Source organism: Falco cherrug, chromosome 1 (assembly GCF_023634085.1).
Source record: "Falco cherrug isolate bFalChe1 chromosome 1, bFalChe1.pri, whole genome shotgun sequence".
In the NCBI taxonomy this organism is placed as follows: Eukaryota; Metazoa; Chordata; class Aves; order Falconiformes; family Falconidae; genus Falco; species Falco cherrug.
Window position 1 is genome coordinate 45,102,695 of NC_073697.1, and position 288,358 is coordinate 45,391,052.

General features: G+C 43.9%; 1 protein-coding gene across 3 annotated transcripts; it reads left to right on the forward strand.

The window, feature by feature from the left end:
• The first annotated feature begins 41,902 nt into the window (after window positions 1-41,902).
• On the forward strand, window positions 41,903-220,999 carry FGFRL1 (fibroblast growth factor receptor like 1). 3 transcript variants are annotated; one of them, XM_055702361.1, is made up of 8 exons: window positions 41,903-42,394; window positions 43,267-43,412; window positions 43,548-43,657; window positions 130,345-130,617; window positions 206,340-206,420; window positions 211,754-212,038; window positions 215,940-216,293; window positions 219,171-220,999. In XM_055702361.1, the coding sequence occupies exons 2-8, from the start codon at window positions 43,402-43,404 to the stop codon at window positions 219,578-219,580; spliced, it is 1,524 nt and encodes a 507-aa protein (XP_055558336.1). In that variant the 5' UTR covers window positions 41,903-42,394; window positions 43,267-43,401; the 3' UTR covers window positions 219,581-220,999. The 3 variants fall into 3 exon arrangements, with proteins under 3 accessions (XP_055558336.1, XP_027671349.1, XP_027671348.1); XM_027815548.2 differs by lacking the exon at window positions 43,267-43,412 and having other exon boundaries at window positions 41,904-42,394; XM_027815547.2 differs by lacking the exons at window positions 41,903-42,394; window positions 43,267-43,412 and adding an exon at window positions 42,765-42,844.
• The last annotated feature ends 67,359 nt before the right edge of the window (window positions 221,000-288,358 follow it).

Genomic DNA, 288,358 nt, shown 5'->3' on the forward strand with positions numbered 1-288,358 from the left:
CATGTTTTTTGCATCTCTTTGAAGCAGCCGGAGCAAATTTGCCTTTCTCCACCAGGTGGTACTGTTAAGCTGCTGTTGGGGGAAGATCTGCTTGCTCCATCCCAAACCCATCCACTTACCCCCTTTGGCCGGGGCTTTCAAAAGCTTTCTACCCTAGGTGAGCTGAAGCTACGTTGGAGCCCCCGTTAATTGTAAGGGCACCAGCTGAATGGCTGCATTCACGCTGGGATTCCCTTCCCACCGCACATCAAACATGATCCTTTCCCCCCCTACCCCTAATGAAAGGAACGAGCAGCGATCTTCCAGTGAGACCATACTCGCAGCATGTGTTTGGGATCACTGCCTTTATGAAGGTATTTTCTATAGGAGCAGTGTAACTCCCTCATAGCGGTGGAAAATGCATGGGCTTTACTGTGTCCGAGGACCCAGCAGGAAGCTTGTAGCATCCTCATGCCATGTGCAGCTTTCCTTTGGTGACGTGGGTCACGCATTTGGGCTCTGCCTACAGCGACAGGAGGGGACACTGAGGGACATTAGGGCTCCTGGGGCTCTTCTGTGCAGGACTGATGCCTGTCTATATATTCTTAGACATTTTTTTCCTTCTACTTAGGTGTGTTGTCCAGAAAGACTCTTGGAGGTGTTTTCTATGAATTTACTCCCTCTGATGCCTGCAATGGCACACTGCCCGTGACTGGGCTGCCATATGTCCTGAACTCCCAGGCACAGCCATGGGGCATATCCCAGACTTGCACAGCTCTGTGCAAAAAACCGGAGGCATTTGAGAAGCATCTCTCTTGTGCAGCAATTCTGTCAGGTTGCAGAGACATCAGATTTAGCATTGGTATTGCTCATCTAGGAGGGAAGAGGACACAGGTACATGGAGATGCAACTGCCTCGCTGCTGTTGAGCTATTAAAATGCTATAGAAGTAATGCAATCATTGATGTCCCTGGAGACTCTAATAACCCCTTCAAACCTGAGGACATTAACATTGTCTGGTAGATACTGTAGCTTTCACTTCCACAAGAAAACTGCCAGCAGTGTACTCCATCCATTGGGATTATTTATAGACTTGCCCATGTAAGCATGATTAATATTTTTTTTGTGGTTAGTTAACCATGAATTTCTGTACATCTGAGCAAATACAGCCCTTATTTACTGCTGACTTTCCACGCCTGCCCTTTGAGCACTTCTCTAGTCCATGGCTTTTCCTCTTAAGAGAAGCTATTTGCATGTGCTGTGACAGGCTGGCTGGCAGGGCTTTTGCTCTGAGGCTGCTGCTGTTTATAGAGCTGAAGGTCATGGGCCACAGAGATGATGAAAAGACGCTGAAACTGGAAGATCAGGTGTTTTCCAGGGCAATACTAGCCAGTTGGCAGAATCTGGCCAGTTGGAGTATCAGCAGCAGCTGCTTTTGGAGAGTTGCAGTGCTGGGAAGACTTCGTTTTTCAAGCCACCCGCCATCACACAATGTTTATGTCGCTGTGACGTACACAGACACCCCACCGCAATCCGCACAGTTGCACAGGCAGCATAAGGGGCTTTGAACAGCAAGCCCTGCTACAAAGCAGTTCTGCTGAGCATGGAAAAACTCCCAATTTGGCCAAGTGGTGGCATAATGTGCTAGGTTACCCGAAGGATCCAGATACCCTAACATAAATCTATATGGTGCAGGGCTGAGAAGCTGAAGTGATGTTTCTTTCCTTCATGTTATTAGTCAAGCAAATTAAAAAAGCTGCCTACAAACCCCAGTGGAGCTGGTCATAAAGCATCAAGGATGATCTTGCATCCTCAAAATGATGAATGAAGTGGAGAGAGTTAGTCCCTTTTGTCTCCCCTCCTTCCCCAAATAAGCGTTGAAAGATTTAGGTTGGTGAATTAACAGAGAGGGGAATGAAATCTCTTCTAATCTCATGAGTGTCTCCAAATTGGTCATTTTTTCCTGCTGTCTTGGGAAATGGTGCTAATTTGCAAACAAGACATCTATTGCTCCTTGGGCTTGAATACTATGTTTTTGCCACCGGCACTTGCGCTTTGTGATCATGTGACCTTGTGTGGAGATGTTGGGCTGCGGAGGACAGAGAGCAGGGGCTGCATGGGAAGATGTGAGAGGAAAACGGCTGTTGTGAAGGAGCAGCAGCAATTACTGGGAATGCTTTTCCTCATGCCAATGTGTAGGTGGAGAAAATGTCTTCTCCTCAGTTTTTAGGGGTTTGTCAGATCTTGGTGCATACAGAGTTAATTTGATTTTTATTTTTTTAATGGAGCGTCATGCTGGACTCTTTGAGCCTCTTAGGCTCTGCACAGGACATCCACTCTTGAAGTGGAGCAGAGATACCTGCAGTAAGGTGATGGCTGAAGGCTGGGACTTCTCATGGGGCAGAAGACTCACAGCAGGAGCCGGCCCAACATAATTTATAACTGTCCAATCCTGCTTCCTCTCAGTTTAATTTCTTCCTGGCTTAATTTGCTGGTGCCCTGTCCATAACCTCTCTTTTCCCCAGTGTCATTACTCTGTGCTCGATGCTCTGGCTGCATCTCCTCGGCTGGGTTTGTGGACCTGTGGAACGAGTTTCACAAGTTTCCAGCTGCGTAATGTTGATGTGCCAAAGGGATTTGGTTCCCACGTATCGATATTGGTGTTGCAAGTGGTGGGGTCATGGGGTGTTCTTTTCTTTGGGACTCTTTTGTACCAGCTCTTTTGCTCTCCTCTTAAATTTCTGTCCATTGTGAACATTGTTTCAGTAATACCTACCTGCAGCACTTCTTGGTGTAATAATACTTGTGTGTCTCTGATTAAAGTCCTTCTCAGGGCTTAAAAAACAGCACAAAAAAATTCCTTACAGCTGAAATGTTCCTTTTCGAGCAGATGGTTTATCATGCCTCCCTTTTACTGTGCATTTCCCCACAGATATGGCAGGTGATTCATATCGGCCCTTTTATCCTTTTTTTCTACTTCTTTTCTTAAAAATTGAAGAAAGATCCAGTATTTCTTCAGTGCAATTGCACAACAGAGGAAGGCGTTACCAGCATCTCATTTGGCTTTCAGTGCTCAGAACATTGTGCAAAGACTTGATGGGCTCTGTGCGATGCACATCTTTGCTTAAACATCTGATTACTGGGGTTTGGTAACAAAAGCACCCACATATCTCTATTGAACAGCACGTAAATAAGAGCCACTGATATTCCCTAAACAAATACTTTCTTTAAAGCCTTTTCCTGCCTGTCTGTTCTGGGGCTGAACAAAGATGCCCAGCAGTGGGAGAAATGGAGCTTGGTATTTCAGCCTCCTGCTCTGAAGAAACCGAACTGTACGGAATCATATTTGCCCTGAAATACTTCTCTCTGCCTTCATGAATCTTTCTTTGAGCTGCAGTGCTTGAGAATAGACAACTGCATGAAACCAATTTTCTGCTCTCAAAACTCTGCATTTCTGCTGTGAAGATGCAGAAGAGAGGATGCTAATGGTGACTGGGAGCACTTTTGCAAATCTGTTTCTGTCTACAGTTTTCCTCTTTGCAGCATATCAGAAGGAAATAATTTTTACCTTGTTTGACCGGGCAAATGCAATCGCTATTGCATCATTGCCAGTAGGTTGAGGTGAAGAGGTTGTTTGGGGCTGTGCTGGTCTTGAGCTGGCAATGTATGGAGAGGATGAAGGGATAAAGGAGGCTTGCGTAGGAAATTTTCATAAAGATCTCTAATGCTTGGCAGGCTTGTGGGTACGCTGGCCAGCACAGGAGTGGTAACTAGCTGCACAGAAGTAATGAGGTTACCTTGGGATAAATAGCCTATAGCAAATGTAGGCACTTGGAGCAAGATTCTGCTAATGCTCCTAAGCTCTGTAATTCCTTATAATTTTTAAGAACTGGTTATTCTCTGCTTGCAAACAGGCTGCAGAATTGGCCACTACCTTCACTGTAAAAAAGTAAGCATTTGTATAGTAATAAAAGACTTTAAATGGAGAGAGGAAGCCCACCATCATTCATGAGAAACTGGCCAGACCCTGCTTTCAGAAATTGTTTGTCCGTCCTTCAAAAATCATGAGCTTGATTTTTCTTTTTTTCTCCTAGATGTCATGTTTAAGCCAATAATTTCAACAATTTGAGCTTTACAGATCACTTGCATCAGCCTGTATCTGTGTATCAATACGAGAGTTACCAACCAACCAGATCTATAGTCTTACATGTTATATATCTATATATACCATCCATCAGGACTATTTCCTGCAGCTGGATGCTTGAAAGCTTGCTTTATTTTATCAAGTAGTGAGTTTGCATTGAAAGTATCAGACTGCTGGAAACCTAGCAAGGGCACCAAGCTTAATCTTTGAACAGAGCCTGTGCCTTCACACTGCTGGGACCCATCACCATTCTGCAATGCTACAGGCTATAATGCTGTAGCATATACCACCTTCTGTCCCTCAGCCTTCCTAGCAGCTGCACAATATAACAGTAATTGTTGCCTTTCCTATATTTTTTCCTTCTTTGCTGCCTGTCTCCCTCACAGACTCCTGCCTGCTCTCCTGTGCTGGGGGATGCATGCCCAACAGTGAAGGTGCTACCAAGGACTAAGGCATCACATGTTGGTGACCTTGTTTTGTTTGGGTGGCCTTTGGGGATCTAAGGCCTGTCTCTGTGGAGTGGGGAAAATGCCATTTCCCTGCTGTGGAGGGTGTTGGAAGAGCTGGTTGTGAAAGGGTTGTGAGCTAAAGGACCATGCAGCAGCATCCAGGGCAGCAGGAACTCCCCCCCTGGTGTCATGAACCCCCTGCTCAGCATTTTGCTTTTGAGAAATGCTTCAAGGTTCATCGAGTGTTTCCTGCAAAGTGATTTAGAAGATCAGATTTGCAGTTTTGAAAACAAAATGAGTGCTTTTGTGTGAGGCTTTTCGTGCCTCATTTTAAGGATTGATATCTCGCTCGTGTCTAAGGAAAGCCAGAGAAAAACATAGCTTCAACCCAGATCAAACCCAAATGTTTTCAGTTTGATGGACAAACTGATGGATTAATTATTCTCAGTCCTACCTGTGCGCTGAAGAGAGATTTATTCTCTCCCCCCCGCCCCCCCCCCCCCCCTTAACATAAACCATGTAACTGAAGGATGTGTGTGTTTTCCAAGAGTCAAGCTGCTTGATCGCACATATTCTACGTGTGAGCTGTGGTCATTTGGATGAGACCCATGTTTTTTCTCATGGTCACAGCTGGTATGTGTTCTTGCATGTAGCAATTTCAAAATTCATTTCCTACAAAAACTTGTGCAACACACTATTCTCAGTATATTACACAGAGCCAGTTTGCAATAATCATTTTTAAAAATAGGCTAACTAGGGAATTAAGCATTATATGCAGTTAATCACTGGAGTCACTGGAGGTGACTAACTGGCCTGATGATCCCCCTCATTTGGGCCAGAGCCTCGGCTGTCTGAATAGAGTCATTGCAGAATACGGTGATATCTTAAGCAATAGGTGGGGAGGAGTAAGGTACTGATTGGGGAAAGTAATTCAAGTTTTCAAAAGCTTCATGGCAATGGATAAGCTGAATGTGATGCTGTTTTTCCCAGAATCTCCAAATATTAAAACTAGAGGGCAAAATCAGCAGATGACCAGTTTAAAACAGGTATGAGAAAGAGCTTCCTTGGGCAGAGGCAGAAAAATGGTGGGACCGTGCTGCCGCAGGAGGTTGTGAAGACAGCATCAGCAGGTCCAAGGAGGAGCTGGACAAATTCATCCACAGCAGAAAGGCTCAGTCCTTGCTGATGTGCAAGGTGACGAGCACTGGCTGGAGATGTGGAATATATTTCCTCTAACTATTTGTTCAGCAAAAGTTTGAGTATTTGTGGAGCGGGAATGCCAAACAAAGGAGAGTTTGCCCAAGCTGAATTAATTTGCAGCCTTCAAGGAAAATGCGTATGGAAAACCTGTTAGAGCTGATCCACACCCAAGCTGACACTCCACAAAGAGGATCTTCATCCCGCCCACAGCCCCCGTGCAGCCCACTGTGCCACAGCCATGCCTGTCAGGATTTGGCTGTATCGGATGCAGCCTCTGAGCTTGCCGTGGTGGAGCATCGTGTGTGCCAGCATCCTGCCTGGGCTCTGCTGTCCCTGCTTGGGGTGGAAAAAGGGGCTTGTGGAGCGTGGCATGGGGGAGCTGTATAATGTAACCAGCTGCTGCTGGGCTTTTGTTCCTGTTTTTGCTAACCTGTGCTCAAGGGTACATGCTGTGGAAAGACTAGCCTTCCCCTTGCCTGTCAAACTCCAACACCAGGCCCATGGGAGAAACAACAAAGCCCATTTTTCATCTGGCTGGGGTTATTTTGGTGCGTCACGGCACTCCATTGCAGTCCCCCGAGTGTCGCATAGGCATGTGCGAGTGAGCTATGGGGTGAAGACAGGGTGAATAGACCTGGGTCTGTTCTTGAATAGCTGCAGAAAATTCCTTTGGAGGTGTTATGTGTACACAGAGGCTATTGCAGGCTTCCTGAGGGCTGTTACACCTTCTCTCCTTGATGAATCCATGGGGTTTCGCACACTGGATTATTACAGGGTGCCCTTTTAGCCCCTTCTAACACGACACCATTTGCATTTGTTCTCCCTCTGGAGAACAGGAGGGAAAGAACAGTGAGATATTCAGGGACTTAAAACCCCTGCACTTAACAAAAATGAAATGGGATCTCCCGCCAACTGTGTGATTCGCACTCTCCTTGCTTTGTGCACAACTTGGTGGCTCTCCCACCGCTCTCTTGTAGGTGATTAATTCCACCTCCTGCTAAATGAATTTACAATTAAAATGGGCTTATTTGTAGCAGCCACTGAATTTTCCCTCTCCCCCTCTTTTTTTTTTTTTTTAAATATATAATTGAAAACACTCCCAAACTCAAGCCGCCTGTAAGTATTAATTTTCATTTCCACAGAATGCTCTGTCTCCGGGGCAAGGAAGGAAATTCCAGAGAGTTAGCCAAGACAATCAGGGCTAATGTGCTCTTTGAAAAGTGTGATGCAAGCAGGACCCTCGCTTTTTCATCCAAAGGTCAGGCCTGCTGCTGGGACAGTGGCCTGGGTACAGGAGGGAGAGGGCATGTGTCTGGCCCAGTGTGTGCTTTGCCCACGATGGAGTTTGGGAGACCATAGTCTATGTGCAGCAGCCATGGGAACGGTGATGTGATTTTTCAAAAAGGCTGTGGATCACTCAGGGGGAACATGTGCTCCTTCACAGGGGAACAAAGGCTGTTTTCAGTGGTGCGGGGGATGCCTGACTGCATGGCAAGAGTGATGTACAGTCACGAGTGTGAGAAACACTTACGGGGCTGGTGCTTTTTGGTTGTCCTCCCTCGACATCCAAAAGAATAAGCATAGATTGTTTGGATGAAACCTCATTCAGCCCAACTTGAGCCACTTTGGCATGAGAAACAGAAGTAAAGACAGTGATAAAAGAGACAACACAGCCTGACTGCCCTGCTAGTCTAAGCAATGGTCTGGATCACCTAGTGAACACTCATTTACCAGTGAGCAAGGGCATCTCAGCAGCCTGGATACTGGCAGGGTTGACTCTATGGATTTTCATTCCATGATACACATGGGTTCATCTCGCTTTGGTGCTCAGATGTCTAAAAACCTCATCCATGTGTGTTACAGACCCTTACCCCTGCAAACCTGCTCTTGAAGTGTCCTATGTACGTTCAGTGCTTTCCATCTCTACATCCCCATCATGCCAATAAGCTGTGATCTCCTCTCCACCTGGAGACCACACTGTCAAAACTGTGTTTTGGAGAGTGCTAGAGCTTCTTTAAAATAAAATTTCAATAAATATTTTTATTGAAAAAAGCCTTCTCTTCTTTCCCACAGCTACTTTAGGTTTGGAAGCCTGAATACCAATCTGGTTTTGTCCATTGGTATTAAACCCTCGAAGTGAGACTAACTTGCTGTTCTTCCACCTCTTCAGTTAATCAAATTTGGTTTGTGTGTTTTTTAGGCCTTGCCCTGTTTCCCAGCTGGCTCTCCTCTCCCCTTTGGAAATGGGCAGGAACATGGAGTTCTGCTTGTGCCATAAGTTTCATGGTCATTCACCCAAATTCTCCTCCTCTTGGTCCCAATAGCTGAATGCAGAGGAGAGTCAGGGCTTGTAAGAACATTTTCAACTTCCCTGCAAGTATTCAAACCAGCAGCATAAGGGCTGGGCTAGAGCAACGAGGCTCATCTTTCCTCCCCACCCTCCACCTCCCATTAGCAATGAGGATAAGAAGTGGTTTTGATCATTTTTCTAAATATTCTTCTCTGATGAAAATGCTGCAATAATATTTAGACTGAGACTCAAATCAGAACTGTGCGTACCCCATATCCCTCCATGGCATGGGGCAGCAGCGTTTTGGAAAGCGTACCCTGCATCGGCAGCCATGCGCAGGGCAGCTTTGGGAAGATGCCCACCGGTGCTAGTGCCTACCTGTATGTCCTCCACTGCTCCTGTGTCCTCTGGACAAAGAGTGGCTGTAGTGAACGGGGACATTTTCAGAGACATACTGCTCAGAGAGCCTTCCAAAATATTTTTTTCCTCATTTAAATCTCTCTTTTGGACAGGACCGTGGGTGCAGGAACACGATGCCTTGGCTAAGCTGTTGCTCACAGGCACATTGCTCTGTTGCTCCCTTGATCTTAAATGCCATCTTCTGCACAAAGATTAAATCAGGCCCTGTATGGTCAGACTGTGGCACTTGGTCTAACCTCTTCTTATGTGTGAAATAGGAACAACATGTACGAGGCTGATCAGAAATAAAAGGAACATCTTTTATTCAAAAGGAAGAGTTGGAGAGGTGAGGTAAAGCAGCAGAACATTGTTATTTGGCTGGGTCATGGGCACAATCTCTCCTGTACTCTTTCTGGAGGTGACGTTGCTATTGCTACAACTGCTAAAGCTGGATTCATGCAGTTGCTGTGAGGCTGGTCTGGTGGCTTGATAATTATCTAATTTAGAAACATTTCATGTCACTTGGAGAACTGGGGATGAATGGAGCAGCGTGGCAGTTTGGGCATGTGTTTATTGTGATGGTCTTGAAAAAAAGGGAAATTCCTAAGTGATCCAGACACTCATCTCTTGATCACAAGTACTGTCTTATGCACAAAGATAAAATTAGACTGTGTTTCTATAGGAAAATACAAATGGAAGCAGCCAAACCTCCAATAACTCTGAAAAAAATCTTGTTCCTCAATGCTTACTTTTCCTTGAAATACTGCAGCTTGTTGGAACTTGTTGGTGTCATGTGGTTCGTGTGAGATCTTAAGAATACACTCACCTTTGACAAAAAAAAAAAAGTATATAAATTAAGAGTCTGTGCAATGATGACAATAAGTAGTTGTAATTATTTTTAGTACGCCAAAACACGTAAACAGTAGCATGAAAATGTGTGTGTTTTTTTTCCCTGTCTCCGCTGATCCCCTTGAGGCAGATTTTTTTATTTGTTAATGAAATATGGAGGTCCTACTGGTGGCAAAGGAAAGAACAGACCCGCACACAGCTGTTGAGAAACAGGGGCTGGGGCATCTCTGGAGTCCAGCCTCCTGCCTAGAGCTCAAACATCAGCATCACATTTGTCAGGATAAAATGGACTGCACAACAGGTCTGCTACTGTCATCAAGTACAAAGTAGCTGAACAGTGCTGATACTGAATATTTCCTAAATTCAGTTGTTGTCAATTTGAAGTGGTTTAAATTTGCTAGGAAGACCGTTATTGTGGATGTGTGTGAATATTACGTGACTGCAGTTTTGGGCAGTTTGTGGTTCTCTAATTCTGCTTTCCTGCACCTTTAGCCTACGCACATTGAGACAGTTGTGCTCTTCCTCTGACAACACTGAGATCTGACCCTCTGTACCCTGCCTACCTTGTGATGCCCCTTGGGAAAAAAGTGCTGTGCCATCGAGAAAATGACTTTATGACTTAGGAAAAAAAATGTATCAGTCAAGTTCCTATGCAGTACAGAAAAACTCAGTTTCATGGCGTCAGAGTGGTGGCTCCAGGCAAGTTAATTATAGCAGGGTTATTATTTTTTCTACCTTTGCAGCAGGAGATTTGATTAGGAGTCTGGGGTATTGCTTTGACAATGGTGAATAGTAGAACTTTATTCGTTTTAGGTCTTTATACAGAGCCAATCAATCTAACAAAATGCATATTTATATAGCATGCCAAAAAGTGATTATGTCTAATACTGAACTTTTTGTGTCTAAAAAAAAAAATAATCCAGGTTAGAAAAAGAGCAGTTTGACTTTATAAAGTTGTCATTTATATAGAGCCAGGCCAGGAAACTGTGCTATGGGTAGGGTCAAACTAAATAGGACAAAAAATAAAGGAGAAATGCAGTTAGTGCCCTTGTTCTTGTCCCTTTTGTACTAAGGAATCCAGCCCAGTTTGAGGATGCGTCTTCTTTAAACCCTTTGTCCTCACGACTGCAGCCAGATCTTTGTGGACCCGTGTTAACAAATCTGACACAGACCTTTTAAAAGGCTCATTTGTGTTTGGTCAGCCTATAGGTTTATTCTGTTCAGATTCCAACCGTGCAAATCTTGCCATGGAAAAAGGCCTCCCTGTGAGCAGTGACATTCACCACCGTGAGAGTCCTCCTGTTCAGAAATCCCCTTGAAATGACTGGCAAAACCAGCCCCCTTTCCCCCAAAACACTAAAAACTGAGGCAGATGTATCATTCTTCGATATGATACATCTATCTATCTATAGATATGTGATATCTATCATATCAACCCCAAACCTTTCACCTCAGGCAGGACTGTAATGCTTAGAGGGGGCATTTAACAAACTGCTCTAAAAGCTTCATGACAGCTGAATTTTGCAAAAAATATCATCCCTGTCCACGTGCCAGGGGTATAGATCAAGAGCAGCATGTGCTGGAACCATCTCACAGACCTAGTGTGCTGGTCAAGGAGAAACGTATTTATGTGTAGCACTCAAAATAAGAAAAATGCTTTGCAAATAGTGAGTATTTCTACTATCACACCACGTCTTTGCTAGCCGAAAGCTGTAAACTAGGCAGTTTGCAAGCAGCAGCTGTCTTTTATCCTCCAAACAGATATGGTTGAGGCAAGAAAAAAGAAAATTTGTGAGTTGTCTTGAACAGCTCACAAGGACTAGGGCTTGAGGAGAGGCTGGGGGAGCTGGTCCCAGGGTTGGACTTGTGAGGCTGGATCCAGCAAGCCTCAGCAGGGGTGCGCAGCGATCAGCGAGGGACAGCTGTATGTCTCCATGCTCCTCTGTCCCCCACGGCTGCAGCTGTTGAAGAAGGAAACGATCTGGGGTTGACAGAGGGGTCGGATAGATTAAATAAACCTCCCCTGCCCAGCATCATGGCTGGGAGGCTCCCACCCCCCTGCTCCTTGCTTGCTCAGTAAAAAATATTTGTGGTCATTTGTTATCCCCCTTGTTGCGTGCTTGCCTGTTGTTCATTATAGTTAGGACCATCTATGGTTCCAGCTCCCTTCACCAAAGGCATTGCTTGATCACCTGTGTGATCCAGCTGATGGTGAGAAACTGGCCAGGATCTGCCCATCCATGTGAGAATGGGGCAATTTTGCTTTTTTAACCTCTTTGCACCACCCTCTACTTTTCTGGGAGATCTGCTTTTCTGGGAGAAACTCAGAAACTTTCAGTGTGGCTTCAACAGCCTCCTGTACCCAGGGGGTATGGCTGGAGTAATCACTAGGCTTATGTTATTATTTTTAACTGATGTGAATGAAGTGCCTGGGAAAGGTGAAAGATGGCTCTTTTTAAAAGGGAATAAGGGTAACACAGGAGGAAGGGAGACCCATCACTACCAGCTTTCCTGTCCTGCCCTACACTGACCAGAGAAGAAATGCAAAGATGTGAACTGGACTAAAATTAAGCCATATTTGTCAGTTCACTTCCCAGTCACAAGACTAATAATAAGATTTATCACAAGCTTTTTGAGCTGGTTTTTTTTTTTTTTTAACAAGGGGAAAATGGGCCTTGACTAAAAGTAAATGTACAGTTAAAGACATGGATATTCCTACCTTTCCCTAAAAAACAAATTGCTGAAAAGAAACTATATGGGCTTTGAGGCTTGGGGACTTTCTTTGTGGAAAGGCTCTCTTTTTCAGTTGACACAGTTGGTGAAGCTAATTTTCAGTTGGTAAAATTAATTTTCTTCTTAGCTTACGGTTCTGGTGATGAGTCATCCAAGTGCTGGGCTGAACTGTCATGCTCTGTCCATGATAACCAAGCTATGGGCTTGACCAGAGGTCCTCAACCTACGGCCTGTGGGCTGGATACGGCCCCCCAGGGTCCTCAATCCGGCCCCCGGTATTTACAGACCCCCCGCCCCCCCCTGCCGGAGGTTGGGGGGGGAAACCAAGCAGCCGCAGATGACTGCCTGCCACTGCATCTGCGTGCCGGCCCCTGGTTACAAAGTTTGAGGATCCCTGGGCTAGACCTTCACATTGCTGTGGGTCTGGGCTCTCCTTGAGTCTGGGTCAAAATAGTGAAAGCCTCATCACCCCTTTAGCGACTCACCAGCCTTTCCTTCAGGGGAGCCTTCCTCAGGAAGGGCTTCCTACAGGGCTTTACATACCAGTGGATTTTCCCTTTCCCTGCCCAGTCTGCTGACTTTTCTCTCCCATGGGCAGCTGCATCTTCCCTGCTCTTGTTACACAATTTCTCCCTCTGTGCTGAGCCAAACCATCCTCTCTGCCATTGGAGTTGGTGGGTTTGGCATGGGTTGCATGGAGAGCGTGATCTGTGTGACTCTGCCCGTAGCTTTCCCCTTCTCCACTTTAGGCTGAGACCTCTTCAGTGACCTCATTTAGTACCTCATCATGTCACCTTTGCTGTTTCCCCTGGATCCCAGCCATGCTGCAGCCAATGAGGTATGTATTGGCACAAGTCTTTTCTCGCAGGGGATTGCTGTCATCATGCCTGCTAAAATCCCAGTTGGGCTGGCAAGGAATGGAGTATAGTGCATGTGCCAAAACTGTGTTTTTCCAGAAACCACACTGTGGAAATTAGTCAAGAAATTGTCTTCTCCAGCCTGCCACTGCTTCTGCCTTTCATCTCAGTGAAGCCTTCCTTCTCTTCTTTCTGTCTCATCCTCCAACTTGGTCCAGCTTCCTGCTGCTTCAGATCTTTTTATTGCACAGATGAAGCGTCCACTTTGGCTTTCCAGGTCTGAAGCCAGGGTAGCTCCAGGGAGAGCAAAGCAGATCAGCTGGAAATTACTCTGGTGTAGCCAAGCCCAGGATTTGGCCATGTGTCATTGTGCATTGATTTGGCTTCATTTGCCTCTTGGCCACATTCTGAGCACATTTGTCCCAGTGTATGTTAAAAATAATTCCCCTAAAATGTCACTAGTGTAGGACCCCGTAAAACTGATGTCATGGTAATATTGCCCTCATATTTTTGATCCAGCTTTCAATGTAACCTGGGTTCCTTTGCTGTTTTTCCCTGTGACATTGTAGTAGTTTTGGATTTGGTCTCCCTTTGATACAGCATATGGCTAGGAGATTTTCTGTGGGATCTAAAACTATACATTGTCTTCACCTTGTTTTCTCTTGGCAACTCCTTTTAAGATTTGTCTGGCTCCAAGCAGTTTGCTGATGGTTTTCTGTAGGAGCAGAATGTGAGTTTTTAGCAAGTTAATTCCAAGGCCATGAATCCATAGGAACCCTGGAGTCAGACACAGACTTCCCTTTTGAGGTCTGTGGGAAATAAAAATAGCCTTTTTCCACCTCTTGGTGTACTTCTGGGTTCTCAGGGTATCAATGTGCCAGCATCAGCCCAAGGAAAGGTCTTCTTGTGGCAACCTGGGAAATTATGAAATCAATAGATTTGCAGCCTTGAGAAGGGGCTGAAAGGCTGGGTTAAGGCTTTATGGTCCTCAAAACTTTCCAGGATTTCTCTCATCTCCCTTCTGGGGCATTCTCATGGCAATTTTACAATTTTAATCATATCATCAGGTTCTCAGTGGAAGACAGGTGGTCTCTAGTTTGGATTCAGTAGATAAATCCCTCCAGTAAGAAAAACCCAGAGGTCTGCACAACCATGAGATTTCATCTGAACCAGTCCCAAAGTCATAGATGACATTTCTGATTGCCGTTATTTTCCTTTTCATGATGTAACGAAGCAACCACAGAGTATAAAAAAAAATAAAAAATCACACCAAAATCTTCCTTCTCTCTAAAACAAGGATCAGATGATTGCATGGGCTGTATTGAATCTCTGGATCAACAATTCCTCCTTTTTTGTTGTCCTTTCTCAGCCCTTCAGACCGGCAGGGGTGAGGAGATGACTCGCAGGATGAAGGTTCCTCCAGTAAGGTTTGTTAGAGCCTTCCTGGCCTCAGGTTTATTTGCAAAATGAGCACAACCAGGTCCCTGAGCACACAGCCCTGCCTGCCTACAGTTTGGGGTGGGTTTGGTTTAGTTTTTTTCTTTATTGAGCCCCTGGGGACACCTGGGTAAACAGTTCAGTGTTTGGTTGTGGCTGACAAATAGATTACTGCATTGCTGGTATGGGAGGGAGCAATTCCAATTAAGGTAATAAAATATACCTGTTACCTGTCATTTGTAAGGAAACCTCCCAGGGAAACATATTGATTTCCAACTGTTTACGCCATGTTTTAAATGGATTTTTAGGATAAACTCAAGCAACGAGGGGGGCATAAAATTAACAGCTGCAGTGTATTTTCTTCTAAATTGTCATGTAAAATGCATGAAGGACCCTGCGAGTGGGGTGAGCAAGAACGACTTTCTCCTCCTCCTGCTCCTGGCTGTGGCTGCTGCATGCTCCACAGCTCTTCTTGCTCCTTGTAGCCATATAGAAATAGAGATTCCAGATGTGGAAATGAAATGCAGTAGTTGTTGCATTGCTGGTCCCCACACTGATGCAGGAACGGAACCCAAGGTCTTACACTGCACAAGCAAATGTTGCAGCTGCAGGACCCTTGCTCAAGTGGTGGATGCCTTCTCCCAACATTTATTCCTTGGAAGGAGACTTGAGACTCTCACCTTGGGATGAAATAGCCACAGTGCTAATTTAGCACCTAAAATTGAGAAAGGGCTGGGATTACAGCTGCATCCCTGCACATGATGTTACCTTGAGTCCAGAAACCAGCAGATTCCTACTGGCAGCAAAAAGCCTGTTTCTCTGCTCTGACTTTGGGAAGGACACCCCACTTACAGCCCCTGAGTGATCTGGGTGAGGCAAGTGCCTGTGTTACAGCTGGAACATCTGATAGTGATGGTCTGAATTTCACCTGATGCCCACCTAAAGCAAAATGCCAATCGCATCATTCCTGAGGTCACTGAAAGCAAATCTCCAGAGGTCTCAATGCCCAGAAGTTTTTCTTCAGCCTGACAATGTCTTCACTGGGAGGAGTGGGAGGTGAGACTGGGTCTGTGTAAAGCGTGCGTGTGGTGAATCCAAGCTCATTTCATGGCTTGGACCCCGTGCTTGAAGTTTAGTAGGGGTTGTAACTCTGAAACTGCTGCTCCACAAGCATGGTCTTTACCAGTCTGGGCTTGTGGCACAGAAACGAGTGATGTTGATTCCTTTAGCAGAGGGCAGCAGGGGAAGAGCATGTAGGTACATGTATACACACACATGCATTCACACTCATGCTCTTTACAATGAGAAACTGAATGAAATGAAAATGCCATCCCAGCTGAAATGATTGCTATCAGCACACCCTCTGTGCTCAGCAGGTCTCACTGTAGCCATGCTAGTGCCTGCCGACACGTTAAATCAGCTGTGGTCCTCCTAAACCCCACTCTCCATTGCTTACAAGTCTGCTCACAATATTTGGGCTCTTACAGTTTCTCCTCCTTGGCTTATTGCTCCATGCTCCGAGACACTCGTGGCTGGCTCAGTGTCAGGATTTGCGTTGTGGCTGAAGGATGGCAGCAAAGGTGAAGGTCAGCAGCCCTGAGGAGTAAAACGGGAGGCTGGTGGGGGGGACAGGACGGGACGTAAACTTCTAAATTAAGGGACATTTGGAAACAATTTCCTTAGCGCTTTGCTATGTGGCAGATGGAAGGGGGTTCCCCGTTGCTGTACGCCGCTCGCCAAACACCTGCTGAGCTCTTCAGAGGTCCTGAAGAGTGGGACCGGCTTTCTCACAACGTCAGCCTGAAGGAACTGCTGGGCTTGGGGCGCTGACAATGAAGGTAGTGTCACCGACGCTGGTAAACTTGCCAGATTCAGCAGAAAAGCTTATTAGAGCCTTATCTTAAACAAAGCTGCAGTTTAGCGATCTGAAATCATTAATCAAGCTAATTGCAGCTCATATTTATTGGCCTGTAGCTGCTGTGTAGCCACGAACAGCTGAACACACTGAACTTATCAGTTGAGTAATTGTCTCTGATAAATGAATTGCCTTCAAAAGAAAACAAGTGATGCCAGCAATCCATCATCAAAATGTCTGAGGGAAACCACTGGATGTGTTCAGTTCATACAGGCACAATCCTACTCGGCATTAAATAAAGGGAAAGGGCAAGGGCAAATTCTTACAAGGCCCTAAATCTTGCACTTCTACCCTGAGGTCATGTGGCTTTTGGTGCATAAGATTAATTCCTTCCCAGAAAGGGCAAATATATATCTCTCTATATCTATTCTTTTATATATCTACGTATCTCTGACAGTGCCCTTGTCACCTGCTTTCTTTTCTTAATGCTTTTCTCACTGTATCTTCAATCTCACAGACCCAAGGGGCTGCAGGGCTTTGGCCACAGCAAGCAAACTCACAGGATGAGGGCTCTGCATTTAGAGAGGTAATGGCGTAGCTTTCCCAGCTCTCTCCCCTTCTTCACAGTGATTTCTCTAATTCAGCCTCAGAATCATCCCAGAAAGCAATGGGAATTTTGCAACTGTAAATTCTGGCTGTCACTGTGAGCCTAAGTAAGTTTCTTGAGTAATAAAACATGATACTGCAGGCAAATGTTAGGGAAAGGTAGAAACAGGACTTGGAAAAATGGAAGTAAAAGGTGATGCTGTTGCCTCCTAAAGCAGGGGAGTCCAAACCTAAGCAAAACTCCATCCCTGCCCCATAAAACTGCAACAGGGCTCGTAGCAACACTGCCAGTAGGAAAGAACGAGGGGGTGGGGTGTTTTTTCTCTGCAAGTGGCCACATGAACCACGTGTGTGAGAAAAGAAATAACTGGAAAAAGAAGGCACACATACCTGCTTGCAAAGAAAAGCCTGTTTGTGCTGCTAGCACACTGGAGGAAATTGTTGAAGAACAGTTCATCCATGTAAAAATACGACCCGTGTGAGGCTGCCAAGGCTAGTTAGAGCTGAGTGGATTGGTCGTCTAAATGCAGGTCAGACAAATTATTGGTGCCTAGGGGCAGCTTTCAGTTACACACACCATTTTTCCCCCCATAATTTATAAAACTTACGGACAGCAGGATACAGGCAAATGGCTCATTGGGGTCCCAGTTACTCCTTCCTCTTTCAAATTCCTTGGCCTCCTTGTGGAAATGCCCTTGCTATCGCTGTGTTTATCTTTAGACTTGGAGCAGTTCCACTTGCACACCCTGGGCTGGGCTGGAGGAAGAGGAGTCCTTTTCTGCAAGAGAAATCTCCTTTACATTCCCTTTTTTGTGTCTTTGGTAACAAATGGTAACTTGTTCTAGTGGTCTTCATGCCTTTAGTTAGCAGGAAGGTGTCATAGATTTGTCAGGATGTTTTGAAGTGATGTTTCAATGATCTGCTCTGACTTCCTAGATAACATGGCACTTATTTCTGCAACAAGCCTGCAACTCCTGCTAGCACAATAGCTTCTTTAAATACAACTGTGATGTGAGAACTTCAGAAGGCAGCAAGACCCCCAAAACGTCCACACAGTCCATTTCAAACAAATGTATGAAGATTAGAAACCAGTATTTTTCTTGCTGTCCTAATTATAAGGCAGCTTGAGTAAAAGGAAAAAAAACCACCACATGTGCTGCCACCCTTCTGCTTGCTTAATTTCTGTTTTATAGAGAAAAATGTTTTACAGCCATGGGTTAAGAGTCAGGACTCCTGGGTTCTTTTCCCAACTTAGCTACTGACTCATATTACGTTTGGCAAGTCATTTAACATCTTTGCTTGGCTTTCTCTTCCATAAAGGAGATGTAATAATACTTCAGTGGCTTAATTAACTAAACCTTGTAAAGTACTTTGAGGTCTTTGGATGAAATTGTTCTAAATGGTGTTAGAATATTGTAATGGTAGAAACAGCACGATAGTGAAGCGTGCCATTTACCAGGTGGTATGGCAAGGAGGGCCTGCCACGCAAGCAAAGGTACTGGGGGTGCTTGGGATGAAGGAGCCTCATACATCCACCTGTCTTGCCAAGGAATTCTTGCCTTGATCTGTGGTGAATGTCATGTTTTTGGAGTTGGGGGGGGCGGGGAGATGCTTTTTGAATAGAGGGCAGCTTAGAAGGGTAAGGCTGAGCTGCAAGACCAACTGATGTTCAACAGCAAGAAAAAAATCATCCAGTAGTGCAAGAGTAGGGAAAATCTGTGTACTTTGGCTGTTCCTTTTTCAAGGAAGTCTTTGGGATAAACTACTGTCCTCTTCCATTTTTGCAGCTCTCCTGAAGTTGGTGGAGCATCTTACATGTAACTAACAGCTCTCCATTCCCACAGAGAGCCCCAGCAGTTTCAGTGCATCCTCCAAACAAAGGTGCTGGAAGGAAACACGGATGCTGGGGCTCCTGTGCAGTTCAGGGCTAGCCCATAAACCATCCCTGCCGTGTTTCATTAGTCAGCAGGACGGCAAAGTTAACAAATGGGCTGTATCGCCTTGGCTCTTCAGACAGGTCTGTGGGTGATGGATTGCAGATGTAGGAGCTCTCCCCAAGACATGCGAAGCTTCACCCTGTGTATGGCACGAGAGCTCCAAAGTTAACATGATTTCAAGGAAGCAACCCATGCTGTGCTGCTCCCTGGTATCCATATTGCCTTGGACATTAAAGGAAAAAAGAGGTGGTGGGGTCTCTTAGCATCGATTATGTGCTTATGAGAGGTCCCACCATCCCCAGACAGGATCAGGGCCCTACCAGATGGGCATAGGGGACAGCCAAGTGTGTGCCTCCTATGGCTTAATTTTTAATTTTGACAAGCAATTTGGCTTGCAGCAAGGACGGAGTGAAACAACCAGGAGCGAAGAGTGGGGAGAGGGTAGGAACTGCGAGGCATGTGGTTTCACAGGCTTGCTGGGTGTACAGCCACAGGGTGTTGACATGTTTAAAGGGATTCAAGATAAATAAATCTTGCCCAGGCCTTGTCTCAGCAATGCCTGTTAGTGTAACTTAGCACTGGAGCAGAAAGTAACCCGCTCTTTATAGGGAGAGTGTGACTTCAAACAGGTTAATCCATCAGTCACTTCTCCCCCCTTGCCCTCACCCTGCTGTCTGGGATAATTTCTAATCAGTGCCTGGGTCCAGACATCGTCTCAGCAGCTGGCCCTGACGCAATGGCACAGCAGCCCCTCCATCCCCTGCCGAATGCAAACCCCATCTATGCTTTAGTTACGCCAGGAGCCAGCCCCAACCTCCGTGCGCCAGCCCTGCGCCAGGCTGGGGCTGTGCTCAGCCACCGCTTGGCCCCGGGACCAGCGGGCAACCTGCCCCTCTGGCTTTTCCTGATGTCTGCCGGCAACGAGGGAACTGCAGCCCGACCCAGCGCCCCGGTGCTGGTGAGCTCTCTCCATTTTAGCAGCTGGACATGCATAGTGCTGGCAGCAAGCAGAGGGGTGGGGGGTGATGTATTTTGCTACTCCACGCTCCTTTCGGCAGTGTCAAGTGTCCTGTAAGCACGGCCACATATTCTGTATTAGTTTCAAGGCAAAACTGCCTCTTTGGGTACTATTTCTCCAGATCTTACCCATTTTACCCTAAAATTCACATGGTCCTTCCTGGCTTTGAAGGTGCTGTTGCCTCCTGTGAGATGCCCAGCCTGGGCTGGGGGAGGCTATGTATAGCAGGATGGAACTTTTATGGACAAAGATATGCAAGAAAGCAGAGAGGCAGAGACATAACAAGGAGCTGCTGATTTTATAACAGTTTTCCATCACCCACTGCTTAACTCTGTCCCTTGGACAGAGGATGGGAAAGGAGGTACAGCTTTTTTCCATGTGGTTTGTTAAGCATCAAGATGTGCGAAAGACAGGTCACTTGGTCTCCATAAATGGATGGTTTGTTATGGCTAAAGTCATGGATGTAAAGCAAATATTTGGGGAAGCAAAGGGGATGCATTATCCCTCTTTGCAGCTTGTTTTCAACGGTTCATTGAATGCATCTCCCAAAAATATCATTAGTGCAGATCTGGATCTCTCCAACACAGGTACTGCATGGATCAGAGTGTATGTCCATGAGGAGGGAATACAATGCAGGTCTAACAAATTTTCCTTCTCTGTCTGAGGAAGGGCAGTTTTGGCCCTTTTCTTGAATGTCCCCACTGAGCCTTCCCTGTGATTTAGAAAGATATTCTGCAGAAACCTCCAACCCCCCTTTCAGGTTGCCACCAAACAGCCCTCATCTATTTTCTAATGATTTGTTTCGACTTTGAACCATCCATACCCTCTGAGTCTTCCACTCTGTGGTGGTTCAGATGTGTATCACTTGCCTTTTCATGGCAATGCTGTCTCTGCCTCAGGACAGGGCTGCATTTCTCCACTGTTCACGTACGCATGCTCTGCTCTGTTGTCCTGATGTGCTGCAAGGCCCTTTTCCTGCATCATGCATAGAACTGGCCCGTCCTCCCTTGGAAGTAAATCTCTGTGCTTTTGAATCATTAGTCACCTCCCAGTCCTGCCCTCCCCTTGCTCTGAATGCCACGACATGAGTCATTCCTCAGTTTTCTTGGCAGACAGACCCCTGAGGAGCAACAATTCAGGCTGCATTACTGCCGAGTGTGTCATATGATTGAAACAGTGTTGAGAGACTCTCTGCAAGTCAGAAAAGAAGAAATAACCTTTCCCAGCAGATGCTCTGCTTCATTTGTGCCTTCTCTTCATGGATGGTTTGGTGGTGGGGTTGGACTTCTTCCAGCACCCATACTGGTTGGACGTGGGCTTCAGTGGGGGATAACACTGTTTGATCTGGCTCCAGAAGGTGCCTGGGCAGGGTGGAATTGCCTGAAGTGTCATTTCTCCTCTACCCTGCTGGGAAACAGTGTCCTAGGAGAAGACCTTCTCCTCTCTCTGCAAAAAACTTGGCAAAGCCATGGGCTTTTCTTGGTCTAAGCTCAGGATGGACTTGGCTCCTGTGGGATTGCATTGGACTGTCAGCCCCTTGGGCACATCTGTACCCTATGTTTGCCATATGGAGATGTCAATTTGTCCACTGCCAGTGCCATGTGCATAATCACATCCCCCAAACAGTCCTGTGTTTCCTTCAGGTGTGTCATGATGCGCTAACAGCATTGTTCGCTTGGAGCTACTAACACCGCTGTAAACCTGGAGTGGAGGAGGATGGTGGGCCAGCTGGGGGCTCACATCTGGCACAGTGCTCCCTCAGCGTTTTGCAACAGTGGCACCCTAAAAGCCCTTCCTAGCCTATGTGAACCACTAGCTGGACATTTCAGTTTACAGCATATTTATTAAGCAAAACCCTGGGATGGACCAGTTCGTTACTAACCTGAAGAACTAAAGTCAGGCTGGCTGAAGAGTGGTGGCTCATGGTGGCAACTGCATGGCTTCTCACATGCAGAAGTCACAGAGGTCCTGGAGGTTACATGACATGACATCTTTCTTCCCTTTTTTTCCTGATCAGTTAACTAAAGGACAAAGATAGAGCCCATACACAGAGGCTGGTGTACGTGCATCTAAATATATATGTATGTTATAGTTTGTGCATAAAAGAAAGTAATCTGCACAACAGACAAGGAAAGCAAATCTCAAGCAAAAATTCTTAGAAAGGCAGGAGGGAGGAGGGGATGCCCCAAGCCAGGGCTGATCTGTGTGCTGTCAGTAGGCAGAGCAGCTGAGGTAGATGCATTTGTGTCTGATGCTGGAGGGGTTTGCACTGTGCAGGGAAGACACAGCTTAGCCCTCTGGCCGACCTCTGTTGGGTTGGATCAGGGGACTGAGGAGGAATGAGTTCAAGGCATGGTGTGGGACATCTCCCCTGCCATACACCAGGGACCTTATTGAGCCTAAACTGTTGTTTTCTGTGTTATGCCTGTTTATAGCACCTGAGGGTTTGGTGTGGTGTCCAAGAGGGATTTATAACCCTTCGCAAAGAACATACTCAGGAGTTATTTTTTTATTTCAATCCAACTCAAGGAATGGGATTAAAAGAGGAAGATTAATTTGGTGGGGAAAAGTACCCAAGAAGTCTCTCACAGGGCCAGGGCTCAAAATGAAGCCAGTTACTCAGTGCCATGCACCAGGAATCATCCTTCTTGCCTCAGTGGAATTGGTAAAATCAGTCCAATACATAGTTTTTAACCAAATGCCTCTAACCTTACGTGCTGGGGGGAGTCCTGTTGCTTTTAAAGGGAAGTTCACAGACAATGAGAACCACTTGGTGTTTGATGTCAGGCCAAGGTATCTCCCCGCAGGATTGTTGCCTGTGTTTGTAAATTAAAGGAGCAAAACATGGAAGGGTTAGTGCTCTGCTCTCCATTTGACCTCTCCTGGGCATAGTGTCAGTGCTAATTGTAATTAACTTTTGTTGCATGAGCAGAGTTTACTTTTTGTTGGGTCCTGCAGTAATATTATTTTAAGAAATATCTTAGCTTTCTTGCACTTTCTTTTGTTGTTCACACAGATCAGATACAGGTTGGCTTTAAGAAGCTGAATTTTTTTTAGATAAGGAGGTTTATTTTGGCTTAATCTCTGTCCCCACTTATCACTTTGTTTGAGCGCAGACTGTTGTTTCTGAAGTGAGAAGCACGTTTCAATAACGATATGACCATTGTGTCTTCAGTCGCCTTTTCTTTTTGCACTTGGGTGTTTTTGTTTCTCCACCAAGGGAAACTAACTATTTCTCACATAAATCAACAGATGAAATGTACCCAGGGGAGCTGAAAAAAAACTGGGGCTGTGTCGTCTAGCCCTTTATCGGCCTAAATTCTCTCTGCTGTTGATGGGAATTGGACAAATGAGAGGATCAGGCACCTAGTGAGAAAAAAACCCCACCAGTGAAAATTAAGTCAATAACTCTCCAGGTCAGGGGCTCATGAAGGCTGGCAGCAAACAAATATGGTACCTGTCTTTAAGAAGACCATGAAATCAGGTCTTGGCATCTTCTGTGTTATTAGCTTGTTGTCATTTTTGGGGAAGTGTCCAGACTTCACAGTGTGTTGAAGGAGTTTGTGTAACAACATTTGGCAGAAAAGCATCCAATAGCCAGCAGACAACATGGGCATATTAAAAATAGCTCATGCCAAGCAAATGTATAATTGCCTTCCTGATTTAGTAGATGCAGTGAATCTAGCACAGCCATAACGTATTTGGGTTTCAGCAGGGTATTTGATATAGTGCTGTGCTAGAAACTGGAAAAAATACTAAGTGGTTAAAAATACGCTTGCTCAAACTATATATGATCCAGGAGCAGGGAGCTGTTGCCATTGGTGAGCTCCCCAGGGCACAGCAGGGTGCCAAGGAGGTCAGCAGTGGAGGTGACTCTTATTTCATGCCTTCAAGACCAGGCCAGTTCTGGTCATCTGGGGACTTGCTCCTTCTCTTGGTCCCAGAGGGTCTTGGGGTGATTCGTGGGCTGTGGGCAACGTCTGCAGCACTTGGAGCAAGAGCTGCTGGACTCTCTGGACACAGGAATGCCAAGGGCAGGCAGCACTTCCAGGGATGGGGAATGGGGTCTGTTGGCAAGGACGCCCCTGCGGTGAAACGCTGGAGTATTGCAGATGATAAGCAGCAAACGGGCAAAGGGAGGAATGGGTCAAAAATTCCTGCCATGATCTGAGCAGGGAATGGAGACAGGGGATGATGTGGGATTGTCCTCTAGAAAGGCAGAGCGAGGCCATGGGATCCTGCAAAATACACTGGGGGTGGGGGTGTGTGCGTTCATCAAGGCTGATGACCTGGCAGAAAGCCTTAATTTAACTGTCAGCTTGCAATGCCAAAAGTGGAGGAGGACAGAGCCAAACTGGAGCGCAGAGGAGGAAGACTGCGGCAGCAATGAATGAACAGCAACCCAGAAGCAGATCTGGGGAAAAAATGAGTTCAAAGAAAATTTGAAAGTTGCAGTAAATAATGAGATAAATACAAGTTCAGATTGCTGCTCTTGGAAGCCCACAACCCCACAACCCTGAAAGACCCCATACTGAATATTTTAATTGGTCTTGGCCCATACAGTCTAAGAAATGTAGGCAAAGGAAAATGCTGCAAAGTTTAAAGGCTGATATATAAGGAGGACTGATACTTGGTATGCTTGCAGGCAGGAAAAGCACTTCATATTTTATTACTAATGTGTTCAAGCAATGATGCAACTGTAGGGAGGGATTTACTCATTCTTGGGAAATGACTAGATAACAACAGCGGTCAGATGTTAGCAAAGCCTTGCCTTAAGATGGTTATATGCTTCAGTTCTCATTTCAACCCACTGAGCATCCCACTTTAGATCCAAAATCTTTCTTCTGCTGTTGGTGATCCTAATGTAAGTGTAAGCGTAAATTTAGCTTCAGAAAGCGTATTCCTGCTCTCCGTGTAATGCACAGAGACCTCACACACCACTGGACTGCAGCGTGGTGCAACCCAAGCTCCTGATTGCTCCTGTGCCAGATCATTGAGGGTACAGACCTACCAAATTACTTCAAAATCTGGACATGTTCCCCTATCTCCTCCTGATGACAAACTTGTGCAAGGAGACACCCAGCATGTTAGGAAGCCTAGGCAGATTATAAGCAGGTAGACTAGGCTGAAGTCATCCAAATCTTGTAAAACTCTGCCTCTACCTCTCCCACTTCAGTTAAGCTAAGAACGAAATGGTACCTCAGGCTGGCTGATACCTGTGCATAACATCATCAGCCTGCTTTCATAACAATCCTGATTTACTTGAAGTTTCAGAGCACTATAAAAAGACGTTTAGAGACTAAACACATTTGCAGAGCTCATTACAGCCAAATAATTAAATATTACTAGGATGGCAAACGTTTGCAGCCACCAGGTTGCATACTCTGCGGTGTCTGAAATGCAGCGGCTATTTCCCCTTCTTGGAACAGGAGATGATTTCATCCTTTCATACTGTTTCCTGTAGCAACATCATTACATGCCAGCTTTTTGGTGGGGACTGCTGTGCACCTAATTCATCCAGCTCACACCAGCGCTGCTGATGACAATTCCTAGCACAGATCTTCCCCGAAGCTCTGTTTGCTTAACCAGTATTTAGTGAAGTTGTTGTTCCTAATTTGTCTGTCTAATCTGTGCCTAATTAGGTCCTTTTGAACTCATCATCCTGCACACCTACTTCTGTGAAACGATCCGGGTAGGTGAAGAAAAGTTGCTGTTGAAATCAAGTGAGCTACGTTGGTGCAAGTGAGCTCAGAGCTGGGTGTGATGTGGCAGTGCTGGAAATTGCTCTACTTTCAGGGGCCATGTTTTAAAACGTGGATTATAAACTGTGCTGCTGAAAAACAAGAGGATTTGTCAGCTAATTTTTTTGCATCAAGCCCAGGCTTGCACATTCAGACCAGTTATTTCTCCACTAACAGCTCTTTCCAAGACCACATATCCCTTTGCAGTTGTGAATCTTCATTTTTCTGCAGCAAAGGGTGGGTTGGGAACATCCAGTTCCCCATATTCATGATCCAGATGAGTAATTGGCAGCTGCTCTGAACATGTGTCCTCATGCATTTATGGATATTTATGATCTTCCTTAGTAGAGGGATGAACACGTTTTGTCCCTGAGGACCCTGTTGAGTCTACTTTCTTATTCACTTTCCTGTGGCTTTGCTCATCACCTACAGGTGGCTGGTAGCCACACAGCTGGCCAGGTGGATGTAGGGGTATCTCAATGTCATGCTGAAGAGGTGTGCTGAAGCGTCATTTCTCCCGGAGGCCAGAACAGCAGGCTTGGCAGACCAGGGCAGTTTGTTTGGCAGCTACTACGTCCCTGTGATCCTCACAAACTCTGCCTTGTACTTGCGGCTCATTTCTGCAGGTAACGCTGTCACACCACAACGGCCGAGCTGCCTGGGCATCTCCAGATCTCACATCTTGAAGACATAAGAAAAAAGCTTTTCTTCTGTGCTGGAGTTAAGCAGGACTCCCGGAGAAGGAGTCCACAGCCTTTAACCAGAAGATGGCACAATGTAACCGTTGTATGAACCTGGCTATTCTAGCAGCCCAACACAGAGCTCTCCCTAAATGAAAGAGCGGAGAGTTGCTAAAAGGAGAGCTGAAGTGCCAGGCAGTTTCCAAGGGGCCTACGGTAGCCCTCAGGTGATGGGTTCCCATTGCAGATCATGCATCTCTTTTCCTGGGATCTTCTTGTGCTTCTGCAAATGCATCCAAGCCAGTGCGTGTACTTGCCCCTTCACTTTCCCCCATGTGTTCATGTGCATGCGTGGGTGAGGATATTGCATATACATTTACACGCCTGCATGAGCTCCATAGGGTTCCACCCACTTCCAGCAGGCCTGAATTTGGCAGGCAAGCTGGACGGCCGGCAGCCCACCTGCTTAATTATCCCCTTGGCCCACGGCAAATCTCAAACCCTCCAACAGATGCACGTGAGACCCCAAGAACTAATGTATTAGGGACCCTGAGCTGTCAGCGCTGGCTCATGGTCACGGTCCCCCGCCTGTGTGGTGCACACCTGGACTTGCTGGCAGCGCAGGGTCCCAGGTGCTCCCCGGGCTGCATTCCTCTGCTCTCCTTCCTCCAAGCTTTGGGGACTTTCTGCCCGCGTTCGCATGACTCCTGTGGACTCTTAGCCTAGCTGTGGCCTCTACTCCTCATTATGAAACTGCCTGTATTATGTTTGTGCCGAAAGGGCTGGCAAGGAGCTACAGGAGTCAGGGAAGGGCTCGAGAAGAGCAACCTTGCTGAAAGGCGGAGAAGGAGACCCAGGCGTCTCCACTGCTGTAGATCACTCACTTGCTCTAGAGGGGTCCCATGGCTGGTGTTACCGTGCCCTTGGAAGGCTGAAAGTCCAAAACTCCTTTTACAAACGGGAAACTGAGGTTCAAAATGAAATACGGGACTGGGCATGGAGAAAATGAATGCAGCTAAGAGCTGGAGTCCTCCCTCAGTTCCTCAAGCAGCCCCCACTGGGGCCATAAGCAAGTGTGTAGCTTTACTGTAGCAAACACAGCTACCCCCGTTGTGCCTCTGACCAAATTCTTGGGCACATTGTATTGCTTAAGCAGTCGGGACATGTAAAGCCCTCTGAGAGTCTTGTATGAACAGGCCCGTAGGAGTGCTAAGTGTTGTGGTGCTGAGGATGGATTATTTTAAAGGCAGGGCCCAATTAATGTTGTTGGTGATGATGGTATGACAGGCAGTAGCTTAACAACAGATCCTAGAGACATAGCTGCACCGGGGTGAAAAAGTGAGCAAAGGCCAGATACTCCTATAGCTTTCTTCATCTTTTAACTCGGTACCAACACCAATGTTGCACAACCGGGTATCACCGTAGGAGACAAGTCCCAGAGATTCCGTGTCTGTCTCCAAGGGCAGAATTGATTCCTAAGGTTTCTTCAGCTGCCACTGATATTTTTCATTTCCTGTTTGCACCTTACCCAGACGCAAACCCTTTGGATATTTAGGAAGACACAATTCCAAGAAAACCGTGGTGGAAAAGCAAGCTTGAAAAAAAGAGAAAGAATACTTCCTCGTGTTATTTCTTTTCTCAGTAAAATTTGCTCTTTAGTGTGCTTGATAATATTTGCATTAAATTATCCTCCTCTGAACAGAAATTGTTGAGACTAATTTAGGTTTCAGGGCATAAATCCAACCTTAGAAGACTATAATAACGTGGCAGCTCTTTGCCATTGAATTACATGTTAAGTATCTTACAGTGGAACTCTAATTACATGCTCACTCCAAGCATTGACAAGTAAACAGGATTATAACAGTCTCTGGAACCAATGTTTGCATGAATTCTTCAAGAGAAAAGAGAGACTTGAGGACACATATGGGGTTTATTTTCTGGCTGAAAGCATATCGTTGTTATTTATTATTCACACACTGCTCTTATACATGGCAAAACAGAGGCTGTGCAGCACTTACCGGCTAAGAGGGAGACACAGACAAGAAAAGAAGAAATGAAAGGTAAATGTTGGTATTTTTAGTGTTTCCTTTACCCATGAAGGGAAGAGGGGATAATCAGATAGTGATAAAAATTGAGGTAGCTCTGGAATGCACTGGGAGCACAATGGAGATGTGCCTGCACAGGGTCTGAACTGAACCATGTGGGCCTTCCAGTGATGGTTGGTACCCACCTTAGCAGGTCTGGAAGACTCTATGCAGAGCTTTTTACTTGATTTTCCTTTTGCTCCCTGGCACTTCTGCATCTCAGAGGACTTATACACACGTGGGATCTTGTCAATAACTTCTGACCTGGCCCTGGAAATCATATAGTTCAGTTCATGTGGCACCAGATGTAGGGAGCAAAGTGGTGGTGTGCTGTGTCTGATGGAGCTCAGGTTGATGTCTCTTCACCACCAGGAGGGTTTCACAGCAGAGGGTTTAAACCACTCATCTGTTACTCACCCATAACTGAGACTTGGCGGCATTGATTTCTCACTTTCTCTTTTGTCTTGATGCTGGAATGAGGAAGAGGAATGATTAGCAAGGGGTAGTTCCTGTAGCCCAGACAAACATGCAGCCTCCTAGGCAACTTTCAGGACAAACTGGGATGAGGAGATAAATTCTTGGCATAGCTGAGAAGTGTCTGCAAAGCTTCCCTAAACATGATGTTAACTCAAGTGAGTCGATGAGAACATGTCAGGGCAATGGGAGAAGAGGAAGATGTTGGGAGTGCCATGTGCTCAGGTAGGTATTTGGATCAGGGACTAGAAACCAAAGCAGCACATGTTCCACAGAGTCTTATGAAAGCTTCTGTCTCCAACAGGCTGAACAACAGCTCCAGGCCCACATGCTCCTGAGCTTTGGAAAAATTTGGGCTCAGAGATGAATTCTGTGGCTGCGGTTCATCTCTGAGCAGTTTTTTGTCAACTTTAGCCCACGTGCGCACGTTTGCTCTTTGTGCAAACTGCCCCGATGCTGGTGTCAGCCCTACACCTACTCCTACTGCATCATTAAGAGACGCTTTCACACCATGTGTCCCGCACTCCGTGGTGGCATCCAGGGCTTCACGCAGGCATTCTCACTTCCAGCTCACAAGAGTGGTGGCATGACTTGCTATAAATCAGGAGCCTGCATGCGACTGACATTTGAACAGGCAGCAAGAGGAAAAGGGTTAGTAGCTGCCTTATGTATGCTCTGTGCCGAAGCTAGGGTACATCCTCGGTGGCAAACCCTCCCTCAGTGAAAGCCCTTCAGCTACGTTGCTCTGAGACCGTGAGGTCTCTCCTGCAGTATGCGTGTTTCAGGCAGACTTGTTCTCATGCCTTGCATCGCTCTTTTTTTTGAGATGGGAAGTGTCCGCAATGAAGCACTAGGGTTTATTGTGAAGGACTAGGAGTCTAGGCTCCAAAGCAGCAGCTGGCTGGGGGAGCTCTGCCAAGTGACTGAATTTGCCAATGCATCTCGGTTCTCCATCAGATGGAGGCAGGTACTCACAGATCAGTGGGGCAGGAGGCTTTGCTGCAATTTAATTTATGAATGCTAGTAAAATGTTTAGAGGTGCATGAGTGAACAGATTAGTTCATCAGTGACAGAACTGATGACCGAGGTATTGGCTATACTGGTGTCCTGACACATCCAAAGATAACCCTAGCTCTGTGCAGAAAACACATATAAAGCTGGAAACATCATAACATTACACATGTAGTAATTGAGCTTGCAGTTCCAAGCATCTCAATTTTATTGTGTCTTTACCAGTTTTCCCAGACTAAGGAGTTGTTGGTTCGGTTGCCTTTTGCACATCTGAGATTGTTTAAAAAACAACATGACTGGGAAAACAGAGCTAAACTTCTAAACCGTGTGGTTTATTCCTAGAAACATTTGAGCCATGCCAGCATTCACGTTTGTCTTTAACACAATTTGGCATCTAGTTTTGTCAGGGCTATAATAGCGTGTTGTCCAACTTACCCAAGTACATGGTTCACTGTTCTGATGCATGGGACTCCAGTGACCCCAGTTACAAACCCAGTTTGAGATTCTCCTGTGCCCTGAGAACCTACAGAACCACACCTGCAAACTGCTCTCCAGTGCAGCCACGATGTGCCTTTCTGCATAGTGCGATGGGGCCATTGCTTCCAATTAAATCCACAGTATTAATGTGAAGTGTGGTGCCAAAGTGTGGGCCTAAAGGGGCCTCAAAGGGATGGGAGGAACACAGCACCTCCTTCAAGAACCTGCACTCTCCTTCTCACAGGATTGTGCCCACGCTAAATTCGACTTACGTTCTTATTCTGCTTTCTGAAGGAAACACAGAGACAGAAGAAGCAAAGCAACCTGCCAAGAATTGAATATGGGAAGGTGTTGGTTTCTTTGAGTGCCAACATCAGACTGATGAAAAGAGGCAAGGTCAATTTACACATTCTCATCTCCGAGTGGGGAAGATCAAATGAAAAACTCCAAAGCCGTTAGTAGATGGCAAAAGTCTTAACATTTCCAGGCCCATTGGAGGACGTGTCTGCCAGAGTTCATTAACATAATAAACTGCAACTCTGCCTTCAAAGGGAGTTATCAGAAATGGTACTAGGCTAACCTCCACTCCACTTTGAGTTTTGTGTGACCCACAGAGATTTATCCAGATCCCATAAACATGTTTTAACTATTTAGCCCCAGCACACCTCTGAGCACTGTGCAAAAAGTTGCTCCTAATAACTAAGATATTATTGCACATGCCATGTTTGCCTTCTTGGGTTGTATCCTCAGAAAAGCATAGACCAACATTTAACGAAAGTAATTATACAAGGATATTGATGCTGTCAGTAATGTTTTTGTACTCAGAAAAGAGTGTCTTCTTTTCTTCTTATAGACACCAGCTCAAATGCCCTCCTATCCCAGTCTCTTGACAAGCCATTTTCCACACCCAAAACTTTGTGTTTGTGCTGAAGGATGCTGCTCTTTCCCAGCCTCCCAGGCTTCAAGCACCTTCCAGAGGGCTTCTCATGAGGCACAGCTTGTTGTGTTGCTTGGGGATGTTGTCAACATGAGTGTGCCCAGCAAACTGGCTGGAAATACACACTCTGGGAGTAAATCTTGCCCAGATGTAAGTGAAGAGTGACTCTAGGACTTGTTGTCTGTGAGGGGGCTGTAAGGCTGGGCAGGATCTCTTAGCTGGTGAAAGCAGAATGCTGATGGACCATTGCCTTCCACTAATGCCCATCTGCACTGCGCACCAGGATTCGCAGAGCTGCGTGCCCTGCCACAGCACATTAACCAGCATGGCTCTCCCCACCTGGAGTCATGGTCAATGATTTGGAAATGCTGGCCTCGAGCTTTAATTCTTTTTTTTGCTTTTGAATCTCTTCTGAAGTGAAGACCTGGGGAGCCTTTCATGTAGGTGACTTTGGTCTGTAACCCAAGTCCCTCACCTTGGTGCTGGATCACACAAGAGATTCACACCTACTCTGCTTTGTTGGAAATTATGGCTAAATTGCTGCACGTTGGATTATTCACATTGATCATCCTCATAATTTTGCCTGACTTTAAAATGTATTTTTTTTCCACAATGCCTGGCCTGGATTTCCTTGTCTAAGGCTCAAGATGTGACTTTCCTTGAAGAATTCTTTTGCACCATATAACTTTGCAATAGGTATAATAGCTCCCCTCCCTTTATTCACTTCAAGTGCTATGCTCAATTACGGGGGGTTCTGTCTGTAATCTGGGTATCTCAGTAGTCAGGACCCCAAAATGTTCAAAAGTTCTTATCCTTTTCATATTAGGAAATGATTTATGAAGAAGACATTTGGGGTCTGGTTAGGAAAGTGACTATATAAAATTGCATATATTTAGTCTTTCTGCACTTGTATGTCTGTTTTCAACTGAAATGATGATCCCTATTCCCTTGTTAGCAGAGGTAATACATCCATAAAGCTGAGCCAACATATAACAATATATTATATATTGTCAAAACTCTTCATTAAGGCTCTGACAGTAGAATCACTATAGAAATGAGGAAAAGAACTTCATTTTTGGCTCCCACATTCACTGTCCCATTTTCCCATGGGAAGGACTCTCACACCTTGCTAGCACAGAGAATTTCCTCTGCAGTTGATGGGAAACAAATGTCTCCAAGTCATTCACAATAGACTTTTTCTGATGCCACTGCATGAAAATAAGGATGGCAGCTCTGAAAAGCAACACCACATATGATTTGCCCCACTTGGAGATTTACTGCTCGTATATCCAGATGAGAGTTGATGTTAAAGTCTTTTCCCCTACTTCTCTGCAGGCCAGCCAATGGATGGAGGGATGGAGGTAGACCAGGATCTACCTTGGATTATACAGCTGTGAACACAACCAGAATCAGACCCTGGCTTGCAAAGAGCTTTTTTTTCTCGCTTTGACCCTGGAGAGGTGACTGCCCTGTTTCTCTTGCAGGACTCCTGGGAGTGCAAAGCACAGGTGAGAAGGGTGGGGATGCAGTGAGCTTTATAGCATCTGCTTCTCAGCTTTTCGCTGGGGGTAAAACAGCCTGTGGAGGAAGACAGATCAATTGACTTTACAGCTGGGCTGATTTATGCCACCAACTAACCATTCCCAAAGTGGGAATCTGCCTGCTGAGGCTGCCTGGGAGCGTCAAATCTTCCCAGCCCTCTCCTGCCCCGGGACATTGTGCTGCTGGCCTGCACAGGAGCTGCTGGCTACTCCTGTAGGATCCCCTGTGCTAGGAAAATCCCATTACTGCCTTCAGACATGCTCTTGACTTTGCTGGAGCAGCATAAAAGGGAAAGGGGAGGTAAAACTGAGGACTTGACCCGGCAGTCCAGGCTGAACTGCAGGGCTGGCAGTGAGGAAAAAAATAATATTTCTGCTGCTAAACAGATTTGGTCTGGAATCAGTGAGGAATCACCCGAAGCTAACCTGGCTTTCTCTACACTCCTCTTAGGAAACCTGCGCAGATCATTCAGAAATTTTGTTTCTTCCCCAGAGCAAGCCTGGCTGTTACAGAGATCTTCCCTCACTTTTTTCTTTTATACTTTCCTTTTTTTGATACTGTTTCCAGCGTGGATTTGTGGACACCCCGAGAGCATCCTCTGCTCCCCTCTGGGTTTTGTTGGGTTCTCTTTCTTGCAGAGACAAACATTTGTGCTCAGGTTTTAGCCAGGGCATTATTTTCTCTTTGATTTAGCACAGCCAGGAGTTATTCCATTATACCCAGACTTGTCTATTTACTCTTTAAAGCATGTTCCTTTTATTTACTCCTCCAGAGCTGCCTGTTTAATCCAATCTCTTTTCCACTGAATTACACTAGCACAATAACACAGGCCAAACAGGTTCAGCCTGGGTCATGAGTGGCAGAGGAAGGGGCTATATTCTTGTCAGATAATAACTCTAGTATTAAAAAAAATAATTAGTATTTGCTAGGACTAGTGAGTTTTATAGCTAAGAAGGGAGCTGCTATTCCCAGTCAGTATTTGCAGTGGTTTGTAGCACCTTTCCCCGCAAAAACTAAGCAAATGACCTGAAAACGAGGGTGGAGCCCAGCTCCTTTTTGCAGGGAGCCTGAGGTTTGACAAAAGCCCTGGTGAATGGGTCGTGCCTTTTAGAGGAGGCAGGCCCCAAATTCACACCCAAGCTCCACACCAAAACCATGACATTAATCTGTTTGAACTCACACTTGTGTATAACAGGAATCCAAGCACCTCGGTGAGCAGACCCTGGGGCTCAGAGCCAGCGCCGCACTGGGGGCTGCACCTTGTTGCGCCGGCCGGCGTCTTTCGTCCCTCTGGTCTTGGGTTACCAGCCATGTGACAGCCGAGGACACCCTCTTACATATTTATGGCACACTTCTGCTCTTTCACTATTGCATTACATCTGCCTTGCTTTGCAAGAGTTTTAGGTTCTTCATTATTCTTTTTGAGCAGCAGATTTTTCTGTTCTTCATTATTAACGTTATATCTTAATTGCTCTCTTAATTGCTCACTTAATTAAAGTGCAGACACCTGCACTTTACAGAAACCTGAGAAGGTAAGCTCTCCGGCCTGTGGACGTTAAGTTCTTATTTATTCCTATGATATATGATTTATTGTCCAGACATTTTTCTAGTGAGACACATTGTCACCTTCTAGCTGCCCTGTTCACCAGGACACCAGCCAGACCTCTTTCTCTACTCCTGTTATTCTTGAAACCCAGAGCTCTGAGTTTCATAAAGGCTGGGTTAAGCAAGCAACCGATTTATCTTTACCTAAAGATAAAAGTGTTTGGCAGCAAATGTTGGCACGTCCTTGCATATTTCCAGGGTTCCTTAGTGTGCTCTCTGCTCCCCCCTTCACGTGGGGATGGCCGTGGCTGTCCATCCGCAGGGGCTGCACCCTAGCCTGAGCAGACCTGGCATGGTTAATATTTAACCCTGGCTGTGCTAGGGGACGGTGGGACGGAGGCTCTGCCACATAGTCTCTGGTGCGTCACATCCTGGTGGATTTTGTAGCCCTCTTCCCTGGGCTGTGGGCAAGCAGGCAGCGCTTCTCAGGTCCATCAAGGTTTGTCCTCCTGGTGTGAGTGTCCTCCCCTCCCAGCCTTGCCCTGCTCCTGCAGCCGCCCTGCCAGTGCTGTTGGCTGAAGCCATGAGCACAGCACCAGGACAGGGTGAGCCTGATGAATGTTTGAGCAGCTGAAGGTCTAGAGGTCCCCCCTGAGCTCTGAGGGGAAACATCTCTGGAGGTGCCTCCCTTGTTGCAGCCCCCATGTCCTGTGCCCATGGAAAACCACCTCTGGTGCCAGACAGTATTCTCGGGCAGCTCATCTTCTGGTGCGAGCCATGCCAAGGCTGAGCCCTCGTGGGGTTGTGGTTGCGTGGGCTGAGAGCCACACACAAGGCAGCACCCTGCCTGCAGTGTTTGCTTCAGGAAAAATACATCTCCAAGAGGGATGTCCTAGAGGGAAAGCACTGAGGAGGTGGATGCATCCTTCCTACAAACCCTACTGCTGTACCAGAGCAGCCCGACCTGGCTGGATCCGCACTTGGGGGAATCAAGGACTGTTTCTCAGCAAACCCTGGGCAAAATGAAGCTCCTGACGGTGCAGGCAGGATGGAGCAAAAGGCTCCTTGGCACCCAGAGCTCCTTTGCAAAGGCACAGCATGGTGCTGAGCTCTCTCTGGCACACTCAGGAGGCAAATCCTCACCCACTGATGGCTGATCCCATCCCGCTGCTCACTGGGGAGAGGGCAGCAAAGTCCTCCCTCCCCATTTCTCAGCAAGCATCCCATTCCAGCTTCTCCTGTTATTTTTATTTGCATACAGATAGAGAAAAAGAAAAGAGATTTCCTATGAGGATTGTTTCCGTATGGTTTTATGCATGAGAATAAACAAGGCATAGCTGTCGACTATATAGTTAACATATTTTTGGTGGTGCTCCCATCCAGAAAATGCAGCTGCATTATATTCCTGATAAAGTGGAACTAATGTTCAGCTTCAGCAAGAATGTTAATAAATGAAAGACATTTCAAACAACACTGATTGAGGCAAAGTGTCATTCCCCCACCCCCACCCACCCCTCACCTCCCCACCCCCCAAAAGCTTTATTTTTTTGCAGAGTTGCAAAAACTCTGATGCTTGACCTGGAAAACAGCAGATTTCTGCTCCTAGTTACACTTCTATGAATCTGAAAGGGCTTCATGGGTTTCAGTAGGTTTGTTTGGACCGGCCTCCTGGTCCTTGAAAGCAGGGGCTGTGCTGTTGCTTGCACCCTGCTTGATTAGCGATTCTTCCTTTAGATAATTTGGTTTCTCTTCATTAGGGAGACCCAGCCAGAAAGGGGGAGGTTGTGTTAGTACCACCTAAACTTAGTCAGTGCCCCTGACACGATGCATGTGGCTATTGCCTAATATCTTATTGCTGACAATTAAAACACAAACATGTAGTCATATTTTTGGATGAAACTGTACAAACATTTCAAAACAGTTTATGCATGCAGATTTGTATGTTATCAGAGAGCACCACACATGCACATGGAATTTATGGAAAATGCTGAGAGATTTAAAAGGAAATAGTTTGGGAAGTTGTCTTATTTTTTTGAACATAAATCCCCGAACAGTTTCCCTTAACATTCCTCATGTCTACGCAGCAATTAATACTTGACATTTCTGTTTTTCACTCTGTCTGTTGATCTTGGGCTTTTTTTCTTCTTCTTCTTTTTTTTTTTTTTTTTTTATTATCTTTCACATTTCTTCTTTACATGGTGGCTACATCAGTTTGCTAAACCCAGCACCGACGTGTACAGTCAAACTTCCTTGCACAGAAGGATGATGTGAGGGAGAAAGTGAGAGGAGATTTAAGCCTTCAAAACCCTGGTCACCTCCTCAAATGAGATATTTAGATTTGGGGATGCATACTCAGAGTCTTCAGCTCAGACTACCTGGATTGAATAGTTGCTGCACAGATGAGTCTGTTGGCTTGATCAAGTTTTTTTCTCACTTACAATGATTCCAATGGCTCCAGTGGGATTATTCTTGTACTAGCCAGATGTAAAAGGAAAGCAAAATCAAATCCTTCATACATCAGTGTCAGACTGACTCCAAGAAACCAGTGTTGAGTGATATAAAGGATAAGGGGCCTGAGGAAGGATGTGTTTATGGAGAACATTTGGAAACTTTAACTACTTGTAGTTTGAGCAAATGCTGAGTAAGGGAACTGCCTGCAAACATTTAAGAATGGAAAAAAGAACAGAGTAAAAGCAAATTGCTTGAGGTGATGCAAAGGGATTTGAGAAAGAAGAATGAGATACAATTTGAAAAAGCAGAAGTATAGCTTTTTTATGCAAATGGAAACCTGGTCTGCCATAAGCTTTTAATACCATATTCCTCACCTGAATAGCTAAGCACCTTCCAGGAGTGTGGAAATGGTGTGCTGAGTGTCAGATGTGGTTTATTCCTTCTATAGCAGTCATGGTGGTGTAGTCATTGGGTAGAAGGGAAGCAAATTTTGTTGGGACCTGCATTATCTTCCTCAGATCTACTCATAGAAGTCAGACAAAAATCAGATGAGGTCTGGGACTTGTGCCTCCAAAACCTTTTCTGTGTTGTCCCATCTGTATGGCTTGATCTAAACCCCTTCCTTGTCCATACCTTTCCTCCAAGGAAGGAGAATTTTGCATGGATTTTAGTGTTTTATTATACTAGGACCTTTTTATATGCACTTTTGGAGCAGGGAAGGCTGTTTGAATTTGTCACTCAGGGAATATTGGTCAGTAGCTCCTGTGGCTGCCCATGGCTGCCCTGGCTCTCCTGCACAAGCGAGCTTCGCCTTCGAGAGTTCAGCTTATCCCGGAGAGAGGAGTTGTTTTCTGCTATAAACCATCTTGGAGACCACAACTAAGTTGCTGAGCAGTGTGTCCTAGCCAACGAGACCTTGAACTTAATTCAGCAGCCCCTGGGAAGGCAGCGTGAGGGACTCGCACCACTGCTGAGATGTGTCCTCCTGGGCTGGGCTGGCTGGCATTCCCTAAGTGCTGCCCGTACCCCGCTCAAGGCTGTCACGTTTCCCTAGTGCCAGGGAGCGCTGACACAGCGTGCCTAACCTGGCCAAGAAAGATAGGGTCTCCCGGCCAACTGGGGATGGTGGAAAGCATTTCCTGCAGATGCTGTCATGTGCAAATTTAGCATCAATGAGAAATCCAAGCACATTCTCCAGGCACAGTGCGACTGGGCAGTGTGTGTGACTGGTCCTCAGGGAAAAGGCTGGGAACCCTCTCCTGGTGGTACTTCAGACCAAGACAGAGACCACGGTGTACCAGAAGGATCATTTGTGCCTGGCAAAAGCCTCTAAAGCCCCAGTGCAGGGCCCTGGGGCAGTGGGACCTCCCAGCATCTTGCACAAGACCCCAGGTTTGGTTGACAGGGCATTTAACCGCATTACCATCTTTTCTTCTCTGCCAGATAATGACATTCATGTTTCTTGTATAAAAGTTAACTTTATGCATATGATGAACCATTTGTTTCTTTGCAACACTGCTTAGAACAAAGCGTAGTCTAAGAGAATGAGTTTATACTCGGGGAGAAGAAATGTCGGTTTTTATTAAGAAAAAAATACAGATTTCAGGACTGTATCATCCTGGTTCATCTTTCTATCTGCCCATACCTCCTCTCTGAATATTACCCAGGTTATAGCTAGGTCTCAGTTACCACAGATAGAGGAGATGGTGACTTCATTCTCATAAAACACCACTTTCTCTGAAAAACAGAGTTTCAGCCTTGGCTTTAGACCTAAAGGGATCAGCACAGTGACTCTGGTGGCGTGCAAATGGAAAGGTGTATGTTATGTTCCTTGTCTGCCCAGTTGTGACATTTTCTGTGCTGTATTGTCACATGCCAAGTGCTTTATCAGAACTGATTCATGCAGGGAAATCTGCCTCATTGATCAAGTTACTTTTCCCCACGTCCAGAGCAATCCCTTCTAGAAGCCAGACATCCTAGATGGATGCTCAGGCTGACCCCACGCAGCTGCTCCCCCCCATAACCCGAGAAGGGCTGCACAAACCAGGTGGCGGGTGAAGGGAATGCACCTAATTCCAGCCGTGCCCTTCCATCACCTTCACGTGCTCCATCAGCTGTGCCCGACCACCAGGTCCCACACACCCTCCACCCCAGTGGCATGTCCCTGTGGACCCGTGCCATGGGGCCTCGTGCTCCTGCAAGGCACCGTTGCCAACCCTAGTCCTATGGTTGGCCTCAGCCCCCCGGGGTGCTGGGTGTGCTGGGGAAATTCAACCCCATGGCTACCACCTGCAGTTTTTAAAAAAATCATTGAAGCAGGTTAGGACTTACAGCCTGGAGGTATTGTGCCACCCAGATCATCTGTAGGGGAAAAGAAAAGGCAAAGCAATCAAGGCAAAAGGGAGAAAATGGGGAAAAATGGAGTTCTGTGATGATGGTGGTGAGCAGCTCCTGCGAGAAAAAGAGGTAAGAAAGCTGGAAAAGGTCCAAGTCATGGTTTCAGAGACGTGAAGAAAGTCATCCTGGGGACTGATGTTCACTAGACCATCACAGCTACGCAAAATCTGAAAAGCCACAGTCTGGAAACGGGGCTTTGGGGACAACTGGGATACAAATGGACTGTTAGGCAGCTTCTCAGGCCACACGGAGACACGTACTCCGTTGCTTAGCATTCAGTTTTGTTTGTCAGCTCCAGAAAGCTGTTTTCCCACAGCCTTGTCTCAGGACTGTGGGGTGCAGGAGCAAACTGGGGCTGTTGACTTTCAGACTACTCAATCATCCTGCAAATTACAGCCAGCCCAGAAAAAACACAGCTCTGCATGTTTCCTTATTTAGGTAGAAGTGTTGGGAGAACAGCATGAGATTTTGTTTCTGATAAACTATGAGCTGTTTCAGGAATATTAATTATTTTTGTTGTATCAATGTTTTACATTTATTCCTCCGGTGCGGTATTGGGAATGAGATGAAGTCTACAGCATGGTTTCAGACCATCTTTAAGGCACTCCCAAGCCCCTGCAAAAAAATAATAATTATGGTGACATTTTGGAGTCAGTAGGGGTTATTTTCTGGTTATTTTAGCCTGGAGTATGGAAGCTGTGAGCTCCGGTTCCCTGCCTCATGTAATCTCTTTGCAATATCACTTGGAGTCAGATTCTTAAAAAGCTTCTCAATGTCTAAAGACAGAGGCTTAAGGGGGATCTGAAGGTGTTCAGGCAGCTGGATGCTTTTGAAGATCTTGTGTACCAGCTCCATAATCTTCCATATCCCAGAACTTCCCACTGATGAAAGGCTGCAGGAGAGATTTTGCTGCTCGGTAGGTGTATTGGGAGGAGAAATGCCCACCAGTCTGGGAGATGTTGGAGCCTACAGAGGCACACATGGGATTTTTCAGTAAGGAAGTGAAGACGGAAGGAGTGGAACCATCAAGAGGACTTTTATCTGCTATCAAACCTGAGCTGGATGTTTGATGCTGGGCCTGGGTTGGAAGAAGGTTTCTTCCAGACTGGTGCGAATTCGGGCCAGAAAGTGTTTACCAGAGTCTCTAGACAGTCTGTGATGAGAAAGCCATGGTGTATCTGGGAATTAGATCTTGGTCTCAGTGCATGACTCAGAAATACAAGACAAGGAGTAAGAAGTCTTCAGTCAGGTCCCTCTAACCTGGTGGGAAACCCACCTGTGACAAGCCGGTGTCCCACATCTGAGCCAGAAGTGAGGCTGCTTCGGACTTCAGTCTGCACAGGAAAAGAAAGGCTTGTAAATAATTTTGCGGCTGGATCACCTGGATGGTGATGTCCTTGGGACAAAGACCTTGACTCCGTTGTGGTGGAATGGCTGGGAAACATTGCAAAGAGGTGTTTTACACATCCTCCCGTGAGATGTAGCGTGTGGTTGAGCTCTTATTCTGTTGCAAGTTGATTTTACCAGAATCCATGGCATGAATATCGCAGGTCCTGAAGGTTTGCCTCAGTCAACACTGTCTTTGAAGTCACTGAGGCTGAAGTTATTGACTGATAGGAGGAGTAGTCCATCTGGGATTTCTCAGATGAATTAACTTTAATGATAGAAACGATGATATAAGTATGTAAAATATAAAATGAGTATTGTCAGCCACTTTGTTTCTGGTTCAGGGGTTTATATGTTTAGTCTTGAATGTTTTCCACGTTGATTCTGTGTACCAAGATTTAATGCTGTCAGGAACAACTGAGTAAAAATATTTAGTAATGCTAATAATAATAGAGGGTGTGATTTCATAATCCTGACAAAATAGACAAGATGGATGTTCACACTACTTCTTGGCTTGGGTTTAGGGGTTCTCCTGGCGCCTGTCACACGGCATTAGTATGGAGACAGCTCGTTTTCAAGGAGGCCTTCATGCTGGAGCCTATCAAATAAGGGAGCTAATAAACAATAACATCAATGGCAACAAAGTTTCTCTCCAGATAGACAAGTACAGCGATTGAGGCAGCTTTTTCTGGTCATTTGCTCTGTCTGTTTGGTGAATTCTGCCAGGTTGATTTTTACCCTGGGCGGACAGTAATTTGCTGTAAGAGCTGATGCATCAGCCGAATCCTGTCTGGAAGTAAGTTATAAATACTAGTAACAGTTAATCTAACGAACAGCCTTCTCCACCGTTTATTTTCCAGGTTGGTTGAGTTTAGCTCAGTCCAGTCTCTTTCTGGCACGATTTGCACCCAAGCCCAGAGATCCAGCCGGCCCCAGCCTGCCCCCACAGTGGGTTTGGGGGGCCGGGGCTCGCCTGGCCCTGGCATTAGGGGTGCTTTGGCAGGGACCCGTTGTGGGGGTCAGGGGGTGGGGTGGGCTGCGGGGCTGGAGGTCTCCGCCGCCGCTGGGTCCCCGGGGCGGGCTGCGGTGGGGGCACCGCGGGGCGCGGGACCGGCACGGCTGCCCCGGGCGGGGGGTCGCACCGCCGCGGGGGGGGGGCAGGGGCCGCGGGGCACCGTGCGCCGCCGGTGCCGGGGCTGGCGGGCGGGTGCCGCTCCGCGCCGCCGCTGCCGCAAAGGGTTAAGGGGAGCGGCGGCGCGGCGCGGAGCGGGCCGGCGGGGAGGGCGGGGGCTCCCGGGGATTGGTGCGAAGTTTGGAGCGGGGCGGCACCGCACCGCCCTCCGCGGCGGCTCGGCCCCCACAGCCACAAAGCCCTGCAGGGAAAGTTGCTTTATCGCTTGTTTCTCTCGCCCCGGCTCTCCCCCCCCCCTCCCCTCCCCTTCCCCAGCCCCTTTCCCCTCCTCCCCTCGCTCCTTAAACGGGATTCCGGCTGGGCGAGCCGCAGGACGGCATCACCGGGCATCCCGCGGCGGCGGAGCCCCGGCGGGTCTGTCAGGTCCCCGCTGTCCCTGCCCGCGCACACACGCTCAGCCCGACCCGGAAAGCGGCGGCGGGGGGGTGGTGTAAAAAAATTTACGAGGTTTCCCTCTTTTCTCCTTAGCTGCTCGCCCGTGGCTCCCTAGTGGGAAACTCACCTCTGGGGCGAAGGTTTGGTAGAAAGCCGGTGGGGAAGGGGAGAGCCGCTGGGAGGGGAGGGCACCCCCAGGCAGCGGGCAGCCCCCACCCGCCCCCGGGGGGGATGAGCTAGAAGCCGGCGGCGGAGCGCCCAGCCGGGCGCCGTGGCCGCGGAGGGCATGAGGCGGCGAGCGGCGGGGATGGGCGCCAGCGCACGGTGCTAGAGCCCCGGCAGCAGGCAAGGTAAGTGCCCCCCACGCCACCCCCTCCCCCCAGCCGGGGACACACACACCCCGCTGCCTGGCTGAGCGCTGCGACACCTACCGCACAGCTGGGAGCCGCCGGGTTTGCCCCGAAAGAGGGGTGGGGGTAGCACCGGGTGGCATCGCGGCGTGTGTGTGTGTGTGTGTGTGCGTGTGTGTGTGCGCGCGTGTCCCGCCCCCAGCCTCCCTTCCCCGACCCCAGTTCCCGACTGCCAGTATCCCGTTCCCGGCCGCCGCGGGGCTGAGCCGCCCTGCGCCCCCGGGTCCTGCCCCGGGGGAGCCCCCTGCGCCCGCCCGGCCCCGCCGGCCGCCCCCTGCTGCGCACCGGGAGGCGAACGGCGGAGCGGCCGTGTGTGCTTTGCTGGATGCTCTGCGCGGGTTGTTGTGTGTCCTGGGGGCACGGAGTGTTTAAACCGGGGAGTTTACAAGGGTGAGGAATTCAGACAGTGTTTAAAGAGTGAGAGTTTTAGGAGGAGAACAGGGCGTAATTAATGTAAACCTGAGCTTACCCCGCGTTTGCGTATCGCAGCGAAGGCATCCGCAAGAATCCGGGCAATGAAGTGCGGTTTTGCTTTGGGACGCACCTCTGGAGCGCAAGGAAACAAGTGGGGTTTGGGAAGGGGGGGAAGAGGAAAGGAAAAATCCGTGCTGTTGGGAGAGGCTGCGGAGCGGAGGAAGGCGTGCAGCCGGAGCAGGGCTGGGCTGAGGGGCACTGGAGCAGCGACACAAAATTTTCTGGGCTGCTGATGGGAGAGGTAATGTTCCTCCTCCCCCTTCTCCAAGTCCCTCCACAAATTGTTAACCTGAAATCTGGTTTTATGGCCACTTGCTAGCGTTTTGTTTGCCTTCCAGACTGGTCCTGTACAGGATACCGAAGAATTATGCATTAACTGTAAACTTAGAGGAGCTTACTGGCCTCAGTGGGTTCTTGATTTATATCAGGCTAAAGCAGAGGAGGGCAAAGTTTTCCTTGCTGAGCACCAAGGAATGAATTACAAGTACGTTGCTCTTTCATTTGCTGTTTCTGCTCTTAAGGCTTTGCAATAGGTTTTAAAACTCTGCAAAGTTGTGTGTTGTTTGGGGCTTTTGTTCCCCCCTGTAATTATTTTGCTCTCCTTTTTCCTGCCCCCCAGGTCTGAGAGGACGGTAGCCCGTACGATACAGAGAGATCTGGTTTTCAAAATGGAATTGCAGCTTGTGCTCCTTTTCGCAGGGATAATCGCATTTTCAGACTCGGCGAGAGGTAAGGAGCCCACGCTTGCTGCAAACTCTGTGACTCGCACCTTTCCCTCTGCTCTGCGGGGCTCGTGCCCCGCAAACACCCGTGGTGCCCTCAGAGGGACCCTGTAAGGGAGGTGCTGTCAGTGCAGCCTTGTCCCCTGCACGTTGCTTCTCTGTGCAGGGGCGCAGGCTCGTGCCCACGTGTGGTCCCCTCGTTACCTGCGTGTGCCGGGGCCGTCGGTTTGGATGGAGCACGGCTGCTTCGGGTTTGCTGAGGTCTCTGAGGTGCAGGTGAACTTCCAGGGGCTTTTCTCGTGCATGTGTAAAAATACACAGACAATTTTAAAGAAAAGCGACTGCATTCCTCTGTGGATCAGGAATACCTCTCCCTTCTTGTAATCCCTCCAGCCTCTGCCCCGTGTATTCCCACTAGCAAACTAAACAAACACATCCATTAACTTCCTCAGTGACAGACAAATGACAGTTTCCAACAGCGAGAGCGTGCTTTAGCACTGGGGCTCCAGCAGTTGATCAGATTCCAATAAACAGGTTCCAATAAACCAGAGGCAAATTGAAATACATTGACCTGGGAGTGACGGAGGGAGTGGGCAGGAAAAAAGAATTTTTTTTGGGGGAGATTTTTTTTAAACAAAAGCTCTGGGATCAGAGTGGAAGGAGCAGTGGCTTTTCCTCTGCTCTTGCCTGCGTTGTACCTTGGTGGGTGCTGTCCTTGGAAAGCCTGAATGAGAAACCATGCTTTCAGCTCCCCCAGCTCTGGTCACAAAGGAGGGGCTGCATTGTTCCAGGAGAATGGGGGTATGGCTTTAGGATGCAGATTGCTCCAGCTGCAATTCCTAACAGTATCAGAGTTGCATGAATTGTTGAAAGACCTTTAAATCACCCAGTGCCGTGGAGCTGCAAATTAAAAGATTTAAACTTGCCCTTCGCTTGGGCCATAACTTGCGGGTGAGAGTGGGAAGGGAGAGAGGGAGTGTTACTCTAAAAACCCGAGGTTTGGTTCACACGTTGCTTTTTTTTCCTTTTTGGCATTGGCTCCCAAGCAAATATTTTATGGAGGCAAAAGCACTATAAAATGATTCGGCTGGAAGCTGGATGAAAAAGAAAACAGTATATAGGCTCTAAGTCCTACAAGTCTGAATTCCAGGCAAGGCTTACAATGGAGACTCAGTTTAACTTGTAGGCAATGGGCAGCAGTGTATGAATTAAGATGACCTCATGGACGTATATTATTGCAATGGACTTGGGAAGTTGGTGGAGTTCCGGAAAAGATCTGAAGTGGGCAGGAGAAGACAAAAAGATTCTTGTCTCTGTTGTGAGCCGAGCATCGGTTGCCTTACTGGCTGACCCTGTTTAAATTTGGTTTGCACTTGTCTTGCTTGTACTCTTTTATTGCCCCTGGTAAATGAAGTGCTGTGGGCTGCTGTTGTGTGAAGAAGCAACAGAAAATTAGCAGTGGTAATTTCAGGACATCATCGTTTTTCCTATGCAGAGGTCTTTTTAATATAAACTTTGATAGGATCATATTGGTAATTGGGTTATTTGAACTCTTTTCAGAGCTGGAAAAAGCCATCCTGCAAGTGGATGGAGGGATGGTCCTGGTTATTTAAAATGACGTGGAAGCAGAGTTTAAAAACCAGGGCCAAACCCATGAAAACTGTCACTCATTCACATGCTGATACCAAGAGAGATGAAGTGCATAAGAAAAAGGCGTCATTGCTGTAAAAATATACACAAAATCCTAACATTTATATCCTGCTTTCTTCTATTTTTTATAGTAGAGGATGCAGGTGGAAGATCAAACTTGTGACTAGAGGCAAAACACTCCCCAGCATGTTGCAACCTTATTTTGTACTGTTGAATATCCCCAATTATTAGATATTTACATTGGGATAACTTCAGATTTTCAGAAAAATGTGGCCAGCTGTTAACGTGCCTACAGATTTTTTCCGCATGTATCATCCTGTGGGTTCGGCCGCTGGAGATGTATAAATGTTACCTGTTTCAGTCGCTCGGGTTTTATAGACAGTCCATTGGCCAAATCTCAGCCTGAGGTTGTGAGGCTTTTCTCCAGAGGAAGAAGGGCTCTTTGTTTTGGCCAAACGGGGTTTAATATCTGTATCCTGATTGCAAATTAGACGTGTGTGGCCCAAAGCGTGCCAACACCTCCTAATCTGAAGCGTCAGAAGTTAAATAGGTGCTCACTGGCTTGCGGTCAAGTGAGGAAGGTGGCTGAGGAGGCTCTCGGTGAAAGTGCTGGTCCTTCACTTCTACTCCTATTAGGCAAAAGTAGTTTATGCTGGAATTAGGGTGTTAATTTGGAGCTGGCTGATTGTGTGCCCGTGTTCGGGGAAGGGCTGTGCCATAGTGCATTTGCACAAGGGGGCAGAATTAAGTTGCCCACGCACTCCGGCTTTGCTATTTCCTGACAGTCGAGTGCTCAGCTGCAGTCTTGCATTAAATGTTACGTTGTATTATTTTTACATCTTTATTTAGGTGATGCCTATTAAGGCAAAGGGCCCCAGGGGGATGACTGATTGGGCTAATGTGGCAACTTCTTCTCTCTCCTCCCAGTTCCCCAGGAAACAGGGACATTTTTCCAGGTTTAGAGCTGTGCCTACTGGCTCTGTCCTTTCCTATGACCCCATGTGTCACATTGCCGGCGTACAGAACACTGCAGAAAAGGAGGTATCTTAGCAAACCGAGATAAACTCTTAGGAAACAGGCAATACATTCAAAGTATCCACGCAAAGCAGAGAGCAGATCTGATTTTAAGAGATCCAGGTGCGGAACTCGCTGTGTCTGGAGGGATGAAGAATGAGATCGTTCTAGCTAAGTTTGAACCAGTGCTTTTGGAGCTGAAATTTAAAGACTTTGGCTAAGGGCTTGTCAACACCAGCAAACGTACTGGAATAACTCCTCCAAAAAAACTTAATCTGGAATAATTCCCTGAACAACCAATCTTATTCTAGGCTAAGGATCTGCCGGAGGGAGCCTGTACCAAAAAGTCTTCCTCCGGAGACATTTTGGTAAATATCCAAGCTCCTTCTTTCCCTTTTGGGTGAAGACAAGAGCTTCTGTGTGCCCAAAATCCACTCCTTGAGAACAAAACCTGCGTGCTGGGGTTTTCTAAGAGAGACTGTGCCTTTCAGCTGACAGCCAAGGTGTAGGGTGGCTGCTTCATCCCGGTTGCTGGCTGCACCGGATAGTGTCAGCCCTGCACCTGGGATAATAGGCAGGTCCAGTGGCTCGTCCCTCATGTCACTCCATTCCTGTTCTCTCCAAGCAGCCCTATACTGGGCATAAAAGTCCTCAGCTCCTGCCCTGGCCCTCCTCTGCAGGGACGAATGCCATCTTGGGTCACTAACCTTTAGTGACTATGTCCTGCAGCAATGTAGCTCCTACTGCTCCACACCTCCGGTTGGATACAGGTAATACAATCTGGTATTTTCCTGCCTGTGTTATCTCAGTGACATACAACGCAATATTTGTTCTGAATCTGTCAAGTTGCCATTGTATTCGCATTGGTGACCGTATATGGTAACATTGGGATGTGCTGGCTTGGTCCCGTGGCTTCAACGAGATTCTGTATGGTATGTTTAGATGTTTTTTGGTAAGAGTAGTAACAACCCTCCTGTTAGCGAGTAAACTGATATTCTGCTGGAAATGAATTAGTTTGGATGTTGACTTCATTTTTGGTGCATTGCTTAAGGAGGGGAAGAATAGGACCTTAATTGCTTTCTACTCTGGCACTTCTCTGTGTGACGCTTGGCTTGCAAATGTGGTTGGTCCCTGCTTTACAGGGAATTTGCTGATGGGGCTGCCTCAGAATTCAACAGTTTCATGCAGAAATAATACTATTTGCCATTTTTGTTTCTCTGAGTAGTAGAAAAAAGGGAATAGGATGCTAGAAGGCTTTTTTTTTAATTTCTTGGGAGAGGAGTTCTTCATTTTGGTAAACATATTTACCGTTCTGTAACTTTGGGGTTTGTAAGAGTGAATGGTAGTAAATGTAGAAAAGATAAATAATGATAATAGAGAGATGATTGTTGGCTTCTGTTCTTTTCCTTTATTCTTGTTGAATGGTTGTTGCCAGATATAACAATTAGGTAATTTCTCACTTGTGAAAGAGAAGCATGTTCAGATCTAACAGCTTGATTCAGGTTTTATGTAAGTCACATCGTCTGGTTAAGTTTGGGGCATTTTTTGTATCGTGTTCTGGGGGAGCTTGCTCATGAATAATCTGTCAGCATGACTTGTACCTAGAGTCAACATGACGATCTAAGAAAATCCTGGTTATTTTTTTAAACCCTAGTTCCTCCCTTCTTCTGAGGCTGTCGGCTACTTTAAATTGTGGCTGAGTTTAAACATAAAATACAGCGTGCGTCATACTGGAAATTTAGGGTTGATTTTATTTTATTTTTTCATTAGGAATATTCCAAAACTCAGCAAATTGCTTAAATACATTTAGATTTTCCTTAAAGTTTTTATAACTTTGTTTTCCAAGCCCATATGTTTCTTTGACCTTCATTAAAAGACGCAAGCAGCAATTTAAAACACGTCTTTTCTGTGATGAATTTGTATACAGCAAAGGCTAGACTCCAAAGTCTGACTCTTAGCCACGGAAGAAAATTTCATGTGCCATGAGATGGTTCTTGAGAAATTAAAGGAAAATGTGTTTTTTTCAGGAAAAAATTGCCAATCAAAAACATAAAAGCAAAAGTGATGCTTGCTAGCAAGTAGGAACCTGCTTCTCAAGGTTTGGGACCATTGGTACTAATTTATTAACTGAAGATGAAGTTTGTTTTCTGGCGTGAATTGGCTGATGGAGCTGATGTTTTCCAATGGCATGTCTGACAATTCCTTTTTGAGCGGCTGTCTTGGAGCAAGTGGCGCTGGTACGTCTGGGTGCAGAATATGTGTTATGGAGTAGCGTGAATGCAGTAGAGCTGGCTGTGCATTTTTGCAGTAATTGTTGGAAAAGATAAAGATTTCCACTGAAAGGGGAAAATAATAATGTAGAGGTCCTCTTGTGCCTAGTTCGAATTTAAAAAAACAAACAAACAGTGCAACCTTTCATCATAGCTTTATTTGTTCACTGGGAGTAGAACCAGTACAGCTTTATGATTTTCCTGAGACGTGAAGCTCCTGCTTGTGTCTGCAGTGACTTGTAAAATCCTGCTGCTCAAAGGGTCCGTGCAAATGTATCCCAGCATTACAGCAGTTGGTGAAAATGTTCCTTTCTCCCCTTTCTTTCATTAACCTGCTCATTTTGTCTTGTTTCAAGGAGTTTGTCTTTCGTGTCACCTCTTCCTGTGTTTTCTGGTGGGCTGCTCAAGCTGAAATGCATTTGATCTTGTTTTGAACATTTAATTTGGATTTCTATTCCTTTTCTTGTTCTCTGTTAAGCAGCCTTGACTCAGAGCTTTCTCTAATAATAAGACACCTATACGTATTTAATTGTGTTGACCTGTCCTATCTTTTGTGCCAAGGTGGAACATTTTTCATCATATAAATGACTTTTATTTTTAAGATTTGAGCCAGTGTGAATGTAGAAACTGTGCTGTCAGATACAAGCTTGTTGAGTCTGGTGCTCATTCGTAGCAGCTGTGGTACTAAGGTAAAAAAAAAATATTTCCAAAAGTAAGCTTGAATAATCTGATCTTGCTGCCCTGATGTTGTATAAGATATGCAGATGCAGCCCATGCCAGTTTTAACAGGTTAGGACCTGATTCAGAGCCTGTGAGTGTTGGTGCTGTGACTCCTACTCACTCCCGTGGGCTTTGGATCCATCCCTGAAGGATGACTTGAGCAGATTATCTGTGCTATCAGCCTCTGTGTAGATCCCTTGTGTACGACAGCAGAAGAGAGGTAGGCTAAGCATGGTATATTTGGATCCTGCCATTTGCCTGCTTGACCAGACAGCTCGGACTTAATTTTTTTATTCTAGAAACACATTGGTTCTGCCTGCTGTGAGTTCTGGCTGGTGGCTGGAGCGTGCGCTGCTGGGGTTGAAAGCAACTTGGAATTCATTGCTTTAACTTCAGGTCGCCGCAGAGGGGCCGATCCCCAAAGCAAGGGTGCCATTCTGTGGTGGTGTTGCTAGTTGTGGAGGGGCTTAAGACTGGCCCGAGTGTTATTTAACAGGTTAATGTATGCTGTTTACTGCTGAATCCATTCACATCTCTGATTTTTTTTTTTTTCCTTTTCTTTCCGAGTCAAATAAACACGGGCTGCGTGGAACTTGGTTGGTTGCCCTGATCACACAGTGTCCCCATTGTATCGCAGCAGAAACACAGCATCCAGCCATGCCGCGAATAACCTAACGTTTTTATTTCATCTCAACCACTCCAATTTTCAGGAAGAAATTCAGCCAATAACTCCAGGCTACTTCTTCCATTAAGTGTTCAAACTTAATTTTGAGCTTCACTGAGGGAAGAAAAATGTAAATTGGGAACAGAGGCTTCTCAGAGCAGGTTAATGTTTCTCAGGACTGCTGCACCTCTATTTGAAGTCTCTCTGAGTGGCTTCTAGCTTGGTGGGACCCAAAATAATTTCTCCTTATATCTGATAAATTTATTAAATGACAGATTTACACAATCTTGGGTATCCTGTCAAGCGGCTGAGAAGTGAGTAATGCAAGAGGCGTCATACCCAAGATGCCACTTGGGTCGTGTTGACTTTGGTGGGTATTTTAGGAACCGTCAGTATTTGTGCATGTAAGATAAAAACGCAGGGTCAGCAGACAAATGCAGAAATATGGACTTAATTTGTGCAGTAGGCCTTTTCTTCAATTCACATTCTCCTTGCTGCATTTGCTTCCATGTGCCTGCTAAACTGATGACTGTAAGGGTTTGGTACTGGTGTTGTGCAGACTCCTCATGGCAACAGTGGGCTTGTTCCGCCCAGCACAAGATATTCGGGCAAGGGAAAAAGCTGGAGCAGGATGTGGAGGGAAATGTAAGCGTTAGCCAACCTTCAAGGGAAAATTTGGGCCACGTTAGTGTGCTGCTGCTCTTGAGGCCTGATGCAGCCAAGGCTTGTGAGAGCATCTCCAGTGGGCACTGTGTGTGGTCTGAAGATGATGTTGGGGATGCGGCTTTTCCAAATCTCTGCTGTATTCCACCCCCTCACCCCCCCCAGTCCTCTCAGGTGCCCCCATGTATAGGTGTGTGCTTAATTGGCTTTTGACCAATGTGTGACTCTGAGTAGAAGCATTCTCTAGTAAAAGGGGCGTTTTCATTCTGGTAGCTAGTATTTAACTATTGCCTTGTGTGGATTTAAATCTTTCTTTTCCTAACAGAAGTGAGGCCAAATGAACCCCAAAGAAGGGAGAAGGGACAGTTATTCAGCCCCACCAGCCTCCCAAAACTGAACAAGCCAAACTAGTTAGGTTGCTGCAGATCCAGGAGCACTGTGAGCTGGTTTCTTTTCCTCCTTTTTTTTTTTCTTTTTTTTTTTTTTCTCAACTAATGGATTTGTGTGAGTTGGAGTAATTGAGGAAGCTATTTTTTTTTTTAGTTGTTGTTCTTACCTAAACAGATCTGTTAACACTAGTTAAGCAATGACAAGTGTCAGACAAGTTGCAGGTGTATGAACTGCATGTCAAGGCTGCAAGGGTTAATGAATAACAGGATAACCATGTGGACATTGTGGAATATCTCCTCAGAGGTAGTGCAGGCTCTCTGTGGAAGGAAGAACGCTTGTTTAGCATGAAGCAGTCTATGTAAAACTGGTGGCTAAAACTCCTTCAGAGTGTGGATACCCTTCTGAGACAGGATGCTATGAGCCATCTCACTCACCTGCTAGGTGGATTAAGTCTTCTGCGGATTAACATGTTTTGGTGAAAATCACCACAGTGTCTCTTTAGCCAGACAAGGAATATTAGGAAGTATTTAATGTATTTTGGGGCAGTTTATAGGGGGAAACTGGGAGAAGAGTTGCCAGCTCCACTAGCATATGGAGATTAGGCTCTGTGTTCTGATAAGTCATTTCATATTTTAATGGTCAGGGTCAGATACTGCTCTTCATTATAAAGGTGATAGTCCCTTTAGATTCAGTGAGTTGTGGCTGAGTAGCTTGAGTAGCATTTAAGTTTATAATCCTGCCGGAGAGCAGAAACTGGAGCCTCATAAAACCAGGTTCTGTTTCAGTTCTGTATGGCATCAAGCCATGGGAGGGTTCATCGTGATCTGCAATAGTTAATGTAAAACTGAGTTACCAGATCATAGCTGATGAGTATCTTTCCTCCTCCTGGTATTCGCAACCAATCAGAAATGCAGTATTGCTAGGGTTAATTTCGTTAAGGGCTAATGGGAGTGGAGCTTTCAACTTAATCATGGCCAGGACAGGTGTTTACTTTTCCTTGACAAGTTTGATTGACAAGGAGTTGTAAACCTATTAGGGAGATACTTGTATATGCAGGGGAACTGCCTTTGGACAGTTGGTTTCTAATTGCCAGATTTGTTATCTGAAAATGTTTGCCACTGCTCTTGGCGCACATCTGTTGTTTCTGGGGTACAAAGAGACACAAGAAAGTGGTGGAGGCTAGTCAGAACATTTTGCTCAGGGGCTAGATAAACCACCAGGTAGGAATGGGTCAGTGTTTTATGTAGAGCTGAGCAAGGTCCCGCTTGTATCACTAAGGCAGAATGCTTTTCTGGATTCCCTGCTTGCTCAAGCAGCAGTAGGCCAGGGGATTTGGAGGATTTCAGGCAGTATTTTTTGATAGTGGTGTATACAGGGTTATTCCTGTCATTGGAAACACCCGACTAGTCCTTCTTTGCAATTGGTAAGCTAGCCAGAGGGTGTTTAAATTGAAGTTTAGTTCAGGGCTTTTTTCCCACTTGAGTAGTACTGTCAGGAGGAAGATTGTAGATTCAAGGGGATGGGAATCTGTCCTTTTTCCTCATGTTTTACCACTAATCCCAAGGAAGAAGACAGCATGGTGCTAATCAAAAGTAGTCACAGCAACAGACCTGCATACTTAATTACTACTATTTATTGAGAGTTCCAGGGTGGGACTGGGGGGGAATTATAAAGAAGAGACCCCAAAAGTGCTGCTCAGCATAGGCAGCATTCCTTTTCTAGACAGAACTGGGAGAAAAAAACTTGTCTTTCTGAAGACCACAGACTAGCTAGCTGGAGATTGAGGCTTATTTTTCTCTTATCCTAGAAAATCCAATAAATCCAGTAAATTCTTTCAGTGTGGTCTTCCAAGAGTTTTTCAACTTCGTCTGACTCACAGATTATTTGAGTGCCATTATAGACTAGGGGTCAAGCAAGTTAATTCACAGAACAGTATGCTGCCCTGTTTTCAAACTGTGCTAATCAGGGTTTTGAGTCAAAGCATGGTAGTTTGCTTAGGGAAATTATTTTCCTGTTAGAAAATTACAAATAGGCTCTGACTATTCGTATTGGCTTCACTCACTGGAGTGCTCACATCATATGCGGAGCAAAGCCCCTGGGGATGTACTGGCTGTGGATCAGGGCACCGGTGGGGGCTCATTTCCCAGCTCCAAAGACTAAACTTGTGAAAAGAGGTTGAAAACTTGTGAAAGAAAATAAAGAACTTGTTACGGTCACATTTATACCTCCAGCAGGACCGAGGGAGGGCTGCGTGGAGCCCATCCGAGCTGTAACATGAATGTCCTTTCCCAAAGGAGACGTTTGGTGGAGTTATTTGGTTACCTCTCCCCCTCACCTTTTTGTAATTGACTCTTGTTTACTTTTTCCTCCTCCTTTCCTGAAGCTTATTACCACTGTTTAGGCAGAGGAAATGAATTAACATAATTTACTGGTTTTTAGAACGAGACACATTCCCTGCATGTAGGTATACACACGCTCGCAGTTGCCCTCCCAGTGCTGTGCAGAGAAGCGTGTTTACAGAGTCTGGGTCCATTTAGGGAGAACAATACCCTGATTATGGAGGGCAGCCTTTTATTCCCAGAAACCAGAAGGAACCATTCGCTTCAAGCAGCTACTGCCCCTTGAAGGTACAGGCGGCGTGAGCTGCGGGAACAGGGGAGTAAATCTGTTGTGGACACAAACCAGCAGCATTGTTCCCTGAGGAAGTTGATTTAGGGGTGGGGGTGAGAAATAGTCTTGGGACAAACCAAATGCCAAGTGTAAGATCTGTCGGCGTGCAGAGAGGTGTTGTGACTTCCAGTTTAATTTCCAAATAATAGCCTTGAGACTTCACAGGGAGTTATTTGGTGCTTCCTGAGCTGACAAGGTGCTGGGGAAGCTTGGGTGGGAAGAAGATGGTAACTGAGCCTCCAAGTGTTTTTGGATGGGCTGAGTTGGGTTGAAAGGTGCTGTTATGTATGAAATGCCAGTCACTTCTAATTGCAGTCATGCACCTGTGCCTGGTAGATAATGCTAGAGCCGTGTCATATGGAGCATTTGCTTCACATGATGTTGGGAAAGGTCAAGCACTTGATTTCTGTCCTGCTAAGTTGGGTCGTTAGCAGCGCAGATAGGAGCCCCCTTCCTCTGCCTGACTGCAGCCATGTGGATCCTGGCAGTAAGTGCTTCTCAGGTGTGATCTCATGGCAGCTGAAGATTACTGAACTTGACCCCATCACCAGCCTGTCCTTGTCCTGCTCTGCTCCCAGCCTCGTAACTCCCTTGTGCCAGTGTGAGAATTCTTCTGACCTTGCTGGTGGGCGTTTTCGGGAGGTAACCTGGGCAGGAACCCAACCTGGAATAAAAACCATGGTGGGTTAAAACGTTAGAGGAGCATGACCTGGGGTCCTGGGATATCACAGCGTGACCACAGGCAGCAAGTCCTTTCCATTCCCACTTATGGCAGGAAGGCTCATTACTTTGGAGTACTGGGTGTTTATGTGAACATTTATAAAATGACCCTTTAGGAATGTAAAATGTAGTATTGCCAGGGGGCAGCAAATGTGAAGACTGGACAAATTAGGTTTGGATCCTGGGTCCTCCCTTGGTGGATGCTGTTGGAAAAGGTGTGTATTACCCTGGTAGAAACTTCTCATCCAGAAGTGGTTTGGGCTGTTCTGAACAGGCAGCAATTATTCCTCGTTGTCTTTTGCTCTTGGTTCAGCTCTGTCAGATGGTAGCACATTGCTGACCCTTCTGCAGCGGGAAATTCCAGCTTTCACAGTCTTTATCACGATGATTTTCTGTTTGTCTCAGTGTTCCCTTGAAATTTGGAGCGCTTTATAGGGCAAAGGGAATCTTCCTTTGCTTTTGGCTTCTGAAGGAGAAAGATCATTTTGGGGAGCTGGGAAATGGCAAGTTAATGCGGCCAGCATTTGCTGGCCCTCCTATGGCATTGCCTACTGCAAGGAAGGAGACACTCCATCCAGCCCACAGCAAAGATGGGCTGCAGCCAGTGCTGTCTGTGAGCAGGTTCCCTGTGGTCCAGGCACAACGTGTGTTGACCCTGGCATCAAGGCAAATGTGGTTTGTCACCCAGGCTGGAGAGGGAGCCAGGTTCCCTCTGCGTCCCTCCCTGGACTTCTGAATACTGACACCTCTTCAGGGGGTTACAGAAATAAGGCAGAGAAAACAACTGGTGCAAAATACTCCCTGTGGGTGAAAATATTTTTCCAGGGGAACAGAGCCAGTAGGATAAACAGGTAAAGCTGCAGGGCTGCATTAACCACACTTTTTGGGGCTTTCTGGAGGGGAGGTGTTTATGTTGGCCTGTGAGACTTGGTGGGTGAATTCTGTCTGGGGATGATTGACACATGTCTAATGTGATGAACCATGACCCTGCACTCTGGAGAAACTGTGGCTTTTGCCTGTTGATCCAGTTTTTTGTAGAGGCGATGATCCTGGTGCACATCCCAGTACCCACGTGAAGGCTGCTGGGGTTACTCTGCATTGGAAGACTAAATTCTGGTACGCTCAGGAAAATTCAAACTTGGTGCTAAATAACCATAACTATCCCATGGCAGCAGGGATGTGGTTTTTTGTTTTGCCTTTTTAAAAATATCTTTTAAAACCTGCCAGGTGTTCTCAGGCTTGCATGATGTGAGAGGGGGAAGCACTGGTTCCTGTGCCAGCCCAGGGACTGCAGTGAGTGCCATAGGAACCACTCCAGGGTCCATCCCTGTGTCTGTTGCCTTGATGGCTTTCTGCTGAGAGCATGAGGGTGTGCAGTGAGCTGTGGAAAAATGTGAATCTTGGCAGCAGTCCCTGATTCAAAATATCTGGGAAACACTGAGCTGGGAGGTTGAAAATACATCTTGGGGGATTCTTTCTCCAGAAGGAAAAACAGCATCAAACTTCCACTGAGACAAGGGTTTGAAAGAAAAAAATGTGCAATGCAGAATTAAAAAGGGAACTGCTTAGTCATTGGACGCTAATTGAAATAACAGCAGAGAGGAATAAGCTTGAATGAATTTTAATAGCCTCTTGATTTGGATCTTTTTGTTTGCATACTTACAGGTGCTTTCCCTTTTACCTCTGCAAAAGTAATGCAGATACTATAATAAATATAAAAAAACTCAAACCCCCAACCAGCAAACCCAATAACTTATCTGAGGGAGGTGAAAAATGAAGCAAAGTAATTGAACAAGCTTTCTGCTCTAAGTATTCCAGCCTTAAAGCCAGAGTAGGGCCTTCCATCCTGTGGCGTGTGTTGGAGGGTATTTTGCTACAGGACAGATGTTAAGGCAGAGCTTGAGGAGGACTACAACTTCTAAAATATTTAATACTGCTTTTGGAGAGCAGGTCAGCAAATGAGCAATGGTTTTGGTTGATACAAGGAACACAGCAGAAGGCAAAGTTGTTATTATAGCTGGTATTAATTTTTTTTTTTGGGAGGGGGCTAGTGCCTGGAAGTCCTAATTGTACCAAAGGTCTGTTGTTGTGTTAAGAGCTGTCAAACCTAGAATGAATGACAGACGGCTACAGTCTTAAATGCAAGTCACTAACAACATATACTCCTTGTTTAGAGACTTTTACTCTGACAAAGGCTCCCTCCAAAAACTAGACCCATCGGTCTAGCCAAGTTTTATTTTACCCATATAAACCTGAGACAGGTGAGATCTCATATTTGCCTGCAGTGCCCCATGCAAAGCAGACATTGCCCCGATAAGGATTTCTTGCTGCTGCTACAATACAGACCCACACGACTGATAATCTCATGCCCAAACCCTGGACAAGTGCCCAAGGTGAAACAGGTGCTAACGTATCGTTCATGCCCCAGCTGCAGGGCTGGCGCTTGCACGCCCGGCGTGGTGTGTATGTGTGAATCACAAGCCCAGCCATCCCCTCCCTGTTGAGTACAAACTTCATCGCTACCTTTAGGGAGAGCCAGGCATTATGCCGTACTTACTTTTTTATGGAAACAACCATCAGAAGTCCTTGAATGGGAGAAAAGAAGAAAAGCCCCAGAGATTATTCAAGCATTATTATTAGCAGCAAGATGTTTGCAAGCGTGCTAACAACGAGGTCTGACTGCTCCTGAGCATTGCTCCACATCCCGCTCCACAACTCGCCCACCATGGGTTTCTGTTCCCTCCTGGAAAAGTGCAAAGAAAAGCCAACCTAAAATCTGGTGGAGGAGAAGGGAGTTGAGAAAGGCAAATTTTCACACAGACACAGAAAAAGAGGTTCTTCCAAAAAAATTTGTTTTGCTTGGAAAGGCTTGTGGTGGTTGTTGAAAGGGCATTTCAGTGGAAAAGGGCCAAGCAGCCCAAGGCAGAACCAACACCCTCAATTGAGAAAGATTTTTCAAACAGCAGTACTGTTAAAAAGTAATTAAAGTCAAATAAAACAAGGAAAATAGTGGATGACACATCTATTTGAATTCATCCTGGTTTGAATCTACTGAAACCCATGTAGCACGACACTGGAGACACACAAGGGGAAATACAAACCCGAGAATTTCAATTCACTTCTGTGACTACAGAAGTTTCTGATCTCAGACACCATTTCTACCAAGTGCTGAAGCACATACTTAACTTTTAAGCACCTGAAGATTGTTTGGATTTAAAGAAACACTTGCTGAGGACCCCAAGTTACAATTATTTGAAATACAGAGGACCTAAGCATAGGCTGAAGTGCTAGCAATTATTTCACAAGGCTTCTGACACTGAATTTTTCCCTTTAAAATTATTTTGCTGGGATCACGGAAATTGGGGAAATAACTCGGCTTTCAGTTGAAGAGAAACTAACCCACAAGATTTCAGCCCTGATGATTTTGAAGGACAGAAAATAGGAGTTGTGTTGATCAGCCTTTCTGGGTGGCTTAGCACCAGTAGGGAAATAAAGAATGGAAGCAGGTTGTGCATGACTCCGCTAAACCAGCCCTGTTCTTTTGAAGGCTGCTGTATGATTTTTGGGTGCCGGTGGGGGCAGTGGCCTGTTGTGCAAGGGCCTGAGGCTGGTCATGCAGACACCCTCCACACTTGCGGTTCCCTTTGTTTGGTTCCTCTGCCTCCCTAGCAATGTTATCTTGAGCGAAACTTGAAAATTAAAAAAAAAAGAAAAAAAGAAAAGTGGGGGAGAAAAAAAAGAAGAAAAGAACATTTTTGAGGCCCAGCTGTGTCACTTCAATTTTTGCTAGCTGTTGAGGAAGATTTGTGAGGACTCTCTGGGGGAGAAAGGGTCGGGTCAGAGGTAGAAAGCTGCTCACCCTTTACCGGAGGCATTTATAATGCTAGGGCAGCTCCCCCGGGAGCATCCATCTGTCTGTCCTTCCCTCTGGGGTTGACAAAAGGCAGACAGCCTTCCTCCAGCTGTTCTCTCTGTCACTTTACAGATGAGACGCTGAAAAGCCCTTGGCCTTGAGACAGCTCTTCTCTCTCTAGCTGTTCTACCCATCCATTAACGTCAAGCAAAGGTGTTTTATAACTATTTTATAACTTTTTCAAGAGCGAGACCTTCACGCCCTTGCAAAGGGAAAGTCCAACTCCTGTGTGAGGTGGCTGCCAAAATCCATGCATGGCAAGTTACGTGCAACAGCAAACAGGACTTTTGCTTTTTATTTTTATTTTTGGAGAGTTTACCCAAAAAGGGCATCTTTGTTTTAAGTGAGAGTGGGGAAAAAACCCATCTTTATCCTTCCCCATCAGGATGGAGATACCTAACACCAGTGCTGGACATGATCTTCTGTCTTATTCCATTTCTGATGCACTTTGAGACCTGGTACCAAGAGCTGGTGGCTCTTTTGCTTGCTTTTATCAGTCCCTAATGAAAGTGAGCAGCATTTCGAGTAATTGTTCACCCTTGTAGCTCTTGGCCTGTGCAATGTGTGTGAAGCACGAGGAATGAATTATGAAAAAAATAATTAAAAATCATATGTGGCAGTGCATTTCCTGACAGAGAACAGCGAGACGATGGCAGAGACTCTCAGGCCTTCTCTTACCCGCTCACCCGCTCCTCTTGTACCAACTTCCAGTAATTTGGCTGCATGTTTTCTTAGGGACCAGCTTCCACCCAAAGGCTACTGAATTTTTCTTAAATGTCGGTTTCTGTCAGAGCTGATAAGGCAGCAGCCAGCCTGAAAAGATAAAGCAGGCTATCAAGGCTTCTTGGCTTTGCCTTTATTTGGATTTTTTAGCAAGTATTTGACACACACTGAGAGCTGTCTGGAGACTTTGGGTTTAGTGGGTGGTGTTCCACCCGCCCCCCACCCCCAGCTTCTCTTTGTCTTTGGCTCCAAAATCCTTTTAGGGTGATATGGGAGAGGAAAAGAAGAGTGCTAATGGAGCTGGGAATTAGTGGGGTTTACTGAAGGGAGCGTGGAAGGTGGGCAGCTGGGGCTGGATGCTGAGGGTGGTTCTGAGCCCTGTTCTTTTGATGGCTCCAGTTGGAAAATATTCCCACTAACCAGGGTTTAAGGGGGGCGAGGCGCAACACAGAGTCATCCTAAACACCCGATCACTGGCAAAAATGTGTCATGGTGTAGGAAAGGTTGTGATTAATTGTCTTTCCAACTCCCTCCTTGACTCTGTCTCTCCTTTTCTTGAAGTATTACCCCTGTTTGGGCTGCTGGCTTTTGTTAACCTGTGAAGGAGTGTTCACATTTATGTTAACCAGAAAGGAAACTTTTTCAGCCAAAAATTGATTTGCCTTCTGATGCTAATGACTTTGTTATAGGGAGCCTGGTGAGCAAGGCAGATGTGGATAGAAAACATAGCCTGTGCCCTTACACAAAGATGTCTTCTGTCACCCTTGGAGTAGGAGATTACTATCCTTTTTCAGCTCGAGCAAGCCCTTGGTGATGTAAGGTGTCCCCCCACGCTTGCATCTTTGCAGTGACCCTGTGTGTCCCAGCTTGCCCTCTGTCTGATGCAACTCTGTTGATGGTTGCATTGTGGGCCAGATTAGGACAGAGATCTGTCTGGAAATCCAACAACAACAAAAAAAAAAAAAAAAAAAAAAAAAGTCAGTCATGGCACAGTGCTATAGCAATGGGTTTTATATACCTGGCTGTTGTTTGTGGCACCCCTCAGGTGGTTTGCACAAAGCATGCTGTTATTCACTGATATTTAATATTCATTGTTTTCTTAGTGATGTTTCACCATGGCTGGAATTACAACACCAAACACCAAGTCCCATTTTCGAGTTTCAATGCAATTTGTGGGCATGCTTTAATTAAGCTTCACAGCACTGCTTGGAGGAACATATTTTACGCCTACAGTGTTGTGCAGGCAGCCTCATACAGAGGGTCAGAAGCAGTATGGGAACACAGTGGTTTTGTTACGCGCTTCTGCCTAGCAAATCTTTCTTGCTCTTTAATGTAACCTGTCGCATATGAAATTAATTTCCAACATCCATTTGCTCACAAAGTAGCGTTCTTCACACCAGAAATCCATAACAGTAGAAGAAACCATGGCCAGATGTCTATATTTATAGAAAACTGGCATGTTCTGTCTGGCGATGACAGAATATTTCACTCTATTTATGAAGTGCTCATGTTTTTAGAAGTATAGAAATCCAGTCAGTATCAGTAGAACTATTCATCAGACGTCTTGCTTTTTTAATTTTAAACAGCAGAACATGTTTCTTTAGTTGATGCAGTACCACCCCCCCACCCACCCCCCAGCTTTTCCTACCCTTCTGTTGTTGCTGTATACTTTTTTCCAGCTTCACAAACATTTTCATTTTAGAGGGACATCTCTGGCTTTAAAAAAAAACATTACTAGAATCTCATGCAACTTTGGCTACGTACTTCTACAGCAGGCATTTTTACTTGAGAGAGAACTGTCTAAAAAGCTGAAAGAATAATTTCCAGTCTAGGAGTAGATTGTGCAGCATTTTTCAGTTTTTAGAGTATATATTTATTTTTTTTTTTGCTTAGATGCCCCTCGTCTGGGTTGTTACCATGCAAAGGGTCTCACATTTGGATCTGGTCATATTGAGATTTAAAATAAGATCAAGCCAGAGGTGTTGGAAGGTGCAGAAGCCCTGGCATGGCTGGTGGCTAAAGTGTGAAACCCATCAGAAATCACGTTCCCAAAGACAGTTCAGTTCTGTCCCAAACTTTCTGTGTTAACAGCTAAATTGAACCACCTGATACATCAGTTTCGAGGTGTTTGCTTATATACCTGATGCAGACATTGGAGAGTTTTCAGAACTACAATTTGCAGACATCTCCACAGTTCTTGGTCAGAAGGTGCTTTTGGGAGACAGGGATGCATACCTGGCAGTATGTAAATGGAAGGGATTTAGATTGGTGCCGTTACGTATTATGGTAACAAATGAGGAGCTGTACAGAAACATAACCGAGAGGGGCTCCTTGTGCATTTTGCTATTGGAACGCAATTGCTAATCTGCAATCTACAGGTCAGGTTATTGGGTTTGCTCAGGCTGTTGCTCACATAATTGCTAAGCACAGTAGCTTGAAGGCATAGGGGTTTGGCCTCCCAATCTTTGCTGTGTATTTATTTTTTTACAGAAAATGCCTTTGATACATGTATGTTATATTTCTGTGCATTACAAATGATAGATTCCTCCCCCATATCCTGTGACAGCCTTCCCTGGAGACAGACAGTCTGTGTTGTTTTAGTGGGATGAAGAAAGATTAACGTGAAAGGTTTTGCTAGTGTTTGCAGACTTCCAGCAAAAGGGAAAGATTTGGATTGAGGATTCAGTGAGAATGACAAAATGTTTGTGAAAACTACTGCCTGTGCATGGGGCTCTCCTCTGAAGTGGGCAGCAGCCTGTAAGGAGCATCAGGACAGCCTTGGTGAACCCTGAGGGTGCAGGCTTGACATGTACTTAGCTCCCTCCGTATGCTCCTGCTAAGGTAGAACCGATCCCCCTGCATCTGCAGGTCTGCAAATTATTTTCTGAACCAGCTGTGCTGGTATGTTGACTCTCCGGGTGGGCAAGGAGTCTCCGTACTGCTGGGGAGTGTGAGAAGGTGGGCACATGTCAGGAAGTTGCTCTAGGGGACCCCTTCACCCCCTCCATGGGGCTCACCCTACCAGGCATGGGAATACTGTCCTGTGGCAGGAAGCTGAGGCACCAGGAAAGAAGTTCAGCTCATAGATTAAGTCATCTCTGTGTTGGTGTCTGAGTTGCCCTCAAAGCTGGAGATGTAAGCAAGCAGGGCATTGAGCTAGTATTGCCCAGCTCTCTACAGACTGTAGTGGGAGTTAGGCACGTAAATTTAGGTGAAACCAAGAGCTGAGTCCTGGCCATATTCGAGTTCCTGGCATAGTTAACAGTGATGCTATATATGGTTACTGCTCATCTATCTGCATGCAGTGCCAGTAATTGAAGCCTCTGGGTAAATCACAGGCAAGTCCCCACTGAGTTTTTTTTTACCTGAGGTTGAGCCTGGATGGGCTCTAGCTCACTCCTTAGCTACCTAATATCCTCAGCCAAGATGGACCACCTTACCCAGAGCCCTCAACTCCTCCCTGCCTGGTGCTGGTGCTTGAGGACACATCACAGTTCACACTGTCTGGACAAACATCTGAGGACAGACTCACGGTACGTTTTGGCCACTATCAGCAAAGTAGCTTCATCTGGGAGCTTTACATGCAGGCTAATTGCGCCTAAGTCTGTAACAGTATATGTATTTGAGGTAAGGGGAGGGTTTGCTCCTGCCTGGTGATCAGTTTATATCCCAGAGCTGGAAGGATGAACAGCCCTTGGGGCTTTCTCATCACCATGCAGGGAATCAGCATCCCTAGCAGGAGGGGCTCAAAGGTCTGACCTGCAACCTTGCATGGTGTTTTCTTTGTAGGGCACAGACAGGATGTACAGTAAATCAGTCCAAGCAGTTGTTTGCTGTAAACAACATCATTTCACAGTGACCCTGAAAACATGACTTTTTTTTCCCTTTTTTTTTTTTTTTTAATCTTTTCTGTTTTTAAAGCATCCTAGCAGCGGGATTGTAGCTGCATCCAGGAGGATGAATTGTGGGTGGTGGATCAGGAGCTAGAAGCACAAATTTCCTGAGTCAGTGCTGCAAATCCTGGCCTTGCTGACAAGGCTGGTGACGCACGCAGAGGACTTGGTGGCCTTCACCATGGCTAGATATAGGGTTGATACAGCAGCTTCTGCTTCACATGAACCAGAAAAGGTGGACACGATGGTCCTAAGACCCACTGTCATGAAAGGGAGCATCAAATCATGGCAGCAGCTGGAAAAAGCCATCAACACAAAGTGCTCTGAGCAAAGCCCCAGTGGTCCCTCTGACAGTGTAAAGAAGTTTGTCTGGCCCCAGCTGTGCAGCAGAGGAGGATTTATTTGGTCCAATCTATTTACCAGCATGGGACTGAGATGCACTATGCCCTTAAAAGCACCTTTTCCTCCTGTAAAAGGAGGTGAGGGACCCCTCAGGTGTGTGTCTGAAGTTAGAGGTGAAGGAGTCCTCATGTTTGAGTGTGTCCTGATGTAAATCAGGAATGGCTTCTTTGAAGTGGAAAAGGAAAGCCTAATTTAAAGCCAATAAACGTGAATTCACCCTCAGGCTCCAGTGAGTGTTAGAAGGATTAATATGTGAGCCCGCCCATTTCCTTACACAGGCAAAACTTTTCCTTATGGCATGAAATTCAGCTCACTGCAGAAGGCTCAGGTACCACCAAACCCTTTTCTTAAGAGCTTGCATGGGAGGCCAAAGGTCTGTAGACATTATGCTGCTTGTCTGTCTGCACATGGAGAGGTGTCATGGTAAATGAATCTATTACCCAGGATTGTTGATTTAACACCTTTCTTCTACCTCTGGAAAAAGTTTCCTTCCAGGTCTTAAATCTGTGTTATCTTCAGCTCCCTCAGTGTAATTGGGGATTTGGGGATTAGAGGATGGGAGCCAATGTCACTGCTGTTTTTCTGCATTTTTGGAATGCGAGGGAAGAGGCTGGGGGTGGAAGAGTTCTTGTATGTGCAGCTTGTTGGTGTGTCTTTGATAGAGTTTTATTGCTTTGTTAAAAGATGTTGAGCTGTTTGATTTATTAGCACTGCTACAGAGACTGTATTAATGATTATTTCACATTCCATGAGATCTTAGTGGGTCCTGCCCATGCTAAGGTCAAAACGAAGGGGCATTTGACATAGTACTGCTTTACTTACAATAACAACTGATAACGAGCCTAGAAAATAAGAAGTCTCTTTGACTGCAGGGTGCGTTATCTTGCAGCAGATATCAAGACAGCCTTCCAGAGAGAACTGTTGACCCTTTGCTGCTTGTTGTCAGATCTCTAAGAAGTGCCATGGCAAATCTGCATGCACGTATGCACTTGAAAGTGCTTTTACTTGCTTAGGAACAGCCATGCCAACACTAGCAATTACTCCTGGCAAATGCAGCACTGTCTGCTAACCATGCAGGATCATGGGGACTGGTTGGGAATGACCAGGCCCAACTGGCATGAAAAAGAGCTTGTAAACATTTGCTTTTCTTTTTCAGGGGTATCCTCTAGTAAAAGGTCAACATGTCCCACCTGGTGCCTTCCAGAGTGATGGATCAAATCCCCAGGCTGGGGCTAGTTAGTCTCAGATTCATGCCTGAAGTAGTTTGTGGTTCTTTGACTATTTCTGCTGCATATTCAGAGTTCTCTAAAAAACCATGGGTGTTTATTGACTGCAACTTTCACATTGTTGCAATGCTGCAGCTGAAGCTTTAAGAAAAATCAGCGATGAATACAACTCTCTTATAATTAAAAAAACCCAACTATTGGGCAGAGAACTCCATTTTGGCTGATTGCCATCCAGCATGGTAGACCAGTTCCCTAGGTCTGCACTTAACCTTGGAGATTTGGTTAGGCTAGCTTGGAGAGACAGGCTGTCCGTGGGTCAGCCTTGCCCTTGCAGCATCTGTACTGGTGGAGATAAGACAGCAATCGCACCCTTTCGCTAGCTGTCCCCTGCTTCCAAAGCAGATTTTACGATGTTTTGTTAATTTTTTGCAGGCTACTACTGGCCAAGCGGAGACATTCCTTGTCTGTTATTCATGGGGAGAAATGCTTGATTAGGGCTCCTCTTCCTGGAAACATTAGTGAAGCTGATGCCCCGGATCCTTTTCCACAGATAAGATTAGGAGCACTGAAATCGGCACACTTCTGGCAGTGGTTTTGACTGGCTTAGGGTGGTAATTGCAGAGAGGCTGTTTTGGATGATGATGAGAAATTTTTCAAAAGTTTTCCCGTATCATTTGTCAAGCGCAATTCACTGGTGGGTGCTGGGGGTAGAGAATTCACCTAATTGAGATGGATTTTCTTTTTTCACGTTGTTTCTTTCGCTGGCACTGACTGTGAGGGTTGCTGCTGTGAAGGGAATGAGTCATTTGTTTGAAGCAGTGAAGAAAGGTTCTGCATGTTCCCGTTGATATTAAACACAAAGCCGTGATGTTGGTGGTTTCCTTTTCTCTCACTTTCAGTGTATTTGGTTTTCGTATCAGGGAGGTCAGGAATTCATGTTTGCTGCCTTCGAGGAGGAAGGGTTTGTGTAGTCTTTAGCTCTTTTTGGCTGTCCACCCCAAACTGCTGTCATCATAGCACTGTAGAGCCTGTCAGCTGGGGATATTTTCAGTTGCCATTTTCGTGGGGAACCTGCCTGAGCAACCTTATGGATCTATTTTACTTCATTTATTTTTATTAAAGTCCCTGACCAGTGCAACCCTGGAAGGCAGCCAGGCTTTATTTCATGGCATTACAGTATGAAGGATGTGAAGATCAGCGCATACCATTAGAGTGGCTGGTCTGTCCTGGCTGGCACAGAGCTGGGAGCTTCATCTACTTAGTCTCTTGCATTTGATTAAACCCATCCTAGTATCTCTCTATACGATTATTTCCCTCCAGGCAAGTAAAGGATAGGAGGTGAGTCTCTGCTATCCAGTAGTCTCTTGTCAACAATCAGCAAACCTAATTTCCCAGTTTTTTCTTAACACATCCCACTGACTTTACCCCATTGAGTTGTGACTCTTTAGGGTCTCTCAGCAAAGTGTATCACTGAAGTGATTCCCCTGGTGTAGGACTGGTCCATGAGAAAGCCGCTTTTCCTGCCCTCCCCGTGATGTGTCAGATGGCGTCTCCCTCTGTTTCACTCTCCACAGGTGTATTTTCTGCAAGCAGAATAGTCGCTTGGGGACATACATGTGCATATTTAAAAATAAGATATAAATCCCAGGCAGAGTTTTGTAAGCGCTTCTGTTGACTGCAGGTCCTGCTGAAAGCTACAACAGCAGATTTCGCTCTCCAAGTAAAATCTGACCCCCAAGGGGCATATCTCCACCTGACATCAACAGCACCTCATGGTTCTCCCATCATTTTTACTTTTGTGGGATCTGTAATTAAACAAGCAAACCCATCCCATCCTTACCCCCAGAGACCATACGTGGAACCGACTCTCTACAGTTGATGCAAACCCAGCTTTTTAAAGCAGAAAAATCGCCTAAAAATAGATTGAAAGTGATGTAAAAGCCATGCTCTTCAAAGAAAAACACCAACACATTTTGTTCTCATGGTTCTGGAAGGGATTTTATCTTGTGCAAAATGTGTTTCCCCCTCAGCCCCCTCCCCTCACCGGGAGCTGTAAGTCTGCTTTTGTTAGGCTGGTGTGGTAGAGCTAAATCCTGGTAACGTAATTTATTCAAAGTGTTCCGCACACATGTAAATGGGCAAAACTTATTGACGGCGGAGTTAAAGTATCTCTTTCTTCTGCGTAACAAGGCACTTCTGCTGAATCTTTCAGCCGCTGGCTTTGTTCCTTGGATGGGTGAAAAGAGCTTATGGTGGAGAAACAGGCAGGCAGAAAAAATGCCTCTGGTGTGTGTTGTGTGCCTGCACAGACACAAATTTGCACTTGTACAGAGCGGCAGCACCTTTCCCCGCGTGTACATCCCCATTGCATCAGAAGGCAAATGCATGGCACACAGATGTGGGCATCTTGATACAGGAAGAGCTGCTGTGGCTGCATGCGTGGGCACACTGCCTGTGTACGTGGCCCTTTGAAAAGCTGCAAGTGGCCGTGTGTCTACCTTTGACTGTATAAAATGACAGTCCCTGAAAGGATCTTGGTATTTGTGTAATAAATTCCAAGCACACTGCATATTTCGCTGAACTTTCTGCTGCTTAAGCACTACTCTTTCCTCCTCCATACAAAGCCTTGAATTAGCTAATTAAAATCTAGTGGAGAGAGGGAACAGTCTGCAATGTAGTGAACTCACCAGATTTCTGAGGTCAGTGCTGGTACAGAGTTCCCTCACTCTGTCCCATGAAAAGATTTTTAAGTATTCATTGGAAATCTCCCATGGATTTAACTTCTTCCTTTGTTTTGCTTTGCAGTAAAAGCTTGATTGAAAGTGGCTGTGGCAGCAGTAATGCCTGGCTGAGTTTGGAGAAAACAAGCTCTAGACCCATTTAGACGTTTCATTTGAAAGCAGCTGCCATTATCTCCTATTAGGGGCTGTGGTTAGTAAGTAGCAGCGTGAATGCATGTGTGTGTTCATCCATTGTGACTTCTTTATAAATTTTACTTCTTTAATCTGTAGTTTTTAGGAAGAGGTAGGATTATTTTTCTATATAGGTAATTAACGTCTGATAAACCTGAATCCAGTTTTCTAGGGATAAACTTTGTTGCAGGATCCTAGCAGTATCAAGCCAATTGATTTCAGAGTTAAAATACGGTTTATGCTACTCTATCCATCCATCCATCCATCTTTTAGAATTTCCTCAGCATCCTGTGAAAGAAATCTGAAGAAAAATTAGGATTTTTCCCCCTCTTACAATTTTTTGGGAAGACAAAGTTTTTAAAACTAGAATTGCATGCTGGAATTTAAGGTATCAATTAGTGTAGCCTGGTCATAGCTACCTCATGTTTTATTAAATGTCTTGTTTTCTGAGCCTCAGTTAACACAGATGACACTGTGAGGAGAGGAGCGGTTCTGCCTGGGCCCTGACAGCGCAGCCCCACTGACTTCAGTAGTACTGGATGAAGATTTTGAGCTTGGCTCAGTAAAAGTGGAGTAAGTCCATATATGAAATGGAGTACTTACTTATTTAAGGACACGGCTGGAAATGTTTTATCTTAACCCCAGAGCAGGTAGGGCACATGGAGGCAGTACTAGCTTTTGCAGCGTATCGTGAGCAGGGAATTGCATGCTGGAATTTAAGGTATCAATTAGTGTAGCCTGGTCATAGCTACCTCATGTTTTATTAAATGTCTTGTTTTCTGAGCCTCAGTTAACACAGATGACACTGTGAGGAGAGGAGCGGTTCTGCCTGGGCCCTGACAGCGCAGCCCCACTGACTTCAGTAGTACTGGATGAAGATTTTGAGCTTGGCTCAGTAAAAGTGGAGTAAGTCCATACATGAAATGGAGTACTTACTTATTTAAGGACACGGCTGGAAATGTTTTATCTTAACCCCAGAGCAGGTAGGGCACATGGAGGCAGTACTAGCTTTTGCAGCGTATCGTGAGCAGGGAATTGCATGAGGGAAATTCTGCCTTAGCAGCTCTTGCCTGAAGCATGCTGTCTGCATTGAGACAAAGAACTATTTGTCAGCAGAGGCTGTTTCATATAAAAATCATTTTTTTGGGTGAGTTTCACTTTGGAGACCCTTCTCTCCCCATGTCCTTTCCTGCTTGTAGGCTGCCTGCTGCCTCCTCACAATTCTCTGGCTGCGCTGGGACAGTTGGACTCATAACACGACTGAAAACAAATGCAACAAAACATTTTCTGCTGGATTAATGACCTGAATCTTCCTTCTTACCACATCAGTACCTAGGGAGTGGCCACACTCTGAGGAGTTTGTTTGATTTTTGCTTTAGCATTGCTTTGGACTTGGATCTCTCCAAGTTCATAGCTGAAGCCAAATGCCTTCCACGTGCTGGTAGGGTTTCTTGGTTTCATCTTTTCAATTTGAGTGTAATTTTGGAAGAGCTCAGGTCTAGGTCTTTGAGTTCTTTGTGGAAATGAAAGGTCTGATCCTGCGGTGCCTTGTGCTTTTTGTTTTTATTGGGCTAATGGTGGGAAAATGCCGCTTGCTCTTCAGATTGATAGGAGGAAACAGCTCATAAAAATACGCTTTTTTGTGAAGGTTTTCCCTGGCTGCTGGAGAAATGTCGGGAAGGCTCTGTGCTGGGACAGGAGCTATGCTAGAAGCAAACCGAAGTGTGGTGGAAAAGCAATCAGTCTGCACTCCACTTGCAGAGTCTGTCTGAGGTGGTGGGAAGGAGTAAGACGAATCTTATGAGCCTTAAGGCAATTTCAGTCCATCCTCATAGGTTCTGCTCATGGGTTGTCCTTGCCTCTAGCAAAGAAGGTGGAGTCGGGACCGTGTTAGGCCTCCAGTTGAAGGCTACCTTTGAATTGGGTGAGGATTTCAGTGTGCTGGATGAAGCAGACAGCACTGAGAAGGGACAACAGGCAGGAGGGACCTCCAGACTCTCTGGGCTGGATGTTAGTCCTATCTCATGATGGACAAAAAGATGCCTGACTTTTTCTTTTGGACTCTTTCAGGAGTGAGACTCCTGGGCTGACCAAGCAACGTGCTTTGAGGATTGATTTTAAATTAGGCAAAACCAAATTACTTAGTGAGGCCTCATTCTTGGGGTGGGGGGTGGGGTGTTGATGCTGTCAGGCTTGGACAGGGCCTCCCTGTGGCTTCACTGACTTCTGTCAGCTTTATGAGTGCAGCCGTGAAATTAAGCGTTTACCCATGTAATGACTTTTAATTTTATTTAATCTTCCAAAAACGCTATTTACACAAAAGCATTAGGAGTGCTGGGGTTTCTAATGCAGCAGTTCTTCGGCTCGTTTTCTTCCCAGCTGCTGTCCTTTTCAGCCCCTTGTCCCCTGGTGGGGTGGCCATGTGTCCTACAGCTGTGTGGCGGTCACACCTGCGGGTCTGCAATGACCACCTCAGCCCGCTCTGCTCCTCACAGAGCGGGGCCAGCCATAGCCCGTGACCCTCCGGCTTCTGGCTTCCTTCAGCCATTGTAGCCAGCGTTGGCCCAGCTGCTATCACAGCCATCGGGAGCTTTATCTCTGAACCTGGTGTCTGATGAGGCTGTCATGGGGCAGGAGCACTTGCTGGAAAATTATTTATACTAATTAGGTGGCTTGAAGGTTTCTTGTGGAACAGTAGGAGGGAAGACAGAGAGGTCAGTTGGCTTTATTCTCCAAAAAGCCATCATCACCTGATAAAGATTCAACTGCCTTAGGTTTTGAAGAGGGCGTTTCATGCTGCTTCAGCCAAAGCGGGGAGTGAAGACTTCAATCTTGTGACCTTTGTTCTCTAAAGAGCGTGTCAAGTTTTGGCTGTACTGCTGGCCTTGACTTTTAATTGTTGGAGAGGATGTGAGATCAGCCCCAAGCCTTTGTGCTACAGCTTACCCGGTGAGAGAGGGGAAGTGCTGTGCTTCTCTGCACACTGCTGCCACAATTCAATTTGAAAAAAAACATAACCAGCCCCCCACCCCCAAATAATGAGCTACCTCTTAACAGCAAAAATTAAAACAACATAAGTAAAAGATGAATATTAGGGATGGGAAACCTGACGATAGCAATAGCTGTGTTTTCATGCAGATGGTTACACTATGATGCAGCAGAGGTTTGCTTTTAGTTTAGCTTGTCTTTAGTGTAAATTTCATCCTATATTATGGGCCAAAACCCTGTTCGCTTCTTCAGTGATGGCATGTGCTTGTAAAGTATCATTATTTGGCCTGGCAGGGCTGCCTGATCCCCCCACATGTCTCAGAACTAGTTCTCACCCCGTTGTGATCCAGCTGAAGCTGATGCACCAGGCGCTGCAGAGGGAGGACACAGCACAATGGGGTTGTGAATGTCTAACATGACTATCCCTGCCAGAATTTGGGGAAAAGGACCTTATTCTGTAGGTAGATAATACTGAGCTCTGAGAGAGGCATTTCTCTACCTTGCTGCCTGCTCGTCATGTGTTGCTGTGGTGGGGGAAAGACACCCATGGTGGTTTGCAATCTCCTTTAGAAGCACGTCTATAAATGAAGTGCCCTGTGGACCATGTAAGGCTATCCACTATTGCTCCATGCCTCTTGAGTGTCCCATCCTTTGATTACCTGGCATCGTCCCCATTTCCCCTTGTGCTACTGTTTGGAAGGAGGTCCTTGGAAGGTAACTGCCCATGCTCCACTGTCTTTTCTAGACAGCGCAAGTGATTTATGGCCCTTTTATGCCTCTTTGGCCCTTTTACTTGACATAGAAGCGCTAGAGTAAGGCTCAAAATATCTGTGCTTCTCTGCAGAAAAGAGCCAGGTCTAGGACGTGCTTTCTCCTTTTTTCCCCAACATGGCAACCCTTTCACTTGTGGTGGTGGGCAGTAATTTTTTTGGCTGAACTTGCCAAGTTTAGTCCCCAAAGTGCTGACTAGTTACTATCTTGGTTTAAGGGTGGCTGAGATATGTCCTGCAGGGAATGGCACGCAGGAACTGTTGGTTTTTTTTTTCTTAACAAACTTCTCCTTACAACCTTGCTGCTCATGTGGGTTATGTGATTTCCAAGCTGGCCTGAAGCCTGGAAGTGAACTCATAGGCCTCAAGGAGCAATAAGTGCTGCAGTGTTTTAACCAGCCCAGCCAAGCTCTGTGTGTGTGTGTGAAAGCACTGTCCAGTAGACTGACTATCTGGAATGATATCTGGCGTAGCTCCATTCGATAGTGATATCAGCTGCAATTCTCTGGTCCCATCAGAAAACTGAAGTCAAATAAAGATATTTCCTCCTGAAAATAGCTGGTTTTAAACTGCACAAATGTCACCTGTAGGTATGTGTGAGTAGAAGAACAAGTCTCTGTCAAACTTACTTTGGTGTGACAAGCAAAGGAACTGTTGGGAAAGCTGAGGTCCAAGCTGGTACCTTTGCATCAGTGAGGTGTGTCCCAGGTAATCAGTCGGCCCCTGAAATGAGCTCCGCACAGTCCTCTTCGAGGTGCTGCCATCTTTGCAAGGGTTATGGCAAAGGGATTTGAAGACTGTGAATATGCTTGTGATGGATTTGGAGGCTCTCTAAGCAAAGCCTCTAACCTGTGGGTTGGAAACAGAGTCTGTTCTTTTATACTTGCATTGTGCTCTCCTGTAATTGGCTCTGGAGATGCTGGGCTGGTTCCTTTGAGAAACCAAGGCACTTGTAAAGGTGTTTAATGGTTCTAGTATGAGCTGAAAGGAGCTGTGAGTGCTTCACAAGCCCATTAGGAGTGAAAACCCTGTCTTATGGTACCAAAGCAGTTTTCTTTCTGGCTAGAGACCAAGAACAAGGCAGGAGAGAAAGGCAAGTTTATGCATTTGCATTTTCCAAAGGTCTTTTAGAGCTTTGGATCATAGGATTGATGAAGGCTTTGATTTGGGGCCATCCTTATTTTACAGTGTCTGCACTCATTGCTCTATTGCTTCCTGAAGAGCCTGTCAAACAGAGCCTTCGCAGAGAGTACACTGGGCTATGGGCTGGGAGACCTGGTGTGGAAACCATCTGACCTCTTTCAAGTGCCTGCGTTATCATGAGATGAGTAGAGTCTCTCTGTACTCATGGTGGAGGGAGCGGAAGGGAACTAGCTTGAATGTAGACAGCTGCATTGTGAAAATCTAGGCTATTATTTGGTTTCCCAGACACAGATAACTGGTACATGGGGGCTTTTACCCGAGGCTCTGTTACCCTGCAAGAATATAGGCATCCCATAGGTTCAGCATCCTATCTGGCAGCTCCAAATGGATGACCGGGGCATCTTGTGCTGCCTCAAGCATCCTGTGTCTGAAGTGACTCAAGGCCCTACAGCCAGGAGAGCTGTCTCCGATCCCTGCATCTACTCATGACTAAGACACTGATTTATCCTGCTATGGTGGCAATTCCCTTCCTAATTATTGTGGGCCTTAGAATACTTCCTTCTTTTATGACCATTTGAAAAACCAAGGAAATGGGATTAGATTAAACCCCCCCATTTCATATTTTTAACTGTTTTTTTTAGTCCTAAAGCAAGGTCTTTCTCCAGAAAAGCTTTGTAAGCTTGCTAGATTACATTCAGCAGCACCAAAGCCTGGCAGACAAGAGGGCGTTATTGGGAAAAATTGGTTAAAACTGATCTAGTGAGTTTTGGACTGATGTAAAGTAGCAGCACTCAGCTGTGGCTTTGGTGTCCTGCATCCATAGCTATGATCCTGATTTTCATGGGCATGCATTGTGGTAGGGCAGGCCACCACCCCCACCCGGGCATCTCTTGCAGAGCTCTCAGAAGCAGAGGCCACTTCTGAAAACCTTTGAGCGCAACCTCTCTGAGCCTCTGATTTCTACCCACCTCCTCAAGGTGATACAGTGAAAAGGCTGGAACTTTGTTGTTAATTAGACCTCCATGATTTTCCATTTACCAGGACTGGCCTGCTGTGACAAGAGCGGTTGTAACTTTTCTCTCCCAGCTTCTTGACAGAGGGTACACACCGTTTCCCAAAGAGACTTCTGCCAGTGCCAGAAAAGGAGACAGTGTTGCTTTGCTCGGAGTTGTCCTTGTGCTTTTTCCTCCTTCTTGTTACTGAGATAAGGAGTCTGTGAAAGACTGTGCAAAGCACCATGTCGGTTTAATCAGCATATGAGGGAGAAACTAGATATGCCCTGTTAGTGCAGTCACAGTCCAAGCATGAAATTAAGTAGAGGTGGGGGTGGATGCGATGGAGAGAAATGCTGTCCATCTCTCAGGCATGTAGCTGAGAGTCCACAGAAAGGGGGAATTGAGTGAGTGCCCTTGTAGAAAGCCTCTTGGAGCCTGGCAGACTGGGGCTGCTGTGTCTTGCAGTTATTGCACATCATAATCCAAAGTGGGTCATGCTGCAGTTTTGTGTGATGGTATTAAATGGCACTTTGGGAGAGAGTGTGTGCTGATTACAGCTGGTGAGGAATGCCATCACTTTAAGAGGGGTGAAAAAGAAGTGAGAATGAAAAGATTTTCTTTGTGCCTTGAGGGATGTGAGGATAGTGTTTTCCCTGTCACCCCACAGATCTGTGGAGAGTTACACTCGCTCAATCCAAACATCAGAGCCGGAGGCTACATGTTGACATGAGATTTAATGCAACCTGTCTGCTTAAATGCTCCTTGAAACCATGGGGCTGTGTGGTGGCAAATCCTTCCTAGCCTCAATTACTGCAAACCAGTGCTGTTCACTAGCAAATAGTTTCTGTCCTTCAGCCCAGAGCTGGCAGTGCGATTATGTGTTTAACACCGGTGCTTCCAGCCTTCACAAGCTGGTACCGCTGCTGAGGGAAGTGGTCCTACCTGCCTGCTGTCCCTGACCACCTAGCACCCTGGCTCTACCCCTCCCTCAAGCGCTGCGGTAAGCAGTTGTAATAAAATGACCCAATGTACAAGCAGCTTCAGCCACAGTAGTGATTTAGGCCAACAAAAGTTGTGCAACTACAGCCCTACTTTCCTCTCATGATTGTCTCACATGGATGCAAGATGAGGCTAGATGAATTAAAAGCAGTCTGGGAGCTCAACCCTTTCCTACTAAGCACTGATACATGAATGCATCCCTCTTTGCCTAATTTGGGGGAATTCACCAAGACATTCATACAGGTTGAGGTCTTACTGCCTGTCCTGCAGAGTCTCCCAGATAGATGGCTAGAAGCTCTAGGCTGCCGTTGTGGTCCCCCTCTCTTGATGCTGTGATGCACGTGAGCCATAGGATTTTCTGTTGATGTTGTCTATTAAAATGAATTGTCTTTTTGACATTACTTAGAGGAGAATGTGATTCAGAACCTCTCTCACACTTGGAGGGGGAAGCCTTTCTTAAAATGCTAATTTTGCAATCAAGGCTGACTTTTTGCATTTTCTGCAGTGACTTCAATGTGCTCTTTAAGCTTAAAAATTGAAAATGTTGTAAATGTAATCTCTCCTGACAATACTCAGCTGTTACTAGATATTACAAATATAACTATTGCTTTTGATACGACAGTTATATGGGGAACCTGCAAACAAGACTGTTGCAATGACACGCTATGTTGCCCCAATCTCTGCTGTTTAATTATCTTTCCTGTGTTTGCATACTGAAGAAAGCACTTTCTATCTCTTTGAAGAAATTAAGCAGAATACTTTTATTTGCATCTTCTTTTTGTCTTAAAACAAAGGATGATTTTAGTAGCCTTAGCATACCCTCTGAGCTCTCAGGTGTTACCTTATTCAGGCAAGAGTTCTGCTGAAATTCATGGGTGTTGCACCTTGTAGGGGATAGGTCTTAAAATGCTTTACAGAAACAGTTGGAACCCTTGTCCTTGCTTTACAAATCCAAGGCACAGGGAAGAGCTTTCACTAAACCAAGTAGCAAGGAAAAAAGAACATGACCCACTTGACAGTCAGTGGCAGTGTTGCAGGTTGGTGTTAGATCACCCCAGCTCAAAGTAGTGCTGTCTGCTTTCCCTCCCATGGCTCTTCACCCAGGGTTGGAGGAGCCAGTTACTAAGATACAGAGAAAGAATTGAATTTGGCCTACCTTATTTTGTGTGTACGCCCTACAGGGTACACATCTAAGTGTGCAAATCTGCAGATATGGAGCCAATTCCCCAAGACAGGGCCATAGCCAAATGAAATTTCAGAGGTAAGTGAAAACAGGGATGCTCTGGTAACAGGGGCTTCTTCTGGATAATTTGACGTTCTCACTGCTGCTGCTGTAGCTGTGTAGCATCACTGGGGAAATTATGTCACAGCTCTTTTTTTTTCCTCATTTGTAGTTATTCTGAGTGCTTCAGTTCAGCCCTGGCTGGACAGCTTACTCCTGCTGTGGGAAGGAGCTTTCTGTAAACTATATGAAATCGTGTGGCTGCGACACTTGTTCTGACTTGATCAAATAGACCCTGTGCTTTTCTGCCTGCCTCTAGTTTGAAACCAGACCAGTTGGAAAGAGTCAGAAAGCAGCATCTATTGCCTTTGGATGTAGTTCTCACTGCTGTTTTTTCCATTTTGGCACACTCTCTCCCAGGAGCCGTGCAGCAGGTCAGTCCCTAGCATGGAGATATCAACGCTGAGCGGCTGCAGGTGGGACCAGCTGAGTTGCTTTGCTCTGAAGCAATGCACAGATCCTCGCTGCTCATCCAGACCAGTGATCATTGCCATTCCCCAGTCCCCCAAATTCCCCACCGCCTCCCCTGCCCAGGCCCTTTGCATGCAGTGCGGTGGTGAGCTACAGGGCCACGCAGAGCGGTCTCCCTGCCAGACGCTCGGGCATCCTGCCAGCTGCCCTGCTCCCTTGGGCTGACAAAGGCTGGGGCTGCTGCGGGAGGAAGCGTGTTCAGCTCCCAAGGGGAAAAGGAGAGCGAGCACTTTGTATCACTTGACAGGAAGGCCTCTGCTTGACAAAAGAGCACTGCTGACAGGCTCCAAAAAGCAGCCCAGGGCTTGTATTTCCTGAGCCAGTAAGACATCACGAGCCTTAGTCCAGAGGGGTTAAATAGATGGGAGCAAGAGCAGGATCCTCAGGTGTTTGCAGACCTTGGCAGGTGGGTTACTGACCTGTGATGGATCTTCCTTCCTAAAAGGTGATTTTTCCACCCATCCCTTTCAGCCTCTGGTTTCTGTGCAGCAGCTGGGGCATTGGGGATTGCTAGCAAGTCGGGAAGCGCTCACCAGATTTTTCTCTTCCCCCTCTCCTCCCCCCACGGAGGCTCGCACAGCAGTGAAGTAATCTGTGACATTCAGACAGCGGGAAGGGGAAGCTGCTGCAAAATAAAATAACAGCATCAGGAAGCGGCACTGTGCTCTTTCCCGCTCCCAGCTGGGAAATGACAACACTTCATTCAGCTGCTCAAAGCCCGTCGCCGGTTCAGCCCTTGCCGAGCAGTGCTGGCTAATAACTTCCCTGGCTGCCCCAGCTCGGCGCTGCCTGCCCAGTGGGCTCAGGGGTACTGGGAAGATGAGACAGGCAAGATGCCAGCAAAGAGTCGCTTTAACAGCAGGCGCAGCACAGTAACACCTGGCAAAACAGTTGCTTTGGTTTATAGCTTCTGTGAAGACCCTGGAGGGTGTTTCTTTTACATTTTAATTCCTGCTAGTTACATTTTGCAGGAAACCCAGAGCCCCCCTCCCCGTTCCTTTTATGGTGGCTGTTACTTTTACAGATGTGTTGCAACCCAGCGTTTGGCAGCCCAAATCCAGTGTGTAATGTGTCACAGCGAGACTGCTGGAGGCAAGCTGAACACTTGGCCTTGGACAGGTGATGTGTGTGTTCTGAGAGAGGTTTTCCTCTCCTCCCTTTCTCATTGCAAATCAACCCCTGGGTGCAAGGCACTGCCTCTGTAGACAGGTGTCTGAGTGCAGGAGGCTGGTCCTGCATTTCATCCGTGGTTTCTTGTTAGTGTGCAGGAAAGTGCAGGGAAGTCTCGAGCCTTCTTTTGTAACCTGCCCAAACTGACAGCCAACAGCCAGTCGCACCATAGCTCCCAGGCAAAGGACACAGTTTGTCCCTGAGGTAATATCATCCAGAAGGAGAGACACTTAGTTTTGTGGATGCTCAGGTTTGTTAGCACCAATCTGACAGTGTAAGAAGGCTGTGAAAGGGAGTGTGTGAGAAAGTGGAGGTATCATCTAACCATAGGCATCTAATTTGGGTATCTAAGAGGACTCAGAGTGGTGTCTGCTCTGTCTGTTGGCTACACAGGAGGGTAAAGATAGGCAGTGTAAATAGGTCCAGACATTTGAGCTTACAGGACAGCCTCTGGAGGGAAACAGTGCTGAAAATGCCATTTGCTTTAATGGTTGGAACTAGGCTGGACAGTGCACCAGTGAAGAGCTCGTGTGCTGATGAAATGCAAGGGCTCGTAGTGAAAGGTCTCTTCAGTCGTTACTCAACCCTGCTAATCTGAACCAGAAGTGTTTCCCAAGAGCAGGCAATTCTTCAAAAGCAACCTCAGTTTTCCCTTCTCAAGTGCTCCCTCCCTTTCTAAAACATAAGGGAGGAAAAAAAAGTCAACCTGGCACATCAGATCCAATGAACAGAGGCTGATGGCACCAGCCAAGCACCTTAACATTGACAGCAATATCCACAGACTTTAAATCCTCAAAAGCAGATTATATTCTTTGTTTATGTATGACTGGGATGTAAAAATAAGCAAGGCAAAGCCTCCCATGTTAACTGGAGTCCTCAACCACAGATCTGCTGTGGATTTAATGCCTGTTCTCCTCATCTGAATCTGAAGGGACACAGAAGAGTCACTGGTGATGGGCTCGAGTTTCCCGAGAAATTCTGTCCGCTGTTTGGGGCACCTAAAGTTTCAGCTCTGGTGGACCTGACTATGGCTGTCCACAAGCCCTTCATAATCTTCTGGTTCCTTTCTAATGTCAGCCCCTAAAAACCAATTTGAGAGATTACAAAGTAGAAATGGTGACAGTAAATGCACAGGCTGCATGCATGTCCTCGCTGCTTGGGGTGAGCAGCCTTTCTGCTGCCCTCTGAACCGGCCACCTCCAAACTCCGTGCCAGCCTGGGCTGAAGTGGCAGAGCTTACTCGTGGTCCTTACTTGTGCTGCTTGGGCACTGGTGGGAGATGGAGGGTGCCATGGGAGTGACTGTTCAGAAGACTGCTCTTGAAGGATGGTGTGGATGAGATTGCTGTTTGACAGGGGTATTTAAAATGGATGGATGCTTGATTGGAAACACAATATTGCCCACCAAGGACTTGCCAAGATGGCTTTTTAGCCTAGGGTGCAGCTTGTCTTCTAGGGATCCTAGACCAGATTTTCCATGGACTTCAACCATGCAACTCTCAGGTCAGAATACAGTTCTTGTTCTCTCTTCCATGGCAGGCACTTGTTTTTTTAGCATGCACCAACAACTTTAGGAGGTAAGAAAGTTGGTGGAGCCCTACAAGTTGCCTCTCCAGCTTCCAGCCCATCTCTTTGAGTGCTGTGATTTGATGGCATTGCCTGAGAGATGATGTCATCTCATTGTTGTGCTGACATTGCTGGATGTGTGGAAGGGACCATACACTTCATCGTGTAGGGTACAGCACAGCTGTGTAAAATACCAAGCTGGTCTTACAAATTGCTGAGAGGTTGCACCCACTGTAATTGAAGTTCTTTGCATCCACTGGCTTTGAGGATTGTCACTTCATCCCTTCAGATGGTTACAACCTGAGCAGTTACCCCATCTGCATGAAGCTTGCACAAGGATGATGTAAATGTCTGTCCATGTTCCTGTGGTATTTTTGAGTTGCTTCTGAATGTTAAAGTCAGTTTCTATTTTATGTCTGGTTTTTATCATCCAGGCTCCACCACTGTCAATCCTCTTGCAATTGCTTATGTTAATCCTCTCGCTGGCTATTTCTTTTCCTCTACCCAGCACTGGTCTCCCCAGGCTTCTCATCCTGCAGTACAGCTAAATCCTGAGAGTGCTAGATTTTTCACCTGCCTCCCAAATCAATACACAATGTCTGCAGTTTTTCTTAGCCAGGTGTGCTAAGCAAGCGAAGGTATTAAATGATGTCACCATCTACCGATGGTGTGGTTTTGGTTCTGGTTTGCCACAGAAGGCAGGAGTGCAGCTGTGAGCTGTAAAGACGAGGCCCGTGGCATGTACGTCTGGACTGGTGGTGCCCCAAAGCCTTGTTTCCCTATAGAATGAGTCTGATTTTAAAGTGTGTGCTCACTTATGGTTGTGCAAACCTGTGTGGGTTGATCCCTGCCTCTGCAGTCAACCTGCTGTGGGACCTTGGCCAATTCATTTCATAGCTCTGTTCATCTTCCTGTTTTTTGGCCTGTCAGTCCATTTGGACATGCTCTCTTGTTTTGTGTTTGCACCGTACCTTGATCAGGGCTCTGGTCCTGACTGGGACCTTGGGGGAACTGCTGTAATAATCATGATGCAAAACCTTACTGTGTTGATGTGACAGGGCTTTACCCTATTTTGCATCACTGTAAATGACTGCCCTGGGTGTAGCAGAGTGACGAATATACACTCTCTATTTTCTGTGTATGTAATTACATTAGCTCTGATATAGAGAGTAAAAAAATATCTTGGAAAAGAACTGTTTTCCATCAAAAATCACAGTCCCATCCCATTGAAATGAAAGCACCTCAGAGTTGTGTGACCTTACTGAACTTCACACCTCAACAATCCTCTTGAAAATAAAGCTTTCCATTTAAGACGATTTCCACACTTCAGGTGTTGCTGCTGCTCCACATCAATCCAGATTTCAAAATCTCTGAAACGGTATGTGAAACAAAATACCCACCTTCTGCCTACCTCTGGATGGCAGGAGGCTTTCAGTACCCTGCCTGCGGTGTGGGGTTTAGGGGGAGTAGGCTGGATGGAGGGACACAGCCCAGGCAGCCAAATGGTCTCAGTTGTGTTGTCTGCCTTGGTACAGGCTCCACGTTCAGCCCAGGTCAGTGAGCCGCATCTGCAGATAAAGAGCTATTCTGGTTAAGTGTGCTAAGAGGGGATGTGTAAATGCAATAAAATCTTAAATTTATGCAATTTATACCCATGACTGAGCCTCCTCTCCCCTGGAATTGGAGCTTCTAATCTGCTTTAGGAAGTGGTCCTCCTTTAATTAAAAAATAAGACAAAGCCACCAGAAATAAATGAGCTGGTCTGACATGCAGGCAGCAGCAGCTCTGCTGTGGGGGGCTCCCGGTGCTTCTCAGCAGGCGGGGACACTGCCCGCTTGCTAATGGCTCTGGCTCGTTAATCTGAAACCGCTGTATGCTGGTCTTGGGACAGTTTTAAAATAGCAAGTCAAGAGGGAAGCCACATTTGTCCGGGGGCTGAAGATGGAGCCAAGCCTGAGATAGTGCTGCTTGCCAGAGTGTCTGGACAGCATGGGAAGACAGGCCCCCCGTCTTCCCAGCGTCCAGCCCCACTGTGGGTTTTGGCTTCAGAGGTGACCTTTTTTCAGGTAAATGCCTGCTGATGTGGAGGTCAGGGGAGGAGAAACAGGCCACTGAGGCAGAGAAGAGCTTGCTGAGGTAACAGTTTGGACCTGATGCAATGGCTGATGTGAAGGGCCGAGTTAGGCAGTGTGGCGGGTAGGGCATGACATGGTGGGTAGGGTGCGACATGGTGGGTAGGGCGCAACGTGGTGGGTAGAGCACGACATGGTGGGTAGGGTGTGACATGGTGGTTGTAGCACAACATGGTGGGAAGGGCCCAGTGTGTGGGGAGGGCCGGTGCTGGCGGACAAGGTGTGACTGAAAGGAGAGAGGGGAAGGTGCTGGTGATGACAGGAGCTGGCTCTGGGGCTGTAAGCAACAAGGACACCAAGGTTTTCAGAGGAAAAGGGATGAAAGTGCAGTCAAATAGAAGCAAGATTTCTGAAATGCAGCAGTTAGAGCCTTGGTTTCTGGTGTTTGAGGCCCTTTCAGCTGGCCAGGGCCAACTCTTCTCCTATCAGGTATCCTACACTTTCATTTAAAGGGTGTTTATGGGATTTGCTTCACTTTCCCAGCAGAAGTTGCACTGGTGAATGAGGCCTCAGAGCCAAAGCAGCTCCCTTGGGGCCAAGGGAATGAGATCAGTCCCTGCTCCTGGAAAGAATGGTGGAGGGACCCTCTAAAGTGGTCTCTTTCCAAGGTGGAGAAGACCATGGTGAACTCTGCATCCCAGCCTCCTGCAGTCCTTGAAATAGCTTTTACTTAACCTACTCAGTGGCCATTTTCACTGTTTGGAGGTTCCCTCCCTTGTCCTGGGGCTTAACTGGGACATGCAAGCAAGGCTAAGGTGGGTGCTGGAGCCTGACATCTATCTCCATATGAAGAGGTATGGTGGTGATGAGTCTTCTGTGTGGCTGGGGTGCCTGCACGCCCTGCTGCTGCCTGCAGTCTCGCTTGCATCCTCCAAGATGTGAGCTGTATCATTTGAAGTATGTATGCACTTCCATGTACCTAGCTGGACCAAGCAGATCAGAGGAAAACCTTCAGCCAAAAGTGCTCTCCTCATTTATTAAAGCCTTGACAAGTTAAATAGAGGTCGAGATTAAATATGAATGGGACTTATGTGGGAAAGATCAACCTTGGAGACATTAAAGAAAAGGGAGTTAGGTCAACAGGAAAGTCGCCTGACTAATGGGAGGAAAATCCAAGGGGGGAAGGGGGAGTGCTGCTGGTGTCCTGCTTCCCTTGTGTGGAGCAGAGGAGCTGGGGGTAGGACACCTGAAAGGTGCCTGGCAGATAGGGCGTTGCTCTGCTCAGGGGGGAGCTGCAGCCAAGGCTAAGCACCATCGTTTTAAACTTCCTTACAAGTTTGACTTCCTGAAAAACAGAACAAGAAAAGCTGTCCACTTTTGCAACTTATATGCAGTGCAATTAGTGGATCCTTTCCATGTGCTAACAGATTTCATCTGTCTGTCTGTCTTTAGTTATTAATTGCTTAGGTTTATTAATTGCTTAGGCTGCTAAACACAAGTTTCTCATTCATTATCTTTATTTATCATCAATACTTGTCTGATGGTAGGCATAGCTGTCAAATTGAGCTAAGTATTACCAATTCCTGGCCGATTTGTGTTTTATTTGCATGAGAATGAGAACAGCTTTCTGCTGCCTGTTTAAATTAGAGCAAATGTACAGTCATGTTAATGACAAGATCAGGATGATTCCAGCTTTGTGTCAGTGTAACAGCAAAACTTGGACTACAAACTATTTTTTGCTATTGCATAGGAAGGATTTTTTTTGTAATTGATGGTTGTCTTTGTTTCTTTTTCTAAAACATTTACTGAAAGAGTGAATGCCATTTTAAGGCTATTTCTTTAGCAAGAGAGTATGTTAAGCAGAAGGCAAACTTCTTCATTCCAATAAAGCACTGTAAATCTGGACCATCTGCTGACTTCAGAAGAGTCACACCAGGTTTACACAGCACACACATTGCAGCTGGGCTCGTGCTTAGAGAATATTAAGTCACCACTAGAGTGATGGGAACGTTTTTGTGAAGTGAAGCTTTCCTGAAACTGTTTCTGTACTTTTGTTAAGACCGACATATTTGTGAAGAGTTAGAAGTTATGAAGAAAATGTAAGTAGGAATATCCCAAGAGAGAGACCAAGGCAGAGGAAGAGCAAGATAGTGTGGCGCTCCTCTTCATGAGTTCAAGTTGCTGGCTCAGGATATGGAGCTCCAGTTCAAATCTCTGATCTAGAATGAAACATACCTTTGAAAGAGGGGGAGTGAGAGACACTTGACCCTGCACGTCTGACATTTAGCGTTAAAACTTAACCTCATTCTTGAATAAAAGCTGAAATAAGAGTAAAATGAAGAGAAAGAAGAAGGGGACTTCATATTTGGCACTAGCTGGTGCAGTATGCGTTTGTGCATTGCTTGCTGTGCTTGTGGAGGTATACAGCCTTCCCTCCGGTGTCCCTTGTGTCAGCCTTCATCATTTTGACAGCTTTCATCGTAATCTTTTACTTGCAGGTATAATAGCTATTAGGCAGTCTTAGTATCCAACAATTTTATTAATGTACTATAAAGCAAGAGTATTTGCACACTCTCTGTACACTCCATGAGAACTTAACAGAATCACAGAATAGCTGAGGTGGGAAGGGACCTCTGGAGACCTCTAGTCCAAATGCCCTGCTCAAAACAGAGGGAGCTGGAACAGGTTGCTCAGGGTCATGCCCAGTCTTGCTTTTCATTTCTCCAAGATAGAGATATGTCCACCCTGTCCTGGTGCATGGTTCCTCCCCAGTTGTAGGACTTTGCATATTCTCTTGTTGAACTCTATGAGGTTTGAGTTTGCCCATTTCTCCAACCTGCTGAGGTCACTCTGAGGTCAGAAGGTCACTCTGAGGTCACTCTGAATGACCCTCTGTTACAACATCCACTTCTCCCAGTTTTGTATCCTCTGCAAACTTGTTGAAGGTGTGTTTGGTCCCACTGTCCAGGTCGTTGATGAAGATGTCAAATAGTACCAGCCCCAGTATTGACACCTGGCTAGTGACTGGCCCCCAGCTGGACTTTGTGCTGCTGCTGAGCCTGTTATGCCTGGCAGTTCAGTTATTTTCAACCCACCTTTACTGTCCATTTATCTAGTCCATACTTAACCAGTTTATCAATGAGGATGTTATGGGAGACAATGCCAGACACCTGAAGTTGTAGCTGAAGTTGAGATAGACAACACCCACTAGTCTCCCCATCTTCACTGCAGCAGGCTAGATAGAATGCTATCCAGTTGGTCTGGCACGATTTCCCCTTTGCAAATCCATGATGTCTACTACCAGTCACATTATTGTCTGTAATATGTTTGGCTTTCAGGTTTATTTGCTCTATCAATTTCCCAGGGATCAAGGTAAGGCTAATTGGCTTCCACATCTGTTTTATGACTGGATTTACTCAGGTGCTCCTTCTTCATCCACGCAAGCCTTCCTGTTACCTTTATTTTAATTCCTGCTTGTAAGGACGGATCATTTCCAAGCTTTGAGCAGGTGTTATCAGATAGCTTTGCTACACTCATCCTCTCTCCAGGACCCTCCTCCCATGGGACTCTTCCAAGCAGATCGCTGAACAGGACAAAGTCTGGTCTCCTGAAGTCCAAGGCTGTGATCCTGCTTTTTGCCCTGCTGCTTCCCCTCAGGATGCTGAACTCCACCATAGTCACTGCAGCCAAGGCTGTCCCTGACCTTCACATCCCTGACCCATTCTTCATATGTATTAAGTCCAGCAGGGTGTCCTCTTGTCATTACCTTAATCACCTGTGTCAGGAAGTCATCGTCCATGTATGCCAGAAACCTCCTGGACTGCTTGTGCCCTGATGCCCTCCCAGAAAATATCAGGATGGTTCAAATTCCCCATGAGGACCAGGTCCTGTGAATATGAGGCTTCTTTTAGTCGTCTGAAGGTTGTCTCCCTTCTACTTCTTCTTCCTGATTAGGCAGTTTGTTAGACACACCCATGAGGACATTTGACCACAGTGGACCGCTCTCTGGTCCTGACCCATAAACTCTCAGCTGGCTCATCATCCATCCCTAGCAGAGCTGCACACATTCCTTCTGCTTTTTCACATAAAGAGATAACAACTGCAGTCGTCTTGCAAATATGGCCCAACAGTACATATAGTAAGACTTTTGTGTATGGCATATTGTATCACAAGGAATGGGCATCAATTGAAGGCTTTATCTGTTATATCTGCATGCTAATTTTTGTGTGGAGGAAATGCTTTTGTTAAATCCAAATCCAGACTTAATGTTTTTTGGTTTCGGATTTGAATTGCATGACCAGAGAGGTCTATTTTCTGAATTTGGTCCCTCTTACCATGAGGATCAGGAAAACAGGAATGGCATTACAGCAGCATGAGGTGGGGTTTGGGAGCCTTTTTATGGTTCTCCGGGTGGTATGAATCTAATCAGGACAGCCTACATGATTCCAGCATCATGGAAATGAGTTCTGCAGCCTAATTATGATTAGATCTCAAATACTAAAATTTAAGTAAACCAAGTCTGGACCAAGACTCAAGCACTACTTCTTCTGCTTAGATTAGAGGGCTCAGAGTAGTTTTGGGGCTGTAAGATGCTTGCACAGTTCTTTGGCAGAATAGCAATCTAATGCATCATGACCATTTCCAACATTGGATAACTGAGATGCTTCCAGACTGATTTCAAAGCCAAGTAAAGCAATGTCCCTAGAGTGCTGTGAGTTACATTTTCCATTGAATAACACAGTATTTAGAGGCATGTGGCGAGCGTGTTAGAGGACAGAAAGTATGTCACAGTTTCTGGGGGCAGTGAGCCTCTTATGTTGTGTCATAACTGTCACGGATGCATGTGTCCGTCATGGCTGTTGCTTTGTCGATGTGCAAGCTGCAGAGCACTGCAACCTAGTCCAAAAGCTGGAACCTTCTTCCTGGGCATTAGGCATTTTCCATGCATCTGCAGGTCATAACACAAAATCACTTTGTGATGACAGGAGATGACGTAGAAGACAAAGGTTGTAGCCAAAAATTGCCAGTAGAGCTAGAGTCCAGAATTCTCCTTTGCTACTTTTTAAGGATTAAAGATTTCTCTCTCTCCAGCATGGACAGCATGAGGTTCCCAAATAACTGATACCTTCCTGTTTAGTTTACAATAAACAATGTCATGTTTATGAGGGGGACTCATTCCTGCATTCAGGGGTGGGACGACTTGTGTCAGTCCCAGAGCCCACGGGGCTAGGCAGGTAGCTCTTCCATCACTAGAACTGGCTCCTTGGTTACCAAATGATAGTAGAAAGGCAAGTGGATCTCATCCTTCTAGGTTGTAGTATGGGAGAACTGGGCTCTACCACAGGTCTCCTGTGTTGCCTTGGGAGATACTGGTGTATTTCAGGCTGTTTTTTTCAGTCAGGGTCTGTCTTCCTACCTTCTTATCACCCATCATCTGTTCCTGTGCCATGTTGTGTTGATCAGGTTGTTCATGTGTTTGCTTGGCAAACAGTATCAGTGAAATATTTTTTTTTTTTTAAACTGACTCAACTGAAAAATTAAGCCAGCAACAAAAAACTCCTTGAGAGTTGATAATGCTTCCTCTCCCGCATCGCTTTTTCTGCACAGATTTTAAGCGTGGTGGTGAGGCAGGGGCTGTCTCTCTGGATCACAGATATCCTCTGATCTCACTGGAGCCCTTGTGTTATAAACAGGAATGAAAGAGGGAAGAACCCAGGTCTCATCGACAGAGAGCATGCGGCTATTTTTGCAGGCAGGAAACCTTACCAGACCCAAAAGTTTGGAACCTGGATGTGCTTCTGAGAGGTAGCCAACCTTTCCTAGAAATAACCTTTTGCACGCTTACTGTTGAAATCCCTGTACTGACATCCTAACCCTGCTGGAGTGCAGCCTTTTAATTTCTTGGATGTGCCAGCAAGATTTTTTTTTCATCCTTTTTTTTTCTTTTTTTTTTTTTTTTTCCTTCCCCCCTCCCACAGTCAATCTATTCAGTCCCTCTTAGAACAGGCTGTCCTGCTAGGGCGTTTCAGTGCAATTAGATGTTAGGTATCAGGAGCAGATAATGGGTAAATGCCTATCAAGGGAGATGGCACTTAGCTAATCACTGTCTGTCTTTATCTTACAGGCTATTTTAAGGAAAAACAACAACAATGCAAGAAAGCTCCCACTGTAGTGTCTGTGGCTGAGATTGGCTGCTGTTACTTTGGGGTTGTGTTGGCATTTCCATTATGGCTTCACATGACGCTTTCTCAGTGGCCTTGTTTTCACAGCTACCCCATGGACCAGGCAGGAGCCGAGTGGCAAATGAATGTAGCTGCAAATCTTGCAAGACCTCATTGTCGGCATTGGCTTGTGCTGGATTGCTTTTGTGTTGTCTTGTTTCCCTTGGCAAACCAAGAACCTAGGTGTGGGGGTGTGTGGGAAAAGGAGATAAGCTATTAGGATAATTAGTATTGTCCATGAAACTTCCACATTTTATATGCCTGTTACATCAGAAGCATTTAGGCTTGAAGTTGCATCATCAAGCACTTTAGTACGTTTAAACACTTCATTCTCTGAATCTCCAGCAGCTGCCTAGTTTAGGTGTCTTACGTCATGTTTCTGGGATCTGTTTCAGCAGCAGAGAAAAAAAAAGTATGTTGAACAAAACCTGGGATGGCTGACCTTACACACACAGATTATTTTTCAAACATTTTCGCCTGAAACTAATTACCTCATACTAATTAGCTCTTTCTAAGTGGTGAATTGTTGGGGAGGCAGCTGTGGATGTTGTCAGTCTGGCTCCATAGTCTACCTCCTGCTGAAATGAGAGCCCAGTTGAGCCTCTCCAGTTTACATGAGGGCTGTTACTCTGAGGACTTGCCCTTGGTACCCCAGCTGGTTGAAACAGTGGAAAAAACCCCAACAAAACAGGAGAAGTTGTGTATGTGTGACAGTTTTAGGAAAACAGCTTTAAAGAGAGATGGAAACTCCATCTTCCTGCTTGCTGCTGTCGCATGCAAAAAAGAAATCTCACCATGTAACTTCTGAATTGCAGGAATTCCTGGAGTCCCAGCAAACCCTGTCTAATCTCTCCCAGTCCCTCACATATCGCCTCTGAATGTTTTCAGTGAGTTCCCAGGCCTCGTGCTTTCTTGCTCCTGATAACTAGCCATTGCTGGGATGCCAGAACCACTGCATTGCATAGTTCAGCTATCAACAAAAATATAGTGAGATAAAGGGGATGGTTGATACCAGAGTGTCTGTGGTAATGCAGATGTCAGAGATACTCAACTGGCTTTCCCGCAGCAGTGCTTTAAATGGGTCAAGTTACTTTGGGAAAATAGTATCTAGCCCTTTTGGTGGTGTGAACATCCATAAGAACGTCATGCAAACGTTTTCTCCTGTTGAAGGGCCAGGCAGCCATCAAATATACCCATAGTACTTAAAAGTCTTGGCAAAGTAATACCACCTCCTCTGGGACTTTCCGAAGATAGCCTCTTGGGTGCTGAGTATGTCTGGAAAGCTCAGAGTTGCAACGGAACATGAAAAGCTGACCTGAATGATGGGCAATGAGTTCTTTTGAGAATTAAGCCCATAAAAAAATGAAATCTGATAGAGGAGCTGAAGGATTTATTAAAATGACTGAGCAATTGTAGCATTGCAGATGCCGAAGAGGAAGAATAGGGCTATTGGGTCTTCCTGCCAGGTCAGGACTGTTCCCTGTAGTGTCTAGTCTAGCAACCTGTTCGGTCATTTCCAGTGACAGTTTCCATTGCTTCCCCTCTGAGACCATTGTGTTTCCTGATAGGAAAACTTAGTAACAATGAGGCCTAACTGCTAGGCTAAATTTTTCTTCCATCTCATTGCTGGCTAAACTTCTTATTAATTTAAATGGGAAATACATACTCAAACCAGAGAGAAGGGATCCCATGGGGCCCCTTACATGATGTGCCATTGTCCCTGGTATTTTCACCAGTGCGTCACTGGAGAGTACCTCTTGGAGTCTATGTGTTTACATCTGTCTATATCCCATGGGTGTGATGATTTGGTAGCAGAGACAGTTTATACAGCTTGTTGTCAGGAACGTTACCAAGGATGTTTTGTGTTGAGGTCTATGGCGTGTGCAGTTGAGTAATGCAAGAGTGATGGTCTTGTGTTGAAACCAGTTTCTGGGAACCAGGATGGGTAGAGTCTCTTCCTGACTTTGCTACTAGCTTGGGCAAGCTACAGTGAACTCATGAGTGAAATAAGAGTTTGTCCTTGCTGATCCTTGTCAGAGGGATACTCTGTCTCTTTTCAGCCCAGATAGCGATCTGTAAGGCACTACTGCATGCGTCAGAGCAAACGTGCCCTTGGCACATGCAAAGTGCAAGGCACAGCATGTCTGCTTAGTTTCTAAAGAAAGACATTTAAGCTAAGACATTTGCATTTGAAATGTGTGCAGACCACTGTTGCCCACTAAGCAGCGGTGGCTTGATCATATTTGGGAGTTTATAGCTGCTATAGGCAAGGTCCCAAGAACGGCTGTTGCTCCTTGTGCTGAGGAAGTTCTGGAGAAGTGCAAAAGACAATGATTATACTAGTTCAGGTTTTTATTCATGGGTCTCTGGCTCAGCATGGGTCTCATATGCCTTTGTGCTGAGTAGGGGAGGGAGCAGTTGGAAAGAAGAGACTGTAGTCACCTCCTCCATTCGTGGGGATGCTATGCTTCACCATTTATGGAGGGGGATTGGCTTCAGCTGTGAAGGCAGCTGCCAGTCTGCCCCTCCTGACCGTTACTTAATGCTTGTTAAATGAACACAACCTTTAGTTTAGGTTCAGCATTTCACTTGATAGCTCTCTGTGCAGCCACCAGGGCTGGGAAAAGGGAGGGAAGAAGAATCCCAAGAGCAGAAGCAAGACAGAAGAGAATAGCAAGGCAAGGGAAAAAAATATAAGGACATTGTTTCTAACAGCACTTAGTGGCCTAGATTTTCCTTTCACAGCTATTTCAAAAGTCTGCTTTATTGTAGATCCATTCAGCTTTTATTGGTATATAGTACACTGTGTAGTAGCAGCCACTGTTGTCTGCTCAGCTCTTAACATGATACTCTGCCAGATGGCAAGAATATAAACCTGCATTTGTACTCTGGGATTGATCAAAGTTTTTTGCTGTTGTCACCCCTGTAACATTGTCACAGATGTAAGGCTACTACACCCTGGCTCTCCTCCCTGCAACCTTCCCGTGTATAAATTCAGTACAGTGCCCCTTTTCTTAGCAATATTAGCCCACATTCCTTAAATCCCAGGAATAGCCCTGTGCAGGGGAGGATGCACTGCAAGGTTTTGCCAGGAGTTTTTTAGACAGGGCTTGTGCACAGGCAAGTGTAGGGAGTGAAGTTGATTGGAAGGAGGATAAATCTCTAGTATATATAAATCACTAGTCCAGTTAGTGTGGCTAGGCTGACTTACTCCAGGGGAGAACCCAGCATGGGATCTCAGCAGAAATCCCCCAAAAGAAAGACATTTGTGAGTGATTAAGAAAAAAATATTCAAGGCAATGATTGTTCAGTGGTTTTGGGTGAACAAAACCTTGCAGAGGAGAGAGGCTGTTTTGGAAAGGGGTGTGGGGCTGTGCATCCACATGGAGTAGAGAGAAATCCCACTGTGCAGGAAAGAGATGCAGGGGAATGGCACGGGGGTCCTACCCTCTGCAGTTTACTCAGGACAATTTAATTAATCTTTAATTCATCTTTACTTTCCCATCTGATTTCCCCCATCCTCCCCTGGCTTTCACTCTGTATTCTGACATCCTTTTTCTTGCTGAGGGCGCGTGTGTGCCAGTGTGCTTCTGTGAAGAGCTGTAGTAGTCATGGATTGTTGCACCATGGGCTGGACTCAGCTCCTTTCCCTGCAGTAGAAGAGGTGAGGTGTCCTGATCAACCTCCCTGGTTGCCGTGGGGAGACCATTTACATTACAGCATAAAAATTCAGGGATATGGTCTTTGCCTCAAGAGAAAGAGAGTGTCCTGTGGCCAGAGGTTGCATGCTTGCACCAGACAGAGGGAAGCAGATGAGAAGAGAAAGTATCATCAGCAATTTTCTTCCCTCTGCCCTCTAAGAAAGTGACTTGCAATTGTGAAGAGGGGGGAGAGGGAAAATGATATCCAGAGGTCTGAAGGGCTGCAGAGAGCGTAGCAAGCCCTAGGTGGGAAATGAAAGAGGTCTGGAGAATTTAATCAGATGCCAATACCCAGTCTGTGGTGGTAGAGACCTGGGAACACTGCTCTAGCCTGTTACTTTAGATGGTTTTTACAAGACTGCACTGTTGAAATTCCACCTCTTGCTGCTGGACCAGGGCCTCATTGTGTGGCAAGGGGAGATGATCTCCTTCAACATGCCACTGTGTATGAATCGCTCCTGGGAAATTGGTGCTGAGGCATGTTGTGAAAAAGGCAAAAGCTGCCAGTTTTGTCCTGACATTTCAAAAACCTGGCAACTTTCTCTACTTTTTTTTTTTTTTTTTTTTTTTAACAGTTTGGGTTTTTCTCACATTGATGGAGAGGAGAGGAGAAGAAGCCTGGTTTGGGATGATTTATGGCACCAGGGGTGGCTAACTTTTTGGCGAACCTTGCAGGAAGAGCCCCTGGAGTGTGCCAGCTGTAGTCAGCCGAGCTTTCAAGAGATACACTGAGAGAGATAACTTTTTATTTACCCTTGCACAAACAGGCTGATGGAAAATGTACATGTCCCAGACAAGGGAATTCTCCCTCCTCTCTCTGCCCCCTCACCCCAGTTCAGGCTCCCCAGGAGCAGCTGGGCTCTCTTACTCCTGCAGTCCCCTACAGCTACAAATTCACTTCCCTCAGAGCCTTCAAAGGAGGTTTTGATAAATACATTACACTTTACAGCCAGCCAGGACTCTAATTGCCAGGAGGATTATGATAAGCTTTTTTCTTGTTGTTTCAAAACAATCTGGAGGATGGCATGCCCTCCCAATGCAGAGCCCCCCGGCAGCCCAACTGCAGCCAGGCAATGAGGGGGCAGCGAGGTGCCATATTCACCCTGATTATTACATTAAACTGGGGGTTCTTTTTATAATCCAACTGAAGTGTTGTGGACTGACACTTGCTGTGGACCTGTTGGTGACCTGTGATCGATAGGAGACTTTGCCAAGGCAGCTTCTCCGTCAGCCGCCAAGCACCCTGGCACCTCTGGGGTCTTGGGAGTCCGAGCACCAGACCTGCCTCATGGGACAACGAAGTGGAAACTCAAGAGGTCTGTCAGCCCCTGGGAGCGATTTCCTTTCTCCAGCCATGTCGCTATTCCGCATGTGTGGTGGGGGGTTTTTTTGTTGGTTTTTTTTTTTGTTTGTTTGTTTTTTAAAAGGCATTTTTGCTCCTTTGCTGCTAAGTTTAATGACCGTGGTCTGGTTAAAAAGTAGGGAAAAAAGCAGAGCTGCTTTAAGTTGTGATCTAAAAATAGGGAAACCTACGGCATTAAATTGAGAGGATTTAGAAGCATAACCATAAAGCCAAGAAGAGTTTGCCAGGAGCTATCGAGTGACACAGATTTCAACTCCGTGCTTCTTCTAGTTTTCTTCTTTTAAAGGTGAACTGAACTGGCTTAGGTTACTATTTTGCTGCTTTTGACTATAAATAGAGGTCAGAGAATTCCCACTGTGACAGTTATCAATAGAGTTTCCTTTGGAATTTATTGATTTTATTTGTAATATATTTCAAACTCTTTACCATCAGCACAGAAAATGCTTTGTAAGCCCTATTTAACCCTTAAATATCCCAGTGTGGGACTGATGTACCTGAAAATCTGTTCCAGGAGCGGAGTTCAAGGACCTGTAACCTAGGGTGGAAAAAGACTGGTTTAGCGGTTACTATTCTCATCTGGCACTTAACAGACTGTGGTTTAAATCTTTGTGAATTAGCAGTCATCCTGACTGACCTGAGAGAAATCTCTTTTGTCTTTGCCATCACCAGCTTGCGCACGAGTTTCCTGGGTGTGAAACAAGGATAACGTGCGTCACAGAAATACTTTGACTGGAAAACACCAGGTTGCCTATAATTGGCTTCTTCTGGAGAGATGTGGCATCCAGCTCTGCTCTTGGGATGGTGAATGGGCTGGAGACTGAGACAGAGCCTTCCAGCTTCTAAACACCGTGTTGTGCTCTGGTGCCAAAACTGTTAGTGATATCCTTTAACAAGATTTACCTTGCAGACCCTTTCAGAAGAACTCTGCTAGGGAAGTTCCTGTAGCTTGATCTTTTAAGCATAATTCTGGGTGGTTTCTTGCTCAGTGACTGACTGACTCACCTTACTGGTCCTTATCCCTTCATGATCACAGATAGCTTCCAGCATGGCTTGGAGAGGTGCCTTCAGACAAGATGAGTTCCATTTAATTTTCATTTTTTCTGCATGTTTGGTATGATCCAATGAAGCTGTGTTCAAACTCAGCATCACCTTTTCACGTCTAAAAATACAGTTTTTATATCAAAAGCAGATTCCCAGTTAGTTGGCAACTTTGATTAAGAAATGTTGCATTTTACCCAGTTTTCTTGGCTACTTACCCACCTGCAATTGCTTGCAGCTTCAAGATTTACTATAAAGCCCTGTATAGACTGTATTCATGGGCTTGTATTCACCTCAGATGACACTGTGCTGGTTTCACTATCGCTGTGTATAAAAAAGGGTATCAGACAGCTGTCAAGGAGGGCCTTGTTTGCCTTTTTTTCTAGACAGTCTTTGAGTCAGCTGGAATCTGTTTCTCAGGTGCCTTGAGTATGAACAGAGCTGTCCAGTAAGCCAAAGGCAGTGTGGCAGACAAACAAGGAAATATTCAGGGAACTTTGAAGGTGATGAAAAGCAAAGTTATTCTAGATAAGCTCTGGAACATACTGCCGTGAGATAATACCAGGGCCATGTGCTGGCTGGGATTAAAAAATACGTAGATATGTTGATAATGGTAATATCTGCTCTCATATTACCCGGTTTTTCTTTTCTAGGGGATGTTAACCCTGATGCTTTAAAGGCATATGCTGAATAATGAGGATACAGTTATTTAAGGAGTGCTTTACTGGTATACAATGGTATGTTACACAGTCAGTAGCTTCCTAGTGTAACTATAGCTGCTACAGCAAAGCCATTTTTTGGCCCACACAGCTAAAGCATCCTTTGAAAACTTAAGATTAACTGCAGGTTTTCCCATCTATATTGTCTACACTGAAGCTTCTGAGTGAGTCTGGAATTACTCTTGCTTAGCCTCATCATTACAGGGACAATACTTTAGGATAGCCTTCTTCCTCCCCTCCTTGGCCCTGTCCAAGACTTACTGTTTACTCCTTGCTTTCTGGAGGCAAATATGCATGTTGTCTCATCCATTGTTACTGGCTTTCAGAATTACTGCCTAGATGATAGTCTAGCTGGCAAGATGTTCACATCAGGAAGGCTGTAGATGCATGACAATACCTGCATGTCTAATCCATCAAGGTGCTAAGCTTCTTCAGCAAAGTGCTGAGCATCCTCACATGCACGAAGAGTGAATGAACTTTGATTAGTATGCCCCTGGAAAACGCCTGGAGGGAGGCATGACCGAAGTATAGTGATGCTGCGCAGGTCACTGGCCTGGGGCCAGCCCTAAAGCCCAAAGTGTGACATGGTCAGGCACCTCTTGTATGAGGGAGCAACTGTGATGGCTTGTGGTTGCTGGTAGTGAGGGTCTAAACCACGATGTGTTGGAATGAACACATCATTGGCTTTGAAGACACCCTTCTAGCCCCCATGCTTGCAGCTGGCTGCTGTTGGGTTGATTTAGCGAGCAGGGGAAACAGATTCTGCCTTCTTAAATATAAGCTGCTGCCCTTCTTAGACATACTGTATGAGCAAAGCCACTACTGCCTGCATGCGTGAAGTATATGTGTATTTTTAATGTGCTGCAAATGAAGTGGAAACAAAAGAGAGAACAGTGTGGCTTGGCAGGGTACTTTGAAGAGTGCTTCAGCCTGAATTGGAAGCGCTCCCTTTGGGCAGGTACGTTCTGCATGATTCAAAACTGGATCAGAGATGTCAGAAGACGGTTTTCTATTGCTTCAAAGGGAATCACATCTATCTTCTGACCCACAGCAATCTCCCTAGAGCTCCTCTAGCTATTTTCTCATTTCAGAACAATTCAGCTCCCCCTCCGTGTACCCATCGCCCCAGCACTCCAGTTTATTTAGCAGATGTTGGCCCAAACTTCCGAAGCAAGGGTAAGCAGAGCTAAGGTCAATCTGAGAAACACTGAGAAACACAGGCCTGGAGAGCTGCTGCTTTTCACTGCTGCTGGCAAGCCTGTACCCTACTAAAATTGGAGGGAATCTGAAAAAGGCATGGATAGGATTAGTTCCTGCAAGGATAGCAGAGTTAATATATTTTAAAAAATCACACAGAACAAAAGTGTGCAATCTTAACATAAACTGAGTAAGTAAAGCTATACCCTTCTCATGTTTCCTCCCTTTGAAGACTTTACATTTTGTATTCACAGCCATTACCATATGAATCAATGATTAAAAAAACCCCAAACTCAACATCTTGATAAGAATCCAACTACACCTTACCAGTTCATCCTATAAGGTAACCAGAGTGAGTTCCTTTCACTCCAGCCATTGTCGGCAACACAGATTATGTTCTTCAAAGACTCGTTCAAACACAAGGTCCATATCTTGGCTGAACATTAACGTTACCTGATAGGCCCTATGTCCAGCTCCACCTTGCCCTTCCCAGCGAATTAGGCTTTATGGCAGAGTCACAACATGAGCAGAGGGAATAAAGAGCCTTTGTGCTCCTGCTAGGTCCATCCCCTGAAGCTGATCAGGCACCAGGATTGATTACTGGGCAGGTAAAGACCTGATAACCTACTGAATCTTTATGAAGACCCCTTTCTGATGGCTTCTTCCTCTATTTTGCATTTTAGGCCTCCATCTCATTTTTGAAATGATTTTATCTGTCTTTGGCTACAGTGCAAACTGGAGGAAGTTCATGTGAGAAGAGGCAGAAGGGAAAGTGTAAGCCTGAAGGCCACTCTTTTAGTACCATACAAATAGAAATTAAAGCCAAAATCTGTTATTTAGTGTGCAGCAATGATTAGTTCAGCTCCTCTGCTTCACAAGTACTAGGAGTTAGCATTCACTTACCATCCATAAAATGTATTTGCAAGTACATAAAATTACATAAAACAAGTTATTAAGGTTGCAAAACAAAGAAGTGAAGAAAATGTCCTTTTCTGCCTTAATTAATCTTGTGTGTGCATATGCCAAATCATAGAATTTCTAATTAGATGTTCTCCTACTTTTTTTCTCTCATAAGAATGTAGTTACATGTCCCAAGCATTGGAGCGTCTTAGCCCAAACAATTCTGTCTGGCAAAATTATGAGCAATTAAACTTTTTGTCTGCATCAGTTTTAACAACCTGTTCATTCTCACCACAACCACAGAGACTTGTGGTAACTATTATGTATGGAAATCCCATATGTAACTCCTCAGTTTCTTTTGTTTGGGGTAGCAATAGAAGAAATTGTGTATAGAAGGGGTGGGGTTTCTTAAAAATGCTGTTTTAAAAAATGCAGCTTAATTTTAAAAATGCTGTTTCTTTTATGGATGTCCTGGCAAATAGCAATGAAGTTTGTTCCGCGCCTCTTCCTTACTCCGCTCTGCTGGTGCATGGTGGCTTCTAGAAATGGGCATGGTTTGTGCAAAGGCTGTGAAACTGGGACTCTCCTCCATGCTGTTTGTGTCTGTGACTGCTGGAGGGTGCTTGCCAGAATGGATGAAATACTCTAAGAAATTTTCTCCTCTCTTCTCTGTTTGGGAAGTGACCCAACAGGTCCCAGAGCTCTTACTGCTGCATTACAGGAGCTGTGAGGAGAGGTGAAGCCTCTCTTGCCTAAACCCAACAATTATAAACAAGCCACTTAGCCAAAACATAAAAGATGGTATAAATGGAAGTATGCCTTCCTTTAGGGTTTTCTGTCAGAGGGTCTGTTTCCCTGACATCCAGCCCTGGGGAATAGCCTGCTCTTTTGTGAGCGATTCCTACGGGAGGTCTGAGGAATTTTGGAGCTGTCAGGCTGTAATACCCTGGTTTTAGCTTTTTCGAGAAAGCACACTGTTTTCCAGAGAGCGAAGCCAGATTGCTGGTTTAAAGCTGCTACATTTCACCAAAAGAATGCTGATTATTTCACAGTCATGCGAGCGCCTGACCGGTAAAACGTGTGGGCAGTCTGTGGAGTTTTTTGGTTTTGTTTTTGTTTTTCTTTTTTCCTGTTTTTTCACCGATTTGGCTTCTTAATACAATGCCTGAAGATCTTTTGAAAGGGCCAGAAAAATCTGCTGACGGCTCACGCAGCAGATTTGACCCGGAGCGCCTGCTTGGCTGAGCAGAAAGATGACACTGCAGCAAAAATGTTACTTTAAGGGAAAAGAAAACACGCGCAGTGCTCCTGCCATTGTTCACAGCCTCTGTTCTGGTGCCAAGCTCTGCACTTAGGAAAACACTGAGGTACCAGGTTTTAACCTTTCGCCTGCTTCCCGCAGGTGTTATCTTTTGCTCTGAATAGGCAGGATAAGGTCGACAAATTGCATTCAGGCCTCTAGCAGCCCCACTGGCTATGAAAAGACATTTAGTGGGTTTTCTAAGGAGGAGCTCAACAAGATTTTTCAACAAAAAAGAGTCATTTGCTCGATTTTATTCTTGCTAGTGTTTCAATTAATATTGGGTGAAGCCACTGGCTCCTTCTTTCACAGCACTGAAAAATAGTGGAGGTGGCTTAGTGCTGGGATATCCAGCCTGTGCTGAATAGGTACTATGGAACAGGCAGGTCTCTCTGTTTTTGTGATTTAGCTGTATTTTTTCATTGACAGAAGAGCAGAAAAAAAAACCTGAAATGGCTTTGGTGAGGCTCCTGTTTAAATAGTTATTGTTTTGAGTGAAAATGGTTTGTGGAAGGAGAGCAAAGCACTCTGACTTCAAAGCTTGTCATTCTGAAGAAATCTGATGGTGAGTGGTCACGCATACCTGAACGTCACTCCTACTGCAGCGAAGCCAGAAGTGCTGGCAAGCAGCCTGGTCATGTTCCCATTAAAGTCAGGGTGAGAGATCCTCAGCTGGTGTAAATCGTGATAGATGCGTTTCAGTTGGAGATTATGTTTTTAAAAACTTACTGACTGCACGGGTGGCTGGATCGAGCCCCTTACGAGCCTTTGGGAGCTTCTTAAAACCTTCTGATCCTGTTATTTGTTTAAATCTTAGAGAAATCCTTTGAACCCAAGAAAATTTGGTACAAGTACGAACAAGACTTGCTGTATTTTTTCAGTTTTCCAGGCTGCCTTGCCATGTTGTTGCACTTAACATGACATTGATAACTGCCCAGCTGGACTGTTTATGCCCCTCATATCTGCTGTGAGAAATTGAGACTGCTCATTTAGCCCTTCTGAATGGTCATTTTTTTGAAGACCTACCATGCCACATTCCTGTAGCTCAGCCAGATGCCATCCTGCACCATTGGGACAGGGTGGTCAGAATTCAGCAATGTGTCTCCCTGTAATATCTGAGAAGTCCTGGTGTTCACCTTGAAATATGCAGGCCACAAACTCTTTTTCTCCCCAGTAGATACATGTACACAAGGTAACAGGGATGCACACTCCCACCCTGTAGATCAGGTAGCTCCATCGTGCAAGGATAATGCAGCAGTGATGACAAATAGATGTCTCTAGGTATTTAGAGGGTGCCTGGAAGGCAGACAGATTGTCTCAGAAGCACCTCAAGCTAATCCTACTCAAGAAAACCAGTTTTACTTAGCCTCTAATCTACCTGCTGAAACTAGGGTGGATTTGGTGCGCCTTGTTTTGGAAGAAGTGGGAAGTAAGATGACATGCAAACCGGCAGTTCAAGTCTGGAGATTGTTTGTTTGTCTTTGGGTGTGGAAAAATTGGAAGGTATTTAATATTCATTGACTAGTAGTCATTTTTAGTGTGTTTGTGAGTATCCTCCTGTGCACTTGGAAGTGATAGGTGTTGATGAAAATCCAGTGCCACAAGCATTGCTCAGTGCTTTTGTCAGCAAGGGAACTGTGTGTTATTCAGCACTGGTCATGCTTTATGAGAAGTTTGAAATGATTCAGACTTTTCTTCTTGGCCTCTGTTTCGAGCACAGTGTTAACAAAAGTGTCAAGTGACGTGCATAGAACTAGGAAGATGTTACAGGAGGAGGCTGTGATTACAGCTGTCCAAAGGAGGGCTGATCTATCTTCTGTTGCTTTTTTGACATAAAAACCCCTACTGTTCTGCATTGGAACAAACCTAAAATGTTCACTTTTTTTTTTCCCCACAAGATGGAATGTCAACAAAATGTCTCTTTTGGACTGAAAATCTTGAGCATTTCTATTCCTCCTGGCCACTGCATGAGTTTACTGAAACATGCAGTTACTTATCCCTGCTTCTTCAGGAACAACTACATGTGGCCATCCTGGCAGTAGGAGGTTCAGCTACACCTGTGCAACATTACTTAGATCCCTCTGAACTCTCCTCTGATGACAGCAATGCCTTCCCGGATGAAGCTGTAGCACAGTTTTTGCCAGGATACTCCTCATTTGTGGATGAATCCATTAACTGTCACTTAAACCTCCGATCTGCAAATCAAACTTTAAGTAAACATCAAGCGCTTTCTCCCCCCCCCCCCTAAAATAGATCTAGGCATGCTAGCTGGCTCATTCAGGGTTGTTGCTGTTGCTGGGTTTGTTGTCAGGTCATGCTAACCTGACCATAGATGTACATTTTAGCTGAAGGAAACGTGGGGCTGATTCTTCAGCTAAGGCTCATGGCTGACTTACAGTTGCTTAGCTACACCAATTTACTTTAAACGAGCATCTGTGCTATGACTTTTTAAAGTGACCTGAACTCTAAGGAAACAATTCCATGAAACACGGGCTCTCAGACAAGCCTGGACCAACCTGTTGGGGAGGAGGGAATGGAAAAGAAAAGGAGAAGAGAAAAATCTAACCACTTTATTTAAAAAAAAAAAATAATAAAAAAAAGATAAATACCACTATCTCCATTATACAGATGGGGAAATGATGCAGAGAAAGATGAAAGGACTTTGGCCTCTTCATCCCACCAGGAAAACAACAACATCCCGGTCAGCCAAGTCCCAGTCTTCAGGCTTTAGTCCTTAGGCCATGGCTTTCTACCTTGCACCTGTGTAAATAGGGAGGCAGGTGCAGAGCCCCAGTGTGCTGAGCTGCAGAGAGCAGCCTGCTGCAGTAGCTGTCCATCTGGGAGACGTGTATGCAAAGAGATGTCGTCAGAGGGTAGTCGAACAGTGTAAGTGTATCCTTCCTTACCTCTGCTGCCGGCCCCAGACAGTATGGCTTGTGTCCTCCCAGAGGAGAAGGCATTGCTCTTGCAATGTGAAAGCATGTAGTCAGCACGAGAGATTTCATGCTTAGTCTCTTGAAATCCAATATGAAGCAGTTGCCTTCTCTCCATCCCACAGGCTCATTACACAGCTCTGTGTGTGGCCTCTCCCCATAATTAACCTGAGGGGGTTACTTTCCTTTTCTAATTTGTAGGAAGTGGCTCATGACATCTGTTGCAGCCCTGAGGCTCCTTCCTGCAAACCTTTAGCTGTTTTTCATTCAAAGAAAAGGCAACACAAAGAGGTGTAACAATTAACTGACTTGAGTCCTGGCTTTGAAAATAGCATCTCCCAATTGCTCAATAAAAACCTGCTGAGAGCAGAGGAGGGTGAATACGCCTTTTTAAAAGGAACCGTGGACTTAAACGTTGTGACTAAATATCTTCATTTCTCTGCTTGTTAACACTTTAGGGAAGAACAAACCACCAACAAAACCCAACCAACCTAGGAAGAGTTTTAATGCGTTTTGCTTTATTTATTCTGTTTGTTTCATGATATAAAGTTGTAGTAGCCCTCTTCCTGTCTCACCCCTCATCCTTTGCAGATTTTCACTAACCTGTTGTATCTCACCTTAACTGAGACTTGGCACTGCCAGGAGCTCCCCTATAAAAACCACTATAGAGTTTGATTCTAAGACTTAAGATTTTGGAAGCAAGAAGTGTCTGTCCTAGACTTGAAGGGCAAAAGAGGTCCTTTGCATTCTCTTACAAATAGACTTTCAAGTTTTTCCATTGTATTTTGCAGTTAGGTGGTGTTTTGGCAAGTTAAAAACCCAGAAGAGAAAAGAAAGGTGCACCAACCTATCTTATGGGAGGGAAGTCACTGGGGTGGGTGGAAAGCTGGTTCTTACCAGGCTAGCTAGTTTGAGGTGACACTCTCCCAAGCTCACTTCTGGGAGCTCTTTATTATTATGAAGTCAGTATTCCCCAGGCCATAAAAAGATGAAAGCTCTAGAGGTGCATCAGTGTGTGCGCTAGAGCTGTGAGAAATACGTAAGTCTTGTTCCCATTGATTTATTACAGGGCTTGAACTGAGATTTTTGTGATCTAGGCTGTGGCTGTTCTGGGAAACATAAATTTCCATCCTGGACCTAAAATGTTTTTTTACAGTATATCAATTTTTATATACTTTCATCCCAAATTTGCACTTTTCTTCAAATTGGCACCTTCCGACTGAAACACAGGCAGCTGGAAAATGGTTGTGCTGCAATCTCATCCAACCTCTTGCATAACAAGCTTCGCAGAATCTCGCATGGTAATTTCTGCATTGTTTCTGTTGGGCACAGAACATACGCTGTATATAGATAAAAAAACTTTTAGAAAACCGTCTACTCTGTGTTTGCAGCAGGCAGTTGTAGCATGAGTTGGGCAGCTTTGACCTCTGCCAAGGCTTGCGATACCTTAACAGCAGTTGTGTATGTGTGTACTGCGGTAACAGCAACTGAATGAAAAAGTCTTTGAAGTTCCTGGCTGGCTGAGGAGCAAAAGTCCCTTCGTCTTTCAGCACTAGTTGTGCTTGCCAGGCCATCGGCACTACTGAAAATCCCCCTCCCTGCTCCTGATTGTGAACGTAATGAAGATGACTGATAATCAAAGTGCTGTTTGCCTCCTGCTCTACACAAACAGGAAAGTAGCCTGGTTGGTCCCGCTTAGATTCGTACCCGTGTAAGGGCTTTTTAGGTTTGTGATTATTATTGGGGACTTTTGCGGGAAAGGAATCTCTTCCTTCGTGAACTGAACTGCTGTCGTGTGAGGACTTGCAGATGACTAATGCCTGAAATGTTGAGTTTTGTGGAGCACTGCATGCCAGCTTGGTCAAATAATGGCTTTTCCTCCACAGCAGTTTTACATCCAAGAACAGGGACTCTGCAGAGCAGAGAGCAGTATCTCCTGCAAAATCCAAAGACTGATGTGATGAACCCAGGCTTAAAACCCTGTTGACTGAATGGGGTTAACTGGGTCCTGCCACATCCAGACTGTGGGGTTGTCCTTTCAGGAACGGAGCTGTGCCCCAACCCTGCTCCCTTTACACTGGGGTAATAGCAGCAAGGTCACTGCCTGGCCCTTGGTTCCCCATGAATGGAAAGGACTGTTGCTGTACCTAGGGTACAGTGTACATCAGGGAAGAAATATTTCTCCGCACAACACTGCACAATTACAAGAGCCCTTTTAGCGTTAACACTATATATTTGAGATGTCTACTTGGCAAAGAGCTGAGTGGCCCCATGATCTGTATGAAGGAGAAACATATCTGGCAGAAAATATATGGCTCTGTTAATAAATAACAAGGTGTATGTGAATACTGTGTAGGAGTCTACAGCAGGACCAGGCTGTGTGGTTGCAGACATGAGGGCTCTGTTCAAAGAGAAGGGGGGCTTTTGCATGGTGTGGTGATACAGGGGTGTAACAAAATGTGTAAGGTCTTGGTTAAAAGCTGATGGGCATGAAGCTTGCTGAGCTGACTGCTGGAGAACGGTAGTAACACACACATCAGTTGGAGCTGCAGGAGCTGTGGCTCTGCAGATACATGTGTGAAAAGGCTCAGAGAGGAAGGTGGATCCCTGCCATATGCCTCAGCACATGTCATAGTTCCTCCAGAAGTGCCATTTGCTGATATTTTGGGAGGAAAGGAGACGGTAGGGATGGAAGGGTCAGGGGACAGTAAGAAGTATAGTTGACATGTTGTCTGCAAGTGACCTGTGACAGCTTTAGCCACTAAAGCCCTGTCTTGCCCAAGGGCCCAGTTGTTGATCTCGGATTCACACTGCAGTGACTGTGTCACTATAGTTGGCCTCTCATAGAGGAGCTGTATTTGGGGACCTGCCTAGGAGTTGCTGAGAAACATTTGTCAAACCTCCTCTGCTCTTCTTAGATTAGCTTGGTGTGTCCCTAGTACCAAATGCTCCTTCCAGAGCTTGCCCTTACTGACTTTCGTTATCACACTGACATTGCCCATCCCATTCAGTCTCAGGTTACTCTGCAGAATAAACTCATGATGCTGCAGTGAGACAAAGATTTAGATTTAGGCCTACTTCATAGGGAGGAAATAACACTAACGAGTTAGAGTCCAAGCCTTCAAACTCACATGTTGAATGATAGATGCTTAAAACCTCTTAGATTCCTAAATGTGTTGCCCTGTCCTCATCCATGAAGGCTGTTAAGCAGTTGTAATTCTATTAATTTAATGTCAGTTTAACAAGCAGGCATGCCCTGCTACTTGCTTGAGGACTGTCCCCTCCACAGAAGAGACAGAGACTCAAAATTGTTACAGATAACCTCTGATCTCATCCTAGTCAAGTCCTGCAGCAGACGATAAAGATGTAATGTTGCCCTTCCCAGAACCATGACTCAATTGCCAACACTGAAGACAATAGTGTAAAGTATTTTAGAATTCCCATTTGAGTGCTTGATACTTCTTTTCTGGCCAAGGGTTTAAATTGTCAAGCTTTCCACAAGCTTGTCACAACAGCTAAAAAATTCCTGAATGTTCATCCCTTTGTGTTGTCCCATGACTCCAGAAGCTGGGACTTCATTAAAACATACTAAATATAATTAACTCAGGATGAAAAGGGCACGATTGGCATCTCAGACAGTTTTACATAAGCCCTAACATTTACAAGCCTGGCTCTGCTGAGAAACGATGGGTTACAAGTGGCACCTTCTTGTTTAGTTGAACAAATTGGACTTTTTCAGGAATTTCATAAAATCAGCACAGCCGTGTAAGGGTGAGGTCGCTCCTCACCCGCCTTGTGCCTTGTCAACAATAAAAGCATGTAAGCATTGATTTGGGATTTTTCTTTAATTGGGTGAGATGGTTTGGAGAGAACTAGCTGTTAATCTCCTCCCCAGAGAAGCTTTTGGGCTGACATAACCCAGTGGCAGGGAAAGTTGGATAGATGTGGGAGGGAGGTGGTAAGGGAGAGCAGGTGTCAGGTCTCACGCCTTCCCAAACCAAATTACATGTCTGTCACTATCAGGTCTTGAAGCAGATGCTCAGAAGGCAGTTGACATAGGTTAAGCGCAACAAGAGCAGCAGAAGTACCATGGCAATGCACGTCACAATGGGGATGCTGCCACAGCTGCCCCATTTTTGTGGGATCAATCCAGTGTCACCATGGGGGCTGTTTTTTTGCTCCTTGTTGCACTTGTATCACACCCCTCAAGGTTCACTGGTGGTAGTGAATGGACCTTTATCATCCTGAAATCAAAGCATGGCTGTGCAATAACTACAGAGCTTGGCCCTAGCTAAGTCCTTGTCTGTTGGTAATGAAATTCAGGGAATTCCAGACACAAGTGCTTCTTCATCTCCCTCTGCTTTTATCTGAATGACCAAAGTAATTTGTACAGAGGAATGGAAGATCTTGAAGGCTATGCCAGATAGCTCGCTGTGCAGGGTGGCCTCCCAGATGCTTGCAGAGCATGGGCCACTTTGCAAGTGTTTCACTTCCCCTGGCAGGGAATTGAGAGATAGGGTCATACCAGAGCGAAGGGTTGTCATTATGGATGTGTTAGTCCATCACAGCATGCGAGTGAAATGATAAGGTGCATCTGGCACTAGGTCTTGGTGCCTTTCTTCCTTGCTTGCTGACGTTGTGAGCTAGTCTGCTGCCCTGCGTTATGGCTTATTGGCTCTGTGCATGAAAGAATTCATTTCATCTTTCATTAACTTGCCCTGTAGGGGAAGGGGTTGCTTTTGCTTTTTAAAGTCCAGTGTGCATGAAATCTTACATAGTCTGTGTTCAAGAAGAGTAGCCAGTGGCTGTGCTAATATGCAGCTGCGGAAGCACCATGGAATAACATAACCCCCATGAACTGCTGTGAGACATGGAAGTTTAGGATGCTCCTGTACCACCATTGGGTCTAGCTGAGAAATTTTGGAGGTAGCCTTTTTTGGGGTGCAAGATGCTAGCTCATCATAACTGAAATTTTGAAGGAAGGATTGATTCTGGTAATTCATCAAGTTCATTTAAAAAGACCCAACATGCTGCTATTACCATCTCTTTTCACAACTGTGCCTAGGGGTTTTTATCTTGGATCAGGACAGGCTAATTGTTGTACAAATAAATAATGGAAGGGATAAAATTGTCTCTCACCCAGGGAGGCTGTGATTGCAGTTTACTTTCTTCAAATGAAAAGCAACATTTTCTGATTTGGAATAGTTTGGGTTTGATCTGCGATTTAGGTTACTTCCTACCAAAAAGCTTGAAAGCTTAAAAATTAATAGCAACTGCCAAGACTGAAATGAAACACTCCCAAACTGCTGATGTAACATTTGACCAGATAGGAAAATGTTCTTAGATTAACATTTTGAAAAAACGCTGAGGTTCTTACTTTTCATTACTGTTTGTTACCCCTCTTTGGAATAGAATTTTCCTTTTGAAATTTCAGAAAAATCTCTGGGGACCAGAAAACCATTTCTCCCTCACTTTCCTCATGGCTGCTGCAATTGGACTATTGTTAAGAGGGGGGGTGTCCGGCTGTGGGAGTTTTTCCTGGTGTTTTTTCTAACCCTACTCTAAGCAGAGTTAGATGATTCAATACGAAAAACAGCTGAGTCCAGCCTTGCATTAGAGCACTGCTGTGGCTGCTACTGGCTGAACAGCACTTTTTTTTTGAATTATGGGGCCGTTTTTTGCAGTGCAGGCAAGGCCGCAATTATTCTTTCAGTGTGGGGCAGGTGATGTCATGCTGTTGCAGAAAACAGGCTCTGCATGTGGTAAACCAGCTATGTATTTCAAGATACAGAGAGAGAGACCTCATGGCTGTGGAGTAGCATCGTATGTTTCATTAACACAATGCTATCCCAATTCTACTTTCATGAAATATGTGGCAATACACACACATGCATTTTTGGTATGTGGGGTGATGTCATGTCCTGATCTGTGACAAAATGCATGCGTTTTCACATGTAGGTCATGTGTGCACACACGTGTCTGCTTATGTGTGCTGTTCGTGTATGTATGTATATACATGTGCAGAGGAACCAATTACAAGCTGCCAAGTTTTACAAAAATCTTTATTTTTATTTAGAAAAATAGATTTAAAATTTTAATACTTTTAATAGCTTCAGTCATTTGCTGCATTGTTTGAGCATCCTCTTTCCCCTCTGCCCTTTCCACTTTGCCTCCATTCTCAGCAACAGTCACCATTTTTTTCTGTAGCAGGGATAGCTTGTCAGGCATTTCCAGTGTCAGAGGATTTTAGCGGGGGAATTAGCAGGAGCACTCGGGCTGTGCAGGCAGGGGTGGTGCTGTTGCTGTGTGGGTATATCAGCAAACGTTTATTGGCACCAGCAACAGCCCAGGGCACAGTGGGCCATCCTAAAGATACTGGGAGGGTAGGAGAGAGAAGATATGGTCTCTGCCAGGCTTGGTTTTTCATCTTGGACACCAGCCAGAGGTCCTCCAAGGCACACATTTTGGTTGCTAATCTGTGCAGAAGCCCCTACCACCACGCCTTGGTGGGCATCTGTCTCATGGCTCGGTTTAAAGCTCGCTGATGTGTGGTTTTTTGAGCTATGCACAGCCCTGCACTGCAGTTCAAAGACTAGCATTGCAAATTTTCACCATCCACAAGGTTTTGAAGCTAGGTGTGCTTCTGACATCCCAGGCTTGCAGGATGACACAGGCTTACTCACTACAAACAGCGTGTTCACACAGGAACAGAGTAACAGAGTCACTTCTGTATGAAATTCTACTTTGCCTTAAAGTTACTGTGGAGTTTCTTCCAGCTCAGCCTGCTGCCCATTAGTCCAATCTGGCTCTTGCTCAGAAGAAGTGAAAATAGGGGGTTTGTTGTTCCAAAACAGCAGCCGAGCTGGTGGCCTCAGTCCAACGCACCTCTGAAATCGCCCCACTGGAGTCAGCACAACAGGCACCTACTTTCCCTACCTGTTTAGCCATGATACACCCCGCAGCCACCTCCTCTGTCATATCTGAGAACAGGTTCCCTGTCATGGCAGGGAAATGCACGATCTTTGTATATAGATGCATTTCCTTTCCTGCTCTCAGTGATATGAACTCTGTGAGTACCACTTCTCTCCCCCCAATACATATAAATAAGAAAATAAGCTTAGCTTTTGGCAGTTTGTAGAGCCACTGGAAGTTTTCTCTTTCACACAGCATGCAACTTCTTCCTTCCTCTTTGCTCATCTCTTAAGACTGCATATTTTCTATTTGCTCTTTGCCATTCCCTTCCCCTCCAGGAGAAAAATAATGCTGTACCTCGGAGTCAGCCCCTTCCTCCTGCTGGTGCATTATTATCTGCATGAGGGGTTTCATTTAAATCACAGAAAATTAGGTGTGTGAACAACAGCTCACTAGTCAAAGAAAGCTTCATAGTCCAGCCCTGGGGAAAAAAAAAAACAAAAAAACACCCAAACCGGGCAGCTTGGCATTATTTTAAAAGTCACTCCAAAGAAATCCCTTTCACTTGCATAATGATTTCTTCTCCTGGGACATTTCTCTGCAATAGCTGTCCTTTTCCTTCAAGTGGTTACATATTGAGAATGTGATACCTTGCCAGAAAAACCTTGATTGCACTATTTAGGCTAAATGAACTGAAAAAAGGGAAGAAGGTTTATAAAATTGGTGCTTTCTGCTAATTGTTCTGCAGAGAGGCTTTTACTAGCTCTAGTCTTAGTGCCAGGTAAAAAACTCTCACTGCACAGTTGTATTTATTTCACACTTCTGTACTAGGGGGGATGTTTGCAGTAATAATGTCAGGACTGCTTCTCTTCACCATCCCTGGAGGTATTTTAAAGACATGTAGATGTAGTGCTTAGGGACATGGTTTAGTGGTGGGCTTGGCAGTGTTAAAGTTTACAGTTGGACTCAATGATCTTAAGGTCTTTTCCAACGTAAATGATTTCATGATTCTTTGATTCTTCTCAGATGTGTCTGTGAATCAGAAGAAGGACCACTGACATTTTTAAAGGAGAGCAGGTGTAAGGCTGGGGGGGTGGTGGTGGTGGAGGGAAATGAGTTAAATGGGGCATTTTTCATTGATTGGATTTATGGGCATCGCTACATAAGCAATCCACAGGCTGAACTCTTCGCGCTGAGGTAGTCCTTGCTGTAACCCCTAGAGTTGCAGCTGACATTTGGTGCATCCCCATGTGTCTTTGTGTCATGTCGCTGTATCCCTAGCTTCTTAAAATGATGGATTTTCTCTGTTTCCCCATGAACTGCCATGCTGCTGTTCCACAAATCAGCATTCTCCTTTTCTTTCTTCCACAAAAACTTCCCATCAGAAATTTTTTGGCCACCTGTTAACATCATATTTGAAAACCCCTAGGCTTGCTGAGCTCCTCATGCACGACCAAGGTTTTACAGAAGAGCACATCTCCTGGAGAGGGGAAGCATCGCAGCAGAGTGCTGTGGGTCAAAACTGGATCCCTGATGCTGCTGCCACAGACTTGCAGGGCAGCCTTGGGCCAGTTGCGCTCACTCTTCTCCTGGGCTGCATTACGTTTGCAATGCAGCTAATGTGAAATGAGGGAGAGATGCCAGCAAGGATCCTGGCAGCAGTTGATGTGATCCCTTGTGTGATGTAGATGGACCCAATATTTTCTTCTCCCTGAAGTGTGTGAGACTACCAGCCCAAACGTTTTGAAGCCTTTATTTCATAAGTATCCTGTGTCATCCTTATGTTAACAGGCAGCTATGCAAAGTATTATTAGTCCTGATTCTTGTATTCCTGAAGGGAATAGTGAACAAGAGCATCTTCTAGAGAATTTGCCATGCACAAATGAAGTGGACAGAATGAAACTGTTCACCTTCAAGATGGCGTATCCCTTTCTGCCCTAAATTCTGATTTTTGGATAGTTTAAACCAGAACTTTTAAATTGTTTTGCCTTAACTTTTATATTTAAAACACTGTAGTACTATACCTCCTCTGTGCTGGATGTGCTCCAGTCTAAACAATCTCCATTCTGCTTGCCTAAATTCCCTTCTATCACTTCAGCTGAATGTGAAATTCTTTTCTGCTCCTCTGTCTGAAATGCCATGTGCTGTTCCTTGGGGCCGCAGGACAGCTCGTGTGTTCCTTTCTGGAAGTGGCAGCATCTCAGTAGTGTGTGAAGCGGGGTCTGCATAATCCTTCAGGATCTTTCAGGATAAAAAGCTACTCTATAAATACTGTATCATTTTCATTGTCAGTCTGGATTCAGGATCCCACTTAGTTAAAGCAGGATGAAGTGTCTATTTTCATATTTGTTTAATTGAACCACTCTGTGTGTCTGATAGTAATGGCTTTATTTGAAGCATGTGGTTCTTATGAGCTGTTAAGATACCAATAGCATTTGGATTAGTCTTTCTGCCAAGAAAGCCAGGTCAATTCTTCAGGAAAATAAAAAAACTAAGGCAAACTTTATTTTAACAGTGTCTTGAGTTTCACTTTAGGTTCCATAAATATTTGTCAGTGTTCCTTTTGTAAGACCCATGCGAGCCCTTGGCAAGACATGAGGTCTATCTCCAGAACATGGAATATAAATAAATTCCCCAAACCATGCTGGAGGATTGAAGGTAACCTTAGCCCACGTGAGAGACCTGAAGCCAAGTGAAGGGCTGATTGTGGTTCTTGAATTACTATTTGTGTAATGGGGGAGAAAAGGAAAAACAGAGAGAGGAAAATATAAACATTAATAGAAGGTATGTTGGAGCCCCCACCATCCTGTGCAGAAAGGTGGAGGTCGTTTACCAAGGCAATGGCAGAAATGTGACTTCTGCTTGGATTCCAGTTGCTCTCTGCTCCTAAGGCTTCCAGAAGAGTTAACAATATTTTCTCATGCACTAGAGGATAAGGGAGGAAATTTTACTGGTAATGCCATCTGCTTCAGAGGATCAGCCCAAAAAAGCACTGTGAAGCTGCCCTGTGTACCCCCTTCCCCCAATTTCCTCTGAATACCTTTGATATTCCTGAGAACTTGGTTTACTTCTGTGGTTTTCAGAGCTATATCTAAGAAGAAGGGGGAAAAAAAAAGCCCATGATGATTTCAAAGACTTGCCTATAGTTAAGTACTTAACCAGAGGTTTAGGGTGCAGGGCTTTTGATTTAAGAGCAAGCCCTGTTCTGTGCAGTTGAGGGGGGAAATAGCTGAAATTTTATCCTATCCCTGACCACAGATTGAGATTACCAAAGCAGTGCAAAAGCAGGGAGTCAGAATGAAGGAGGTGTATTGAAGGAAGCAGGACCTTGGCTTCTAGCAATGCGCTCTGGTTGCTGGATCAATTCCAATAAAAATTTAAATTCAGACGAGTTGAATGCCTTATTTGTCTGGTTAAGGGGGAGGAAGGCAGGGATGGGTGAAGTGTTGCCTTTACCTCTGAACGTTAAAATAATGGTAGTAGGATGTGAAAAGTGCATATTCCTGAAGAACGTACTATTGTAATATCAGATAGTTAGCAACTGGTTGTTTTTCTTTATGTGCATGAGCTGAAAAATTGCAAAGAATGGATAAACAGAGGCATGAGGGGGTATGCTGGAGGAGAACCCTTTTTATAGTGAGATGGGAGCCTACCTGTCCACAGATTTAGAATCTTCTACAAAATGCTGGACAACTTTGATCTTCCTTTAAATTAATGGGAATTGAGTGTTGCTCACACTTCACAAGATCAGACTGTCTCTTTGCATGCAGAATTTCCAGCAGTGATCAATGAGCTCCATGCCAGTCCTTAGTTGTCTGCAAGTACTAAAAGAAAAGTACAAAAGGACCATTAACCCCATGCTTTCTGCTTTCACCGACAGCTGTCTGAGGCCCTGTAGTGGTTGATACTCTATAGCTTTCTATTCCTGCCACACTGTTCCTACGTAGGGTTTTGGAAACAGTGACTGAGGTTTGCTAACAGTTCCTTAATCTGGCTACTATGGACATTAAGGAAAAAAATAAGGTAACAACCTCCATCTGCAGAACTACTTCGGCTTTTGTGACTTGGCTTAATACACAGTGAGCATAGTCAGATCATTTTTTATTTAAAAATACCCTCTCTCCCTCAACAAAAGAGGAAGCATCTTTCCAGGAATGCTTGGGAAAGTGTTTGACTTTTATGTCACTGAGATAACTGGAGAAAATATTAAAGAACTTTAAAGCTAGCAAAGATTTAGCCAGACAGAATTATTCATCAAATTCTATAGACATAAGAGCTGTCTCTTCTTTCTAATGTGAGACTGGTTTCTCCTCAGTGTGTGTGTGCATCTGTCCATGTCTACATGAAGAATTAATTATCAGACCATAAAGGATGGTTGAAATGCAGAGTGTGTCCCTGGTAGCCACTGCCCAGGATCACATCCTGATCCTGTTGCGTATGCTACTGCAGGTTGCCCTGCCCTGCCCAGAGTACCATACCTCATGCCTATCGTGGGTACAAGTGTACATAAATTGAGTTCAAGGCATCTAGAGTGTTGCAAACTCATCACCTACATTTGCTCGTTCTTTCTTATTCTTAAGACACTAACATTTTTCTTCATAGGGTAGGTATTTGATTTTTTTTTTTTTTTAAAGATGGCATTTCAGTTATCCTTCAGAGCTTCATAAAACTTGCTAAAAAAAGCTTTGCAGCCCATTTTTTAATCCTATTCCTTTATATAGCTCATGCCAGTGGTACGGTTTGGCAGCTGGCTGTTTACCTTGTTGCACAATGTCCAAAAAAGTGCACAAGTGGCAGAGCCACAGTTAGTGTATGCTGGCAGGGTGTATACAGGTATTTCTCTGCCTGCGGGCCAAAGGGTTGCATTACTTAGGAGCCCATGCAGCATTTACAGGGGCTGCTGCTGAGCACAGGCTCCTGCCTAATGAAGTAGGAGGGGAGGGATGTTCGCTTCGTTCGTGCACCGAGGGCTATGGTTTACACAGCTTCATTGTATTGCACAGGGTTTTCCGGCCCTGCAGCTTCGCTTGCTCTGTGACAAATTATTCCTTAATTGCTGGGTGGCAGAATAAAAGCTTTGCAGCCCTGAGGTTATTCCTAACAAATCAGGTTACAGAAGCCTTGAAAATTATATTGAGCAGAAAAGAAGCACCATGAGGTTTCCTTGGGTTCTTGGGCTGTGTTAGGCTTCACTAAGGCAAAGTGCTAATGAAGCTTGTTAAAATGCAATTATACTTTAATGCTGTGGATGCAGAAATGAGAATAATCAGTGGAGAGGTGCTAGTGCTGCTGTTGTGATTAGCGTGATTTGTGTGTGTCACTGCTGTCCTCAGGGCCTTCGCCCCACTGCGCAAGGTGTCGCCTGAACACCACAAGGCTGTGCCCAAAGAGCTACCTGGGGGTATGAGATGAAAGATGATGACAGGAAGATGGAGAGATAGGTGGAGAAGAGCAGCAGTGAGATGGTGCTGACCACGAGGACCAGCAGAGGTGTCAGGCTTAACTGCTGACAGGTGATGGTGGGTACCTGGTGCTGGAAAACTTGAAGAAGTGTGTGGGCAGAGAGCTGAGCCAGTGCTTATGGGGAGCTGCTCCCACACCAGGCAGGCAGCCTGGCAGAAAACACCTAGGATTTCCTTTGAAAAATGTAAAAAGGGAGGAGAGGGACTGGACTTCTGGGCCAGTTGGAAGAGGTTGGACCTCTGGTACAGAAGAGGTGATAGGAAGAGTGGGGAGAGGCCAGGAGGAGCCTTGACATGTAAGTGAAGAAAAGTAGCAGCTGTTTGATGTGGCAGGGATAGGTAGATGCGAAGAGAAGCAGATGTGGCCAGAGCAGTGCCTAGAAAAAAATGAATATGAATGAGACAAGAGTGCGTTTTGTCAAGGCTGGAGTAGAGGAGTCATGATGAAATATGATGGGAGTCTGTATGAAAACTACAAGTGAGTGGATGGACAGCCAAGGCTGGGTCTTATCAAGAAGCTGCAGAAAGACTGTGGCTCACAGTGCAAGCCAGGGTGTGGAGAGCTAGAGGGAGAGCAAAAGAATAAATAACACTCGGGCTGTGGGCCTGAGCGACAGGCAGGACGGTAGTGGTGTCCGCAGCAATTAGGGAAGGAGGTGGGGAGGGGGAGGAAGATTAAGAGCTCTGAGCTTGAGCTGACAGCTTGACATCCATGAGATGTCAGGGAGACAGGCAAGGTTTTCGTCCGGACAGAGAGAGACAGGCCTGGATGATCGGATCAGACAACTGGGGAGACTGATTTATGTGAGAAGATTAAAAGAGCTGCTTGTAAATATATGTATAGCTTGGCTAAGTGACACCTGAGGGGACAATAACTGTCTACTAGGGTATGAAGGGATTGGGTACTGGAGCCAGGAGGAGGGGGAGGGTGCAGTTTGGGAGCATAGATGAGGATTTTGACTAGAGGCAGTTGAGTAAGGTGGAGCAAAGCCAGCTGTATTGCCTGGTTAGGGAAAACATCTCCCCTGCAAAACTGGGAAGACTCTTTGGTGAGTCTTGAAGCCTGCATGTCCATCTAGGTACCCACCTGCACCCCTGTCATCGCAGGGTGCCTGCCAATCTTACATTTGTCCTCACAGCACCCTGAGAGAGGGAGATGTCCCTTTGTGCGGTTGTGGCACTTTGGTACCTTGCATGACCCTTGCTATCTGACTTGAATCAAGGACCTAAGAAAGTGTCTTAACCATTAAGCTCTCTTTCCTTTTAATTGTCTCTGTTTTGAAGAGTCAGTTCTGTTGATAGTACAGTGAGATGGACAGGAAGGAGACCTAACAGAGCTTATGATTTGTCTGGTCTTCTCCACGTGTTCTTTATAATGTTTTAGTCCTTATAAAAATTGACTCCTCTGTGAAGCCAAGGGAAGAAGAAGCAGGTATTACTTTGTTGCTCATTCCTGCATAAGCTCCTCCCATCAGCGCAAGAGACCAAGTTGGGGAGGGAACCACTGGAAGTGGCATGTTCAGATGAGGAGTTACGATTGAAGCAATTTTGCCCTAAAGACCCTAGAACTGGTCACTACCATGGATAGCAGTGGGAATAGGGTGTGAGTACAGTTGAACTACGTTGCTGGTTCCTGTCTGGTCACAGATATGGTAACTGTTGGTTTGGTTGTCAGCTGTATGGTTTATTTTCCTAAAGCAAGTGACTGGTCTAATTCAGACTAAATGGCTGCATTTCTGCTCCAGGAGTGCTACTCTGGCGTCCGTCAGCTGAGGATCTCAAAGCACATATGCAATGCTTTTCAAAAAATGACTCAGTGTCCTTCCTATCTGGTGAAATAGAGGCTATCTGAAGTCAGAAAGCAAGCATGTGGGAGATGGAGAAATAGTATGTATCATGTGTTTTGAATCCCAGTCTTGTGCTGGGCTCATCTGTGGGCTGTGCAGTCCTGTGCCTTGTCTCTGCCCATGTATTCAGGTATTTCAGAGGGGGAGGCAGGGCATTCTGCAGGAGGCAGCTCCGAACGAACTGTCTGTTTCCTAACACTGGTTACAGACTGTACGTATTTTGCATGACCTGGGTTTCTATTTCTTTTGACCAACACGGGTTGGAATATGAGAGAAGGTTATTTTAGGAAACTTTAACAGGAGCACTAAGAAAAGTAAAAGAAATCAGCAAAAAGTGGAACCACCTCAACTTTTGTGATTTGATTTTCTGGTGAAGGTTTGGCTTTGGTACCAGATGGGGGTTATATCTTCAGACAAGTCTTTCAAAGAACCATACTTATATAATTAAAGCATAACCAGCTGCCTCCTTCTGTGTGAGTGCCCTTTCTGTACCTATCCATGTCTGACTGGTCTTTAGGTTGGTGTCCTAAGGAGATGAGCTCCATGTGGCAACATTTTTTGAGGGTTGATCCATCTCCATCCCTTCCAATATCTTTCAAGTCTATTAACCAATTTCAGACACATCTGTTTGAGAAGGAACAACGTGGGAGATAGTAAAGCTTTCTTACAAGCTTAATGAAAACGGGAAACCATGTAGAAGGGAGTGATTGTAATAGTGCTGCATCCCACTACTACCATGCCTGAGGGAAAGGCTATTGAATGGCTTCAGCTTTTCCAAATATACAGATTCATTTTTCTAAATAGAGGTGAATGCAGCAGCAACAAACAAGCAAGTAAATAAGTGAAGGTGTCATCAGGTTCTTGCCCTTTAATGGGTGCTGGGAAGTACAGCCAGAATACAGGGCCAGCTTTGTTAGTCCTGCTGCAGTTTGGTAACTGCAAAATCATCTCTGGTTGACGGTTCGCAGCAGTGTGTGTGAAAAAGAGACCACGTATGGTGAATAAATGGCCTGCCATTGCAAACTGCTACTTCCCCAACGTGGGGTTGTACAGGCATCAATGGGAGACTGCAGGAGGATGTGAATTGCTGATGACTATTACACCTCTTTCCGTGCGTGAGGTGCACAGGGTGTCATCCCTTATCAATGCCAATCCACGTACCTTGGTCTCACTGTGCATTAGCAATAAAAACAGGTGGAACCCAAATAATACAGAAGCAAAATTGTCTTTTCCAGCTCTTCATGCAGGCTTTAGCTGCATTTTAATGGTGTAGCATTTCAGCAGAGACCACAGGTCTATTTCTTTTTTCCTGCAAGGGGTTGATACTTGACCTCAGCAGTCACAGTTAAAAGCAGAGCTCCCTGCTCTGACTTTCACTTCTGTTTCAGCAGGACCAAAATCTGTGAGGCCTTTCTGAGTATTTCCCTCCTTACCCGATATTGCCGAAAATGAGCCTGAAATGTTGACAGACAGCAGCACACTCGGTGTGTAGGAATCCAACATAAACAGACTTGCTGGTTGCGTACTTGGACATGTTAAATGAGGGCTCTGCTTTGATCTTCCCTGCACTATCCTAAAGCCCAGCAAGCAAAGGCTAAGTAAACAGACCTTTGATTTCAGGGCTGTTTGGAGCAGAGGTCTTGTAAAACTTTTATCAATGGCATAGCTGAACTACTGAAGTCCCCCTTGGACTGTAGGTGCTGCAAGAGTAGCAGTGTGATTTTATTGACCCTAACGTCCCTTTCTCCCTGCTTCCTGTAATGGCAAACATCTGGGGATATGAGCCAGCTTCCTGTTGATTGTAACATACCAGTTTCTCTAGGAGAGACACCTGCTTATAATCTCCTCTATGGTGAATGGAGTGTAAGCTATATTAGATCCTACAGCTATTGGATCCCACAGCCAGTGTAGCTTTTTGTTAATGCATGTCATAAAGATGCTTAAATAAATCACATGGGACACATCCGTGGGAAACACTCACGTTACTAATCCTGCGTGTTCAACACTCTTGGGTCAAACCCCAGAAAACCAGTACTCTGGCTTAAATAGCATGAATGTTACAACAAATTGGATTTTATTTATTTGCTTCCTGGTTTTAGAGCATTTAGTGATTCCCCACGATCACAAAGGTCACAAATTTCCTTTCATGTTCAAATAAACAGGAGATTCTCCTTCAGGCTTATGCCCTCAGAAAAAAGACGTTAAGAAACAAGCACCTAATATCACAAGATTTAAAAAATAAAACTATGAATGCTGGCAAATTCCCCTCAATGGATGAGACACAGGAGTTAGACTGGCCCCTGCTTTCTTTTAATTTAATATTTTTCTCTGTCTTCTGGTGGGTTACACAAAGGAGGCTTTGACATCCCTTCTACTCACTGTAGAAAAGTGATATGAGAGTGAGATGCTGCCAAGATATTTTATTTTTATAAGTGTTATCAATTTTCCATTGTTTTCAAAACTAACAACCACTGTGCTTAGCAATGATGGAGCCCAGGCTGCTCCCGGCAGGCCAGAGCTGTGGTCCCTCCTGCTGGGGCTACTTCAGTCCAAGGCTTGATCGAGCTGGAGACCAAAAGTTGGAGCATTTTGTTTAGCCCTACCAATGATTATTGCTTCTTATCAAGATAAACACCAAATGACAAATTCATTGGCCAACTGCTCCATGCCAGCGCTGCTCCTGGGGGCTACCTTCTGGAGGTAAAGCTGAGGTCATTGGCTGAGTCTGAGCTCCTGCTAGTAAATTGTGAGCCCAAGTGCATCTCGCCTCACTCGTCTTTTGCCCTCATGCTTTTATAGCATGGCCTTCAATGATGACCTTTCTATGCTGCCTTGTCTACCTTACTCACCAACTGATCCTTTATGTAGAACAACACCCTGGTTCTCCCTTCAGAAGTGAATTTTACCTTTTGTCAAAGCCACTATTTGATTAAAAGTGTTTTTATCAGCCCTTTATTTGTTGATATTTGATGGCGGTTCTTTGATCCCTGAAGGGGTGTGCAGCACTGTTTGTGATATATAGCAAATTGATTTTATGCATCTTTTATTGAGGAGTCTTCCAGTGGGGTTTCACTGTAATCAGATTGGAGATTACCATGGCACAGCCGTTAGGAAGGGACTGGAATTTACATGCAATAAAGATTAGGGAATTAGCAACTGATTAGGCAAGTGCTGATTTATTCAGCTACAGGTACAGCAAGGGGTCTTGTGTGTCTGCTTTTTTTTCGACCTTGGGTTTTGACCTCTTGACTCCTCACTTAGAAATGCCAGCGTGCAGCAGAGAGTGATTTCTGATGTGGCTTCTCTCAAGTGCAAGTTCAAGTCATTGCAACAGTAAAAACTCCTATTTCTGTGAACGGAGAAGCTCGGAAATCTTTATGCGAGTCGACACTTTGCTGCGATGTGCATTTACCAGGACTGGCTGAGCAGGCAGACTGTGGCAATGCTTTAATCTGCAGTCAGGAATTCCTGCTGACAGCTGATGTGACGCGCATGTGTTGGTACATGCACACGCATGGTGGAGGCTAAAGCAGCTATGTAATCACGCAGCGAGACAGTATTTCTCCACGCACAGCTTTTCCTAGATAGCTGTTGTGCTCTTCAGGTTTCTCCCCCCGCACACACTTGCAGGAGGGTGGCTGGGACTGTACATTACCAGACTGTGAGGTAATAGGAGTGCGCATTAATTGATGTTCCAGTGTAGCTCTATCTACCTGATGGGTACAACGTTACATACCAGTGTGTAGCCTGCCAGTGGAATGCTGTCATTTGAAATTACGGAGCAATCGATGTAAGCAAAACTCCTGTACGCTCTATAGCTGCTGAAGTTTGGGCAGCTCAAATAAAGCAGCCACACCTGACAGTCACAGGCTGTGCTAAAAACAGGGGGTTGGTTCATTGTGTATCAGATAATAATTAGCAATGTCTTTCTACTCATGCAGATTTATAGAGACAAAAAATAGGCAATAGAGGATCTTCAGCACAGGAGAATATTTCTAATTTTTTTTGGATGTTTGGGGAATTTAAATATATTTATATTTTAAATATTTATTTTTAATGTTTCAATTTAGGCAGAATATACGCACTGTTAGGGGCTGTTTTAGTAATACCATTCATCCTGAGACATGCCACGCTGGTGTGCAATAGAGGTATAGGAATAATACTTCCCTCCAGATGAAATGAAACAGCTTTTGAGCAGCATGGGGTGCAGCAGAGCTTCAGATATACCAGATGAAATGCACTGATTTTATTTCAGAAGCTTATCTTATATTAATCTTAGAAGCTGAATGGTCCCAAGACTGCCCAGAAAAGCACCTGGCAATCCTAGGCGGAAACCATAGTGGTGTGATCAGATATAGTAAGCCTAACAGAACAACAAGTCTTCACCATCTCTTGATAGAAAAACTAATGAAGGCCACATAAGGGTGCACTAACCTTGTTGTGGTGAGCAAACCAGCACGTAGAAAGGAGGAGCAGAAGAAGCGGATCTGTTTGAAGCTGTCCCAGTTGCAGGCAGGCTGCAGAAATCTGGTCTTTCTGTCCAAAGCACGAGCTGAGCCCTCAGACTGTGAACTGAGTTTCCACACTCAGAAGGAGATTGCTTGTGCATGGACTTGTACAAGCATCATTGCGTGTTTTAACACTGTGGCACCAGAACAGCATCAATCCATTTGAAGAAAGTTTAATGCTTTCCTTTGTGTATGTCCTGGAGCTGAGGCTGGCTGCTGTGTGAGATCTGGCAATATTCTGCAGCTGTGAAGGTTTCATGCATTAAGAAGTCCTGTCTCCTGCTAATACTATCAGGTATCATGTTTTTACATCAGGTAGTGTGTGCTTCAGTGTCTGGGCAGCAGGATCCAGATGTGAATGCTATAAGAATCCAGCGATGGTTCCCCTGTTTTCATATGCAGGAGACTGGGTGTCTCCTGAGTTTTTAAATGTAAATTTTCACTGAATCAGCCTTGTGAACACTTTCTTTTAAAATGCATTTAAGTATTTTCCCCTCCTGGAAGAGATGTACAGGTGTGTCTAAGTTAGCTTGGAGAATGGCACAACAGGAATAAATCTTTAAAGTGAAATATTTGGTGCTGAGGAGGTGATTTTCACACTACAGGCATTTTGGCAGTTTATTCTGGATTAACTCCGGTCTGGTCATGTAGATTGAGCACACTCATTAATGCAAATACAAGAATGAAGCTTCTGCTTTTGTTTTACCAGGGACCCAGCTAGCTGTGGTGCTGGCTGTATCTGCATTAGCAGCTGGTGTGGACCAGTAAAGCTGGATCTGTAAAGCAAAGCATTTGGTGCTGAGAGCCTGAGACCCTCATTTCAGAGGGGTGTTTTACTTCAGAATAGCCCTAGCCTGGTCCTGTGAACTAAACACCCATCTGAACTGGAATACCCCTTGCAGCTCATGTTAATATAAAAGCAGCTGAGTTCATGTACACCAAAACTGTTTCATGATGTGAAGCAAAGTATAATTGGTGGGGATGATAAAAACCGTCACTTTAAAGCACACCCCTGGTCCAAACTAAAACACTGATGTAGGCACATGTAAGGTAGACAGACCCTGGTGATGACAATTTAATTTGGAGAGAGCTGAATAAAGCACTTCCATCACACCTATGTGAACTGGAGGTTTTGGTAGGGCAACAGTGAATGGTTTTAGGCAGGATTTTAAAATGTTGCTGTCTTAGGAGGTGGAAAGTCAGTTCTGCTTTGCATTTTTCTTTTGGAGCAAGATGAGGGTTTTCTTTTAATTTTTCTTCTGGAGAAGACAAGGGTTTTTCAATATATATCTATCTGGTGGGGCTTTTTGCACTTCTGAGTTTTTTATGTATTTTAATTTATTCCTGTTCCAAATAAAACCTATTCTCATATTTGAGGGATACAGCAACACATTAAAAAAATCTTATTGCTTAAGATTACTTTTAAACCCCCAAATTTTTGTTTGTATGTGTTTCATTTTAATTTGCCAAAATTATGATACGGAAGTTTTCTCAAACTGAAAGAGGGAATATTGAAAGAGAAAACCGGACAGTCTTGGTTCTTGACAGAAATGTCATTTTCTGATAGAAGAACATTTCTGTAAAACACTCCATAGCAAGTCTGCTCTGCAGCCATTCAGCTAGAAGTGCTTTCTGTTCTAGAGAAGCCTCCGAAAATATCTTCAGTTCTTAAATACCACAGCGTTTATCTCTCTGTGGTCACCAACAAACAGTTGTTACCACGTTTTTGTGGTGACCAAACTTAGAAGCCCCCCCGTGACAAGGGCAGAGAAAAGAGGGCTGAGAGCAGCCTTGCCATGTAGGGCACTGCCACTGATTTCCCAGCAGCAAAAGGCTTATGGATATTTTGGCGGTGTCTCATGTTTGAGAGTGAGAGTTCAAGATGGTTTTTTTTTTTTTTCTGAGCCCTTAATGCCCTAATCACACCTTTTCCATCTTGGGTATTGTGAAAGGCCAGTAGGAACCAGCATTGGATGGAAGAGTTTAAAGTCTTCTCCAATTTCATCCCTTACAGAGAAATTTGTTAAAAAAGATTTTAAATAATATTTTGAGGAAAACCAAATTCTTGGAAACAAATGAAAAAGTCTCCTGTGCCAGTGTATGGCTGAAGACTTGCCACTGTGGACTAGCAGGAAGGCAAACCAACTATTTAAAGATCTTTGTTCACGTCATTCCTGAATGTGGCACAGAGTCAACCATCGTGGTTTCTGTTTCCCTGCAGACATAAACAATGACACTTACAGTTTCCTGCTTCTGCAGCTCTCACACAAATGTCTGTCTATAAGGGAAATGGCTAATTACTTATTAAACCTTGTACTGTGCTTAGACTGGGTTAAATATTGACTACCAAAGTTCAAGGGGAATCCGCGTCACCAAACGTGAACTTGGGCATCCCATTTTCTAGAAGTTGTTCAAATAAAATGATTAGGTGACAGAATACCACACGTAGGCGGGAGGGACAAAGGCGGTGACCAAAACTGGAGCAGATTGGCTCAGAATTATATGCCTGTCTTTGAAGCCTTGGGTTTTGGAATATGATTGCAACTGGTGGCTCAAAGGAGAGATTTGTTGCAAAATACGTGAATTAAACTGAGATTTGCAGAGTGCCTGGTTTGTTTTGCTGAAAGTCTTGGAGATGGTGGGCGATTTGTCTGGGAAATCCACTGGGCTCGTGAAGCAGGATTTGCATGGTTGGTAAGCAGTTGGAAGGACACAGTACAATGGCGTTTATGTTAAAATTGGACTAGATTAACCCCAGAAGCTAATTCAGGGCTGCCTGACTGGATTGTTTCCCAGAGATTATGGGAAGTTAACAAATGCCTTATGTTGGCAGGAGTGGTCCCTGTGTGACTTGTGATGGAGATGCTGGGGGTTTGGGTAAGGTTTGGTGAGAGTAGGTTGGGGCTGTAGGGGAAGATTTTTAGTTGTGTTCCAGGTCCTCCTGCCTCCCTCAAGCCAGAGGATTTCTAGGTTACTTCCAGCATTAGGCAGTTTGTCCTTCCTGGAAACAGGAGGATTTTTTAAGGAGAGAAAAAAAAAAAAAAAAAAAAGGCTTCTTAATTTCAGAACCTTGAAAACATGTTTTAATGACATTTCTGTTGAAAAAGCAGATTAGGAATGCCATTATTCAAATGTGCTTGCCCTTCTTGAATGGGAATGAAAAAGGTAGATTTTGTGGGTATGTATTCCAACACACCTTTGTTGTACTTATCTCTTCTCCTAAGTTTTCTGGTTATCCATTGAACTGCATACCTGACCTGCACCATCAGTATAATTCTGGCCTTAGCACAGAAATACTGGTCCTCTCTTTTGGCCCACACTAAGCCCACTGGCAGCGCTTAAGAAACAATAAATAACATCTTTTCTTCCACACTAGGAGAGAAACCTTCTAGCATATGAAGTCCGTTTCTTCAGAAGTAATTTGAAGTAATCCTAACTCTCCTCTGCATTTGCTACCTCAAAACCTAAGGGATAAAGTTATATTTTTTGCTGCTGAAAAAATGTTCAGCAACACTTGAAGTTGAATGTCACCCATGCACGTTTAATTTAATAAGATGGTAATTTCATGTTAAATAAATACCAACTGATTATTGAAAACATATGCTCAAAGGATTTAAAAACCATGTAAGAGATACGTATCTCATCTACTGTTGTTGAACTGCAATAAATCTACGCAATAATCAAGTGCCAATTGTTTAACATACAATAACTATTTTATTAAATCTCAGTGAAATGTGTATGCAGGGCACTTAATTAAATGGAACATGTTCCCAAATATTCTATTTTTCTTATTTTTTTGGAACATCTAGAGTAGAAAATTTACTGGCAGCCTTCACCCAAGGGGCTAGTTACTACTCATATAAAAATATGGCAAGCACTTCTTGTGCTATCAATAAATATCCATTTCATCAGGAAAGCAGCTCCTACCATAGAGGTAGAGAAGAAAGAGAAAATATGTCACTTCACTTGCTGTAAAATGAGTCCGCAAAGCTGTTTTCTCCATAAGGTTGGTTGGTTCAGCTGTGCAGCCCAAGCCTAGAACTTTCTCCTGCAAACAGTCTGCTATTCCCAAAGCTGAGCCTGACCAGTCATCGGGGTTGGACAGCAAATACTTGTGGTGTTTTTGTGTTCCTTTCTAAGAGTCTGTTCTACAGAGATGTTGTTGCTTTTTTCTTTAATCTTTTGATTGTTTTTGATAAGCGTTGTTTTTGTCTGTGGGCGCCTATGTTTTCAAGCCAAGAAGGACCCATTAGCTCATCTAATCTGATCTCCTTGTGTCACGTACCAAAGCAGTTGGCCCAGTTACCCTTACGCTGACCCCTACTTTACTTGGCTAATGCATACCTTTTGGAAATGCAAACTGTTTTGTTTTGGAAATATGAAGAGCTGTTGGATTCACCAGTCCTTTGAACTGCTTATTCCAATAGTTAATGGTATACATGGGCAAAACATTCATCCTTTTACCTCTCTCAAAAAGCATTTTTATCAGTTCTGCTCTCCATATAATGACTTCCCACTGTGCAGAGAGCCGAGTTCCTTTCTTTCAGGAACAACTACTCATGTTAATAGAAACTCTTGCCATCTTGCTTTGTAGGCCCTTCCCTATGGGATTTGCTTCTTGGCAGGTGTTTGTCCAGCCCCCAGCATCGCAAGGCCTCTATCCATTGATACATCATTACAGCTTGAATGCGAATAGAAATATCAGTAATAATGATGTGCAGAGAGTGTAAGTGTATAATCCTCATGTTGGTTTTGCAGAGAGGGTTAAACTATTGTGGAAAGTGTTAAACTCCTACTGTAAGCAGGAGTTGGCCAGCCCAGCTTTCTAGCAATGGGTACCCCAAGTTAGCCAACTCTGGATGCAAGTTTAAAACATGGCATTTAGATGGTTGTTTCTAGCCATCTATGTTCATTCTGAAGCATGGGAGAGGTGGAAGAAATCAGCTTTGGTGTGAACCACCCTTTCACTAAGGACTTTGGAGGATCAGGGTTTACAGTGATGAGTATGGTGAAGGCCAAATGTTGCCTCAAGTGTTGCTGTAACAGTTCGTGTTCACACAGGACGAGTGGTTTGGCTAGCAGCTGATGTCCAACTCCTTCACCTCACTGTCATAATGAAAGATTTCTGTTCTTGGCTGTATTCTCCTCATAGGACACACATCGCCTGTGGTACCCCGATCCCTAATGTTAATTCCTTGCATGTGTTGATGGGTTGTTTGGGTGCTTCGTGGTAAATGACTTCGCTAATTTGCTAACACAGCACTTCAAAAGAAATCTTATCTTCATGGAAAGTGAATGTGTTTGGTATTAAATAATAAAATATACATAACCCATGGGGCTCTTAAAACTTATTTAACTTCTTTATAAACTTTACAATACAGTATGTGGATATTATAAATTACTTTCCATTCCAAGAAACTGTCCGGGCTGGTTGACCTTCCTTGGAATTTCCTCTTTGTAATTATGTTTAATGTGTTAATAAAGTTCACTTTGAACTGTATCATGGCAAATGGTCTCATAGGACGTGGGTCAGTGCTGGTGTGTTCGCCATATGTGAAGCTTGACGTTAGCGTGCAGTTTAGTTGAAGAAATAACAAGGCTAAGTCCAAACAATTGTAGAAGCAGTATCTCTTCCCCAGGTTAGCAGTAAAAGGGGTTCATGGAAAGTTAGGAATGTGGAGTGGGAAATCATTTAGCTTTCACTGCTAGGTGTTACTAAATTATAGCACTAGGTTCGAGTCACTATCAAAACACCATATATCTAGAGGGTTTTCACACAAAGCTATAAATCATGTTTACTACATGTATGAGTTGAATGAGTGCATGAACTTTGCAATGCAGTCCAGGAAAATATAATTACATGTCTGTGTGTTTTTGACTGTGAGAAATATGGACAGGAAGCTCCAGGCTATTCCACAGTTGTGTCTTAAATACACTTCTAGAAATTGGTTTTGCTGCTTCCCGGAAATAGCTATTTGCTAAAGCAAGAGGCTTTCTTGGCTTTTACATATCTCCTTTTGCCAAGAAGTGGCAACCACCATCCCTTCCCAGGCACTAGGGAGGAGAGCAGGAATGCTTGTAAAGCAGTGTCAGCAGTAGAGCAGCAAGTGGGGCTTTTCTGTGGTATAGGATAGTGGATATAAATTGAAAATTGCCCAGCTGTTCAGTAAGACAGGTGTAGGATCTGTCTTTTATATAATGGAACGGAATGGGGATTCCAGTTGCTTGTATTCGTAAATGAGGCAAATAAATCTGCACACTTGTCTGCATGTATATGAGCAGAAATATTTAAAACAAATGAGGTGATCATGGCATTTCCTTGTTAGTTTTTGATTTGGCTTATATGATATTGAACACAGAACTTGGCATCTGGCTGGTCTTGTTGGATCCTTTCTGGGTGTACTTATATGAATTTTCAGATGAGGAGACTAGAAGCAAGAAAATAACTTGGTGGAAGATGTAGGTTCCGGATTGTTTAAATTATATTTTGAGCCCGATTGCACCCTGGCCCTTGGAACTCCAGGCATGATCCCTTCTAGTAACTAAAATGATTTGAATGTTATGGGGCAAAGTTATATTTAGTTTGTATTTGGAGAAAGAATAACAACCAGGCATGGGGGGAGGCAGCTGTATTCTCATCACTTCTTCCCAAGTCACATCCATGGATGACAAACCCCACCCTTCCCCCTTGGCTGAAATAGTAAGAAATGATTCTCTCAAACTGTTGGGTTGAGGACAAGGGGCACTGAAGAAAACTGGTCCCCGCTGTCGAGGTAGGGCTTAACCTATTGTAATAGCTCCTTCTGTTCGCACAGGCTGTGAAGTCAGCTGCACCCACCCCAGCATGGTATGGCTTAAATACGTGTTTCTCAGCAGTGCCCTGTGGCTGTAGGGAGCTGCCTTTGCCTAGTGGAAAGCTGCAAGAATGGAAGCAAGAAATGGCTGTTTTCTCTCTCCACCGTTCCCATCCTGACTATAAAAATATGTAAAAATCTGTGACGGAATATCTACCTGGGGCCGTGCTTTTGGCTCCTTCTCTCATATCCCATGGCAAAATGCTGCAGGAAGTTATCTGTCTCCATGAGCATCAGAGGTTGCAGATTCTCAGCACAGGCTGATTTTTAAAGAATCACTGCCCAAAGGATAAGAAATCAGGGGTAGTGTGGTTATGGACACCTCCCCCAGGTTTTACACCCAGGGTCAGAGAGCACTGCTCTCTCTCCTGCTCTGTCTTGAAAGGATCCAGTCTGGAACTTTGGCCCATGGGTGCAGGCATAGGGCAATTAAAGGGATCCCCCCATAGCCAGAAAGATGATATATATAGGCATTACAGAATTTGTGTGGGTAGATATATGAATTCACAATTTTAACGATCTGGTTTAACAAAATGATTTCAGGTTTCGAAACAATCCCTTATGGTGCGGCTCTCCGGCTCTTGTGGTGGTGCCCTAATGCATAACCCACAGACACGGCAAGAGCAGCACTAGGGTGTTGCTCTCAAAATGCATTACATCATTTCTGCTCACATACAGCACAAAGCTGGAGTCTAGAATGGCTGGGACTGTGACAATGACTGCTTGAGGAGTAATTGCATCTGCTTTCTAATGCTCCATTAGAGCACAGGACAGAAGCCGGCAGAGGCAAGGGATGGGAAATCGGCAGCAGCCAGGGTTCAGCCTGTTTTTACCTCACTGGCAGCTGTAGGTGAAGCAGCAGGTGCTTTCCTGGGATTTTGCCTCTCTAAGCAGCTGTAGAAATGTATCTAGGCTGCAGGCCTGCGGGCTATGCCCTGGGCTCTGCTCCCTCACTGCCACGCTCAGCTGTGAGCACACACGTGTCCCGGCCCTGCGGGAGGCAGCCCCCAGGGATACCCCCCCCAAACCAGCGCCATGCAGAGCTGGCAGCATGCAGGCACTCTGCCCTCATGGCCACCCTTCTGGCATATTACGGGCCCATTCTGCGAAGTGGGGAGCTCCCTTCGGTACCAGTGGTACATGTGAGAAACTGGGGTGCTCAGCATGTTTTTCCTGTATCGTTTTGCTCTGTTCATATAGCAGAAGATGGAACTGCTATAGAGAAGCCCTGGAAAGTACACTCTGGGAGAACCTGAGTGGTTCTGGGCAGCTTAGTGTATGGATTCAGAGCGGTAATATGTTTTTATCTAGATCATGTTGGATTTCCGTGGTGCATTGTGTGAAGCAGCTCTGTGTCAGCGGCACCTGCTGCCATGGGGATGTTGGAGAAGGGCTTTTCTGCAAAACATGCTTCCCCCTCTCTACCACCTCCCTCCAGCTACTGACAGAGCAGAGTGGCAAGATGTGCCAAAGTGTATCTTGGCTTGAAAAAACTTTCATCCATCTCTGTTGCAGTCCCAAGGCAGGGCTGTACAGATATGTAGTGAAATAAGACCCAGTGGATGCTGTACATTATAAAGACAGACAGAGATCCATGATGATATCAACATTTTATTCTTGCTGTAGCCATCAACAGGAGGTCCAGTTGTCATTGGCTTGCCAGGGCTTCTGAAGCTTCTGGCGTATGCAAAGGCACTGATTCCAGAGAGAGAGTACTGCTTGCACAGAAACTTATTGATGCAAAGGTGATAGGTAATAAAATCAGAGTATTCACAGCACCAAATGAACAGAAGCGAGGTTTTAGCATCTTTGTCCTGGGGCTGTACCTTACTGAGAAGTGCATGCAGCTCTATCTGGCAAAATTCGCAGCAGAAAAAGGAGTGGAGGTAAATTTTTATTCTTCATCCTGAGAAAATCACTGGAGGGGCTAATGAAGGGCTGCAGAGGACCACACTAGTGTTCTTCTTTTCAGGCAGAAAGGCTCTAAGAAACACACCCTTTTCTAAATGTCATAAAGGTCTGCGAATAGATCCTGTGGCAGAGAGCGATCCAACAACTCCTCAGAATGAAAGGTCAATCAAAGGAAAATGGCATTTAGGAGGACCAAGCTTACCGCTGACCCAAATGTGTGACAGATCCAGAAGCAACTCTGGTGCCATCAGGAGAGCCGCTTGTGCAGCCTGCCCCAAAAAGGCACATGACGTGATTGGGAAACTATCCGATTCCTCCAGGTCTCAAAATTCATCAGGAGTCAACCTGAATGTCGGAAGGAAAGGGATTTTGAAGGAGCTACAGCAGGTTTCCAAGTTGGGAGGAGGGTGCTGTCTCTCCACTGTCCCTGCTTGCCCTGTATCAAACATTTTTCCCCAGCACTAATTATAGATTTGGTTTTTCCATTTGAATATGCATGGAGTGCTATCGTAGTTCACAAGTTGATTGCAATGAAGCTACTCTTAAAATTTGACTTGGTTTGGTAGGGCTTTAGGTCAGAAAGGAGCTCTTCAAGGGCCAACCCAGAATTTCAACAAGGCTGTGCACTTGTCCAGACATTTCAGCTCCTTTACACTGAGTGAGACACTGCACCATGTAGTGAAATGTAGCAGAATTCAGGGCTGGATCCTCACCTGGTGTTGGTAAATTCTGCTTTATCAAAGCCAACAAGTGCAACCCCACCTGATGGGTGGATTTCCTCTTTAAAAGATTCAGCAACGTTACTTGTGTCAGATTAGCATTCAAAGGATCTTGGGATTATCTCTCCATCCACAGAGTTGGCTGGACATCTCCCAAGGTAAAGAACTTTTAACAGTGTGGTTTGCAGTGCTTAGAAAGACCTGGATAGGCAAGATTTCTTATGGTGTTTTGCCAGTTCCCTTGGAGTATGGGAGGGCACCAACCTCCAAGGATGTCCCTCAGGTGTCTGCAAGTGTGCAGGGCTGGGTGTTGCCTTTGCCAGGGACTGACTTTCTAAGAATAAGTGCTCTCAAGATCACCACTTTGGGTCTTCAACAGTTCGTCAGAATCTGTGTCTAAGACCCATTGGTTTAACCAAGGTCTTAGTTAAACTGATTGATGAGTTTCAAACTAGTTCATGACTTTTCTCAGCTTGAGGAGCACTTCTGTTCACCAGCAAAGCTGCAAAGTTCATGGGCACAATTCAACATGAGTAACTGCAATAGCAGCTCTGTAGTCATTCATTAGCTGGACTGCATGCACTGCCTTAGTCATGCTGGGGAAAATTCAGACAGACGTTGGAATAATAGGAATTAGTCATGAGGAAGTGCAAATATGAGCTCTGTAGTTCATCCCATGTGGGTCCATTCCTGCAAAATACTAGGAACAGGAATAAAATATGAGGGAACAGTTCCAAATCCCACAAACATCTTGTGGGTTTTGGGTGCAACTCAGCATCAGCAATCCTTAGCAAAATACTTTGTCCTTATGCAAGAGCAGGGCACTTATCATCACATCCATTAATAGGCTATTCTGGGAAGAGCACTGATATTGCAGTTTGTGTGGGGAGCTTGTGCAATTAATGAAAAGGCAGAAAAAGCAGATGCGGGAAAAAGACTCTCTGTTTCAACTTTTCAGAGCCTTGGGAAGAAATTCCAGTTTGAATTCAGCTACGGGACCATTCCCACTGTTGGAGTCTTTATCACTTCTTATTTCTGAGTGCTGGTCTGTCCAAGTGCATCCTATTACCATGTGGCAAACAGCAGGTTCACTTTGTGGCATTCCAGGGACACTCTGTTTTACATTATATTATCACCTTTTACAAAGAAGAAATATTTTTCAGTTGGGTCAAGCCAGCAGGGTTGCTAAGACAATTTATAAAAATAACCTCTTTTTGGACTATAAGCAATGTTAACATGTCAGGCTATGCAGTATCTTTCAGTGAAGCACTACCCAATGAATGCTTTATGTCCAACAACTGCAGGCTTATGCATCTCAGATAAAGCCCATCTGGTGACTATTAAAGGGAATTACTGTACATACAACATGAAAAGGATTATAACATTTGGGGGGTGGGGGGGTTGTCAGTGTTTTGTTTCAAGTACCAGTGCTGTTGCTAATTTTGCCTTCAGGATAGGTGTTAAGTTTAAAACAACTACAGTTGCTTTACCAAATACAGCTGAACAGTTTGTGTATTGGACTCCTCCTTGCTATAGGAAAATGGGGGTGCTTTGGAAAAGGAAAAGAGACTGAGAAAAGGCATCCCTGGTGGGTTAGCATGAGCTGCTGCTAATGGCAAAGCTACAGCTTCAGGCCTTGCACAAACCAGTATCCTTGTTGTTTTATCTCTGTGTAGCTGCTGCATTTTTAGTTGATTTTTGGTAAGCACCTTTCACTATACCTCTGTCTAGCAGTCAATGTAATGGCCTTATTGATGTCTTTAAATCAGTGCTGTATCACTGGCAAAAGTAGTAACAGCTCTTCGTCTCTCTGTTCTTTCTTAGGTCCCCCAAGGATTGCTGATAAAGTGATTCACCGTCAGTCTGTGAGGCTAGGGAGGACCATCAAGCTCCTGTGCCCAGTGGAGGGTGACCCCCCGCCTCTCACCATGTGGATGAAGGATGGACGCACTATCCACAGCGGCTGGACAAGGTTCCGAATCCTTCAACAAGGGCTGAAAATCAAGGAGGTGGAAAGCGAAGATGCGGGAACCTACATTTGCAAAGCCACCAACGGTTTTGGCAGCACCAATGTGAACTACACCCTCATCGTGATTGGTGAGTAGAGCTGGAGAAAAGCCAGACCTCACCTACTTTGTGGGGAGAGAGTGAGCTGATTTCTGTGTAGCCTGTCAGTGACTGCGTATTTGCTTTGCTAATCATTCACTGACCTCCACTCTTAACTGGCCCTTTCCAGTGTTTGAGGATTGCCAGAGCTGGCTATGTTGCTGCACATCTTCTGCTGCAGCGGGCTGCAGGCAGATAAGATTACACAGTGCCAAAGGTTACAAATAAACAGAAATGATGCAATAGTCACTAGGGTCCAGATCACAATGAATTCCACACAGGAAAGGCTGTGTGATAAGGAGAGGTCACGCTGATCTTTATGTTTGCTGTTCGAACAGGATACTTCTCAAAACAAATGTTAAGGCATCCATATAAAAATGCACAGCTGGAGGATCCATGTACTGAGCTTTTGCAGAGCATGATGTCTTCAGAAATAATAATAATTAAGTTGAAACAGAACTCAGAGCTGGCATATGACCCAGGGATGCTCAGTTACTGAGAAATCTGCTTGGTGAAGGCTGAATTAAAAAAGCTTCAGGCCACCATCTTGGTGATCACTGGTTCCCTGGCTGAGCTTTTGACTGGCTTCAAAGGGCTTGCTTGGTCTGGTTATGGGATTTTGGGGTCACCCGCTGGGCTGAGCATACCCAAAGACATTTCTGTGGCTGATCAGAGACTCCTCTTCTGTGGTCCTTGTCTGTGAGGAGAGGAAGAGCTGGATGAAAATCTGCACACTGGAGGATGCTGAAGGAGCAAACGAGAGGGTTACAAAGCAGGGGGTGAGATCAAGTATCCTGCTTATTCTATTGCCTGATCAGCACCCCAAGTATCTGTTCTAAAAAGTTCTGTTTCTCTCAGATGGTGGAAGCGAGCACAGAGCTTAGGGCAGTTTCCAGCTGCCTACTGGTTGGTGCTTGGCCTGGTTTTGTTCTGTTTTTTCTTCTTCCCCTTCACTGTAGGAGGGCTGCTGTGGACTCGGAGCATGTAGCAAACCCTTGCTGCTGCTTGATGGAGGATTATCACCTGATAACAGGGTGGTTCTTGGAGAATGCATTTGCTGCAGAGCCAGAATTGGAAAGAGACCAGGATGTAAATGTCTTATCAGGGAAGAGATGCTTAGGTGAGGGGTACTGTCTTGCAATATGACTCCTGTAGCATCGGTGAGATAAAGCTGCAAAAGCCATCTTATAGTTTACATGGATTTGGTTTTCCTTGTTCATCTCTTTCCTATCTACATTCATCCATCTTTCCCTGCTGCACTAAACAAAAACGGTGAAGTGGAAACAGTCTATAAAGAATCATGTCTATACAGACTTCTTTTTGGATGCGCTTTCCAGGCTGGTGTGGAGCAAGGGATGATACAGGAACCTGCTTCAGTCTTGCTTGTGCTTTTGCAGTATGTGGAGGTTGTCCAAAGTCTTTGATCTTCTGTGTCATCCAGTATCTTCCAGAAAGCTCAAGGCCCAAGCTAGCTGCCATTATTCCAGGACAAAGAGGCATTGAGGCTTCTGTGAGTCGAAGAAGCCTCTGACTATTCTTCATAGCACAACAGAAACAAACGAAAGGGAAAAGTTGGGAGGCACAGGGTAAAAGTTGGACTAGAATTGAGGAAAGATTGAGGCAAAACCTCCAATTCAGTTGCTCAGGGAAATTGGATTATCAAATTTAATTGTGTTAAGAACAATAATGTTCATTATATTTGGCACTGAAAAGCCCTGGGCACAAACACTAGTTATTTAGAGCCTCGTTGGGCAGCTATGTAAGGAAATGGTAAGCTCCCACTGGCCTCTGTGGATGTGAGATTGAGTCCTATGCAAACAAATATTGATCACCAAGTGCCAAGAAAAGAGTAACTTTAAACTAAATGTGCCGCAGACATATGGGCTGAGTTATCATTCATCTCCATGCATCCTTGTTGTAATGCTGGCTAAACCCAGTACTTCTCAGAGTCTTTGCACCTTCATTCCTTGTCTCACGGTGTACCCTTGTGCATTGTTGTTGCTTAGAACATTTTGGATGGACTACTTATGTCCTTTGTCTTCAGTGGTACAGATGGGCTCATATAACATTTCAAACCAATTACTTTTCGCTAGAACAGTTTCCCCTGAAAACAAATGTTCCCCTAGTGTCTTTCTTGCCAAGGTCTGCAAGTAAACACAAGGTATCACTGACTTATTCTTTCAAAGGACCCAAACATTCAATGCATTGACCAGATGCTCGTGTTTGTCTTGGTGAAAATGCTTTTGGTTGAGAGCAAATCAATCCTTTGTTGATTTTTGAGAAGGAGGCAGTGTTTTAAAACCAACTGCATGTCAGTTTTGAGGATGAAGATCAAATTGATGGAGCTGTTTTGTTTGTGCTCCGGAAAGCACAAACTTCATTAGGCAGAGTGGCTTTTTGAACCATATGGTCTCTCTATTCTCCCACTCCTTCAAAGGAAAAAAAGCCCTCTTATTCCAGCTTTACTGCTGACACCAAACATATCAAACCATGCACGTGTCAGACATAGGCAAGGTGGTTAAGATATTAAATCTAGAATAGTATTAAATGATTCATTAAATGTTGGGACTTTAAAAAATACAATACATTTTGACATGAAAACATTCTGGGAATTTAAGCAGTGATATCTGGAATCAATACAGTAGCTTATCGAAAATTTTTGGAGTTATGGTATATGCGTTTAACTGAGCTCTGTCACACCAGTAGCAAGTGAGGATCTGTCACGCCTGTGTTATATACATGTACACTGCAGCAGGATAAGGTGAAGGTTTACCTGAGATCCTCCAGAGAACAGAGACTTAAAATTCAGCAGACTTGAACCTCTCTGCCTGTATTCAGTGCTATGTAACTCTTACTAATCTTAACTCTTATTAGTCTCTGTATTCCGTTATAGTATAGAGAACCAACAAATATCTTTGACATTTACAAAGGAATAAAAAGGGCAGTGGCTCCGCCAACACCAGTGGGTGCAAGCAGACATGGTAGTGAGCTCCTTCGTCTGCGTTGTAGGTTGGTCTCTGTGAGATGCAATAATTTTGGTATAAGCCTGTTCGAATGTCGCTTTTATGACAGCTCTTGCTTGCAACCAGCCAGCTCAGTGCACGAGCAGAGCCAACTTAGGTCTGCCTCTACAAGTCTGGTAGACATACCTACATGTTGCCTGGCTGGAGAACTTCTCAGTCTCCCAAGTGTGGATAAGATGGATTACTATGATTTTACAGATGGTAACTAAGGCAAAGAGAGACCAGGTGATTAGTCCAAGACCACATAAAATATGAGCTGTGGCTCAGAGTTGAGCCTAAACCTCTTAAATCTCACCCTAAAAGACTATTCCTCCCTCATAACACTTTGTAAAGTATTTTCTTCCTAATTTAGCATCTTCCTGCTGCCATGCTGGAAGGGAGTCTTCTCTTATTCTAGGGGTTTGATCTTCCTTCTCAGACAAAGGGTTTGCCAACCCAGATGGTAGCAATTGGTTTCTGCCCTGCTTATTTCCCCATCTTCTCAGACTGCAGGGCCTAGATCCCAAAGATCCAAGGAATCTTGCTCTAAAACACCCCTGCATGAAATGTAAGCCAGTAAAAGCAGATAACCAATATAAGTCAAAACTACAATTTCCTCTCCTAGCCAGCTTTAATAGTTTTTGTGGCTTACCACAAGATTTGGGATGCCAATTACACTGCAGACAGATTTACAGATGCTGGAAGAGGAACTTCTCTTTAATCAGTATTAAATCAGCGTTGCAGTTATTAAGTACAATGGTTCCTTATTGTGGAGAATTATCTGTATCTCATCAAAACAAATGTGCTGTACCTTCTCAAAAAGTTATTTGTACAATGATGCCCAGGAAAATCTTATCTTTAAGTTTGGTTTTTTTCCCCAGCTGAATCAATTCAGATTTATAATCTACAGGTGTGAAAAGTAATTTTATTTTGTTTTTAGATGCTTGGTTGAAACCTGTGGTTTCATTACTGCAGAATAAAACTTGCTTGCCAGTGTGCTCTAAAAGGAAGCCCAGGGCCAAAGAGGAAGAAATGAAATGTTCAATAGCTGCTCATTATTTGAAAACTGTCCACTTGTGTGCAGAATGAAGGTGTGTTCTGCAGTAAAAAAAAATAGCATATGATGGTGTAACTGAAGCCTGTATCAAGCTGTGTCCAGCTTGGAGAAACTGTGAGGCTGCACAGATGGAGCCATCGCATGATCCAGCCATCAGGCGCTTCCTGGGAAATCTTACCCAAATGGGTGAGATTTGCCTGACTTAAAAATAACTGAAAACAAAGTCTTCTAACAAGGAAGTGCTGGACAACCTCCATTACCACCTCTTTCTTCAATAATAAACAGTATCACTTGTTCCAGAAGTCTGGTCATTCTCTGAAGAGAAAATTGTTGGTGAACAACTGTAGGAAGGACTATTAGTAAATATTTATGCTTCAGCATAATGACCTCTTTCACTAATGCACAACACAGAAGACTTCTCACTTGCAGAAGTGTTATGGGCCAAATCCTGCAAGGTGTGTCAGCATTGCAACATGCAAGACTATTGCTACAGATGCTGCCAGTAAATACTTCATCTTGCATCAGTGGCTCAACCAAGTGATGAAAGATCAAACTGTCTTTATTTTTGCATCTGCATGCATGTTTCTTATTACCTTCTGTAGCAAAGAAAATGAAAACAACAAGAGTAGGGTTTGGGACTGTCTCTTCACTTCAGACTTCTTGCTTCATGTGGAGTTTGTAAACTGCGAAAGACACATCTTTCTTGTGTACATCTCAGCACAAAAAAAATCAATATTTGAGCCAAGGAACAGCTGCTCCAGTGTTTCTTTCTTGTCCTGTATCTCTGACTGCTGCCATTGTTTTTTCTCTTCTTTGGGTTTATTTGAAGGAAGATTTTGGTGAAGAATCCGTGATCCATCCAGTTCATATCCCCTTCTAGCCCCTGGCCCTCTGAGTGACCAAGCCTCTTGGCCCCATTTGGGCTGTGGGGCAGTAAAATCTTGGTGCAGAGAGCAGGAGAAAGAGCACAGCTTGTTGTTCTAAACCTGTAATGGACAGTTCAGAAATTGAGCTACATCTCATTTTCAAACAAATCAAATTTACTGTTAAATGTCTGCTGTCTGTCTGTTGCAATTGATTGCTTTGAGAAGCTTCCCTGACATCTGATGATTTATCTCTAAAGTAGCTTTTTCCTGCTGAGCCAGCTGCTATTTTATGTGTTTTTACAGCTTGTGCAAAGACAGCTCTCTTTGATAACAGGCATGTGTGAAAAATTTGCATTAAAATAACCTTTTTTTTTTTTTTTAAAATCAGCATAAGTATCCTGACAAAAAGTCATGGCAATGTCTGAATGGATATTTATTCTAATGTGCTTTTTTTCTGCCTGTAGTAGTAGAAAATACTGTGTGAAAAAAAGTCAAGTACAGTAAAATATGTTTTTTATTACCGTTCTCCAATGAAGTCATCAATCCGTGTCTCAGAACTCATTTATAGTGCAAAAGCTGAGAAAATATTTGTAGCCCAGAGTCAGGTGCCACCAGCCATCTTAGGAAAGCATGACAAATTCATTTATGTTTGGGTTTTGGCCTGTTAATAAACTCTGGGGACCAGAGAGAGATGTGCTCAGCAGGAAGATGTGAATCAACATTGAGTCAGCAACGTATGCACCAAGGGACTGCTAATGCTAAGCAAAAACTGAAAGGTGTCAACACTTTAAAAAAAAGGAAAAAAAGGTGCAGTATGTGCTTCTGAGAACAAGGTGGTGTAACTTGTGCTGGTTGTGGTATGGAGTTAGCAATCCAGCTTTAGCGCATTTACTTCAACACAAAGTGTGAAAGGCAGCCCATCCAGCATGGGACCGTTAACACAATCACAGGGTATATAATCATGACTAATGATGATTAGTCAGTTGTTATATGAAAATGAAGAATTCCTTGTGACAATAAACAGTAACAAAGTTCTCATGTTTGATTTGTTAAGGACCCAATCCAGCAGCTGGGTCTACGTTGGTGGCCTCCTGTGCATACGCGGTGTGATTAACACCATATGAGGATCTGGCCATAGTCACTGATGCTTAGTAATGGTTATGTTGCTAATTAAAGCTCAGATTGTTATTGGCCCATGGGAGCTGAGCAGAAAAGGGGAGCTTTAGTTTACCTCTCAAGGCCTAGCAACTGCAATCACTGCACAAGGACTTCTTGTCAGCGTGTGACGTGGTGTGACTGGGTCACAGTCACCCCTCTGTGGAGATGCAGGTAGGGCTTCAGTCCATACAAGACCTGTCTTAGTGGCATTGCCAAGTGAGGAGGTCAGCCTGTGGGAAGAGACTGTCAATGTGCGTGAACTGCTCCTGTTAACTAGAGAAGTTGGTGAAATGCTCAGTACATAAAATGTGTTTTCATGTTTTGGTACAAACTCATAGCTAAAACCTGATCACTTAGAAATGAAGCTCTTTTTCCACTGGAAGTGACTCATCATTGACTAATGGTGCCCTCACCCAAGCAAGGGCTCTTCCTTCTCAGTGTTTATTAGCGTAGGCATAAAGACACACCCCCTGACCAAACTTGGTGTTGACCAGGGACAGCACACGCCTGTTAAAAGAAATCTAAAAGCAATCAGGTATTCCTATCCCCTGAATTTCTGTGGTGCTTCATTTTCTCCCCTTTTGGGGAATCCTGTTCAGAGTCCAGCAAACTCTCTTTTCCCATATGCAGCCTCTTGAGTCCTGGAAAATGTCCACTGTCCTGGGAGATGAAACGAGGAGAGAGGAATACTCCAAAATTAAAAGGTGACTATTTCTGGATTGTTGCATAAAAATATTTCACTAGTTTTTGTCATTTTGATGAGTGCTACACTAGACTGATGTCACAAGAGCCCATAATAATTTGTTCTTGAAAAGCTCTTTCTTTATAGAGGTGGTGATGTGAGTGCCAGTATTAGCTGTAACTATCCCAAAAATGACTAATCAAAAATGTAGCACCAAGTGATTTGACTGATGGCTCTCGGTGAATGGGTGTAAAAGGCTGGGAAATACCACAACCAAGCAGCAGTCTTGTTTCTTCCAAGTCCAGATCTATAATGTAACTCAGTGCTAATGCTGTATAATGTCCACAGTTTTTACAAGATCTTTGTTAGGTTTTATTAGTTTCATTTGATTTTATAACAAACTTTACAGTATGCTTATCAATACATCATGTTCTGGCTAACAAAAGCCTCACTGTTTCGGGTAGATCTCTTTTTCCCCTTCGTGAAGCTGTAACATAGAAGCCAAGTTAAGAAGGTGACAACACCTGTTCACAATTTAAAGGAAATGAAAAGATTTTTTTCCATGGATGTAAGCATGAAATTCATACATATATGTATGGATATATAATTTCCCCCGTACTCCATCCTGTGGTAGACTGTGGCAAACCAGAGCTGCAGCCAGTGTAAATTCGAGGCATGCAGGACATATGGATGCATTTAGCCCACAATCCTTTGCAGATGCTTTGGAGTGTGTAGCGGCTGCTACACCCATGCAAATAGCAAACTGCAGCTCTGTTTGCTGCACAAATATTGTTTGGGAATGAAAGCAATACACAATACCAGGCAAGATGACATTAAAAGTGTGTTTGATCTGAGCAATTTATGGCTTCCTTCTGTTAAATGATATTAATAGAATTAGCCTCTGATCCCAATGAGTTTGTGGTATACATGTTGGGTTTTTCTTGACAGTATGTCTGAGGCTAAAAACATCTTTTGCCTCTGACTATTAACCAGAGTTGTCTTTGGTACAGTCCTTCATACAGCTAATGGGCAGAATTTCAGGCAGTGTTGACAGAGCAATGCTGATGTGCACAGCCACTGATTTGTCCACATCTACAGATCTATAATGCTTATAAATAGCTGCATTTGTGAGTAAAGCCAAGGCAGTCCCTGGTCCAAGCAGGTGATATGTATGTGTGTGGAAAGCAGGCATGCAGAATGTAGTCTAGATTACCAGTCAAGGTCTGCTGTGACTCCAGAACGGTAGTTAAGAGTATTTTAATTAATAGCACCCCAGGTCATGAGAAGCCATCAAGCTAATTGCAGATCTGGTCATCAGCAGTTTTGAGGTATCTACCATCTTGTCAACCATCCAGGACGGCCATCTTCTCCAAGAGCAGGATCTTTCTGTTAACTTCCCTACAACTACTGCTGTCCTCCCCTTTTCCTGACAGTGTTTCCTTGGCAGCTGTGTTCCATCCCTCTTCTTGCCAAAGGCCAGGAGTGAAGGACTGAGCATGGCCTCATCAGACTCAGAGGACCACTGAAGCTAGGTTGGGCTTCATGGACACAGTGTCTCCAGGAGGCCTCTGCCAGAGAGCACTGTGCCCCATTCCTTAATCCCATCATACATCTCTGCTGTCCTCAGTTTGCCCAGTAAATATCACAGACAGATAGTGGGGTTTCTAGCCAAAGTTTAGTCCCTTTGATATCAGTTAACTCAGAAATACACAAAAGGCACACTTGTAAATGAAAGCACAGTGTATAATATTTACCACAGGGAGAACAGCACCAAATTGGGCTAATTTATAAGGTATAGCTTGAATGCTGATTTTGGAGACTCCCTCTTTATGTGTAAATGCATGTGCACGCCATCGATGGATCATGTGCTGCTTCTTGATTCATACATGCAGGTATGTTGCCTGTTAAAATGTATGGTTGTTGAGGAGATGTGTTTTTACATTCCCATAGGGTCTGGTTCTCTACCTTTCCTGTGCTGTCGTTGGCACCCACATTAAGAAAATGATCAAAAAGAAAAAAATAAAAAAAGAAAGGGAAAAAACCCAACAAAACTGCTGGCAATTAGTGTATAAACCTATTTTTAAATCCAGTTTATTTTTGTTTGATGAGAGAAAGAACATATTCTGTGTTGTGCTGCATGAATAATATGATTGTGCTAGAACACTTTGATTCTTGCTTTATAGTAATGTGGGTTTCGTAGTCAGAAGACCCGAGTGTTTACATTATACACTTTTGGCAATAAATTTGGAAAAGAAGGGGAAAAAAGCACTAATCCCAGGAGTTCTGAAACCTACACTCCTTCTTAAATGTACCCTGTTAAAGACATTAAGTCCCTTGCAAACATCCATCTATCAGCAGTTGAGAGTTTGTAAAAGGCGTACTTTGTTCTGAACTCCCTGCCCTACTGATTATGCACAGTTCTTTTATTTTGTGAATAGGATGACGACCCCTTAGCCTGGTAATGATGACAGATTTATGTATTTTAACACCCAGACGCTGCTGTATTTGTTAAGGGCTGCCAGACTCCAGCAGTGCTGCAACTGTAGTTTATTTTCATTGTCAGTTTGTGCTGCTTTTTAAGGTGTTCTGCAGCCACTGGAAGCAGTGCGCTGCTGCACTCAGAGGCTGAGATGTCAGGATGTTAAGAGCATAAGCCACCATCCTTGGACTGTTTCCACTCATAAAATGTCAGTTCTACTCTGGTCGCACTGATGGGGTGGAACCTGCTTCTCTCACTGAAGCCAAGGAAAAGAGGGGAGAAATAAAACCCCTCATGGCAGTTAAAGGAATCAGATAACACAGAATTTATCCCTTCACTTTTTACTCCCGTGATGTATTTTGCAGCTCTCAAGTTAATGTTTTAAAGAGAACCTTCTTTTAATGTGCAGTAAAAGAAAAGAACATGAAGACACCTTGCAAGTTCAGCTGCTAAAGTGCTGTATGGGTCAACACATCTGTCCTCTGTGCAGTGCATCTGTCTGTGATTTCTTTTGCATTGTTTTAAATGACTGCAAGTGGCAGAACAATAGAGAGACAAACAGTAAGAACAATGCTGTTTTTAATAACAAGCTAAATTATTAACAGGCCTATGCAGAAAGTATTTTATGTAAACTAAAAGGAAGCAATTTTTTTTTTCCATTGCAATGGTCCAGTACAGCAAAGGCAGGTGATGCCTTTCTTCTTTTCTTCTTTCCTTTTATCTTCCTACAGATACGTTTGTTCCTCTGTGTGTATATAATGTTCTTACAGACACACTACAAAGATTATAGGGCAAAAAATGCAGAATATGCATGTCTTTATGATATCTTCATGCCAACCAAGCCACTAAATCTGAGTTTATCACACAATCCGAATGATGTATAGGACTTTTGTTGCTATTTTTTTTTTTTACTTCCAATTCATTGTTTCCCTGAAAAATCTTGCCAAGTCAGTTGAACTACTGAGTCAGTTTTCTTCTTGATTATCAACAAATGGCTTTGAAATATTTGGAATTGAATCCTCCACTGCAAAACTATCCTGATTTGGGAAAAAAACCACCACCAAATTCTTTGTTGAGTTTTCTTTGGTTCAGTATTAGATGTTTCTCTTCTTAAAGAGAAGCCATATGAGCAGGCATGTTAGGCTTGTGTTGTTGTTTTTTTTTCAAGCTAGAATAAATTATGGTAACCTTTCCGCTGAATTAAACAAGGATCTTCATCTCACCTGTGTTGAACATGCAGCTGGCAGGAGACAGAAGAGCTGCTGACAATCTTTGTTGTTTGCTGGCAGTGAATTTGGGAAGGGAGTTGGATCCACTTCAGATCCAGGCTGAGATTCCCAGACCTGCTGGCTGCTCTCTCCAGAGCAATCCCAGGAATCTCATGGAGGAGAGAGGTGGTGCCTCCCTAGTCCCCAGCACAGCCCAGTGTTTCTGCTCTGTTTGTAGCATCTCCTGAAAACTGCAAGCCCACTGCAGCTTTTCCTGGTAGCCCTTGCATATACTTTGGCAGAAGTTCCAACCCAGGAGAAAGTTGTGGGAATGAGATATCAAGAGGGCTGTTTCAGCCAAGGTGTCTTGTGAGTTGCTTTGGTTTGAGTGTGGTTTTGCTAATCCTTTTCTTTCAAGGAGGCTTGGAAGATGCAACAGCCTTTACTTGAGGGAAGTGAATAATATTGAGGGTGAATTTTGAGAAACTAGTCTGTGCCTTTCGCTTGAAATGCAAGCAAGGTGCTAGGCATGCTCCTCCTGTCCTGACAGGCATGATCCTAATACGCAAGCCATCTCATGATTACATTGGTGGATTAGTTGGCTTTGTCTGTGGGGACTCCATCATCCCCTTTGCTCTGGGATGGGTTTCAGAGCCTCTGGGGAGGTGTCTGAGAAGCTGCAATCATGGCCATTGTAAAAACACGTCTATGTGACCTTCAGAAAAAGAAGTTGTTCTCTGGGTGCTTCGTCCTTGGGTAATTATGGAGAATTTTGTCATGGCCCCTTGAAACCTTGCCATGATAAACAGACAAAAGGGCAACAGCTTTCAGGGGTAGGTCGGTGGAATTGCATCAGAAAGGAATTTGGCCACCCGATATGCTAAGTTCTATCAGTGCTCGTGTATATCTCCGATCCCTTTGCCAGGAATGATTTGAATATGTTTTGCCCTTGTTCTAGGCAAAACCTGGGTCATGGACATACTCAACTATAAATTAAACAGTTAAACCTTAAATACAGAAGTTATGCCTTATGTGTGGTTATTGCTATTTGTTTGTTTGACCCATGTGAGCTTTTCTTAGGAATTTTTGGCCCTTCTTATGTTCAGAACTCCACACTTAACAGGAGGATGGGCTGCACATTGGACTGCTCACAAGTCACATTTTAATGCCCTTCAGCATCTGCAGTGAGGAAGGGAATATTGCAGATCCTGTAACAGCATCTCTCTTCTGCCAAGGCCATGGTGGCATGTTCTGAAGGAGAAACTCTTTAAGTTTCACTAGATCCTTCTCACCTGTTATGTCGAGGAAGCAGTCTTCTGTGTTTGGGGCTAAATCTATTCATTTTTGTTGATATGCTATGGACCACAGAAATAGTTTCAGACATGGGAAATAAAAGCCAACAAGTTGCCTGCATGTCATTCCTGTTATTTCTGCTGCAGTCTTTTTTTTTTTTTTTTTTTTTTTTTTTTTACAGTATTATATTGCTTTTCTTATTGACAACTACCTCCCTGGCACCCCGTACCAGCTTTTTTGACACTTAGCATGGGGAGTCTGTTTAATGTGGGGAAATAACCGGTTTGCTTATTCCCTTAATGAGTTCTGACCTGCTTTTTTATATTTCAGATGTGGCAAGGTACAAGGTGCCACACTTGCTCTGCAGGATGTGCGGTGATAGTTATTTAATATATTGGGATGTCATTGCTTTTGTGTCTTGCATAGATACGTTCCTATGGGCTTGGAAGGTATTTTCAAGCTTGCTCACCTCACCCTGCCTAATTTTGGGGGATTTGCTGTTGTAATGCAGTGGGATTTCTCCTCCATCCTCAAAAGCTAAACCACTGCTAAGTTGAGATGATACAGCCAGTTCTTTGCTGATATTTTGGTCTCTGCTTAGAGTGTAAAGTACTGGGTGGATTTTTAGCCACAGCTTTTCTCAAGACTTTCTTCAACTATGGCATGACTCAGGCCATAAGTGAAATGCTTTTTGTGTTCTTAGTGAAGGAAGAAGTGGACCCCACTTAGAGGTCTGTAGTTTTCAAGGAGGATGGTAAGCTGAACTTAAGCACTTATCTCTGGGGCCATCAAAGGTGGAAGAGAAAGGGGAGTTTTTCAAAAGCAGTCAGCCGAGGCTGAGTCAACCCTTTTTGAAGAATTCCCACGAACTTCCATGGGATGAGTACTGCCACTGCTGAAACCTTTTGAAACCTTACCTAACCATCCAGTGACACTTTTTGAAAAATGTGTGTACTAAGCACACATTCCTGGGAAAATGTAAGTAGGGTTCACATGTGTTGAATACTGAGGTGCTTTCTCAGAAGGAGATGTTTTGAAAGGAAATTGAGAAAATGGGTTTCTAAAGCAATTTTGATGAGCTATAGTGCCTGCCCTAGTTAGTACGGACATCAGCTGAAGCTATCTTTTAACAGTTTTTGCTCCTGTAAGCAAGGCCTGATCAATACATTGGCTGTTGCAATAAGCAAACCCTCTAACTCCAGTCCAACACATTCAGCTGTTATGTGAAGTCATGCTGAGCACAAAACAGTTGCAAGGTTTGCTGTTGTCTAACTTGGAGCTTGTACTATGCTTAGGGATTCAGAAAATGAAAGACATTTCTGTACCACCTCTGGATATGAGCTGTAACTTCTGTAACAGTTAAATACAAATTAATAAGAACATGAAAGCTGGAGCCTGAGACAGTCCCAAGGTTGCAGTAATCAATTATTTATTTTCCCCCCCCTACTTTCAGACAGCTCTGGCCTCAAATGCCAGGTACACTGTTGCTGAATGTAGTCTATGCATGCAGTTGCCATTGGCCATGGTGGGAAACTGGTGGAGTTACTCAGAAGGAATGTATGTGAATGGTGAGCGGGGTGCTCTGCCCATGTTGCAGGGCAGCATCCCGATACCTGCTTCTGTTAGCTGTAGGACTGCTAAAATTCATTAGACTCACCTGAAGGAAATGGCTTGTCTTGCAGTTCTACAGGGAGGAAATGAAGGAGAGAAGGAGCAAAAGGAGAAAAAAATCAGGGAACGGATTTTTTTAAAAATCTTTTCTTCCTTTTGCATTACAGACACGTTAAGTACTTAATATTTTAAGAGCATCTTCTTACTTAGAAAAGCTGGCAAAGATGGGATTCAGTATGAGTCTGCCAGATTGATTTACAAATCGGCCTTACGAACTCCTGCTGCTTAAACATACCAGAATGCGACAATTAAAGCCAACATCTGGGATTCATTGGTGGAGCTGATCCTAGATAAACATTAAATGAATGTCCATTTCCTTAGCATTGGATTTCCTCTGGCTACTACAGCTTGAGTAGTGTCATCCTATCAGATAGAGCTGATGATGATAGCAGAGCAAATGTCAAAGTTATGAGCCAGATCTGTTTGTTCCATCTTTTAGCACTGAAATGAGGACTAAAGCTGGGCTGAAGAGACACCCACTGGGTTTTTTTTTTTTTTCTGCTAGGTGGTGGGAATGGCTTCCTTGTCTCAGTAACTTGGGCTAAGCTGGTTGTGTGTCTCCCTTTCTCTCCTGTGAAGATGGAATACTTCAGATTACTTAGGTTAATCTCACCCGAGGAACTTTGCCTCAGCAGAGTTTCTCCTCTCTCTGTTTCCCCCAAACCTGTCGAGGTTACTGCAGTCTCCCTCAATTCTCCAAATCCATGGAGGGATTCTGTTTGTTCATTTGTTAGAAACAGAGAAAACAATGAATTTTGGACCAAGTTTCATAAGGGAAGGCAGTCACAAATACCTGTCTATCTTCCTTTGCAACAGATCTCTTCCCTGAGGCTTGGTTAAAGTGGAGAGTGGTCAGTGCTGTCCACGTCCATGGTGGGTGAGATGGAAAGCCCTGGGGAATGGTTTTTCTCAGGGCCAAGGAGAGCTTGCTTACCTTGGCAAGAATCACGTTTCTTTTCAACCTGTCATCATGGGGGAAGTAAAAAGCACCTTTCAGCTTTCACTCATGCTCATATTGCCACATAATCTCTGACCTCCTTGGTCACTGGAGGAGCAAAAAATGTGATAGGCACTGGGTGGTTTTATTTGCACAACCGTTGTGTGTCCCCGTCCCCCGTCCCCGTCCCCCCTCCCCCGCCGCGAAGCTGCTTACTGCTGGATCACTGAAATGAAGGTGAAGAGAGGTGTTTCCATGTTGGCAGGCACTCCGGAGTCAAACAACCTGAGGAGAAAAATGTCCCTTTCATGGAAAACCATAACTGCTTTTAGAGGTACAGCTATCCACTAAGGCACATGAAAACAGATTTGCTCAGGTCTATGCTTAGGACATCATTCTTGCCTCTGATCTCAAATAAACTGGGTGAGGTTTGGGATCTTTAAGAACTTTATGAGAATCCAGGTCATATATTGAAGTGCCTGGTTTCACCTGTTTGAGGCATGAGGTTCTGCCCACAAGCAAACTGATGTTGATTTTGCAGAAGGCTCTTTGAAGCAGTCACTTTCTGCTTTGGACTGTGCAGGAACTGTATTGAAAGAAGTAAACACATTGCTGGTGCAGGGGTTCTCCGTCCAACCTTGAGGTGATCTCCAGTATCTTTATTAGTGCCTCTCTGGGTCTCCAGGTCACCTCTGCTGGGCTCCTCTTCTGCAGCTCCCAGCTTCTGCTCAAAGCTCGGTCTCTCTCTCCCTTGCGACCCCAGTATAGAGCTTCTTCCCACTTTCACCAACCCGACAATCAAAAAGTCCTCCTTCCCACCTCTCGCACAGTCATTTAGCTTTATAAAAGCATTAGGTCAGCACCTTTGTTTCTTCAGGAAAAATTGCAGAAATCTTTTCCTTTCCTTCCCTCCCAGCTTTGTGGAGAGCTGAATCCATACCGATCTCCTTGGCCCAGGACATAGCTGCCGGGAGGCACCCAGGTGGCTTTCAGGAGGTGTTTGGGTTTCCGATCTCTCATCCGCAGTTCAGCAAGGGGCAACACAGCTATGAGGGCTGTGCTTGACATACCTCAGAGTGCTCAGTGACACAGTAGTATCTCAAGGGCCAATGCATTTCAGAAAGAGGGCACAGATAGGTTCCACAAACCATCCTACTGAATCAGCAGGACTTTCTGCACAGAGCAGGCACCTTCCCTCCTTTGAACGCCCCCAGCCCAGCTTAGCTGAAGGAACCAGTGACCCCACGCACAGTGCAGAGCGGGCTCAGCACAGCGATGCAGAGGAGCTGTGAGTGAGATCCATATGGCCCTTGTGCTTTGCATTCTGATAGTATAGAGTTGCCTGCTCAGAGTAGGCTTGAAGAGGCAGAAGTATTTTTCTTCCTGGTTGGCCCTTTTTCCCTTGTGGCTCTATGAGCATTAATCTGCAAGTTGAAACTGTAACGTGAAAGAGCTCCACAGAGAGGAAAGATTCAGGTAAGTTTACAGTTATTTTGCTTTGCTGATGACTTCTATCTAGTGGGTTTTCCAAAACAGCTGATAAATATTTTTCTCTGTCTTATGGTGCCGACAGTAGCCTGAAGTCCCAATTTCTTCCTATGGAAGGTAGACCTTCGAGGTCTATGAAATTTATACAGTATACTTTCTGATTTTTATTAGCCTAGTAAAAGAGATTGTATTTTGTGTGCCTCTGTATCTCTGAAAGTTATGACTGGGGAATTATCCTGTGGGGTAACAAGCTGAATGCTGTGATTGAAAATACTGATTTATCTGAGCTGTGAGAGCAGTAGACCAAGCAGATAATGAAAGTCCTTGGAATGCTTCAGACATGCACAGCCATTTTAGAATATCCCACAAGGGGGCTATGGGTTACGTTTTCATTTAGTTTATAGTTGTTGCTAATTAGTTCCACCTAAAATGCTGATTTCCCCAGCCCATTACTGATCTTGCACTTGTTATACTCCAAAGAGTGAATTTCCTTTGCTCTCCTTGTGTTTGAAAATGGTTTTATGGCAACTGGTCTGTTTGCAGATGTGCAATGAATGTACATACATTTAAAAATATAATGATTTTTAATGAACATGTGCTTCCAGGCCCAACTATGAGTGGGAAGAGTAGGGCACAGCAGAAAGCAAGTCCCAGAGTTTACACTCTGAACAGATGAAGTTGATCAAGGACTTGGTGGAGTAACAGAGGTGCAAAAAGGTAAAGAGAGTTTCTAAACCTTGTACAGAACATTGGTGGTATAAGTGGCCTCTTTATGCCCCCTATTAGTTTCTTCTCTGCATTGTTTTTATTATCTGGGCGGCTAAAAAAAGAAAGTATTGGCCAGTCAAGCATGTGTTGTTTAATAGCCTCTGTTTCTATTGAAATAGAAATTTATATGAAGACTAGATAAATAGTTCTGCATGGGACAGAGCAGGGCTGGAATGGAATTACTGTTTAAGTACATGTAACTTCTCCCTGCAAGGTCGGCCGTGACTGACTTTTACCTTGATAATAAGGAAAATGGCTTTCTTCCAATGAAGGAGAGAAAAAATGGTAGAAATGCATAGTGAAGAAGGAGTAAGAGTTTTTTTCCATTGCTTGGCTTAAGCTGGAATATTTTTAGGTATACAAATTTTGCCAGAATAATTTGTTTGCTAGTAAGAAAGCCTCCAGTATGACAGGTGTGAGAGTGGAAGGGATCGGTACAGTGTCATTTGGGTGGGATGTTAGGAGGGACAGTCCCCACTGGGGATTCCTGCTCTTTCCTCTAGGAAAACGATGGCTGCTGCACAGCCTAGACACTACCTAGAGTTTGCTTCTGTTTTGTGGCTCTTGCAGCCAAAGGGCAGCAAAGCATAGAGATGAGGAGGCTTTGGGGCTACGTTACCCCTGCACAGTCCCAGAGGTGCTGTCAGAAGGAGGTGCCACATCCTCCTGGCTTCCTCCTTCCATGCAAAACCCCACTAAATAGCTGGGTCTTTGCCACAGACATAGGTGAGTCCCCCTTACCACCACATGGAAGAAAGGACCTGAAATCTTTGGCCTTTTGTTCAGTAAAAGGCAGTGGAAGGTAAATCTGAGGTGACTCTGTTGCCTTCTGCATCATTTTTCTCACCTAAAAATAACACTGTGGCCCCTGTGGTTGCCATTAGGGTTATTTAGTGCTTCAGCCTTTTTTTTTTAGCCATTCCCTTTCCAGAGCGCTAGTGCTGCTGAGCAGAAGAACTGCTCCATTGTGCGAACCCAAAGGAAACACTGCATAGAAAATGCGAGGAATTTTTAGGCCATGATATGTTTGGACTAGGAAGCAGGGGACTCGGAGGAATGTGGAGTACGGTTCCAAAAATATTCCTTGCAATACTGCTCTTGGTCAGTAACCGTTATTTTTGTTGGCCCACCAGCCCGCTCGAGCAGAGGTGATGTCATTCCCCGGCACAGTGGAGGTGGAAATACAGAGAGTGCCCTGTGGTTTTGCAGGGCTGAGGGTGGACAGCTGAACTGAATGCCTTCTCCTGTCTCAAATGCTCTTTCTGTTTTAAAAAATATAATAAAATAAAAATTAAAGAATAGCATATTGTGGGGGATGGTAAGGATAGCTTTAAAATAATTAGCTGCACTGCAGAAACATTTTCTGTAGCCATAGTCTCTTCCTCCCACATGAGCTCCCTTCCTGTTAGCATTTCTGCTTTTCTCCTTCTCTCCTTCTCTGCAATGTGCATGCTTGGGGGGCTGCTTTTTGGGTTGTGTATATAATGTTATACTTTTTCAGTTATGAAAACTAATCAAAACATAACATGTAGTGCTTTTGGTGTCCTGAGCACCTCTGGCTGAGACACAGGCATGTGGATGTCTTCACAGTGATTAAAATGAGCTGATATACCCTAGAACACCTCTGAAGAAGAAAGCCTGCACTTTTTCTGTAAGAAACAGGATGGAGCAGTAAAATATTGGGACCTTTTTCCATGCTGGTGACTCTCAATGTTCATTGTGATCTTGGGGGTGCTGATTTGACTTTTAAGTGCATGTAAGAGAGAGACCAAGAAAGACAGAAACTGATTTTTAAAACAAAGTTTATCTGTGCTGATAAGATAGCAAAAGCTGTGTGCATCCATGAGTGGTATGAACCCAGCAAGACTGTAACTTCACCTCAGTCCTCCCTAATCTTAATTACATTCATTACAGGTGGGTAAGCCAAATTTCCACTTTACCCCAGAGACAGGGGTGCCACAGCATCTTGGACATGAGGCAAGGAGTTAAGAAATCTGGATTTTAATCTTGGTTCTGGCATTTAGCTACTGGGTGGCACTGGATATTGCTTCCCTACCTGGGTCTTTTATGTGCCACTTGTGTACTCCCAAAGGAATGGTGTTCATCCTTGCAGGGCTCTAAGTTTTGTTACGGCATCTAGATTTAGTTGCAAGGCAAGTAGTAACCACACTGATGATGTTTGCTTCTTCATCAGCACTTGTGAAAATTGTGTCTTGTGATGTGACATGAAGGGCGTCAGATTTGAGCTATTACGGATCATGGGAGTGAACTCTCCTGTTCGGAACTTTATTGCATGGTGTTTCATGGAGAAAGGAAGAACCTGCATAAAAAAACACAGTACTGCCTTTGCCAGGATTCCTCAGCCAGGTATCTTGGGGCTGCAAAGGAAAGAAAACTGTATAAAGCCAACCCCAAAGCATACGAATGCAAAGGTTACCTAACCTTGAAACTTAATTTTTGGGTTGGCAAAATCCATGCAATGCTGACAGTTATACAGTGGCAGGAAATTGTTAAAGGTGTCAGGTTTTCCATTTTAATTCTGGGAACATTCTGGCAGTAGATTTTCTTGAAAATGCTGTTGAAAAGGTCCCACTTTCTAAATTGGAAAGATTTACAATTTACCTTTTCTGTTAACCTCTTGTTCCTCAAAAGGTTAAGTAAGGGAAATTCCTCTTTTTAATACTGGTAGCTATTTGACGAGGTTTCCTTAGCACTGGGTAACATTGGATTTCTAAGCAAATGTGCCCATGTAATGGTAAAAGAAATATTTACTTGCAGGTTATCTACAGAGGTCTTAGAAAACTACTTGTGTTGCATAAGACATATAACCCATTTCATTCTCACTATTGAATAACGTACCCTACTAAAATAGAGTAGAATAGAATAGAATAGACTATTTCAGTTGTAAGGGACATACAACAATCATCCAGTCCAACTGCCTGACCAGTTCAGGGCTGACCAAAAGTTAAAGCATGGTGTTAAGGGGATTGTCCAAATGTCTCTTAAACACTGACAGGCCTGGGGCATCAACTGCCTCTCGAGGAAGCCTGCTCCAGTGTTCAGCCACCTTCTTGGTAAAGAAATGCTTCCTAATGTCCAGTCTAAACCTCCCCTCTTGCAGAATTGAACCAGTCCCATAAGTCCTGTCACTGGATCCCGGGGAGAAGAGCTCAGCACCTCCCTCTCCCCTTCCCCTCCTCAGGGAACTGTGGAGACCAGTAAGGTCGCTTCTCAGCCTCCTCTGCTCCAAACTAAACAAACCCAAATTCCTTAGCTGCTCCTCATAGGGCATGCCTTCCCGCCCTTTCACCAGCTTTGTTGCCCTTCTCTGGACGCATTCAAGGGTCTTAGCAACCTTCTTAAATTGTGAGGCTCAGAACTTCATGCAGTACTGAAGAGGAGGTCGCACAGATGCTAAATACAGCAAGATATTCACCTCTTGTAACCTGCTGATTATACTGCGTTTTGCAATTTGCCACTTGCACAAGTGTCTTACCTCTTCAAGGTGTTATACAATTTTGTGTAAATTAATCATTGAATGACCTGGGAGGGAATCAAGTAAGTATATTTTTGATGGCAAGATGGAGCTTGGGATATCAGCACAATTTCTGCAGGAGAAATCTGCTTTGCTTAAGGGCAGGCAGGTACATTTGGAGTTGCTGTTGAAATATGAAATCCTTAGGATAACTGTAAAGCAGAGTGGGGTCTGGTAGATTTGGTGTCGGCATGTGGCATCAGGCTCACCTGTGGTCAGTACATCCTTCCTCAAGCTTGGCTGGAGGAAAGATGGAGCTTTGCTAATGTGAGGTAGAGGTGTTGGAGGCTGCTACTTTGGGTGCAGGATGGTTCCTGAGTGTCATACTTGGAGTGCAGGAGAAGGGAAAGGAGGCTCCAGTGTGCTTTGGAGGTATTATCCCAGGATGTTGGGGGATGAATGCTGAGGCACTGCTGGGATATATAGGAGCACTGGGACAAGGAGATTGGAGCTAAAGCTAGATTTAATGGATTAAAACTAAAGCACATATGGGGACGACTCCAAAGGTGATGTCTGTCTAGAAAGAAAAAGCCTGTGGAGCTCTTGGAGGGCCCGGGAAGGGATCAGGTGATCTCAAGGGACAGTTTTCCAGCACTAATCCGCATCTCCAGATTTCTGTCCATAACAGCTAAATAACCAGCTGCTTCTTCGCTGCCTGGATCTTAATATGGTTGGACAGGTTAAAAAAATTAGTCGTGTCACGGGTTTTATCAGAACTTCTTGGTGTAATGGATTATCTGCTGACTGTGGAGCAGGCATGGAAGGCTGTGGGCAGACTATGGGCTGGGGAATATGTCAGGATTAATAGGCCAGCCAGTCCCTTGATTAGCTCTACCCTGGCAGCTGCCTAGTAGCCAGCTTCCAGTATAAATAATCTTATAACTCTGGGGCTGATATTTCCAAAGCTTAAAATATGAAGGCCGTACTGTGCTCTTTCCCAATATCATGACCTTAATAGGTTTCCAGTAAGAGCTGTAAAAATTGTCCCCACACCCACTCTGTTTTGTGACTTCAAAACATCTGTGCAACAGTGCATGGCTTACTGTCCTGGGCAGGACTGAATGAAGCCCATTGCCTAATTGAAGAAGAAAGGTCTTTGATGCACCCCAGATTAAAGACATGTAATTGTCTCTTGAATTAGTCGCTGAAGCAGATTTGTATTTCTTAGACAAATTGTACCAGAAACACTAATGGTCATAGTCAATTATTTTTAGAATTAATAGAGTATTTCAGGTTGGAAGGACCTATAGTGATTATCTAATCCAACTACCTGACCAATTTAGGGCTGACTGAAAGTTAAAGCGTGTATTAAGGGCATTGTCCAAATGCCCCTTAAACACTGATAGGCTTGGGGTATCGACCACCTCTCTAGGAAGCCTGCTCCAGTGTTTGATCACTCTCTCAGTAAAGAAATGCTTCCTAATGTCCAGTCTAATCTTCCCCTGGTGCGGCTTTGAACCATTTTTGTTTCTATTCTTCAGATAGTCAGATAAACTGCAGTTAGGTGGCTGGTTGTATTGACCTGTTTGGGACGCATATTGAAGGAGACAAACAGGACAAAGGAAGCAGCAGCATGTTGTACTGCACTGGGAAAAGCAGGTAAGAAAAGAGGGTTTGTTGAGGGTGATGGTCAAAAGGTCCCAAGTGCTTTAAGGAACCCAGTGGGTCGGGTTATGGACACCTTACGCTGAAACCTAAAGCATCAGGTTTTTATTGATACATACTTCTGTGGTACCCATAGATTAGTTCCCAAATACCGTCAAAATTGAAACAAGGTTGTACAGAGGCAGTTTTATACAGCTGACTGGAGCATCAAGGGAAGAGAAGCGACCTTTGGAATTAAGGGATCCTGGCCCTGCTGACGAAGGTGGTGAAATGGGGGACGAGGACCACCAATGATTTCCTGGAGGGGGAAGTCCCATTTGTTTCCTGGAGCCTTGTCATGCTATTGATACGGGTTATTGAAACAGGGTGTTGCCATATTCACTTCCTCACATTGGCATTGCAACACCCTCCCCCAGTGAAATTCCTGCCTTAACTTCAGTCATTAGGAGAGCCCCAGTTTTCAGCCAGCTGTTTCCTCATGGGTTGCTCTGCAGGGCAGGGCATTTGCTGCCAGGACCCTCTGAAGATTTCGCTGTCTGGATTCTACTGTGTAGCAAAGCCGGCAGTGAACACTGGATTCATTTTCTGTGTTATTGTTAGAGTGAGCTCTTTATAACCATTCAATTTTCTTTTAAATAAATCCCATTTGGAAAAACAAATCCTGCCCATAAAAGCAGCTCTCTTTTGGGTTAGTTTTCAGCATACCGTACACAGCTGTATATTTGGGTTTCTGTCTCCAGGCTAAACTCTCATTCCTGTGTGCAACCAGTGTATTCCTGCCAAAGCAATGGCAAAGCTGTTTCTTGGGACTCTTGGGATTTCACTGGGTCTAATGACATTAGGGAAGATGGAAAAGAATAAGGTGGAAAGGTGAATAGGCCAGAGAGTTTGTCCCAGGGACTCTTGTGTGAAAGATTAGAAAAGGGCCAAGTTCATACCCATAAAGTCTAAGGTGGTAGAGGACCCTATTGACAGCTTTTCCCCAGTCTCCTGGACATTGCATGCATCCTGCCAGTGTGGCTTCCAGGTTTGAGCCTATTTGGCCTTACCCCGTCTTCTTCTTCAATGCTGTCCCATTGTGCTGTGGAGATAAAGCGTCACCTCTGACCACATGCAGAGGTAGGAGGGACATCTAACCAGGGTGGCCTCTATCCAGAGCAGAAGTGGGACTTTTCTGTGACCACAACTTCTCTGTGCCCACAGAGGATGCTGGAAGGGCTGAGTCTGGTTAGGAATAGATGCAGCTTTGTGGCACTCAGGACCTGCATTAGAAATTTCCTGGGAGCATCATCTATTATTTATATCTCAAATAAAAGTGTGTGACCAGGGTATTAATGTTTCCATGGAGGGACAGATCTACAACATGGTAATAGACATCCCAGATCACTTGCCTTGGGGACCTTAGCTGTCTGCAACAAGTTGCAAATGCTATGGGAGAAAACATAAGAGGACTATAATTTTTGCCAAATTAAGAAAAATCGTCTGCCATTTGAGTTCACTAGTAGAAACCCCCCTGTCCTAGAAGTTCCCAAAGGGTCAACAGCAGATAAGAGGCTTAGACCACCTTCTGTTCATTACAGATAATTTACCTGTACTTCACTGGATGCTTGTCCATGTAGCAAGTAGCCTAGGTCTACACAGAAAGACAGTGGGGGTTGTTCCTCCCTTACATAGCATGCCAGGAAGAAAATGGAGCTTCCTGTCCAACTCACTCCAGGGTTTCACAGTATTTTCTCCATGTTTGACATCAAGGATGCTCTCACCAGGCTCTGAGCTCTAGTGGGGGTGGCAACAGAGCAATCCTACTCAGGATGCCCTATGGGTCTCCTAATTGCCAAGTCAGTGTTCTTCCAACTTGACCACCTCAGTCCACCCACCCTTCCTGCACACACCTGCAGGTGTTGGAGGACTGACCTAAGTTATACAGGTGACACCTGACTGTGTGAGTCAGCAAGAGCCCTGCAATACAGTCCATTGCTTTTAAAGTGCACTTCGGGTGGCATGGTAAATAACCTAGATGCTGAGGTGTGCTGCATCTCTCCAGTTCCCCAAGCCTTCCACTTCACAGCTTCATGCTTTCTGAAAATGTGCAGCTTATGGTTTAAGCTTCACTGCTTCATGCAGGCTGTCTCTTTAAATTCCTTTTTTCCCCCCCTTTTTTTTTTTTAATCCCTCTGCAAGAAGGGGACGAGAAGAAGCAATTGTCCCACAACTGTTGCCAATTCTTTGCTGGCTGATACTTAAATATAAGGAGAAGTCAGCAAAATATAGAATCTGTGAAGGAGGGGTGAAATCTCAAAAGAAACCATGGGAATTGGAGCCTGTTCGAAACAAAAGTGCTGTTATTCATTGTGGGCTTCATCTTAGCAATTCCAGTGCATAAGGCATTGTGGACCTCCACTGTTGGGACACAGAACGAGAAATTTCAGCTAAAGAACCATCTGAAGACAGAATTCTGAAGGAGTGTGAGGCACCCTGTTCCTTTCCATCCTCCTTACACCTGAAATTATTTCACACTTATTTAATAATACTATAACAATAATACTTTGTAGTTCTTTAATAAGGTTTCAAAGAACGTTGTTGGTGCAGCGTCACACTTAAATTACATAACATTGTAAAGTATTTTTCTTTTTAATTCTGTGTGTAATTCTTGAGACAGAGTAGTTTATTTCTGCTTCTATCCTGGATGTAAAAGAATTCAAAGTCCTATTTCTGGAAATTGCCTCTGCAGAGAGCTTGGCGCTTGTTTTTTCAGTGAGTTTTGAGCGATGGAAGAAAGCCTGGTTTAACACTTTAGTCAGAGCACAGGATGAAATATTTTAAAGCAGTTTTTGCTTGTTGTAGGGCCTGTGTGCCACTGGTGAGGAGGTGGGGCAGAATTTTTGGACGCTGCAGAGAAACCATATTGCTCTGTATAATGCAGAGCAAATTCCTAGTGGGACTTCCTAGTCCTCAGCACACAAAGTTGGCCAAAGGCTCCTGTTCCTGCATTGCTTTTGACCTCCCATTCATCCTTCCTTATGTAAAACAATGCAACAGTCATGGGAGAAAAGTTCTCTGGTTCCTGTGGATCTTCATAGTTTGCAAAAGGTTCAGCATTTGAGTAGCTTCTGCTAAAACAATTTCCTTGCAAAAATAATTTAATAGAAATTGAAAAAGTACTCCGTTGATTTCAAGTGGCAGATCTCAGGCTCAGGCAAAAGCAGCTGAGCTCAGCTTTTCACTATGATTCTCCTATCTTAGGAATTAAATGAAATGTGGGGTTTGGTAATCTGAAGGGTTAGCATGGAGTGGCTGAATCAGAAGATGCAAAGAGAGGTGATTTTCAGACTTGTGTTTTCAGTACGGCTGGAAGCCCATGGCTCAAGCTTGCGTTCAGGTCAGACCCTCAGCAGCATTTCTTCAGCAATTCATGTCACACCACCAACACTTTGCTTTTTCCTCAAGTAGATGTTTTACTAGCTGTGTTCATGTCCTTGGGGAAAAATTACAAGTGCGTATGATTAGGAAGGTGATTTGATAGGACTGAAAAGGAAAATAGTAGCTCAAGTTTTTAAACTGAGGTATATATTTAGTGCTTATGTCAGTTGTGCATACAGCATTTGATTTCCTTAATGCATTAGTTCTCCTCCTTCCCTCTCAACTTACCGCTGTCTGTCACTTACATTTTTATATGACATGGAAGTACCTGATAGAGGTTTATGAAGTGGAGGTTTTTGCAGACCTTTAATTTGAAGTGTGGTGGTGTGATGGCCAGAAGTGCATTGATAAAAAGCAGGATGCTGCCTTATGCAGTCCCTTGGGCTTCAGTCTAGCCTGAGTTGACCATTGGCTTGGGAATATGCCAAGGCTGTATTTGTTTCCTCAGTTTTGAAATCTGCTTTCTGTCTGAGTGAAAATCTTGCATGTATTTTTCAGGATCCAAGATTTACACCATGGGGGGGAGAGCAGGGCTTATGGCATTATCTTTTCCATGTCCTTTTATACCTCTCCTGCAGTGGATAGCAGCAGAGAAAACACTGATAAATGTGTCCATTGGATGAAGGGGTGGGTGATACGATAGGTGGGGGATTGAGGAAAGGGTATCCACCAGGCTAGAAGAGATGGTGGTGAGTCAAATCACCTGAGGTGCCATGTTCTGGTTGGCAGAGCAGGAGCTGGCGACAGAGCCCCCAGCAGCATCAGAGTGGTTTAAGACAGAAACTAAAAGAGGAGCAGCCCAGCAAGAATCCAGAGCTGCTGACAGCTCCCATCCTGATGTCCTGGATATCGAGGCAGCTACATCCATCTGCCAGATCCCAGGAGTCCCACCTATGAACTTTTGTCTGTCCCAGCTTCTTTGGACAGCGTCATTTGCTTTCCTTTATTGCAAGAAATGTATTTTATTATTATTGTTATTGTTGTTATTAGTATTACTATTAGTATTAGTATTTTCTCCTCAGCCTATTTTTTATTTTTTTATCCCAAGGAGTTCTAAATACATTGGGTTATCTCTTATTTATGTGATAGTGCTCAGAGGTGCAAATGGAAAGCAAAGCCATGTTGTGCTGGTCATTTTTCTAAGATATAGTGAGAAATAGACCTTTCACCTCTATGAATTTACAGGCTAAGTCAACTGCACAGACAAATGATGAGTGGCAGCCCTTGTCCCATCTTACATAGTGAGGGAATTTGCCTGAAGTCCCAAAGGAAGTTTGTATAGGAACTGGGAACTGAGCCCCTGTGTCGCAAGTCCGGGTGCCATTATCAGAAGCCTGTCCTTTTCTAAAACTTCTTAATAGATGTTATATCTCTGCCAGGGAGTTGTTGGTTTTGTTTTTTTGTTTTGGTTTGGGGTTTTTTTTCTGATTTCCTGATATAGAACAAACATTTTCTTTTTTAATTTCATTCTGCTAGTTTGAGGTATACACCCTTGTAGAGAATTCGATATCCCTTTTTTGATTTGGCTCTGGCTTTCTACTCTTGGCAATGCACATACATGATGGAGGACAGTGACTGTTGGGTTTGCTCCTGCACACAGATACAAGATTTGTTGGTGCATCAGGAAACTTCTCTAACACATATGGAAATTATTGTGTGTTTAAATCTGCCAGTCAGGCAGGCTTATAAATTATATTAAAGCAAGCTATAATGTTTCAGTGTGAAGAGAAGACATGGGACAAGGGTGCTCCTATGCACGGATACCTGGCCCAAATGTGGAGGATACAGTCTTTTTACAATTTAGAAGGTTATTCTGTCTAACCTAAACCATGACTATGGAAAGTATTTTTCACTTTTTTTTTTCCCCCCCCCAGATTTATTTTACATGCATGGGGTTTTCCATATTATAGGTGTTAAATTAAGGATCTGTTCAGAGTGTCTCAGTCCACTGAAGATGCTGTGGATCTTTTTGACCCTCTGGCAGTAGCAGTTTGGTCTTAAAACTTTGCAGCATTTATAGCTTTATTACAATAAATTAAGTACAACTTCTGATCCCTAAGAATTTGCTTTTTTGAGGAGTCTTTGGGCTTAGAATCTGTGCTGGACACTGTGCTATGAAACTATCTGTATTATACCTGATAACTGTATTATCTTAGTATCACTGAGTGAATTTCCTCAGGTAGGGTCTTACATGCTGGCCTTAGGAACTGGGTATCAGAACATGGGCATGCCCAGGTCAGACTGAAGCAGAGACCCATCTAGTACAATCTTCTGTAACACAACAGTGGATGCCCAAGGAAAAGTGAGAATAAACCACAAAGGAAACATATAGTGGTATTCCCCTGACATAAATGCCCAGACTCCAATAGTTTGCTCCTTTGGAGTTCCCTGAGACAGAAATGGTGTCTCTGTACAGCATGCAAAGCACTGGACACTGACCTGTGCTGGCTCATTATTAACAACATAGAGAAAATATTGTTGTAATTAAAAATTGAGTACATGGGCCTGTTTAGTGTGTGGGAGACATGGCTGGATTTTGTGTTGTGGAACACACTGGCTGTGAGAGCAGCAGTGGGATTCATGCCTACCAATGGGCTGCGGTGGCTGGCCGGTCCTTCCCATGACTGCAACATTGTGAGGGCTGCTGCTGAAGGGTCACCATCTCTTGCAGCCCTGGGTGGCTTGTAGCAGAAGCTACTCTTTCACTTCCTGTGGACAACCAGCCTTTGAAGGCTTCATCCCAACTCAAGCTTTTCTTGCGACAAGAGCTCCCTGAGGCTGATCCTTCACACTGGGAACAGCCAAACTAAATGCATTGCTGAAAGGCTGTTATCTGGCATTATATTAGCCACAGGTGGTATCCACTATTTCAAAGATCCACCAGGTCATCTTCTTGTTTTCCTTCACAACTGTCCACAAATCCTTCCAGATTTGCCTGGTATCCATAGGCTTGCAATAGTAGGGAGACGTGTACGGTGTGTGGGGTACTAGAAATGGCACCCAAAATGATGGTGGGGGTGCTCTGCCATAGTCTTTCCTTCACCTTTATTTCTTTCCAGATAACATGCAGTCACACATTTGGGTATGCTGCAGATCGTGATGGTGCCTAGAGCAAAAGTCACTCTGAGAGCAGGCCCCGAACCTTCTTTCTGAAAATTTTCTGGAGTTTGGTGGAACCAGGATTTTCTGTGAGATGGTTTCTGTGCTAAAACACACTTACATTTCTGTAAGAAAAACTGTAAGGGAAATACCTCCATAGAAAAAGTCACCTTGAGCAGAGTGTAGATGGCTGTAAGGCCTTTCTGACCAAACCCAACTCAAAGCAGGGACAGAAAAGCTGAGATCCATGAGGGGAACAGTCTAGGGAGACGTCTCTTGCGAGGGCTGTGCCCTGCAGTCACGATAGAGATTTTTAGTTTTGTAGCAAGAAAGAAGTCATGTCTTGAAAGCATGCAAAATGTTTTTCTGTCCTTCTTGCTACACTCCCATGGCTTGCTCCACGTGTAATGCCCGTTTCTCCCCTGCACAGTATCTTGTGTTATGATTTACCCAGTAGCATTCACATACAATGTGCGTAAACAGTATTTTATATCCACTTCAGGTAAATGACTGCACAATCTTCAAGAAAGCGAAGAATGAAAGTTGTTTCCTCTGATTAGAAACTATTCGAGGGTAATGCCCCTGTGATTAAAACTAAAGGGAGTTTTTTAGGTAGGCAGTGTACAGTAATTACACAAATTGGAATTTTGGCTAGAACAAACATCTTTGCTTTTGTGAAAAAATGCAGTGAGCTTTTTAATGATGATGAATGATCAGCACGCTGGTTTTATGTTTTGCCCAAAAGAGGGATGAATCATAGATGTAAGAGCTGGAAAAGACTTATAGAAAGAGATCATCTAATCATCCCCAAGAAGACAAGAGCACATTAATGTTTGATGGTTAAAGACACTTGAAGAACACTTCAGTAGTAGTAACTTAGCTGTTCTATTCACTTGCTTCTTTCCTCATGCTTTCAGATTTGCCTTCAGTTTCACTGCATTCCTGCAAAAGAAAAAAACCTCATCCTAAGCCTTTCTCTCATGACAGATGCTAAGCAGAACTCAAACCGCATAAGCCAGATTCTGGCCAAAAGCTTTTGGTAACTGCCAACCAATGAAGAATTTCATAGTTTGAGCATTTTTCAAAGATAACAACCACTGGATCAGTCATTTGCACAGTGCCAGGAAAATACTACGTTGGTTTTTACTAGGCACAAAGCTGGCATTTTCTCTGCAAGCTTTTTATGATGGTTTCATTTAAGTTTAGGAGGTAGCCCAGCCGCCTCTCTCCGTTAAAAAATGTGTGTGTATGGAAATAGCTAAAAGTTAAGCAAATCAGTATAAAATGACATCCTTTCCTAGGTAGGACTAAGGAGCCTGATTTAAAAGGAACATTTTTTTTGAGATCTTCTAAATATAGCCTTTAAGCTAGGTCCTCTGGAAAGTGATGGCAGCTCAGGCTTTTAAAATTTTGCCTGAAAGTAGATGTCTACAGAAGGCATCTCCAGGATTTGAAGATATATTTAGAAAACCATCAACCCAACATCATCCTTTATTTTCAGAGTTTCTGTAACTGTTCCCTTTTATACCATTTGGATTAAGGACACTTAAATTGCATCAGACTAGGGGCTGTGTTGACAACTTGCCAGGGTCTTGAGAGCCACATGTAATTTTGAAAATATGGAGAATATTGCAGCTGGTGCTTACTTGGAATATGGCAGGTTGCTGCTTCACTTCACCATGCAAGAGCGTTACTATGCCCACAGAGGGACACATATTTTGACAGAGCTATGGTTATGCCAGCCTGTCCTGGGTGTCCTAAACCCCTCTTCCTGTGTCCTGTTTTTGTAAGTGGGGATTTCTGAGTAATTTCTGAGCAGGAGACGTTGCATCATGGGATGGTGTTAGGAATGTTGTCAGAACAGCTGCAGCTGGTGGACTTCATCCCCGACAGAGCAGGGAGCACCATATACTGGATGCTCATCCAGACCTGTGCTGGATTGCCTCTCATTGAGGGTCATCAAAAATACCTGGATTAGCTCAGTGCTTTAGAATACATGGAATGGAAAGCAGCAGAGAATTTGGCAAACAAATATTACAACCAACTCATTAAAAAAAAGTAAAGATAGTGCAGTCATTTGCAGGTAGAGAGATAAGCTTGTCCTTGACTCTCCAGAGGGCCTAAGCTAAGACACGGTTAAACGTATTAACAGGTTACTAACTTGGGTTTCTGTGAAATATCTGAGATCACTTAATGTGTTTTTAAAAATGATAATCGTTGTTCAGAAGGACAAATTCTGTTGCACGTGGTGCTAACGACTGTATTTGCTAACACGATGCTTTTCTCCTGCAGAGATAAGACTGAAGGATATTGCTCCAGGTAGCTGGAGGAGGGAACTGTGTAAGTCACCTACTAAAAACAATACTGTGAACTCTGTTACTTATCACTCATGTGGCTAGGCAGGTGCCAGGAAAGATGACTGATATAATTGCATCTTAGTTACCTAACAAGAAATTAATAATAATGATTCAAAACCTACAAACCAGACATAAGGCTTGTTTGCATACCCATGTCACCTTGTGTTTTGTGCACCTGGCCTGTGTGTCTCACAGTCTGAATGGAGTCCCTGAGCAATAGCTACAGAGTAAATAATAAAACCCCAAAATTACAGTCACTGCAATGACTGTGATCCTACATTATCCAAATTCACAGGTAACCCAGAAGAGATTCAGGAAAGAATAAGGAAAATAGTTACTGCCATGGAATAATTCATATTATCCTGTTTTCTAGCCCAATCCAGTGGACCATACCAACAAAATGGAGGCCTTTTGTCATATTTCTCAGACAGCACAGTGGTTTCAATGTCTGTCTTCTGTGTCTTTCTCACATGGCAAAGACCTTTCATTGCCAGAGTAGGAAGTAGATATTTTTTTTTCTTTAGGACTTTTGGCAGGGATCTCTCAAGATTTTTTTTTGGTGTGCATTTTCAGCCAGGAATATTGCTAGTATTGGGGCTTACCTCAGGCAGTTAACCCTCTTCTTCATCGAGGCCTCGAGAATAAGTTAGTGGTTGGGCCTTTACTGTTGTGCTCGATGTAGTTGCTTGAAAATTGGAAACAGTGTTAACTGGAGACTTTTGTGTTTCCAATGAAGACTACAGGCAATGTGTCATGCCAAGTGATAGGTAGGCAATCAGTATAGGTGGTCCTGTGATCTCTTTTGTCCTTCAGCTACAACATCTAAATGTACAGGTTATGTAGGAAAGGCCAGTCTCATCCCATAGACTTTTCTGTGGTTGTCTCGAGAGGAGCCATTTGGCTTTAGTGGGCAAGGATTTATATGATTGTAGAGCAGCAAAGTTAGCCCACTACTGTCTGCTGCAAAATGCAGTAGCTGCCTTAGCAATTTATAAAGAAACTTGATCAGGAGCAATATTTGTGGCTTAAAAAGGGCTGAAGACAAGTTGGAGACGTCACTGAAAGCTACAGAAGTGTGAGGCTGACTGCCTACATAGTTTCTTTGCTGAAACAGCCATTTAATAAAAATGGTATCAGCCAAAGCTATGTCCAGAAAGCCAAACGAATGTTGCCTTTACCTGGGATCATTTTCTTTGTGTGAATCTCTGCTGGGACTTTCTTGCTGAGAAAATGAATCCTAAGACTAGCTGCTCAGCTGGAATAAGTTGATTTTACTAGCAATAGCAGGATTTTGTTCATATGATAATTTTCTCTGAGTGAAGAAGGGTCTGGGAATAAAGCCATGCAAGTATGTTTCTAATGTAGGTGAAGCATGAGTAAAGATGCTGTGCTGCAGAAAGGCTGGAGTTATGTTTGCTAAGTGGACAGAGCCCAGCAGGCAGATCACACTTCTCTTTAGAATCCTATCCCTCTGTACAGGACAGTCCTGTCTCACATAGGCTTTTCAGATGTGTTTCAGATATGGACTGTTTTTAAAAGGAAGACATGTCAAGCATTATTATTTCAAATAGTATATCCATACTTGCTACTTAGATCTCAGTGTGAAATTTGATTTTGCTGAGTCAATGTCCCACACCTGGACATTGACTCTCCCTTCTACTGTTCCTCATCTCATTTTGTCCTGGAGTTTCCCCTTCAGTCCCTTGAGCTTACCATTTACTGATCAACAAACAGATGAACAAAAGAATCACAAGGCCTTGTTATCAGTTTGCACTCACTTTTAATTAAACACTCGTCAGATACTCCTGGAGTCTTAATGAGGCAGAGGAAATCAGTGAGTGGCAGAGTGAATGCTAATGCACTTTGCAGTAATTACAGGCAGTGGGAATATCTTTGAGATCCTCTGAGCTGCACAGAAAACCCAAAAATGTTGCAAGATAAGGGAGCTGGATTGTACATACTCTGCTGAGGAAAGAGAAGTTGCCTTCAGATCAATGATAAATGAAGATTTGTGAAAGGCTGTTAAACTATCTACTGTAATTTAGTGCAGAAACATGCCCTGTCTTGTTTATTAACTGGCCTTTTGGTGATTTAGTTGGTTTGGGTTTTGGTTGGTTTTTTTGCTTTCTGCCTTTTGGGAAGAATCCCACAGTGTGCCAGGACTAAGTCTGATTTCACCAACCTTTTGGGAATGCACAATGCATGGTTCAACCTCTTTGGTACAGTACATATGAAAATACAGGACTAATGCACTGGATCCCTTCCACACCACTAGGATCTTTGCAGGGTAAACTGAAGCATAGGCTAAGATTTTGTTGATGGCATGAACAGGGCTGCTTGCCGTTCAGCACAATTTCCCAGAAGGCAGATTAGCCAACCAGCATCTGAACATGTTTTCGGCAGAGGGAGAATGCACCACGGGGACTGTAAACATTCACATTTGTTCCTCCTCAAAGAGATGGTTCTGCTCTCATTACTTCTTCTCTCTCCTTTGTCCGGCTCCATCCCTACCCTATTTAGACTCATGATTTACTGGGCTTCCTTGAACTCTGACCTGTGTCAATATGACCATGATGTAAACATCTTCCTGTGGCTACAGAGCTGTGACCTGTGGAAGCAGGTGGGAGATGAGAATAGGTTTGGGGTGAGAGTCGTGTCATGTGTGCAACCCTATTTTTGGCTCAGGGCCTTATTATGAAGACTACAGTTCCTTGCTCTTCAGAGCAGCAAGAGCCAAAGCCTATAGAATTCAAGAAGAGCCTTTCTGTTGACTTGAATGATCTGTGGATCAGGCCATATGTTTGCTATGCAAACTGGAAGATAGCCCTCATAAAACTCACCCAGTGAAAAAGAAAGATTTCCCTCCAGGCACATGGGGGTCCTGCTCTGTGGGTGATCTTTCTTTGCGAATGAAAGCAGATACATGGTTCCTTGTGTAAGACGTGCTGCACAACAAAAGAGAAGCTGGCATTGTGAAAGCCAGGCAGGAAAGTATCTGGCTCCAGACACATAGGCGTAGCTCAGCGCCTAGCCCAGGAGAGCAAGATTTTTTTGTGTTTTGCTGTTTCATCGTTGCGGCTGCCAGTATCAAACTTCAGTCCATCTGGGACAATGCAATGCACTTCTCTGGGGAGCGGGAGTGGAAGGCAAGTGGGTGCAGAGAGATGTTGTTTTTGTGCAACTCCTGAAGGTTATTTGGAAGGAGTCAAGTGTCAATCAGTGGTTATAGCGTTCCTTCCAACCTGCATTGTGGAAATGCCAGCAGTGCTGCTCACTTTTCCATAGTGTTTAGTTTGAAATCAGGTTTCAGCCTGGCTGCAGGACCACTGTGGCTATCGCTGACTATTTTCTATTATATATTTATGAGGACAAATATTAAAAAGTTTTGGGGTGCTCTAAATGCTTACTTTTCCACCTCAGAACAGCTAGTTTTCTGCAGGACTGCATCTGTTTGTGATACATTTGTATTTGTAACATTATTTTCTCCAAGAGCCATTTATGGAGCCAATATTACATACATGAAATGAGATCTCAAACTGAAAAACTTGGATAGCACAGCTGCTGTGAGAAGCTCAGATACTGCGTTATTTTTCCCCAAAATATCTTCTCTCTGGTGAAAGAAAGACAGTGGAAAATCAAATCTTATTTTTTCTGCTGACCTTAACTTCTGCTGAGCTCCTCTACAGAAAAAAATCAGCTCAAAACTGTGTGTATAAATAGGTTTGCTTGGATTTCACTGGAACTCTGAGTATTAACTTACCTTAATTTCTTGTCCTCCCCAGCTTCAGCCAGGTAAAAAGATTTAGTGTTTCAGCTGGCTGAATGCTTCTGGGGAGTGATGCAGACAGTGGGGACCTGACAGGTTTTTTTGAGGCACTATCACAGCAGAAGTGTTAATCAACATTTCAATGAGCAGTCTCTCTATCGTGAGACTGTGACATCAGTTTTCTTGGAAAGTGCCAAAATAATTCAAGACAATTTCTAGAGTAAAACAAAGACTTCCTACCCCTTTAAATACAATTTTGGTTTGGTTCTGATGGCGGGTGGAGGTTTAGGTCAGCACTTGTGGTTTTTGCACATAGACAGCTGATGATATTTGCTACCCTACCCAAAAGAAAGCTGAAGCGGAGGGCCGAGTCTGAATGCACTTGTACTTTCATGCCAGTACAGTACTGGTGATTTTACAGCTAAATTCAAGGAACCTCAGATCCCAGACTTTGCTTGAACAGTGCTGGTGTGATCAACATTTAATGAGCTATCCCTCATCAGCTGAGCTGTGTTAACTGAAACAGCATTCTTATGCCATCACATTTGCAGCAGTTTAGATTTCTGTGTTTAATTTGCTATTGGGGCAGACCGAGTGATTATTTACTGTGACTAAGAGGTGGCTGGGATTGACACAGCAGCTCCACTGACTTTGGTTGTGAGCCTTTATGCTAAAAGACAGCATAGACAGAGTTGTCCTCTTGGAGCTTCCAGTATCCCAAGCCACAAGCAAGATACTGTGTATGGAGAAGGTGAAAAGCAAGTAGGAGTGTCACTGCCTGTCAGTGTCGAGATTACGTGTCCCGGTGGACTCCAATGTCAGTAAAACCTCCCAGCAGCGTGTGGAAGGCATTAGAGGACTGGGACTGGGAAGCGATTACAGACATGAGCAGTCACGTGGAAGGCAGCAAGAAAGAAGTGTGGAAGAGGGATACAAAGAAAGCGGATAGGCAGGCATGTGGTAATTTGGTGTGAAGAGCAGAGGCATTTCAGCTAGGTGCACACGTGGGACTTCTTCACCCTTCCTTGGTTAAAACCTCCACTGGGGTTTGGCGGTATGGCAGAAAGGCAGGGGGTTGCACAGACTCCTGGGGAAGAGCAACTGTTTCGGACAAAGGACACTGGAATCTCTAGTGACCTAGAGAGGAGACTGTGAATAGTATTATATTGGCATGATCAGCATGTAACAATGATTCCTCAGAGTCCTACATCTTGTTTATTGGGTGGGGTTTTTTCCTCTTTCTGCCTATCTCTGTAGTGTATACAAACCACAGCTGTTGACAAGGAAAATATGCAGTTGCTCTGCAGCAGCAAGAAGGAAAAATAAATCATCCTCCCCCCTACCCCTTCTGTTACTATTGACTTACCAGAGACTATGCTAAGGTTAAAACCACACAGAGCTGCATGCGTAAATGACAAGGAATTTGCTCTGAACCAGAGCATGCTGCCACTTATGACAGATAAATTCTCTCTTATTTCTAATTGTGTTCCTCTTGCAGCAGCTCATCTTTTTGGTAGAATGGCTATGATGGTTATTTCAGCAGAGTTGCTCCTATTTTGTGCCAACACAATGTTCAGAGAGCATGGCTCTACCAGGAGTTTTGCTACAGGAGTGGTGAGAGATGAGCATTGGATTGATTGTCTGGAGGAGAGCTCCAGAGGGGGTTAATTGTCCTTTGTGCAACTGAGGGTGGAATTTGCTCTTTGAGATGTTTAATGTTGTACTGCTTTTTATGCTAGAGCACTCCCTCTGCCCCTCCTGGTTCTCCCAGCAGACATAGCTGCATATCCTCCCTAAACAAACTTGAGCAGATAGTAAAATTTGCCCCAGAACGCCTGCATATTTTTGTGAAAAGATCAGATGTGACCAAGGGCACAATTTCTGTTTGTCGTGGGCAGATCTTCCTCTGGTTTATACTGTAGATACTCCTTCTCATTAGTGGAGTTACATTCATTTACACTAGCTGACAGTGTAGCTCTGTATTTCAGATGACTTTTGGGATATATATTTTTTTCTTTTTTGAAGCCTTCTGCCCTCAGGCTCCCATTCTGCCTGGCAAATGAATGTTTCAAAAAGTCATCCAAGGCCAATCTCAGTGTCCTACAGTGAAAGCAAGACTGACTGTATTCATTCTTACTTGTCACTCTCTAAAATATGCCTTCCTGATTAAGTTAGTGGACAAGAGCTAGTCACATACTACTACAAGATACAAAGAATATAAAGATGCATACTCTGCTCTCCATGACCTTTCTTCCTTCATGATCAAATTTTTAAGGTTTTTTTGTTGTTGTTAGATACCTTCTGTCTTGAGAACTTCTCTTCCTTTGGCTGATTCTGCCTGACTTCTGTGTGAACAGATCAGACATCAGCAAGGACAGAATTCCAGTCCATCTTGCTCAGACAGCACATATTTCTGGTTTGCTGTAAGTGTTTATATCAGAGTAAGCACAAAGAAGACACGTATAAAATCTGGATCCAGCGTACTACCCACTGTACAGCAAATTTGGTGTCATTGGCTTATATTGCCTTTTATTTGCCTGTTAAGCCTTTAAAATCAAATAGCTTCACAGATTTCAAACCAGCCAGTCTCCACTATCCAGCTGGAAGATTGAAACTGGATTATAGGATAATCTCAAATGTCATCACAATTGCTACCTATGATACATTAGTTCCTTTTGTTTGGAAAAATGGCGAAATATTTGAGTTTGGTTATTTGTGTTTTGGTTTTTTATTTTTGCGGGGGGGTGTGTTGTTTGGTTTTTTGTTTTTTGGTTTTTTTTAGGAAGTAGGGTTAAACATTGATACCTGCCAAGATTAAAGATAATGAAAAACGACAGGTTTAGGAATCCATGACAGATTTGCTGTGAAAAAGCAGTTGACTTCTGCAGTCCCATATTACAGCTCTGCATCTATGTACGTATCCAGGAAAAGGTTGGAAAATTGTTTACTCAAGGGCTTGAAGATTCTGATGAATGAAATGTAAAAAATCATACTGTCACAAATTCTCCTTTGCCATTTGCTGACTTCCACCATCAGCCACTGGCTTGTATTTTGCCTGGTTCACCCAGATTGCAGAGGGCCCAGTTTTATGTGTTGGTTATGTAGTAGTATCTTTTAAGGGGGCTTAACTCACTTCTCAGCCTTCTTTCTAACCATTAGGGTGTGTTGAGTACTTTTAACATTTATGAGTGTTTTCTCTTGCTGTCTTAATTGGTTCTGGCTTATTTTTGTACTCTTTTTTTTTTTTTTTCCTCTTTTTTTCCCCTTCATTCTTTCCATTTAATTTTAGAGCCGTGACATGAAGTCTGGACCCTGAATACTCTCTCAGATACTATTATGTATACAGTCAGATCACCTATCCACTTCTATGCAGTATTCTCCTTGTATCCAAATCATGCATTATCTGGTTTTGCCACAGATTCTGCCTGAGAGTTCAAGTTGAGCTGTTTGTCAGAAAGTCTCTACTTTTGAAGCGTGAGTCTCACAGCCATAAGCTTTACACCCTTCCAGCCACAGCTATACGCACGCTGCGTTGGCCTGCTGAACGGTTACCTATTCAGTGGATGATGCAGTTTATGCTCTGAGAGGCGTCTGCCTTCTCAGGATGTACAGCCTCCACAGTTTGCTTTTGCTTCTGTCCTTTCTGTGCTGCCACTGATGGTTTTTCCTTCCCCATACAGCAACAGGCCTATCCTGAACTGGAAATGGTTTTTTAAATGCTGCTTTATTGATTTTGGCTTGATGAGTCCCTGGTGTTTCACTCCTTCAACTTGAGTTTTTTGCAGGCTGTGTTTTTTAAAGACTAATGACATTCTTTGTCATCAATCTTCTCTTATCCCTGTTTTTCAGGGAAGCAGTGTATATACATATGTGTGTATATATATGCTTTTTCTTAATATTCTGGTATTACTTTCATACATCATTTTAGCCAAGACAGTTTTTTGCCACTAGGAAGTTCAGGCTGCATGGGGTGCCCAGGTGAATACTCCAAGTAATTCCTGAAAAGCTTTTTTAAAAAAAAAAAACAAAACAGAAAAACCAAAACACAACAAAACCCACATGTGTTATGACTAGAGGCTTAATGAGCAGTCATTCTCTTTGCTAATGGCAGTGAATGGTCTCCCAGTGAAACTAGATGCTTGGTGAAAAATCCTCATGGTTGTCCCATCCTTAGCTCATTGGACTGAGCTTTCTCTAGGTAAAGTTTATAAATTTCTCGTTCTCCTTCACACGGTCTAGAAATGTTTAGTTTGTCCTGCATTACCCAGTGCAGTATGGCACAGCCATTATAATCCTTCCAGCCTTCCAGACACAGCTTTCTTTTCTGAGGACAGTAGGTGTTTAATTCAGCAAATCCTATGGGGAAGATGACTGCTGGCAACTTCCTGATCACCCACTAGTTACCCAACATGCATCTTCTTCTGCATCTTTCTGCTTCTGTTCACTCATCAGCTGTAGAAACTGGGATCTGAAGGTAAATGTGAAACCCACTTTAAGTTCTTCATTTGTAAAGAGTAAGACCTTGGGTTTGCCTATCCTTGCTAGAAACTAGGGTGCCGTAGGCTAGACCACTCAAGCTGACAAGGTGCAGTTCTTTTGTTTTCTACAAAAATAAAAATTTCAGCATTAATTCACGTCCTCAGGTCTGTAAAATGATTGACTAGTATGCCTTCTTTCCGTCCCTAGTCATGCTGTGGTTGTGAGTGAGCAGTTATGCAGTATGAGGGCACTATGAAGTCTCAAAACCATCATGGTGCACACTACTTTCTCTGAAGTTCAACTCCATGGAAGATATGCATCAAAAATTCAGGCTTCTTACATGTTACAAAGCTGTGGAGATGCGGTTAACTTCCCCTGAAATTTGTTTTTGTCATCTAAAGCAAAACATCCATACCCTTTTAACTTGACTGCACCTGTGTATGGCATCCATGGTTTTAATGCAGTGAAAAAAAAAAAGAAAAAAGTGCCTAATCTTCTCTAATGAGGAAGCTGACCAAGGTGTGCCTGTGGTTTTATTAAATGTGCCATGCAGAAAGGATAAAAGGGACCATAGAGGAGGAGAGTTTTGCTGGAATCATGGTCCAGTTGTTAGGCCAGTGGGGCATGCTATATTTTCCATTTCTCACTTTGCCAGTAGGCACATGAGTAATCGTGTGGTAAGGGAAAGAAAGGAAGGTACTGAAAGGAGTGCAGAGGGTGAATGTGTTGGAGTTTAATGAATGCTGTGCTCCAGTCCAGGTGCTTGTTCTGAGCAAAGTGTCCATGTGTCACTTATTATTTAGAGTTGCTAACACTTGCTCAAGGTGCCAGAAAATAAAAACAGACGCTGACACGTAGCGGGCACAAAATGAGATTGCAGCAGTGCAGATGCGAGCTTGGATTTCATGCTCCGGCGTTCGTTAACATGGCGCGAGGGGGATCGGTTTCAGAGAGGCCGACTGGGCTGCTCTCCAAACGAGGCGTTCCACATGATTTCACATCAAACAATCACTGGAGTGACACATTTGTTGTTTCCACTCCTGTGATAACGAAGCAATGTGCTAGTGCATTCATTGAGGATTTATTGATCGGGCTATTTTCCTAATGTGTTTTAAGCTGTGGTATTACAAATTCTGGATGGTGTGTTACCATGTTTCACTGACTTGGAGAGGCACACAGCAGCCATTCGTCCTGATCAGTTACTGTCAAATACTTTCCCCCAGGCCCAGAAAATAACTTCTCCTGCCTGGAGGAGTAGGTGTGTGCAGAATGAAGCCCAGCATAAAGCCCAGCATAAAATCTATCACTTACTTGCCTGCCTATGAATTGCTAGCCACAGGAGATGATTTGTTTGGTAATGTGTCGATGAAGTACAAGAAATCAATGTGATGCTTCTTTTCTGGGTGTTTTCATAGTAAATTTGGCATCTGAAACGTGTTCAGCAAAGTTTTGCCAGGGGTAGTAATCCTTGCCAGCTTCTTTCGTGATCCAAGGACAAGTTCTTTATCTGGCAATGCAAGAAACTTCATGAATGTACAAAATTGACTCATGGCTTGGAGATGAAAGAAATATGCCACAAGAAACCAAAAAATCTGTTACAAAACAAATAAATGGGAGTGTATTTTTTCTGGTATTTGTTATATTGGTAACAAGGTAACATCTAAGAGCCCCAGTGCAAACTGGGACCCTATTGTACTTGCCAGTGTACAACAAACAGAAAGATGGTTGCTGCCTCAACCAACAAAGTTTATGAAAGCTGTTTGGAAACTTTTTCCCGGCGATGTTTTCTAATGGAAAATAGAATTTCCATACGGTTATAAATCCATTGATTTAGAAAAGTTCTGATTATGCCAAAAATATCAGCTTTTCTGTTGGGAAAATCCCAAAGAAATTTTATTTGAGTATGCATGATTCAAATTAAAATATTTTGTTTTATTGAATCTGACTCAACTTTGTTTTGAATCAGTTCAATAAGGTATTACGTTGCTTGTATTAATGCAGCAAGCACCTTCTAGCAGTTATATTTTAGTCTTACATTCTTTCCCATGGTCTGTTTTTGTAATACAATACCTGTATCTCTTGTCCAAACTTGTTTGATCCATTGCAAGGATCAGTCATTCTGCACACCTATTAGAAGATGAAGTATGGCCAGGAACTACAGCTCCCATAAGGCAATGGGCAAGAAAAGGGGAAGGCAGTCTAGTGCCAACATAGCCAGAAATGGAGCATTTCAGGCTTTTTTAATACATCAAAATGAGGTGTTGAATTTTTGAGAATATTGGCATGCTTTGTTTTGATTTGACAACATGAAAATGAAACAGTTTGATGTTTTGGTGCATTAGACAAATATCAAAAGGTGTCAGCATTTTAGACCCAGGATATAAAACAAATATTGAAATGTTAGAATTTTCCATAGAGTGGAATTTCTGCATTTTTCTGTGCTATTCAGTTTGTTCCATTCTCAAAGTTGTCTCACAAGCTCTGTGTTAGATGCTTTTGTATACTTCTAACACACATCTTTGTAAAGTCACTGGGCTATACCCATGCAGTTACTTATTTCAAGATATTTTTTATATTTCTTTCCTTAAGTTTTCCATCTTCCTTTTCTAGTTCAATGAACTTACAGGTTTGCATAGTGCTTACATTAGAAATTACACACAACCAATACTGATGTTCTAGAAAGCCATTTATCCTGAAGGAAAGACTCAGCTAGAATTTATGTCTGGTTCAGATGAGAAAGGGGTCCCTAATTTCTCTTCTGCAGGGTATCTTCTTGATATGTTGCTGAAGATTGACCTTAGTTCTGTTGGATCCACATGTTTCACAGGCTGAGGTTGTTTAGGTCCTGGCTTTTGGCTTGGTAGTAGTAGCTCTGTAGTGCATACAAAAGGGAGTATACTGTATTTAGATGCATGATGTATGTAAGGGCCATTCTCATTTTCTGAGTTTAAGTCGGTTCTTTTTGGTGAAGACGGAGTAATACATCTTTAAGCAGAGATTGACTATTTCTTTTATAAATACCTGGAGATTTGAAAGATTCTGCAGTATTTATAAGTGATAACACTGCTGTGATCAAACAGTCATAGTTTTGTGTTTAAACAATCCCCTTTCTTTGTGATCTTGTGTGGTGGGTGTGGCATTGAAAAGAGGGATTTGATGGGAAAATCCATCTTTGAAGGGAGACCTGTCTTCTAAAGCAAGGCTTGTAAGCAGAGCAAGTAGGGGCAGTGATTAACATCTACCACACTGCTTTGGTGGCAGATAGGGATAGTGTTACATGAAGGGAGCTCGCATGAATTACTTGTGCAGCAGATGAGAGAAACCTCACCCTTTCTATCAGCAAAGAAGACAAATATTTAATTTGTGTCTTCTAAGAAGTGGATCTTTTTTTATTATTATTGTGGAAGCAACAAAGCTACTAAATTATCTTTTGATGTAAAAAGACCATTATAATTGGGGTTTTCATTTAACAGATTTCTTTCACCTTCATTACAAAGAGCACTGGCTTTAAAAGAAACTTTGCCAGCCCTGCTGTGTTCTAGACTTAAGTTCTCTGCAGCAGATGGAGTGACCACATTTCTTGCCTTCACCTGCTGAGTGGCGAGGGGTAGATCCATCACCTTTGTGCACCATGGGCTTGCCGCTTTTCTGCCTCTGGGGCTGGAGTGTGGACTTGGAGGCAAAAGAAAAGGGAGCCCTTGGTCATCGCCAAGGGGTTGCATCCTGCCTGCAGGGCAGCCCTCATCAGGCGTCAGCCTGTCTGCCGCTAGAGATGACTCCCATCCAAATGGGAGAAGCCAAGCCAAGGCGAAAGTCCTGGAATCACCAATGAAAAGCATCTGCCAGGCCTGGCCGTAGCTGCGTATTGGAAAAGCAAAGCCTCGTCTGCGTGGGGAATGGCACAGGTTCAGCAGATGACAGCCAGCACTTGGCTTGGCCCCACCAGCACTGACCTTTGTGGCAAGCAGGAGGGCAGCCCAGTGTTTGCCTTGGCCAGTCTAGTCAGGGTTTATTCCTCCTGGAAATGGCAATAAACCCTGACTGCTCCCTTCCCACAGCTCACGTGCATTGGTGAGGTACACTGCATGGCATCCCTGGCAGGTTCTGACCCACTAACCATCCCCCGTGGCAGCAAGTGGTGAGATGTCTTGCTGCTCATGTCACCTGTCTTCTTAGGAAAAGCCTTAGCAGGGCAGCCTGTGGACTTTGTTTATTTCCCAGCAAGGTCTTATTTGGGTGACAAATACAATGTGAAAATACCAGCTTTCTGAGCACCCGTACTAAGGAGAAATGGTTTTGTTTGTGCCAAATGAAACCATTATATAGACATATATATATATCTATACACACAGAGACACACACACCATTTTGTACACATATGGCATTAAAGAGTTAGTGCTGAACTAGACAAGTATTTCACCTCCTTGTATTTGCCCTCTACAACAGGGGTAACTGCCTTGCTAGGGACTGGCCTTCCTTCATGAGTGTGTGCTGGTATTTATGGGAGATTCCCTTTCTCACTCTTCTTTAAAAAGAATTCTATGAAAATACTTTCTCATAAACTAAATGGGGTCATGCTGAGTCAAAACTGCAGTTCTAAAGTATATGTATGTGGGTATTGTAAAGCAAAACTCCAATGCTATTTGGAGCTTTGCATTCTCAAGAAAGACTGAGAATCCTGTGTTTCTTTGGTTGAAAGATGCTGGAATAGAAAGAGATCAGCATTTAGTTGGATTGACAATTGGACCCTCAACTCTGAACTACTGTAAAGTACTTATTTACTTTGATTTAACATTTGGCCCACTCATTAGGTCCTCTTTGGTCCAGGTTGAAATCTATATCAGTAAACCTTATATATGTTCAAGTGGCAGATTTTTCCCCTCACTCTTGAAAGACAAAGGTCATAAGGGACATTTGTCGTGTGATCATGAGCCAGGTCCTGATCTTGTTTCCAGAGCTAAATATCTGGAATAACATAATGTGTTTAATAGGTTTGCTTGAGATCTTTGACCATGTGGATGATACTGTGAAGGACTCTCCCATCCCATTTAGCGCTCATTGCACTGACCCACTGAGTCGAATTACAGGCTTATCAAGCAAAATGTGCTTTCAAAAATGCATGTGCAGACACACACTGGTTCAGCACGACGGATGCGGCATGTGGCTTGCTGCAGTTGATTGTCAGAATGTTTCATTAGTTAAAGCCAACAACAGAAATTGATGCTTGGACATTACCCAGTAAAGAAACTATATCCCTCTACAGAAGGCGCTTGGAGTCCTTGGGAGGACTGCAGTGATAAATATATGCATACATGCACATTTGCCCATCCTGATACAGTAGATCTCCTCCCAAGCTTTCATCTAACTTTTGCTCTGGAAAATACCTCTGGCCATAGAAGGGAAAGGCTAGTTTGATGTCAGTTCCCTTGTCCTCTTTAGCTCTTGTGTAGGTGTGTTGTTTGTCACCTTGTAGTTAAGAGATGCACTGATAAACTAGTAGCTGCTGGTAGTTAACAGGAATTTAATTGAGAACCGTTTAACATGAGGGTGACCTTGTGAATGAAATTCTGAATGAAATAGTTTCTTGGACACTTACTGCATAGTGGAGTACTGCAATGCTCTCCAGTGTCAATAGCTGCAGGCACTATTGCAAGCAGTCAACAGTAAAGATGATCATCTATCTAAGGACTTTTTTATCAGCATTTTAGGAGAAGAGTATTGCTCTGTAATAGCACTTTAATGGGGTGCTAATGTGTCACTTTACAATTACACCTGGAAGACAATGGGGATAGAAGAGTAAAGGAGAATTAATAGCTGATCTCCACAGAAAGGAACACTGGATAAACACTTTGGTACACTCAAAACTCTCCCACCACAGGTACATTTCTTTACTAGAAGTCTTAGTCAACGCAGCCAGAAAGCAGAAAGAGACGTGGAGAGTTCAGCATACTGCACACAAGGCTCTGCAGAAGGGCAGAGAAAGACTATGAGACCTGTCAGAGCTGCTCCAGCCCTACCTGGTCAGAGTATGTAAGTGGTCTTTAAAAAAATGCAAGCAAGCAATCCATTTTTAGTCTGTCTTTCTAGGACATGCATAAACCATGGTGGGTTTTCTTTTTCATTCCCACTCCTTTATAAGCCCATCACAAAACAATTACCTTCATCAGTTTTTGCCTGGTCTCTGAAGCCCAAATCTCAGATAGTACATTTTGACATAGATCTGCTGGTGCCAGTGCAGCTGCACTGATTCACAACAGTAACATGATCTAGTTACTTTTCTAGTAACAACATTCACAAAACCTTTCTATCTGCTTTCTCTAACGCTAGCAGGGTACAGTCCACATGGGCAGAGTAAATCTGTGTGAAAGCTGGACACTTCCTATTTCAAGGATACCTACATTTTGATGTCTCTTGCTACAAGTTTTTACTCTACTCTCAAGTCCATAATCCCAAGCAAAGCTCTCCAGACAGGCAGCAGGTAGAAATTTCTGATGTGCTGCACCACCATCTGCTGCTTTGCTCCTAGTTCATTGCTGCATGAGTCTGGGGACCCAGCTATAATGTGCCCTTGCTGGTACTTCACATTTACTAAGAGGAATAGTTTACTGTTTTGCATTTTCCACTCTGTTTCTTTCCCTTCTTGGCTCCATGCTTTCGTCTTGTTTTCGCATTATTGGACATGGTGTCTAGTTTCTAGTAGCGTATTAGTAACGTAGGAAAAATGAACATAATTGCAAAAATACCACACAAAGGACTCGTATGTCGCTTTCATTGCTTAATCCACTTGCTGGGAATAATTGAATGGGATTCCTTTTGTTTTGTAGCTGCTTGATTTGCTGGGTAGAAGTCCCCTCCTCCCATGCCTGACCCTGCAACTACTGATGGGCAGACAAGCTTGAGAGAAAGAAGAACCAAACCCAGCTCTTTGAAACTGAGCCTGCTTTGGAAAGTCAGAAATGTGTGGTTAGAAGTATTAATACTTGTCACTTCTCACGTCATAGGTGCTTTGCAGGCATTGGCAAAGATTCACCTAGACTGTGGTGTGAACTCTGCTGCAAGTTGGTGATGATAAGCTCCGTGCTACTTTTGCAAAAGTCTGGAGTAACCTGCATTTTTTTGGGGGGGGAGGGGGGAAGAGCCTTGAACAGGGAGAGCCTTTCCTGAGAGAGCCATAATTCAATGGTGTAGTAGTGCAAAATAGCCGTAGAAGAGACCTCTTCTGTCAAAAATGCATTTTCCTGATTCTGTATGGCTGTTGCTTGTTCAGTTTAAAGCCTCATTGGTCCAAATGTGTGTCATCACCCTTGTTTTAGATAAATGTGGTGGTTCAAGGTGGGCTCAAAGCCACAGAGCTCCTATTTGCACCAGCGAGTTTCAGCTTCTCTCTGCAGTACGTGGCAATGTGAGATCGCTTTGCATAACCCCAATCATGTTAGTGTTCCTACTTGTTATTTCCTCAACTGCTTCTGCATATTTTGGACCTATTCAGAGCACAGGCAGAAGTGTAGTTTTAGGAAAGCAGAGCAGGAGCAAGAGCTGCTGGGAATCCTGCAGGGAAAAATGCATCTGTGAGTTCCCAGACAGGTTCTGTGGGCTGCTGGTGACATGCCCAAAACTCTGCATATCTACACAAGGGCCTGTTAGGAAACTGCAGTTACTATTGCTGTGACAGTTTGTAATAGGAAAGGAAGCACAGAATGTGTGATGCTCAAGAGACATGCTTTGGGTCTTATTTGACCTGCTGATTGATGTAAACTTACCTATTGTGATCATTTGGTTTTAATTGATTTTGACTTAATTGATTGTTCATTTAATCCACACACAGATTTTTTTCCCCTTTTAAAATATAAAATAACTGAATATGAAGTCTACCGAGACATGGATTCAGACTCCAACATTTCCTTATAATGGGAGCATGAGAGAAGCCTGTCGCCCAGCGCTCGGCACTGGGGTAGGTTTGGGAGTTTTTCCTTCTCCCTTCCCTGCTAGTTGAATCCAGTAACTAAATATTATCTTGCAAACAAACTGAAGTCTGCCTTTTCCCTCAGTCCACATGCAGAAAATAAACAGTATCCATTCACACAGAAAGTCCAGAAAGGCATTTTTATATGCTAAGTACCTCTCTCTATTTGTTAACTATGACTGTATATTGACGTAAACGATGCCATTGCAAAAGGGCTAGTGTGGTCTTATTTGTTGGGAGCAGGAGGTTGTTTTGCCATGTGAACAGCATTGGCAAGACAGAGAGATGTTGCACTCAACCAAAGGGCCCATGCATTAAAAACCACACTGCCATATCAGGGGGGCTGTATAAAAAGCCACAAAAATGTTGACAGGATGAAGATAGAGTTTTAAAGAAAGAGATTTCAAGAACTCCAGCTGTGAACCTTATCAACAGGAAGATTAAGAGGTGACTTAATTGCAGTGTGCAAGTACTTCATAGGCTGAAGATACAGGATATTAAACAGCTCTTTAATTTAGCAAAAGAAAGGCATAAGCCAACATGAGAGCTAAAAAGTGAGTCTGGACAAAAGCAAGGTAGAAACTAGCCAGGTAGGGAAGGTGAAAAAACCCTGGGACAAACTGCCTAGGGAAAGGATGGATTTTCCATCTTTTGATGTGTTTATCTTATTTCTGGAAGCTTTCCTTGAAACTGTTTTCACCAAACAGAGCAGCAAGGACTAGATGGGCATTCAGATTAGATGTTCAAACAGCCCCTACTTGCTTTAAAGTCTGTACATCTTCTTGCCACATGGGAGTATGAGACAGAGGGCATAGTTCTGGAGGGAGCCTTGGCAGACCTGACACATTCCCAGTTCTGATAGTGGTGTATTTTATAAACCTGAGGAAATCAACTTTGGATGGCCATCTAAAAAGTCATCCAAGATGAAATATTCATACTGTATCTGGAAGGTTAAACACTAAAATAAATAGCCTGGTTTCATTGTTGCTTAGCACGAGTGAGAGCTGCAAACACTTTGCCTCTTTATTATCCTGAAATAAGGATAATTATTTATGTACCAAAATAAAATTTGCATGCTCAACTATTTTATAGTCAGTTAGATAGCATATCTTCTTTTTTTTATATTGAACTGGCAATATTTGAGCTCATCCCGTGCATTGCAAAGTACTAAATTGTAAAAGTCATGCCTACTGTTTCATTTGGGAAGCAAACTGGTAACTCTTCCTTGCGGTAAGCTGTTGTCCATATGAAACTCGGCACAGGCTGTGGCAGCTTTATTGTGCAGCCATGCAACATTCCTCCCAGTAATATATGTCTGTGGAGAGAGAGGGTGGGCAGGAGGTAATTGTTTCACTGACAGAAAAGATATAGACAGATGCACAGAAGCATTCTGGAACAAAAATGGGGCTGCATCCACTGAAACAACAGATGCTGCCTTGTGAAAATATTTTTTCCATTATAGCTCCAATGTCATCTCCCACTTATCTCTCAGAAGTGCAGAAGGAGCTCGTTTCAAGGGTACCTATTCTTGCCAGTGGCATTCCTGCTGCCTTGCAGCCTCAAAAAAGGGAATGGGTTTTTAACAGGCATCATGGTGGGGGGACCATTTGTCTGCGATTAGGCCCGAGAAAGGAAAGAAACTTTTGTCCGAGTGAAAAGGAAGCTTGTAGTTCATTAAGCGGTGGAGGGATTAGCCATGTCGAGAGCTCTGTTCTGAAACAGCGCTGGAGAGGGCCCGGGGAGGGGAGGTCTCTCTGTAAGAACTTTCTTCCCTTTCTCTTCTATTCTGTGGGTCTTTAATGGCTTCCCCGCGGTGGGGCATGGTGTAAGTAGGGGATCCTGGTCTTATTAGCAGGCTTTCAGTCCCCCACCTCCCTCCAGCCCAGCATCTCTTTATCATTCTGCCAGTTCATTACAGGCCCCAGCCAAGACTTCACCAGCTTGGGACTAAGCTAAAGAGAGAGAAAGAAAAGGGGGTGGGGGGAGGGAAGAGGATGCAAAGCAATTAATTTGGGAGCTTTCAGGCCTGAGAATGTAGGCCACTCCAGAAGAAACAGTCCCCCCCGAAGAAAAGAGAAAATATGAACCTTTAACAATGTTTTCTTTCAAGGTTTTGGCTACTATTGCATAAAACCCTCCAGAGCTTTGATTTTTTCCAGTTCTAATTTGCCTGCACAGAGGAGTTTCTCCATAGAAATGTTTCCCTTCTTTAGGAGCTTTCAGACTTCCCCTGGATTCCCAAATGCTCTTGCTTCAGCGGCAGAGAGACTTTTTTCTTTTAGGTATCAATAGTTCCTTGGGGCCAAAATGTGAAGTTTTTGTGCAGGTAAATTCCCATCTGTCTTTGCCGGGAACCTCAGTTGAGTATTGGATGCTATAACACACAAGTCAAGGCTCCGGGATTTTCCTCCTGCTGTTCCTATGGAACATTCCTTTTGCAACCAAAATAGTTTTTGTTCTTTCAGGGGAGTACGATCAAATGCAGGATTACTGCAGGTTTAGCTGGCACAGAGAGCCATACAGGGAGCCCGCTTTGCTTCCTCTGCACTAACGCTTGGAAATTCTGAAAGGGGTATTGTGGCACAAATTCATTGTTAGACATCTATTCTGGAGTGCAAACCGCTCTTTCAGGGGTCTCAGCTCATCACTCATTCCTCATCTGGGCTGAGAGCTTGGGAATAAGGGTATCGCCATGGGACTGATGGCAAACTAGTTTTTTCTGGAACCAACTCCAAGCACAGATGCTCTCAGAGCTATTTCCTCTGGAGCAGTGGGAGTTTTGGTGGGCTTGGAGGTCCGGTCTCACCGCCTCACATAAAGGCATGCAAATCATTTAGCTTAATGAAAGAGCCACAAATGAGTAATACAAAAAATGCCTCCAACTAGGAGAAAAAAAATCAAGTTACAAGTTCCAGTTTTTATTTTCACCTGTGTGTACTCTCTTGTGAGCTCCTAGCCCGTAAAGGCACACCAGTGTGCACACCTCTGTGGATAAGGGGATATACAGCTGACCATTAAGCAGTTTAGGCATTTTTCAAAAATATTTGGATAGATGGAGGTGGGTTGAAGATAAGGGAGTCTGTTTGAGATGAGACCATGCTGCACCTCCTGTAAAACCAGCCATGTGTTTCTCTGGGCTTGAATTTCTGTGCTAACTGCATTCACCACATCACTGAAATACTCAGCATATGCTGCATTTCCAGTAGAGATGAGCCACAGCTGAACAACTTGCTTGTCAGTTTGACTGAAGAAATCTGGGCTATTTTTTTGCTGTGTTGTCTCCTAGTTTTGGGTGCCAGTGTGTTTGTTGTAATCTGGCTTCTTCAAAATACATCTGCCCATTTGCTTGTGATCTTACGCAGTATAGAAGAACAGCGTTCACAGATCAATGCAGTAGCTCTCTGTTACTAGGAGAAACCACAATTCAAATATTTATTTTACAAAAGTCCCACGGTAACACGCTGACATTTGATTGCAGACAAATGTAAAGGTATGTCTAATCCAAGAGGGAGGGATGTAAACACAGAGTAGGAAAGGGCATCTGCACTATGTTGGCATAGCTTAAATCTGTGAAATGGGGTGGATCTGGAATGATCATGAGATCATTGGACTCCTAACGAGAGAGATGAGAGGAGGCCTGAGAAGTCTGGGACATCAGCCACACCACTGGCATCTCATTCTATCAAACACGAGCAGCTTTTAGTCATACCTGGAAGGCTGCAGAAAGACTTGGTTGCCTTAAGAAGAGCTTGAGATGATTTTGCTGCTACTTCGTGCTGCCTTTCATGCTCTGCCACAGTGCTTCTAGGGTCACCTGGGCCACTTGGAGCACCACTGGGGCCCTGCATCTTTGGGAAATTACCTTTTCCAGTGCTGTGAAGGGCAGGAAAGATGATTTCCTTTCCAGACCTGAGGTTAGAAATGTGGGTGCCAAATTCTTTGCTCAAACATTTGTTTAGCAGCTGAGTTGCCCGTTTCTATCTGAGGGCATGATTTAGGCATGTAAACTGAATGCATGATCAGGAACGCTATCTTAACTTGTTTTCTTTATTTCCCTTTTCACTTTTCTTTTGGCCAAGGCTAATTCGGAACTCTAATGGGTTCCGACTGAAATGACTGGAGAATATCTCTCAGTATTTTCCAAACTGTTTTCCAGCAAAGGCTGCCAGTATGAGGCACTATAAACACCAGCACAAGATTCATACTGGCAATCAGCAGCTCTGACTTCCAGTATCTTACCACAGGGTAAGCCATAAAACAGGGGGTGGTGGGTAAATTGAGAATAAAATTGTGGTGGGTAGAGCTACTGGCAACATCTGCCTTTCCCATCAGCACAAAGACAGAGCTGCTACCTTCTTTATTTTTAGCAACTTTATTTGCAAACATGTGATATTCCACTGAATAAGAGGTGGTCAGTTAAATGGATGTTTTGGCAAGTCCCTTTCCTCCCGGAGTCTAGTCTCGGTGGAGTGAGTCTGAGCTGTGCCCTGAACCTGAGCCCACCTCCCATCCTGGACTGTCCCTCCCGCACAGTTCTCAGACGTGTTCTGATTCACAGCCTGTAGAAAGAAAAGTTGGGTTTTAATTATGGATGTAGATAATCAGTTAGATAAAATGACAACCCACTTGGGTTTTAGCACAGAAGTCATACTACGTTTTTCTCAGCGATTACAACCCAAATCTTCCCATTTCTCTCCTCCCCACCCCCATATGCATACTCATTGGTATTTCTGAGGCTTGGTCTGGTCCAAAGGCAAAAATGCTGAGCGGTAATAAAAATCAAGGTTAATGTACCATAATATTGAGTCAAGTGACTTGTAAAAATTCTTGCTTTAGTTTCTTTTACTTCACAGACCTAAGGTTTAGAACTTTTTCCAGCAAGATTTGCTATTGCAACATGCTCTTATTATGACAGCTTTTATTTTTAGAAATGTTGAGAATCTCTTTGGAAACTATTTTTAGGTTGTCTGCTCAAGTATGCTAGAGCTTTTTATTTTTGTTTAATTATTGCATACATAGTTTTGCTTTAGTGTTGTTTTCATTTCATGACATGGAATTATTTTTTTTTTCCAAGTGAAACTCAAACATGCATACAAGCTGTCCATTTGCTGATGTGTATATTGAAGAAATTTGCCAACAGGAATCTTGGAGCCAGAACTGAGTGCTTCTCAAGTGAATTTAGATTCAGCTACGGCATGGTTTAACTGTGGTAGTTATTTGGGATAAATTCACATGGGTAGACCCTCAAATTAATTTGTCAGATGCCCTGGGTGAATGTGTATTTGTCAGGGTTTTATGCAAACCATAAAGAAGCAGTTAGTTCAGGTACTGAAGCTGACTCCCTGCAGAGGGGAATGCTTTACTCCATCCTTTTTCTGATCGTATTTCCCTTTCTGTTCTGGGTAAATCTTCTGCATGCATCCCAGCTGCTGAATGACAGATAAGGGCAAACCACCTTGTCTATTTTTTGATCACTTGTTACCTATAATTTGCATCTTTATTTCAAACTATCCAGTTGATCTGTTTCTGTTTTTCCTTCGCTAAAATCTTGATATTTACAAGGCTTATTGCCACACTTTAGAGACCAGTTCAGGAAAATATCAATATGCCTGTGATTTTGTGAGGACTCCACAGTGGAGAAATTGGATATATTTGTGTCCAAGTCAGAATGACAAGGGTTGAAATGCATGGAAACATTTTAATCTAGTATGTTAATGGTTCTTTTCCTGTCTCAGAAATGTCCATTCTCTACTCAGGCAGAATAAATAAAATGCAAAAAAAGTTATGAATAACATCTAATTGAAAAGCTGTCCCTGGTTTTAGCTCTTAGAGCAGAAATTAAACATGGCAGCTGCTCCTGGAAGGTATTTGTCAATGCTATTATGCAGAATTCTGAAAAATGCCTTTTTTTCCTGGTAGACTGTTATCAGGAACAGTTATGTGTTTTACCTAAAGACTATTACTTCCATTGTTTTTGAACTTTACACCAGACATACTCTATCATAAAAACAATCACTTGTCTTGCGACAAAATAAACTGTTCCATTTCTTTCTTTTTTTCAAGGCACCTCATTATCAACTTTGGAAGGAAGTTGAATTTATAAAAAGATAAGTCATGTAAATAAGCTGGAAGAAATCTAATGAAAGTCCTTTGTCTTCTTTGGCAAGCACAGCTCCATTAAACCATGATTCTCCTTTGAAGCTTCAATTACCTGACTTACCAGAGCTGGAGCAGGGGAGAAATGGATGATATTTCTGAACAATGTGCATGTGTGTATGTAAGGGGAAGTTATTACTTTTTTTTGGGGGGGGGGGGGGGGGGAAGTCTCAGCACGTTTACAGATTGCAGTTTTATTGTTTTGGCCAGCTACTTAGAATCACAGGATGAAATTTATCCCTGATGTGTCTACAGCAGAGGAGCAGAGCCAATAAATGCTGTCTCTTTAGTAACTGCAGTGCAACAGCACCAGAGGTGCATGTGTCCCATTTCCTTCCTCATATGCCCGTGGGTGCATGTGGGTGCAACTCACCCTTGCACCCACTTGTGCCTACATGTGTTTGGGGCTGCAAATGCTTCTTTTATTCTGTGCGCATCAGAAATGTCTTGCATTGCTGCTGCACTAGTGCTCTCTAGACTGCATTGTATAGGGTTCTTTTAGTATTATTCTTTGCTACCATGTTTATGTCAGTTCTTCTCATTTAAAGGGAAACATCAAGTTCCTCTCGCTGTTTTTGGGTATGCCTCCACAACTGTCTTCAATGTAATGGAGTGATGACAGATGCAATTAGACTAGATACCATTGGGAGCAGCATCCACCTAGCCACGGTGGCGTGAAAGTCTTGTGTGTCTTATACTGTTGGGCAGAGTAAATCAGAATAACTGAGCAATCCTGAGTATTTGGCTAAAATTGCCCCTGCTGAGCTTGGTGCTGCTGCAACTAAATTTCTGCTGCCTGGAGAGTTTCCTCTAAACTCAGCCAGACTCCAGGAATTGCCACAGAGAGGAATAATACTTGCAAGGCAGCAAGAGCTATCTGCCTTCCCCCAAATGCCACAGAGCCACACTTCTTTATCCTTCAGTCAAGTATTCAGCTGATGCACCAGTGAGCTGTACACATGCAGCTTGCTGTGGATTTCTTACAAATGATTTTAATCCTTCGAACCACCCTCTTCACCACCACCCCCTATCATTCTGTGTTGTATAAATAACCTAAAAAATGAGGGCTAAAAACATGGATTTTCTGTTCTTCATTGGAATGCTGCTCTGGTGTAACTGAGAGGAGAATTTGACCTGTTGTATCCGTTTTTGCAGAGTTCGAACTGTAATTCCAGGCCAGATTCTAATCTGTGCTTCTTGCTCATATTTCACTGAAGTTCTCAAAAAATACACATGCTGCAGACTGAAGTGCAGCATTGCAGGCAGCGAGTGACTATTATCTGGCCTGAAGAGGCTTCTGGAAATAAATAAGAAGATAGCGACCATGTTGCTGAAGTGAACAACTGATGGGTGTTTAAAGTCTTTAATTTGTTATCCTTTGCTTGGAAAAGCAGAGCATGTTTGTCTTTAGAGCAAAAGGCGGTTATTGATAGTGCTACTTAAGTGAGCAAAATAAAATGCATGCAATGACAGTTATCAAAGGTTAGGTCCCTGGAGATAAAAAGCTTTTGTGTGCATGTGCACTCCAAACCAAATCTTTCTGTGGGCCTACATAAAGTGTACAACAATGTGCTTCCCTTCTGAACTTTTTTGGGACATGGCATGGAAAGACTGTAGCAGTCTTCATGAATTCAAATCCCAGATGGGTATTGGTTTCAAAGGGAACGATGACTAGCCAGTATGTTAAATATTTTAATTCAGTAAAGCCTCCTGTTCTCCTTGATGTTTGCTAAAGTTACGTTCAGCAGCTGTAGAGGAGAATGTGCACAAGAAACCGAAGGAGAGTCCTGTGTCCTCTCCTCTTGCCTAACCAATAAATTTTAGCACTGAGTAGGCAGGCACAAGCCCTCCTCACCTTGGCCCGTGGGGTTGGGAGATGAGCAGTGAGGGGTTTAGATGGAAGTAGAGCTGCAAGCAGCTGGACCAGGTGCCGCTGGTGCTCTGAAATGTCACTTTAAAGGCTATTAACATAGTGAAGGCTTTTGAAGGCTAGTGAACTGTTTGTAGCATAATCCTTCCGCTTTTCTCCTGGAGCACTCTGCATGTTGTGCTAATAGACACTTGTGCGGATGAAGCCCACCATGTGCATAGCTCCGGAGAGAAAAATTGCAATAGGTGCTTTAACAGCAGTGGCAGATAATTACTGTTTGTGCTGTTAAGTCTGATACAGGCAGGCAGTTGGGTCTGACCTGCCCCTTTTTTTAGGTAGACTTGAATTTTTGCACACTCCAGGGTTATCTGGATCTGGCCAAACCGTCTTGAAAGATAAGAAATTATCAACAGTAGAGATGAGGAGATTTGGGGAGAAAGGTTTTTCTTGAACTTCTTCACATTGCCAATACTTTCTGCAGTATTAAAGAATAATCCTTTCTGCAATATTAGAAGGTTGTGTGCAAACAATTCTTGGAGAAAGGGGCTGCTTTTGCAGTCAGCCAGTACAACAGCCTTTCTTCCAGAGCAGCTGCACTGGGGTTGTGTGTCTTTTGCTTTCTTCTGATATTTTTTGGCTTCTAATCTTATCTTGCTTGAACTGTGAATCAGTCTTTAGACTTGCTAGATTACCCCAGTGGATTTAAGGCAAGTCTTGATACATAGCTAATTTCTCACTGATGCCTCACTTCTCTCTGAGTGCTCACTTGGCTCTGGGCTGTCCTGCTTGGCTACCCTGGAGTGAAGGAGGCAGGTATCTACGTCTTGTGCTGAGTATGCAACAGTTGAGACATGAGGAAGAGAAACCTCTTTTCTGTCTGGCTATTTGTAAACCTGGTTTTGCTACTGAAAATTTTCTCAGCTGTGACTTTGCATTACAGGTGTCTCTGCTTTTATGTTCTGTAAGTTATGAGGCATTTAGCTCATACTCCAAGAGCATCTCCTTTGCTTTTCACAGGGCGAGGCTCAAATATGTCATTGTGCTCTACGCTGCGGCTGGTTAAATCAGTTTCTTCTTAACAACAATTTTTTCAGCTCTGAGTGTTTGATCAGCTTGTTTCTTTTCATTGTAATTTATTGCCAGTTATGTTTTCCTTGCTCAGAAGCAGTAATGTATGACATAAAAGCCAGCTCTCCCCTCCCTCCTGGGCTACACTTGTCAACTGTGTTCACTCATAGCTGCAGCCGTTTTAATAACCAGTTCCTGCTCTTAGGCATGATTAAAAAATCCAACAGCCAAGAGGTGTTGTGAAATGCAGTGATTTTGCTGTAAAAAGGCAATACTTGGACTTATCTTTCACCTTAGGGAAATGGCAAAGGTGGGAGATACTACACTAGTTGTCCAGCCTCTCTCCTAGCATGGAGTAAGGCTGTCTAGACAATTAAATTCTCACCTTTCTGAGACTAGTTGATGCCTGTTCAGTTCCTATCAAACAGCATTTCATCTGTTCCCAGTGGAACCTTGCCTCCTTATCTCTGTTGCAGGATTGTCAGCCCTTTATCAGGAGAACTGCCCAAGCTGGAGTGGCTTCACAGTGTCCAGAATTCCCACAGGGGATGTTTGTTGCTGAAGGCAAAGCACTTGTCACTTCCTCAGCTCTGGTAGGCAGGAGGGATAGACAGGTTCCTGAGAAATATGCTCTGTGGTCATGACAAAGATGAGTGACTTGTTTTAAGAAATCACAATCACAGAGGAACTCTTAGGGCCAGGTGGAGTTTATCTTACATGGGCTAGTCTCTTTCCCAGTAGCACATGGGAATGAATGCACTTGTGTACTGTCTGATCTGGTGAATGATGTTGGAAGCTTGTCCTTTGGTTAGATGTCAGAAGCACAGACCAGTGTCTGCTTACCTACTGCGCCCAGACAAGCAGTAACATATTTTGAAAAAAAGTGTTTCCTTTTAAAGGAACAGTTGTAGTAACTATGTTACCTAAGAATAAGATCTTTCTGGCACAAATTGCCAGTGAGGCCATTGACTGTGTATACAGAGCAGGATTTAATATAAGGCCTACTACTTGTAAAGCTCAAAAAACCCCAAGGTGTAGATCAAATCAGGTATCAAAGAACTCACACAAATAACCTACATAACATATGTTGTCCTAAGGCAACATATTACTAAGCAGATGGTTTTGCATCTTTCACTGCCTCTCTTTGCATTGCTGCTGCTAACTAGGTATTTCACCTTCCCATCCAGTAATATCCCTGTGCAGCAAAGGTGTGATTTAGATTTGGTTTCAGGCAGAAACTTTGAAGGGCGAAGGTGGTAATTTTATCCAGGCCTTTTTCCCAAGTAATTTGTATTGTTCTTTTACTGGGACCTTCTACAGCTTGTGCTTTCCATTGCTTTTTATTCTTTCTTTTTGTGGTCTTTTTTAACTGTGGCATTGCTTCAGTCTTACTGCTATAATCCCTTAATATGTGAAGAGAGCACTTCAGCCCTTCAGGGAGATGCCGTTGGAGAACAATTTCATGTTATTGGGTCTTCCAGTGTTGTTCACATCCATCCTTAAACATTAATGTTCTTCATCCATTCTACTTTGAAGCCAATGAAACATTTTAATTGGCTTTAGTGTGCTTTGATCAGGCCTGTGATAGTTGTATAAGGTTGCTGTCATGCTGCACGTTGTTAAAAGTAGTTCATATTTAGCCTTTCCTCTAAAGGAATACCAACTTTGCTCTTAGTTATTACTAACTCCTTGTAGCAGGGTCCTATTACGCAACTGGTTGTGGACAGTTGAGCAATCCTTGCCCAAAGAATATGTAATCTTAGTAACAGCAGAGAAGGCAGAATTAATACTACCATGGGTAAAAATTTGAGGCAGTAAGAGGAGTAGATAATTTGCTTATTTTTACTCAGAGACTTCAGACAGAGCTGAGAAGCAATCAGCTCCTGTGTGCCTTATACCTACACCTTGTCCTTCCACCAGTTGTTCTTGAACACACCAGCTACTCCCATTTCAGACCAGTGGAAACAGTGTACATATCTGAAAGCAGAGTCTGGCCTTTCGTATAGGAATCAATCTGCCCATTGCCATGGAGCAACCACAGAGAAACAGTATAACAGTACAAAACCCACATTGTGTATGAGATTAGGACAGGAAATATGGGATTGCAAGTTGAAACTGCATGGTAAATTTAAGTAAGTTATACACACTGACTAAAACAACATGCCTGTCTCTCTGCGTCTATGCTTGTAGCAGAGAGGCTCACAATTTGGCTGTATTTATCCTATTATTACTCCCAGTCGGTGGGAACCTATTGCTCCCAGTTTCACAAATGAGGTCCTGGGCCATCAGCAGGGAAGGTCACCTCCCCAGCAGTGGAGGAGAGCCAGGAGCCTGGCTTGGTGCTGTGCCATCTGCGCCACTTTTCCCCCTTGAAGGTGACCAAGGGGAAGGGGCTTTGACAGCTTTAAGGTAACGGCTTCCTGAAAGTTCTGAGAGATGTCTCCTACACGGTGGTCATATGGGCCATTTACTTACCAAAATGGGTATGTGTTCCCCAGCTTTACTGTCTCCAAATCAGCTTTTTAACATTGTTATTTTAAATCTATAGCTAAAAAAGGCTTTTTTACTTTTTTGTGCTTTTCCTTTTTGAAAATGGCTAATGGGGAAAAAAATACTGTTTTCAGAGGCCTTTTTTTATATATATATATATAAGATTAACCCACTGTTTATAAAGCAGAAACCAATGTAATTTTTCCATTGAGCAAGCAAAACCAGAATTACTGTAAGGAACAATGGGTAAAATTAACCCTTTTTGTCTGGAGGAGATAACACATAAGACCCACTACATTACTTTGCCTGTGGAATAAAGTAGCAATGGTATTAATCCAAGCCAAACACTGAAGTTTTGCATCAGTTTTATTATTATTGCTGTTGTAGCATTTTTATAGCCAGAGCAGAAGGCTTCTGAAATTAAGGTGCTGTTTAATCTTCTGGAGACTGCTGGGCACCTACAAATCACTCATGCTATAGAAGGGACATAGTGGCCTTCTGCTCTTCATACAGAATTAATGCCACACCTTGGTTTCTGGGAAGTTTCCAATCCAGTTTTCATTTGGAATATCTGGTCACTTGAGTAACATGTAGCTTAGAAATAAAATAGAAGCAATTTTCTGCTTCATTTAAAACATAATCCTAAATTCTGCCAACTTCAGCCTGGTAGTTCAATGGAAAGGTTTCAAGCTTTGTGATTGAATATCGTGTTATGAAGTCTGCTTTGCATCTCTGGTGTACTGATAGTGTGGTTGCATTAGCTCTTGTGAAGGGGCAACATGGTGCATCACCCTTTAGACAGCTTCTCTGGAGTGCCATCCTAGCAGCAGGTCAGGCAGTTGACCTTGGGCAGGCTCTCTTTAGGGACTAATGAGCTTTACGTAGTCTGGGACAGGAAAATGTGGGCGAGTTTGAATGGAGGCAGTGGAAATCTGCCCACTGAGCTGAACAAACTCAGTTGTGCAGGAGGGCCAGCTCTCTCTTTGATGAGAAGTCCTTGCGGAAGCGACTTCTAGCAGTTTGAAATGCTGACAAATGATGGTTTCACCAGCCAGTAGTCAAATTAAGGAAGATTCATGTGGATAGTTTTCCAACAGTATAATTTTGGCGTGCTCAAAGAGCAAAGCCAGCACAGTTAAACCCTGCTTTCCTGCTGTGTTATCTCAACGGGAACTTGCCATATCACCCTGACTTGCCTCCCCCTACATGGGACTCCAAGGGAGCACATGAGAGTCACCTGGGGCTGCCACTACTATAGGTCTCAGGGCCTATAGGTAGCGCGGTCTCTAGCCCTTGGAAATGCATCAGACAGCAGATTGTACTCCAGGAGTTTACTGTAAAAACAGTGACTAATCTCTACCCAGCTGTGGTTGGTTTGGAAGTCCACAGGGATATGTAACCAGACTTCCTTGCAACAGGCTGGTGATCATTCAGTGAAATATTGGGCCAGTTTATTACATGTCATGCTGATATGGGAAAGGCCTGATTGCCTCGATCACTCAGAGATCCACTGACTCCAGCAGGGACATGTACTACCTCAAGTACTATATTTTCTTATAGAAAACTCATCCACAGATACGATCCAAAACCCCATGCTCTTGCTAGGTTCTGAGTTTACCTTTTTTTTTGAACAGGAGTGGATCTACTGTTTCATCTTTTTCAGAGTTTCATAGTTATAAGACTCCCTACATCCTATTGACTAGTGTAAGGATTTTTTTTTAGCTTCTTGTTCCCCAGCATTTTCAGCAGAAATACAGACAAACCTGTATCAAATCATTGCAAAAGCATGGCTAGTGCTGTTTGTCCTCCTCAGTTATTTTCCCTGGGCCTCCAGAAGCAGCCATGGATATGCAGCACACAAGTTGAAAACCTGAGCCACATTACAGGGTTAATCCCAAGGACTTGTTTCTTCTCTTGGAAATTGCACTTTTATTCAAAATATTCCTCTCCTTGGTTGCTTCTTCCTCCTTTCAGCGAGTCTTCTTCAGAAGAGCCCCTCTCCAGCATTCCTTCCATCCCACTGCTATGATGCTGCCTTTATTCCTGGTTGAATTACTGAAGCCTTCCCTCCCTGCAGCATTCATGCATCCCAGGGCAGGGTTTACCCCAGGCTTCCCATTGCGTAGGCCTCTGTACTGCTGCCAGACGATACTTGCAGTATATGCTGTGGGTGACTCTCTCAGCCTCTGGAATGAACTATTTTATTGCTGCCAGCTTGTCAGAGAAATCAGCTTGAAAGCTGAGCCAGAGAGCAGTCCTGGGAGCAACCAATTCAAAGTGGAAGCAAGTCACCATCGAGCGAAATAAATAGGGGAATGCCTCAGCTGGATAGTATGAGCGCTGTTTTATAAGGGAATTTCAAAGGAACCAATTAGTGTTCAATAGGGAACCAGGTCTTATATTAAAGCTTGTAAATATACAAATTGTGGTATTCTAATTAAGCATTGTTGTTTCCCGGGTTTTGTTTTTTAAGGGTATAGTTTTTTGTTTAACTGTTGTTCTTGTAAAGATTTGGCATGATCCGGGACATTTTTCTCTTCTTGGTTACCTTGCAAGGAATTTGTATTCCCACTCTGTGCCTGTGCTTTGGTGTGCGTGCTGCCACTGAAAAGGCTGTGAGCCATAAATAAAAGAACAATATGACCACAAGCACCCCCTGCAGAGGAAGAAGAAAGACATGAGTAAAATAATATGCCAGAGAAAATCGTAGACCAGATAATTCATCCAACCCTGATTATTTCTGGGCCAGAATGAGGTATTTCAAATCATAAGAAAACAACTTTTTTTTTTTTTTTTTTTTTTCCTAGTGATTTCAGACCATCGGCCTATTACAATTTGATTCCATTTTAGTTGGCTGTTTGTCAAGAAAAAAATTACCAAAGGTCACTTACGAGCACTGCAGAATCAACTGCATATACGATTCTGAAGCAGAAAGACTATTTTTTCATGCGTTTCTGACACTTTCAGCCATTCAGACTCCTACGTCTTGAAAGAAAACACATCTCAGGTGTCACATTAATCTGGTTGGTATGAGATTATGGCCTGTAAATTGCTGATTTTGGATATGGATGTCTGGTTCATTTAAACGACTTCAGCATAAATAGTAATAATAGACTACAGTGGCACAGTCTTTCAGAAGACGAGACAAAAAGCTGTACTTGTTAAAACAAAAAGATACCCCAGAAGCAGGAAATTTAATATTATTAATGAAAACAGAAGGAATTATTAGGAATGTTTTCACACGATAGAGTTCCTCATTCAGGATGTATTACCATGGGGACTTTAGTAAGGGGTCCTGCTGAATCTTTTTTCCTGAACGCATCTGCAGCACTGTGAACATTCCTCCACTATAACCTATGATGTATTTGTAACATTTGCATGTAATCTGTCAGGCAGAGCCTCTGCTATAGAGCGTGGGAGTTTTGGGCCCATGGGATTTGTGAGGCTACAGATGCAGAAGTTGAAGTCAGTCAGATTTGTGGCACAGATAGGGGTTTCCCCAGTGTTAGGAAAAGTGACAAGTAAGCCCTGAGTACACTGCAATCAGACTGTGCACAAGCTAGTCTCACAAGGTTTCCGCTTTTAAGGTTTGGATGTGTTTTGGCATTGGAGTTCTCCTCTTAAGCCAATCCTCCACAATTTTTCAAGGTTCACCCACAAGTCATAATTACCCGGGAGGATAGCAGCACATGGATGCAATGAAATGCATTCATAAAAGTGCTTGTTTTTGCATTGATGGGGCTCTAACTGCTTGTTATCTCTGAGCATGATTTAGAGGGACATAAATGTAGCGTCTCAGTCTTACACATTCATAATTCCTTCCATCAAAAAATCTCAAAGCATTTTACGCACAGATGTAACCAGATAATATGTCCTGTTGTCTGTGTGGCATCTCCAACATTGGTTATCATCATTCTAAACCATATGCCAGGGTCTAGAGTATTCCATGAAGTATTTTACATGGGAGGAATACATGTAAATAGAATATCTGGCAATCTATGAATGGCTCACAGGATTTTAATCAACTGCACAGTTTTAAAATTGGCATTTAAATCCCTCTCACATCTGTTGTTTAAAATAGCCAACAGCGTGTGGGATACATTCAGTATGCAATATTCATATGAGTATGTTAATAATAGTATACATTATCACAGTAAAAAATAAGGTGTGTGACTGCAGTGCTTGTTAGAGTAACTATTCAGAGGTTTTGAAGAAAGCATTGTTTAATTGTAAAAAAGTAAATATCCCCCTGCCCCCTGACAGATAATACTGAGATATTTTCTTTGTATATTTTGAACAGAGGACTTAAATGTTCCCATTTGCACCCTTGGTGCACACTGTGGCTTCCAGTGCTCTCTAAGAGCAGTCCTTATGGGGTAACTCATGTAAAAAGCTAATAAACTGCACCTGCTTTGGCTTCTCAGTATCAAAGAAGGTGAAATACTTCTTGGAAAAAGTTGTTTATGGATCATCTAGGCAAGGTCATAGGTGACAGCTAACTCTGGTTAGGTGTTAGCTAGCACTGGTTCATTGACGAGCACTGAATACAAATGGCAGCCCTAGTCTGCCTTCTCAATGCATTGGTATGGTCTCCACGCCTTTGTTCCCCAACTGCAGAACTGTATTACTCATGCAGACTCTCTGCCACTCTTCCTTCACCTCAGTGAAGCCTTTAAAAGCTTCCAGGTAAGAAGTGCACTAACATGGGGTGTGTTGCATCTCTGACTGTACAGGGTTCTGAGTGTTGGGGAGAGCTGTACCCTCACTCTCCAAAAGAATCAGTAACTCTACAACTGAGCACCCAAAAGCTGTTGAACTCTACCTAAAATAATCTTGGGTTTCACGTGTTTTCTTAGGTAACTTCTGTCTCTGGTCCTTTCTGATTCTAAGCTGGTTGTTGTTCCCATACACTACTGGTCATGTGCTAGGACAGGCATTTTAAAAAAACCAAAACACCAAAACATAAAAAACACGAGGGAATTTAATTCCATCCCACAGGAATGACTGTACTACACTAGTCATTGTTTTGAAGTATGTTTTAGAAATTTGTAATGACAGCATTGGGATTATACAGTTAATTGTGGAGCAACCATTTTTACAATTTGTGTTTTACCCCACATGGAAAGCTATAATTTACTCCAAGTAATTAGGTTAGGTTTAATTTTGGCGAGACATAGGCCCATATTATCCTGTGTAATATACTGTAATCCTCACTTTAGGTAGGGTGCCAAGTATTCCGTTTGTTTTGGGAGCCAGCAAAATTGCCACTTGTCCGGAGTTGTTCTTGGACAGAATTGTGAAAGTGGTAACGTTTTGCTACTTAAACCATTTTATTATTAGTCTGACAATGACCCAAAGATATATGTATCATTCACTGAATATTATGTGAAGGTGTATGGCACTTCCCTAATAAAATTATGTATTTAACAGCATATGAGGGCAAAGGAAAGGCTTGACATCATCAGACACTGAGGCTACCTTCTGTCTTTCATGGTTGGACCCCAAAATCTCAATTTCTTTAGCTTCTTGTCATGCTATAATGTACAGTGGTCAGAGAGATTACACCACTGCCATATTGCTATTACACTACTGCATATCAGTTTGTTAATAAAAGATAAATCTAAGTTTAAAAAAAAAAAAGGCAAGCTGAAATTTGTTTTTCCTCTGTAGCCCTTCGGATGCCTTTTCTGTACTTTCTGTCTTAGTGGTTTACCTGTCCTTTAGAAAGTCTGTTTATAAAAAAATATTATGTAGTCATAAGTTGGTAGCTGTTGAAGGGCTGACAGCTGCAAATTACATATTTTTTTAAAAATCCATATTTATTACATAAATGGACTGTTTTCTGAAATAATTCTCTTCTGAAATCTGAGAGGAAGGATTCCCTAACTTTTTATGCCTTACTGAATGTACCTAACATCTTAGACACTGAGTTTTTTATATGTTCTGTAATGTCCAATTAAAAACTGTCATCAAGTCGATTTCTTAGCACTTTTACCACTTATGAGTGCTGTTATTTCTTGAAATCCAAGTTAAAACGTAATAGGCCAATGATGGATCTTGATGAGGTGTAAAATCACACCTGGGGCTCACTTTTCCCATTAAAGATGTTAAGCAGCAGTCCTTTCCGAGAGGTAATTTGGTAGTTGTCATACTGCACAGGATGTTTCATTTTCTTCCATAGGAGATATTTTTACTTTTCTACCAGAAGACTATGAGATATGTAAGCCCATAAAGAATGTTCCAATAATTTTCATACTGGTGTTGAAGAAACAGCTGGATCCACATTCCTGTCTAAGTCCAGCATTGAAATTCCCAGTTCATCATGATGGATTGGGTAATTCCACACTAAAGAATTAACTCAGTGTTTGGAAGGGACAGGATTGTACGATTGATTATTTTCGTTTGATTATAAATGCCATCCAAAAATAATTCCTGTACTCAGTCACTGACATATAACCTCTCTTTCTTTCCAGCCCCTCTGGAGATTTCTTTATGCTGGCAATTTTGACTGTGTGAACATTCAGGGAGATAGAACATGTATCAGTGATGTTCCTGCACATCTTGGTGAAGGAAATAAAAAACATCGATCACTGCTGCTAGGAAGGGGAGTGATAGAGGTGTAACTATGGGGAACAGCAGCTGTGTAGTGGTTAAAATAGAAGGCTGAGAGCCAGGTCTTATCAGTTTATCCTCGGCTCTGCTGTAATCTTCTTCTTATCATTAACCTTGCATTAGTCCTCTCAGCGGCATGCTTCCCTCCCCCAACCCTAAGCAATTCAGGATTGTTGAAGATGGAATTTTGGCCTATGTTCTTGGGTGGAGTGTTCATACCACCTCGCTTTTGGCACCCAGTGTACGTGGCTGAGGCCCACTCCATCATCTCTTCCAGTCAGGGAAGAGAGGTAGATGTCAACCTGACCTTCTTCGCAATCTCACTCCTAACTTGGGCACTAGGATTAGGTTTCTAAAGTAAGAACTATTTCAATATGTTTATTTGTCTGATAACAATTAAAATCACATAATTCTTCCCAATTTTTATAAACTTACTCTAAGTAACTAATGATTTATTATTATAAAAAATAAATGGGAAAATTGTTATAAATTCAGATAGGCTGATTGGTGTTATAAATGAAGCTTTCATTTATAAAAATACAAGACCCTCATCATTCCCCCACCAGGCCAAAACAGGTGGATGCTAAAAAATATGTTTCTTGAGGAACTTAGGAACCTTAATACTTGCAACATCTACTCCATGCCTGCACTACTCAAGCAGTAAACTCTTTAAGCAGGCTCTGTCTTTTGTACTGTGTTTAAATAACATCTAATATACTGGGAATCTGTCTCTTAAGAAAATCTTGATACTATCACAGTTCAAGTAACAAAAAATACTGGGAAATATTATCAAGTTGTTCTATGTCTGGAACAGCTGATTGGTAATTGCTGTCTTTTTGGTGGTACTATTGTGTGCTCAGAAAGTGCTGGTGACAAGGCAGAAATCTAACCACTCCTCTTGTTCTCTGATTTCTTCTCTCTTTCATCCTCTCCAGTAGTAGATCAAGAATATAACCGCAGACTGGTGCCTGTGGTGCAGAGCTCTTAGGGCTGCTGTCTGTGTGTCCTGGAGCATGCTGATAAAAAAAGTAACCTCAATAGCACAACAAAGAAGGAAGAATTGTTTTCTTGCCCCCTATAGAATGGAGACCTGTAGGCAGGCGGGAGGTCCTGGTGTCTGGCAGAGTCAGCATGGCAGAAGGCCTGTGATTGCCTTTGCAATATAATTGTTATAATGGTAGCCCAGGGAATTGCAGTGGTTCAGTGAAAAGCTCCAGCCATTTCTCTGTGTGATTCTTTGTGTGGTTACAGCAAGAGCTGGAGCATCCCTATGTGCAGATGTGCCACGACTGAGAATGTGTCTTAGATGACTTTGTGAGCCATGTGGGTAGTGATAGACCACAAAGAGCAGGGGAAGAACTAAACCTTCAGGGAGGGTTCTCCCTCCACAGCTTTATGGAAAGTGGTTGGGGAAGGAGGAAAAAGAGTTAGAAAGTAGGCGCAGATCTAAACCAAACACAGAGTCATGGGCACAAAGAAGGGGAGGAGAGAGATGAACATGGTATGCATAGGTCTTATCCTGCATGGACTCAGAGGAGCTCCATGCAGGAGCTCAACAGAACTCCAGAGTTCATCTGGATAGATATAGCCAATAGAGAATTTTTTTATGGTCTTCAAGGGCTCCTTTTCCATGAACATCCTCTTCTGTTGTGCTTTTCCATTCTTATCAATCATACCATAGTTACAGTAACAGTGAAAGAGTTACTAAAACTAGATGAGGCAACTTTGGCAAATGGATTTGTAAAATCTCTGGTTCAGCCATAGTTAGACCATTATAACTTTAAGTGTTCCAAAGACTGAGGCTGGAAAGCTGCCCATTGGAAAAGGACCTGGGGCAGTTGGTCATCAGCTGGCTGAATATAAGCTGGCAATGTGCCCAGGTGGCCAAGGAAGCCAACAGCATTGTGGCTTGTATCCGAAACAGTGTGGCCAGCAGGACCAAGGAAGTGACCATCCCCCTGCACTCAGCATTGGTGGGGCCGCACCTCAAATACTGGGTTCAGTTTTGGGCCCCTCATGACAAGAGGGACATTGAGGTGCTGGAGCGTGTCCGGAGACGGGCAGCGGGGCTGGGGCAGGGGCTGGAGCACAAGTCTTGTGAGGAGCAGCTGAGGGAACTGGGAGTGTTTAGCCTGGAGAAAAGGAGGCTTGGGGGGACCTTATCGCTCTCTACAACTACCTAACAGGAGGCTGTAGCAAGGTGGGTGTCGATCTCTTCTCGCAAGTAACAAGCAATAGGATGAGGGGAAACAGCCTCAAGTTGCACCAGAGGAGGTTTACATTGGATATTAGGAAAAAAATTCTTCACTGCAAGGGTTGTCAAGCATTGGAACAGGCTGCCCAGGGAAGTGGTGGAGTCACCATCCCTGGAGGTATTCAGAAGCTGTGTAGATGTGGTGCTTAGGGACATGGTATAGTGGTGGGCTGGGAAGCGTTAGGTTTAATGGTTGGACTCGATGATCTTGAAGGTCTTTTCTAGTCTAAATGATTATATGATCCTATGAAATAGAACTTCTTTCTTTTCTTCTGGGTGACTATTCCGTAGCCTAGCAGATGCCCCTCTTGGGAAGCTTTCACATATGTTCAGTTTAAATACTCTCATTTTCTATCTCATTACTTGTGTATTAATCCCTTTATATGCCTTAAATACTCCACTTTTTTGAAGTTCCATCTCTCCACCTTACACGTTTACCTCTCTAAGAAAATATGTGATCCCATTCCGTACCGAAGTTTTTAATCAAGCCTAAACAATAAACCACAGCATTCTTTAGTGATCTACAAGAATATGGATCAGGAATATGTCTGTTTTGGACTCCCAGCAGTATTAAGAAGGAATCTGTGGTAAAAGAGTTAGCTCAGGTGCTGGTAGCAGCTTATGCACAGCATTGCTAGATTCTCTGTGGACTGCTAAAACTCTATTTGCCTCTGCTATTGGAGCTAGACTGGTACCAGCTTGTGAAATAGACTGGCTCTGATATGTTTATACTACCACTTGGTCCCTTCTTTCATTCTGTGGGAGTTAAGTTGTCTTTGGTCTTAAAGCAGTCACTTCTGATGTATGTTCACCTGCATGTTGAGATGAGGGATGCAGCAATAACCATCAATTAAGAGCTCTGTCATGTACAGGTAATAGGATGGGCAGGTACACCCTCATAACTTCAAAATGTGAGGTACTGATCTAACTAGGGACAGAAGTCTTGTTTCTTCGCTACCCAGCCAGAGCTTTGGTCTGTAGACTGTGGAGCCTCTCCAGTGTTTCAAGAAGCAGGTGGGTTGCAGGCATTTGTTTGAAAAGCATCCTACTTACAGAGAGATACCCAGTGCTGGGGCTGAAGTGAAATCCATGAAAATTTTTGCATGGAAATTCTCATGAAAATGGCCAGAGCTGAAAATACCAAAAAGCCACTAACACAAACATATTTTATTTTTATTTTCAGGAAATTCCAGTATCAATACCTCTCGTTATTTTTGGCCAACTGGAGTCACAGGCAGTAAAGTCTTTAGTGCCCATTACAGAGGCAAATTCTCTGCCAGTAACCTTTTAGTTTGTGTTGGTTTTGTTGTGGGTTTGTTTGGTTTTTGGTTGGGGTTTTTTTTGAGAAAAGTAGAGTGTTCCTTGGCTATGCACTCCTCTGAGTGGGTTCCTTCTTTTTCATCTTGAGGGGTTTTGTTTGGCTGGGCCCACAGAGAGGGGTTTCCTCCATGAGATCTTTTTTCTTCCCTCCAAATATTTCTGATCCCTTTGCTTTCACTGTGCCTTTCCAAATAAATTCTCAACATGTTTCCTGTCTTTTCACAGCATCAGCACTGTTAATACAGTAGGTGACACTGTTAATAAAGTAGGCAGGTTAAAGAATGGTGAGCATGAGATGAAGGGCTGATAGGGGAACTGTTAAAAACATTCAGAATAGTATCTGAGATTTATACCAGGTCTGTGTTAGTGGGATGAGTTCATTGAACTTTTTCTGACTGCCTCTGGCAGAAGGGAGGGTTCAGAGAGGAGGCTTGCTAAATTAGACCTCAGTGATGGGAGGACATTCAGAGGTAGTAAAGATGAGGACTTTGCATCTTAATCTTCTTCATGATATCAAGTCAGCCTTGGGATTTATCTATAGATCACCCGTCTCAAGGATCCTGAAGCCATAATTCAGACCTCGCAAAACCACAAAACAATCTGAAAAATCACAAGATCTTAAAAACTGAGGGTTTGTCCCTTTTCCTCCAAGATTTTAGGGTATATTTGTGTAGAGGTCTTCTTTACAATCACAGATGTTAAGAATTGTTATTCAATGAAAAAAAAAAAAAAAAAGATTCTCAAGTAGTCACTTTCCAGGATCAAGTTCCTTCAGAAACACCTCTAGTATCACAAGACAAGCAATAAAATCCTGATGGCTGGCAGTGGTGGCTTTCAGATGAAAATCATGTGGTAGCCAGTAGGTTGGGATGTGTTTCCCTAGCCACTGGGAGTTACTACTACCTGAAATTCTAGTGATACCTGGAGGGTTAATCCCAATTAAGGAGATCTGGGGAAACCAAGTGCCTTAATCCCCACAAACCCAGTGATAAAGTTGTTGCTGCCTGCCTACGTATATAGCTCATGAACCATTCATCTGGGCATCAGGTGAACCAGTCAGGATAGCAGAATACTCCCTAAAACAAAGTACAGAATGATCTTTCCCTTGTGTTTCCCTTAAATTCCAGCAAATATTACAGGAAATACTGAATTTATCTGAGATAAACTGCAGAAACGTACTTTTTCAGATTGTACTTACTTTCATGTGTGTTTATCTTCAGTCTGCTGCACCATTAAGACTACTGAAAAACAAGTCCAGTCACTTCGTGGTCTCAGTTTATGGTGTGTTCCGACCCCTCAGTTGTACTGGTTAGGCTCAGCAGAACAAATTTTGATTTAACTCCTAGGAAGGCCCAAGACCCACCTCCCACAAGCAACGTGTGTTTTGTCACTCACTGGACACCAGTGAAGGATGTTGGGGAGCAAATATGATGTGCAAATGTGATGCATCTGGGTAAACACGAGAGTCAGCTCTTCAAGCTGGAGTTCAGAGAGGTCTCTTTCATTCATCCATGGGAGAAGGCCTCATTATAATTGTTCAAGCCTGACCGGATTACATCACTTTCCTCCTCATTTCACTCCCTCCCCACTTGCCTACCTCCTTTCATTTACACCCCTTGTTCCGCAGCAGTGTTTAGCAGGGGCTGCCTTAATGATGCATGCTGATCGCTTCATTCCCCATTGCCCCCCCATCACCTCCCCCAGGGCTTTGAAGTGTGCTCAGGTCTCAGGCTCCAGTTCAGAGGTCACTTTGTTTATTTATGCAAAGCTGGCTCATCTGTGAAATGGGGCTTTCAAGGCCTCTGACATCAAAGACTCCAAATCTGGTCCCGTCAAGTCAGAGTAGGGACGGGCCTTGCATTATAACAAATTAAAGCAACTTCGTGAATCATAGAGAAATACTACAGCTAGATTTTTGCTTCAAAAATAGGGCTGTTGTTTTGACTGGTGGATGCTCGGCACATAGTATTGGCCTGAAAACCAGTCAGACCCATTCAGCTAAAGCACAAAGCCTTCGTGGAGAGTCTGTGGGTAAATAAAATTTGATCCTGGCTCATTAACAGTCTGTGAATATTTCCCATCAGTTCCTCTCAGAGCCGGACCATTATGCAGAATTTTCCATTTGTTTTAACTTTTAGGAGGGAATGGAACAATTCTGGTATGGTAATAAACAGTAACTATACCCTGCTTATGTGGCACTCTTTGTCCCGTAGGATCCCCAAATTGCTTTGTCAGTTGATGGAGTTACAGACAGAAATCCCTTTTCTGCAGAAATCCAGCCTGCTTTGGGACAAAGGGTAGACCAAAAAGGCACGTGGTAGGCAATATGTAAAGAGCATCGTGCTTTCTGGAGTGAGAAAGAGTAATTTGGCCCATGACATCAGCACTAATAATCAGGGCCTCGTACACTCAGATGCGCCAAGTCTCATGCAGAACCAGTTCCAGGACTGCCCATTCAGCCCCATCACATGCTTCCCCAGCACACCACCAGCATCTCAGTCCTGGGGCATCTCAGACCTAGAAGCCAGCTTGGAACGAGATCCTGAAGCAAGAGGGAGGCAATGGCTGGAGAGCAGCTGGGTATCATGCCACTGGGATGACATTCCTGAACAATGGGCTGATGCCTCTGGATCCATCCTGGCCCTGTCTTGTATGGCCAGATGCAGTATTTGAAGGGCAAGGGGCTACATGAGTTTGTCCCATGTCTCCAAGTCTATCACCTGACATGATATTGGAGCCTTTGACTTCAGGTTTCTTGACCAGCCAGCATGCTTTGTAACACGGAAGAACCAAATCGTACAGTGAGGACACCTAAATCAGGTATATATTTTCTTAGCCTCAGATACTCGTGACATAAAATTAGTCAGTGATTATTTTTCAAGGCAGGTTTTCCACTTTGTCTTCCAACTGGCTGCTTTTCTAAGCCTGTGAGACTGTCCAAGAAGTCCAGTACAGGATGACCTTCCAGTATAGGTCACAGAAAAGGGAGCTTGTAGGAAACTTCAGCAGCTCATCCTTCTTAGCACTGCCTCTTGCGGTAATCTGCTGGCAGCAAAGCTGGCAACGCTGCATAGCTGGGCCCTGCTGCCCTTTGGCTGCAGGCTGATTTTTTTTGTGTGTACTTGTCACCCTGACCTGCCTGCCTCTGTGGGAGGTGACAAGAGCATGAGTAAGCAATCGGCTTATTAGGTCATTTTTGAATATAGTTAAGACTCATGTGATTTCTGTTACTAACCCATTGCTTTGTATGCTGGTCAGACATATCTGAATGTGGCTTATTTTTTCAGCTCCACTCTCTGTCTAATAAGGCTATTGCCAGGCCAGTTGCATTTGTAAAGCTTGTGATGAAATGTGAACAGCAGGTCATTAGATCTGGCACTATTAACCACCTTCAGGCTGCAGGTTTGGGCTGAACCAGGTGCCTCTGAACTTTAAGGAAATTTGACTTTGCTTTTAGTGTCATAGATCCCTCTCTGGGAGTGAGCAGGCTGACTAGAGTGTGTTTGTGGCACAGAAAGATATCCAGCCTTTCTAGCACAGGGACTAGAACAACTGCAAAAGTGTTACCCTACCCTAGGAAACCACTTGGTATTAAAATGAAAAAATAAGAAAGTTCTTCAAATCAGAGGGAGAGAGATTCTTCCCATGCATCTGCAGTACTAAGTTTGGATGGGGCAGGTGGAGGTCAAAGCTTGGTGATGTCTGAATTAGACAAGGGTCTTCCATCCTAAGGGTGTTCCTGAGATATTGGTCTCCCGCAGTGCTGTTCCACTTTATGTAATAATGAGCTCTTTTTTGGCTCTCTGAGACCACAGTTCAGAGTTTAAGACACCCAAGGTGCAAGAGGGGAGGTTCAAATCCCTTTCTGAATGCAGCAGAAGGGGGGCTTGAAGCTGGGTCACTCACATCCCAGGTTAACGCTTTATCGTTTTATCACTGGCTATTCTGCTGCCTCACTCACACTTCTAAGTTTGCCTGGAGACTCCTGGGTTTCAGGGAATCTTCCCAAAATTTGTTTCATCCAATTTCTGGATCTCACGAATCAGCTTTTTTCCTACAGTTCTTAAGGGTGCATTTGCTCACATAAGTCACGCTGAAGGTAGCAGCCCAATTCACTGCATATTGCAGCTGGAAGGGAGACTGCTGTAACATCCCTCACCTGCTGTGCAGCTCTGGGGACGGGAAGGAGTAGTTTTGCTCTCCATGAGTTTCCATGTTTATGACATTTCCTCCTTCCCGCGAGACTTCTGCTATGTGTTGTTGTTAACGTTACCACATTCCTAACAAACATGAAACGAGCTCCAGTGGATCTAAACCAACATGCCTAAATGCATGCAGTTAGTTATTTAGGTCTTGCTCCTCCGCCAAATTATCTATTTCATAGGCTCAGCAGGGTGACATTTGTTATCCTGATCTCTTCCCCCAAAAAAGACTTTTTCTGTTTGGTAGGTTTGGTAGGTTACTCCTCAGGTTTGCGATTTGTCAGGATAACAACCAAAGAAGCATCTTCAAAGGATCAAACAGATTCAGAGCAATTTTACTTACATCAAACGCTTGGCAGCATGTCAAGGGGCGTTGAGAACGCCAGTCAGTGTAGGCAGGAGGAGTGCACATGGGCTGATATACTGTAACATGAGGCGGGAGGCGAGGGAGGATACACTGCTTTTTGTACATCAAGCTGAGTAGGATTAAGATATAATTGACAGAACATCGCCACTTAAACATCTTAACCACTTTTAAGATATTCGGCAGTTAACAATGGGCAGGAATCCTACATCTCTGACCGCAGTTTTTCTTTCTTTTCTGTTACCCAATGCATTTTTCTAATTGTGCTAAGGGATTTACTAAGTTCTCTGTCAGAGAGCATCCAAGATTTCATTCATAGTACTACTGATATTTATGTGAAAAATTGTGCAAGTGCCAGAAGATAATCAATTCAGTATTTTGACTGAAAGGAGACAATCTGTCATATGCAAGCCATCATATATAATGGGTATATATGTATTCCCTGCATTTGTCTTGCCAAGGTTGTAAAAATAAATTTTCAAAAAGCAGCACATGGGTTACTTGCCTCCTCTGTAACACAGGCTGTGGGCCAGCCTCAGCGGAGCCTCGATGGTACGTTTGCACTCGTGGCACTTGGTGAGAGTTGATGTTTCCTGAAGAGTTGATGTTTCCTGAGTGTGACTGCATTTCACATGCTTCCCTGCAGTTTGGGCTGGGAGCTGGCCAGGGCACCCGGGAAAGCCTCTGGGTTTCCAGTGATGGATGGAGGTGAGAGAAGGTGGGAAGGGGCAGTCAGCTGCAGTGAGCTGCTGAAGTAAGAGCATGGCGTGCTGCTGCCCTGAAAGTTTTCTTTTCCCCTTGAAGTGACAGCTGTACATGCCTCCAGGGGAAACTGTGCCGAAGTAACCACAAGGAGAAGAACCTGCCAGGGTCGAAGGGGGGACAAACCCATATGGTATTGCGGGCTTTCTGCTTAAGGGACAGCGGCAAATGAGAGGGGAGCATGTGCTGGCGTAAAATGCCCCATGCTGAAGAGACAGGATGATTTTCCAAAATAGCAGAAACTGGGGTCAGGATGGGGTTAAACACACATTCTCTCAGAGAGACTGCACATGTTTATGCACTGAACACTGTTTAAGCACAACCCAACTTCTGAAACAACTGTAGAGAGCAGTTCTATTTGTCTATTTTGGGGACAGATGGGACGGGACGATCATGGTCACGTATAAGCTGAGCTAAGTTTTTCCTCTCTGCTGTAGAGATTATAGAATGAAATTTCCTCTCTTTTTCTCATGAGACCTTTTTCTTATGGGTTTTAGGGGCTGGGCATTTGGAGGGATTCATTCCTTAGGTCAGATATTTCTACTTCTCTTGATTATTATTTTTTTTTACACCGTTGTGGAGCAGTTCCTTATTGAGGTGAATTTTTCCCAGCCTTCACCTGACCTGTCTCTGAAAATCAAACTTCACACACTTCATTGTGCTTTAACTAGGAGCTGAGCAGCTCTTGAGCAAGATCTTCACCTCAAATCCAGCTGCTGTATGGGGTGTGCCACCTATAGTGCACAGGAGTAGCCTTGGAAGAGCCATACTTTGCTGTGTCATCACCTGTAGGTCTGAAGTCCCTCAGGTGGACGTCCTTCCTGGTGTGATGCATTGCTGTAAGAATGAAAAGGATGCTCTGAGCTGAATACTTGTGCAGTGCAAGTTGGGCTGTTACTGGAGGGGAAAGAACTTCACATCTGGGCACTGCAGAGGTGTGAGGCCACCAGCATCACCTGAGTTGCAGAAGGAGGCTCAGGGCACTCTCCTACTCCCTTGGCCCTTGTGGAGACCTTGTAGGTGGCCACATCACAGCAGCAATTTGAAGTGGGGGCTGCTAGAGAAGTGGGTGTTTCACCTGGTGATGATTTCTATTTCTTCTAGCAGTACAGGGCACAGAGCTGAGATGTTGATGCTGCTCTGTGGTAGTGGCATAGACAGCCAGAGTGATAAGGGATGAAGCGGTATGTCAATACAGGTGGATGGGTTTGTTAATTAAAAAAACCCCAACCAAACAGCTTTTCAATTCACTATTGCTTTCTCCAGCCATAGCTTTGCATTCAGCATTTCTGGGGGGCTCATTTGACCCTAGACCTACTTGCTTTCCTGATTTTGTGTGGAAGCTGAAAAGTGAATTAGTGGCCCTAATTCCACTGCTTGTGCTTGGTGTGACTTATCACATAAGTCTTCCTCCACCTCCTAGGTTTAATTATCTGTAATTTTGATTTATACCATTATTTGCATACAAGGTACAACAGACCAGTTCCTCCTAGGGAACAGCAACCTGTAAACGTAAACAAAGAGGCTTTTGTCAGCTATTAATGGAAACACTGATTAATCTCCCGTTGCTTTGGTAGCCTGCCGAAAAGCTCATAAAGTGGCAAACTAAATTGTTCATTATACTGGCCAGGCTGTAGGTGCCAGGTTGTGGATGCCAAATGTATATTGAATGTGTTTCAGCTGCATGGTGCCTTCAGGAGGAAATGCAAACTCTTGTTATCATGCTGCTGTGCTGCAGGAAACCTCCTTAACATCTTCCTTTTCCTTTCCTTTCCTTTGCAGATGATGCCAGCTCAGGAAAGGAAAGCCAGGTACCTGAAGGCTCTAATGGGGAATATGAAGATCATTCTGGGAAGCAATGGGGTAAGGAGCAGTGTATGCTTTTTGGTTTTCCTTGGTTCTTGGTTCAGTGCTGTTCACGTGGCATGTTTCTCAGTTGCTGAAGAAAAGGAAAGACAGAGCGACTGCAGTGAGTTCTCCCTACAGATGGTCAAATAAAATCCAGAGTGTCAGCTGAATGTGTTAGTGTGAATGGATCCCATCCAAGGGTCCTTCTGTGAAATGCAGCCCGTGGTCCGCTCTAGGGCCCCCTGCCATATACCCCAGCATGGTTCTCCCTTGCATTTGTTTTTCTGGGCAGTGACTTTCTTTTGCGTGTGCAGCTATTATAGCTTTCATAGACTCTATATAAAAGGCATATTGACTTTTACAGCAATATTTCCAAAAGCCTTCAGTGCCAACATAACACTGATCCCACTGAGGGCAAATGGGAGGTCTGACTTCACTTCAGGAGAATTAGCATTAGGCCAAAGCTGAGTATTTTTTCAAATTACCCTCTCTTTTAGACACCTGCATGAATTTCTGTAAGCCCTGGACTGTTCAAGCATAGGATTTTGATGCTGTTGCAGAGCTTTGGGGAACTGCTAAAATCTCACTTGGAACAGGTTCTGAATCACCGCAAGACTTGCAGGTCCAAAGTTTGGTCCTTGAAGGACAGTAAGTTATCAGGCTCATGCCAAACAGCTTTTGGCCATTACTGACAGGAGTGTGATGTGAGTTTATGACCTTGAGACATGAAGCACAGCATTTCTATTTTGCTCTTGCAGTACATCCCTCCTTTTAATTTTATAATACAGAGATGGCTTTGTACCATATTCATGGCCAGGGAGTAACCTCATAGCAATAGTAGGGGTGTAACCTGTCAAGCTTTCACCATATGAGTCCCCACCTCTTGAGCTGAGGCCAGTTTTCTTCAGGAGCTGGCAAGCAAGGGATGTGGTGTGCTGTGGTATAGTCCAGGCCACACCTGGAGGAGGCAGTGCCATAATACCTTTGAATTACAGATTCATCTGAGACTGAGGAAGGTAACCTCCAGTCGTTCTGGAAAAGGATGACAGCATTTGAGAGCTTGTGAAAGGGTGGCTTAGATAAACTACAGGTCAGGAGCTCTTCAGGAGAGATTCAGCAGCTAGCAAGCAAAGCTGCCATCTCTCCACTCTTAATTAATGTGGTGGAGATAGGGGCAGACATTGAATGCCATGGCAGATGTGCTCCTTGTAGAACTGGTGGATGATGGATCAATACAACAATAATATTACGCAAAAAGATGTAAGCACTGCTAAAATTATTTGGCATTGACAATACCATATCAGATTGCGTCTAATTCTGTGCTGCCATGGCCCAGTCCTCCTTTGTGCTGCAGTGTTCCTGCACCTCTGTTTTTATCCTCTTCCTCCTGTCTCCTCTCCCAGATCAGGGAAGTGGCTGGGACAGGCCACACAGCCCCCAGAGCCCTTTCCATCCAGCAGTGTTCACCAGCAAATTGCTTGTGTGAGCTGATGTGCTAGCAGGGTCAGTGTGTGTCTGCAGGTTTCTGGAGGATGATGGGTGGAGGATTGTGTTTGCAGGGTCCTGGGCCCTGGAGAAGTGGAAGAGGAAAAACAGTAAAAAAAAGCTCCACTTTGCTTTCCAACTACCATCATTGACTGGTGTCACTGTGGAGAAGTCCTGCCCCCATCAAGAGCAGGGAGCTGAGGTGGGGAAAGATGGATAGCCCCATCCACATCTTCCCACAACTGAACGAGCTCTTATCCAAAAGACTTGAAAGTATTTCAATACTTAGTCATATCATGACACTTTTGTATGGATATCATGAAAGTTTGAAGTGGTACTGACTATCACTGTGTGGAGGTAATTGTGATGGGTTGCAGCAGGCTATATGTTTTAGTTAACCATCTTGAGTTTGCATGAGCAACATCTAACAGGAGCCTCTGGGACTAATCCATGCACCTGGAGGTGTCCCACAGGGAGAGGAGACTGCAGAATTCCTTCCCAGGTCTTTGTGCTGACAGCTTTCTGTTCCTTTTAATTTTCATTAGCTTGAATAAATTTTCATGGTAAACAGCATTTCAGCAAGGAACATGTACACAACACTGTCTCTTTGTCCCCATCCACTTGTGTTTTCCCTTGCTCTTGTGTGTGGCATTATTTATACTGTACAAATGTGTGGTTCATGTTTATGAAGCAAACGCCAAGTGATGCGGAGGAGAGCAAGCATGTGAAGTATAAATAACACAGAGGCACTTTTAATGGCCTTCACTGGCACTCCAACAAGCAAAACTTTTGTAAATGGTGCAGATTTGGGGACAGACATCTACTAGCACCAACTCAAAAGAGACTTTTTCTGCCTTTCTCATACTGCTGCTTCTCCCACTTCCTCCTTTGTGCTCGCTGGGTCTCTTTTTTGCTTTTATGTGTGTCTCTCTCTCTCTTTCTCCTTTTTTTGTTAACTGGCTTTTTTAAACTTCTCCAATTCAGGCTTTTGTCGAGGAAACATTCAGCACTGTGTAAATGGGATCTGGTTTCAGCATATTGCACCCAGTCGGGAGCAGCTTTTGAGACCACATAATCACTTAACCTTCTTTAAACAGAAGAATAAAGAAAGACAGAAAGAGCCAAAGAAGTTTAGCTTTACCTGTAGTTTGGGATGTATCTGGGCAACAACGTACGAGGAGTGAATGCAAAACTCCAGACAGATTCATGGGAGTCACAGTGGGAGGAAACCCAGAAATGTTATTGGCCTGCTTTTTTGGAGAGGAAAGGGTTTCTGTCTCACAATGCTCTTACTGAGCTGGGACACCACCAAGTCCTTATGAAATATTGTTGTGCAAGCAGGGAAGAGGTGAGGGGAGGTGAGAGCTTAGATTCACTCGCTAGACCCTTCACTCTGCATGGGCAGTGTGACTGTCCTGTCCCCAGCCTGCTCTTTGGTGTGTTAGCCCCAGCCCAGGAATCCCATCCGATGAGCATCTACACATCCCTGGACCTGCAGTTCCTGGTCTCAAAGTAAATTGCTGTTATATTAGAGGATATCTGTTCAGGCCCATTTCACAGCTGGTTCTTAGCATCTTCATGCACCTTGCAGACATTTACTCGATTTCCACGACAGCCTTTATCGGCATGTCTCCTTCAGTTCAAACTTTAATTTCAGTCTGTCATTGCTCACAACATGCAGCTCTGACAGGGTTAATTGTCTTTCTGGGAGGGTGATTGTTTTTGCTGGGAGGGGGCCTCCTCTTGCAGCAAACTCCCAAGGATATACCCAGCAATTTCTGCACTGTGACCTGTGGAGTGGGTTAGTATGTCACACTTGCTGTTCAGCTGTCACAGCAAGGACTTTCAGTGCTGGAGTTGCTCCGGTTCATTAGATTACACATGAAAGCCTCTGTATGGAGAGTAAAGCATTTCTAAGCAAGAGTTTGAAATAACATGAAATGGCTGGGACCCAAAATGACAGCCAAGGGGGGCAAGGGAAGGCTGCAGAGACAGATGCAGATGGTTTCCCCTACAAAGAAGGACTCTGAAGAGAGGGGTATGCCAAAGGGTGTCTTCCGAGTGGGAGGGATGTTGGGCAAGGCTGCAGAGGGGTAAGGACTAAGAGATATGTTCACAGACCTTAAAGGGCAATGGCTGCCATTCCCCAGTGCCTGGAAAGAGGAAGCTGCAGACCAGCCTCCTCCATCCAGCAAAGCTCTGCTGTAATGCACATCCCAGAGCAGGGCTGGCTCTCTAGTAGGGCATCCCACCCCTCTGTGCTGTAGCTAACTTCCCCGATACCTGAATCACAGTGTTCCCAGCTTGCTTTGGTGTGTTATGTGCTGCTGAGGTTGTGACTTTCTAGCTGCCGTTGGTGAAGGCCAGTGGCTGGTGGGCATAATTCAACCCAGTGTGCCATGGGACAGGCCACTCATTACCTGTTTCTCTTATTTACTACAAAAAGGATCAGGGAGGATTTACCAGGGCAGTGCAAAATTGCAGGGACACTGCCCTTTGGGGCTGAAGACTAAGATCATGGTAAGCAAGAGACAGGGTTCAAAAGCAGGGGGAGAAATCTGTTGTGGAAATGCTGAATGGACTTGAAGAAAATGGCTTTGCCAAAATAAAAAGACAGGTGAATTTGGCAGGAGTATTTTGGGTGTTGGGAGAACATACCAACTGGGAGTCAGCAGTGGTGTTAATCTTAGCAGGAGACGGCAGTTAGAAGTGCCCCGGACTGCTATCGCATAATTAAAAGGTAGCTGCGATGAATTTGTAATTTCTTTTGAATTCTTCATTGCAGGATACAATTCTACAAGCTGTTGCCTTGCAATAGATCATGTTCTATTGCTTCAACTGTCTTAAAAGTTTGCAAACATCTTTTTCTTCCTATTGATTAGGTAGACCAACTCATGACTTTGCAGGAAAACTCTCTGCAATTTCAGTAAAGCTATTAGGGTATAAAGGTGCCACCTCTTTCCCTCTGTAATTCTGACATAATCTGAATTAAGTTAGGTGCAGTCAAGTTTCAGACTTTGCCTCGTGGGAACCTTGCATTTCTCTAGTGTTCTTGTCACTGCTGTTAGAAATGCTGGTGATTTCCTTGCTAAGACAAGGTGACAGTCTTAACCCATGATTCTGTCACCAGCAGCTATTGCTTCAGCTTTTCCATTTTCGGGATGGGCTGGCATGAGGTATTTTCTAATAACAAACTCAAGGCGTTTTTTGGGAGGTCTTTCCATTTGTTTGTTTGCTTCTTTGGGCCTTTCAGTGTAAATGCTTCATAAATTAGTGTTGAATGAATTGCATACATTTAAGTTCAGATCAAGATACAAAAAGTCTGGCACACTTCTAAGACTTTCCTACATATTGAAAAGATGTTGACTCTTCCTAAGTCCCATTAAAACCAGTGGCAACTAAGGGGCAAAACATCTCCAGAAAAGGAAGCTTCAAGTGACCAGCAAAAGGTTTAGAAAATGGTCAGCCTGACAGGAATCTGAGGTTTTTCCTTTGGTCTTGGCTAAGGGCTTGCATTTGTGGCATGGAATATGGTAACAATTATAATGTGATTACGGGACTGCATTTTGCCTTCAGTGACAGTGGCACGATTTTGGTATTATTTTGTGAGATGGTCTGACACAGTTGCCTTATGGACATGGAGAAGTTCCAGGGTTGTGCTATGCAGAACGCTAATGCAGTGGCCACAGCAGTCCAGTAGACATTCAAATGTGTCAGGTTGGATCGATATCTCCAGAGTTATACACTGGTATGGATGGGGCTGCTGGGTGCATTTCAAGCAAATTCGGCTGTAACATTTGACAGTGGTATCCTTCTTTGCATCCCCTTTGCTCACCACAGTCAATTTTTCATGCCTTTTGCAGCCCGGCCCAGGTTCACGCAGCCCGCCAAGATGAGACGGAGAGTGATCGCCCGTCCTGTCGGCAGCTCCATCCGCCTGAAGTGCGTGGCCAGTGGGAACCCACGGCCCGACATCACGTGGCTGAAGGACAATAAGCCCCTCACACCTCAAGAGATTGGGGAGAACAAGAAGAAGAAGTGGACACTGAACCTGAAGAACCTAAAGCCAGAGGACAGCGGGAAATACACCTGCCGGGTGTTTAACAAAGTTGGGGAAATTAATGCAACATACAAAGTTGAAGTAATCCGTAAGTGCAGTGTCTGGGGTGGAAAGGCAGGGAGGGAGCTTTGAGAAGGGGGCTGGGTGGGTAAAGAGACTGATGGCAAGTGTGCAGTGCTGATAACTGGACACAGAAATGGGAAAGTATTAAAAACATCAGCAGAGACAGGGCAAGTATTGCCAAAAGTCTAGAATAAACCTAACACCTGGGCAAGACAGAGTAGCAACATGCAATTTAGTAGCAGAAATGAGGAGGGAAACCTGGGAAACAGTCATCTCTAAGGGCATCTGCATGGTAAAAGTTCACTATTGCCCAGCTCAATTTTATACTACCAATGGACTCAGTTCAAGGACGGCCTGAGAACTAACTGAGAAAGCCCTTTCATGTGCCACAGAAGAGGGGTGGAAATATTTAGGATGGTCCAGATTACTCTATCAGAGCGGTAACAGGGTGAAACCAATCAATTGAAAATGTAGATAGCTGTGATAGGAGGCCCACTTCATTAGAGAAGTCTCCCAAGGGAATTAGCAGAAACCTTATCACTAAAGTGATTAGCCAGACCAGGCTTTAGGGCAAGATTTTAAAAAAACATTTGGGTATCTGAAAGTTCAGGTGGGTACAAACGAGATACTAAAAAAAACCCCCAAAACCTACTGGGGTCCTGTCTGTATCTTTAGGTGCCTGTGTAGCTTTAAAGATTCAGCCCTTAGAAGATGAGCTGGGGGGGATTACCCTGCATTGTGGTGGGGTAAATTGCTTTTGTTACTCTCTAGCTATTCTGATTCTTGCTGTCTAATCTCCTGTTTCCCCTATTATTAGTGAAGGTAATTATACTCAAATCCTACCTAAGTCTATCAGAGAAGAGCTCTCATTCTTAGATCATTGTCCTTTGTCTGTGACATCATCATAAGTTGTCACGGAAGTAATTACAGAGCAGCCAACTCACGAAAGTAGAGAAGATGAGCTGAGTGGAGGGAAAATTGAACAGCCTTTGTTAATGAGGAGCAGAGGCGTGGAGGGCTATTTGCAGCCACATGGAAAGCATGTTGTTTGCCTGTCTGTGAGTGCATTTTAGCATGTGAAAGTTTGTCCCAGTGCGAAAGATTGTTCTTAAAGGTAAAGATCTGCTCTGTGATAAGTCCTTTCTCTAGAATCACAGGAATTAAAAGCACATGTGGGGAGCTCTGTTGGGCTCCAAAGGCACAAACCTGCTGGACATCTGGGATTGATAAAGATGCAGCTGTGTGGAGACAGTAAAAACATGTGTTTACACTAAAACCAGGAGCAGAGACAGGGAAATGAATCAAGCCCCATCCTAATGGCAGCTGTGGCATTTTCAGTTCATCAAAACCAGACAGCACCATGAACAAACCCCTTTCTGTGTCCCTGTTTATCTTAGTTTTTATCAACTTAAAGATGTATGTAACCTTTGTTTTCATTAGCTTTTGCTGGCTAGGAGTGAAAACAGTAACCAAAGCTGGAACCAGAGTCAAAGAGATAAGGGCATTAAGCAGTTTTCAGACATCTTTCTATTTTTAACATCGTTCTGTGGAGCATTACAGGTTTTATTCAATTTCCTCCGTTTTTCCCCCCCTGAGCCTCCACTCCTAAGTCCTGCTTATCTGAGTCTCAGTCTCCCCAGCTGCGATTCCTGCTCGTAGTCCCAAGGCAAAGCCTATAGAGACCACTCTGGTATTCTTCTTTCCCAAGCACATCTTTAGAGCCCTTATTATTGAAAGTATCCTGAGTTTTTGAAAGAGGGTCCATTGTTCAGTCCTCTCACCCCAAAGCCAGTGCTGGTGGGAGCTGCTTTGTTACGTGCTCAATCCAACAGTGTTCACCGTCACAAGAGGTTGATGGTTGCCAGCAGTTACCACCCACTGTGATACCATAATTTCTCTCTGTGCCTAGGATAAAGATTTGCAGTACCACCTTGTCTGGAAACTGTGACTGATTTCTCTGTTGCTAGCATGAAAAAAAAAAATAAATCCAAACATTCCTTAGAATGAGGGATGTATTTTTCCTTTGACTTTATGTGGTGTTGACACAACCTGAGGCTTATGATCATGCTGGAAAGGATGGTCTTGTGAACGTCTTGTGTTTAATTTTCTTCCCTACCATCTTGTTTCCTTCATCAGATGAGACTTGAGGCAAAAAAAATGTGAGAAGGGAAGGGTTTTGTTATTGGCTAGAAAAGAAAAAGCCTTCTGAGATCTTCCTCCAAAAAAATTTGCTCCATAGTGAGTGTGGGGACGATTAGTCTGAAGAAATAAATAATAAAAGCAGGGAGGTAAGGATGAAGAGAAGATCTTCCTCACTGGTAGTACCTGTGGTTTCAGCTTCCCCAGCAGTGGATGACATGGCATGGGATGGCTTCCAGTAGAGTTTGGTCCCCAGCTATCAGGTCCAGGAACAGAGGTGACAGATATCTGCTGAAGGACTCCCAGAAAAAAAATGAGACAATATTGATATCCTGCCATTAGTCCATGAAAGAAGGGGCCTTTTCCCATGCGATTTTGTCTGTCCTTAGGGGACATTTGGGAAGACCAAAAGGAGAAGGTACATGTCACTGTCCCCAGAGTGGTAGTAGCCATAGTGGTTCTGGTGTGGACTTTCAATAGATATGTACTTTTAAATAATCTGATTAAAAAATGAGGTTGTATCTGAGAATACGTATTGCACTGTAATAGGCACGGTAGTAAGACACAGCATCACAGAACCACAGGATGGCTGAGGTTGGAAGGAACCTCTGGAGGTCACCTGGTCCAACCTCCCCTGCTCAAGCAGGGTCACCTAGATCTGGTTGCCCAGGACCATGTCCAGTCGGCTTTTGAATATCACCAATGATGGAGATGCCACAGTCTCTCTGGACAACCTGTGCCAGTGCTCAATCACCCTCACAGAGTAAAGAAGTGTTTCCTGATGTATAGAAGGACCCTCCTGTGTTTCAGTTTGTGCCCACTGCCTCTGGTCCTTTCACTGGGCACCACTGAAAAAAGCCTGGCTTCATCTTCTTTACACTCACTCTTCAGGTATTTATAAACATCAATAAGACATCGTCAGGGTCAATATCAAGGGAACATTTACAGTGAAATAATCCACTTCATTCACGTTTAGACCTGTACTACTGCCCAGATTTAATCCTGATATGGGTTTTGGCCTTTTTGGCTAGTATCAGGCCATTTATCTTCCATGGTCAAGACTCAAGAGAGATTGCCACAGCCTCTGACTGTGTAGATCGAGCTACATCATTAAGATCCCATTATTCTGGGATATGGTCCCTGATACATGAGGGTAAGTGGGAGTACACTTTTGTCATCTCATAGCTGTGATGTACAGCAAGGGAATGGGGAAATTCAGCAGTCTGGACAAAGAGCAGAAACACCAGGTCTGACTTCTGTGGTGTCAAGTCATACCACCACAAACTGGGTACCCAAATATAAATGCTTCATGAGTGACATGAGAGAGAAGAAACACAGCAAAGAGAAAACCCTTGTATAGGAGGTTCTTAGGACCCCGTTTGCTTAGCAGTTAAGAGGGTTGTTCAGTGTACAGAAGAGAGGGCTGAAAATGTGAGAGCTAAAAGGGAGGGCAAACTTTTCTCCAGGTCTGATGCAGACAGAGTAAGTCACTTCCATATTAGAAACAGGAAGATTCAGGATGAACATGAGAAAAGACTTGCTAAGCCTCAGTCAATGGAGGAGTTGTCTGGTGAGACTAGAGAGCATTCACGATTAGAGGGTTTGGCAGAGGCTGAGCAAGTTTGTATCAGGAGTTTTGCAGAAGTCTCAGCCTGCCTTGGGGCAGGGAGTTGGACTAGACAAATATTTTGCATCCCTCCTACACCTTTTCCCTATGTTTCTGCAATCATAAGTTAATGAGCTTGGCAAACACCTTTTTTCATGGAGCTCCCTGTGTTTTTTTGCAGAGAGGACAAGATCCAAGCCCATCCTGACAGGGACGCACCCTGTCAACACAACAGTAGACTACGGTGGGACCACGTCCTTTCAGTGCAAAGTCCGCAGTGATGTCAAACCTGTCATCCAGTGGCTGAAAAGGGTGGAGTATGGCACAGAGAGCAAGTACAACTCAACCATCGATGTTGGGGGACAGAAGTTTGTTGTGCTGCCCACGGGAGAAGTCTGGTCCCGTCCCGATGGCTCCTACCTGAACAAACTAATGATTACTCGAGCCAAGGAAGAGGATGCAGGGATGTACATTTGCCTAGGGGCAAACACCATGGGCTACAGCTTTCGCAGTGCTTTTCTCACAGTCCTGCCAGGTGAGTTATGCCTTTTTTTCCTCCCCATCTGAACCCGTAGTCTGCATCATGTTATTTATTAATACAACTACTGATGCCCATTAGGCTCCATGGCCCTCGGTGATGCCCAGTTCTGATAAGAATGAATGAGGGACTAAATCAACCCTGATATAAATCAGCCCCTGCTGAAATCCTCTTGATGATGTTTCCTTTTCTCCCTTCTTGGGGAATAATGGTTCCAGCAAGGTGAAATGAAATGAATTATCTGTTCCTGTACAGAAGAGGAGCTGGGAAAGGATACCACAGTTGCAGGCACTACATCACTTCAGTGATAAGGTGCAGGACATGAGAGGGGAACTGAACAGCAGCAGTTTCCAGTCCCATTCCCTTACACTTCTTCTTTCTTTTGCTCTTGTTTGTATTGCTTTTACTGGTTAAAGGAAACAATGATATGAGCCCATAAAATGAGAGAATAAAAACTGTCCCGGTCACAACGAAAAGAAAAGAATGAGTGTGAAAGAGAGAGGGGTTGATTAGTTAAATTCTTACCCAATGATCCCCTGGGGACTTTTGTACCAAACTCACAGCTGCTTCCTTCTCTCCCCAGACCTCAGAGCTGGTGGCCACGTCTGACTGAGGCTGTATCAAGTGTGCTTGAGGCACTTTGTTACTTGCTCCTTTGCCTCCTGACTTTGCAGTTCTGCCCTGATAAATATTTTTTGTGTTGAAAAGGGCATTTCTTTCTGCCTCATCTTGCTGTGTGAATCTAGCTTCAGATCCACCGGTTTTATGACAAAAATCAATCTCACTGCTTTTTCTTCCCTTCACCATCACAAGACCAGCACAACTAAGAGAGTGCAGGTGCTGGAGCCAGTATCAGAACATTTTAGCTCTTAGGCCTGATGGGGTGTCTCCAGTCAAGACACCAGAAAGAAACAGAGATCATTAACTCTCCCAGGCTGTTAGGACTGGTTTTCTGTGTGGGTAGTGGGGAAGATGCTTGTGACTCCTGTAACTACGGCAGCACATCTTGTCCTGTTCACTGATTGCCAATGCTCTGTGTCTCAGCAGCCGCCCAGAGTCACTGGCTTGAATTTTGATACTGACAATGGGCTGCCAAGTAAGAGAATGCTCATGGCATCTTCTGCATCACTTAGACTGAGGACAAAACTCCCAACTGGAAAGCCTGTCAGTCCTAAAGAGAAGGCTGTGTGGGTGGGATATGACTCAAATCCTCTGGGAGTTTCTGAACTATGAGACTCCAATCCAGCTCCTGCTGAAATCAGTGGGAGACTTTCCATTGATTTTAATGGGACTATAATGAGGCCTCGTACCAGAAGCAAAGCCTGCAGGCCTGTCGTTATTGGCAGTGTCGGAGAAGGAGAACCCAGCTTGCCCTCAAAGGCAAAGATGTGGTTTCAAGGCCATGAGTTAAAAACCACCGTCTTGCTTGTGAATCTACCAGATTTTACATAGACAGCTCTGAAGAACAGCATAGATGAATATCAAAACACTTTCATTTCAGCCCAGCAAAGGATTTCTGCCAACCAACATGAAGACTGTTGTTTTCGTGGTCAGCATCATGGGTCAGTTCTCTGATCCTGTCTTGCTTTGAGCAGCGGGCTGGACCAGATGACCTCCAGACTCCCCTTCCAGCCTAAATTATTCTGTAATTTCCAGTGCTGGTGAATCAAAGCTTTGTCTATGGAGGTCAATAGTATAGGTCCTTCTAACTTCAAAGAGACCACATGGTATATATTTAATATTTCAAACTAGCCATAGGATTATTTGTCAAGGAGAGAAAAAGACAGTAGTGTCTTAAAGAACTTTGGCTTGAAAGTTAAGCAATATATTTTTTAATTTAACATATTGGGTGATTTGGATAGCCTGTGGTTTTCAATTTCTTCAGTGTCTCCCTGCAAGCTGAATTCTGTGCCTAGGTACTTTTTAGGGCTTTGGAAATCCCAGGTGGCAGATATTTAGATGGGGATTTTAATAGCTAGGATCCTACCCCAGGACGCCTCCTGGGGTAAATCAAGAGATCCGGCTGAGAAAATGGAGTGGCTACCCAGGGATATGCAGGCTGCCAACAGCAGAGCGGGGAAGGGGGAGGTAAGTGTGAAAGATGCTGTCTGAAGCATCTTATCTCCTCTGGTAGCTTAATTTGCTACCCCTGGAAAGCCAATGGCAGCTTCAAAGAGACTGGTGAATGTAGATCCCATTTGGTGTAGGGAGTTGGACACACACTTTAATGCCAAGTGAACTTTCAGTTCTCCATGGCCTGGGCACCAAAGAGGGGACATCAGCTCACCTACATTTTTCCCATCCTCCATCTTCCAGCCACACAGGACCTCCAAAATATCACATTCATGCTGCCTTCCTCGGCAGAGCACTGCTGAGTGGCTCCGGTATCGCTAGATAGGGGTACTGAAGAGTATCTAAAGCCCACGCAGACCTGCCAGAGGTGAGTGGGCAATGTGCCATGGCTCTGCACAACCTGGTCGTGCCTCCTGGGCTGCTGACATGGAGGTATTACTGACACGTCCCGTGTTGTGTCCTTCAATCTGGGCAGTGAAGCCCACTTCATTGCAGAGTGAGGGTTTTGGGAAACTCTCAGGCTGGCTCTAGTGTGTCCATTAAAGCTTGGATAAGAAAGTTAAAGAATCCTCCAAAGACTTCTCCCCCAACCAGAGAAAATGAGTTGCTTGTCCTTCCAGGAGCACTGAAAAGCAAAGCAGTTACCAAACATGTGCTGGCTTGATTTCTCCCTTGTTACTTGGTCTGGCAGGGTTGCCAGACAGCCTGTACAAAAGCCAGCCCAAGTGTGACATCTGTTTTGAATCCAGTTTGCCTGCATTTAATTAACTCTTTCTGTCTCTCTCCTGCTGTAATGTCCAGATCCCAAGCCTCCGAGTGCACCTGTACCCCCTTCCTCGGCCAGCAGCCTGCCCTGGCCCGTGATCATCGGCATCCCTGCCGGAGCTGTCTTCATCTTTGGGACAATCCTCTTGTGGCTTTGCCAGACCAAGAAGAAACCCTGCTCCCCTCCAGCTGCTGCCCCCGTGCACCGACCGCAGCCCCGGGACAGGATCTGTGTCTCCCAGGTCCCTGACAAAGACTGCATCTCCTCCATAAACTATGAGGAATATGTCGCGCAGCAGCAGCATTTACTGTCCCAAGGGCCTGCACTCGCCCCGGCCATGGCATCCAAAATGTACCCAAAGATTTACACGGACATCCACACCCACACCCACTCGCATGTGGAAGGCAAAGTCCATCAGCACCAGCACATTCAGTACCAGTGCTAAGAGGACAGCCGTGTACAGTAGCTTGTTTGGGCTTTTCCTCGTGGTACCTCAGAAGAGACTGCTCCAAGTCAGCTCACACTGCCAGCAATAGGCAAAGCAGACAGAAAAGAATATATATGTAATTTTAAATATATATATACATATATATATAATTGTATATGCGTGTGTGTATGTGTGTATATATATGTGTATATATCTATATCTATCTATATAAATATATATATAATAGAGAAAGACAGAGAGAGAAAAGAGATTTTTTTTTTTATTATTGCAATCAGGATGTAGCTGAGGAATAATGAAGGAACTCCAAATCTCAGCAGAGAGGCAGCCATCTCCAACAGTGGAGCCTTCCCAGATTTTTTAATCAAGGTGGCAACAAGTGAGACAGGACACAGGGATGTGAACCACCACCTCCTTCCTTGTTTGCTAAAAGGAACAAGAAGAGCAAGAGGTGACTGTGGTGCTTTTCTGGATGGGCACTGCTGTTCTTGTGCCTGCTGCACATCACTTGTTTTGGTGGGAAGCCGCCAGACCCATCCTGCTCTGAGTGACTCGAGCTCTAAAGTAGCTGAGGTTTAGTGCCAAAGCATGAGGAAACATCAGCAATTCACTTTTTCCAGGGGAAAAAATTGACACAAGAGGGTCTGGAAAACCTGATTTCTGTTCACAACGTGAAATGCTGAAAGCTTCTCAATCATGGTCATTTACTCTGAAACGCTAATCAAGGTAGTTGCTTCAATTTCTGCAAGTTGAAGGCATCATGTTTCCCATGGGGTGTTCTGCAGATCAAACTGCAAGTGTTCCGCTCCCCTGGTCCTAGGACTCAGTGCCACTACCAGGAAAAAGGAAAGAAGGAAATAGGAACATTGTACAGGACACCTTTATATTTATATTTAAGAAATAATAATAATTAATAATAATAATAATTGAACTGCTGATGGTGAAGAAAGCAAAACACGCTGTCCTTCTCTGATGGCTCACAGTGACAAGCTACTGGATTTTCTACGTCAATGCAAAATACATGAAAACATTAGAAAAAAGAGTAAGAAAGAAGTAGAATGAAATAATAATATTGTAGGAAGAAATGCATTTGAGAAATACTCACCTAGGTTGTGTGTGGTTGTCCCCTCCCATCAGATAACATTTTGGAAATGATACAACTTTGTTGCAGTTCAAACAACAGTAAAAACAGAAAGAAGAGAAAATAAATAAGGACCATATTAAATACCTATATGGACTGGAAATGAATCCAATTGCAAATATAAAACCTTTGTAATTCTATATAGAGTTTAAACAGAAGTCATGTATATTTAATTTATTTTGTTAAACAAGAAAAAAATGTATGATATTTTCCTCAAAACAGGCATTTCTATACGTATTTTTGATCAAAGAAAATAAAGATTTTTTTTTCAGGTTCTATAGATGCCATGCTGAGAATACACTCCATGTAGCATGTGACCAACTGTTATTCTCCTAACCTTGGTCATCTATCTCTATGCCTTTTTACACTAGCCACGTGTAATCTCATAACATCATCTCAGGTACTGCTGGTGCCATCCTTTCCATCAGTAACTGGCTTTTCCCGCTGTTTATATTCTGGCTGTGAGGGTCTGCAGTGGCCTGATTGCTTCTCATGGACCCCTTGTCATCTTCAGTAGCAAAGTTCTCTGCTCACAGGGAAATCAGTTTCACTATGCATTTTTTTTTTGGGGGGGGGTGGGTATGAGGGGCAGGGAGGTTACATTTTTTTTTTAAGCACAAACCTGCAATGGGTTTTCTTTTTAAAAGAAGACTTTGCAAATCAAGAGATAATCATTTCTTGAGCCTGTAAAATGAACTTGGGTCTCAGGGTGCGTAGGAGGGGAAACCATGAAATGTAGGTGGGACACTTCATTTGTAAATGCAGTTGCTGAAGGAGCCAGCGAAGGATGAGCTGGGCGGAGGATGAGCTGGGTGCAGTAAGAAGAATGCTCAGGGAGCTACTCCCCTGCAGGAGAGCTCACACCTTCATTCTGCTGCTGCCGTAGAGGGGCACCCAACCCTTCAGTGGCCAAAATTTTCTTTAGAGAAGGCGGGTTCAGCAATGCTGCAACTGTTTGCTCTTCGCTTGAGTTTCACTTAAAGTTTGCTGGTAAAAAAACCCTGAAAATTTGAAACATGCCAGTTTTTAAGTTTGAAATTACTTCCTTCTCAGGCCTATTCTGGGAAAGAGATCTTCAAACCAGCTACTTTTAAACTCCGTTTAAAAGTGAAGCACTTCATTTAACCCAAAACAAAACAGTACTTTAGGCTTTGCTTTTGTCTGAACCTTTCTGAAGGTATTTGCTCTGGGTCGACCTGCAGTGATTTTTTTGCTGGCTTGTTTGAGTCAGCAGCAAACCAAACAGTTCCCTGTTTGCTCAGCCGTAGTGCTTCAAGATGGGGCCCTGATTCAGCAAAGCACGTAAGCTCCTGCTTTCCTTCACCAATACATGCTGCTCCAAAAAAGTCCCTTTTTTTGCCTTAGCCACCTGGATCAGTGGCTCCATCCCTGCCCACTGTGTTGGTGCTGGCTGGGATAATTCTGGGGAAGGGGAGGAGGAGAAGGGTTTAGAAAAGGGGAACCTTCCTAATCAAGTGGAGTTTACTGACTGGCACAGTTGCAATACAGCTCTCCACAGGACACAGCTGCTTTCCTGTATGTTTCAGTAGGAAATCCATGTTATAACCTCTACAGAAGACCATCCTTCAAGATGGTCTTCCTGGAGAGGTTATAATAAAGCAAACTATTACTACCTCCCCCCCCCCCCCCCAGGAGGGTTCAGTTACATTTTGTTAACATAAATTTATGAGGTCTGTAGATAATGGGTATCTTTGTATGCATCCTCTCAGCTTCAGGGAGACATAGATGTGAGCACTGGGGGCTTTGTTCAGATATAAGGCATGATTTAAGCAGGGGTTCTTAAAAGCTGTAGATTATTAAGTCATTTAATTTAAAAAACACTAAAACATCTAAGTGCATCACCTTTATTTTAAGAAAGCAGTAAGTGGGTGTTTCCGTAAGAGCTACTAGGGGCTACATCTCATATCTCCTGCCTGTGGGAAGCTGCTTACTGCACCATGGTACCGCCCGAGCTAATGCATATTTCAGCAGCATTAGGGGCATGGCAGAAGGCAGGGTTCACTGCTAAGCCTGCAGCCCTTCTCTGCTCTCTGTGCCAGTGCTGCAGCGAGGGGACATTTCTAACACATGCTGTGCTAGTGGCACTGACACCAGCTTCAAAAGTGGAGGTGGTTTTGTATGATTCAGCTCTGACCAAGCCCTAAGAAACTGTCTTACAGCACTTTTTCAAATGGCAGCTATATCACTGACCCTCAGAGGGAGGGTTAGTGGGTTAAAAGAAGCAATCCTGTATTTCCTATACAGCACAAACTCCCACGCTGAGCGTAACGCTCTCCACCGGTGCCTTCTACCCTTTGTGATCCACCTTTGTAGTGCTGTGTCACACAGTCCAAAAAATTATATATGCCCACATGGCTCAAGCAGAAAGAGTAGCCTCTTCCTGCCCTTTAAAGCTCCCGCCTTTAGAGACAAATCTCTAGCGATGCTGACAGAGTGAGCTCCAAAGGCAAACATTGCAGTAAACCACCCGGTGTGGCCAATGCAACAGCTCAGTACAGCTGCAGCTCTCAATCATGGCACTGAGAAGATGGCTCTGGTTTGGGATGTGCTATGGGAGATGCTATAAATGTCTTGATTTGCAGAAAGCATGGTGTTTTCACCCTGCCTTGGGTATCAGCTTCCTCTTGAGCATCTTCTGTTGGGCACCAATATGGTGTGAGATTTCCCTCTAGCAAAGTATTGTCATATGCCTTGTTTAAGAGGGGCTGTTCATATTGTCTGGGCCTTGCGCTGGATTGCTGTGCCTAGGAGAGTTTCGCATTTCTGAGGAATTATTTTGCCTCCACAAGGTATCTGTAAGTGCTCTTAAGAGTTACACTGTCCCATGCCCTACTGCATGCCGTTTATTTTTGGGGCTTGATTGTGCCTTGCATGTATTGCAAAGTCTTCCTTCATCTAAATAAATTCAGCCAGGTCCTGCTCGTGTTTGAATTTGTTTTTCTTCAGTGGAAAGTATGGACTCATCTTCCCCCATGAATGGAGGATGTTTAAAGAAAACCATAGTCTTGCCATTAGCTACTGACCTTATTTTGAACACGGGTTTTTTATTTAATGTGTATGCATACATATACATATAGGCATATAGATGTACGTGCCAGACTGTGATACAGAAGGCAGTTGTACTTTTAAAGCCATGGGGTTTCAAAGATCAAAGGAATTTTAGGCTTAAAACTCACCATCATTATTTTATTTGCATTACAGATCAAACATGGCCTTACCTGCCAGTCTGTGTGTGGCATTTTTAGACTTTGTATGGACAATCTTTGTACAGTCGGCCCCTTTCAAACTGAAAACCTTTCTCAGACATTGAAAATAAAAAGTGTTATATGCTTTTCAATTGGTGACAAATACAGTAACTAAACACACAAAATGAGAGAGGATGGCAGTGTGTCTTTGTCTGTGGCTGTGTAATAAAAGTTTCAGAAGAAAAGGAATAAAAGACTGGAATTGTGTTAGTAGAGGGTAGAGTTCTGTAAGCTTTCTATGTTTTGAAGGGAAGGATGGCTCTGTGTGTGTGTGAGAGCATGTGTGTGCATGTGTGTTAGCACACATCAGGAATACGTGCTGGCAAGGCAAAGCAGACAATCTTGCTCGATTACCTTTGCACCACAGCTTGGTCTGGTATTTTCTTTAGGTGCTGTGAATCTAGCAGGGACGTTATTTTTTGAATGGTTTGGAAAAAGTTTCTGGGTTTTATGGAAAAAGGACTATTTTTGATCTCTTCATCTCTAGAGCCAAATGCCATAGTTGCACCAGGAGCCAAAGTGCAATTAACTTGAAATTTTGGGGTCCCTGGAGCTTATGGCCGAACTCCAGTGCCTGTAGTGGAGCAGGGATTTCAAGGTCAAGCCCAGCACCTCCACCCCTTTGAGGCAAACATGTGAGTGTCTCACTACTCACTCCAGAGGCAGCAAACATCCAAGCTGTGACATCTTAAGTTCAGAAAAGCTGGCTGTCACCCAGATTTCATCTTGACCTGACCCGGACCTTGGATCCAAAGAGCCCTGTGCAGAAATTGCGCACTTAGGGTGGGAAAGAGGAAATATTTCTCTGTCAGCTCCATTTCTGTGGCTGTCTGAAACTCTTTAGAGGTTTGAAATACTGGAATAAAGCCCCAGGGGAGATGTAGCAGGGAGCAAAACCTGGGAGGTGGTCAAAGGTTAATGGGAAATTTATTATGACTTTCCTAACTGAGCATCGCCTCTGCCTACATAGGGTATGCTGAGTATACCCAGGACTCCAGATTACCTGTAGTCAGTGATTATTCCATATATAGAGCCCATTCCAGCTTTTGCATATGCCAATGGGAAAAAATCCCTGCAGCGTCCATTGGGAAATCAATTGGACGCATGGAGTCATTGAAAGGTTTTTACATCTTTGCTCTGGCTGGCCCGTTGGCAGAGAAAGATGTGACAGGAGTTACTGGCCAGAGTATGAAGCCAGACACATTTAAATGGGAAATGCACACATTTTGGAAGGAGCTATCAACGGAAGAGGTAGACACTGCATCTCTCAAAAATCTTCAGAACAAGACTGGGTGCTTTGTGGACAGGGTGTTTCGGTTGAATGCAAGATTTTAGGAATGTTATTAGGATAAAGGGATATATATAGTCCAGATGGGTTTGTCTAGCAGTCCCTTCTGGCCCTGAAGAAATGTAGTTGAGCTGCAGAGAAAAGGAGACACAAGTGCAGGTCCCCTGCAGGCGGCTGTGCTGCTCCTGGCGAGTGCTGCAGCTGCACACGTGCACCACAGACCTTACGGGAACGTTTGGCACATGGCAGCCTCGCTCAGGCTGCACACCCAGCCCCGCTTGCCTCCAGACTATGTGATCTCAGCACTTTCCAGCTTATTACTACAGTAATGGTGTTATTTATATAAACTGGGGTTGTACATCGACGTTTACAGCGCCTGCTAGAAACCCCTTGTGTAAAACAGCAGTGCAGCCCTGCATGTACACACCCCTCCTCTGTGCTATCAGCATTTTAGAAAATCTTTCTGGATTTGCTGCAGATAGTGTCATGGAGGATTTACACGTGAATTTGAATGTAAATATGTGCGGTTAATGGCTTGCTCAGCTGCATAAAGTGGTTACTGGTGTAATTATCTTCAGTTCCCTTCTTGCCATGCATGGAGCCAGCCCTGCCCTTGCCCTCGGGTGGGCACACTCGTTCAGACATGAGGGGTTGTGTGTTGGGGTGTACAGTCCTGGCCGATGTGACTCTGCAGGTCTCCTACGTGCATGGGACCGCCATGGGTATCAGACCCACAGAGAGCCTGCTCATGTGTGTTTCTCTGTGGATCAATGGATGCAGTGAGGGTGTAAGGGGCATAGTCACAAAAATGCCTGGCTTTAAAAAGTGGGTTTCACCTGTAGATCTCAGCAACAATTTCACAGAAGAAGAAATGAGGCATGAAGGTACTGGCCAGGGCTAGGATCTGTCATCCAAATGTACTGGGTTGCACCTAGGTCACCTACCAGGCTGGTTCTGTATTGTGGACCTGCCAGAAAATGCTAGTAATCGGGAAGCTGTAGGTATTTCAGACTAGGTCTTGACCTTATCTTACCAGCAAAGCATCTTTTGGGCCAAGAGTCTCAGCTTTTAGAAGTTTGCTACATATGTCAGAAAAAAAACCCCACCAAAACCCAAACCCACAAAACTACCAAAAATGTGGATTATGTAGTTGAAACCAGGAAGTAATGGCTGATAAAACCATATTTGAAATCCTGGTGTTGCACTGACTGTGAAGCGGCAGATATATATTGCCTATGTATGGAGTGGAGTCTGTAGGGAAGAGGATGCCCATTTTACATTTTGTGTTTAGCCAAGGCACCTTTGTGTGTGTTTACCAGCCTTGGGTCTCTGAGAGCAATACATTGAGCTGTGACCTTTATTTGTCCTTATTTTAGCTTTTATAATTTTTATTTCTTTTATCTTTTCCTTTCTGGCAGACTGTTGCAATTAGGATTTAACATATATATGTACATATGCATATGTCCCCCAGTATGCGGGGACTTCAGCAAAGCAATGAATATCCTTTTTTCCCGTTTTTGCTAACCAAACCCAGTCCAACGAGCTATTTCTATCTGAGCTGGTCTATGCTTTAGTGAGAGGAGTAATAAATAACACTTTAGACCAGACTTCAAAATGCCTTTTTTCCTTTGATCTGAGTAATTAAAATCAAGCTGCTGTTCCTGAGCAGTTTCTGATGGAATTACATGAGTTACACAGCTCTTCATTTGTATGTTATTAAGCATTATGTTTTATAGCTGCTGTTCAAACAATTAGTACATAAATATACCCCATATTCTCATAAAGAGGTGGTAGCAGTGTTAATGTTAATGCCCTGGTTAAACAGTTTGTTTCCATCCAGAGTCCACCATCGCGCTCGCATGCTGTTGAACATCAATCAGCTCTTTACTGATGCCCTTCTGAAGTTACTCTCTTCTGCAATCATTTAACTGTGCAGCGAAGTGAGGATAAGTCGAACAATAAAGTTAAGTAAAAATGGCATTTCTCTTAACACAGGATTTTTTTTTAAGTTCATTGCACGTTTTGGTTATAAAAAGGCCAGTGCTTCATGGTGATCGGTCATTTTGACATTTTTATGGTGTTTTTATTACCCCTGGCTCATTTCCATACTAAAGAGAACATTTGTAACAATACTTGCTCACTCTGTTATGATTAGGGTTGTGTTTTTGCCGCGCTTTGTTCGGCTGTTGCTGCGCTCAGTAATGCTCTTGGCACACGTCCCCCCCAGACCCTGCGGTGTGTTTATTCAAAAGGAAGGAAAAAGAAGTGTCTACTAAAACAATAAACTACTACTGCTTGCGTTAACATGGCCATAGCTTCCTTGTTCTGCAGACAATCGGGTAGCAAAGCTGTTAGGTAAACTTGCTCCTTTAGTGTTGAAAAAATAAATATTCATGAAGCTTACCACCACATTTTCCTGTGCTTTATTATCAGGGTGAAAATGGTGAAGGATTTTAAAGATAATTATTTAATCAGAGAGGTAAGGATGAAGGCCCAAACCCTGAAACCAGTGGGATATGGAATCTGAAATATTGCTGAGGTCCTGGGTAAGGCTGTAAGGCAAATTTTGCTGAGTTACTTCAGTATTAATGTTATTAATGTTGAAAATTGAAAAAAAAAATCAATATTTTCACGAATGCGAAGACAGGAAGTGAATGTGAGGAGTCACGAATGGTGAGGAGGAACAATTAAAAAAGAGGAGGAGAGGTGACATGTTGCGGGAGGTTGCCAGAGTAAAGACAAGTCATTTCTTGGGCTGTTCTGCATGGGTCGGAGCCCAGGAGGCAGCCAGGATGAACCAGAGCGCTCACTGCTCCCTGGAGCAAGCAATTTCTCTTGAGCACATTGCTGCAGATCATCTTTCGTTCAAAGCATGTTCTTGCCTGGATTTCAAAGAGAAAGAAGGATGTGTTTTAAGGCCTAAGTTCATCCTTCTTAAGTGAGGTATCAAAGTTAGGGACAGAGTAGTCATGAGCTTCCTTAAACAGGGAAGAGAAACTGGCACTTCCCAAAGGCAGTTTTGTTTCTGGGTGGAGAGAAAGACCTTCAATTGCGTTTACTGTTCTGCTGAAGCCAACAAGATAAGCTAAATTTGACATCCAGGTACCATAAAACAGACAGAAGAACCTGGCTTTGGCACTGAAATACAACAATGGAAAATTACAAAAATATGCAGCAAATTGATGAAGCATCCACCTATGTTAATTTTGCCCCAATGTAGTGGACACCTCAGTGACTTTCCCTATGCTGCTGTGCCCTGCAGCATCCCGCTGAGCCTGGGAGGCTGGTGTTCTCCCGAACATTCCCTGCTCATTGGAATAGGAATCAAAGTGAGACCGAGAGGGGGGAGGCGTGCAGGGTGGGATTGCCTGCTGGTACAAGCCCCAGCTTTCATTGCACGGCTCCAGCCGCTGTTTGCTGGCCCTGGCCCTGCACTGCCAGGGGAACACGAGCTGCCCTCTGTCATGGTTCAGTAAAAGCAAAGAGCTCTCCTGCTTGACATCAGAAGAGGCGCATTTTGATGTTTATCTGAAACTCTTCCAAACGTGTGTGCACAATAGTGGCTGCGTGTAAGGACAGGTTCAACCCCATATCACAGAGAAGAGATAAAACGCTTTTCTCTCGTCCTGGTGTCTTAAGGTCTACTCCCATATGTGAGAAAAGATTTGTATGGGGCCATAAAGGCAGCACAACTCTGTTTGCACTTGCTTTTTGGTTCCTTGACAGTGCTGCTGTGGCCTCTGTGCAAACACAACCCTGCGGTCAGCATCTAAAGTGCCGGTCCCTGCAGCATTTAAGCTGATTCGCCATCTTTGCTGGAACTGGCACCTACTGACCAAAAGGCAGAAAATCACATGGGCAAAACAAGGTCAAAATGACACTTAAAAATAACCTACTTGATAAATAATTTTAGGAGAAAAGGTGATATACATTGTGTAGGTCAATGCCTGAGTGCCTGCACTCCAGACACCTTTGCCCACTTATTCTCACTACATCCCTGTGAATTATAGCAATAATTACTCTCGCTGTATAGAAGAGACATTGAAATACAGAGAAATGAAAAGTGAGGGTTTTTTAATCAGGAAAAGCAGAGATTTGGACTTGGATCCATGCATCAAATTATTGTCTGTCCAACGCCATCACCTTCCTTGTTATATCAGTAGTGCTTCTTTGGCACAGGGAAATCACAGGACATTTACTGTCATTCAGAGCATCAGGGGTAGCAAACCAAGACCAAGATAAATTATTTCCCAAACCTGAGCTGGTGACAGGGTGAAGATACTGGAGGCCGTACTGGGGTGGCTGTGTCCCAGTGCTGAGCTCGGTTTCTCAGTTGGGAAGGCACAGCTCATTTGTTATTCCATTCAGGGTCTTAACTTATCCTTGTTTCTCCCAAAACATGGTCTGAAAGGTGGAGCTGTTTCCCCATCTGCTGGGTGAGGCTGTCAGAATGGTTTGGGTTGAACCTGGCTTCATGGAAGTCACTGGGAGTCTTATGCTGGTCTTCTTGGGAGAATAATAGCTCGTTTCCCTTAAGAAATGAGCAGCTTTCTGACAACTGCTGTCATCAGCACTGAGCAATGTTGTTGGTTTTGGTGTTTTTTTTCTTTTTTCTCTGGGCAAGTATGTGCAAGACAAATACAAGGCAAAACGTTGCTTTGCACCATCCTGGAGGAACTGTGCAAGGTATGTCAACATCAAACCTTTGTTCTACAGCTACTACAGAAAGCTAGTTGTGTGTGGTTCCAGCTCATGCACATCCAGCACTCAAAAGCTTTTATCAAAGACCATGTGTTGTCCTTAAGAAAGCTGGGGAAAAAATCCACGATAAATAATTCACATTTCAACTAGCATTAAATGGAAACTTTACCGAGCAGATTCAAATTATTTAATAAACACTGATAAGTCCCTCCAGGAGTATCAGGCAACAAATGATAGACAATATTTTGGCAGTGAAGAGAAGTGGCTGCTTCCAACAATTGTGGATGATCAGACTGTCTAGGAAACGTGTTTGGATTGTTAATCTTGATAGTTTTTCATTGTTGAGATTGTAGCTGGAGGCACCAGTACAGGGAAAACTGTATCAGATGTGTGGTTTTTTGTAACCATGTGGTGTTAAATTTTGAATGTTATTCAGAATTCAAAAAAAATGGTCACAAAAATTTTGTATTTCTAAAATCTCCACTGTCTGTACAATTTTAAAATTTTAATGTAAAGATATATTCTTGATGCTTTTTAATTTTCCAGCAACCAATGAAGAGAGTTTACAGACACAAAACAAGTTATTGCTGTTTTCAATCATGAAGTTACGGTAATCATTTTATGATGGTTGCTTTAGCATATGTGACACCAGTACTGAGTGACAGGGAAACCCATTTTATTGTTTTCAAGACTGTCAAATATTTGAGCTGTCCCATGGCTGTATTTGTAATACTGTAAGTTGATGTCCCTAGGTTATTCCACAGTATTTGGAGCTTAGAAGCTTGATTTTTTTTTTTATTTTTTTTTATTTAAAATGTAGCGGATTAAATGTTTAGCATTGGAGACATGTTTTGTTCTTTGCTTCTGGCAATGCCTGTGCAACATGTAAAGTGGACTAGCCAGTAATTCCCATTTTTCCAAGGGAAAATACAGGACTCTGGAAGCACCCGAAGTCCATCAGTCTGCATGAGACCCACAGCCTTGAATGCTCTTCTGTACAACTCTTCTCTCAAAATCCAAGCAGTGTTTCCCTTTAAAACACACCCAGATGGTTTGCCTCCCTTTAATATGACAATCTGATAGTTGTAACTGTTAAGGTGTGGGAGAAGGGCTCTGTACACTCCAGTCCCTTCAAATTTTCCAGCCAAAGCTCTGCAAATTGCCCCAAATCTTGATTTACTGAGCACCCTTGGCTACGCATCCTGATGCTTGTTCTTGCATGGGCATAAAAACAAGAGCTGTGGACCAGGCAGGGAGACAAATCAAGTGACTTTCTTTCAGAGCCTGGGGTGAAGCTGCTTGAGAGCTGTCCAGATGACACTCCAGCCCCACCACCTCCTTGCAGCCACCTTGATTCCCCCTGGACCCTCAGCAGATATGCGCAGGAGGGCTTTGGAGATCAGAGGGGCACTATTACCCTGGGTCAGGCTATCACCACTCTCAGTTGTGTGTCCTGGAACAGGAATGATGCCTGTGCTGAAGGAGATGGGCTGAAAATGGCTTCAACTAATGTACCTAGTGCAGGCAAGCTAGGGAGAGAGCCAATTGCCAGGACCCATATTTGGAAGTCTTTCGTGGCCATCATCTCAAGCCAAGAATCATAAGCATTATAACAAGGAGATATACTTGAGCACAGAGGATTACAGTTTTCTCAAGGATTGTTGTCATAAACCCCATAGTGGGTAGAGCTTAACATAGTTTATGATAATAACTGAGTATCGCATTGCCCATAGCATCAAAAAATGACAGCAAAACTCAGGAGCAGGTGGGCAGCTTTAATTATATAGGCTCCAAAGGGAATAAACACTGGGATGGTTTTTACTGTCTGTCTGGTATGAGTCAGTCCACAATGACCCTACTGGTGCGATTTGGTGAGAATAAAGGATCTAGCCCATATTTAACCATGCAAAGTATCTTTTGCTTTTTTTCCCCCTCTCCCTGTGAGAACAGAGAAAACAGGATTTGTAGGAGGAACTGGGGAACGTATTACTGTCAGTGATTTGCACATATCGGAGCTGAAACATCAGACGGAGGAAGTACCCGAACAGCTGGGACTGCAACAGATGTTCTCCAGACAGCTCTGCCTCATGAAGATGTAGTATAGTAACAGGTCATGTTACAGCAACAGAAAATTAAAAAGAGTGATTTTACATGCATGAGCACTGGCTCTCTGGGCCTGGCAGCATGAGTGACACGGAACAGGGAAAGGCAGCTGTGACTCTTCTGAAGAGATCATTGTGTCCCTTGCCACCAGAACCTGCTTTTCTAACATATAGATGTCTCTAGCAGGAATAACAAGACTCCTGGTGCTGAAACACAGAAGGGGCAAGTGCAAAATCCCCTGGCCATTCCTGCAATTTAAGGGTGGATTCTCGATTACTTGGTGCCTCTGCTTCAAGGCTTTTAGCCTGTTCCGCTGGCTCTCCTTCCCCCAGATCACTTAGCAAGGAGTCCTGTATGCTGACCTGTAAATGACAATACCTGCAGCAACTTCATCTGAAATTTCCGTAGATGTTTAAATTTAGTCCTCAGACATGGTCAGAAGAGCCTGTTATGGTAAAACCAGGTGGTGATCTTCCAACCAGAGCTCCATCGCAGTCTCAGCCAGTCAGTCACATCAACCCAAGTCCTCTCAGAGAAGGTCCCAGACAGCCACCACTTCTGCTCGTGGTAGTGGCTTCTGTTCTCATGCTACTGCAGCCATCTAAGAAGAAAGAGGTGATTGTTGAGACCAAGGGGTGCTAAACCTTCCTTTCCCTCAGACTAAGAAAGTGTCCTAACCAGCAGGTCATAGGGTTTCTTGAGAACTGTCCAGTCTTTTCCTCGAAGCTGAGCTGTTTTGCAGCGAGGAATGCAATAGTGGTGAGGTCAGGTGGTGAACAGGGAGCACAGAGAGCAGTATCTTGTACTATTATTACATTTTTTCCAAACTGGGCATCTATTGTTTCCACAATGAACAACATGTGAAAAAAGAAACTGGCCTTCTTCACTCTTTGCTGTCAGGTATATAGCGCATCTTGTTACTTTCTTGGCTGGCTGCTCTATTTTAATATGTCCCCATGGTTTTCCACATTTATTTATTTCATTACAAAAGTGAAGTTTGCCCTCTTACATCCTGAACACGTACTCAGTGCTTTCATAATGTTATCATTACTGACGTCTTTCATGGGTATCTTGTGCAGCCTTGCCACTATGATGCTCTAAAATAACTCCAATAGTAAATGGAATTGGACTCCATAGGCTATTTAATATATTTATGTAAACACATTAAACAAGCATTAAGAAAAGTGAGTACTCTTAACCCGATGAAATGAGACTGCAAGCACACAAGGGCCCTGTAATGGTAGTTTCATTACAAACAGACTCCTGTACACATGTTCACATGCTCCAGCCCTCTCTCCTAATATGAGAAAAGTGTGATCTGTCATGTCTTTGCATGATATCACTGCTCTGCTGGCATTTAAATAATTGCAGTACATCATGAAGTGCTTGGGACCAAAGACATCGTGGTCCCAAGTGGAAGGGCCTCATTTGGATGTGTCTGTCCAATTTCAAGTTCCCATAGCAACCCAGAGCCCATCAAATAATTAAATAGCATATTTGCAAACACATGGGGCAGCCACTGGGGATTTCTTAAAATGTTTGCATCTCCTTAACCACTCATTTCTGCAAAAAAGAATAATTTCGTTCAGCCTTTAGCACACCTCATGCTGTAGTACAGTTCGTTTTACAGCAGTATACAGATACTGGCCGCTCTGACACTGCAAATGGCAGTGTGCCCATCTTTTACTGGGAAATTCTATAGACTAATCTAAAAGAGCAATTCACAGGCATCCCACTGCCTGAAAGTTATTACTCAAGATTTTTAATGAGGGTTTATGAATAGTGAACACTTGTACAAGATTCAGGGAATGATTAGTGAGAAAAGGAAAGAGGAACTGGGATATTTTTTAAAAAACATGTTTTCTATATTACATTTATAATTAGTAATTGCTTCCTCACTTGGGATTACAGGCTATTATTTCAAGTTTGAGGATGTCAGTGACAGGGATAAATTGATTGCAATTCTCTATTTTTCTTATTTTTGAATGGAGATGGCTTGGAATATCTGGATATTATCCTTACTTGGGAGATTGGTGTAAGGTATCTAGTCCTTGCCATTCCACGTCGTCTTGTATTTCTGATCCAGACCAGTCCTGTGTTGCTATCTTTCTCTGTCCCTGATGTCCTTTTAGCCCTCCACACTTCCCTGCCCCTTTGGGATCAACCTTGCAATAATGCCCCCAAAAATTCCCTCTCTGTGGAGAAAAAGATGCAGAGCTGAAAAGGCAAGTTGGATTTTAGAAAGGCCTGTAGAAATATTTTTCTACTGCTTGTAGGACCCCACTGAGGCCTTACTTGACCTGTCCTGGTCATTGAACATTCTTCATTGCTGTAATTTTGGCTGGTCACAGGACTCTCGTGGAACAGCATCTTCTCTACTGCCCAGGATTGTGGATGTAAATCATGGCAGGGACTCCTGCAAACAGCATCTGGTCCCAGTGCACAGGATGGCACTTCACAGGGCATTGAGTCATCCTCTGCCAATACGGCATGACTTCTAGAGCACAGCCTGGAGTTTTCCACTTATATCTGCTACCTGGAGCAATTTCCCCTGTTTACTGTCCCAGCGGATATGGGAGTGGTCAGCCTGGGCTCCATTTTGCCTTGGCTGCTGCTCCTGGGCTGGTGAATGGTGCTCTCCCTTGGCAAGGTCTCCTTGGCTCCCAACTAGTAGCATTCTTCCTGACTGAAAGCTTGGGACAGGCAATAAGAAGAAAAAAACTGTAAATCTGAGTGCAAAAGAAAGTTCATGAGGGACAAGAAATGAAGATGTAACCACGTGATTTTATGGTAACACCTGAAGGGAGGCTGACATCGGTTTTGTAAAAGCTTGTGAGAGTGGCAGGCAGTCTTGCCCACACTTTCAAGACCTCATGAACCTTTGGAAACAGTAATGTCCACAGTGAGGCCGAAGGCTTGAATGTCCAGTAGCCTTTGCTAAGCACCTCCCAATGCCACAGGAGAGGAGGACCAGCAAGGCACTCGGGACTGCTCACCTTGCTTTTTTCTGCTGCAACCACTGTTTTTTCCTAAGTGCTGCAGTAGAGCATAGCAAAGAAACTGATGGGAACCCACATGCTGCTGAACATATTTATGCTGGATTCCTGGATAATTTACTGTCTGCAGAGACGATGCAGCCCAGAGTTTGAACTATAAAAAAAAAAGGTGTGAAGAGGAGTGGGAGGGAGAGCAGGGGGAAACACTTGAATCTTCCCTCTGGGAGGCTTTTCTAAAAGATATCCAGTTTGGCATGGTCTGGGATGCTTCAACTGGAAAATCTGCAGATGAGGGAGACAGAAGAGGCTGTTTCAGGATTTGAGAGGCCTTTTTGAGGGTGAAGTTCAAGGAATAAATGGCCAAGGCCAGGGAGAGAGGGAAAAGTCAAAAGCAACCATAAGAACATAAAAAGCAGAAGTTTGGAGTCAATTGCTATCATTTATATATAACCGCACCGTTATCTTCCACTGCCACAGGAGCTACAGCTTGCAAGCTTAATACTAAGCAGGAGATGTACAAAGAAACAAGGTAATTTGGAGGAAGAGGAGGAAGCTGAGTTGAGAATGAGAGAAAGGGTCAATCACTGGCTTTATCAGCCCCCCAGTTTTCATTATACCCTCCATGAACAGTTTATATTAGAGGGGGGATTAGTTCTTCTCCATTTGTTGATGGAAAGAAACCCTCACCAGAGCCGGTTTGCTGTGAAAGCAGCTCTGCCCAGAGAACTTGGCCCCCACAAGTGAATAGGTAACTCGTTCCCCATCCTGTGAGAGTTTTCAGAGCTTTTGTTTTTCCTCTCCTGTAATACATAAGAACGAGTAAAACTCTGCACGCCAAACTTTCCCCCTCCAGTTTCAGATTGATTCCACTGAAATGTTTAATCTGAAGCATATGGGAACAGTTCATTTCAATTCTGATATCTAAAGATAATGAAAAACTTTTGAAAAGTTTAGCATACTACAATTTCAAAGGTGCTTTAGAATCAAAAGGAATCTTCATTGAAGGGGAAAAAAAAAGACAGAGAGTGAGCATTATGGCAAATTGAAAAGTATATTTTTAAAATGTTTAGTCTGGAGATTCTTCCCTCCCCAAATGATCCTGCAAGCAGGTTGGCTTCTGCCAAACCAGTTTCCAGGAAATGTGGCTTTTCTCCTGCCAGTTTCCTGCACTGCCTGGGAGATCCTCATCCCTGCAAACCTGTGCCTCAGACATTGCCTTTAGACCTGTGTTGAAACAACCCACACTGAGCTTTCTTGATTCAAAATCTGTCCACTTATATGTGCTGGACTGTCTGAAAAGAGCAACAAGTAGGACTTTTTGCTTTTGCTAGCTGATGTGACAGCACATGAGAGCTGATGGGCAGCTTTGGCAGTGAGAATTTCAAAGGAAGCTGTTTATGTTCTCCTCCCCCCTGCTGCCCCCCCCCCCCCCCTTTTTTTTTTTTTTTGTAAAAAAACCAACCAACCAACCAAAAAAAAAAAAAAAAAACAGTGATGGGGAACTGGAATAAGCAGTGTAACATCTAAAGGGAGACATACATGAACTAAACATTCTTTGCCACAACCTGGAGCAACAAGCAGTCCGGTATATCCAAAATACAAGGCATCAGGCATTCTGGAGGCAGGGAGAGGATCCAAAACCAAGTTAAGAGGGCATTCAGATCAGAATAAGAGAGACCTTATTTGAGGAGTTATAAAATCACTGAAATATGTTCCATGTATAGAAGGAACAAGAGGTCACAGAAGTGGCCAGTTTGGCTTACACAAACACTAAGGGCAACGTGCTGGCAGTACACATGCTAGACGATGCCAAAGAAATCAAATGTAACTTGCTTCATCTTAGGAAGGCCAAGGGACCAATAACACAAAGAGATTCAATTATAACTTGGTCAGTCCCCTGACGCTAGCAAGTTTCTGGAGCTGGAACTGAAGCTTTTCCATGCAGAATAGGGTTCATTGTGTATGAGCCCAGTGGCTTACCACGTAAAGCTGCTTCCCTCCACTTTAGATTTTCTTTGGGCCACAGATGGGAAAAGCACGCCAGAGACGAAGTGCATATCCCATGGGCTATTGCCTGTTCCCCTCTCCCTGCACTCCCCATCACACCAACACCCCATCCGCTCTGCATGAAAAACCCTTATAATTAGGAAGACCTAATGACCCAACTTCTAAGATGCTCTTCAGTGCAGGGTCTGGACGTCAAAGGGGGTCTCTCATGTCAGAGATGTGTAGCAGGAGAGAGCTGCACGAGGTACCCCAGCTCTGGTATTTGTTGAGGGAAGGGAAAGGAATGACTGAATAACTGACCTGATTCGGTGCTTAGATTTAAGAAAACCCCTCCAGCTGTTAATCTCACATGAAATTTCTCCCCTTTGGCATTTTGTTGGCTTCTTTTAACAGAGGGTCTGGCAGAGCCAGAGCCATGCTCAGGGTGCTGGGGTTTGTGAACTACCATCTTTAGGAATTGCCTAATTAGGATTTAGGAACAGGGTCTAATGTTCATCCTTAAATCCTTCAGTGAATCTAGTCCCATATGTACGGGCATTTAGTCTTCAGGAATAATCAAGGCAGCCCTACACAGTTTGGTTTCCCTGTCTCTGAAATGTGCGAACTGAATAACACAGGGTAAATCCTGTAAGAGTTAGGCTCTGTGTTTGTTTAACCCCTTTGGATTGTTTTTTCTAAATATTTATGTTACCTGATACATTGTTGCAAGCTTAATAATCATGCCTCTATAGGCCAGTAAGCAACAAAAACAGTCTTTAGTTTGCACAGTGCTTAGGGAAGGGAACAGTCTTGGGTGTCTGAAAGGTGCGTTACGCATGGCAATGCATGAACGTGCTAGTGGGGGGTTTTGTGAATGTAGGAGTAAATCACTTTTATTATCCATTCTAGAAAATTAATCTGAAACACAGTTTCCTGTGCAAAAAAATTAAAGGAGGCTTATCACCCACACAACCATAACTCTGCAGGTTATCTGACTATGTTTTGTGCTTAAGTTGGAGTGTATTTTCAGAGAAATGTCTAATTTGATACTGTTTTTTCTCCTGTCTCTCTGCTGTTCTTCCCATTTCCCCAATAACAGTCACTATTAATAGATACGTTATTAAGTCAGCACTTGGCAGCTCTAGTTTATGGTTTTAATTGAGAGGCGTATCTGAGACACGTGCAGTGCTTTGTTCAGCTTCAGGCACTAACTACAACTTAAGTAATATGTACTCCAGACACATCAGATCCAAATCACAGAAGAGAAGATAGATGGAAAAATCACAGATGAATGAAAGAATCAGATTTGCAGAGCACCAGAAAGCTCTGTAACTGGATGGATAGGCAAGTGCTGGAATAGACTGCATGAAAAGGTTTCTAACAGGAGGTTTTTATGAGACCAGAGATAGGTGAATCAGGCCTTGGACTGAACTATAGTAGATATTTGTTGCTGGACAGCTGTATTTCATTGTCTTTAAGACCAATTGTTTGCCTGATTTAAACCTGATTCAGATTAGACCTTAAAAATCTGTACCTTAACACGGTGTTTAAGGATTGAGGGCAAATGAATAAATGAAACCTTTCTGGACCACTCCTCCAAGCCTTTTCTTTGACTGAAGGGGTGTGGGGATGAGGTTTAGCACCTTGGGCTGTAACTTAATCAGATCTATCTTTGTTCAGATAGTTGGAAAACTGATTAGTAACAAAAGCTTCATCTGAAACCTTTAACACTGAGCAGATGAAGTTCTGAATTTATGCAATATGTTAGTAGATGTCTTAAGTACACAACACAAACCTGATGAGAAGAATATCTATTTCTTCACAAGGCATTTCTACAATAATTCTTCTAAGTACTTTTTAATAAATCAGAGCTAAATACCATCTCTTCTCCCTTAACTTCCCAGACTTCACCCACCCACCCAACAGCATCTTTTTAATCTTTCTCTTGAAGGAACTTGTCTTCTGAAGCCACCTATTGCTGGATTTTGTCTTAAATGGGATCTTGGTCTACCACAGTGTTTTCTATGCTGGTAATTACCATTGGTCCCTATGGGTCTGTCCTAAACCCGTGGCAAGAAGGAATCTGCACTACCAGAGACCACCTGCTTGCTGTCCAGCCCCTTGTCTTGCTGATGAGCTCTGCTGTGAAATGCTCCAGGCCCACCAACATGTGCTTCTCATCAGCAGCAAAGGAAGCTGGAGCTGATAGGGTCAAACTGGATGAGCTAATCATTTTAATCAACAAATCCCTAAACACAAGAGAGATGCAGCTGCCTGGCCAATACAGTTTTCCAGCTGGCTCACAGGGAAGACAGCAATTAGCTTGCTGAAATGCTAATGAAGAGGCAAAATTGTTGAAGCAATACGCAGAGCAGGGGCAGAAAGAGACCAATGTGGAGGAGCCAGGGGAGGTGGAAGAGGAGCCTGACTCCATCAGAGGTATGGCTGGGGGGCTTGGAGACTGTAAATTTGGATCAGAGCCAGACAGGGAGAGGACCAGTAGGACTGCCCCAGAGCTCCTACATTTGGATGTAAACCCTGGTGCTGGCCCATCCGGTGCTTCACCATGGGCTGTTAACATGGTTCTTACATATTGGAGTATTTTGGCTTATTAAAGAGTACCAAGAGGATGTTTCTTACCGCTAATTAATCTCTCCTCACTCCTCATGTCTCACTTCACTCTCTTCTTTATGATTCCCCAACGGCCTCTGGTTCTGGAAATGTCATTACCACCAACACCATCACTTTCTCCCGTCAAAGTTCACGTCATTATAGACCCCAACTGTTCTTGTAAGAAAAGCAATGGCTCCATTTGAACCTTCTGGGCCTTCCCAGGCATTTTAAGCTGTGCAATTATTTGCCCATCAATTACATGAATTAGGCGTAGCAGTGAAATCGGGACCCACTGTCTGAGGTGCAAATGAGGCGAATAAACCTCAGCCCTCCCCCCAGCAAATTTACAATCCACCTGCATGCGCAGCATTGGCTCTCTGGGGCCTCTTGTCGGGAAAATATCCTTAAAATGGTATAAAAATTAACCACTTATTGAAGGAAAAGTGAGCCTAAGAAGCAGAGAAACATGGGAGGGTGTTAGTTTGGAAGTCCAAGAAGAGTTTCTGTCCCTTCAGTTTGTTTGCAGGAGTGTTTTTACTCCAGGAAGATCTAAGGTGTGCGAAGATGATATGTATTTGAGAAAACATTACTGATGGTGTTGATCAGAGCCCAGGGGGTCGTCCTGCAGTATCCCCAAAATCCCCCTCTGGGAGATGTGTTGCATAGTCTTAGTACATGGACTGACTCATCAAACCTCTCTGTACTGACATATATCATGTAACCCATTGTGGACCTGGTCTAACTTTTCAAAACTGGAGGCCCAAGGCAAATTGGGTTGTCCTCCCTCTACTCCTGGCAAGCTCGTTGGGGCTGGTGATACCCACCACTGGCAGAGGGAATATTTTAGAGCGCCCCTTATCCTCTTGCTATCACTAGTGGGTTGCCCATATCCCACCCTTTTATCTCTGCCAAAGGCGTAGTAACTCACTTCTTGGCAGTCTTACAGGTGTTGTGCTTTGGTCCTTGTCTATGTACTGAACTTGTGAACATTGATCAGGGCTTCATGTGCATAGTTCCAACTTTTAAATTCAATGAATGCGTACCAAGCACCTGAAAATCCTCTCTCCCCATCCTCCATCACCATATGTCTTGAGGTGTGCGTTCAAAACCAGAAAGGTCCAGGCTGAGTAGCCTTAGCTGGACTGAATAGCCCCAAATTCATCCTTGGAAAACCTGGTTAGCTTCAGTGGGACTCCAGCAGTGATGAATTCTGACCTCTACACAAAATCTAAGGCAAAGCAAGCAAGGGTGTCTCTGTATTCTAATTTAAATTTTACACTCAGAGGATATACATACATTTTAAACCCATCTCTTTAATCCTTGCAGCTGAACCATTCAGCTCTTGTGTTGCCACTGAGAGTTCAGGCGAAATGTTTGACAGAGGGAGAGGGAGCTGCTCCGCATCATTAAGGAAAGCAGAGGCAGGGGGCGAGAGTGTGTGACCTCTAGAAGAAACAACCTGCACTGAATGCATCAAACAGTAAAAAGTTGCCAGAAAAGAAGAGGATTAAAACCCTTAAACAACACTTGAAATCACATATGCCTAGAAGCAGAGAAATTCCTTCATGACTTGTTTTCTCCCTGTATAATTACTCTTCAAATATGCTTTCTGGAGTGAGTGCATTTGTCCCAATCTAAGGAAACAAATGGAATGATGTAACTGGTTTCTTTTAGTTCCCACTTCAATGCAACTTCACAATACCCTTGGACTTCAGGGGATTAAGTTCCTGTCTTGGCCATGGTCCAGTTACTGGTCATTGCTATTTGTCGATTATCCCAGCATTCCAGCAAACATTTTATCCCCTTCATTAACTGACAATTGACCAATCACATAAATCAGGTTAAGGACTAGTGGACATGTCTACAGAGAAAGGAGAGATTCAAAGAAAGAACAGATTAAAGAACAGGTTGAATTTTATTTTTTTTGTAAGATCTCTGTTTTTGAAATTGCAAATAATGACCCCTGCAAAAAAGAACATTAATTAAAACTACCACTCTTTTGTTCACTCTTTGAAAAGACGGAAGAAAAATAATTGTTTCTCCAAAAGAAGCCCCCACATTCTTAAAGGTACACAGCTCATTTCCATCATCATGTTTAAAACCAGATTATTTATACATGCAACATCTGTGAATGCGTGAATATGCAGGTGCGTAACTGCGTGTCTGCTGTGGGCTTGCTGTGTTACCAGTGGGCTGTGGGGCAGACAGCTGAACACTGGTGGCCACGCTGAGGCACAGCTGTACTCAGGTCTGCCTTTAATTCAGTAAGAGTCAGAAATCTTGGCACTGATGTCACTGAGAGCAAGACTGTGTCTTGCACGAAATCAGCTTGCCACCTTTTTGGGTGATATGCTGGTAGCTGAGGAGAGTTCTGGTGCGGGGTGGTCACCTCTCCTGCTTGAACCCAGGACCCTCAGGCCTCTTGCAAGGTAGCAGTTAGGGCTATAGTTTTGCATCCTGCCCTTCCTGTGCCGACTCCTTTGTTTGGCCACGCTGCAACCCTGGAGCCATAGGAGAGTGATGCAATTCCTGGTTCTTCTTGTTGGTATTTGGAATACATATTTTTCTCGGTTTAACTTAGGGGAGAATGTTTCCAAGAATGTAACTGGATGGGTTTTAAATTGTACACTTTGCCATGGGCCATCCTCTGAGCTCTTGCGTACGTGTGACCAACATGTCTCTGTCTGTGGGCAGGACCAGTAAATGCTGCCTGATGATGGGTGACTGGTGTGCCCACATCCTCTTCATCCAAGGCCTGGGCTGCTGTGGGCTCCTGGAGGAGAGGCAAAATATGTGTTTCCCTTCTTTTGATGTCTGTGGGGTGTGATTTTCTGTAACAAAGTGTATGTGTTATTTTTGTGTGCAAAAACTGCTGTACTTAAGGGATTTGAACCCTACAAGAAGACAGTTGCAATATTTGTTGCAAAATATCTTGTTGCAATATTTGCTTCATCAGGGAAGAGAAATTTAAACTACCTGATCAGTGTAGGACCTGTTTTCTTTTCTCTTGAGGGAGACAGGGATTATCATGACCCAGCATGGCAATAAGGGTGAAAGCACAGAATCATATAATATCTCAAGTTAGAAGGGACACATACGGATCATGGAGTCCAATTCCCTGCTCCTTGTAGGACTACCTATAACCAAACAACATGACTAGAAGCAGAGGCCATATAGAGAGCTCTTCCTCCTCCACAGCCTCTAGGCATTGGCCTTCATGTAAAACCTCTCCAAAGGCCCAGTAACACTGCCTCTGTGCAGGTTTTTTCTCACTCAGAAAATATGGAGCTTCTTGACTCAGGCCTTGGAGTTAGCAGATGAGAACTGTGGGCCACCTTCAAGGAACTGCATCTTTAAACAGGAATGAGTCTGATGCCTCTGTATCTGGGATAGGTATGCACCTATGCATTGCCATTCCAGAGGAGGCTTTTATGGGACCGAGTGTGACACCACTGTTAACTAGAGTCACACGTGCTCTTCTGGCCTTGGGGTACCCTCTTTTAAGTTGACATAACAAAAATAGTTTGAGGGCTGAGGGCTCCAGCCATTCTGTTCTTGCTCAAAATGGTCCCTGCTGCCCTTAACTGCTATGTGTATGTACTGGTGAATTAAGTATGAGTTTGATCTGTGTCTGGCATTGAGACTTGCTGTACCAAATGTTCCCAGTCACTGTCGCTAAGTCTCCCAAGCAAAATGGGAGATTTCTTTTTCCCATGAGAAAACTGCCTACTGGGAACTGCTGACTCCTGACCTACACCCACAGATTGTCTGTCGTGATGCTAGCCAGCCCTGGGCAAAGCCATGAGAGTGGCTGTTCCAGCAGTGCACAGTAAAGACAACTGAATTGCATTGACCAAGAGCGCTCCTTGGGCCAGTTTGTCTGCTGATACAGATGGAGCTAAAGGCTCTGAGCGCTTCACTCCCACCATCTGGTGCCTATATCCACATAGCCCTGACATGGGCTCTTCTTCGTTAAGTGCCAGATGTCTTCCGCTTTCCTGCTGACAACCACTCTCTCAGAGGAAAACTGGATGATCACTGAAGGTAGGTTAACAGTTTGACATAGAGTGTTTTCAGGGTCTAATCAGTGTGGTTACCTAACCAGGCAAACAACTCTTCCTGACAGCACTGTTCATTGTTTCATTAGGTGCCAATGACACCGGGATACACCTGTAAGCTCTAGTTCTACCTATCTCTGTAAAACTTGCAGAGGAACAGATAATGGGGATGGAGCTGACACTTTCACCCTCACCATTGCTCACCACCTTCATCACCTGGATCACCACCCTCACTCCTACACACTCCTGGAGGGACATGGCTCTGGCTCACCCATCATCTGAAGAAACAGATCCAGTATTCATAGTACCCTCCGTGGCTGACTGCAGTGCCAGGGCATCTGGCAGACCCTGTTATGCAAAAGGTGCTGAGCAGTGAACCTTTTTTTTGACTTGGGCTGAAGGGAAATTCTATGAACCAAAGGCCATGAAAACTCCAGAGAGTGGCATGGAGACCATGAGTCTGACAAAGTTTTTTTGGAGACAAATCATTGCCCTTGAAGGAATGTAAAACTGGCTGGTGGGATGGAGGAGAATACAGTCTCATTCTCGTTGGTCCAGTAGCTGTCTATTCAAAGGGAGGGCAGAAAACTCTGCACTACCAGCAGCCACGAAGCCCCTAGACATCCCACATGTGCCTTTGGCAACACTACCAGGTAAACTTGGGCCACCTGCCAGAGTCTTTGGTGGGATCATGACCCTGTTCTCCCTGGACTTATGACCCAAAGATGAGGAAAGGAGGCAAAACAGAGCTCCTGCATGGTCACTTTCCTCATTTTTCTACTTGGTGGTTGGTTTTTTTTGGAGGGCAGGGGGAAACAGTTTTTGTGATGTAGATGCATCATTGATCTATACAGTGGCATACAAACATTAGTGTGATTATATTTATACCATTAAAGGGTTTTAAGATGCACCAGCAAAAAATTCAAAATGATATAATAAAGAGGCTAGTCAGTGTCTAAATTTGTAGCACCTGCCCTGACATCCGTAGGATCTAAGCCAATCCCCTCAATATTAGTTGGCAAAGACCAAATGTATGCCTTATAATTCCTCATCTCATTGGGACAAGAAAAGATGGAAGTCAGCATGAATTAGATGTGGAGGGTCTATGGAATGGAAGTGGTCCCTTGCTTGAGATTCATTGAATTTAGTGCATTAAATATAAACTGTGATTTAAAACCTAAAATGCCATTTGGCATCTATCTGGTGCCTAGATGATGCCTAAATAAGAGCAGTTTTTCACCCATTACTTTTAAGCAGTCTTCCTGGCAAAAGGACAATGACATATTGTGCTGCTATTACATCTGCACCAACTTTTCAGTAAGTACTGATTTATGTTTATTTAATAACCATTACTGGTTTATATGTTATGCCTCATTTCTTTAAACAGTATGATATTTTCCCCCCTCAGAAAAAAAAGAACTCTGAGAAAAGGATTTATGATGGAAAATCCATAAAAGGTCCCTTTTGTTCCACCTAATTGAATTTTGCCTCCCGTTGTCATTACCTTATTCCTGTTCATAGCACAGAGAATGAAAAGCTTTGGCAAGTTTTTGGGTGAGTACGTCCAAGACGTTAGAAATCCTGGCCTTTCTTCTGGAAGGTATTGTGTAAGGCAGCCATCCTGGACGTATCCCTGTGCTTTCCCCCTTCCCTTCTGCACCATTCCACCAGTCAGCCTGAAGCTGTAGCATAGCAGCGTTATTCTGTGGGATAGAGTTTCTCAAACCTACATTAGCTCAAAAAGCTTTGCTAGATCTGTTTGACATTTAAATCTTTAAGAAGTGGTTCAGACAACACTGGCACCCCTTAGCCCTTGATTCTGCGGGTCTTTGGTTCAGGAGCGATTCCAACCCTAGCAATTACCTGGCAGCATCACATTGCAGCTTTGTATCGTGCCTTTCCTGCCTCATGCCACCGTAAGAAGCAGCAGTTCAGTGACTTCACTCAGAGCTGAAACCCACGTCCATGATTTCCCGCCAGAAAAGGACCAGTTTCCTTTACGTTTTCCTTTTAACTGTGCTCAAGTTCTGTCTATTCTTAACAAAGAAGTGATCCTTTGTGTGGTAATGAACTAGCCAGTCTACGTATAAACTGTCTTCTGGAAAGAACTTGCTGCTCAGAGAGGTCAAAGGCCCTCGGTTGCCAACAGAAATATAATTTAATGAGTAGGAGGCATTTTGAAAAAGAAGTATCTGTGCTCTTGACCTAGCTCCACAAAATGAATTGGAAACTCCCTGCAGTCCTAAGTGCAAAACTGAGATCCTCCAGCCCTGGCTCAGCTGCTGTCTGTGCGTGCTGCTGAAGTCTTGGGACGTGATTTGCACAGGGACCTGGCCCTTCAGGTGCTCAGGTGTGTGAGCAACCTAGATTTTCACTTCATAGTACAAGTTTCACAGTGGTTCAGACATACAGAGAGGTACCATCATGGGGAAGGATGGGTCCTTTACATGAACATTTCTTGCACCTATGGACACTGGAAGACTGAAAAGCTGGACAGATCTACTCTGAACTACCTGGCACATGTTTTGCCAGAAGTTAGGGATGTTTTGCTGGATACCCAAGTGTGTACATATACACACACACACACACCCCCCAAGTGCACCCTGTGCACATCCAGTTAAACTTTGAACATGTTGGATACTGGCACACCTCACCTCTGGCTAAATGCTGCCAGGTTGCATGCAAGAGGCATTTCTCTAGCTGTTTCACCAGCAAGGCGTGCACCCACTGCTGTTTACAGGACATTGTTAGGATGCACATTTCACAAAACACAGCCTGCAGACATGAGACTGAAGGAAGATTTTCTAGGAAGAAGAGTTTATGCCACTAAGTACTTAAGAGCTATTAGGTCACTTAGGTGGCTTCAACTCCATATCACTCATCCAAACAACACAATGATAAAATCCCTTTGCTGGATTAAAAGCATGACTTTTTAAAGTATAAATGAGGTTAGCTCCTCTCTGCAGACATTAGTCTTGGCAAAAGTCTGTCTCATCTCAGGAGTAAGGGCATTCTTATGGATCCAATTAGAGGAAAAAAACACCGTCTGGCAAGAAAGAACATAATCTATAATACTTCTGATTATACAATGGCAGCTGGAATAAAATTTCCTCATATAGGAACATGTGAGCTCAATGTGTAAGGAGAAACTGGGCTTGTCAGACCTAATTAGAAAGAAATAGCCTATGGTCAGAAACTGCATACATTGTCCGCTCCTGGCTGCTGGGGCTGAGCCAGGCTTAGAGGCTGGTGGGACAGCACCCTGCACTGCACCCCCAGGGACAGGAGTTCACACCAAGGGCGTCTCACTGGTGGTGGTGAGAAAACTGTGGGCTTTCTCTTCTGTTGAAAGGTTATCTCATTCTGATGATTCAATGACAGAGGTTTCACCAGAAAGTCAGAAAGCACAGTCTAAATAGCTGTTAGTGATGGGATATGGGCCAGCGTGTTGCAGCGAAATGTACACATGCTGGAGGCTGGTTTGGACAGTAAGAGGGCCATCACGGGTAATACATCAGATCCGTCCACCTGAAGTACATAAATAGCTGTAATTGCATCAGTATCTAAGTGCCTCCTAGCACTCTTCTAAGCTAGAGATTTCCTGTTATCCCCAATTTATATGGAGGCTTCGGGAACAAGGAGACTATAGGATTTCAGTGGGATCTAGATATTCAGTTACCCTTCCAAGATCTACCCTTGGGGATTGTGTATCATCATTCAAGAATGGCCTCTGAAGGGCTGCCAACTGCATGTCCATGAGATGGTGGAGCCGGAGTGTGCTTGTGCTGATGCACTGATCTGCTGCGCTTATTCGGGCACCAGAGTTCACACAGGGTTTGGAAGGTACATTGCAGACAGTGTAGAACTAGGTGCAGAATTACTGGGAGAGTAGAGTAGGGTGAGAGTGTTGTAGCATCCTCACTGGCACCATGCATTGAATCAAGCATGCTTCTGCTCTCCTGAGTCAGGATCCTGGATCTTGGGGGATTGTTCCCATAACAACAGCTTCCAAGGTGACATCAAAACAATTTTGTTTTCCTTAAGCTTTTGCTGAACTAAATAAATCAGCTTGAAGCAGAATCATGAAGTGGTAGAAAAGGTTTAGAGAGAAAGGCACCAAGAGAGCCACTGTTACAAACCTACACTACTGCAAATGCGTTTGAGACAGTTCTAACATAGGAGGACTTATCTCACAGATAAAGTGCGTGTGAGGGATTTATACAGGCTTTGCTAAAATAAAACTTTCCTTTGTGAGCACAGATAAGTCATTGTATCCAATTCTTGACAGTTAGCTGCAGGATAATATACTTCTTTTGCCTTCTTCCATATTATGTCCTTATTTTTCATGCTTCCCAGGACAGAAGTTGTCATGAGGAGTGATTGGGGCTTCAATCTCAGCTGAGGTCTTTAAGTGTTACTGCAAATACAAAGGCAGAGCAGCACATGCCTTCTGCATCAAGCAGTGTCCTACAGAAGACTCAGCATCTTTGCTTCTGGCAAAAAACCTTTGGGGCAAAGGGCAAGAGAAGCCCATAAAATTCTCCGTCTTTACTTTGAGGGTGTTCTCCCAATTTATGCAAAGGGAAATGGACATATCTTAAAGGATACTTAAAGGAACTCAAGAAAATCTCCACTTTTCACCTGACGTAGCTATCCATGTCATCGTGCTCCCATGTGAAAGGGCATTGTGTACCCTACTAAAGATCAGGAAGGGTTATGTCCCTTGGCTCTCTTCTTGAGGCAAATGTACAAGTGGTGTCTTAGGCTCAGATGTATGCAATCCTTTGAAATTTGATTTGTTCCCTGGTCCTGTTGCCTGTCATGCAGAGTGGCAGTGGGTGGAACTGTCATGTTGATGTCCCCATTGGTGACCACATGTATTTCAGGAATGCTCTGTAATACAACCTGGCTCATTGTTGACAGCCAGAACTTTCCATGAAGTCCACAGGCTCCTTTTCTTCTCCTCCTCTTGCTTACTTATTCGGAGGCCGGTAATGAAACAAGTGTGCCTGGAGTTCAAGGATGTACCACCACACCAAACCGCAAGGTTCAGGCAGAGCAGGAGAAGCCACTTCCTGGGGAAGAGATCTTTTGCGGTGCAGGCTGTCCTTATATATCCATCATTGCTTGGTATATTACCCAAGGGCAAAGATCTGACCAACTTCTAAGCAGGCAGTGTGCCATCGTAACAGATGGGCATAAATGGGGCAGCCAAGAAGCCATGTATGTGCATCTAGTGTGTTTAAGGGTTGGATTCCCATCCAGGAACGTCGGAGCAGCTGTCCACCCTCAGTTTACGTGCCTATAGTTTAGGGAGATCTGCCATCACTAATCCAGCTTCAGAGCTGGTTTAACTTTCAAAAATTAAAAATAGCATGCACTGCCCCATATGGAGCGTGAGTCTTGACCCATTTACATCAAGGGTTTGTGTGGGTGAATGGAGGAGGGGGGCTAGCATCAAAGAATGGCAGGGTGGGGAAGTGCATTGACATCCATTTGTCTCTTTGTTGGGACCCGCTGTGGGATCGTGTTAGGAATGCCCCCACACACCAACCAGCTCTGGCCAGGGTGGTCAAGGCAGGATTTGGGCTCTGCTGCAAGCTCTCTGCTCCTGTGCATTGGAGAAGACCAGATTCTTCTGTCCTATTCATCTCAGTCCTACAGCTCCATGCTACCCCATGTCAGCAGTGGCTATATCTAGTGGTTCAAAATTGACATTTTAAAGCTCTAAATGCTCCATACTTAGAATTGAATCCTTCTTGCAAATGCCTAACATCTGGGTTTCAGATTCCACCACCGCCTCACCCAAGCATTTAACCTCTACAAGAAAGATTTGCTGGTGTTGCAGAGAGATGGCTGCAGCTCATCAGAGGGAAGGAATAAGATTTTCCCTGAGTCTCATCATTAATTTTTTAGGCATATTTGCAGGCTCAGAGCTAGAACTAATAAAGGATTTAGACCAAAAAGCCAGTCACTTAAGAACTTGCCTTAGATACATAGCTGTTAGAGAGGGATCCAGACCTGTGAGTTAGGAACTGTGGTTTATCTACTTCATGGATTGCTTAAGAAAAGATGTGGACCAGTCACGATATGGGGAGCCACCGTAATTAACCCCAAGGAAGATCTAAATATGGGTATGTATTTACAATCTTGCACCTCCTGAAGCTTGGGGCAGTGATAGCCTGCTGACTAAAGCATCTCAATTCAATGCTCATCCAAAGTAAAGAGATCCTTACATGCTTACAATATGTATGCAATACATATGTGTAAAATATTACCAGAGCTCTGGATTTATCATTTTTCCTCCTATTGTGAAAGGTTATTTTCCAGCCACTGGATATCAGGGGAAGCTGGTTGTACCTGTACATCACAACTGGTCTGAGTGGGAGCTTGCCACGTGACCTCTGCTCAGAGCAGTGCTTGTCTCCTATCAGGTTTCAATCTGAATTAGGTGCCTGGCAGAAAGGCTGCGTTGGAAAGGTAGTTGGCAGCACAACTCAAAATGTTTAGGGGGAAGCTTTAGATTTATAGCTGAAGGATTCAGTGGATGTAAATTTCACACCTGAGTCACCTGGACTCTTTTGGAGTCTGGATGCTTGAGCATGCTGTGATCCCAACAGGATTTCAACTTTGAAATCTTACTGGGCATCTTTAGGTGCCACAAATGTTGCAAAAAATTGATCATAAATTATCAAAACTCCTCTTTTTCAAAGTTACTTGAGCTTTGTGACTTGAGGTTTAGGGCATGGCTGCACAAACAAGTCCTCTCAGAGTGAGACGGGACGGCTTTATTTCACTGCACTGACTGTGGGTAAATGCTTGTTCTTGCCCATGATAGGGTGTGAGGTTGATCAAAGCAGCTGGGGTTAGCTGTTCACACCAGAACATTCCCACAGTCAGCCATCATGATGTGGCCCATGGTCTCTACACCAGGTCGTCTCCTATTTATGGGTTTGCCCCTGGAAACATGCTGGCATAATTGTGACTTTACCCTCTAAGGTCACACAAATGCAGCTGGAAAGTTCTTCCACCATCTGAAACATTTTCTCTTTTCCACCTTTCTCCTTCTCTGTGGTATTACTTATTTTCCAGCTTTTCAACATTGTAAATTAAGTCTCATAGAGCATGTGAATTTGGAGCTCATATGAGAGATACACAGCAAAATCTTGGGTTGTGTCATGGCATCTTCCAGGGGCCCCTGTGAACCCTGCAGTGTTATACAGTATTTGCAGCTTACAAGGGATCTGTTGCGATCTGCCCATCACAGTGCAGTTATCACAGCCAGGAAAACTAGCACACCTAACTGAAACCATAAGCAGAATAGGAAGAAGAGGGACATAACATGTACAAATGTTTATTTTACAGTTATTGGAATATGTTAAACCAGAGTAACCGGTAAAACACGTTGCTACCAATGATATTTTATGTATTCAATATTTCTATACAGATGATGCCAAGGCACCCTGAGGATGGACAAAGGCAAGGTTTTGGCAGACAGCTAGTAAGGCAGGAATGCAGGAGCTTTGACAACATAGGATTTGCCTAGTCTTCGGCTGCTGCCTAAACAAAGGAATGGTCTAATTAGTGATATTTGTTATGAATCTCATGTCATGTGAAATTCTTCTCAAAAACACAACTTATGGAGTTAAAAACCAGGCAAGACTAAAAATGAGTATGATGTAAAAGAGAGTGAGACGCATCATATAGGTTCATGATTGTTGAGGGCAACGTATGAACCTTACTTGAAGCAGGCATGGTCACCCTCCTCTTCCTCATACTCAGCTCTCACCATTAGACTTGCTTGCTTCCCCTCTTGCTGGCTGAGTGGATTTCTGCCTGTTAATGAGAGCAGAGCATCTTCACCAGAAACGGCTGTGGATCTCTCACTTTGGTGGTGTGGCTAGAACTGTTTTCAGGAGGAATTATGACTACTGAACTTGGGAGCAGCACAGCAAAAGTCAGAGCTGTTCTCCACCCAGGCTGGAGCGGGGAGGTCTGTGGCACCAGCCTGTCCCACATCCTCTGGCTCCTGCTGGCAATGTGGCTGTGCTGGTGTCGGCATCCCCTGCCATTCCTCAGCCTTGGCATCTGGAGCAGTCAGGTTTGGTGTATGAAGAAAAGACCTCTGTTACAACAAAGCAGAATAAGGCTTTGCTTTCAGGAACTTTCTGGACTTGTCCTATTCCCCAGTCACTATAATGCTCCAGCAAATACTTTGTGAGCCAGCTTTCACACTGCTTCTAGGAACACACAGAATATTCAATCAAAATGTCATGTGTTGTCTGTTTGACCTCTTGGCTTTCATTGACATAAGTTTACCTCATAGCTGCTATTTTCCTAATAAATTTTGTTTGGGTTTGTTTTTCAAGCTTAAATGGAAAATCCCAAACTGTGTCATGACAAAAGTAAACACTCCTACATGTTGAACAAGTTCTGTTTTCCATTGCTCTGCTGCCAATGTCTGGGGGTGAAAAAAGGCCCAAAGAGCCTGAGTGTTGAGAGTGTAGTAGAAATGGGTGGCAGCCAACTTGGGGTCTGGAGCTTGTGCGTTACTGCAGCAGCTGAGTCACTATTGCCTCAATCCATCCACAAAGGATCAATAATCAAAGCTTTCTCCTTAACTGACAAATGCAGCTTATCCCTGCCCTGAGGAGCTGCTGCATGGAGTGTTCTTGGGTGAAAGAAATATAATTGGGTTGTACAGGGCTGGGCAGACCACAACTGGTTTGAAGAGGTGCATCTGCACATCTGCATGCCGGACACCTCTGGACCACGGCTCTTTGAGAAGCGGTGGTGCAGCAGAGTTCCCTGGTTTATGTTACCATCTGAATCTGAGCACTGACTCTTTGCAAGTCTGAACTCATCAGCATTTCAGGGAAATGAAGGGATTAAATTCTAGAAAGGCCTTGGAAACAGGGCTGGATGATGAGGTGACTCAATTCAGTGCACAGGCTCTGCTAAGATGCTCCAAACTTCATCTCAGCTGCCACCTGGTGCAGCAGGTGCCCAATTTTTTGCCAGAAAGTCTAAGAAAACCTACCAAGCCCTGGCAGAGCTAAGATACCTGGAGATGTGCATGAGCTCAAGGGATTCCCATACCAGCCATTCCTCTCCTGTCTATGGACCACAGTGTTGGGATATTCAGATAATACAGGGACATAGCCCTCTGAGGCCAGCTGAGTGACTCGTGTGGCCATGTGGAGAACATCCCCTCTAGCTCACCTGAAGGTAGGCTATCAGTTTGTTTGCAAGGTCAGATAGCCATTTGGCCAATGCACCCCTGCTGAAGATTTCTCACTTTGTGTACACACTTGAATATCCATCAGGTCAGGGGAGACAGGAAGAGATGAGCGGGAAGAGGAATATTATTTCCAAATCCTGGATGAAGTCTCTTACATTTCAGGTGTGTGTTTTCATCCCATGGCTATATAAGAGAGCTGAGGAAAGGCAGACCAGGCTTGAAGACCTTACAGTAAGCAGAGAATACAGCAGCTGAGTTACATACCTAACAGCATGGCAATCTTTAATTTGCTTTGTCAATGTTATCCTCCAGACTACTGACATCTGCCGTCACATTTAATTGCAAGTTTGAAGCTGCAGAGTCTTTGTCTCAGACACACTCCAGATCCAAACCAGTGAGTATAAAATCAGGATACAGCCTTAAAAGGCTGATTTTTTTTGAGACAGACTTTGTCTTCAGTTATACTATTTTTACCCCACTGATTTCATCAGGGAACTCCTCATTTGCCCTATGGAGAAGGGAGAATTGTTTTTTCTGCATGGAGCCAATTTTGAGGACCGACCAATGGACGCAGGTTCAGGCACGCTGTGTCCTCCTGTCTGTGATTGATGAGGCTTTTCTGAAGAGGAAAACTGACAACTAAGCTCTTGCTTGTGAGAAATCACAGTGCAATTGAAATAAGTGACAAAACTTCTACCGATTTCCCACCAGGAGTGATCGTGCTGAAAGCACAGAAATACAAAAACATCTCAAATGCTAATGTGGTCCAGGCGTTTGTGTTCAAATGGGAATCAGCTTGCAGAGGTGTCCTCCTGGGAAGAAATGGAGGCAGCTTCGAGAAGGATTCACTCAATGCTTTTATGTGTAGGGAGTTACTGGAAGTGCAGGACTGAGTTATCTCCTTCCATCCCTGCAAAAGGACCTGTTTTCTCACAAGGTGTGTTTTCAGATCCCGCTTTCTCATGTTGGGCACAACTGAGTTTTCCAAAACTGCTAGTCACTTCAGAAATGTTTGGCTCTGGGATCTGTCCTGAAAGCTTTTCTTCACACATCCAAAGATAATCTCAAGTCTGCCAGAAGGATCCTGGAGCCAAAATATTAACCTTTCATTTTTCATTTCTGTCTCCGCTGCGTTTAGTTGTGCTCCTAGGTAAGAAGCCACTTGCTTGTGCTGGAAGCTGCTTTGCTCAGCCTTGCACTACACATGCCCAAGTGTTTTTGCAAGGAGAGAAAAAACAGCTCCCCACCAGACCGGCTGTTTAAGGAAAGCAGGAAGGTGGATAGCAGCTAATGGAGCTTTTTAACACTCCAAGAGTTTTATCTGTTCTTTGTCTTCAATGAGTGAGCTGATTACCATCCAAGAGACATTCAGCCATGTTCTGCAAAAAGGCAATGTTTTAGCAGCTAAATGGCTCATTCACCTAAAAATTCACATTTTCCAAGAAAACATGCCAAGCTGCGTTTGAAAATCTACATGCGAATTGATCATGTTGCATGTGTGATAATTTCATTACTTTCTATGACACTTACTGCAACACACTTTTGTGTATTAATGCAGTGACCGATCCATTTTCCAGAAATCTTTACCTTATGGTAGATAAGACAAGTATAGATGTAAAATACAGGGCTTACTTCATCCACATGCAAGGCCAGCTGTTTCCGGATGGAAAGCTGCCATAGTTTCACAGTTCATAACAACAGTGTGTAAAATTTTAGAGCTGAAATTGTATTTCTCCCACATACTGACTGCTGTAGATGTTGTCATAAGCTGCATGAGGCTTACAGCCGTGTGATGGGGTGATCAAGGGGATGCTGACTTCACCTGTTAATAGAAGGTGGCCATCCAAATACTGCCTATAAAGCCATATTGCATCAGTTGCTTGACTCGCCTTCACTTTTCCAACTCTTCCCAAGTAAGATCTTCAACAGCTGAGTTTCCATCAGGCTGGATTTTCCATTAATGTGTGAGGAAAAGAGCATTTAACAAAGGTGCTCCTTAGAAAAACAAGGGATGTGTTCATCAAACTGGGTGATTGAACTGGAAAAAACCTAGCATAGTATGTGCACGTACCAAATAACCAAATACCAATACTGGCACAGAGTCGAAGAAAACATGGAGTGTGGGATCACACTTAAACAGAGCTCCATAAGTTAACATTTAACGGGACATAAGGATACCAACTGATGCAAAAGTAACGAGAAAGTAACTGCAGACATTGGGATTAGGAGGGTGTGAGCAGGGAGGAGGAGGCAGCTCAAGAAAGAACAGTGTTAAGAAAAATGGGAGCAGAGTCATAGAAAAGGAAAGTGGAAAACTGAGTGTAACAGGAGAAATAATGATATCTGGGTCAGAAACCCAACCTACAGGGAAGTTACGCCCCACTTCATGGCACAGAAGTTGATTTGAAAGTGTTGTTTTGCAAATAATATAAGAGACCTAAAATAGCAGCATTTGAGGTTGGAAGTGGTCCATGTGGTCCATCTACCCACTGTATCTGTCCACCATGGGATGTGTTTTCCCTCCAACTGCCGGGCTGACTCATGCTTTAATGCGTTTGCAGTTGCACAACCACTTTTGGATTTCTGTGAAGCATGCAGACGTTTCTTTTAACCTCCAACCTCTGCTGCTGTTTATGAGCTTTTGATGGTGTTGTTTTGCATGTTTGAGTAAGTGAGAGTCAAACCTCATGACCCTGTGGGCTGGAGGGGACCCTTCTGCTGGCTCACCCAGGGACTATTAGTTCCGTTTAATGACATCAATGTCCAAGGGCCAAATTCAGTGCCACTGGAGGCAGTGGGAAGGTTGCCACCAGTTCAAAAGGATCTAGGGCTTAGAGCCAAAAATCTCCTTGAACCAAGACAGGGAGACACTTGCACTCTGTCCAGCTCATGAAGGCTTGTATTTTTCCTTGATTCATTTCCCTTTTTCAGTACATCGTGGAAGAAGGATGGCCTTTCCATACGAATATCCACAGCATGTGTATAGTTAGCATAAGTCTTATGCTCTTTACAGATTATATGCATTTAAGCAGTGAAGTAATTTAAAGCCAGTCAAGTTCCTCTCAAAACAACAGCTCCTAAGCAAAGGGCTCTTCAGGTTCAGGACTGAACTTGCTCTTTCATGAAGGGGAAGACCCAGAAGCAGGAGTCAGTGGGATGCGGAAGAGCTTTTCCACTTCTAAGAAGAAAAAAAAAAAAACAAAACAGAAAATCAAATAATGTTCCTGCACAGTGAAAGGGGAGCGGATTAAAAAATTCCTGACCCCCACCCCTGCCAAGGCTCAGCCTGCTCGGTCTACAGCCCACTTGGCACAGGGGCATCCTCACCAGACAGCCCGGGGTGCACAGCAGTGGGACTGGAGGGAGCTGGCAAGGCTGTTTCTTGTGAGAGAACGTAGGAAATGGCAACTGTTTGGGACAGGGTGGGAAAATCAGCTAATCAGGGAAGTTTGTGCCTGCAGCAGGTTTGCCTCTGTGGAAGCTATGAAGAGTCATTCAGTCAAAGAAAAGAAAAAAAAAAAAAGGGCAAGAAGAAACATCCAGAGACAAAATGAGAAAACAGGCCAAAATGTTATTTGCAAGAAGCAATTTTATTTGACTTCCTGTTCTAATGCATTTTTTTGCATTGGCTACTCTTTTCTTTGAGCACCCTTAGCATTATTAAAAGTCCATTTATTTCCCTAGCTTGTGCATCAAGCTAATTATATCCTGTGGACAGCACACTTGGACTTGACAATCCGAAAGAGACAGCTAGAACTGGATTTTTTTAAAGCATTTTTCGTTTTATAGCACTATAAAAAATAACGATACAGTTCAGTCCCAAACTCACAATAATCAAATTTCTATGGCACAAAATCCATTCCTCCAAATTTGGACTTCCTAGTTGAAGCTTCAAAGATTTTTCTCTCCTGTATTTTCTCTGTCTCTCCACCAGTCTCAGAAGACATCAGGTCACTGCCTCATCTAAAGGTGTCCGGAATGAATTAGCCAGTAAAATTAAATTATTGTTTTTCTATCAACAGTAATGCTTGGGGTTGGCCAAAACTGCGTAATGGATTTGGGAACACATTGATTTAAAAATAACATTTAATTCCAGTATAATATGGCTCTGAGGCCCCTTTCAGTGAGATACTTTAAAAACATAAATATAGGCAGTGCTGGCCTCGAAAGAATTTATGTGCTGGAGGCTCTGATCTTACCGATATAAATCTGTGCCTAGATGAAGGACTCTATCTTGCAGAAAGTTCAGTGCTGCTAATGATTACTGAGCTAGAAATTACCCCATTTAAAACTCAGTTCCCTGGCTGAGTTTGTGAGGTTGACAACTCCCCAGATTTGTAAACAGATGAAGAAAGCTGCTCCTGCACCAGATACCCATGATGGCACTTTTATAGCAATTTCTTTCTGATTGCAGCTGTGCCATAAATAACCTGAGATAGCCCTTTTTAATAATTGTTTTAGGAATTGGAAGCATAACTAACAATTTCCAAGTCACAGGACTTTCACTTCTAACAGGATGGAAGACTATAAGAATTTGGGGCGTGACTGAGAAATGTCATCCCACAACTGTGTCCTCTGGCGGTTTTCCAAAAGCGCTCTTCACTGGCCTAGCATTGCTCCATTTGTGTCCATGTGCCACTCCGATAGCGCCATGGGAGCAGATTTTGCCTAATACAAGGCTGTTTTGTAAATCCTGCCCTTAAGTGTATTCTGCATATGGTTTGACCCGATTATGCGAAAGTGTAAGCAGCATCCTCTATACTGGATCATCTCTGTACACTGCCCTGAAGCCATCAGACCCTTGATATATGAAAGATATGCTAAAAAAACCACCCCAGGTATCTCTACATTTGCCTATAAATATGCTTGAATCCTTGTGGAGGAAGGTTTGCCCTGGCAAGGGTGCCTTGAATCCACAGCCATGCAACCACCAAACTGCAAGACCAGAACAAAAGTGCCCCAGAGGAAACACAGAAGGACAGGGTGTCCGACAGACACAAAGCTGAACCGCAAACTTGTTTCAGAAAGACCAAAAAGAAATCTGCTGGAAACAAAAAGTTTGTTACATAGCTGAATTTAAAGACAAAATTTATAAAGGGAAGTTGAAAGTGGATTTATACTGGGTATGTATTAGCACAGCACCAAAAGGTATTTTTTTAAATTCCAGACATTGGGGATTTAAGTCAGAAAGTATTCGTGGCACCTTCCCTCTTTGCTTTCCACCAGTTCTTTGACAGAAAGTCTTTCTCCTCCTGGGAAGGACTAGCAGCACAATTCCTTTCTGTCCCAAATATTTGTTGGAATGACTTCCCATTTCAGAAACCCATGAAAATAAGAACATTAAAGATTTCTAATTAATTAATAGTAACTTTGGTGTTAACCTCCCCTGCGAGCAGCACTCTTTCTTACAAAGGGTAAGATTTCTTTGCCTGTGATAAGAAAACAAGTTATTTAATCAATATATTTTCCAGCGTACGTGTTCTTTGGCAGAGGCTCTGAGTTGTCTCTTTTGAGCATGTGTGTGCCTCTGTGTGTCTCTGTGTGTATGTGTAAGTGTTCCTGTTTCAGAAAACAGAGTTGTTGGACATGGATAGGAATGTGTCTGGCATCTTTAGAAGAAAAACTCAGAAGAAAATCAGTATTTGAGTGAGTTTTGCAAGATATCCAGCTCTGACTATTTTGCGGTTAACTTTCCGTTCCAAAATTTCAAATGGTGAGCTGTCCAGACCATGTCTCTTACCAAAGAATTTTGGAATCGTGAGAAAACAATGAGTTAGCCGTTAGGAAAGATTAACCTCCCAATCTTAATCCTTCCAACTATCGCTTTACATAAAAAGGGCATTCATGTCTAAATCACTGCTAAAGACTCTTGGATAAATTTCTCTCTAGCCTAATTCCACTGAAACTGTCACTGCTACATCAAATATATGGTGATTTAATGTGCATTGGCTACAGTTATTATTGCAATAGTGTTAAAATTGTCATCTAATATTGGTGTCCTGTTCATGCTACTACAGACTCTATTTACACAGAGAAAACTTACAAGATGAATAGACAAGAGAGGCAAAAAACTGCAGAGAAAGGAAATGTTTTTATACTTTAGGCAATAAAGACTCGAACTAACAAGACAACTTGCCCAGAAATGTATAAAGAATTTGGAAATGAATGTGAAATAAACTCAGCTCTGCTAAATCTCACACCATGCCTCCCTATTACTTCCCAAAGAACATTAGTGTTTAATTTGTTATGGAAAAGGCAGGTTGTCCCTTCTGATTTTACCAGTGGATCCACAACTAGAACAAAATGTAACAATTCAGAATAACTGAATAAATCGTTTCCCAGAATAAGTCTGCTGGCAATCCCTTGTATCAATAGCATTTTAGGCCTAGGAGCAAAAAGGTGCTTAGTGCCTGTCACTTACTCAGGCATTTTAATCCCTGCTGCTTTCCTAAACAGGACCTAGGCTCCCTGATGTATTTGTAGTTCTCAGGCTCCAGGTTTTAAAAGTCAGCAAGAAAAACATTTATGAAGGTAGGTTTTGTTGTTTGGTTGGTTGGGATTTTTTTCTAACACTAGAAAACTAGCCCTGCTTTGTTCAGGAACCTACCTGATAAATACATGTCTAATCACTACCAGTGCTAAACTGCCTGATTGGTGACAAAGTTGGCAGTTATGAGCTTGACATCTTTTATCCATGTGGTTGCATAAGAAACCCTGTGCACTTTAACCCTATGATTGTACAAACTATGGAGGCAGCAGCTGAATCCCTGTGACAGCCTTATGATGGCAACGCTGAGGTTTGGTGGCTCCAGGTGTGGTGGTGAGACACGAACCAGCTGTGCTAAGGTACCACCTACACATGTCCATCCTGTGAAATTTGCGTGTTTATAATTTGAATGCAGTTTTCAATTAGCACATTTTGGATAGGAAAAAAAATGGCAAATAAAGTCCATCTTGCTCAGGTTTGGATTCTAGGCTGCTGTCAGTGCTTTGGGGGTTTGGATGATGCTAAGCCAAATAACCGAGGAGACTAACAGTGATTGCACTGAAACCACCACAGAAATGCAGACCTGTGCAATGGTATGGATAGGGCAGCACAGAGGGGTGCATGCTGTATGCCAGTATCTCTGCAAAGGAAAATTTTTGGCATGAAAGCTGAACAATTAGTCCAGTTGCAAGTTTGCCTCTGGCATCAAGTGCTGCAAGTCTTTAGCCAGCACAAGTGGTCAGCACTATCCTTGACACAAGCAAGCTCATAGCAGGGGGACTGACAGCTTGCAGGTGTTATGGACAGAGGAAAAGGGAGATGTTTTTGACATTTTAGAACCTCTCCATTATTGCAGTGCACCAAGTGGTATCCTGTATACAGAAATAAAAGGAACACCTTGTTCTTAAAGGCTGCTGTGCTACCAGGATAACAAGCTGGTTAAAATCACTTTGATTCTGTTCCTTTTGCCACATTTCCCCTCCCTGAAAGAGCTGAGTGGCTCTTTCCACTCTCCCTTGCCATGGTGATGTGTATCAGGGCCCTGGATGCCATGCCACCAAGAGGGAGGTGAGGTCCCTCTCTGTGTAGCAAGTCCATCTGATTGTGTGGTGTGTCCAGTGCCTCTTGTCTGTATCACACAGCAGGGCAAAGCAGAATGACCTTTCAGACACTTCAGAAGAGGCCATAAAACATCTGCACTCTTCAGCTGTCAAATGCAAGATTTGCAGTTTTAAGGGTGATCTCAGCAGGCAATATTTGTGTTCTAAGATTTTGAATACTAACTGGGGCAGCCAAACGATATTGAATGGACTAAAAGGATTGAAAACTGGCGGAACAAGTGGACTCTGAGAGCGGTGATCAGTGGCACAAAGTCTAGATGGTGGCCAGTAACTAGCAGTTGTAGCCCAGGGTTAATACTGGGTCCAGTCCTAATTAACATCTTCAGTAATGATCTGGATGACAGGGCAGTGCATGTCCTCACAAAGTTTGTCAGAGGGTTGTGCTGCTATCCAGATGGACCTCAACAGGAACCTCATGAAGTTCAACAAGGAGAAGTGCAAAATCCTGGCCCTGGGGAAGAACAACCCCAGGCACCAGTATGTGCTGGGGGCCCCCCAGCTGGAAAGCAGCTTGGCAGAAAAGGACCTGGGGGAGCTTGTGGACACCAAGTTGAACACAAGCCAGCAGCATGCCTTGCTGCAAAGGTGGCTAATGGTATCCTGAGCTGCAACTGAAGGAGTGTTTCCAGGCTGAGGGAGGTGGTCCTTCACTCTACTCATCACTGACGAGACCACATCTGATGTCCTGGGTCCAGTTCTGGGCTGTCCAGTACAAGAGAGACACAGACATACTGGAGTTAGTCCATCAAAGGGCCGTGAAAATGCTTCAGGTACTGGAACATCTCTCCTATGAGGAAAGGCTGAGAGAGCTGGGACTGTTCAGCCTGGAGAAGAGAAGGCTCGGTAGAATCTTATTAATGTATATAAATACCTGAGGGGAGGATGCAAAGAAAGCAGAGCTGGGCTTTTTTCAGTGGTGCTTGTTGACAGGACCAGAGGCAATGGACAGAAACCAAAGCACAGGATGGTTCCTCTGAACATCAAAAACCACTTTTTTACTGTGAGGGTGACCGAGCACCAGCACAGGTTGCCCAGGGAGGCTGTCGATTCTCCATCCTTGGAGATATTCAAAAGCCATCTGGACACCGTCCTGGGCAACTGGCTGTAGGTGGCCCTGCTTGAGCAGGGGAGTTGGGCAAGGTGATCTACTGAGGTCCTTTCCAACCTCAACCAGTCTGTGATTCTGTGACTGGCCAGCTAGAAGACTCTCGTGCATTTTTACAGCTGTCAAACGTGCTGTGTGGGTGCCTTGGTCCTCCTGGTGAGCATGTAGAGTCTCTATCCTTGAGGGTATTTTGGGAAACGTAAAGCACAGCAGGGCCTGTTCCTTTTTCTGAATATATATGAAGTATTTAATGCACAATGCTGCTTCCCACCTTCTGCTTCCCACCTTCTGGCTCACACTGATGAGGAGTGCTTGAGCAAAGCCATTCCTAGGCGCAGAAGGAGTTTCTGTGATATAAACGGTGCTGTCAGTACACTTTTGCCTTCCCAGGAGGGAAAGGTGAAACAACCACCTTTTTTTTCCCAGGACGTGCTCCCAGTTCCCTCTTGTTGTGCATCTATCTGCTTTGGGCTGCTATGCTCACTGCAGAGTGTCTCCAGCTGCAGAAATATCTGTTGTGACAGCAGGATGAAGGACACGTCAGGAAGCGCAGGAGATAAATGGCACAGCAGCCATGCTAATGCTCTCCCTGATAATGTAGCTGGAGAGCTAGGACACATTTACCTCATTGCTGGGTGAAACAAATCAAAGGCGGCAGCTTCTCTAGGCAGTGTATGCTACTGTGTCAAGGAAAATTATACAGATGGGAGTTCATTTTGCCACATCACTCAATGTTTTTTAAAGGAATTGGAAAAATTGATTACTAACTTGACTGCTTTGTCGTATTTGGGTGCAGTGGGCAGCATTGCCTGGCCCAATCATTTCTAAGATGGTTATTGTCTATTGAAAAAAAAGGAAGAAAAGCTAAAAAAGAAAAAAATGTTTCATTTTCTGGAGCTATTACCACCATCTGTGCTCCAATTACACCTGCAAGTCCCTTGCAGTGCAATGCTTAGGCATCCTGGAGACCATCTTCACCCCCGAAAAGGGCAAAGGGGCATTAAATTGCTGCAGAACAACATAACTGTGCCAAAAACAGGGGTGACGTCCATTACAAAAACAAAACCAGACCTAGTCTTAGCTCAAAGCCTTAACATAAGCATTACACTTAAAGCTGAGGAGCTGTTAAATATTATGGACTTCATACCTAAGATATGGAGCTATATGCACACACAGAATTTAAATATAGACTACCTATATTCACAAACGGGAATGACTACCATTTCATCTGCTGGCAGTGGTTGGGTGGAAGTGCTGTCATCCACTGCAAGGCAGATGACCTCAAGACTGCAAGTGCCCCATGACACGTCCCTTCAAAGCCCCAGTGCTGTTGAAGCTAATGCTCGTGCCTAGCACAGGGCATAAATGGTTTTCCTGAAAGCACTAAGGCTCCTTATCTGCCCAAAGGCAGCTCCAAAAGCCTGGAGCATTAGTTAGCAGAGATAACTGAGTGTATAAAATTTCCTTATGTAGCTCAATAGCTGATTTATTTTTATTACTCTGAATGAACTACCCAGCCAGAGGAGATTAATCATTTGTCTAGTCAATCCTCTGGGCATAGCCTGGGCTACTGATTCCCTCCAGCAGTTCCCACATCAAACCCAACAACAATAGACAAGGAAGTGTCAGTTATCAAACAGGCTGAAAACACTTTCCATTGTTAAGTAAAGGATTTCCTTATGATTTCCCATGCCAAATAATAAATTGTAAGTTATACAGTGTGTGCCATGACAGTCCAGGACTACTGTGAAGAAGATTAATATCAAAACTGAATGACATCTTTACCGTCTCCTGCCGCAGCTGGCTCAGGACTATCCCCATTAGCTGTAAGGCTGAGTTTAACTCTTGTCCTTCTCCTTCCCCTTCCTTTTCCATTCTCAATGGGAAGAGGTGGAAGCAGAAAGGGGAGCACAGCATTCTGCATCTGGGTCTGACAGCTGCCTTGAGGGACAGCTTTGCTTTCCCTGGTGAGAAGGGCTTGTCCTACAGCTGGCACAGTTGTGGCACTGCCTGTTGGGATCAGGTCATGACCTCTTCCATTTCACTGGAAGCAAAGAATGCAAACTTGTTCACTGCTTCGTAAATACAGTGTTACTGTGGGTTGTTTTTGGGTTTGGCTGGGTTTTTTTGTTTGGGTTTTTTTTTTTTTATGAGCTTTTTTTTTTCTTCCTTTTTTTTTCTCCAGTGGCTAGAAATTGCAAATGCTCAGGAAAAGAAGGAGGATTGTATGGGAACCCAATTCCCTTGGGCAAGCTGTCGTACACATGTACAGGAAATTGAATGCAGAAATTATTGCATACGAGGCTGTTAAAGAAGTGATGGGGTTATAAAACAGATCTTTCAACTGCCACCCATTATGGACATTCCAGTTGTAAAGGGTCACATTTTAATACAAATCTGCTGTCCCAAATTACATTTGTCTTTTTCCATCAACTAGAAGTTGACAAAGATTTACAGGAAGGTAATTTTCATCCCTGTTACTTTAACTTATCTCCTCTCTGAATTTCAAAAGCGGAAAATGAAGAAAAACCCACTGGTTTGGTAGAATTTATTAGGTTGCAATGGTGTAATGACTTCTGTTCTTGGGCTGCATGAAAACTCCAAGGGTCTTTTAAAGCGCCCCCTAGCCTTCATGAAAAGGATTGCATGGTGCTGCAGAACTAGAACACAAAATCTTATTATGCTTGATGTGACTTATTTATTACATAAATTCTCTGCTCCTGATCTGATATTCCACCATTTGCCATGTGAGATCATAGCGTACACTGGAAGTGAGATGGTTTGTCTCTAAATAATTGTGACAACGAAGCAGTTTGATATTCAGATCTTCAGTTACTACCAGGAATTTTGATTATGCTTCTTTTTCTCTGCCTCTGTTTTTCTTCCTGTTTTCAAGGCAACAGACGAAAAGATGTCTCAAGGCCATCTGCAGAATTAGATTTGAGATTACAGTGTAAATAGGTAGATGTGGTACCACTTAATTTAATTAGTTTTGAAATAGGTAAAAGGAAAACAAGCTCACAGCCCCATCAATGAAATCATATTCCAGAGGCGTGCTAGTTTGTGCTATCGTTTTTTCCCCAAAATTCATCTGAATTTTGCTATCGGCAAATCAAAAGCTGATCTTCCAACCTTAACGCCAATTCTGATCTAAATCCTTTTTTCACTTGAAGCCAGACACAAAATATATTTTTAAACACTGCTGCTGAATTTATACCCTGAAAATTAGTGTTTCATCTCGCTGTTCCACTTCTATTCATTATTCCTTCATACTCTGTGAATGCACAGGACAAACTCCCTGAGTTTTGCTTTTAAGTCAGCAAATTCAATTTTGGTGGCTCTGTGCAAACTTTGAATCTTCATCAGAGCCAGTTGCTAGGAACTGCAGCTCATACTTTGTAGAGGCTTAGTCTTGATTTTGCAAAGTGCTTTTGTGTAATCAGTCAATTAGAGCTGTGACCAGTGATCCATATCAGCAATTGATAGCGAAGTGCAGGATTGGTACTCTTGGAATCCAGGTTTCAGTCTTTCTGGTTAGGTAGCAATTCTCAGACAGCACCAATGTTGAAGATGTTATGTTGATTTCTTCATTTTCTTGACTACAAACACCTGTACTCAACTCTGTATTAATTACAGAAGTTCAGCATAGTGTTTCTTTTAAAATGCCCACCCACACTCGCGCTATTAGGAAATCCTTCCCTGGTGGTTTTCTGCAAGATCATCTGGAAGTGGAAATAAATGCACTGGTACAATTGCAGTCAGTTAACACCAAATCTTGCTACTACAGCTCAAAGTGTATATTTGTTTAAACTCTGAAATGGTGTAGCTAGATTGTTTTATCTTTTTGGACAAGCATAACTTTTAAAAGAATATTATGGCACAGTAAATTTTGTGTTAGTGGGCACTTATTTAAAAGCCACATATTTAACAAGACACTTTAATAGCTGCAGTTCTGTAAGAAAGAATAATGGGGGAAAAAACTTCAGACGTTAGCATTATTTTATAATTTCCCCTTTCAATGACCTCCTTAGATCATGTTTGCTGAGATCTTTATTGGTATAAGATACTCACATGATTACTAACAATGGATGTTGAATGCAACTACATCCTCCAGTGCTTGCAATGCTGTTAATAGCTTTATTTGCAGTTGATAGTGACTGCCATTGCCTTTAAATACTACAATGTGCTGAAAGTCAATTGAAATTGATTTAAATTAAATATTATTAATTCATTTCTGAGTGTAGTTTTGAGTATTCGTGAGTTTAATAATGGAGAGCCATCACAGCCTGAGTGGTTGTGAGCATGCCATGGGGAGCCATGCACAGGGCTGAAGCAACTTCCACCTTGGATGAATCCCTCAGGGTAACTTCAGGAAGGAGAGTAGCATGGGTACAAACTGGCTGGCAGCATTTGGTCTGGGACTCAGGGGCTGCTCCATAAAATGTCTGTGTTAAGCCACCTTCGCCCATAGACAATGGGACTCAGGCACAGGGATGCTCATGAGGATGCCTCACTTCTACCTGTGGAGACCTAAGATAGGAGGTCACAGTGCCAGGGTAGATGTCTAACTGGGCTGCCTGGGCATGGAGGACACAAATCTCTCCTGGAAATGGCTGTCCAGAAGGAAAATGGCACTGGGAGGAGCAAGGAGGGGGACATGCCTGAAACTCAGCTTTTGCAGAAGCCAGGCAAATGGGTGAGTGCAGCAGAAACTGTTACATGGTTGGAGAAGGGAAATTCCTGGGGTTCTGCCACCAGGATTATTTCTGCCATTTCAGCTGACTACATCAGCTGTTCTCCAAAAAGGAAATGTGTCCTCAGGTCTCCCTCTGAGAACCAGTTCCTGTCACCTCACCCATGTACATGGCTCCCCACTCCCCTGCCAGGCAATAATCATCAGGACTGGCTTTGCAGCACCAGCCTTACAACGAGGGCCTCTGTGTGAAGGATGTACCCGGGTCTGCAGTGCCCTCCTTTCCTTCCCCATGAGCATCATGTGCTGTTGAACAAATTCTGCATTGCCTTCTGAGGCAGCTGTGCCACAGGTCTGCTCTGCCTCTCTTGTTACCAGTGTCACATCAGCCTGGCTCATTTTCTTTGATTGCCTTTGCACGGCAGCTGGCTTGGGAATAGGTGCCGTGGGGCACTTTGGCATTTGAAGGGCAAAAGTATTTAAGTACCTGAACCCAGAATGGAGCTGGGTTAAGCAACTGGGCTCCCTGTGTGAGGAAAATGGCATTCAGGCCACACACAAGCCAATGGGACATATTTTACCTGGGTACGTAGCTCATCCTTCCCCCAGACCATGGGTACGTGGTGCAGGAGGCAGGTAGCTTCAGGAGTCGCATGGGGTGGGTTCACCACTGTTTCTTGAAAGACTGGAGAGAGAGAGAGAGAGAGAGAGTGTCACTCTTTTAAAAGCATGGCTGCAGAAGAGAAGGGTGCTGGTTTTCCATTGCTATCTCTTCCACAAATACGACAGAGATCAACTTTACCCATAGGATATTTTTGATGTGGTTTGCTTGTCTGTCCCTTGGGACCTGGCTTGACTTTAGTAGGAAGGGTGTGAGCATGTGAGGACACCTTTCCTGGGCTCACATCCATCGTCTCCTGCTCTCCTGGGACATGATGGATCTCAAGAGGTATTTGAACCCCGTGACGTGGTTCTGAGCAAGGGACCTGACTAACTGGGGCTTAAACAGAAAAACGGCACCCTCCTGTGGCAATGATTTTAAAAAAAGAAAACAGCTGTGACTGTATTAAGTGCAGGGTCTAATCCTGTCGGCAGGTGCTACCCACATGTACACCCACCAAAGGAGGTTTTGCAAGGGAGAAGGCACCCCTCTGCTTCAGCAAAAAAATTGCCACTTGAGTGCTAGGGTGATGCAAGCAGTGCACCAAAGCAGAGCTGTGGGCAAAGACCCTCCAAGGTCAGGCAGAGGGGCCTGCGGCGAGTTTGGAGGCAACCGTTCAGCTGCATGGAGCCATTGCGGATCCCAAAGTCCCCATCCGGCCAGCTTCGGGAGCCTACATCCTTTTTTTGGACTTGGCTCTTTGTCAAAACCATAGGGTACAGTGCCTGCATGGACTTCAAAGGAAGGACACCAAATGTGATTTGGCCCAGGCAGTTATGACCATTTATTGCTAGCATCTTTCTCAGATACTGCTGCCAAGGGTTAAAATGTTTACATGCCCCCTGATTTTAAATGGACTGGGTTGCATGTCAAATGCCAACGAGAGAGACAGCTGGAGTATCTAAACCAAGAGCTTTGATCTTGGTATCTGTAAAAAAGAGGTCACTTGGTCTCCCCAGGAAGCACAGACATTTAGAAGGTCCCTGTACAACTCATGCAAGTATTTTATTAACAACAATCTCTATTCACATTTAGGTAGGTTGTATTACTACTTGCTAAATGCATCCTATATATATATGTATATGCATATATATGTATGAATATCTGTATATTTGTCTATATATATCTATACACATTCTTACATATGTGAAGTTGTGTGCTTGTGTGATTATCCATGTGCTTTCTAGTGTCCGATATTTGTGTACATACTAATTTATCTAACTGGCAAAAAAAAAAAAGACAATTATGCAAGCATTATGTTTTATCTTTAAGTCAGTGTTTGCAGCAATTACCTGAATAATTTGTCTGTAAGTGAACCTTTGAGTAACACTGTAATTGCAATAATGGTACGCGGCATTTTCAAGAAGATGCAGGCACGAAAATACAGACTTCATTGTGCTGTAATCACGTCTGACATTGATTCAGAAGAGAGGAATTCTAAAATACAATATTGCACAGGGGAAATATTTCTCTTCTTCTAGCGGAGGATTTTGTGGTTAGTTCACAATGCAATTAAAATAGCCACCAGATGTTTATGACTTCAGGCATCAGTTAACTTTAGCGTCCCTGATAGCTGTCCTTTGCTTCTTTGTCAGAATAAATAACTATTTTTCTGTGCCGGAGGAAAAAAAATCTTAATTTTTAAATATACTGGGGGGGATGGGGTAGTATGTATTTCCATTTGGCAGTGCTCTGCTCATGTTGTTCTGTGACAGGCTTATAAGAAATTGTAATGTTAAAATAAAATCTCTCTCCGGGATGAAACAAACATATTTACTTAAATGCGAGATGAAGTGTATACAGTATTTTGTCATTAAACTGAAGTGATTTGTGAAAAACAGTATTATAAAAGACTGTGACTCTTCTGGAGTATCTAATAAACATAGAAAGATACTCTTCATTTTCCATTGAATAATAGGATTATTAGTATGCAATTTATTTTCAAAGACACACTTAAAGAGAGCCTGCTGTGCTCCTATTCTGGTAATTTTCCTTAGAGTCTATTATTCTTATTTGTTTCGGGGCTATTAATTTTGAGGCTACATTATATTCAAATTATCTTTGATTACCAGGCTCAATAAGTGATAATAGTTTGTGTTTCATCACCCAAAAGGAAGCTAACGAATTTATTTGCACACTAACATTTTGAGACAGAAATTATTGGAGCTCTGCAAAACAGATAAAAAACAGAGGTGCAAAAAATTATAGTGAGTTGCCCAACATCTTACATAAAGCAGTAGGAGAGCACAGGAAAGGGGGAAAAAAACCACTCAGGTGCCCTAACTTTAAAATGCTGTATTTCAGCTACTCAGGCATGTCTGAGATGGTGTGTTGGCAAAGTAATTGGTAATTTAAGTATAAGATTATGAAGCATCTCAGCCAATGTGGAAGTATGACAGAAATTTCTATACATGGGTACGTAGCAGTCTGAAATAGTTAAATGACAGTATCATCTTAAGAAACAAAATCCTGGCATTTAAAAAAATCACACAGCGGAAAGAAAAAAAGAGATAGCAAGAGACTTGCTAATACCTGGGTGTGTCGGTAAAGTCTGTGAAGATCTATGTCAATACACAAAACCTGGCAGTTTCTCATATAAACCTGGAAGTGTCATGAATCCATGCTAACAGGGAGTCCTCCAAGCATTTCAGAAACAAATAAGCAAAAGGATTTGAATTTGCTTGGCTCTGCCGTGCCCTGATTACTCGAAGATTTGACACTCAGCTCCTTGGGACATCCAAATGTGATCCCCAGAGCACGGAGGCACCTAGATTACTGCTCCTCTTGGAAAAAAAAACAACCCAAAAACAAAAAACAAAAACCAACAAAAAACCCTTGCAAAATTGCGGTCAGCTCATTCTGGCCACTATGCACAAACACGTCAGTAACTCTTTGGGGACAGAAGAGAGGTGACGCGGTTGGGTTCCCCCCAAACTCCCACCACACTTTCCCAGGCAGTTGTCAAAATCTGAAAGCTGCTGTAAAGTGTTTCAGCTGGGACAAACAGGCATTTCTCCCAGTGAAAGGGTGCTGCTCTCTGTATTCCCATCTAGCTGTGCTTCTGATTGCACTCGTTAATGCCAGGAGCTGTGGCTCTGGATGTGCTCATCAGCTCCAGCCTGCCGGCTCTCTTGATGGGCTCTGCAGCAGCTCGGGCACCATCCAAAGCCACATTCCTCGTTAACTCCTCAGTGTGTCTATTATGGCAGTCATTCATATTGGTTTGGGAGGTGAGGGGAAAAAGTGGTTTTCTTCTATTTACATTCAGCACGCTGCGGCTTTAGGATGTGCAAGTCACAGGGGTTCTTGTGCTGGCTTTGCTGGTGGTGGTGTTCCAGCAAATTTACAGTTCACCCCTCCTGCCACACTGTAAAGGGGTGGGGGTGAGGGGAAATGATTGCAACAGGACAAATAGCTAATCACCCAACCAGGAAACCATAGTTTTTGTAGAATATTAGTGAGCCATATTTACTCAAATCAGGGCATGACACCAAAACCTAGTCCAGCAGGTCAAGAGCAAGTCACCCTCACATCTCACAGCAGGCCATCTGCGGTAATGGAGGGGCTTATTTTGCTTTGTCTCTAATCCTGGTAACTCAGTTTAAACCCTGAATAAGCAACGGTACTCCCAAGCATGCAGGTCTTCAACAGTATTATTTACAAAAAATAGATTTATTTTTTTTTAACCAGCTTTTTCTGGCTTAATAATATTTCTTGGTAATAGGATGCAGGCAGAAGTGGTGTAGAAATATATCACAACACAAATCCCTGCCCTAAACTGCTTTTCAGCTTAATGTGTACAAACTTCTTTGTCCCAGCTGCCACAGCTCTCCCCCATCCAACAACCAAACTTTGTGATGTTTCATTTTTAATCTATGACATGTGTTAGCTAACATCTAAATCACCATCAATCAATTTAGCAACATCTTTCAGGAGTTGTCCCATTATTGTCACTATTTTTTTTCCTTGCACAATCACCCAATGCATGGTATTGTTCCCCCATAGCTAGGAAGAAGTACAATAGTTCCCTTGTTGCATTTTTGATTAATTTCCAGCATGAATTACTTTTCTCTGATCAAGAGAGAATTAAGTGACTTGATTAAAAGCCAGTATTCTCTTCTGTCATTTCTCTGTTCGTTATCTTACCTGTGCTACAAGGAGTTTCTGATTGTTTTACTATGAGAAGTTAAATAGTAGCACCTGATTTCACAGCCTGAGGTTTTTTACTACTTAGTGCATTTTTATCATGTCCTTCCTTCTCTCTGGCCCCTTTTTGCCTGTGCTTTTCAGCCTCGCTTCAGATTTAGGGTCTGGATCTTGCAGACACTTATCCACCCAGATACTCCCCCTGGGTCAATGGCACTGCTCGGATGTGCAGGGTAACTCAAGTTTTGAGCGTTTGGAAGACCAGGACATGAAGCAGCAGTGTTTTGAGTGTGTACCAACCAAGCAGGCTCCAGAAAAGTTTTTCTGAACCACAATGATTTCAACGTGCTAAAATTCACAAAATGCAAGGCAGATGTGCGCTGATTAGGAAATCATGTTGGCTGCAAGATAAGAAAGCTCAGATAACTTCTGACCCTCCTTTTGACGTCTTCCATGCAAAGGTGGACTGGTAACAGGGTCACCTAATGCAAAGTAATAAATAAGCAGGGAGGCAGAATGCAGTTAGGCACCGTTCAGAAACGGTTGGAATAAAGCATGGTTTCAGGCTGCTGGGGCCATGGGGAGGCTGTTACACAAACAGCCTCCCTGTTGCCCAGAAACAGCACATGAGACTACTGAGCGTCTGCAGAAACTCAGATCTGGTTTGTTTGACTTGGACGAGCAGTAAAACTGACTTTTAAATGTTACTTCAGCTTTGAGTCAGTGATTACCCTTGTACTTTTACACGCCATGCCTGGAAATGGGATGTTAATTGTTGTTAATGACTCCGTCCACCTGAGTAAGCTCTGCAGGGCAGAACTTGCAGCACTGAATTGCTCCACCTTGCCTCCAAAGTCTCTCCTGCTGACCCTGATGTCTCTTGCATTTAAGAGCAACAGCACCAAATCTGCTCCTTCAGACCTCAGAGCTTTCTTCTCCGCCCAGGACAGTAGCCAATTTCTGTTCTTCTCCCAGTCCCACGTGGTTTCTGGAGTACTGCCAAAGTTCAGCTTTTGCCAACATCTTTGGCACAGGGAGAGGACGCTGGTGGGTACAGGGTTATGGGATACTGAATAGGGAAATGAAACTTTCTATACTGAGCTGGAACTCTATACACCTGTTAGTTTAATCCCTGGTCTAGCTGCGAGTGAAGGTGTACCAAGCTGCTTTATCTTGATGGCATTTTTTGTGCATTGACCATTTGTATTCTATTTGCTCCTATTAAATTTTTATTGACTTTCTGCCATAGCTTAGGATCAGTTGTTATTGCATTTCTTTGCAATCCATCCACCGTGCTTACCTGTGGGGGGAGGTTTCATATTAGCTCCCACAGGTAAATACATAAAAAGAACTATATTCTTATTGGAAATAGAGATAAGACAAAGTTTTAGCAGTTTGAAAGATATGGAAGCTTTGCATTTCGCTTTTGTAGGTGACACCTGTCTGAACACATGCCCTGGTGTTATTTATGTGGAAGAAAACAATGTTGGGACCTGAGGTTTTTCCTTTTGTGTGATAGCTGACTACTCTGTTTATCTGCCTTTAGCTCACTAGGCTTCTTGTGCAAAGTAAAGAGTCATAATTAATTCACGTGACATTAGTCCCCAAATGACTCCAGCTGGCTACCCAAAGCCAACACACAGCTATATTATGCCATGAGTTCCTTGAACTCATCCTTTTCTAGAAAGACCACTTAATGGATGGGTCTTTCATCAAGCAGTAAGTGTCACTGGGGCTTAGCTGCTTTGGGCCAAGAGAGGCTAATGAGCTCAGAAGGGCTAACGAGCACAGAGGCGAGTCCTCTTGGAAAATTCCCTGTGAGCAGCTGCTTAGCCAGGGGGCTGTCAGCTCTGGAGATCAAAGCTGCAGGGCATCACATGAGGAGGTGGGCAGTGATTCACCTAACCAGTTCTATGGTCATCAGCCTCCACAGAGGGGAGAACCTCTGCCCATGCCGCCTGCGCCCTGGGAAACAATTCAGCTGGACAATATTGCATTCCCTGCCCAGGGAGATATTCTTTTAGTGTTATTCTAGATCAGATTTTTCAGTCTAGGCACAGTGTCCATACATCTGTGTGCCTCCAAACTCATTTCTACAAGAGGTCAGAGTCTGTCTGGCGGTCAGGTCTGCCTGTACTCGGGCTTGTGGAGCCTCATGTTCTCAGGTCCGACACCTTCATTGTGCCGGTGGAGCAGCTACTTCAGCTCAGTCATCCACCAGAGCTGGAGAGTGAAATGTCTTTCCACTGATCCTCTGTGCTTCTCCCATGTTTTGGGGTGTGATTCATCTCCTTTTTCTGTAGCGTTTTCTACCAAGACTGGGCTAGTCCTCAGCCCTTTTGGATGCCAGGACCTCTTTCAAGGCTAAGGGAGTTTTGCAGCTGGTCACAGCATCTGGGACAAGGATGTGCTGCCCCTTTTGGCCACATTCAAACAGCCCTGAAATTAAAAAAAAAAAAAAAAAAAAAAAAAAAGCCCTGAAATTTAAAAAAAAAAAAAACAAGGCAAAAAACCCCAAACTCTCATGATTTACAGTGAAGAAAGATCACATTGCATGTTATTAATGCTCTAGTTAAAATCACCTCTGTTTTATTGCTCTTTACCCAGGTAACTGCTGCTGCTCAGAATTAGTTACCTCATTGCCCAGAGATAATGACCTCAGACACACGCAGAGTCCCTGTCAATTGGCCACTTCTTAGTCCATTTGGCATGATCTTGGCCAACAAAAAAAAAAAGGAAAAAAAAAAGAAAGAAAAAAAAAGAAAGAAAAAAAAAAAGAAAAAAAAAGACTGTTTAAGGGCACCTCTATCTTATGTCACTGTTGCTATTAAAGGGTACGTTTTGTGCAGTGTCCAGCCCATGTTTTAAAGCTTTTAAAACGTTCTTTCTTGTTGTGGTGCTACCGTTGGGTTCAAAGCCAACTCAGCTGAAGTGGAATTTAAATATCTAATTGACAAGAGCACCATTTTGTAAAGATAACCTGGTAGAGTTAAAAAAATATGTAACTTTTGTAAAAAAAGTACATTTTTCATAGAGAAAGGATGTGTACATATTTACAAATCAGAGTTGCAGTAGTAGTTACTCATTTTATTAGTTGCCCTAAATTAGTATTTGCCTCCTAAATCATTCCCATTTAAAACTGCAACTCAAATGTCTGAATAATTTTTTTTAAATCCTGATCAAGATTATTTTTGTTATTAACTTCAAATGAATAACACTTTTGAATGGCAAAGACTGTTCTCCAGCACAAAAAAACACAAGAACTATTCTGGTACCTGCCTATGGACAGATTTTATTCCAACAGTCATGAGGAGTCTGTTTCTCCTGACCAAAATCTAGAAGCAACCCTAAAAGTTACACTATCTGTTCCTGTGCATAGAAATCTTTGCTCTACAGAAGTTTTGTAGATTGGACTGGAATTCTTTTCAACTTACATTATTTAATTATCTTGCAATTAAGGAATGGCTTCTCAAATGTGCTTTTTAGTGACACACTGATGTTTTAATTATATATTTTATATTTATATTTCTTTAGATATGTAAATAATACAGGTAATATTTGGAACAAGCAGTGTAAGAAATGGTCACAGTAAGGTTGACACGTTGAACTGTTGAATGCAGTAATTGATTTGTGCCTTACTTGCATGCTAACTTGATTCCTCTGGAAGGTAAATATATCACAGGATTCTTTTAAAAGGTGAGCCTGGTCTAAGTTAATAAAAGCTAGATGAAAGTTACAAAATTACAGGAATAATCAATTTAATACTGGATACTTTTATGTTCACATGGCTTTTAATAAGCAGGAGAAAAATTAAAATGCACCGGAGTTTTATACTGTCTGTGTTAATTGCCAGAAAGGTGGCATTACAAACTGTAAACCATTTATTCCTACATGTAATATATAATAATATAATACATAATGTATTCATTTATATAATTGCATTATGTAGAAATATAATTAACAGTAATATAGAATTATAACAATTGAGTGAAAATTATTTTTATACATTTCTTTCAATAGTTATTTTCAATTACATTTTACTGAAATACTACTATGATTACAATAACGGTATGATAATTATATTTTTAATATAAGGTAGCTATATAATTGTACTTACATTAGATATTATTGTTCAAAATACATTTCAACATATATTGTTAATATTAATGTCCTCTTCAGTCCTGGAAAATAGGTTAAATTTCTTTAATGACTTATGCTTACTATACTTTTATGAGTAGGTCATATAGCATTATTTTTTTTCCCATAAAATTCTATAATTATAGGAAGGAAGTTTTCTTTATTTTGTCACATAATGTTACCTTTACTGAATATATGCAGTGCTCTGCATGGGCTGGCATAGTCTGATCATATGCTGTGTGGACATTTCCTGGAATTTATATATAAGAAAAATGCATTCTATACAGCTCTAACCTTTTTCAGATTTTTTTAAAAATTGATTTCAAATTATTTCCATATTGTGGAAATATACACACACACACACACACTTTTCTATTCTTCCACACTTACACAGACAAAGAAAGTTTTAGCTGAAGACAAAACAGATCAGGAAAAGTTAATTTAAAAATTAACAGGGTCGAGCTATGTCTGCTTTCTTTTACACTTTCTATGAAACTTAAAAAATGTCAGAAGGCATTTTAAAAATTGTGGTAAATGGTGTTACCTACCTCTGGACAAATGAAAACAATTATGTACAGAGCTTTTACTTTTTTTTTTTTTTTTCCTTTAGCTTATTTTCTTTTTAAATTCTGGTGCAGAACTTCATCAATAAATTCAGTGATATCACAAGTTTTCCCTTCTGAAAAAGAAAACCCATCCTTTGTGCTTAATACATTATTTAAGATCCACTGCCTTCTGTCCCTCTTTTGTAAGGGGATTCATAAATACAGTATGTCCAGCTATTAACAGGAATTTCAAAATCCTTTGGCTCCTCTTTGGTGAGCCCAAAGGCCGCTGATCACCTTAAAAAAATATCCTAAAAATGGAAACTTTCAGTAGAAACAAACATCAAAGCTTTTGATTAAATAATGGCTTTGGGTCTATACAGGAAAAGAAATACTGGCTTTGTCCTTCCTCTCTGAGGTCAGTTACGATCATGGCAGCATTCATGGTTTTGTGTTATTCCATTCCCAGTGCTCTGGACCACTCTGCCTGGATTTTTCCCAATGTCATTTTAAGCTTGACCAGTATAAGGTGAAGATCAATGTAAATAAATTCAAGGGCAAAAGTATGGGGCAGTGACATGTCCGCAAAACAAAAAATAAGACTCTACAACAGCTGTGCGGTATCAGTTTTGCTCGATGCTGCAAAGACCTGGGGCATTACGCAAGCTGACAAGAAAAGATTTGATGCATTTGATAGCAGGTGTTTAGGAGGGATCAGTAATGTCAAATGGCATCACTATGTTGGGAACATCGAGTTTCAGGAGAGAACAAGAAAGGAGAAGATTATGGACTTCCTAACAAGGAAGTGACTTTGATGGTCTGACCACCTAGTGAGCGTGGAGCGAGGCTGGGTGGTAGGGAAAGGTCTTGTGAGCCGGATTTGCTTCTCTGGGCTTCCCGGCCCATCCTGAGACTCACTGAAAAGTTGGGGAAGTCAGTAGAAATCTCCTCTATGTTTTGACCTTTTAACTTGTCTGCTAAGGATGGAAAAGCTTCTGGGCAAGGGCTGTTGCTGTACTTCTCCAGCGAGGATGTCAGTGGATAGGCGAGGAGGGAAAAAGGTGGATGGGAAAATGAAAGACACCTTTTTGCAAGGCCCTGCACTCCAGCAGGAATATTCCCAAGTATCCAGGATTTCAAAACCATGCCTCTAGGAGGTTGTAATACAGACTCAGACTGTGCAGACAAAATGGGGTTTAGCAGACTCTCCAGAGCCAAAATCTACAGCAGTAGGCTCTGCCGACTTCAGTGAACCTTGCACAGATGTGAGTGTAGAAGTCCCCTGTTCACATTTTTTCCTCAAAACAGCCTTTCTGCATGTAGTTGAAGAACATCTCTTAGAAAAACGTAGCCCAAAGAAGATAACTTAAAACAGATGGGAGCAAGAAATAATAAAGCCAGGCCATATGGGCAGAGGGGACCTGTTTGAGGCAAGTGCAGCCAACATTATTATGATGTAGTAATGTGTGAAAGAGTCTGCATTAATGTATGGACTATCTGTAAGTGGAATTTTTTCATGACTGAATCAAGAAGAGGAAATGTTCTCTGTCCAAATGGTAATAAGGACCATATTTCAAAAAGATCCACGTTGAGTTCTTATATCAAATAACGTCAAAAATAGCTCACCAGCCAAACAAGGATTTTACCTTTTTGTTGTTTATTTTTAAAACTCTTTGAGGTTTTAAAATGTTCTCCTTAAATCTGCAGCTGGTAGAGTCTATTATTTTTTTTTTTCCATTTAAAATCTCTTTAGGCTTCAGAAAAAAGAGATAGTAACTGCAATCACCCATTTAAGTCAAACAATCAGATCTCTGTTAGCAATAGACATGTATCACTGTTTTTAAGCTAGAATACTTTAGTTTTCCACAAACAGTTTAGAATAGCCTTCCAAAAATAGACACAACTAAAATTCTAAAACTACTACTTCTAGTAGAAATAATGTTATTTCTCTGCAATATTGTTAACCACACTTTAAAAGCCATCATAGGAGCACTGATCAATGATGCTGTGCACAGGTTGTATTATAAAATTCATTTAAAACCAAAAATACTTACCCCAAACTGTTTTCAGTTGAAATTTTGGCTCTGGTATTGACTAAAAGAAAGTGAAAATATTTATTCAGGCAGCTAACTGGCCTATCAAACATCCAATATTCAGAAGATCTCATGACAGAGCAAACACTCGCATGACTACCAGGCAAAAGACAGGCTGCATGTTAGTGGGACCACAGCATGCCAGGGCTCTGCAGGATCAGACCTGGGTAAGAGCAATGACATTTAGCAAATTACTGTAGAAAACTGATAAGGGCATGCTCCTTTTTTACACTGAAGATCATGCATAATGCCTGCTGTGCCTCAGTACCTTTTCATAAATATAGAATGAAAGCTTGTGGCAAGATGCTGACAGATGCCACAGAGCAGTAACTGCCTCTGCCCCAGGCAACCACGTGCACACAGCCGCTTCGTACCTCGCAGGCTGGTGTCCCAATGCCACGGCTGATCATCCATCCTGCACGGCTCAGGAGGTGATGTAGTGTTTGTGCAGGACAGAAAGTTGGATGACAAGCTGATTTTTGAATGGTGAGATTAACTTTTACTTTATTATGGTTGGGCTCTGACCGAAACAAAATGCTCTCTTGTTTGGATAGTGTGTGATCCTATGCTACTTATAGCTATATGTGTATATGTACACAAAAATACATATATATATATATTAAAAGAGCACTAAAGAGAGAGTGTGCTTTGGGTAAGAAGTAGTTTTAAGGAAAGTTATATAGGGATCTTTGCCGTCTAGAAGGAATTACTATTACAGTATATCTTCCATGTGTGTCTAGTGAGGGACTATGCCTGAAACAAGACTCATGGAGAGATGCTCGTTCCTCACATAGTAAGATCAGATCTTGACCCACTAAGGTCATTTGGGGCCTTTTCCACCAAAGTCCCTGGAGACAGGACCCCGGTCAATGGCAGCTGGATAATGGCACGTGATTGATGCATGGATAGACAATGGCATGTGGATAATCCTCAAGAGAAAGTCCATGGATCCCCTGCTGAAAGATGGGATGGGAAGGGCACCACCTTCCTGTTGCGTGTCAGCTCCAGACGACTGGAGAGCTTCAAGGTCAGCAGATAATTAACTAAAGGACTGTGCAACTTCTGAACATGCATTTCTCTTTCAGTGACCCCATGGTCTGGTCACACTGATGTTTGTCCTTGGCACTTGGGCTAAGCCAGTGTGATAGGGAGTTGGTCTGTAAGACTCACCAGCAGAGGTCCATGTGCCAGAGGAACACATACCATGGCAAAGATGTATCACTTCATCACCTCTCCCACCTCCAGCTTTTTCAGTGGGAAGAGCATGTAAATGGATGTATCAAGGTTAAATACACTTTTTCCTGCCCTATTCAATAGTAATGGTATTGTCTGATATCTAACCTGGATGTCCTGGAGAAAGCTCATGTTTATGACTCACAGATGATTTCCTAAATATCCTTTCCTTAGAAAAAATGAAGAAATGCAGCCTGCCTAGAGGCTTGATCTGGATCTTTTCCCTTTCGGTCAGGCCAAAGCCTTCTTTCTCAGTTCTAAGAGCAGTAAGGTCAAATCATTGTGGTGGTGGGAAGTATCATCATGAGCTAGGTGTATTTCAGAGGTATGTGCAGGGGTGGAGTACACCAATAAAAGATATGAGTGATGATTGTTTGCAGTTTTGCAATTTTAGCATATTGTTCATGTCATTTAACGTTATCATATTCAAAAAACTTTTTAAGTGCAGTGCTGTTCAATTGTTTCATGCCATAGCCTCTATTTTGCCTGACCATTATTCTCCTCCATGTGTTCTTTGGAGGTCAAGGGCAAGAGCACCTCTGGGATAAAAAAAAAGCCTGATTGTGCTTGTTCACAGAATGATAGCAACCCTTTCTGGGGTTCTAATTACATAGTATTTCTCACAGAAGAAGCAGTACACCTTTTCTTTTTTTTTTTTTTTTTTTTTTGAGTTTTTGCAGTATTCCAGACCATAAGATGAATGTAGCATAGCTGACTATGTGTAGTATTAAGTGATAGAGTTTCAAGTGACGGTGCAGTTCTGTAGGTGAGAAAGTCTGAGCATCTTGGCCACAGCCAGCTGTTTCCCAAACTATATAAACCCCTTGGATTGAGAACGACTCTCTGCGGAGTTTTTTGTGAGCAGGTCAGAGAGCGCCAATATCTCAGATCAGTGAATGGTCTCATTCACAGCCAGAGGCTTCTGTGGAAAAAAGACCTTTAGAAGAGTGTGGGTCTCCTCCCTGTCTCTGTGTTCATGAACAGAAATTAAGGAGGGAAAATAGTAGGCTTAGATTATAACTTCTGGCTAAATGCTTATATTTTTCTGGTCAGAATAATACTGTTTTGTCAAAGTAAAAAGTCTTCTGACACATTTTAATTAACTTGGTTAAGAAGATTATAAGAAACTTTTCAAAATATATTTTCTATATTGTGATAAAAAGAGGAAATAAAAACAGCTCGGCAAAAAAATTTCAGCTATATTCAAATGGGGATGGCTTAGGTGATGGGCAATAGTTGGGTTTTTTCCAAGCTGGAATTTCTAAACATAATATTTTAATTCTGACTGAGAATGGAAACAGAATCTGCAATGCCAGAACTTCCCACAGGATAGAAACTCCAGGTTTGGCTCAGTCCTAGGACAAAAATGAAGATGAAAAGGTATAGCAAAACGGAATGTAAACACTTGGAAAGGGTAAATCCAGGCACCTCAGATCTCAAGCAATTCCTAGGTTCAGGGGGAAACCACAGAGGTGCTCAGGTCTCTGTCAAGGGTGCACATCCAAGAAGATGCCACTTTTCCCTCTTGCACTGATTGTCCCTGCTGCTGGTTCAGAGGGACCATGCTGACTCTTTGCTACCACAACATTGCCAGCTGTCAGTATCTGTAAGCATAAATCCCACAGGATTTATGGAAAACGACCAAAACTATCAGTCCTCATGCACACAATGTGCTCAGGTAAAGAAAGAGCTGATCTGTTGTAGCTAACGGCATTTCGTGGTGAAGAAACAGAATTGGGTGTTTAAGTCATCCAAACAATACCTGGCTTAACATCAAAGGGAGGTGAGGAGGGGACAGGAAGGGTGAGGTTGGCAATGTTTGACACCAGTGTAAGTTCTGGAGGTCTGAACAGGGGATTTTCCTTTGTTCCAAAGAAAAACCCGGCTGATCATGACAGCTCCTATGAATTTCAGTAGGTGGATGTTCACAGCTCCCCTGCACCAACACAGTTTCATTCATGGTGATCAACAGAAACACGTGGTTATTCCTTCACACTGGGGGTTATGGTGTCAGCCCCACGGTGTTGTGGCAATGGCCAGCTGGCTGCTTTATTAATTGGCCCAACACATGGCTGCTTGCTAGCAAAGAAAGCAGTGTGGATGCATGCCCTCCACAGCCATGTTCATAGAATCATGGAATCATAGAATGGTTTGGGTTGAAAGGGACCCTAAATATCATCTAGTTCCAACCCCCATGCCATGGCTAGGGACACCTTCCACTGGGTGAATTAACTCAAAGCTCCATCTGAGCTGGCCTTGAGCACTGTCAGGGAGGGTGCCGGAGCTAAATACTGCTCGCTCATTTGTCCTGGCCATTAGAGGTTGTCCCAGTGGAGCTTATGGATTGGGCTTAAAGTTCATCTTCAACATACATGTAATGGTGCTTGGCACAGGGTTGGCGCAGAAACCTTGCTATTTCTCTTGCGGCTTCCCTAGCCACACCGAGTGTTCTCTACTTAGAAGTTAATCACTCTAATCTGTGTTCAAATAGTACCAGTCTTTTTCAAGTTTGAAAACTTTTCAGTCTCCTTTGGGACACTCACCATAGAAGCAGAAGTATGCCCCTCTACCTCCAAGCCATTTCCAGTTTAGGGTCCTTCTTGAATATATTTCAGACATTTTCACAGTGAATAATTCCACTTCTCTCTCCATGAGACATTTTTATTACAGGCCAGATCCTCCTCACCCTGACAGGAAAACTCAAGGGAAAAAAGTATTTTCAGATGAGTCTAAACAAAAAGAGACAGCAGTTATTTTCTGACATCACGTTTTTCCGTGTTGTTTTTCACTGAAACACTGTGAGTAGTTTTCATTCTCTTTGTTGTAACTGTTTATAGCAGGAAAAACATGCACTGCAGATGGCTTTGTTCCTTAAATACACATTTCAGCTCAAAAAATTCTTCCTAGGTCAAAACTTCAGTGCTCCTAACCTGGTGAGAACCTTAGCTGGTCTCATCGCTGTTACCTCTGAACAGCCGACAAACTATATGGAACACATCCCGTTCCACAGACAGCAAAGAGGACCTGTCGTTAGCTGGGTCTGTATTGCCTTTCAGACACAGACAGAAACAGAAACTTGTGTTCAAATCTGTATTGCAGCAAAACGTGTACCTAAGTCTGCACTCTGGTGGGAGAAGGGGTTGTGAGCCTGCAGGACTTGCAGAGTACCAGGTTCAAAATAAAGGTTGCCTGTCCTGAGGATTCACAGCCTAAATAATTCAGCAGTTGTAAGCTGGGGGGGAGGTGTTGCTTTTCGTGAAATCCAAGGTGGCAGCATCCTTGGAACGCAGCTTGTGTTTGTACAACATAGCTTTTACACCAACATTTGTGCAGCTCAGCTTGTCCTTTTAAGCTTTTAAGACCTCGACCCGCTTTGCAGTGATTTAAAGTGCATCAGTGATTTTACTCACCAAGCGTCTTCCGCTGTGTGAAGCAAATGTTGCAAGAAGTGCACAAGTGCCTGGCTGTGACGTGGGTAAGGAGCACGTGGCAGAGGGGGGCAGATTTTTACCAGATGAACTTTGGGCTGGGCACATAGCAAGGGGTATGAATTATTCAGGCAGCTAAAAGAATGCTACAAAAACTGTGCCACCCCGTCATGCCCTCTGCCTATGCCCCTTCCCTTACTGAAAGGGCTATTTTAGGAATGTTTAGGAGACCTGAAAAATATTTAATTAGGACTATTTTTTACTCTCCTGTTAATAAAGTCAGGGACCTTAATAGCTTTGGTCCATCACAGGCCTTCAATCTGACCAAAAATAGCTTTCCCTGTTCATAAGAACATTACAACTGTAAATTCTGATAACTTGAGAGCTCGGAATGAGCATCGATATCTAAAAATGTCCCTTTTCTACAGCACTAAGAGGCGAGGGCTAAATCTGGATATGAAGCTATGGCATTTTTACTATAAACAAATGCTGTCAATGACTGAGTGCTTTGATCTGCTGGACCACGAGCCAGAGTAGACTTGTAGGGAAATATTCCAATGCCAAAGCCCTGGGGAGGGGGGAAGAGACAGGGCTTATCTGGGAGCCTATATGTTGCCAGATCAAGAAATTAGTGTATGGATTGCAGGTGAAGCTAGGAAAGAACATGTGCTGAAGCCACTTACACAGCTTACCTAGGAGGTGTGTTTTTTTGTATTTATGAACACCCCCAACGACATATAGATTTATTTGTACATATATATTTATACGATAACATGTGTGATGCCCTCCTGCCTGCACTGTCAGGACTGCCATGCAAACAAATTCTCAAATATTTATGAATAAATCTAGTTGGTTGTGTTTTATCTACCAGATTTGGGCACTTAGAAGGGAAAACCACCTCAGCCAAGGCTTACACCATCAGCACGGTGGCACAATGGCACCCTCTGTTGCCCTTCATTTCTCCTTTGGTGGCTGCTCCCACATGGACATATTAACTTCCGAAAACATCTGTGCACCATCTTTTCCAAACCTGACCTCTTCCTGCCCAACTTCCTTGTTTGTTTGGAGTTATCCTCTGTTATTTCCCTTTGTAATAAAATCCGGTTTGTTCTTTTAGCCTGTACTGGGGGGACATGGTGAACTGTGGTTTTAATGAGCAAGAGGAAGTTTTGAGACCCTGGATTGCCACGCTTATTTCAAGAATAGTGGCCTTCTGTCCCTGTTTTGTCCTCCATAACACAGCTAATTACAGCTTCTTGCAACAGTTGTATTAAACACTGAGCTCACTCCTGCAAAATAGTGATCATTTCTGGGAGATGCTGTGTGAGACAGGCGCTCAGCGTTTCCTGGAAAGTGATTAGTCCTAATGAGATGGGGTTGTCCAGCTCTCATGCCACTAATTACATCACAACTTTTCTTTCTTTCAGTTAAACAAAAGGTTGATTCATGAATTAAAATACATAGTGAATCTGATTTTGACTCTGATCCTCTGTGTGTTCATAATTAAACAACCAGCTCCTTTTATGAATCGAAACAAAACTCCTTCTGGGGCATGGTGAGTTTTCACTTCTAATCATGTTCACTTATATCCATGTGACTGCACTTTAATTACTCATTAGTACAGACAGACTTAATGGGATGACACACAACTACCTTGTTCTTGCTGGACTTCCCTAATGAAGACATTCTTTAACAGTAAGGATACCAGACATTTCTAAGACTCAATCAACTTTTTCTGTCCTTTACTCTCCCATACTCTGCCATGTAAGAGTAATAAAACTATCTGTCTTGTTCGCTATGTTATTATTAAGGACTGATTTTACTGTGATGGCATAAGAAGAATTAGATACGTACTTTCCACTGTTACTGATACGACTGTTCCTACTTTCCCCCTGTGCGGTCTGAAAAAATATATGATCAAATGCTTTACTTAGAAATTATAATTTAGAAGTGATGCCTCAGAAGTCATCAAATGTCAACATCAACAGATTTTCATAAAAACCTTTTTCTTCAGTAGGCTTTTTTTAGATAAAAATATTTCAAATGAAAAAGTCTTCAAATTGCATATAGAAGAGGAGGTGAAGGGAAATGTAAAAAGCTGACATAAAAGTCAGTTTGGATTGTGCATGTACATAGTAATTTTTCAGAATCTCTGCCACAATCACTTGCTTTGATACCCAAAAGATGTTATCAAGAAGTCAAACTGAATTTTATCCCAGGTCTCATAAAAACAAGTATGTTTGATAGTTGTGGGAAAGAAGGGGGTTCAAGCTGTATCTATTGTTCATGCAGAAATATCTCATTTCAAAAGTTAAATTGCTCGTAATGATTCCATGTTAATTTGTTATTTGAATCCCCTGCAGTCCCACTTCCCCAGATAGAGCTGGATGATGGGAGATGGTAGGGACATTGCATAAGCTTTTTAGCTTAGTGTAGATCCCTGCTGAAACAAGTCCTGACTGCTGCTGTTCTAGATACATATTTTCATTTATTTTAAAATTAAAGCTGTAACCTTCAGAATTCGACACAGAAGACCAGCTATTTTCTGATTTTTAATTTATTTTTTTAGAAAAGACAATAAAATGTTAAAATGCCAAAGAAAAGTTTCTCTGAAATGAAAACAAAACCAGAATAGCAGTGTTTTAAAACCAGCACATTTTAATAGAACTGAATTTATTCCACCTTCCTATTTTCTTAAACTGAAGTGCTGGCAAAATCAATATGTTTTCTGAAGTGTTTCATTTTGACTAAATTTGCATGTTCTGGTAGAGTATGAGTCCACTGAAGTGATTCTGACTGGCTGAGGCTGAATGCTTTGCTTCTTTTGGGTTGAGGCCCCTACTAACCTACCAAGACTGCCTTAGTCTTTCCTGAATGAAGACATTATTCCAATAAAGAAAAAAAAAAAACCAAACCAACAACCTAAAGAGCACCTCAGATTGTTGTGACTCTCATCCAGGAAGCCAGCCTGAAGCTCAAGTAAAAAAAGAAAAGAGAGAGGTGTCAGGTGAGAACATGTTATAAAGCCAGAAGTTGATGAGTACAGCCTACTCCAGGCAGTGGGTTTGGCAGTCTCCAAAGCACCATACAAAGGACAGAGATGAAGGGAAAGGTGGATTATCTAGAGACAGAGGCACATACAGTATGTGAGGAATGAATCACACATGGAAAAGCCAAGCAACATCAGCTGCCTGCCCCTGTTTGTGTTAACAAGGACAAATGGATCTCAGACTGAGCAAGAGGGAAAAGCAACTTTCTGCACTGTATTGAGATGAGGGGAAAGGGTGGTCCTGTTTGGGGAAGCTGGATTTGCTGGGAATGTTTTGTGCTGAAAGAGGAAGAAAAGAAGGGATGAAGGAAGAAATGGGTTCAGCAACATGGGGCAAGTCTAAGGTAGGTTGGGGCATGTGTGTGCACGTATTACTGCTGAAGTCACAAGCCTTCAGATTTTGGAGAATATCAACCCTCAACCAAAGACATGGTCTTAGTCTTTTCTTCTCCCTCCAGTTTCCCCGTACACGTATGTTGTTGATTAGACATAGCAAAAATGCCAATTGGTACTCCCTGCGGGTCTCACTCTACTGCCTAGTTTGTCACTGTTTAATTAATATCTGAGCAGATAGACTGGCTCCAAAATGCAGCACTGGAGCAAAAGCTGCTAACCCAATGTGTGCACGTGCTCATCTCCAAAATGAGGAGACAAGAGGAAAAGAAAACTGTCAGCATGTCTTGAGATGTGGTCTATTTCCACACAAAGCCCCGGTACCATATGCCAGGAAATCAGAACGGGCCACAGAGTGCTGTCTGTCCTTAAAATAAAGACAGATTCATTGCAGGTGACTCCTGTTTTCCCAGCAGTTCACAAATATTTTGTTTAGCTACACAAATTCCCTGGAAGTGACGGGCATGTTGGCAGGTCAGAGGACCTGCTGTTGGGTTATATCATTGTTATGAGAGTCACGCTGCTAAGGAGCTTTGAGTTGTACCCCATACTGTGAATAGTCTAAATAATCTGTGACTCAAAGCATCTCTCATCAGGGATCACTGTGAACACAGGCGATTTCAGCTGACCCAACGAGCTAAACACAACATGTCAAGATCTTAATAGCACCAGAACATTTGTTTTAAATATCCTGAGTGTGAAATCAGGGCCAATGGGCAACATCTATTTGGTAATATTTTTTTTTGTTGTTTGCCAGATGTTTCTTTCTCTAATTTTACTGCAAAGCACATACAAGTACGTGCTGGAATTAAAATGTCAATTGGGAAGAACACAGTAGCCAACTCATGGTTTATTGCAGCAGCATAAGCTAGAGTGATTTCCAAGACAAAAGTCATTACTCTAGATTTGCATAGGTGTGAGGTATGAATCCAGCCCATTATCTCAAGGGATGGTCACTTGCAAATAGGTTAATCTATGAGCCCTTTAAAATTAAGCTTTGAGAGTGGTAGGGCAAGAGAGAGCTCGAACTGTGAAGCTCTCCTCTCTCTCTGGCTGGAGGTTCTGTCTTTCAGAAGAAAAAAGCAAAGTGCACCTCATTACAGACAGCCCCAGGTGCTGAGGCTGACCATGGTCCTTCTGAAGCTGCCATGAACCCAGAGGAACCAAAGCCCGCAGCAAACACCCACAATATGGAACACAAACAGATAAAGCTGCAGTCACAATGAGGCATGGAGCTGCCTAAGATCTGTTTGGGACCTTGGCAAGGCTCCTAATCCATCCTCCCTCCCCACCTATACTTACAATGCACTGTGGGAACGTATTCTTCACTGTAAATCACTTTTTCAACCAGTAAGTTATCTTTTTTTATTATTATTATTTTATTTCATTTTGTAATTGTCAAACGTGCAAAGCAAATGTGGAAGCTGGGTAATGCTGGAATCAGAGAAAGTTTTCTGGCCTTCAAAGAGCTGCACTCGCTGAGATCTGTGCCCACAGCAAAGTTATTTTGCAAAGAAATACAGCTGACACACTGTTCCACTTGTACCGCAGTATCAAGTGACAGTTTTTAGGGAATTGCTGCTGTAACATATTCTGTAAAGAAACTAGATCAAGAATACCGAGACACAGCTCAAAATGATAATGTGTCCTTCCCCCTACATTGTCAACAGATTCAGAGTAGGAACAATGCCAGGTTAAAGCACAGCAAATATTTGCAGTCCAAGTCTTTTGCACCAGAAAATTCTTCACATTTTTTTATAGATAATTTTGGCTGATAAAGCAATTCTTTAACTGCAAAGTTTTATTTGAGTGCTTTCAGAAGCACTACTGAGTGTGAGTTCAGGAGGACACAGATTTTTTTAAAAAAGCTAACATCCAGATACAAACAGAGCATTCATTTTTCAATGCATTTTTGTAAGCCTCTGTAGATTATTAGTTAGTTGGCTGTGGTGGGATTTTGTATGGAAGGATTTTTAAATGGTACAAACCCAAAAATTGCAGATCCCAGAGCTTTGCATAGAGCTCCCTCCTTTTTCAGTTTATTGGTCCTAATCCTGGGAGCACAATTCCCCAAACTCTGGAAGGAATTTGGGTCTGAATTTGAAATTAAAGGAAGGTCCATCCATTGAATATGTACTTTTATTTACCAAAGGAAGCCAAGCTCCAACCACATAGTGTTGAGCTTTGTCCATGTATTCTGTAAGATATGACTTCAAATGCAAGAAGGCATGCCATCTTAAGAAAATACTTATGTGTTTCAGACAGATTTTCTTTGCTTTTCTAAGGTTTGCCCT

Excerpts from the sequence above, each read along its gene's own strand:
- FGFRL1 (XM_027815547.2), top strand. The coding sequence starts at position 42,780 with ATGCTCTGCGCGGGTTGTTGTGTGTCCTGGGGGCACGGAGTGTTTAAA. Across the intron at positions 42,845-43,547 it reads AAACCGGGGAGTTTACAAGG|GTCTGAGAGGACGGTAGCCC; the intron begins GTGAGGAATTCA and ends CCTGCCCCCCAG. Across the intron at positions 216,294-219,170 it reads TTTTCTCACAGTCCTGCCAG|ATCCCAAGCCTCCGAGTGCA; the intron begins GTGAGTTATGCC and ends TGTAATGTCCAG.